Source organism: Centruroides vittatus, unplaced genomic scaffold, assembly GCF_030686945.1.
Source record: "Centruroides vittatus isolate TY-2023 unplaced genomic scaffold, ASM3068694v2 contig_484, whole genome shotgun sequence".
NCBI classification, from domain to species: domain Eukaryota; kingdom Metazoa; phylum Arthropoda; class Arachnida; order Scorpiones; family Buthidae; genus Centruroides; species Centruroides vittatus.
In genome coordinates this window covers 1381293-1622593 of record NW_027122274.1, presented here as the reverse complement: position 1 = coordinate 1622593, position 241301 = coordinate 1381293, and the positions used below count along the sequence as shown (strand labels likewise).

General features: G+C 29.7%; 4 protein-coding genes and 2 pseudogenes across 6 annotated transcripts; 1 reads left to right on the top strand and 5 right to left on the bottom strand.

Annotated features, from left to right (window-relative positions):
* Positions 1-19342: 19342 nt before the first annotated feature.
* On the bottom strand, positions 19343-164595 carry LOC136977999 (potassium voltage-gated channel protein Shaker-like; annotated as a pseudogene).
* On the bottom strand, positions 45418-158474 carry LOC136978000 (potassium voltage-gated channel protein Shaker-like). Of its 3 annotated transcripts, none has more exons than XM_067273630.1 (3): positions 145675-146983; positions 80759-82331; positions 45418-47452 (listed from the first exon to the last, which is right to left on the bottom strand). In XM_067273630.1, the coding sequence occupies exons 1-2, from the start codon at positions 145809-145811 to the stop codon at positions 80798-80800; spliced, it is 1671 nt and encodes a 556-aa protein (XP_067129731.1). In that variant the 5' UTR covers positions 145812-146983; the 3' UTR covers positions 45418-47452; positions 80759-80797. The 3 variants fall into 3 exon arrangements, with proteins under 3 accessions (XP_067129731.1, XP_067129733.1, XP_067129732.1); XM_067273632.1 differs by lacking the exons at positions 45418-47452; positions 80759-82331; positions 145675-146983 and adding exons at positions 131165-133065; positions 138303-139875; positions 157014-158474; XM_067273631.1 differs by lacking the exons at positions 45418-47452; positions 80759-82331 and adding exons at positions 131165-133065; positions 138303-139875 and having other exon boundaries at positions 144272-145787.
* LOC136978002 (potassium voltage-gated channel protein Shaker-like) lies at positions 125240-143014 on the bottom strand (annotated as a pseudogene).
* A 27195-nt stretch (positions 164596-191790) lies between the features above and the next one.
* LOC136977965 (uncharacterized) lies at positions 191791-229533 on the bottom strand. Its single transcript, XM_067273579.1, has 8 exons — positions 229442-229533; positions 209700-209864; positions 209513-209629; positions 205222-205383; positions 204919-205146; positions 196524-196837; positions 196359-196442; positions 191791-191897 (listed from the first exon to the last, which is right to left on the bottom strand). Exons 1-8 carry the CDS (start codon positions 229446-229448, stop codon positions 191880-191882), a joined length of 1095 nt encoding a protein of 364 aa, XP_067129680.1. The 5' UTR covers positions 229449-229533; the 3' UTR covers positions 191791-191879.
* A 778-nt stretch (positions 229534-230311) lies between these two features.
* Positions 230312-232123, bottom strand: LOC136977946 (zinc finger protein 862-like). Its single transcript, XM_067273561.1, has one exon. It carries the CDS (start codon positions 232121-232123, stop codon positions 230312-230314), a length of 1812 nt encoding a protein of 603 aa, XP_067129662.1.
* Positions 232124-232819: 696 nt separating this feature from the next.
* On the top strand, positions 232820-233827 carry LOC136977945 (uncharacterized). The gene has a single exon (XM_067273560.1). It carries the CDS (start codon positions 232820-232822, stop codon positions 233825-233827), a length of 1008 nt encoding a protein of 335 aa, XP_067129661.1.
* Positions 233828-241301: the final 7474 nt, after the last annotated feature.

Sequence of the window (241301 nt, the reverse complement as noted above, 5' to 3'; positions counted from 1 at the left end):
CCGACTTCGAGGATTCTATGAGCCAAAACAAGACAAACAAATGGCAAGGAACAATCATTACTTTATTAATTTATCCATATGCATTTCGCCATCTAGGCCTCCTCAGTGGATACATCAGGATGTTATTCGTTGATTACGTTTTATACTCAACAACCGTTCCCAGCATGCATCAACAACCACTCCAGCATTCAAATTAAGTAAATTTACATGTTCGGCGATACAGAAATGTTCTACAATTTTTCTTTCTAAGTTATTTTCTATTCTATACAAAATTTTAGTATTTTTTATATTTATATTACAATTAAATTTATTGCAATGTAAAAACCATGCTGATTCCGTTCTTCTCAGTCTAATGGCTGCCTCATGTTCCTTTACTCTCAACTCCAATCTTCTTCCGGTTTCCCCAATGTAATAATTTGGGCTTCCACATGTACATGACATCCTATATACGACGCCGGCGATTTTAAATTGATCTCCGGGCGAATTTTCACTGTTCATTATACTGATAATGTTAGACATCTTATTCTTTTGGTTCGCAACTATGCATACAGAAAATCTTTTAAAAATTGGTTTATATTTTTCAAAAACTTTAGCAACATAAGGAAACTTTGCATAAGAAATATCTTCTATGTTATTTTTAACATTAAATCTACGTTTTAAATATAAATTGTACCACTTACAGAGAATATGTTTCGGATAGTCATTTAACTGAAATTTTTTGAACAATTGTTTTACTTCGATATCTATGTTTTCTTGCTGAGTTGTTCTATTTAGTATCTTTCTCAATTCCATATTAAAGGCATTCTTTTTATTTTCTAAAGGACAGTAAGATTTAAAGTTAATAGTTTTACCATTATTACATAGTTTTTCATACTTACTAAATGATACACTTCTCTCTTCTCTTTTTATAGTGACATCTAAAAAATTCATTCTATTTTGTTGTTCATCTTCACTTGTAAACTTTAAGTTTTTATGTAATCTATTTGCATATTCCTCAATATGTTTGGATGAAACTATTTGAGAATCATAAACTATTATTATATCATCTACATATCGTGCATAATATTTAATACCTGTTAGACTTGAAATTCTTTCATCTATTTTATTCATATAATTATCAGCCAATTTTGGTCCTATAACCGATCCCATGGCAATACCTTTTTTCTGCCTATAATATTCTGTAGAGATTTTAAAGTAGTTATTATTAAATACAAATTTAACAAGCTCTATTATATATTCAGGAACGTTACATGTTTTGAGACTTTCTATTATCTTTCTTATTTTTTTTTTTAGATGTCACTATAAAAAGAGAAGAGAGAAGTGTATCATTTAGTAAGTATGAAAAACTATGTAATAATGGTAAAACTATTAACTTTAAATTTTACTGTCCTTTAGAAAATAAAAAGAATGCCTTTAATATGGAATTGAGAAAGATACTAAATAGAACAACTCAGCAAGAAAACATAGATATCGAAGTAAAACAATTGTTCAAAAAATTTCAGTTAAATGACTATCCGAAACATATCCTCTGTAAGTGGTACAATTTATATTTAAAACGTAGATTTAATGTTAAAAATAACATAGAAGATATTTCTTATGCAAAGTTTCCTTATGTTGCTAAAGTTTTTGAAAAATATAAACCAATTTTTAAAAGATTTTCTGTGTGCATAGTTGCGAACCAAAAGAATAAGATGTCTAACATTATCAGTATAATGAACAGTAAAAATTCGCCCGGAGATCAATTTAAAATCGCCGGCGTCGTATATAGGATGTCATGTACATCTGGAAGCCCAAATTATTACATTGGGGAAACCGGAAGAAGATTGGAGTTGAGAGTAAAGGAACATGAGGCAGCCATTAGACTGAGAAGAACGGAATCAGCATGGTTTTTACATTGCAATAAATTTAATTGTAATATAAATATAAAAAATACTAAAATTTTCGTTTCTTTTCTTTTCTTTCGAAGACACAATGTAGTGACGTAAACTTAAACACTGGGCGAATTTTTCATCCTTTTTATTCGGTTGGGATAAAAAGGATGAAAAATTCGCCCAGTGTTTAAGTTTACGTCACTACATTGTGTCTTCGAAAGAAAAGAAAAGAAAAGAAACGAAAATACAAAACACGGTTTCCTCAAGATAGTACTAAAATTTTGTATAGAATAGAAAATAACTTAGAAAGAAAAATTGTAGAACATTTCTGTATCGCCGAACATGTAAATTTACTTAATTTGAATGCTGGAGTGGTTGTTGATGCATGCTGGGAACGGTTGTTGCGTATAAAACGTAATCAACGAATAACATCCTGATGTATCCACTGAGGAGGCCTAGATGGCGAAATGCATATGGATAAATTAATAAAGTAATGATTGTTCCTTGCCATTTGTTTGTCTTGTTTTGGCTCATAGAATCCTCGAAGTCGGAAATGGAAAGAGTATAATTTTTACTTGTTTTTTAACTAAAAATTTTTTATTTTTAGTGTGTTAATAAAAATGATAGATAAAAATAAGCATTTACAATAAACACAAACATGTGAAATATATTTTTATGTTAGTCAAATACTGTATAAATAAAAACATAGATGTTTCTTCTATTTCAAATGTACTGTACATAAAGTCGAGTCCGCATAAATCGACACCCCAAGGGGAAGTGGAAATGTGTCGAGTTATCCGGTATGACGACTAAAGCAACATTGAAAAAAACCACAAAACTACAATTAGGAAAATAGAGTAGTGCAATGTACTGTATCTCTCAACCATCTATCACTGGCACTAAAGTTGGTTTCTACTCCAAGTATCCCAGCAATTTCCATCGACTTTTGTTTTAGTATTGGTACGAACGAATTTGCTTCAGTCCACGTACCAGAGCATCTTCGACATCTTTGTACGGCGACTTTCTCTGGCGTTTTCGAGACAACCGCGACGAATATCCAAGAAAAAGTTTTTTAATTACCTCTTTTTTCTTCAGGATTCTCACCAATTTGTTCTTGGAAGTTTTTTTTTCTTTTGTTTTGCAAATTTATTCATACATACAGTTTTAAAAGACGAAAGTTCGGTAATTTCTCCTTCCAGGCGAGATAGACGTTTATCGTATTCCTTATGTAAATTAGACAGCCAGTCAAATTTCGATAACAATTCTTCCAGTTTCGATAAAATAGTATCAAAACGTTCCTCGAGAATACATAGAATCTTCTGAGGTAGTTGAGAAGAAATAACCTGCGATGCAAAATAGTCCTCCAGTCGAGATGATTTCAACGTTGGTTCGCTTGGAGATCGACGACGTTTACCGGCGGAAGTCGAAGCTTTATTGCGAGGTAAAGAAGGTGGTGTACGAGACATTGGACCTGGGTTAAGTTCAACACCTCCAATAACAAGCAAAAAGAACAGAATTAAAAATGAAAGACATCTTTTTCCGCTGTGATACCTTCACAGTGGAAAAAGATGTCTTTTCCACAGTGGTCTTCAATAATGTCAATTAATAGCAAACAAATTAAATTGTAGTTTGTAACAGTAAGTTGTAGAAAAAACACGCCAACAGCCAGCACTGTCAAAAGCGCCCCGTATATATATATATATACGTAGTACGATCCAAAAGTTCGGGGAATGCAGTAATCTACGACAACAAAAGCATGTATTTGAAGTTACAGCGTATGAAATGGATTCTACCAAACCATTTCTACGTGTTCAGGTTAATTTCACCCATGTCATGTGATTAAACCGCGAGCGCTGCTGTTTTTTTCCGGAGATAGTTACCTTTGTCCTGCGACGTAATCAAAGTGGAGTTTCAAGAACAACCTCCAACATTAAATTTTGTCAGCGTTTAGGTAAAACACCTACGGAGATTTTAAAATTTCTAAGAAAGGTGTACGGTGATTCTACGGTGAAAGGTCACGGTGAAGTCGAAATGTTGGAGGTTGTTCTTGAAACTCCACTTTGATTACGTCGCAGAACAAAGGTAACTATCTCCAGAAAAAAACAGCAGCGCTCGCGGTTTAATCACATGACATGGGTGAAATTAACCTGAACACGTAGAAATGGTTTGGTAGAATCCATTTCATACGCTGTAACTTCAAATACATGCTTTTGTTGTCGTAGATTACTGCATTCCCCGAACTTTTGGATCGTACCACGTATATATATATATAAATATATATCTTTGAAATAGAAGAAACATAAATACACTGTATATAACATTATAATATTGCAATTAGAATTTACGTTTGTTATATATAAACTTTATTATTTTAAGCATGAAAAATTAAATCATTTATTTCATTAATTGGAAAACGTTAAGTTAGTACATAGTGCAAAATTTATTAACACAGGTACTACATACGAGTTTTATTTTATAGTGTTTCAAGTAACACCACATAGATGATAATAATTTACTAACTTGTAAGTAAATATTTTTATATTCAACATTAACTGCCAGTTTATTTGCTGTATTTACCTGAATGTTACAGCTAGTCTCACTTGCAAGTATAGCGTCTCTCTATTTCGTATTCTGTCTACTTATCTTCGGTCCAAGTTTATTTAATAATTCGTCAAATTTTTCGGGTGACATCCAGAGGAAACTATAACAAAATAATAAATTTAACACAAGCAATAATATATAATTTAATTCAAAAAACAAAACATACGAATCTTACTCGAAATCGTTCTCTTTGTTGAAAGATCTTAATTGAGGAATAAGTGTATTTTGCACACCAGTTCTTTCTCGATCTAAGAAAATATCTCTGATCCAAAATCTCCGGTCAAATCTTCTTCGACGACGTCTTCTAGCGAAATAAAGTAAGGTGTACAAAACGAAATTTGTAAACATGAGGATAGCGGCAGTATTGATATCACTCGCCATTTTGAATATTGTAGGCATGCACCAAAATGTAGAGATTGACGTTTGCCGCTTGTGTGACCGTGTTATCGCGCAGCGAAGATGCGTTCTCGGCATTGTTTTTCCTTACCGTGCAACTACCCTTATTGAGGTTTAAAGCGGGTAAACGAAATTTTGACCCTCACACAAACACACGCATACACCAACATTCATACGTACAAAAACCCTACATTTTAATATTATTTTTGCATTTCTCGACGTTTCAAAGTACCACGAATCGAAAAATATAAAAATTCTTAGGAAGGGTTAATTTTTGACCGATGGCCATACTTTTCCTGTTATATATAACAACCGGAAAAGTAAAAATTTAGAGACGGATTGGACGTGACAAAAAAGTTAGAAAATATTTTGTGGCTGTCCCTAATCAGATAAATCTTTCATCGAGCGCTTCAGCAAATTTCAAAGATAATTGGAAATTTGTTTAGCACCATATAACGAACGCCAAAACCAATTGCAGCAAAACACTCAGCAGACTATCATAACCGATTTCCTTAAAAGTTTGTTTTTTCTTTTTTGTTAAGTTACGGCAACGCAACATTTGGGCGATCTGCCTGCGAATGATGCCTTCCAGGAGATCTTTTAAGGGTAACTGGTCCTTGTTCAGACGTTACAGACGTGGAGAAAACCCGGAAAACTCCACGTGATCAGCCCGTCCACGCGAAGCGCGAACTCACGACCGAACTTTCAGTGTTCAGAGAATGGAACTGCTTGACCACTGGTAGGCCTCCTGAAAAGTAAATTAGCAGAAGATTCCGAAGAAGTTGAAAGTTACAGCAACGTCAAAAAGGTTTCAAGCTATGAAACCATCCGGAAGGGTCGAAAAATCCCAGGAATTTTTTGGGGGTAGTGGACCCCGTCCCCTCACCACCCAGCCACCTCATTGTGGGCCTGGCCAAACCCATACTAAACTTGCTAAAGAAAAAGGCCTCCTTGGTGTTTACAAAGTGGGAAGAGTTAAAAAAAACATACAGTTATTGGCAATGAAGAATATTGGCGAAATATTTTTGAAGGTAGTTGTGAAGACAAGAAAAATTTATTTTTTGTCTGCAATGAAACATTGTACTGTACAGTACATAGCAATCTTTATTTTACGAATTTTAATAAGTTTGTTTTTGATTTATAATTCCATGTTTTGTTAAATGAAATTTTCTGAATTAAATGAAACTAGTTTTTCTCACACTATAGACAAAACTTACATTTAAAAAACTCGTTTTGGAACGTAAACCCACTTCTTATGTGTATTGTGAGTCTCGCATAACACGATTTACATAATGCGGCATATTTGTGGAACCTAACTACCGCGTTATACGAGGGTTATCTGTAGTTTTTGGTTCTCCGGATAATAAATACTGGGGTCTACCGTAATATTTTAAACTATTTGTTATTATTTAATTATTACTATTTTATTTTATTTAATAACTTTACGTATTTTTATTTTTTTTCTATTTATCTGACCTTTTTTCATAAATATCAATGTCTGAACCTTAATTTTCAGATTTATAATTGATTTTATTTTTCTAATATTCACGCATTTTAATAAGGAGGAAAATATTGAAGTCATTAATAAACAGATACGATGCGCCTTTAGAATAAAAATTGTTATGAAATAATGTAATAAATAATGAAGATATTTTAATAAAATTTTCGTACTGGTTAAAAATTTCGACGAAAATTTTGACAACTAGCTTAAATCACAAATTTTCAAAAAAATTTCTTGATAGCATGTATATTAAAACAATGGCGCTAATGTACTGTAATTTGATGGGTTAAGGAAAAATATGAATGCTTGTTTCAAAAAGTTTTTAAAAAAATTAAAATATAATAATATTTTAATTATATAATTATGCATTAATAATACTGTATTAAAAATAAATAATTTCTATTTATATGATAACTACGATAAACACAAGCGTAACAGACGAATTTTTTGTTGTCATGACGACGATAAACTATCGTCTGGTTTTTTTATACTAACAATTAAGACAGAATTTATTAAATTTTTATTTCTTTTCCTGAGTCTACAGATATTGTGTATACTGTATTTAGGATTGTTAACAATGAAGAACTATTATAACATCGAATTCAATCCAAGAAGTCAATAAGGTATGTATTAATTATGTGTTAGAAATTCAATCAGAAACTAACAATGGCATTTTGAGTTAATTATTTACTAATACAGTTATCATTAATATTTCTTATATATTTAATGATATAAAATAATTATCGGATAATATCATATTTATTTTAGAAATTTAATACATAATTCAGTTCTGCTATTATAGTTTAGTTAGGTAAGTGAACAATGTATTTTGAAGCGAAATGGTGAGGAAACACTGCATTGGAAAGTTTTAAGTTGGAAAATTTTTATTTATATTTTGTATTTTAAAGATAAAATATTATGCCAATTTAAAAAAAAAAAAAATATATATTTTACTTTCTTAAATAGCGAGAAAAGTTTGGATATTTTTTTATGTATACTCATTAGTTATTACTAACTTAATACAAAATTCTGAAAATCATTATCATATGCAAGAAAAGTTTTTATAACTTCTTCAAAAACATTCAGTTATGAGGATATTATTTAATTATCTTACAATACTTCATAGATCAACGGGTTAATTAGTCGAGGAATTCTTTATTAGGATTTTTACATTCCCGGCTCTGTTCTAAGTTATATAAGAGAGTGAAAATATAACTATCGGTCAAAAAATGATTCCCCCATGGACTCAGGTCCAGAAATGAAAAAAAAAAGGAGTTTCTGTATATATGGATGTGCATGGGAGGTATTATTTGAAGCTTAATAACTCCTGTGATTTTTGTCGAAAATTTCTGAAATTTTACAGGGAGGTTTGTGTATTAGGGTGATTGATGGTGTTAAATTTTGATGGTTAAAGGTCAACGAGGTGGGGAAATAAACGGGATCATGTGTCATATCTCTAGTAGAATCGGATTAACGATGATGTTACTCGTTATTAACATTTACAACTCTTTATAAAACCCATCTCTATGCTCAAAATTAAGCCTTTTGCCATTTTATAATAATAAAGAATATAAAACGTTTTAAAAATAAAATATTATAATAGTTGACGCCTCCAAGTGTTGCCGGGAAAGTTAAGCAACTCGTTGCTAGATGTTTTCGTGGAGTGATTCCATTTCTTAGCGACGAGATAAGGAGATTTATCGAAATAAACCAACTCGCCATAATCTAAAGTTAATTTTAAAAAATTTGAAAAGTAGTTACTCGAATTTTCACAATTATCCGGATAACAAAATAAACAGCTGTTCATTTTTATCGGAAAATTAATGAAAATATCAACAACAGAAATGATCGTTTTATCAAGCCGTTCATTTAAAATTACATCTACAAAGAATTTTTATTTAAAAAAAATTCTATGTCAAAATTAATATTTGGAAGCATTTAAACATTTGTCAAACGTTCTTTAAGTTAGAGAACAGTTATAAATAGGATACAATGTAAGAGAAGACAAATAAGGTGAAATTGTCAATTAGAACAAAATGTTTTCTCATCATTGATATATTAGAAGAAAGAAGAAATACCAATAACGTAAAAATATCACACAAAATCAATGAAAAACTCTTCAAATCTATGTCTTAGAATTTCCATTTGATACTGCGCGACAAATAGCGAATGCTTAATTTGAGTTTTATGATTTCATTTATAGTTATTTTGTTTAGTTTAAACCAAACCATAATCTCGTGTATCTCAATTTATGAAATTTTATACGATATAAGATTATATATTAAACCGTGCATTTCGATATTGATTTACAAAAAAAAAAAAAAAAAAAAAAATTACAATCGTCAAGCCACAATGAGGTGGCCGGACCATCTCCCGAAAAACTCTTGGGGGGTTTTTCGATCTCGGGTCCCCCAGAGCGGTAAGCTGCCACTATGACCGCTCGGTCATTCTGTCGTCCGAGTTTAAATTCAGATCATCAGAACGCGTACATTGTGGTTTCCAGCAATGTCGAAATTTGCATTTGGTCACTGCAGTGGCGCGTTCATCAGGCGCGGGGTGTAAAATGACATTTCATATGGGACACTTGATCGTACTCTTTAATTAATTTTTAACGATATGTATTTTTAAAAAATTTTTAAAGATTCATTGCTTTTTTGAATGAAATAGCTAAGATGATTTAGATCAGTGTTTCTCAGAACATTTGAAGCCATAGGCCAAAAATCAACTTTCAGGCAGTCAGAGCAAACTCTGGGGACCACAGTCAGAATAAAATATTAAAATTAAATGAAAACGATTAAACTTTAATAAGTAAATTATTAAAATATTACGTTCATATAAAAGTTTGTTTGTTTAGTTAAGTTATGGCAACGCAACACTTGGGCGATCTGCATCTGCCTAGGGATGCCTTCCGGGAGGTCTTTTTAAGGGTAACTGGTCCATATTCAGGCGTTATAGACGTAGAAAAAATCCAGAAAACCCACGTGGCCAGCCCGTACTGGCGAACTCACGACCGAATTTCCAGTTTCAGGGAACAGAACCACTTGGCCACTGGTGGGTCTTATGTAAAAGAATTGTAACTTTTATGTGGAAATTTTGAACCTAAAATGTTTTATTTGTTATTGGGCTGCAATTCGAAAAATTGTAGACCAATAAATTTTCACTGTTGTCCGGTGTTTGGCTATCTGTCTTTCCTGAATCTCGAAAACGGTATCAGAAAGATGAAAGTCAAGAGCAGATATGGAAAGCTTAGGAGTAGGATGCACCGATTAACTATATAAGAACTTCCTCTTTGAACCAGAAGTCACGTTATTTCAGTTCAAAAGTTTTCTCCTGAACGGAGTTGGATACATGACCGGCCTGACTTTAGTATTAATAGGAAAAGTATGATGTTTAGACAATATATATTGATATATTGTCTTCATTTACAAGAAACAAATGTATATTTGTTTCTTGTAAATGAAGACATGTTGAGTAGGGTTTCTCATTTCCCGGTCTTTTGCTTGTCCCGGAATCCCGGAATAAATGTGAACTGTTTCCCGGGATCCCGGGAAATCCCGGGACAAAATTAATTATTTTTAAGATGATCATGTCATGAAATCAAACGATTTAATTATTTTTCGTTTTTTTAAAGTAATTTAATACGTTCTGCATTCTCCAAAATCATATTAATAATGCTGTATAAGATATGTATTAAAAATTACCTTTGAATTACGTAGAAATTTTTATAAATAGAAAGAAAATATTAAAGTTTGCTGGAAACTGCATACAGCAACGACAAAAATGCCTTTGAATTGAGTTGAAAATTAAAAAAAATAAACTTAGATTAAACTTCTAACTTAGAAGGTAATTTTTGATTTTTTAAATAAAATATAATACAAAATATTGTAAATTTTTATAAGATTTTAAAAAGCAAAGATGGTCAATACTCCGATCATTCAATCTGATTCTTATTATAGTAATGAGAAGTCTCGCTACCGAAAATGCCTTTACCGATTCAATTGATATGATTGGAATCGTGTTTAATGCATTTAAGAGAAGACAAATATTATGTGTTTTCATCTGTATCCTGAAAGATTTCTAGTTCGTTTTCGAGATTGTAGTACTTCTTTTGTTCTCTAGTATTCTCGATTTGTCTACCTCGGCTGCATTAATAGAAAGATCATAGCCCAATAATTCGACACAGTTCGTTTCTCTTTAATAATCAGGTTATGAAGAAAAACTTCATACTTGTAGACTTCGTACTCGTTTGTATTCTTGCCCAATTTGCACAACTTGGCGTTACGCAGTTATTGAAGCTACTAAGCATGGTTACAAATTAAGACAGCATAAGCACGCTTATTCCAGATATTACTGGTAAAGAATTTTGAGAGTTCTGCCACGAATAAGCTACGTATTGATTATTGACCATTTGTGACCTGCCATAACGAACAAAAGTTAAAAAAACTAATAAGTAGATTCAAAATTAATAAATACAAATGTATTCTGACAATTTATGAGTTAATGATACTTTCTGTTTGCAAAATTTCCTCAACCTTAACATAAAATAAGAAAAAAGTGAATTTTTAAAAAATTTGCGGGATTTCCCGAGATATTTCCCGGGTTAAAAAAAACGACCGGGATCCCGGAATCCCGTTTGAGAAACCCTACTTTTAACTAAGTGTAACGGGACTCCAAGCCGGAGCGGGGGAGAGGTCATAATCAAAGCTGAATTCGATCTCCCGTCCGGAGATGGACGATCTAAGGACTACATTTCATCTAAAATTTACGACTCTGAGTCGCATTTTAAGATAAACATAAGGGTGTCTGGCTATAAACATTTTTTTCTTGCCTTTTTAAATAAATAAATTTTTTCTCCTAATCAACTAAATTCTTGCGAATTTCGTGACGGTTCGGACCTGTCCGGGACCTCACCAAACTGGTACTCCGTTACTTAAAAACCACTGAAAATTGGTTTTTGCGGTGTGCATAGCTGCATTATCTTCATGAAAATAAACTGAGAGACTCAGATTTTCAATAAATGAGATTAAATGTTGTAATAGATGTTGTTAATATGTTGCTTTTATGCGGCCGTTAATGAATACGATTCATGTTTTTCCCTCTCATAAGAATCCTGCCCAAACCGTCAATGGTCCATTGATCTTGCTGTCATTTGGAAAAAAATGTTTTCTTTTCTGAGGTGGTACCAATAATAAACTCAACCATCAGGATCGTCTAAATTATTATTTTTTCATCAAAGCATGATACTCTTTCACTTTTCAGTCCAGTTCATTCTTTTTTTTTGACCCACTGAAGTTTCTTTAGTCCATGCTGATTATTTAGCTTTGGAGATACCACGTGCTTTTAGCTTCTTGTGAACAAAGTAAAGTCATGATTTTATAACTGTGTCAACTGAATATTTTGCGATATTTTCATCTAGTCTCAATGCTATATATTGGATTGTCGTATGGTTACTTAAAATCTGGTTTATCACCACCCTGCTCAGTTGTACGTTAATTTTGGATGAACTTCCTGAGGATTTTTTAATCTGAATGTTTCTCCCAACTTCAGGTTACTTAATACTACTTTATGCTTTACGGTTTTTCTGGATGACAATCCTTGCCATGAAGAATTGATATTTCCTCTTTTTAAAATCTGTTAAGACAATCCTTTCTGCGCTTCAGGAAGCAAAATCACTTGAGATTTTGCCTTAGAAATAAATCTTATGCAAGTAAAGCAGGTTTAAACTTGCAATTTGTAAATACAGTTATGCAAGATATATGTGCCTGAAACTATATTCTTGGGACAAACAATTTTGAGTTTGTTTTTAAATTTAATTTTCCCTTATATTTACAAAAATAATAGCAGTATATTTAATAAATTATACAGTAATTGCTTTGTGTTTAAGTAAAAGTCGTTTATTTACATAAAACTTTTATTGAACATGTGGTTTTTAAAATTGGAATTTTCAGAATGAATCTATTTTTATGGGACATACCTTACATACAGTGTTATTATACATAATTGTTGTTTTTTAAAATACTTAATTTAGTCCCACACCCAATTTTACAATTTCAGAGACGGACAAATGGTGGACTAAATTGAAGTTTCACAGTGTATCTGCATGCAATAGATCTATATTTTAATTATAAACATCATTTTAAAAAAAACAGTGAAAATGACATGCATCGCATACACTTGCGATATTCAACATTAGGGTTTCTCAAACGGGATTCCGGGATCCCGGTCGTTTTTTTAACCCGGGAAATATCCCGGGAAATCCCGCAAATTTTTTAAAAATTCACTTTTTTCTTATTTTATGTTAAGGTTGAGGAAATTTTGCAAATAGAAAGTATTAACTCATAAACTGTCAGAATACATTTGTATTTATTAATTTAAACCTACTTAATTATAATTATTGAGAAATATGCTATAATTATTTTAATTAAAAATTCATTTTGTAATATTTTAAAAAGTGGTGGAATTTTTGATGCTTTTTTAAAATTTCTCCCCAAGCTTTCTATTAAATTTTGGTGATTAAAGATCGAGGGACTGGGGGAAAAGGGAGTAGTGTGTATCTCCAGTAACGTCAGACTTAATGACGATTTTACTCGTTATTAGCATTTAAACATTTTATAAAACCTATCCCCACCCTCAAAATTAAGGTTTTTGCCATTTTATAATAGTTAGAAATATTAAAAAGTTTTTAAAGTAAATTATCATAACAGATGGTGCCTCCAAGTGTTGCCGGGAAAGTTAAGCAACTTATTGCTGGATTTTTTTAAAATTTCTGCAATTATTTCCAATTCTGTATTTTCACATTTTTATTATAAAAGATTTTTTTTAGACAATTATCTAATCAGTTAACCGCAACAGTTATATTTTCATTCAAAATGGACGCTTTTAAGTTTTTCGAAATCTCGCTTATACTGTTTAATTTTAGTCGATCGACTATAGTGAGTGATGTATCTGCCAAGCATGATAAACCTGAATGAAACGATTAAAGAAGAAAAAATATATTTCTCTTTAATTGTAATTCTCTTTTCTTCTTTAATTGTATTTAATCGTCCTGGTTTATTTTTAAAAACTGAATGGTTAATCATAACCATTTTTTAACCTTAATGGTTAAACATTAAGGTTAAAAAATTCACCTCTGAAATATAGGCTACGCTTATAAGATGGCTTATCCTCAGATTTAATTTATGTGAATTAATTTTATAAATATCTTTATAAAAATTTTACTTGTTTTCAAATTTTAAAGTATAATTTATTTGCGTATTTAGAACTGCAGTTTTCTTTTAATCTAAAGTCTAAACCCGGCCTTCCCAACGCGGTCGATGAGCAAATTAGATATATATATATATATAACATTTTTAATAATATTTAATTATTTATGAATACAATCATTGAAAAGTTTTTGAAAATATTGTCGCTATAATTTTCAAAACTATCCAAATATAAAAAATTATTTAAAAATATAATGTATATACAAGATCTGATGAAAAACTATCCGACCTTATTTGTTTTCTTTTCAAATATTTGCAAGCTGGGAAGGAAACTTTATCGTCGTGTGACCTTGGACCCTACCGCATATGTGTGAATTTTGGCTAGCCCGTCCTACTCTGAAGTCATTGTCAGGCGACTGTGATAGTTGCATGCTTTCGCTATCATCGCATTAATGGTTAAGTGAAAATGACGGTACGTAACGGATCCTGATTTCATGAAAATTATAACAAGAGATGAGACCTGGGTCTACAGTATGAATCTGAGACAAAGACACAATCACCCCAGTGGAAATTTGACATGCTCTCCACGACCAAAGAAGGTACGGCAATCGGCAGCTATATGAAGGTCACGTTGACTTTTTTCGAACACCAAGGCATAGTTCATGAGTACGCCCGTTATTGACAAACTATAACAAAATAGTACTACTTGACTGTTTTACGTCATTTATGAGATGCTGTTATGAGAGTTATTGCAGTCTGTTGACTGGTTCATTTATCATGACAATACTCCGTCTCATTAATTGTATCTCATCCAGATATTCTTTGAAAAACACAGTATTGCACAGGTTTAGAAGCCTCCTTTCTCTCCAGACTTTTGGCTGTTTCTCAAACTACCACTCAAAGTAGACAGATTTCAGGACGCAGAGGCAATCGTGACTGTCTCGACGAAGCACCTGATGGAGATTCCCAATAAATGACTTTAAATAATGCTGCCAATAGTGGAAGTGTCTAATATTCAAACAATAGTTTCTATTATTTCATGATGGAAACAGTATGGAAAATAAATCAAGTTTTTGCAAGTAAAAAGTTTTCTACAATAAATTTTATATTCAATAATTTAAAAAAATAATATCTACCCTATTTACATTGTTTAAAATTTATTGAATCCTGTAAGATTTGTAATAAAAGTAAGATCTAAAGTAACTTAATTATTCAAAAGTGTGTATTACGATTACGATTTAAATAGAACAGTTTGAACTTTGAATTTAAGATATATTCAAATTTATCTTGTTCTAAAATTATACTCTGAAGAAAATGCTTATTTATACAACAAACATTTATCTTATGATAAATATTCTGAACTTGTTTTCAAAACAGACAATTACATTTAGTATTTTACGAAAATAATTTTGTGTTGTTATTGTAGCGGCCCACCAGTGATCGAGTGGATAAAAAATCACTAAACACTGATGGTTGGCCGTGGGTTCGCGCCTGACCAGCGGCTTGGCTACGTGGAGTTTTCTGGGTTTTCTTCACGTTTGTAACACCTAAATTTTCCATGAAATATCTCCCGAAAGACTTATCCCTCGGCAGATCGCCCAGTGTTGCATTGCCGTAACCAAATAAACAAAACCAAACTATTATTAATGTAGTTATTTTTATGTATCTATTTTTACTATTTATTATGTTTTGCAAAATTCAATTGCTTGCTACATATGCAAAATCGCTATTTATAAGATATTAGGGGACTTTACTACCCCGTTTGTTTCACAGGCTTCGCCCACTTGTTTTCAATATTGATTACTCTCAACAAAAATTTTGTGACAATTTGTTGATACCGGCGCCGCCGTTTCCATTTTTCTTTTGTGACGGAAAACGTTTATGACGATTTTAAGCCAAGTACTTTATATATAGCCTATAGACTAGATATATTCCGACTTATTTTATTTGCATAAGAAATATGTTTTTAATTATAAATTTTGTCTAATTAAATTTATACTATGAATTATATTACTGCTTCAATAGTTAAAAAATATAAACTTAAGTCAACGCTATAATTTAATATGACATGGTTAAGTTAAAGAACATCGCTTATTCTATTATTTTAAAGTATTTAAAAGAGAATAAATTGCAAAATAAACATTTTTATGTTTATTTTTTTTTAGTAACAGTTTTGATTAAACCGCACATTACAAAACTTCTATGTGAATGAATAATTCGTTAATTTTTAACTTTTTCAAATAGATCAGTGATTTCCAAACTTTTTCGAGCCACCGTCCCCTTAGTTCCAAAAAGTTATACCCATCACCCCAATCATTCCCCAACGCTCCCTAACCCATTTTTTCTTCTGTGAGAGATTTGAAGATATTCTTTAGAAAACTTTTCTATGAACCTCACATTTTATGTCCTTACAAAACATTGTTCTCAAAATCTGGAAATCGTTAAACGCAATGTTTCTTTTTATCTGTTTTAACAAGAAAGAGAAAGGTTGTCACTGACCCTAACCGTCGCCTATGGTCACCATTCAGTACCTTACCTCCAGCGCCCTTTACAGCCCACTTGTTTCTTTTCGGCCCCCATATATTTACTCACCGCCCACAGGGGGATGGGAGCGCCCTTTGGGCAGTGAGGAACCACTGAAATAGATGTATTTTCGTGTTTTGTTTCTGACAAATATACTGTTGTATTTGTATTTCAATACAAAATGTAAAGTAAAAAGTAAATTTGATTCAAAGGAATATTTTAAATAATCTTAGCAATTTTAATAATGCGATTAATAAATTGCAATTTTGATGACGATGACGATGACGATGATGATATGATTTTTAGGGTAAATTTTTGTTAGTATGCTACTAATGTACAGATCGTTTCAAAAAGATTCTCATTTAAAAATGTCACGGATCTATTTCCCATATTGCTAATAATGTATAGACATTTATCGTTAATTACTTCATACATTATTTTCTCGACAAATAGTCTAGTTAATTGAAATATTTTACAATTACATCATAGCTTTATCGTTATTCCGAAAGAAATGTTTAACAGTTAGGCGAAATTTTTTTGAAACGTCTTAATATTTGCTTTATGTTCTGAAATAATAAGGCTTACTTAGGTCCAGTAGGATCAATTTGTTTTCTTTATGAAATCTAACATACTTTCCATTTTTTCAATTATGCTCATACTATTCATTGATCCAAATCGTAATGTTTTTCTTATTGTTTACGACTATATAAATTTAAATATTTTAAGCTATTATTTTAATGATCATACAGTTAGTGTTTTTTTTAGTTTTGTTTTTTTTGGATTTTTAGATGTGTTTACACCGGAAAACATCTGAAAATTCAACTAAGATATATCCAAAACACATTAACTTTAAACAAAAAATTCACATAAACTAAAAAAAATTCATTACTCATTAAGACAACGTTTTTAAAACAAACTATGCAATCGAGATAAAAGTAATATACTAGTTATTTACAGCTTGATAATTTCGAGAATGTTTTAATTTTAAAACCCGTTAAAATCTTTATACCGTAATAATTTTCTGATAGATACATTTGCAATACCGTAATAAATTTCATACAATAAACTATAATATAGCCTTTATCAAGAAAAGGAATCAAAATATCCGAAATAATACATTATTTTTATTTTCTCATGTTTAATTTATGATGCATTTTTCAAAATTAAGCATAGATAAAAATTATGAAATAATCTATGATATTGTTTTATTAGTGATTAATATTTACTTTTTTGATAAAATACTATAATATTTTATGGAATGGTATAGAATTAATTATCATACATATTTATTCAGTTTTAATTATTTATTTGGCTAACATTATGTCAATTACTGTTGAAGCAGTAGTTACATATGTTTTTTTTTTTTTTTTTTTTTTTTAAAGTGAGCAGCATTGCTATACAATCTATTTAGTTGGATGACAATTATGGATCTTATTTCAACCTATTGAAAACATCACAATATTAATCTTGATTTTGATTTTATTTGTGTGTAAAGTAATTCAAATAAAAACTTTTGCTTTAATCAGCCAACTATTATTAATTAAGAACTTCAAAAGTTAAAATCAATAAGAAATGAAATATACAAATATGTTAATACTGTGTAATTCAGTCAAATTCTTTAAAATTGTTGGATTTTTTCCAGATTTAAGTTTTAAAATGTTGTTTTTTTACGAATAATGAAATTTAAAGTAGAATTATCAATTTCAACATATATTTACAAAATAAAACTAGTTATTACACGGTAAAGACTTCTGTGACTTTTCAATTTCATTAGGCTGCTGTAGCTAGTTTATGGATATTACTTATGACCAATTCACAGATAATGAGATTTAGGAAGTGAAAAAACAAATCCATTCATTAATAGATCGAAGCAAAATGTCACACGTCAAGATTGCTCCATAAAATGACCCAAAAATCATTGTAAATATAGAAAACGTGGCAAAACAGTAGTTTACAAATTCATTAAGTGAAGAATTTATCCTAGGCCTGTCTGAATAACAGATAAATCAGATCGCTATGACTTTCAATAAATTAAAAAGATCTAGGTTGGATTCGATCCATGATTGCTCTGTTTGAAGAGCAAGACAGAAAATATCGCGAATTTTAAACCGGAATTGGAAATGGTGTGATTGAATTTTTACGCTTTTAGCTGCTACAGGATACAATGTCACATTTTATGAGTACTTATAGCAGGCAGAATTTATCTGATGAATATTTATGGCAGGCAGATTTATTCGTTGGGCGGCTCCATAAAAGTTATCACAAAAGCAATATAGATGTACTATATTTTTCTGTCATGTCTTCCAATATGAAGAGGAATAAGAACAGTATTTTCAATATTTGAATAGAAGTAAATAAGTCATCATAACTCTTATTATTCATGTAAGATTTCTGTTTACGATAAATAAAATAATGATCCTAGTAAAAATAAAAAATTTTAAAGTGATACCAGTTTTAAATTCATTTCAGTTTTTAAATGATCAGAAACAGAAACACTTTCAATATACGATTTCTTATGAATGAAGAATTTAAATAACATTAGAAACATGTTATAAATTCAAATTAATTAAATTACATGTAACTCAGAATGGAGACAATATTCATTTTGATTAATATCTATTCCAGTCTATATCGATCCCAGCTATTTGTTCGCAAATAGCATGAATAATTCATGTATTCTTTCAAGAGTTCATTATTAAATTTGATGTATTATAATATTTTTTAGTTATATACAAAAAGTTAAGTTATTTGTCTTGAGAGTAATATTCATGATATTCATGAGTAATATTTAGATCTTATAAACATCTGGTAGACTTAATCTGTTTCATATAGATGTTTTAATAACGAGCTTGCTTTTTTTAAATTTTGTAAATATTTCGTAATTTAAGTAGACTTCCTTAAAAGCAATACAGTTGTTAATGGAATATTAGTATATGCAGATATTTCCAATAATGAATAGCAATTATTTTATTTTAATGGATTATGGAGTATATTGGTATGAAGTCGGAAATATGCTAATAAATTCAAAATGAACACGCGTATTTACATAAGATTTCATCATTTAAAAACCAAAATTGCCGACTCGTTCTTTAAAAAATTATCTATTGATTGATATCTCCAGTTGAATTTACTTATGCCAAAATATTATAAAATACTTTTCTTTTTTCTTAAGCACATTTCTATATTTTTATTTAGGAATCTTCACATGTTTGCTTAAAGATAATTTCTCTGTATGTAATAATTTTCTACATCGTTTTTATACTTATTGCATTCAAGCTAAATTATAAATAAAGTTTAATCGAAAACATTATTATTCATTAACAATGCATTATTCCAGATGTTTTATTAAGAAGCTTACTTTTTTCACATCTCCAAATAGCATCATTTTTTATTGCAAATATTGATGATGACATTAATAAATTAATAGCTGAATCAATTTTTGATTAAATTTGCTTAAGCAGGATAAATAAATAATGCATGGCAAAAACATCTTAGTAATTTGATATCAGACATTTGATTCAAATGCGTCAGAAGTTTGATTATTGTGCGGAAGTACACCATTAGGTACTTTTTGAGATTTTTCATTGAAATAATTTGCATCTTTTGAACCACTGATGTCCGATATCGAATCTGCTATTGATTCTCGTTTTAATTTAATTTCCAACTATTCCGGGTAGGTAGGGACAGCTTGTAACGTGACTACAATTATCTGACATCATTTCTTCTTGATCAAATTCTCTGCTGTAAAAATAGTTAAAATTGGAAACAATAACGGGTACGGGAAGTGCAATTGTCAAAACTCCAGCAATAGCGCACACAGTGCCAACAATCTTGCCCATTAATCCCAAAGGCATAACATCCCCAGAACCTACTGTCGTCATGGTAAGAACTACCCAAAAGGCATCGGGAATGCTTTTAAAATAAGAAGCTTCGTAGTGTGCTTCAGAAAAATAAACAGCAGTAGAAAATAATATCACAGCGACTAGTAAAAAAAATAGGAGCATTCCTAGTTCTTTTAAACTAGCTCTTATCGTGTTTCCAAGAATTTGTAGACCTTTAGAATGTCTTGATAATTTGAATATTCGAAAAACCCTAACAAGACGAATAACTCTTAATGTGGCTATAGATTTTGTGTGATCACTTCCGTTTCTTTCATCAAGAGAAAGCGGAAATTGGATTTCTCGTGTATTTGAATTATCTTCTTCTATCTCCGTTGTAGCTAATGACATGAAATATGGAATGATAGCAACTAAATCAATGGTATTCATTGGATCTTTAAAAAAGGCAATTTTGTTAGGACAAGTTATGAATCTTATTAACAGCTCAAATGTAAACCAAATTATACAACACGTTTCAATGATGAAGAATGGATCAGATGTTTTCGGCGCTTCTACTTCCACAACCATTATCACATTATCTGTGGTATTTAATAGACGGTAATGTTTGAATGCTGGTAATGTTTCTATACAAAATATGAATATGGACGTGATAATAACTATTACTGAGATAATAGCTATGATTCTGGCACATTGTGAACTCTCCGGATATTCGAATATCATCCATAATTTTTTATTACACTCGGTTTTGGGAAGTGGCTTTTCTTTCTCTTTCGTAAAGCCCTCATCTTCGCGAAATTTATTTAAAGCTGCTTCACCCAATTCATAGAATTTTATCTCTTCTGAAAATACGTTCAAAGGAACATTGACAGGTCTGCTTAATCTTCCTCCACTTTGATAATAATATAAGATGGCATCAAAGCTCGGCCTGTTTCTATCGAAAAAATATTCATTCTTTATTGGATCGAAGTAGCGAATCCGCCGAGTAGGATCTCCCAAAAGACTGTCCGGAAATTGATTGAGAGTTCTTAATTGTGTTTCGAACTTTAGTCCGCTGACATTGATGACCACTCTTTTGCAGGAGTCATGATCATGAGGAATAGGTTCAAAGGCAGGCATAGTTGACGAAGACACATAGTCGGTGGACGGGATCTGTTGTCCATCATTTCTTCGGGTATCGCCTGTATTCAACTTGGGCCGTAACCTAAGGGAAGGAATAGAAAGATTAGAAGTAGATAACAAACTATTATTGGCTTCCATTTGGAGCAAGTTGATGAATGCATTATTGGAAGACTGTATAAAATTTTACATGCTGAGATGATATATGGGGTAAACGTCCATCTTTTTTTTTCCTAGTTTTGTTTCAAGTTTAGATTATATTGAAAAATTTTAAACATTGCTGCTTAATTAATACTATATAATTTCTTATTAGAAACAGTACTCCAATTTTCATTAGGGAAAAGTTTTATGAACAAAGTTTTATGAAAAAGAATTAGTCAAGTTTACATACTTTGTTGTAAAGGCGCAGCTGCTGTGAATGATATATCAAGTAAATTCGCAAATAAGAGAAAATTATTTATTATTTTTATAAACGTAAGATTAATCTATGAAAGGTTAAAAAATATACAACTATTATAATAAAAAATATAATTAATCTTTTTCTTTTCAAAGGAAGTTTTATTTATATTTAAGACGAAATATTAATACCCAATTATGGAATACATTACATTTTATATGCAATCTATTACACAAAGAAATTTGTTCACATTATTTACGTATTCGTTAACGAATAAACTTATTTAAGATTAAAATATATTGAATTGTCTTTCTAAATTCATTTTATACATAGATTTAATTGAACGATTTAGATAATTATCGAAAAGCCTATATAGAATTGCTTAATTATTTTCTTTTCTGTGTTTGTCAGGATGACCTTATTTCAGAGTAAAGATTTATAAAAAGCGAAAATGAAACAGAAATTAAAATTTTAACGGGTTAATTAATTGTGTCTTACTGTATGTGATTTTGTTATAGCTGTTAAAGGGTGTTTCATGTAACGGTATATGGATGTGGGAAATCCAGTTCCGCTTCTGGAACTATAATTGTTACAGCTGATCCGAATGCGAAATTATTCTGATGGAACGGTTCGTCGGAACTGCTTACTCTATTGGAATAGACAGTTTTGTCGGAACAGTTAGACTAGATGCAGGGCCGACGGTAGGAGGGGAATGATGGGGTAAAAGTCCTCGGGATTCACAGGGCTAGGACATTATCCCACAATTTGTTTTTTCACGAGCTGTTGTAATATAGTGCTTAACAATAACTGTTATCTATATTTTGTAAAAAAAAGTAATACCTATAAAAACTCAAAATAAAGTTTCAAATAATTTATATACTTGGGCGCACGTAAATTTTCCCCGGGCCCGGTGACGTACCATCTAGTCATGTACGTCACTCGACGTATCTGAGTAGATGGTTCCTCTCAACCATTATGTTCCATCGGAATTGCTGTTGGACTAGACGGTTCCTCGTCAGTTATATATCAATATATATATAGTAGAATGCTTGTGTCTTTCTGTTTTTTGCTTTTTGGTTGAGCTGCTCCAAATTTAACATAATCATTCTCTGGGACTGTGAGAAAAATGTGGAACATTTTCTTTAGTTCAAGTTCAAATCCAGATAGAACAAAATGAAGAACATGTTAGTAGTTCTGACCGGAATTATTTCGATATTCGGTATGCAATTTCTAGTAGTTTCGAGACCAGAATGGTTCTGACCGGAATTACCCACCTCTAACGGCGTGTGCGCCGTTCATTCAAGTCCGGACTGTTAGTTACTGGCTTTCTGCCTGGCAGTCATATTTAATAAAATTATTCTGTTTGTTTAAAACTCTGCTTCTATTGTGATGATCAACAGGTTATGAGCTCTGGATATTCAAGGAAAAGGAGAATTTGAACTTAAGGGAAAATACACTCGTGGTAGGAAGATTTTGGTCATCTTAAGCGTTTGAAAGAAGTTCGTACATAGTAATCAAGGTAGGAGTAACTATAATCTAATGTAATAAGTAGAAAAGAGAAACTTACATTGTTAATTTAAGAATTATGTGTGACTGAGAACTGAATTAACCAACTAAGATAATACCTGCTATAATAAATGATTTTCATATTGTTCGTTTGAATGAAGATAATTCTAACAGCTGGCCATTTTGTCTTCAAAGAGCTATAGAAGAAAAGAATTGTTTGGAGGCCATTGACACTGGCTTTGATAACCCAGAGGAAGCGCAAAAGATTTTAAATCGAAACATACGCAATGTATAATTTTAACAATATGTAACGAACATTAATTTGAAAGACGTTAAACATTAAAATTCTGCAAAAGACATGTGGAAAGCTTTTGAGAAAATTTACATAAAACATGGTGTGATATATACGTTATAACCGGTTTAGGATCTATTTTGTATGAAAAAGAAAAATCAGTGAACGACTTTATTTCACGAAAATTGTATATTATTAATAGTATTGATACATCTGACATGAAATTTAATGAATGCTAATTAGCTTACATATTATTAATTGATTTACAACAAGAATATGAACTCCTAGAATTGCATTTGGAATAACAAGAAGAGAAACTTCATTTCGGACGTTAAAAGTCGTCTCATTATTGCAGAAAAGAAGATTTTGAGACTAAAGAAGGAATTAAACAGTCCGGATGAAAACCATGCTTTGGTATTACGCGTTAAGTCTATCGAGGGAAAAAAATTAAACCGAAAGAAAATAATTTCGAACAAATACCATTAAAATCATCGAAATTACGAAGTTAACAAAGAAATAGTTGTGTTTATGTGTTTCATTTGCGGAGAAATTGGACCTACTGCAAAAGATTGTTTATTGAATTAAAAACCAGAACCTGAACTACCGAATTCTCAATTGTCCTTCCACGAGCATTAAATGTGAAGTCCCTCATATGACGACACACTCGAACACCTATACAACCACAAAAGTTGAAAACGATGTGAAACCAAGAACTATGTGTACTAAAGTTTTCCACAAGACACAAATAGTCAAAGCTGATGAAAGCGCTTGTGATGTTAAAAATACTGAAACTATTAGGATAGCAGATGATGGGACTACCCATCATATGTCTATATTTAGTAACAAATTTATTCAAATTGAAGGACATTCGATTACAATTGAAATCGCAAACAATGAGACAGTCGAAACGAATGGCAAATGAAAAATATTAGTCAAACTCTCAGAAGAAAATGGTGGTCAGAAATTCATTATAGAAGATTCTCTTTGTGTCCTATCATTCAAAGTAAATTTGAAATTTGCTTTCAATTGGAAGACTCGACGACAAAGGGTTTCATACAATTTTTGGTAGAAGAAAGATAACCGTTACTGACCAAGATGAAGAAACGATAATCACTACTGCAAAGAAAGACAGACTGTACTACATTCATGAAAAGATAGTTGCAAAAATTTTTGTTTGTGAAATACAAAAAGGAACAGAAGAAATGATATCGTGGTATCAAAGATTGAGCCATTTAAATATGAGAGCGTTAAACAAAATATAAAATTTTAAGGTAAAAAATGCTGACAAAATATTTGCGAAGTCTGCATACAAGCGAAGATGAAAACCAAGATATTTAGTAAAACGAACTCAACGAGAACTACACATTTACTTCAATTGGTTCATTCTGATGTGGAAAAATTGGAACTTTCGTCCTTAGAAGGAGAAACGTATTTCATTAAATTCATTCAGGATTTTTCCGTTACGTCAAAGTTTATGTTTTTAAGACAAAGAACGAGGTCTTTGAACAATTCGATGCATTTAGAAGTGTGGAGAATGAATTAAATGTTAGACTTAAAATCTTAGGCGCTAATGGAAGAGAATGCCTTTCAAACTTATAAGAAGTTTATTTTAAAAGACAAGCTATCCATCACTAATATGTACAACTGTACAACATATGCCGCAGCAGAATGATGTTGCTGAATGTGAAAAAACAGGCGTTGTTATGCATGACTCGGTGTTTGATGATTACGAGTATTAGAATACAGGTATCCATTGATTAACGAGGTTAATCTCTCGATGCTATCGCGTATATCAAAATCGCGTTAATCAAATACAGTGGTATCTCGGTATTCGACCGAACAATCACCGCAAGCTAGAACAAATTTTCGGTTAATAACAAATATTTTTATTTTAATAAACGCAAATAGCAAATCACTATCACTTTATTTGCTGAGAAAAACATATCTATGTTAAGTAAATCCATGTTAATTAAAACTTTTGTTACGTATAAAAAAGGATTGCCGCAATTAATTTTGCACGTTAATCAAATCCTGCATTAAGCAAGGATACCTGTATATTTAAAAAATGGTTTTGCACTAATTTTAAATTTTGAACCGAAATCGAAATTAGAACTCTTCGCTCAATTCTCTGTTTTACTTATAATTTGCGTTATTATTAGTACATATTTATAGTTACTGTTACAATTATTAGTTTTCTGCGTACTAGTTAAATTTGTTTTCTGTTTCACAGTTTAGACAGATTCCTTATGTTTAAATTATGGTTAAACCAAAGGCAAGCTTAGAAGTTAAATGTAGGAAATATGTGGCAGAGTTCGGAGTAAATATATTTTCCACTAATAATGAGGTGCTTCTATTTCACCCTGTAACAAGGCTATTTCGTGCGAGAAACGGTTAGAAATTACTCAGCACCTTTTTACAGCTTCTCACCTGGCTGATTATACCGAAAAAATAGGAAAACAACTTTAAATGTTGACAGAAATAAACTGGAATCATCAAAGTCTCTATTTTTAGAATATTTATGTGCCGCTACGATCAGTGCTAATATAATTAATTTATAAAGAACAAAGAATTTAAAGGATTCACATAGAAATATTGTGGAGTAAAAATACCTCATTTCAAATTGGTCGACAGTATTTTACATTTTAAATAAAATACAAAAATATAAAAAATACAAAATGTCTTCAGATATCCGTTGTTAACTATTTGTTTGTTTTTTTAACAATGACAATGTCATCAGAAGACGTTTTAATCTGTTTGCATTATTGCAGTGACGTAACCCCCATAAAAAGGTCGCCTCTGCAGATGAATATTGTTTGTTGCTGGTGATTGTGAAGACAGATATCCGAGGACATTTTGTATCTTGTATTAAAAAAGTAAAAACATCTGATGAATCCACTATAAGAAAGTATTACTTGGGATGTCTGACAGATTTATTGAATCAGTTCAGGACAGGTCAAAAGAAACTGTTTTGTTAAATGTCGACTTTATTGGAAGGTTTGTAGTAAACATCATTATCGGAGCACTAGACTCAACATTTAGTACTGAGGAGGCAGATGAAGGCTGATTTAATTCATGCAGCATTTGTTGAGCAAACTAATCTCTCAACAAGTGACAAAACAGTTAATGACGCAATGTATATTTTATGACCAGTGGGGATTCAATAATGAAAGAGTTCTTTTTATAACAGATGCAGTATATGGTGAAAGCGGGAGAGGAGATGAATGTTTGTAAAATGCTTCATATTATGTATAGACAAGCATTAAATCATGTTTGTGAAAAAGTATATGAAAGTTTTTCAAACATTAATTAATTAATGTTAAGTATGGAAAATAATTTTATGAAAGGGCATCAAAAGACAAGGCTTTTTTACAGTAACTGGCGAATCTCATTGCCTCACGAATCTGAAATAACCAGATTGGGTATCTGGATAAATGCTACCTGTTGGTATGCTAATAATTACATAGGAAAAAAGAATCATTTCGAACTTTGACCCGGATGATGCAGTGAGTATAGAAGATACCCAGAGTTGTTTTAGAGAAAGAGCTATTGAACGTGAATTAAATTTCAACAAAACAAATTTTAATTTTTTCAAAAAAATACTATAGTAACATTGGAAGAAATGATGCCGTTATGTACAGCTGTCAGTTTAATTGGAAGCGTTGAAGAGAGACTTGGCGAAATTCAAGGAACAATAGCTAAAAAGATGGAAGAAAAATTCAAATTTGTTCTAAGTAAAAATAAGGGATGGAAAAAAATTATGGAGCTAGCCAAAACTTAAAAAATGGAAAAGGAGACGCTTCTTCCTTTCACCTTCGGAAGTAGTTTCATTCGTTTTCGCTCCTATTATTTCATGTGACGTCGAAAGAAGTTTTTCGCGATATGCAGCACTCATGAAGAACAGAATAAACGTTAGAACTGAGAACTTGAAGCAACATCTTTGCTATGCATTGTAAGCTAAAAAAAATTTATATTCTATGTCACTGATTTTGTAAATAAACTAATATAAGGGAAAAAATAATCAAAACATGTTTGAGCTCATGAATTTTTTTAGAATATTTTCATGTTTTTAGGGAATATTTTAAGCTTTATAGAGAATATTATAAACACACATTTTCGATTTTTTAAGAGCATAATTTTTCGGGCTATACGCATTATAAATCTGCTGAAGAAATTTTGATCGAGGATATAATCCTTGACGTGGAAAATGAAAGCACGAAGAGACTAGAAGAAACAAATTCATTTGGTTTGTTTGAGAATAATAATAACAATTACGATGAAGATCGGACATTGTCGCCACTTGATATTCCCGAAATAGGACTGAGGCGATTCGAACATGTAAGTTAGCTAGTAAAAATGATATAAATTTGCAAGCAAATTCAGGCAAATCAAGTGCTGATCCCGGACAATTGAATAAGCATTTTCAGTGCCTGATAAGAAATATTTCATCGATGCGATGAAAGAAATTAGGAATGAAAAGAAATGAAACACGGATTTTGGTCGAACGTCCAACTCCTCGCAGTGGCGTAGCGTGGGTGTCAGCCGCCCGGGGTGGAGGAAAATTTTGCCGCCCTCTTATATAGGTATCTCAATTCAAAACACTAAAATATACAGTAATTCTAAAGAACTTTTCGGCAAAGAACAATCATCATTATTGTGTATTGTACAGGTGCAGCGCCGGATTAAGCCTCTAGCGGGCCCTAGACAAAATTTAAATTGGGGCCCCATTTAAATAAGTTGCATCTAAGCAAATCTCATATAATGTGACATTAGCGTAGCTAGCATGGGTGACACCCGGTGCGGATATCGTGGTGTCACCCCCATAACTTTTTAACTCTTTTATAAAACACTATTGAATTGTAATATCTTCGCACTCGAGCAACTTGAACGCTATATCGAATATGCGATGTCGCGACGTATAAGTGTAGATTTAGAAAATAAATCATAACCATCCATACATCAGTACTACCACGAGACGCGGCCCTAGGAATATTTCTAGATGGCGCGAGAGATCCCGTGGCGTACATTACTTCTGACGCACAGGTGGCTGTTGACCTGTTTTTTTTTTTTTTTTTTTTTAGGTAATGGCTAGTCGGGCGGAGCTTAGTAAGAGTTGTTAAATACAGCCTTTTCTGTCCTATCGAATATCGATTCGAGTTTCGAAATCGAAACAGAGAAATCTTCTGCACTGAAGCCGGGCCCCTCCGGATTACGGGCCCTAGACATTTGTCTACTTTGCCTATTCCATAATCCGGCCCTGTACAGGTGTAACGTGTATTGTATATTTATTGTGAAAAATTGCCGCCCCCTAAAAGTGCCGTCCGGGGCGGGCCGCCCCTGCCGCCCCCACTACGCTACGCCACTGACTCCTCGTAAAATCATTAAATGCAAATAGATATGAAAAAGTCAAGAAAAAGTTTGATATGAATGATAATTTGGATAAATATGGAACGAGACTAGTTGTTCTAAATAATATCCAAACTCTTGGTATAGACCAGTGATTCTCAAAGTGGGGATCGCGACCCCCAAGGGGGTCGTGAAAAATATTTGGGGGTCGCTGAAAAAGTGATTCTAGATCAATTTTTTTCAAATATTTTATAAATTTACTATGGATTCAGGTTTAGAAATAATAGAAATAAAACTATATAAAATAATTTTTACTTAAATAAATTGCACATATAAATAATAAAAAGAATATAAATATTTAAATACGAGCCTAACCCCCTCCATCTGGGATGTTTTTCGACACACTCATTCTTCGGGGGTTCTTTGAAATTTTTAAGTGCAGAAGGGGGGTCGCGGTCCAAAAAGTTTGAGAAACACTGGTATAGACTACTCGAACAATATAGACCACGTTCACTAATAGCAAATGGAATTAGATTTGATTTCGAGTTTTATCATATTGATTTTGTAACAGCTTTTATGTACGGACACTTAAATGAAGATATTATTATGGAGCCTTCACCCGAATGGGAAGAGTTAAGCAAGGATGAAGCGAATCTGTCAACACCAAAACATTTCATCTGTGATGCTTATAAATGTATCAATTGTTTGAAACAATTAGGAAGACAATGGTATAAGGAGATTTATAATTATCTGAAGAAGTTTTGTTTTAAGAGATTCAAAAGTGATGCATGTGTATATATTGATATTAAATGAAAAAGAATAATTGCAATTTACGTTATGATATTTTCGTATTAATTAAGAAGAAATGTATCGAAGAATTCACTGAATATTTAACAAAGACGTTTAGTCAAGTATTTAGATAAAATGAAGAATATGTTATCAATTCGAGTAACAATAGAAAATAACGTAGTATTACTAGATCAAACAAAGTACATTGGAGAAGTATTAATTAAATGTGGAATGAAAAACTCGAAATTTGTTTCAACTGCATTGGAAATAGGAAACTTCTTAAAACTCAGTTTTTTACGTCTTTCAAAATATTCATATTTTGCTCCTGTTTTCAATGGACCAAAATATTGAATAATAAGACAATATTGAACTCTGTCAGCGAATTATTGGAAAGTGAAGTACATAGCGTTTATTACAATACTGGACATTGCGTTTGCAATAAATCATTTGCTAGAAAACTAATTTACATCTTTGCAAGGCTTCAGGGATTCAGACGTTGGCAGTGATCCAACCGATCGCAAATTAATAAATGGTTATGCATTCACGTTAATTGGAAGGAATACCAATATTCAAGTTGGTAATCAAGGAACAATTCACTTGCATAACGATCAAAAGACTTCAGAAAGAACAAAACACATTGAACATTGATGTGAAGTATCATTTCCTTAGAGGTACAAACTTTAGACAGTAAGCCAAGGAAGAGTGTTAACGGATTTATCTTACTTTATAGTTAGCCACGAAGGGTCGCTTCATGTAACGGTGTGTGCGGTAGATCAGAGGTTCCCAATCTTTTTCGGTTTGCGGCTCCCTAAATAATCGCATTTTTTCGCGGCGCCCTTAATACATCTACGCCCTAAATTTTTTGACTTTCTTCATCTATACGCCCTAAATTTTTGACTTACTTGAAAAATTGGAAAACTTTCCTTTTCAAAAGCGATTATCCATTTAACAGCGAAAAATTAAAAACAGATACTTACTATTTTCCTTGGGATAATATAAAATATCTAATTTCAACTGTTTCGGTAATATCTATATTGAGACTGGACAACCACCATGTGGTTAGGTTAGTTGAAAAATAAATTAAACACGAATTTTAAATTCACAAACAATTTATTGAACGTTTATTGTTGATTAACATTATTAAAATTATTAATGGGATGGATGGGCTCGATGTTCACTACACAACTTCTCAAATCTCGGAATAAAATTGGATATGGCGACCCTCATTTCTTGTTCAACGTTAATTTTCGAGCGATATTTACTTTTTATTACTGCGACTGCCGAAAACCCAGCTTCGCACAAATAGGATGTTGCAAACGGAATTAATATTCGTAGAGCTTTACCACTAAGCAGTGGATATTCCTCTTTTACTGATATCCAAAAATCAGAAAGTTCCATGCTACCAAATTTTAACTTTAAAGTATTATCGCAAGACAAGTCAATAAGAGATTCTTCTTCTAAAGAAGTAAATTCAGATGGAGTCTTGGCTCTAAATGGGTTTTGAATCCATGTAAATTTATCAATATCTGCTTCAAAGTATTTTTCGAACTTTTTTATAAGCTCTGATCAACTTTGATAAGCTTTCTGATTTATAAGATCAACAAAAATGGATTTTATATTGCAAGACAAATTAATTTCATTGGAGGTTACAAACTGGTGCAACAAGGGAAAACAATCACTGATACACTCTTTATTAATTTTTATTTTCCATAGCTGTAATTTTTTTCTGAAAGCTGAAATCTTTTCTGTTTGCTTTAAAATGTGCATATTGCGTCCTTGTAAGGAGATATTCAACGAATTTAACTTTTCAAAAATATCACATAGATATGCGAGTTTAATCAAAAAGTCTGTTTCCACAAAGTGTTTGGCATACTCATGTTTTTCTTCTTCAAGGAAAGCGTATATTTCTTGCCGTAATTGGAACGTACGAGACAATACACCTCCGCGAGAGAGCCATCGTGAGTGGCAGTAGTACAACAAAGATGTGTATTCGGCTCCCATATCTTCACACATTTTTTAAAAAAATCTTGCTTTCAGTGGCCGAATTTTTATATAGTTTACTATATTTACTACACGTTCTAAAACTATATTTAGTGGAGGACTCATATACTTTGATGCCAGTGCTTCTCTGTGAATGATGCAATGGGTCCAAACTGAATCTGGAGCTTTGTTTCGAATAAGCGCCTGCAATCCTCCATAAGAGCCGGACATTGAACGACCACCGTCAGTACAAACACCAACGCACTTTGTCCATTCTAAATTATTTTCAACCATAAATATATTCAGGATCTCGAACAAATCGTGAGCCTTTGTACTTCCAGTAATACTTTTACAAAAGAGAAGGTCCTCAACGATTGAATTACCATCTAAGAACCGTACGTAACAAATCAAGTGTGCGTCCTTATTATTACTGTGGCCTCATCGAGTTGTAATCCAAATTCACTTTTTTTTAATTTTTCAATTAATTGTATATTAAGATCCTCCCCATGTGCTGAATTCTGCGACTAATGGTATTGTTAAACAAAGGGACTTTTGAAAGCAGTTTTCCCGCCGTCTCGCCAATCATAATGTTTACTAAATCTACAGCAGCCGGTAGAATGAGTTGCTCTGCGATGGTATGGGACTTTTTACACTTAGCAACTCTATATGCAACTTTGTATGATGCTAGCAAAGCATTATTTGGTATTGACATATGTTTAAAAATGCTGCTTTTTTGTTGTTTTAATTCAATTAACTTTTTGGTAAAAAAGTCGCGAGGTCTACCAACAAAGTTAGAATGGTTGGTTTCTAAATGTCGTTTTAACTTACTTGGAAGCATACATTCTGGTGCCAAAACTTTCATACACAACACACACTGTGGTCTCTCCTTATCATTTTCGTTTATTGATGTAAAGCCAAAATCCAAATAACTGTCACGACGTTTTCGCCTCTCGAAACCCTTGCCACTTGTTTCTGGAACATCCTCTCTAGATTCAGCACTATCTTTATTATTCGAGTTTAATAAGAATTTGTCCATTTTTAGGGTGATCAGAAAAATAACTTTTGAAAATTAACTTAACCACCACACTGTTAAGTTAGTCGTTAGTCCAACAAACAAAAACTAATGCAAACACTAAGATGGTGACAACGAATGAACAGAAATCCAACTTGGTACTGCGTTACCCACGCTTAGCGTCTAGCTCCACACCCAAGCTTTAGTGACTAAACCACTAAAGCATGGGTGGAGAAAGAAAACAATGAAAGACTCGAAAGTTGCTAAATTCTTGGAATTTTGTCAGCATACACGATTGTTGGCGCAAAATTTCGAGAATTGGAAATTCCAAGAAAATTGCCGAATTGTTTAATTGAATATTTCGCGGCGCCCTTATGACGGCATCTCGGCGCCCCGGGGAGCCGCGGCGCACACTTTGGGAATCACTGCGGTAGATTATTCAAGTGGGATGACTGTTAGTTACTGGCTTTTTCTCTGGCAGCCATATTTAATTAATTAATTAAGTTATTGTGTTTTGCTATTTCTGCTTCCAGTGTGATAATTAACATAAAATATACCTATTCTACTGAGATTCAGTATAATAGGTGCATTTTGTGATTTTCATGCAAAAATTGATCTAAGATATATTTTGTATTTATTAATTTAATAGATATGTGATAGAACTATTTTGGGAATAGGATACTAAAAGTCTTTTCTAATATAATTTTGAAATTAATGTACAGCACATTTTACTTTTTCTTTAATTTCAGTTGTTATTTATATAAAGCAAGCGCTAGGTTTGCTTAATAATTGTTGTCTGCTAATATTGTTGTAAACATGGGATGTGATGATTAATTTCAAATCAGTATTGGAATTTAATTGTAATCGATGGTAATAAAATAGAAATTAGCGTTAACCTTCCATTAGAATAAATCTTGATTTTAAATTTCATTGACAAAATAAGCATGTAAAATAATTTAAATTTTGAAATTTAAATAATTTTACACTTTAACTTTTAACTTTTGGCATATTAAACAAACGTTGACTCAATTTCTTAATATTCTGATTAATTCTTACATTTTAAATTTTTTTCTACAATCTAAATAGTAGTTCAGTTTTGTCTTTTTCCATTCATTTAACGCAAAACGGTTCCAAGGAACCGAATTTACGAATTATTTAATGAAAAATTCGTCAAATAAAATTACTTTTCATCAAAATTTTCTGACTTTTAAGTTGTAGGCATAGAGCTATTGAAGAATTATAAAATAGTAAAAGTAAAAAATTTAATTTCGGATTTGAATTTTCGGATCAATTTAATAATCTTCATTTTGAGTGAATAATGACGTAGATATAATTGTTAAAATGAGTGTTTATCTTTGAATAAACATTTTTTAAAACTATTTAATAGATATATATCAGATTAAATGTAGTGACAAATTAACAGTTGGACACCCTAAGGAGACCCCAACTAATTCTGGGGTTTCCTGAATATATCTGTAAAAAAAAAAATAATTCACAATTATTTCTATTTGGAGCTTCTTAAACTGTGAAGCCTCAAGCAAGTACCTAGTTTGTCTATAAGATAATTCACCAATGATTAAATATTAGAAATAAATTAATAAAAATTATTTTAGTAAGTTTAGGAATAATTTTATTGGTTTATTAGCATAAGCACAACTAATAATTTAAGAGTTTATTCAATATTATAGAAATTGGGTAATTTTTTAAAATAATGTTTTGATCATTTGTTTACTTATCTGTTATTTTAGGGTAATTTTTTCAAGACTGAAATTTGCATGTATTTGTATATTATTATTACTTTATCTTACTACTGTTTTAAACAGTTGCTTTCATCACCTATTAATAATACTTTCTATTTAAAAGCAATAAATATCAAATGTTGACTTTGCTATCGCTTATTTGAAAATAAATAATTTGTTGGTCTGAAATGTATTGATCTAAAAATAACTAAAATATCTGTTTTTTGCTTTGTATTTGATTGATTTATAGAGATATTAATTATTTTTAAATATTTCTTTTGTTTATTTATTACAAAGAACAACTGTCTATCCTTATAATAAATAATTAGCCTTTCTCATTTAACAGTAAGAAGATAACTCGAAAATAAATTAAAATTAAGAAAATATAAATTGAAGCCAAAATGATATAAATTTATTTGAAAGTTATATTTATTCTATCTTGAGGAAACCGTGTTTTGTATTTTCGTTTCTTTTCTTTTCTTTCGAAGACACAATGTAGTGACGTAAACTTAAACACTGGGCGAATTTTTCATCCTTTTTATTCGGTTGGAACGCTTTTTTATTACATAACGCGTTTCGGGCCGATGCCCCTCTTCAGCCAACTAAACATTAAAAAGTGAGAGATGACTATATACAAATATTTAAAATAAATATCGTGACAGTTTACATAATTAGTTTTTTAGAGGTTGTTACCTTCTAAATCCTGGTAAGAGCTTGTATACCGTTAAAAGCTGGTCCGTACCTCATTCGGTAGTTTAGACGGATGTAATAGTCCAAGGGTACGAATCTTGATAAAAATTCCATAAAAAAGGAAGGTTTAGTATCAGTCTGTAGAAGTATACGGGGTTATTCTTTCACAAATCATATTCGTGAAATCCGAATATGATTTGTGAAAGAATAACCCCGTATACTTCTACAGACTGATACTAAACCTTCCTTTTTTATGGAATTTTTATCAAGATTCGTACCCTTGGACTATTACATCCGTCTAAACTACCGAATGAGGTACGGACCAGCTTTTAACGGTATACAAGCTCTTACCAGGATTTAGAAGGTAACAACCTCTAAAAAACTAATTATGTAAACTGTCACGATATTTATTTTAAATATTTGTATATAGTCATCTCTCACTTTTTAATGTTTAGTTGGCTGAAGAGGGGCATCGGCCCGAAACGCGTTATGTAATAAAAAAGCGTTCCAACCGAATAAAAAGGATGAAAAATTCGCCCAGTGTTTAAGTTTACGTCACTACATTGTGTCTTCGAAAGAAAAGAAAAGAGTTATATTTATATTTCATTTTGTATAGCCTATGTATATTATTGTTTTATTTATACAGTATTTGTTTGTGTATTATATTAATATTCAATATCATAACTTTAATCTGTTTACTTATTCTATAATAACGGTTATTAACTTTAAAAATCTAATCCTCACAATATCAAAATTCGATATTTTAATGTAGCATATAATATTTTATTCGATTCGATATTATGTTTTCATTAAATAAAATTCATTTTATCCATGAAAAATTAATTAAAATTTTTCAAATAGTACATTTTCACTTTATTTATGAGTAAACGGAAAAATTTGCTTTATTAAAAACATGTAAATTTTTAGAAAAGCATCATTACTTTGTTGTTAGGTTTAAAAGAAATATTTAAAATGTTTTTTTGAATTTGAAAATTAATCTTCTTTTATGTTATTTTTTTTTCTTTTAAGCTGATCAAACAAAATATCTGTTTTAATGAGAAAGAGAATGGAAAAATGAAACAAATCACTTCCCTCCTCATTTATGTGCTCAGTATTGCTACTTACTAATTTTGAGAGACTTTCTTTTTGATGCAATAACTTTCCAAACCTATCGGTATTCATATTTAGCAATGCATGGTGCGTTTATTTAAGATAAAAAATTTTTTTGAGAGTAATACAATCATTAAATATTATTATACCACAAATTCTTCAAGTTTCAACAATTTAGCAAAAGGCTTTAAATGATACTGTTGTATCCTGTATTTCATTTAAATTTATATTTACTAAAAGTATAATTAATAAAGAATTTTTAAATATATAAAATCTGACATATTCTAGTATTATTTTGTATGCAATATAATTATATAATATTCTCTAATTAAGAATGTGTGATTATAAGATCTGTATTGAAGTAGAGTCCATCTTAGATAAAACATAATTAAAAATAAAAAAACTTTAAAAAATCAAATTAGCAGTAGTTCTAGGATTTATATCTCATATCTATATCTATACTAAAATCAAGGATCTGTACCGAATTTAATAAATAAACAGTTAAATAATGCATTAAATACAAATAAGAACAATATAATATATAAACCTCAATTGATAAATTCTTATAGACTAATATAGCTGTATATCCATGTTATTTAAACTAGAATTACAGTAGAGCGTCGATAAGTGGAACCAATTGGGGACTGGGGTCCTTCCAGTTAATGATTTGTTCCAGTTTCCGACTTTGTACGAAAAAATACATTAACCTGTCCGATGTTCAAATTTTTCTCCGTTGTGTATCGCTTCCTGTTGAATTTTTCTCCGTTGCGTGTCGCTTCGTGTTGAATTTTCGTCGATTTTAAGCCTAACGAAAATTTTTATAATAATCATCGAGGCTATCGTATCGTTAAAAATTATTTCTGCATTTTGTACAAACAAAATAAATATATTAAAGAATATAAAAAACATGAAAATTATACTTTAGAAGTAAATTTAGTATCAAAAACATTCGATTCAGCACGACACAGTCCGACTGAAAATCGTTTCACTTTCCGGCCATTCCACTTACCGACGTTCCACTTATCGACGCTCTACTGTATATAAAGTTAAATATTAACATTTGAATATACAATTTAAATTTTGACATAAATAAGGTTTTTAAGAACTTGTAAACTAGTTCGTGAGTTTTCAAAATTCTGTTATTTAATTTATACAAAATTATTTATCACTCGAACTTTTCGGCTTAGACAGCCGAAAACGCTCGAGTGATAAATAATTTTGCTGGAAAAAGTTTAGGAGTGGTTTAATGAAATAGTACATTATGTAATATTCAAAGTTCTTAGCATTCTATGTATTAAAGTTTTAATTTTGAGATACTTATATCAATAATCTTGAATAGAATTATTAGTTGAATAGATGTCCTATAGAAACAAGGAGAACACATCGAAAATACGCTTTAATCTGTAGCGTCTATAATTCGATATAAAAATTTTTTTATTCTAGTCAAATTCTGAAACATAGTTATTTCTTTTAAAGCAGTTTATGTAAAAATATAATACTTGAACAAATCATCAAATTGCTTATAATTTGTTTTATTACAAATAAATAATTTGAACATGTATAACGAAAATTATCTTAGAAATACATACGATAGAAGCACAACTGATAGGTTTCTACTATAATCTCAGGTTATTACGGTCTGTGATACAAAAACTACGTCCTGTCCAGTGACATAGCCGAGAATTAAGTTTAGTAGGTTTAATAAATAAACTTAATAAAATATAAGAAATAATTTAACACATTTTTAGAACAAAAATACTTTTAAAAGTAAATAAATTGGATCAATATTATATTTAAATTAAACTTGATAAAAATAATTTAAATTTAATTTATTTATATTTTCTAGGGGAGTGTAATCTTTTAGCTCCTTTATATAGGCTATGCAAATAGTTCTATCATTAACTATGATAGAATGAGATACACGTTTATCAAATTTTTATTTTAGACATAAAATTTTCAGTTATTTATTTAATCTGTCTTGCGAAATTGAATAAATGATGGAAAACGAATATTTATTTTCGTTTTAATAAGAAAAAGTTAATATGTATTTTATGAAAACTAGATTATACAGTAATGTTTCCTTATAAAAGTTTTATAACGTTAACAAAATATTTAATATTCTATAAAAACAGTAGTCAAAAACATGTTTTGAAGTTGATTCAGCTAATAACCAAATCAGTGTATTTATTCCTGTATTCCTATTCTACATACTCAAAGTATATTTGAAGGAAACCAAAGTTTCTATGGAAATACACCAATAAAAGAATGTTAAAATAAAATTATTGTAACTGGCTAATATTATTCCAATACTTTATAGTACTTAATAGTACTTAATAGTACTTTAGAGATTTTCTTTCATAAAATTTCTTTGGTATATACACGGTATAACGAAATTCCATGGCAATATTTTAGCGATAGATTCTAGGATCAGAAAAGACTTTAAATCTTGATGAGCGTTTTTCAAAATCCACTTTGTTTTCGAGATCTGACCTGCCAAAAAGGTATTTTTCGAGTATTCTGCCAAAGTACTGACACTTGAGTTTTGAACTTTTTAAAGTAATTTTGAATTTTTTTTTATGCTGTCAATGGGTTGAAGTAAGTAAACATTGTCTAAATAAGTCTTACTGTGATAAATGTCAACAAACCCTTATCCGCGATTTTTCAGTATCCATTCACTTTAACGTAAGAAATGTAATAAGTTTGTCAATGTAAATTTACTTTATATAACATTTCGGTGTTTTTCAAACAAAATTAAAGAATAATTTACAAATACCGTTCAAAAATATCCTCTGCGGTTGCTGACGCACAATTCATTTTTTGGCAGGCTGGATGTCTAAAATGAAGAGAATTTTTAAAAACTTTTATAGAGGACTTTAAAAATTTCACAAAGAATTCTTCTTTTGACATAACTGTGCCCTTCGTATGCCTTTAGCATATAACAATTTCACTGGCGGAGATGACCTTTCTTTTGAGGCTACTATTCCCAGCTTCAATGTGTAAAACGTTAAAAAAATTCTCTCTGGCGGCGACTTGTACACTTTAAAAAATATAATACATTTAAAAAATAAAAAAATTATATTTTTTATTATATTTTTAAAGTGTACAAGCCGCCGCCAGAGACAATTTTATTAGATGAATAAACGCCAAGTGTTTTAATAGTAACACAGTCTTGTGTTTGAGAATCCTAGAATTTTTTTAACGTTTTACACATTGAAGCTGGGAACAGTAGCCTCAAAAGAAAGGTCATCTCCGCCAGTGAAATTGTTATATGCTAAAGGCGTACACTTATATAGTTATGTCCAAAGAAGAATTCTTTGTGAAATTTTTTAAAGTATGTTTATGTCCCAGCTAATATGTTTTTTAAATGTTTCTAGAGGATTTTTTGCCCATTTTTGACCTTAGAATCTATCGCTAAAATATTGACACGAAGTTTCGTTATAGCCTGTATTCACGAGTTTATCGCAAAGTTCCTGGAGATCTGTTATGGAAATATCAGCGGTAAAGATTTGAAAATAACTTAATCACAAATTAAAATATTTATTCAATATTATTCATGAAAAAGTTGTATATAATTTACTATGTTTCGAGCTATGAACTATTTTTCGATATGAACATTTATTAGTTTGCAAAGAAAACATCGTGCTGTAAATGCTATATATTCTTTGCTTGTTGTAATTACAGGAGGAAAAGTTATTTGAAGTAAATATAAATGCTTTACTTAAAAGTTTGTGAGTATGTTTTCGGTGTTTTCAACTGTTTGATGCTAAACAATATGTTAAGGTCTTTTGGACTGCAGAAAACACTTCATATGGTAAGATCATTAGTTACGATTAAAGACAAAAAAATTCGTAATCCGGTTTATCAACATTTAAAAATTAGCATTTTTAGATGTTGATAAACCGGAATACGAACTGTTTGTTTTTTTTTGTTTTTGTTTTTATAAATGGTTTCCATGATGCTTACAAAATCAGTTTATATTTGTGTATCGATTTGTTCGTTTTGTATGTTTCCGACAACTAATGTAAACGATGAAAGAAAATCGTTTAATTGTTCACTATGTTGAAGACATCATTACACATTGCTGAAAACTATAGCGAATAATAATATTTTAATGATCTTGCGTAATTGAAAATTCAGTCAACAACTTTTCATTCTTTCAAATTAAATACGTTACTTCAAAGTTAAAATCAAAATTCAGGATATCTATACAGTACTTTAGTACTAAATACAATAATGTTTATCTCAATGTCAAATTAAATTGCGAATCATGCAATCATTAACATTTTAATAGTTTAAAATAGAGGATAAAATTCAAATTTAACGGGTATATATTAACTATAATCAACGCGATATCAACATAAAAGTACGGAACGCAATGGGATGAAAAAGTATAAGAAAGGATTAAACAAAGTTACAAGGAAAAACCTTAATGAAAATAATGTAACTGAAGACGATTTATTGCAGAATTTTGTCGACAACAAAACCAATAAAAATTGAACTTACGATAAGCAGTATTTGATTCTGTTTTCCTGTTTGAGCAGCATTTCCAAATCATATTTAATATTTATTTGAATGAGACTATTTATAACATACACATTTACAGGAAAAACTATATTTACACAGATCAATATATATATCCAAACATTTTATCATACTTTATTTTATGGGATGTGTAGTTCTTTTTAGCAAAATTACTGAATTCAATTTAATTTTAGGTTTTGCATTATGAATTTTATTGTAATTAAAATTTAAAAATATTTCATATGGTCCATTTAATGATTTTTAAATGCTCATATTTTCTTGAATTTTCCTTTTTACTTATAAGTCAAAACATATAATAACTAAATAATAGTAATAGCAGCTTGTGTATAAGTTAAAGCTTATATAATACGTATTATATAAAAATTAAAAATCTAAATCATATACGTTCCGTTTATATATATCTTCCTATTTGGATTTTTACTAAATTATTTATATAGTTTGTACAGATTTTTAAAACTATTTGGGTTTTTTTTATTGGATTGCTTATATTTTATTTTGTTTTTGAGATATAATTAATTATTCAAAATTGTTATAAAATATTTGAAATTATTAATTATTATTATTATATACAACGATTTCAGACATTTATAAAAAACACAATGATTTGAAATGAAACAGATTTAAAATGTATAATGTTTTATAAAGTAACTTAAAATATAGAATAATTATCAAAGTAATAATAATGTAATTAACTCTCTACAATTAAAAACGTGTTTAATAAAGTTAAAAATTTAAGTCAATTAATAAATCAAATATTTTAAAAATTTATTTATTTAAATTATTTACGTATAATATTAAGTTACTGGGTGATCGTAATTAAAAGCATCCCTATTCGACGCTGTCTAGAGATATATTTAGTAGCTTAAATGCAACCAAATCTCGTATAGAGGCATTCCTGTAAATGCGGAAGACATTTTAGTTAAAAAGTATTAGTACCAAAACTTACCACTATATCATTTTTGATGTTTTGGATCGTAAAATCCGTGTGATTTATTATTGTGGGGACACTGTGGGGTTTATCAAGGGCATGCTGCAATTTTTGGTAGCCTTGAAAAACGTGAGAAACATTACAAAGAATCAATTACGGTCGGTCGTTGAACAACTAACTGTTCATCACCTGTACATTTTTTATCTTCAGAATGAAGACATATTGAGCATCATTCCCTGCAACTCAAGGTCTTTGTATCTTATGAGTTTCTTTTAGAAATTAAATGTTCGTTGCTTGCAGCACCAAAATTTCATATTGTGAATCTTAGTACTATTTTTTATGGAAATACTGGTACCTTCTGTCTGTCTCGAAATGTTACCATATCAGATTTGGTTGATTTGGACTGCTAAATATCTCACTAGAAAGCGTTGAACAGGAGTACTTTAATTACGATCATCTGGTGTATTTTATAATAATAAATATTAGCAATATTAATAATAAAAAAGTAATTTTTTTATTAATAAAAATTGTATAAATGAACTAACATCATCGTCATTGTAAATATTGAATTATCATTTTTAAAAAATGATAAATCAATACAACTTATAAATCAAAAACAATTTATAAAATTTTTTTCCAAAATTAGAAAAACTTTCCTCACCTAATTTTCTTTGCTTGTTCTCAGAGATTGTGAAATAGTTGTAATCTCCTCTATTAGAATTCTTCAAATTTTTATGGATACATAAACTTTTTATATATGTTGAATTATATAACAAGTTATTAAAACTGAGGTGTGCTAAGCACAGATTTTAAAAAAATTATTTAAATTTTTTCTAATATTATTTTTTATATTGTCCTGAAACATTTAAAAAAATCTAATTTGATTATTATAAAGCTGAAATTATCCGAATAAATGTCACATATTTAAAATTTTTCTAAAACAGTTAATTTAAAATCAGTAAGTATATTGTAATTTCTGTGTATATTCTTGAAAGTAATTCAGACACTATTCTTGGTAAAATGAACTGTAGCTTTTATTTTTTCAGCGCGTTATCTACAGTCTTGGATTATAATACTACACAGTGCAATGAAGGGAACATCCCGTGGGAATAAATCACATAAAAAATTGACTAGTTCCCCGATATGTTTGCTTTGAGTATCACATTTTGCATAACAAATAGATTATAAGACTAAAAATGTTAGCAGGAAGGATAATGTAAAATAGTTTGCAAATTATGATAATTAGCACGGACGGCTGCAGCATTATGGGAACCACCATTTGTTTTATATTATTATTGCATGGTTCTTGGTCTTACATACATAAGGCAACAGCAGAATATTTAAATGGAAGAATAAAAAAGCAACAATTAGTTGAGAGTAGACCTCTGTCATATGGAATTTCGGTCAATAAGCAATACAGAATTGGCTATATATATTCGTCATAAAACATAATGTTGGATATGAATGATATATTTTGAAAAATTTAATGTCTTATCTTTTGTAAAGCAAATGATTTATGAATTGATCAATATCATCATTTTTTAAACTGTTTTTCAATTCTGTGTTCTGGAATTTTATTTTTTACGTATAAAATTTTGATTTGTGCTATTATAATTTACATCATTTTGGCAGTTCTTTTAAATCTTATTAACATGTCACAAATCGGGACCTCTGAAATACTCTCTTTGAAATTTTTAGAGTTTGGAAATAATTTTTTCTGAAACGTCTTTAAATAAACATTCAAACACAAAGGCAATATGATCGAATTTTTATTTAATAAATTATATTTTGAAAGTTTTTACTTTGCATATTTGACAGGAAATTAACCTAATACTAATCTAAATTTTTTGTTCTAATGATAGTAATAATTATTAATTTTATAAATTATTATATTAATCGATATATGTATGTTCATTTATTTTACTTATTTCTTAATTAATGAGTAATATATTAATGTGTGAATTTTGGGAATAGATTCTTACACATGGTAAGAATTTACTAATTCAACTTTAGTATTTTTTAGTATAAATTAATTATTTAATAATAATGCCAACTCCTAATAATTAATAATTTCTTTATATGGTATACAGTAAATAACAAAATTCTGGAATCATAATTTGAGATCCGTATTTGGAACCTTGATAATTTATCAATCTTGGTTACCAGGATGTCATAAAACACACTGATTACTCTAAATTATTAAACTTACTCTTTCTAAGTTATTATTATTTTCTATATAGAATTATTTGAAATTTGTGGCATATACTAACTGTTTTCAGACAATCTGAACATTAAAGAATTTATTCAAGATTGTCTTAATAGAGTCAATTTGTGCAAACACTTACTGAAATACAGAATATTAGATTTATCATTGGAAAATATTTCATAGATTGTAATTTAAACATTTGCTGGAAAAAATATCGACGATTTCAGAATTTTGTAATATTCTTGTATTGAGAAAAATTTTCATTAAAGTTTTTCTTCAATGATTTAGTTCATAGATGAAATCTAAAGTATCAAACTAATACTTTATATTTTTCCAGAAACTAAATCAAATGGTTGTTTAATTTTGAGATGAAGAAAGTTTTATAAAGTTTTCTTATAAAATTTGCTTCAAGTGATTTAGTTTAGTAAAGATTTTTTAAACTAATATATATATTTTTTTCTCCAAAAAATGATATGCTTTAATAACGAACAATTTAGCATTTACGTAGACGGTTTGCTGTAATATTTATTCTAAATATCATAAGTAAAATGTTAAAGTTTAAAATGTTTGAGAATTTATAAAATGAAAGCCCAGTTCTGTAGCACTATATTAGTTATTTAATCAGTTTTGAATTTTTTTTTAAAATATGTATTTTCATTTCATTAAAAGTTCAAATTTATAATTGCATCTTTTGACAATTTATGCTCAATTTTCACACGGTAGATTAATTATCTTGCATTCATTTATTATGCTTTTATATATTTTTTAAATATAAAATTGTATGTTTTAAGGAATTTGACTAATATGATTTTTCTGCAGTAACAATAAAAAATATATATAATATTACTGTAAATTATTGAATATCATATAAAGAAAGATAGGAAAACAAAATAGAATATAAAGTTTTTGATCTTTTTAATTTTAACAGATATTGTCTTTTATTTAATAGTGTCTATTACAGTTTATCTAACTGATAATTGCTGATTATTCTATTTATGAGGTATTTAAATATGATTGGACGGAAACTAAAATATTTTATAAATATATTTTTAGCTTTGTTTTATTCCATCATTCATAAATCTAAAGATCATGCAAATTTCAGAATTTTATATTTTTGTTGTTTTCAAGCTTCGTAAAAGAGTTTTTAAATTTATTTCGAAATTATTTAAAGTTTATTTTTTAACAATATATATGATATATCTTTCTATCGCAATTATATCCAATTTGAAGAACAAAACCTATTTTCAATGTTAAAAAAAATTAAATTATATATTTTATCTTTACTAAGATAATTGTAGTAATACAGTATTAGCAAAATATTTTTATTTATATATACCACATGAAGTATCGAAAGATGCAAAATAAATTATTCTAGTATTTACAGAAAAATTATATTCAAAAGTCACGAATTTAGATAACTCAAACCTTTTGAAACATAATTAAATTAAACATCACTGATATAGTTATGTTTGTTTAAAACATTTTTACGGTAAGAATTATATCTTGTTTGATTTAATACGCATTCTATCTTTTGAAATTTTGCTCTAAATTATTAAAAAAGAATTATAAATGATTTGATTTATTTTCGCTTTATGAAATGATATGTTGGAAAGAATTCTCCAAATTTCTAAATAGAAAAAAATATTAACAGATAGAAATATTTGACGTTTCAAATTATAATTTAAAACTAATAAGTTAAAATATTAGCATAATAATAGTCATTTAATTTAAATTATAATATCCTTTTTAAAAAATATTTACAACACCAAAATTTACGTTTTGAAACTTATATGATTTATAAATCTAATACCATATTGTTTTTTAAATTGGTTTTTATAAGTTGAGAAGTATCAGTTATAAGAAATTATGTTTAATATAGCCTTTAATGATTTTATAGCTAATGAGTTTGGAGTATTTATAGTTTAAGAATAATGAGATCAAAATCATTACATATTATTTTGCATTTATATTACATTTTACACAAATAGAAAATAACTTTCTAAACGAGTTTTACGTTTAACCTGACAATCATACAGATATATAAGCACGCTTCAGGTTTTTAATTATGCTGAAAACATTAATGATATATTTATATATATTGAAAATGTTAACGTATAAAAATCAAATATCAAAAATGTATTAATGAAAAAAGTTTTAACAATTGCTTTTATTAATTTCTTATCTGTTTAAATAAGTTTTCAAAAATGAAAGTATGCTAAATACTGAAAATTGTCAAATAATGATTATGTAATGAATTGATCATATATATATATATATATATATATATATATATATTTTTTTTAAGTGTTTGCATTCAAGTACAGTCATAGCCAATTGTGCATAATTTATTCACCGAATTTTATAATTTAAATTTTTATTTAATGCTGGATGGACAGATGGTCGTGTTTTGCGTGCCGGATAAAAAGCATATAAATTGATTATAAGGCTGAAAGAACGTTACGTTGATGGGAAAATTGCTGCTAACAGATCTTTTATGAAAGTACTTATCTTTAGACAAACTTAAAAATATAAAATATAGTATATTAGTTTGTCAAGCAATTGATTAAAAAGTATCATTATATTATGTTAGACTCTAGAATATAAATTTCTTATCTATCTTTCTATCTATTTAATGAGAAGCTGCTGATTATACTATTGTTCTGTTTTTAAACTACTTCCTTTTTCATAACTGCTAAACACTAATATATGATTACATACTAAATTTCTTGATGAAACCTCCATTTTGTGTATTCTATAGCAATAGTTATATTACAATGAAAAATCAAGCATATCATAACCATATAGCAATTTAATTGCACTTCAGATATTTTGGTCGCAAAATATGAGTATTTTATTTATATAAGGGAAAATTTTAGGCGTTTTTAAATTTTCCACTATGAAAACAGTTTAATTTTATAGATCAGAATGGCGAGAAACAGACAGCACTACATCAACTGAAGACCATGATATGCACAATTAATAAGAACACATTGAAGTCATCATTAATAAGCTCGCCAATCTTATTCCCTGGACACCTTGTTCATTTTTCAACGTTACATGTACAGTACATTCTTCATCAATACTTCTTCATTGCCTTCTATTTTCCTGCTTAATAACATAGATTTCAATAAGAGCACTTAATTAGAAATCGCTATGTTTACATAGCAAATTTCATAACTTAGGAGCAAACAAATGGCGGTTTCGATTTTTGTACAGGTTTCATAGGAATAATATTCCATATAATTTTAAATTAATTATGGTTTCAAACTATAATTTATCCCTCCCTTATTATAAAAGGTTGTTATTAATGTTTGGATGAGTAAAGGATTTAGAAGATAAACTATATATACATCAAATAGGGACAATTTGGCTGAAAAAGTCTAAATTTGTGGCGGAAATTCACATTAATAATTCTAATTTTCTTTAATTTGTTCATTCCGTAGAGATTACTACACTTTACAAAGTTACTAGAATAGGCATATTAGAAGTATGCATAATGCTTCTTAAAAAGTAAATCAAAAATTTCGATTAATTTAATATGATAACATTTGTGCACAAAAGCTACGTGGAAAGATTTAAAGTTGGATTTTGTAATAAGAGTTTCATAAACTCTCGGATTCATAAGTTTTGAAGCCAACTTAATTTATTTATTTATTATTATTAGTTTTTGAAATGCCCATTTATTAGCATATTTGCTTTTTATGCTTAATACGAGACTTCAAATAAATTCACTATATTTGTGAAATTTGCTCATGAAAAATATGAATAAGTAGAGATGATAGGTGAGTAGAAAATAGAGAAACTGTGTTTTAATACCCGCCCCATATATCAAGTAATTGAATCGAAACCAATATGGTTTCAACTGATATCTGGAAAAATTTGTTAAAGTTCTAATTTCATTAAAAAAATAATAATTTAATTTTTAAATAACACGCAATATTTTAACAACATTTTAAATACAGTTTAAACACTAAAATTAAATTTATATAAATTAAAATCATATGAATCTAAAAACACGATTTACATTTAAAATTATTTAATATCTAAAAATATTATAGACAAATTGAAATAGTAATTTTAAACATATTAACAAGAACATTTATATCGTACTATATATCTTAGTATATACTGTACGTGTTATCTATTATAGGTAAATATTGTGATTTAAGTTTATTATATTTGCTAGGCTTTTGTTTCATTTTTGCAAGATGACCAGATATTTTTGGTTTATCAAATTTTTTGAAAATACCTATAATTTGAAAGTTATAAATTTAGGATTCGTATTTAGAAATAATACAAAGGTAACACGATACTATGGCAAAATTTTGCTGGTTAGAAAACCTACTTTTTCCTCACTACAACTATTCAGGGCAAAAATAACATTAAATAATCTTATCATAAAGAAATTTCACTCTCGAATATGTAACACATTGAAATTTGATACAATTTAGCTTATAGCGCAGAAATCACTATAGAAGATCCATGTAGATCAGTGTTTCTCAACCGCCGATCTATGGACTAGTGTCCGTCCGGAAAGAATTTCATGGGTCCGCAAAAAAATATTTGGCCGTATTAATGCTGACGCATTTGATTACGGGTGACATGTAAATAGTAATCTAGAGTTTCTGTACATACTTTCTATGTACAGTAACTTTAGATAAGCATATAAAAGAGTAATAAATAAGCATAATTAATTGTCGCATATAATTACTGTCCTCGTAACATTATCCATAGTTTTACTGGTCCGCAATGAGAAAAAAGTTGAGAAAGAATGATGTAGATCATCCGTATGAACTATTGGTTTTGAAAATTGTTTTAGAAGTTAATAAGCATAGTCACTTTGCAAGTTATTCGCCGTTTTATTTAGCTATTCGTATCATCACATGCAAATCTGTATATCGCAAAACAATAAAAATGTTATTCAAAATTTCGCAATAAAGACTTGATTAAAGTAATTTGTAATGCCTTATGCATTTAGCGGCTAATAGAATTTTATTTATGACAAAAATATAGAAAATCTTCATAATATAGTTGTGGAGAGAGGTTTTTCCCCTATTTTACTAATTTAAGTTATTGATCTCGTTCTCTTTTCCGTGCAACAATAGAATTAAAAATTTCAAAGAAATTTGCTCTTAAATCTTTAAGCATACAATCGTTATAGCGATTTCAAGGTTAAAAATATATATGCTACAGTATTTATAAGTAATTACAATAAATAAATATGATATTAAATGACTAAAATAAATAAACAATTATAATACTAATGAATTAATAAATGATATCTAAACAGTGCGACAATAATCTTCATAAAGAAAGATGACTTACTATAATAATTACACTTATAATAAAGGCACATCGATCAAGATAATGAAACAATTACACTAAATAATGTTTATATATTATGATATTTCTAAATTTAAAATATTTGAAGGTAAGATGAAATTATTTTATTTATCAATAAATAGTTACTAAAAGTTATATAAAAATCTAAAAGGTGCTTCCTCGTTGTTAACTACTAGAAACACTAATATCCGTATTTACAAATATCACTTTGTAAATGATATTATTTTGACATGATTTAGTGGCTTACGTTTTTTCTTATTGATCGAGAATGTATCTTAAATGAATATAAATGTATATATATTAATGTATCATCTTTAAATGCTCTTTTGACATAAAATTAACGTCGGAATATGGGATTGCTGGAATAAAACAACCAACCACTCGACTGATCTGCCAAGAGGGAATGACTCTTGGGAGGACTTTCTGTGAGAAACTGGCTCCTATTTAGTTATTAAGACACTGCTGGCCAGGCACAAATCCATTACCAACTACCAATATTCAGTGGCTTTATACTCTCGGCTGTCAGAGTATCGAATAATTGTTAACTATATGTTGAAATACTTCAAGTTTTATTATGCAACTGAATTAGGCAAACAAGCGTAAAAATTAATATTATTATTTTATTTTATTATTTTATGTCTAATATGATTATTTTAAATATGTCCGGAAATTTTAAAATGCATGAATTTATTATTATAATGTGTAATAAAACTGCCTAAAAAATGTAAACTAATGAGGGCATGATGACATAAGTAAAATATAATATTTTACATACTCGTAAGTTAAGTACATGAGTTAAGTATTGTATTTGAATGTTAAATAAAAACTAAAATCTGAAAATCGGTGAACACGTATGGTAAGCCCTAAAAGACGTTATTGATTTAAAAAATAATAGAACTTTGTTACAGTTATCCTCAGTCCATGCGTACTTTGTTCGTTTCTGTTTGTTTATATTATTTCAAACGAGAAATCATTTTCATATATATATATATATATATTATTTTTCTTTTAAATATATATATAAAATTAAATACCCGAATTCAATTTTGTTTCTTATTTTTGTGTTAAATAACAAAACAATTGGGTTTTTTTAAAATTAAATTTAATCGAATTAAAAAAGCAATATTTAAGATGCAAAAACAAGAAACTATAATTTGTAAAATTGAAATAAAATATGTATTTTAAAAAGTATAAAATGATTTTTCGTTTGAAATATGACAATATAAACAAACAGAAACGAAGAAAGTACGCGTGGACGGAGGATAACTGTAGCTATGCAACAACATGCTCAATATGCAGGCAGCCATTGTTAGTAACACGAAAATGTGATTGTTTATGAAAAGTTTCTTTGATACAACAACTGTTGCCTAGAAAAAAGTAGTATACCGTATGTATCCTGACTTCAGACATTTTGAATTATCCACCATGGTTGTGTAGTGTTATTTACCACCCTATCGAATATTTTTGTAACTAGCGCTTTTTAGTTTCAAATAAAATTCTACCACCACAGAAGTCTCCGTTCAAAATATGATGCCATACGATGATTAGTTCCCGAGTTATATCTTTTTCAAATGTTAACTTAATTACTGTACCAAGGGCAGCTGCCGCTCTCTAGAAGAAAAATTAAAGTGTAGTAATTGACACACAGCACAGATGTATCAATTTAGTATCAGTTTGAATAATGAATATTGTGACTAGAGTAGAGCCATCTGTTGTATCCCTCCCCACTTCCTCGAAACTAATATGAGTTGCCCCCCTTTAGTTCAGATCCTGGGTACGCCGCTGAACTGTACTCTAGTAATTAGTTGTGACAAGTACTATTTTCTAATACGTAACTGTTCATTTTTATTAAAAATAATTCCAATAGTTTGAAATTTAAGTTGATTAACTATGGAAAGCTTACCTATAACTAAATTCTAATAGTTGAAATAGTAAGAAATACAAACTGAAATCATTAATAATTAATTTTTAGATTTTGCTTTAAAATATCATTTAATTGATTCATTGTTTTTCTGTGCCTGAAGATTCGTGAAAATTGACATTTTTTAATGATTTAATTTCGTTTTCTTTTAAACTCAGCATATCTAGAAGCTTCTTCAAATGCCAGTTAATTTTTATGTAACATTCTATAGGTTTTCTTTTTCTGACACTTTCTACCTTACTTTTATTTATCAATTTCATAAATACTTATTATATTCCCAATATTTTATAAAATATTTATATATGCTTGATTTGAAATCTGATTAATTGTTCTCATACCTTTTATAATGGCTATATTTGTACATTTTTTTTTTTTTTGTTTAAGGAATGTTATATACTCTTCTCCAACTTTAACACTGTATACCAAACAAGTTTAATCTGTTTTTGTTATTTTACAAGTTTTTTAAAACTTATACAATTGAAAATACCGTTTTTGTTTCATTATCTTTAGTTCCTTTAGTAAAATCTTCATAATAATTTTTTCCGGGTCATATATAGATTATTAGAACTAATTTTTTAGTTTTTTTCATTTTGTTATTTTTATCGTTTTTCAATTGTCATTGTTACTAAAAATTCAAATAAGATTGAATATCCAAAAAACTACCACAATTACATTTGAAGTTTAGTTTATTCGAGATTGAAATGCTTAGCAATCGTCATTAATTTAGATTCTCTAATTTACTGATTAATAAACCAATCAACTTGTTTTTTTTCTTGATTTCTGCTTATAATTGCTAATTCTTCCAAGTTCTTTGCATATCAGTAGCTGAAATTTAATATTGTTCAACACGTAATACAAAATTTGGTCAGTAAACACTGTACACTGTTTTAATATATATTCTGTATTAAATTGGAATCGAGTAAAACATTCAAACGAGTCTAATTTATTTGTTTAATTTTGAAAAACTATGATACATTTCTTCTTTATATTTTTATTGTAGAAATGTTGCGATACAGTCCCTTGATTAGCATAACAGAATTATTGAGAATACCTGCTTATCGGAATATTCTAAAATATATTCCATCTAATGTTTTCAAATTATTAAAAAGCAACTATAGAAAGACAAATTGAATATTCTGTTTCCTCCAACTTTTTATTATTTTTCTAATATCTAAAATGTGGTTTTTAATACATTTTTCGCTTAAAACCAGCTTTTTATTGTGCAGTTTGACCTGTCATGAATATTTACATTTTTTTACATATTTTACTCGTTATGATTTCATTGGCAAGAAAATTAATTTCGCTATAATTAATGCTGCGACAATTATTGCATTATTTACATATGAAATGAATAAGATTATAGTTTAACCAATCATACGACAACGAACCAATTTCCAGATTTTATCATAGATGTTTGTATAATCTACTGATCCACTTTTTACACAAGAGTTTTATATCAGCCTTTATTCAATTATCTGAGTCGAGTCAATATAATAGCAGCAAACAGCCTGGGACACCAAAAAACTAAAAGGAGGCAGTGATATCCAGGATCTTATACTTCAAAAAGTTTTATCATTATTATTCAATGATATTTACTGTATTGTATATTCGGTCAATGTAACAAAGGAAGTCATTGAAGTCGCATAAATTCGAATTCTTCATATAATTCTTCATATAATGTCTGGATATAATTTTATTATACCATTATATAATTTTTCTTCATTGTTTGGATATAATTCAAGCAAACATAAGCATTTTTTTCTAGTAATAAAGAAAATTAATATAAAAAATGAAATAAAAGGACGTCTTGAAAGCTTCCAATATGATTGATTGAATCAATTTATTTCGTTGATGATCTGTCAACGCAAAGCATCAACACTTCAAAAGCTAGTTAGTTGGTACTATTTCGTTCTATATGAGTTGGACTAGATCCATAACACGGCCGGCAAGAATAGGTAAAGAATGGAGGACGACGCCCTACTTTCTATTCGAATTCAGACTAGTCATAATAAATTATGAGAATTAGGACTGGATTCAAATCCGAATTTATACAGTAGTAGTTTGCGTTTACTCGTACGGTCATCTGCCAATCACTTTGTTCGGATTTTTACACTAGTGTATATATATTTAAGAAGATAAGGAATTGCTGTTTTATTTTATAGGTGAGCTTTAGTTTAGTGAAAACGTTTGCAGTTTAATATCAATAAAACGGAAAATACTATAAAATGTTAATATTGTAAACATTTTTCATAACTAGGATATTGAAATATAGAAAAATAAAGATAAAAATATATATATTTAAATTTTTAATGTCTGTTTATATTATATTTTATTTTTAGAGATATCTTAAAATTTCGCTTCAGGCAAAAGTTACTACAGGACTAGTTGTGTCCATTCTTCAGTTTGTTTAGAGTCAGTATTTCTTTCATTCATAATCTCGAAATATCGATTCTAATATATTATATTCAAGAGATTTCCAACATCCGTTTAGGCCTATTGATAAATATTAAAGTTAGAATTTTCCTTATTATTTTAAATCTGTTAATAAGTCTTTAAATTATACTTTTAAATTATGTTGCAATATTGTAGCATTTTATCTATTGCAACCTATGTCTCTGTTGTTTTGAAGTTTTCATCCATTAGGTTAATTTTTAAAATAATCTTTTGTTTTTTTTTGTTGTTATTATCAACATTATTAATATTTTTGGAGATGAAAGGGAGAAAATTATTTGTTTTGTTTTTTCAAAATTTTTAACGTTTTATCTAGAATTACACTTTTATTTTATAAGATTTCAACTTCGAAAGTTCAGAAACATCCAGTTCTTTTCTTTCGTTGATCAGGTTTATATTAGATTGACCCATTGAATATTAATTGATTCTAATGTTATCTAAAAACTAAATGCGTTTTCAAATGCATCTTTTGCAGTTGATACTAGAATTTTTAGAATTTCTTCATATAATCCATTATAAGAGATTTCTTCTAAAAGATATCAAATTTATTATTAATTGAGTCTGTTGCATTTTTAATTCGAATTTTTATCAGCTTTATCATTAAAATTTTTATGAATTATTGTGATATTTTTAAAGAATAATATGAAACTTTATAATTTTTAGGACCAAAACTTCATTTTTATTACGGACACAATAATAAATGATCTAAACTATATTCGGCATTAGTTTTTTATAGTTTTATTTCTAATTTTGTTTTTTAGAGATTTCCAACATCCAGTCTTTAATATTTTATTTAAAGAAGCTGATCTTAAGATAAAAGTCATTTTCTGAAAAAGTCTTTTACTTTTTATTTTTATCTTTAAAGCAGGCTTTGCCCAATGTAGTAAAAGATGACGTCATCTATTTTATCAGCTTTATCATTAAAATATTCATGAATTATTGTAATATTTTTTAAGAATAATATTTATTGTTGCATCTTATATTTGTTATTATAGAAATATTTTGTTTCACTGCCTGCTAACTGTCTTGGATGCTTTATATATTATATTCAAATATTTTTATTGATTTTTTTAATTAATTGATTAGATTACTTCATTTTTTTAGCAAAAAGAATGACAATTTTTCTACTATTATATGTATTGCCGATATTTGCGACAAAGTGCCTTCAACCTTTTCAGTGTGATTCAGCAACGTCCAAAATTGATAATTTGCCATTGAGAACTTCACTGAGTTTTTAACCGTATATAATAGTGAAATTTCCAATTTATTTATATTGCTTTCCAGGCCATTATATATAACAGAGGGAAAGTGTGGTGATCGGTGAAAAGATGCCCCCAAGATTTTTACATTTTTGGATCAGGGTGAAATGTCCAAAAATGTAAAAACCTTCAAATGTTTCGACCTTGAAATATTGAGAAATGCAAAAATATGGGGTTTCTTCTGTATGTACAGATGTTAGAATATGTGTGGGGGATATGATTTTGTTCACCCATTTTGAAGCTTAATAATTTCTGTGTCTTTTGTCGAAAATTTCTGAAATTTTTCAGGGAGGTTTGTGTGTTAGGGGGATTGATGCTATTAAATTTTAATGGTTAAAGGTCTAATGGGTGGTGAGATAGAGGGGATCGGACTTAATATAGATTTTACTCGTTAGTAGTCATTTGCAAGTTTTATAAAACTCATCTCTATCCTCAAAATTAAGTTTCTTGCTATTTTATAATAATAATATAAAAAAGTTTTAAATAAAATAGAATAATAGATGACACCACCACAATTTTAAATATTTTTTGCCAGGAAATTTATGCAACTCGTTGCTGGAAATTTTTTATTTATTAGAGAGATTGGGGTCCAAGTCGAAACTTCAAACTTATAGGCAAGCAGAAGTATACGTCTGACGTCTGAACTCCAAGCAATGTCCCAATTTTAACCCAAAACACAGAAAAATGCAGACGTTTAAGCAGAACTTCTACTCGTCATGCTCGATGTTCCAAACGTCATTGTCAAACATAGGCTTCTAAGACGTTCGAAGTTCACTTCGGCCGAAACCTCTCTATTGTTAACTTCACTGAGTTTTCAGCTATAAATAATAGAGAAATTTCCCATTTCTTTACATTTTTCAATTTTTAACTTTTTGCTCTTAGGCATTAAGAGGGTCTCTTTTCCATATCCATTGTGAGTTTTACCAGACTCGCAATGGAGGGGACTGGGTGGTAAGGGCAGGACTTGACATTTTCAGGACTGACTGCCCATGAAAAATTCCTGAATCCGCTTAGATTCGATTCTGGATTTCCCAGAGGTTTAACACCACTCTGGCTTAATACGCTTAACATTGGATAGGGCATCAGCACGCCTTAACCGCTTGGGCTATCCGCCATCAAAATATACTAGGCTATTTGGCAAAAGTGTTATACATTTTAAATTATTTTTATGGATTGCAACATGAGATATGTGTTTTTAAATTAAATAAGTCATTAACGAGAAAAAAAATTTGAAACTGGGAATCAATTTGTTAAGTATCATGATGTCTACATTGATATGTGAATTTGGTGTTATTTTACATCCAGACACAGACATGCTACATTGGCAATGCTGAAAACAGACTATCATTGTGATAATTACTCTTTGTATAGTATGACAGATTCTTTGCTGAGAGCATTACTGGAATAGTTTCTTGCTACTTTCTAAATAAGCCAAAATACAATTAATTTTCATGCCAACATTTTAGTAAATTAATACTTGCTTCTATAATTTCCCGTATTTAATATAGACTTACTATTTTATTTCAAAAATATGTTTAAAAAATAAACGGCTATGTTAAATCAAAAGTTATAAATTATGAATGATTTAATTAATTTTGAGGAATTTATAAATTTTATTAATTTTTGCTAAAATATTATATTTTTATTTGATGTATTTATTCACCTCCTCGGGAGTCTTTTAATGATTTAATTAGGTTACTTAAACACCAAAAGTATTAGATTTTTATGTTTACTGACATTATTGTTTTTCATATATACAATGCACTACATTTTAAGCTTTCAGATGTTTCAGAAATGCTATTTAATTATACATATACAGTATCTTGTATTGCAATTTTCTTTATATGAATCAAATCCATAATAAATATAGATAAATTAGGGAAATGAGGATTTAATGGAACGTAAACGTTTGGGAATTATACAAATAAACATTCTGTAAGTTATTCATAAGTTTATTTTCTTTTAAGACTTCTGTAAGACATCTTAAAGGAAAATCCTAGTCTTAACAACGGATATTTTAATCCATAAAAAAAGGAAGGAAAAAGGACAAGTTATTCAGATAAGATACATTTCGTAATTAATAGCCTTTCTAAATTTAGATATTTATAATTAATTCATAACATTGAAATGATTACTAGTTAGTTTTCTGATTAAGAGCTGATTTATATTTACCAGAGAGAAATCTAATAAATTATTATTATAAGAAATATTATATAATATTATTATTACTTTATTATTTAACTTATAATAGATTTATAGTATGTATGTAATAATGAACATTCTGAATCCCCTTTGTTATGCCGTTGAACATAATGATCAAATTGAAAACAAATTAAAATTTCATGTGATTGACAGCTTTCCAATTAATCTAAAATTACTGACTAGTAATAAAAAGTTAAATACTCTATTATCTATAGTAAGAAGTTTATTATATTTGCCTTTGTCAATGATTTTATATGTTCCTAGTAGTTAATGTTATGAATTGAAACCGCTTCGATGTTTTGAAGAGTTGAATTGTAGCATAATTTAATCAATCGTTTTCAAATATAATATTAAGCTTATAAACTTCTTTTATACGCTATTTACCATTGGAAACTTTAGATATAAAATATGATGATAAAAGTAAGTAAAAATAAGTTTTAATATTAGAATTTTTAACTTTTTAATTTATATAATGAAAATACTTAACTATAATTTGAATTGTTCCCAATATGACATATAACGAAAAAAACAAACGAAGGGTTTCTACACATGTAAGAATTACATTATAATTTGATTTTAGTATAAAAAACGTAACCCTACTCAAGTTTATTATTTACCATATAGAATGTTAAATATTACTTTAGGAAATTTATTCACGAGTTTATAAACTTTTCATTTTGCTATTAATTGCTTGCTCTCTCTCAGATATGTTAAGAAGCTTGTCATAGTTTCAAACGAAATAGCTTGTTGACGCATTATGCGAAATAGCATTACAGTATATTTTGTTTTCTAATCTTCGATAATGCTAACATCTGCATCTATATTTATATACTCAAAGGAATAAGCATCGAAAAATGTCAGACATAGCCAATTAAAATCGTTTTATGATCTATATTCTGCCAATCATACAAGCTCAACATAGTAGTCAAGTAAACAGGAAATGCCGCCATTATTTTTCTCCGGCTTCGAAGATTTAATCGACAATTTTAACTACCTGTAGCACAATTTAATCTAAAAGTTCGTCTTAATCTACATATATTTTGATAGTAGTTATATATTTAATAAACGCTTTTCTAAGTAATTTTGTATTTATAGTTGTTTGAGATGAAAATGATTCTTATTCTGAACGATAGTAATCGTGAATGGGCGGACGATGGCGACGAACCCGGTTCCGCTATATTAGTGGAGTGATTGTGACGGGAACCTGCTAGTTTAACAATTTGCTAATATTATCGATATTTCCATGTAAATCAGTCTTCTGTCGTAACTCTGTCAGTTACTTATTTGCGATTTATTCTAAAAAAAAAAAAAAAGTTCTACTACGCAGCTTAAAAAGTTGAAAATTTTAACATCTAAATGTACGTTTGGTTTGTACATTTTCAAATCACGTTTCCGAAATTATAAATAATTCAAAAATTTCGGTAAACCTAAAATTATAAGTGAAACGACTAGTTAAATTAATTCACATTTTCAATGTGTTTAAGAAATATTCAAACAGGTCTAAAACTTTTTGAAAGATCTTTTGGATGTAATTACATATATCTCACTTTCCAGACTTTTCTTAGTTTAACATTCTGTTTCTAATTTTACACCAAATATTATTCAGTTATAGTTAAATATTAATAATTAATTAAATAATATATGAAATAATTGAAAATTCTTTACTTTTGATACGTAAATAGTATTCGGATATCTTAGGCAATTTTAATTTAACATTGTTAAAATTAATAGAAAAAATAAGTATATCAGCTTTTTAAATTTATTATATTATATATTTTAATCTATCTGTAATATAATTTCAAGGAATATAGAAATTTCTACAATTGCTCTCACGACAGTTATCACAAAACTTAAAGAAACCGATAATTTTGCCTTGATTGTTTTTATATTAATGATTTAGCAATCCAAAATTCTTATTTAGAAAATTTTTCCTTGAAAAAATTACAGATTTTCCTAATTAAATTATTCGATATTACAGAATTAGCAATTTTTAAGTGCATTCTTAGAAAACTTTTTATTAGAAATTGATTTTTGTTTGATCTATATATAACTAAAGCGTTCATATGTGTTTCAAATCTGTATTTTTTTAAAAATAATAAATGAGTGTTTTACATATATTGACAGAAAATTGATATTTGTTTCATAATCTGTAAATATGTGAAAATTATTTCAGAAGTTTTTAGTTAAAAATTACTATGCTGGAAATAATTTAACGAATATTTCTTATAAAATTATTATAGATGTTTCTAGTGAAAATGAAATGATAATGATTGAGAAATCAAAATAACATTTGAAATATGTATAAATTCTCGTATTGACTGATGTATATACTGTATATATATATGCCTATATTTATTTATTTAATTAGTTTATATAGTACACTACTGGTTGCTGGATATTGAAAAGTTTTCAATAATAGTACATTTGATTGCAAGAAATATATGAATATTTGAATGATTTTATTGTTATTTAGATGGAAAATTTACATTATAATGAAATTATATTTAAATTATTGGCTGTACAAATTTCAATTAGCGTATTTCCGTATAAAATTTTAAAAATAATTTTAAAAATTTAGTTTACTCCAATATTTTTAATATTTCCATCATATAATTTTTTCAATAACGAAAAAATCAGCTAGTAACTTTTTTAAAATTTGCAATATCATACTTTAGTAAAATGTATCACATTAATATAAGCGATCTACATTTTGAAATTTTAGCATTTTGTATACAGAAACAGTACAAACTTAATATATATTGTATTTATAATGTTGGCACAAATGATTTTATATCCCGTCTCTTAGGTGCATATTTTCATCATTTTTCTTTAGTAAACAATTTGATAAAACTGCAGAAATATTGTAATTGCTAAAACACACTATAATATAAATTTTTTTGGTTCACTTTTACATTCAATAACAAGTAATTTAAAATGATGATAGACTGATTTTTCTGTTTTTGAATTAATAAACTCGTATAAAAAATTTAGTGTTAGCGATACTCTTTGAAAGCATATATATGTTTTAAACTTTATAAAAGGAAAGGAAATAATTCAAAACATATTTTTCCCTGCTTATATCATGGGAACCAACACAGTTTTATCTCTTCCTAAAGTTGTAATTCAGTTAGAGAAATATTTTCTATTCTTTTGAAGAAAACTTTTTAAACACTAAAATTTTTAGACGTTCCTATAAACAAAAAACAGGATCCAATATTATCATCGTTTTTAAGTATCTGCTTTTAAATGTAATAATAAATTAGCAGATTATTTTATACAAATTTGTCTTTGTGGGTTTTTTATAAGTCAAAACTATAATGAAAGATTTTTTCTTAAAATTTTAAAATTTTTATTGTAAATTTTATTAAAATATTTATATTATACAAATAAGTAACGAGAAATTACCAGATTTCATTTCCAACAAATTCCAAAGAAATACCAGATCATTTTCAGCAAATTCCGTTATTACAAGATGGAGCGGATTAGAAGATTGCAGAAAGATATTGATCAGGTCTTTCTGTAATTGTCATTAGTAGTCGACTCACTTTCAGAATTTTTTTCTTCATTTCGTTTCAAAAACATCGATCGAATGCAAGTCGAGGTAATTTTCGGATTAAAGCAGAAATTTAATTTTACATTGTAGGCTATAATCTAGTAACAAATTATAAATGAATTTAGTGTAAACAGTAATAGAAATGCTTGTTTACAAAGTTTTACAAGGGAGACACCACTTTGATTTTAAGACACAAAGAAAATAATTTTGAAAAATAACATTTACATCTTTGATTCATAACTGTTCTTGTCAATGCTCCAATCTTTTGGAAGTTTATCGTTATAAGCATTCCATTTATAAAATATGTTATCAATAACATGATAAGAAATGCATCATAAAGAGCCGTTCAAATTAAATCCCAGTTATCTGAAAATTTACTTTTTTCAGTTCTTAAGAGCTGTTTGATGCTTTATTGTTTAAGATGAGCAATCAACATTCCTTTACTAAAAGCGATTTTTTTGCGATTTGACAAATCCACGTATCTATTGTAAAAAGAAAAACTGCAGAAACAAGAAGGACTCGAGTAATTATTTCGAAAATACTCTCGCTCTTTTCCATTAAAATTTCAGATATCTGAGATCAATTGAGAATAACATTTCTATTTTAGGAAAATCTTTTCAGAAATTTATCTTGTGTCTACACATTTTTCATCTTATCTATTTACGACATATCTCGTTTTTTTCTTTTTTTTACTTTAGTGATCATACTATATTTTATTGGTTAAAGCGAAATCCGGTAATTCTCTCACGAATAAAATAATTTTAAACATGAAGGGCTTGATAAACGTTTTCATCCTCCTTTACACGTATTGCTACAAAACATCACAATATACAGCATACACATTACATAATAAATACATGAAGAAATACAAACGTAATCATTACCTAATGCTAATTAAAGTTGATATTTCATACCTTATTTGTACTGTGTAGGCCTACAAGTTATAACGCTTTGATTTATAAATAAAACCGACAATAATTACTCAAAATAATTTTTATAGGGGGGACGAATATCATTTTTCTCGATCGAATATTAACCAGATCTCGAATAGTTCGAATACCTCTAATACTTAGTAAACTTAACCTTATGTAACTTATTAGTTACATAAGGTTAAGTTAAATAGTTAAATAATTTTATTTAATATTTATTTTTTTAACTTGTTTTATTTCTTTCTACAAGTACAGTGGATATTAATAAGTTGATAAAACAAAACGAAAAGTAAAAAAAGAAGAAAAATACTAAATTTTAAGAAATAAAACTTTGAGTTTTACAGCACCTTTTTGTGTATTGTTATCTTAACTACAATATATTAATCAATGATTAGTCTCATTCTCACCAACTGCAGACTAAAAGAAACATTCGAACATGTTCAGGGTCTAGTCTGCTTCTTTTCTTGTGATAAATTAAACTAGAGGTATGAAGGTTGCTAGATTGGGGACTTTTTCCCCAAAATGAGTACTTCTAACGTCACTGGGAAACTGCTGAAGAGGTATTCATGGGAAGTTTTATATTCTTTGATTCTTAATGATAATATTTACATTTAATTTTTAATACCATTATTAAAAATTAAATGTTTTTAAACTTTATATTACATCTCATGTATTATTAACTTCTTAATGTAGAAAATTCAATTAATCTTGTTAAAATATCTATAGTTTATTGAGTATGCTGTTATATGAGTTTTATAACAACATTCTGATGTAATTAAGGATATAAAAAAGTAAGAAGTATGATCAAATTGATTTAACCTTCAATATTGCATATTTCTTAATTCTGCTAATTTATTATGTATAGAGGAGAAGGTGGTATTATGGAACCCCTCTATTTCAGACTGACAATAGATTCGAACTCTAGCAAATTTGGCTGTGCTGCACTAGGCAGACATCTATAGCAAGGGGAGGATGCCTCCCATCTCAGTTATGCGGTTGAGCTCAGTGAAACATGACATTTGTGTTTTTCGTAATTCCAAACTTTTGAATGGTAAGTGAATTTAATTATTTCTAAAATATAAATTATGTAGTTGTAGGTAACTTGTACATGTGTTCCGTTTTATAGGCCTATGGGAACATGTCTGATGTTTACGTTTTTAAAGTTTGGTGTTGACAGAAATTAAGTTAACCCAAAATGGAGATGCGTGAAATACGGACCCCGTTGGTGCTTTTACTATGGAACTCGACTCCCCTGAGGTTCGTAATGCACACAAATTAAAACCATGGAATATTTTTGTAAAAGTATGTGGTAGACGAGTGAAAAAATTATAGATACCTAAAACTATAGATAAGTAGATCTAGCTAAATTCTGAAGTTATTTTTGGTTTTAAAAAACTGTTCTGGAAAGATAAGTGTTTTTTAAACTGATTTTTTAAAATTAATTTTATTTTAATTTTCAGATGCTTAGAGCCCAGCTGAACAAGCCAAAGAAAAACTTGAAGAGATAAACATGGAGCCAGGAAAAAATGGCAAAGACAGTGAGTATGGTAAAGGATAAGAAAATGGGGCTGAAGAAAGCTGCAAAATTTTATGAGGTGCCAAAAATTACATTGAGAACTCTCTCTTTGCAAGCAGACATTCGTCCGGTGCAATTTGTGAAAAAGACTCTAGGTAGAAAGTCAATTCTTTCTGAGAATATCGAAAAAGAAATGCTGGAATATATATTATTGATGTAGGTCATATTTTTCTATTATTAAAGCATTTTTTTGATAAAATACATTGGACTAAATGATTTTGTAATTAATTAACTTTATTTGTACTTTTCTATTTGTTTTTGAATACATTAAAGCATTTTTTTGAAAACATTCAATGAGGTTCCATATTACTACTCGGCTTCCCAAAAACTACTTTTTGACTTTTTTTACAGAAGCCTTCAAAAACCATACTTATAGTTATACTAGCGAAAAATCCAATTAGGATCATTTAGTTTGATAGTTACCAGTACTTTTCGCACAAAAAATGTGGGCGTAGTTATAATACGTCGTTTACAATTTACTATAATGAAAATGGGGTTCCATAATACCACCTTCTCCTATATTTGTTTTGTTATAAAATAAAAATGTTTAATCAAAAGGGTATTATTAAAATATTCAGATATGATTAATATTTTAAAAACATTAATAATTGTTTGTTAATGTTTTTAGTATTAGCAATTATTGCAAATTTTAAAAATGAAAAACTAATTCATAAATGATGATAATCTTATTAAAATAAATCAGAATTACTTTATTGGTTATTTAACTTGAATATGCAAAACTTTTATAGAAAAGTTTTAAATAATTTTTCGACGCTGCTTTTATTTTACAATGAAGTGACTATTTAAGACCTCACACTAGTGACACATCCACTTTATTTAATGCTGTATCCTTTATACATTTGTTTGTCAATATGCGTTTCTGGTTTTTACCTCTCTTCTGTTAGCTAAAACACGATTTATTATTACATTTATGGACAGTATTGTCGGTTTTTATGATATTTCTTTTACATACTAAGATATACTGTTTTCACAATCTTTTATTCTTTTTCCATTTTTCTTTTCATCCATTTTGTTAAAATATCTATAGTTTATTGAGGATGCTGTTATATGATTTTTATAATAACATTCTGATATAATTAAGGATATAAAAAAGTAGTATGAGGTCTTAAATCATTACTTCATTGCGAAATAAAAACAGACATTAAAAATAAAGACACAGTTTCAACAAAAGAATAATTTTACAAGTTAAATGCTACTTAGCGTGAATATGTTACAATTTAAGTAACGTTTAACTTGGGTTTATAACGTTTCATATACTTCTCCGAAATAGTTATATAAAAATATACAATTATAAACAGAGACGTATTTAAATCTTAATGTAATATTATTACCAATTAAAAATAGGTGGGAGTGTCAGCATTTATAACTCAAAGACTTTGTGTAGATATAATAAAGCAGGTGAACTTTAAGAATTTTTATATTCTTGCAGTATATTTAAAGCATGCGAACACATTTAAATAAATACAGTATTTAGTATATTAATATCGTAATGTTAACATGAAGTGAAAAATACGTGACAATGGTACTAGAATTTTAAAACGAAATGATATAAACTGAAAATACAGATCTATGCATGTTTCTCTTCTTCAAACTAGTTTATACAATATTAGGTATCTTACATAGTTTCAAATTATAAAATATAAAATTATTAAAATAAAATAAAATAAAACAAATCATTATGTGATAAGAGTTCAAATCTCTTCCAGCAGAAATATTTTATTTATAAACTATAAATCAGTCTCTCTCTATTGCGTATATCCAGTGGTAACACAAAAATTTCATGTGCGCTGCCCTGCGGCGGAGTGTCTGATTACTGGATATATCGGACTGACGAGTGACGAACTATAGAGACTCTACTGTATATCATTATGTGAAAATTCAATAAATAATTCTTCGAAAAAACATTTCTGTAAAAAGTTACATGTATTGAAAATATTAAAATTGTATCTGTAACATTTATATTATTGTGGGAAATTTTTACATAAAATTGCGTAATCTGAAGAAATTTCGTAAACATTTTGAGAATAATTGACTGTACCTATCTGACAATCCTTGCTGAAGAGGCGTTGTCTGTACGTATAGCGCGTTATCAGAGGTATTCGTAGTACTCGAATTTTTTTTATCAAAGGGATATTCGAAAATCTGCAATATTCGAAGTATTCGCGTATTCGAAGATAGCATTTGCTTATCTCTACCTTTTTTTCCATATTTGTAAAAGAATTATAAATTTCAAAAATTTACCGTATTTACTCGCAGATAAGACGAGGTTTTTATTCATCTTTTACTGCTTCGAAAACCAAGGTCGTCCTATACGCGCGAGTGAAGGATTCTTTGCGTTTTTGCAATAATTTCCGTGAACTGCGTATACTTCATGCTGTCATTATAGGTCTACAGTCTATTTAGATTAAGTTGGTACCTACTGTAAACAAATTAAGACATACTTTCCTTTGTTTATTGGTTTAATCCTACGTCCATTAATTAAAAATTGTGTTGCATCTCATTCATTCGTAGAAAATAGTTTCTAGTTATCTATAAAAACATTAATGAAATACAGGTCACTTAACAATAATTATAAATGTAATTATTTTATGTTAGTTAAATAGTTATTTTTAATGAATATTAGCACATTCTGAATCATTAAAAATAAACTTTTTCCGGTCATGCCCATTATAATGTTTTGGTTTTGTTTTCCATTCATCACGTATTAAGGCAAACATGGTTGTTTGGTTAATACGCGCATTTAATAATATTTTATTTGTGATTAAACGAAATAAAATTAGAATTGTATTAATAAGTCTAATTTTTTTTATTTTAATCTCTAAAGTCACACCTCGTCCTATATGCGAGATTGTCTTATATCCGAGTAAATACGGTATATACAGGGTGTCTCAAATTAAACTTGACATTTCCCAGCTGGCTACAACAAAAACTATTCATCAGAAAGTCATGAAAATTTGGGAATGCCTTAATGAGATGGGAATTTTTCTAGAGCAAAAAAGTTAGTTTCAAAATCCACTACTAGAGGGTGTATTATAGCTTTATACAGAACATAACAATGAGCTAAACAAGTAATCTGTCTAATGTAAAGAAAACATGTTCAAAACATGATGACCACAATTGTCTTCTACCATCCGAAAGCATAAAACAGTATGTTCAACGGTTGCGTGCAATGTATGCCATGAAATCTTACGCAGACGGCGTGCTATGCTGTCCTTAATTAAGGTCTGACAGCGATGTTGTGGGATCACGGCAGACCAAATTTTTGGGATAGCCCCAGAGCCAATCGCATGGATTCAAGTCTGGGAATATCGCAGGCCAATATGTCACTATTTCAGCTTGAAAAGAACCCTGTAATGGTGGCTTTTGGAACTCAGTTTTTTTTTGCTCTAGAAAAAATTCCCATCATCTCACTAAGGCATTTTCTAACTTTCATGACTTTCTGATGAATAGTTTTTGCTGTAGCCAGCTTGGAAATGTCAAGCTTAATTTGGGACATCCTGTATATGAAAGATTATGAATATACATTTTGAAGATAAATTGAACATATCAAAATTTTAAGTATAGTTAGTTTTTATTGTATTTGAAGAAAATAACGATAATATAAAAAATAAACAGCAAATAATATTGTCAATAATAGTTTCATTCTTATCGTGAAATTTATTTCATAATTTCAATTAGATTTTTTGATAATAATCCAGAATTTCCACGAGCAATATCAAAAATATTTATAAATGTTATTTAAATAATATGGTAAATAATAATTATTTTATTATTATTTGTAAAATTTTCATAATTGGCATTGGTACTCATTAATAATAAAAATTATGTGTTTAATGATTATTGTTTTGATTGATTACTTACATTTTATTTTTGTTTTATATTTCCTATTTTATATCATTTTGAAATGTACGTGTATATATATATATATATATATATATTTATTTATTTATTTATTTATTCTCTTTTCTTTATTATTACTAACTTCCAGCAAAAATAGTGGTAAAGCACTTTTTCTATACTTAATCACTGTCTTTCTTTATAAATTAAGATAAAAATTCTTATACGGTATCGAAGTAAAATCATATTTCCTATATTTAAGTATAATATATTATACTTAATACTATGCTATTTACTAATATATTTTTTTAATTATCTCTTTAATTTTTATATTAATAGTTATGAAATATTGATGTTATTATGATATAAATAGTTATGCAGTTAATATTGCATATATTACCTGCATAACTGTACATGCATTGCATATTGCAAAGGAGTACGCGTTAAGCAAAGGATACCTGTATATAAGCATTGCATATTTCATATACAGGTATCCTTTGCTTAACGCGCGAAATTAATTGCAGCAATCCCTTTATATACGCGGCAAAAGTTTTAATTTTAGCGGCTTTACCAGCTATCTTTATTTAACATAGATCATATTTTGATTAACGCGATTTTTATATACGCAGTAGGATCGAAGGATTAATTAACCGTTAATCAAAGGATATCTGTATTTATTGCTTCGTTATACATTAAAAATTATTTTTTAGTACAATTCAAATTAAAATAATTTTTAAATAAATCACGGGAAATTATTTGGTGAAACGATATAAAATAATAATAATAAGATTTATCTTTATAATTGTTTATCAATTATGTAAAAATATTTAATGTAGGCGTGTAAACTTATAATCCAGAATAGCATCTTCCATTTTCTTCTGCACATGTACGCGCGAAAAGAAATTGAACGAGATTTTCTGTTGCACGAGTTGCTTAATACATTCAGAGTTGTTTTTTTTTCGAATTTTTCGTATTCGACTTTTAGACTAAAAGAAGACGAACTTGTATAAACATTTCTAATGGTTTTTTTAAAGTCCTTTTCAAAAGTTTAGAGACTATCATTAAAAGTATGATAATATTTACAAGTGAAAAACTATTGATATATACAGAAATCTAACTTTCTATTTATTTCCTTGATTAAACAAATAAATGCATCAAAATTTTTTATTCAAAATTATATAAAAAATTGTGATTAAAATCATTAAAATTAATGATTTCAATCACAAAAATATTCATTATATGAACCATATTTGTTTCATAAATTTAGAAACGCAATAATATGCAGATTAGTTTACATATTCTGTTTGGTAATTATGTGTTGGACATTTGTTACGGTGGTTCTTACTTCATTATGGGCAAATGCCAGCAGCTAACAAAGAAAGATAAAATTAACAAAGGTGTTGGGTTAATCGACAGAAGGTATTGCCAAAGATTTAAATAGATCAATATTAGCGTTCAAAATATTTGAAACTAATACATGAAGACAATGAAATCATCACAAACCCAACAAAACGATCAACTAGAACAAAAACAACAATCAAATATGATATTAATATATTGTGGTCCTTGTGAAGCTATGAATTACGATTTTTGTTAGGAACTTTACATACTGTTAAATACAGTTGGGTTGAAATTCCTCATCCGTTCTTCTAATAACATATGGTAGGGTATCAAAGGAAAAAAAGGTTGTTATTAGGAAAAGGATATTTCTGTACCTTTGCATCATTGTGCACATTGTGTACGATGACCGACTTCCCATTAGATCCAATAGGCCCGGTCCTAGGAGCGTAAGAGTTCAACATAATACTAATAATGACAACAATAAAATAATGAAAAAAATAACTTTTACAGAAACAGTTCATAAAGGAACTAGTTCAAATTAAAAGTTTAAACAGGGACAACATAAGACATATCAGTTAAGTAGTATTAATATATGAGTATATTTTGCATGAACTACTGATAGGTTTTAAATAGCAGTACCCTTTGCCGTTTCGATAATTAAAAATCTGTAAAAATATAATTATTACAGAATTAAAATTATAAAATAGAATCATTCGTTACAAAATCTATTAGTTTATGGAGCGCCTGCATATTGTGGGCCAAGGAGCGTCACATTTCTAAATAGGCCATGGACTGTGAATCAGTTGAAAATCAAAGAAGTTTACTCAAACGATTTAACAAAACAAATCTGTAACCCAAATACAACCTGAATTTTTTTAGTCGAAAAGACTAAAAAATATTCAGATTGTTTTCGCTCTGTGCATATTAATTAACAGGAATTTTATTCAAGCCCATTACGGGTTCGGCCATATCTAGAATCGAGCGCCCTGGTGTGAGCCAAGGGGACGAAATCCGACATATTCGAGACGAACCTCACCCAGCGGATGTTGTTATAGCCGAAGAATCTTTGTTATACTGGAAAGCTCTGAATATGGCTAAAATAAAGTTTTTTACTCGAAAAATGTTGAAAAGACGTTTTAGAAGTGAATTCAAACATCAGACAAAGTTTTTCCGATGAAGTTTTTAGTATCGAAAGCCATGAGCTCTTGCAGGAGGTCTTGGGTTAAAACCCAAGACCTCCTGCAAGAGCATATGGCTTCTTCACACTGTCTAAATTTTCCATTAACACGGAAGTATATGGTACGCAGTGCATTAGGAATATTTATGTGTTTTGGTCAGATATGGCGACGCCCCATTACGCTCAAGATGCAGTTGTTCTCTTTGATATGTATTGGATTCACCGATACCGTACGTTCCTCGTAAAAACAATGTGTCTAATGTGATCCAACTGAACGGGTTTGGTCTCAACGATTTAAAGCAAAAAGTATATGATGGAAGGCCATTTCCATCCAGAACTTTGCAAAAGAATTCAGAATAAGTTCTGCCAATTTATGACTAACGATTTCCAGAATCTTTTGAAAAGTGCGTAAACAGAAGTTCGAAAGGCAAACGAGCATGAAGTAGATTCGATTTTGTTAAAATGACAGACTACACAAATATGTTTTCTTTCATGTATTTTATGTGCCATGTTCATTTTATAACTCCACAAATTTCAGAATAAATTCATTTTCATATTCCGGATTTTAAGTTTACAAACCTTTAATATAAAACAAAAATAAAATGTATGCAATCTATGAAAAAATTACTTAGGCCTATTAAAAATATGCTTAAGTAAACAACTAACTTATAAGAATATTACATATAATAAATAAAACACTTGTTATTTATTAATTCAAGTGATATTTGTTGTAATGTATAGACAATATAATGTCCATAGAAATTCTGGATTATCTTTAAAATATACATTATTTATAATGAAAAAAGAATACCATGATTTACATAAATATGCCTTAAAAATTAAAAGTGACATATTATTCTGGTTTCATTATTACGAATTGTATATTCTAAGTGTATAAGGAATGCTGTAATTCTATTTTTCTTTTCTCTGTAATCTTTAAAAGTTTTAAGAATTTTAATACAGCACTTCTAAAATCAAAAGGTTTTTCAATGATTATCATTTTTATCGTTTAATTTATAAATTGTTCTGAAATGCTTTTGCAACAGTAAGTTAAACGAATAAAGTCATCGTGCGATTTGACATTCTGTTGCTTTTTTCTACAGTGGTTTATTAAATCTCGTGTCTATGCCAATAACCCACGAACAATACCTGACCTTAAGATGGAGATTCGACATGTTCGACAGAATTGGGTCTGACTTATCCGGCAGTGTCATAAGGAATTTACAAAACAAACAATTTATAAAACAATTTTTTAAGCAATTGTTTTTGAAAAGAGTGCGTGTCTTCAGAGTCGTGAGAAACATTTGAGGATTTTGTCTTCCATACGTAAAAATAACTTAGCACTGAATTGGGTTGTAATGTTTTTTTTTATACTGAAATAAAAATATCCACAGTTGTTTAATAAAGGTTGCGTTTTATTCCACAGTTAAAATCAGGCACTCTTATTGGGTCATCCTATGAAATAACCTATAACAATATGGGTGAATTATTAAAAACAATTTTAATCATCAGTATTTATATAATTTTGAAATAATTTGTTAATTAATATAGCTGAATATTTATATCACATAATTATAAATCATTCAGATAATTTATATTTTAGCGAATATGAAAACAGTTTAGGTAAAATGGATTAAATAAACTTATTTATACTATTGCTATTTTATATTTTAACCAGTTTAGATAGAACTGATGCATGAATAAATTCTACTTCTGCCGTGTATTTAATAACTGCTGTTTGAACAGACACAGAATGGAAGACAAATGATTAACATTGATCCTAATGTTTGCATAAATTATAGGCATAAAATTAAGATGATAGCGAGTGTCAATGACTATCTCAGTTAGTAATTATTGACTAAAATGATAATTGTTCATGTTGAAATTTATACATGACATAGACCTTTATTGTCGTCTTAAATTTGTCATCCCTGTGGATAGGTATAAATATCAAGTATAAACAGAGTTTCGTAGACTATAAACATACAAGAGAAAGTATTAGCCACATAAAATCTACGTATGGCTGTTACGGATGTAATAAATAATTTATAATTTATAATTACTGATAAACATCTTAAGGCATTTGTAATCTTAAGGCAGATGCTTGAAAAGTTTTATAAATCAAGATATAATGTTTTTGATCTTTATAGATATTTTTAATTTTTATTAATCTGATTATAATCTCATGTTTTAGTTTTTACAATTGTGAACAAAAGACCAGCTATTGCTATCTAATCCAAGTTATGGTTTCATATCCACTAAAAATAGGTCAGTTTGACATCAATAAAAACAGTCATTTCATAAACCTTTCTGGTATTAGCGAAATCAGTTAATGCTCTTTCTTCTATTTTTATAGCTCTACGTAACCTGTAGTCTTGTAGTAACCTTGACGTAATGCAGCGACATTTTTTGTTGCATTCATTTCACATATTAATTTTGTCGAATAACAATACCATGATGAATATCTTGGATGATTGGTTTGTAATTCCATCAATGTTTTGAAATAATTGCTTTTACTTTCTAACTTTCTAACTTTCTGAGACATCAAGCATATTAAAATATTTCAATACAGTTTAAATTCAGTTCAATACGATGAATAAACTATAAACTGCAACATTAAATACATTTTAAAATAAATAAAATTATCGAAAATTTAGATAAAATTGCTAATGTGTAGAAAAAATAAATCATTTTATTTGTAATAGATTATCCTGTTTGTACTCTTTATATATAAATATTTAATTTTACTATATTTTTTTTGTATAAGTTCCGATATTAGATTTCAGAAATGTTTTTATAAATTCTCAAATAAATATTTTATTTCGAAAATATAAAGTTTAACTATAAAAATATTTCTTGCAAATATATATATATATTTTTTTTTTTTTGGTTCGTTTAGAACTTGTTATTGAAAACTTTTCATCGATTTGAAAACTTGATATCATTTTTGATAAATTTTTGCAAACAGTAGTGATGGTTGAATAAATTTTAATATTGTAAAATACGTATGAAGTATTTTAAAACGTAGTATTATGAAATACATTGAAAATGTTTCAAAATTCATAAGGGTAGTTGATAAATAAATTATCGTAGGTAACCATAAGATAGTTTAACTGCTTTTTTACGTCAAAAAATAATTAAATTAATCCGGTTTCTTTTCAGGTATCAATATTTTTTCAGGTTCTATCTCTCAAAAAATATACTATTGCTTTTTATCCTTTTTCCTTCAAGTTCGAAATTATTTTCTTAAAGAAATCTTTATTTTATTGATATATATATATATCAATTTGCTCTATTCCTTACTATTACAAAATCCAAAATGTGTACCATAATTTAAATATATATATATATTTAAATTATGGTACACATTTTGGATTTTGTAATAGTAAGGAATAGAGCAAATTAAAAGTTATTTGAAGGTAAAAGGAATTTTGTATTTGAAAATAAAACGTGAAAAAATACCGGCGAAAGTAATTATAAATCAGAATTATTAAAAACATGTAAACTTACCGATATCCTTATTACTGTTAAATTATCCTATTACATTATTAATAAATATTTATTTTATTAAAATGATATGTTAAAAAATAAATGAAAAGTAGTTATTTATACTATATTTTATAAACGGGAAATATAGTTCGTTTTAAAAAGAATAGTCATTTAAGAAGATAAATTGACCGATTCTTGGATACCCGACAAAAACGGATTAGCTAATAAATAAGGAAGTATTTAATATTGTTATGATTTTCTCTCATTTATGAAATAATGAAAGTATATTAAAATATTCATTCAATAAACAAATCTTTAGTTTTTGTCTTTTTTTTTTTTAACCAAAATTATTGAATTTGAGGTGAAAATTTTTTAAAACGAACTGTTAAGTCGAGATATTTGAAGAATCATACATATAAAATGCTATATTAATTATATATAATCATATTCATATAGCTATATTATATTTATTACATTATCACACACACACACACACACATATATATATATACAGGGTGGGCCAGCGAAAACGAAATGGCAGAGTGTTCGTGTTCGTCCAAGCAAAGCGCTCGGACAGGTCGTTTTTACTCTCGAGGGGACATCTTTTGCAATAAAGTTTTTGCGATTCTGAATATTAACTAAACAAACATTTTTTTTCGAAATAAATGTTTGTTTAGTTAATACAAAATAAATGAGTTTTAAAATTTTTTGTCGTCTGTTGTATTCAGAATCGCAAAAACTTTATTGCAAAAGATGTCCCCTCGAGCAAAAAATCGACCTGTCCGAGCGCTTTGCTTGGACGAACACGAACACTCTGCCGTTTCGTTTTCGCTGGCCCACCCTGTATATATATATGATAATATAATAATATATATATGTGTGACTGTTATTAGTTATACTCAAGTTATATGATTTATGAATTTTTATTATAAAATGCTCTAATGTACATTTTACTTTAAAAAATTTGGTTTCTAAAGCTGCCCAACTCTCTATTACACCACGTTGATGTAATACTTTGAAAAACAATTAAAGAAAATCTTAATTTTTATAATACTTCAAAGATTCATATAGACGTATATTTACTGTATAAAAAAATGCATAAAATTTCAGTTACGTAATTTCTGAAACGTAACCTAAAATAATATCTTGTTCAAACAAATATTTGAAAATATTTATCAGTATTTATTATTTATCAAAAATACAATCAACTCTGTCTAATCCAATTATAGAGATCTGAAAATTTTATCTATTAAAAAGGAGTAAGATTTAGATTTTAAATGTATATTAAATTAGTATAAGTACTAGTATTTTAAAATTAACTTAAACTTCATAAAATAAAAATTATTTTATTCTTAGATTTGATGTTTTGTATAAATCATAAGACTAGCCATATGAACATGGAATTGAAATTAATAAATACATTCATGCTTATTATGAATATGTTCTTTTAACTTGGTGTTTAGTCTTTCATTTAAGATTTTTGCATATTTTTGTTGGCATTAATCCAAAATTTGAGCTCGACCGGAAGGTTACTCTTATTACCTAATTTTTTTATATTATATTACATTTTGTATTGTTTTTGTACTAGAATATTCATTTAACGCTGTAATCTTTACTATTAGATTAAAAGTTAAGTACAGATATCTCTGATAGCAGATAATTTTCGAGAATTTTTTCACAGCTGTCACATGACAACTGATCTAATAAAATTATTTTTACATAATTTAAAAAAAAATACAAAATTAATAAACTTGATTAAATACTGCAATTGTAATGAGTAGTTTGGTCTGTAATATCGGTTTATTTTAACTTATTTAAGCGTAAAACATATTACAATATAACTAACTTATCAAGCTTATATCGGTCTTTAAGATGATGAGCCGTTTATAAAAACTCCAAAAAATTGGTACCCCGGCTTACCCATAGAAGCACGCAACTTTTGTGAGGGGGTTATGCTGATACCGCAAATTTTGCAATAATGGGCATTTTAGCGAATATCTCTTTCTTTCTCCCTTCGGCCGGCGTAAAAAGATGAAATTAAATTAAATAAAATTTTAAAAAAGGTTATTCAGAATTCTAAAAAGCATTTAATAATTCCGCGACACACTTGTGTGTCGCGTAAATATTAAATGCTTTTAGAATTCGCTCTATACGGGTTTGGAAACACTGATCTACACATTTGTGCTGTAGCTGTATTATCATTGTTCTGACAGATTGTATTTAAATTTGTTTAAATAAAGATAATTTCTAATTGATCAAAAATAGAAATGTATTACAAACACACGTTTCGTTTTTGTAATTTGCATATATACGTAGTGTAACCGAGTGAAATCCCGAGTTTTAATGCATATTCTGATAGTAATGCATAAAATTTTATTTTTAAATATGAAATTATATTCTATTTAGTTATTTTAAATTATTGCTTAGAACGTTAAGAATTGCCGATTTTCGATATTGCTGTTATTTTTAGGATCTATAGAAATATAAAAAACTATCACTGATTTTCTGAGATGATTATTTCAGAAATTATAGAGATAATAAAGATAGTTTAGCACGCTCCACAATAGTGGTGAAGTGCTTATGTTAGGACTTTTGTGGGTCTGTCAGATTTATCTACGCGCATGCCTAATGACTCTGTTCACTTTCGTTACCTAAGTGTTATGTACCGTTCAATCCATTCATTGCGCATATACGCAAAAGGAAACTGAACATTTTCGTTTACGGTCACTGTAAGCAAGTGCGTCGCCAAGGGGGGCAGGAGGGGCAGCTGCCCCTCTAGAAATTCGAAAAAATTATTTAAATGCTAAGTTTTAATTAAAATAATCTTCTTGGGCTTGTAAGTTTAAAAAAATGTCTTAATTAAGATATTTCTTTTCCGGTACGTAGTAAATGATTAAAACTTTATGAATCGTTTTTATTTTCCTTACATACAATTCATATCCTCTATCAATTTACATTATCTTGCCCCCTGGCGCATTGGCTGGCGACACTCTTGACTGTAAGCTATAGTAAACACTCTCTCTGCGTGCCATATTAGAAATCCTGACGTCGGTGAGCACCTGGCGCAGGTTAATAAGTGGTTAGTAAGGCGCCAAGATGTATCCTGGGGAAAGTTACAACCAGAGTGGTTCCCCGTTGCCTTCTCTGGTGCGCGATGTTATAGTAAACACTACCCAGTAGTATATTGTATTAAATTAAATTTTATTAATAAATTTAATATAATAATAATAATTATTATTATAATAAATTTATATTAAAAATATTTGAATCTTTTTTGTGGAACGTGCTATCAGATAAGTTTGACCAATCTTGTTTTAACATTATTCTTTATTGAATATGGACTATAAATCCGGAACTTTATAGGTTATCTAATCATATGTAATTATGATTTTGATTCATTTGAAAATAAATAGCCTACGCAACTAATGCATAATTTTGAAATTATGGTCTAAATTTATTTAAATTTATAAATTTTATGGTTGCAAGAATAAGGTTGTATCTCATAAATTGAAGTTTTAAGATAAGTGCTTAAAAAATGAAATATAGACAATAGAACGTATTGTTGCCTATTTTAATTTGTTGTCTGAATTTCATGATAGATATCACCTGTGATCAGAACGCGGCTTGCAATGCCATGAAAGTTCTCTTGCCAACGATGATAAGCTTTAAATGTTATTTGTGATTAAAAAAAATAAAAGAAAAAGAAAATATCTAGCTAATTATTAGACTTATGTAGTAAATAAGTCTAATAAAACCGACAACAACTCAAGGCATTGTCAACACCGTTATATTTTACATGGCATTATATTATATTTTCATTATTTGTCTCACTTTATATGCATATATATGTATAGGCCTATATAATTTTAATATCTGTTCTTTCGATTTTTGCTGTTGACTCCTTAAGTGTAACTTGGAAAGCATATGTAGATGGTTATTCGTAATGATATTAAATACTTTTAAATGGGTCTGCCATTTATGTACTGCATAATATCCTACGTACTATTAACTATCCTTTCACTTTTACTTTCTCAGCTCTTATAACCTAACACGGAAAGTATTGTAATCATATCGAATTTTTACTTTGTTGTTACTTTTCTGACCGTTATGACGTAATCTGTGTTATATTTCCAGCTGTTATAATATAATATTGTAATCGTGTCGCATTTGGCTCTTCGAGATTTTTGCAATCGTGATGTTTAGACATTTTTGAACCCAAAAAAGTCAAAAACCTGATACCCGGAATGTTTATGTATGTGTATGTTGGCATCTATTTTGTTTAATATTACAGGATGAGTTAAGGATAAGAAACAAAATTTGACATGATAACTTATATATACGGGACATTGACGTTATTAAATTTTGGTGGTTAAAGATTGAGGAGGTGGGGAAATTGAAGAGGTCATGTGTCATATCCCGAGTGAAATCGGGCTTGATGAAAATTTTACTCGTTATTGTTACTTACAAATTTTTAAAAACTTACTCTCAAAATTAAACCTTTTGTTTTTTTGTTATAATTAATAATATAAAAATTTTTTATAATAAAATCGCGTAACAGATGACGCCACATAATTTCAATTGTTATCTCTTCTTTGAAAGATCAACTAAATAAAGATGGAAATAAAGCCAAGTGTTTATTTTAAAACTCAACCTTGGGTTCATAGTCCTTTAATTGTTATATTAATAATTAGTAAAATTTATATATTACATTATGAAATTTATATTTTTAATAAAACTTTATAACAGTCGGGAATGTTACGCAATTCGTATTTCTAACTGAAATCCGATATCACAGGAATTCCAGAATAGCAAACAATTTTGGAAAAGTGGGATTTTTTTGTAATTTTATTTTAATCATATGCATAATTTGATTTTAACTCTATCCAAATATTGTTTGTTATATTCACTTTTTTGGGTGTAAAACAATTTTCCTGTTGATTCCAAATCAGTAAAATTATATTTATATGATTTTAGTTATGCTGTATTAACATATAACTTTTATAAAACAAATTAATTAGTATGTTTATTTTGTTTGTAGGCCTATCTAGAATATTTAAACATAATAAATAAAACATTGTCTATTATAAGAAAAATGTTTACAATTGTAAAGAATTATAAAGATGAGATTTACTTTACTCGTGTTTTACTTTTAAAAATATAGTAGGCTTTAAAAAACAAGTTCACATTGTCTATTATGTTTATCCATGAAGCATAATAAACAAACACAATTTTTTCCGTATTTCATTTCTGTATTTCGCATGTCTTTGTACTCCTACTTTCAAAACACAAACGTTCCTAAACTCGTTAAGCATTTTAACAATATCACTTTCATTGAAATGGAAGATATATCTTTTCTTTATTTTGACTATGTGAACAACGTTGTTTGCTTTGAAAAACTTCAAATTTCAGAATCGAATTTCTCGAAGATACTTATTCACAAAAGAACATTTTATAGATTATTATTTGATAAGGTCACATACAGTACATTGCCTATCTCTTCGATAATTCGGTTTTGAGTCCGAACTGGATTTTCATAACTTATCATGACTGATTGATTTGTCAATTCAAGAGATTAACACATTAAACGCAATATATAGTAACTGATTACTTATTCGTAGTAATATCGGCAACCATGAATGAGAGATAAGGAACGATGCTGACTAATTCTTCCCACAATAAATCATGAAGATGCAATTCGGATTCCAGTTTGAATCTCTACGGAGATAGACTGATACCTCACCACGCGGTATCTGTCGAGCATTATTTACCAGCGCAGTTTAGTAGTGTCGTTATATCATATCATTCATTCAGCCGAATCCATTTACAATTCAGTTTCTTAAAAAGAAAAATTAAGGCCGGCTGTATAGCTTAGGTGTACTGGTGATTCGTTGGAAAGTGTAATTCAATACAGTTTTTTTATCATGAGCTGACAATGACTGATTCTTATTTTTGATAATGAATGATAATAGATAGCAAGAAACATATATATACATACAAGGTTATTCAACTATAACGTCAACTTTATATTTTCCACAAATTAATTATTTAGGACAACCACATTATTACTTCCGCTCGAATTCCTGATACAGAATTACAAATGAATGCAATAAAATGACTTTATGTAGTAAAACTAAATAAATATTCGTAATTTATTATTTAAATAAATTTAAACAGTAAGATCAGTTTATACAGTAATACCTCGATTATTGCTCAAGATTCGTTTCTATGAATGAAATAGTATTATACGGAATCATTATAATGTTACATGTATTATATTACATTTTCAATTGATTATATTAATCTTAGATAAATACATGTATTACATATTAAATGAATATACATGAAATACTAAATACATATTAAAGCAACAATGTACCTTAATTAATATATAAACTAAATATTGAACAACGTTATGAAGTTCCGTAAAGTGTCTATAATGTGGGAAAACTGTAGAATTTCTTCGTATTTTTCTCTTTTTTAGGCAGACATTTATACTTAATTGCCTGTTTATTATTTCTCTTTTCCGAAGCAATCTGGGAACGAAAAGAGATCCTATCGAGAATCTTTCCTTAATACTAGCGTCCAATTAAGATTGCAAGGCAACAAAAATGTGCTCACACTAAGATTGAATTAACAGATCTATCTGAAAATCCGGCTGAATGTAAGCATATAACTTATGTTTAGAGCTCTTTGATTGGTTCAATGAATGTAAACAAAGTCGAGACGGTTTAATTTGTAATTACATACATTTATTATATTTCATCAATTTTCTAATATAGTGTGTCACACGCAAAGAGCGTTTAACAAAAACGCGCTATGTGGAACAGAATTCAGCGGAATATTATTGTATTTATAGTAATTTCTTTCTTCTAAGAGAATTTTAAAATATTCTGAAATTGTAACAAAACTATTATAAAACATAATTAAAGAAGGCTGAATAATGATTGATTATTTGTTAACATTATTGAAAATTTATACTCTTGAATACTGAAAATTTTGATATAATACATTCAGGTAATGTTTTGATGAATTGCTTTTACAATATTACAACGGTAAGTTGTATTAAATGCAGTATGAATTCAAAAATAACAAACAAAACATTTTAATATTGGATTCGAAAATGATTTAAGTGAATCTAATTAATTACTTAAATATCAATCCCAGCTTTCTTTTAAAACACTTAATAAAACATTAACACCTTATATCGCTGAGAATACTTTATTTAATCACAAACGTTTTCAGCCTAATTTTAGGCTGAAAACGTTTATGATTAAATAAAGTATTCTCAGCGATATAAGGTGTTAATGTTTTATTAATTGAATTTAATTAACCCATTTAATATTTTAAATCTGTTTGTAAATATTATAAACCGTTTCTATCAATTATAAAATTTCGAACTTTTAAAAGATTAATTACAACTACGTATGAAATAGACAGAGTTCACTGTATAAAAAAATGTTAATATTAATTTTTATTTTAGTGTAAATTGAAATAAGCAACACTTTTAGTTTATTTTATCAACATTTCACGTGTTGATTTTTGCTAAAAAATTTTGTTTCTCATGTTTAAACTAAAAAATTGCAAAATTTCTTAAGATATGATTTCACTGATTTGCAACTATGTTGCAGCAAATACAAGATTTACTGCAAAATCGTGAAAATGACAAATAGAAATAGTATATATGTGTTCGTGTGTAATAATATAATGTTAGAAAACAGTGGAGAAGTGCACTAAATAATAATAACTTTCTTAGGATATTATAAATATTTTCAAATATTTTGTTATGTATAGATTTAACAAACACAGTTATTTTCATAATATCATATAACATAGTCAATGTTATGAAGAAAGTATAAATCAAAATTAAAATATCAAATTTATGCAAGTATATACACTATTTAAAAAAGCTTTCTTCTCAATATTTTATCACAAAATAATTCTAAAATGCCTTTACAGTATTATAATTTTATAACTAATTTGTGTTAGGTGCAGCATTGATTCAAAAATCAACAGGCTGCGTGCAAAAAAATAATAGATTTTAAATTAAATTAGACTTGCCTGAGTATGAAAGGATACACAATAACAGACTCTGGTGGCACTTCACTGCTTATTCCATCAGACGTCTGTCTCAAATGCAGAAGAGTTATTCAAGTTATTATTATTGTGACGAGATATATAGTTGGGCTTTTTCTGGAAATCTTCATTAGTGAGCATTATTACATCTTCTAAGTCCATAATATCAGATGAAGACGCAGTCATAGATTCTCGTTTTAACTTACTTCCTACTGTTCCCGGTAAATACGGGCAGCTATGCACATGATTATAATTCTCTGACATCATCTCTTCTTGATCCGTTTCTCTGTGATAGAAATAATTAAAATTGGAAACAATAACGGGCACTGGAAGAGCAATTGTCAACACACCAGCGATGGCACATAATGAACCAACAATTTTACCCCATAACCCAACTGGCGACATATCTCCATAGCCAACAGTCGTCATAGTGACTACAGCCCACCAAAATGCATCAGGGATGCTCTTAAAACAAGATGACTCGTTATCTGCCTCAGCATAATACACAGCACTAGAGAATAATATCACACCAATAAACAAGAAAAATATGAGCAATCCTAGTTCTCTCATGCTTGCTTTTAATGTACGTCCAAGAATTTGAAGACCTTTAGAATGCCTTGAAAGCTTAAATATTCGAAAGACTCTAACAAGACGAATGACCCTTAAAATAGCTAGAGACATCGCTTGGTTGTTTCCACTTCTGTCAGTAAGAGTTAGAGGTGTTTGGATGTCTTTTTGTTCTGCCACAACAGTAGCTAATGTGATAAAATAAGGAATGATGGCAACTAAATCAATACTATTCATCGGATCTTTAAAAAAGGCTAGTTTGTCAGGACAGGCTAAAAAACGTACTAGTAATTCAAAAGTAAACCAAACAATGCAACACGTTTCTATAATGAAGAATGGATCGGTTGTTTTCGGCACTTCATCCTCCACAACTCTTGTCATGTTATTGGTGGTATTAAACAGACGGTAATGCTTGAATTCAGGTAAGGTTTCCAAACAAAAAATAAAGATGGACGCGAGAATAACGATTACTGATATAATTGCAACGACTCTGGCACCTTGTGAACTTTCTGGATATTCAAATAGTAACCAAAGTTTCTTACTCCACTCCCTTTTGGGGAGAGGCTTTTCTTCTTCTTTTATAAAACCTTCATCTTCGCGAAATTTATTAAGAGCTAATTCACCTAATTCATAGAATTTGATTTCCTCCGAAAATACATCCAGAGGGACGTTAACTGGTCTCCTGAGCCTTCCTCCACTTTGATAATAATATAAGATGGCATCAAAGCTCGGCCTGTTTCTGTCGAAGAAATATTCATTTCTCAATGGATCGAAATAGCGAATTCTTCGAGTGGGATCACCCAAAAGACTGTCGGGAAATTGATTGAGAGTTCTTAGTTGTGTTTCGAACCTTAATCCGCTGACGTTGATGACCACTCTTTCACATAAATCGTGATCGTGAGGAACGGGTTCGAAGGCAGGCATCGATGGCGAGGACACTTGGTCGTTGGACGGGATCTGTTGTCCTTCATTTCCTCTGACATCCTCGCTGCTCAACTTGGGTAGTGACCTAAGGGAAGGAACAGACAGATTAGAAGTTGGTAACAAACCATTATCAACCTCCATTTGGAGCATGTAGATGAAGTACATTTGATTAGGCGATGTACGCAATTCATATGTTGAAGGTGAAGAACGGGGTTAAGACCCCACTTTTTTCTTACTGTAGATTTTTCTATTTGCTATAAGAAATCTTTAGTTTTATTTAGAACTTTTGATAAATTATTATTTCTGGTTCAGCAGTCCGTATAGAATCCCTATCTGCAATATGAAAAATAATAATATTTTCCTTTTGGATTCTATTTTTGTTGAAGCAGAAATCGTTTGTGAACATTTAGTAAAACTATTTTGTGGATTTAATTAAATTATAATTTTTAAATACAGAATCACATTCTTTTAACAATATTATTTAGTTAAATATAAAGTATATACAATTTAAAGCAACATAAAAACTTATTATATATATCCAATAATATAGGGAAATAATAATTCTTATACATTTTATTTTTATATAATGGTGAGAAACAAATTATTTATGATATTTTGAATGAGTAAAATGAATTTTTCATGAAAATAAATTTTATAAATAAAGTTAACGTTTGATATTTACTACTATTGATATTTTTGATAATTCTGAAATATACTGCGCGGTATAGTTGATTAAAGAAAGTGAAAAATCTAACATAAAACATATCTTAACATTCCATCGATACCTATAATTCTTCTTGAGATTTTAAAAATCGATTTATAGTATCACATTTATATGCGATGTGTATTTTTATGCTTTGATTGTAATTTTCCATTTTCATATATTTTATTATATCAATATCTTCTTATCCATTATTTTTCTTGAATATTCTGATGGCTTCACATTATACAACTAAATAGTTGGATTTTTCCTTTGGATGCTTATTATATATTATAATTGTTTTAATATACGTTGTTAGTTTAATTACTTGTTTAATTAATCCTTTAATTAATCCAGTTAACCGTATTAACTGTGATTCTTTGCCACAGCAAATGTATACAGATAGATATATAATCCAAACTATCTGGATCATGGTAATCAAATTATTAGCAATATTTTAACTCAGTTTCACAAAACTTAAATAAACTCTATATTATCTTCTTTGTATTTATATATATATTGTTGTTATATCTGTGAATGAAACTTCTCTACGTCAAGTATATTTTACTTATTTTTTGCTTGACAATTACTTGTTGTATTATGCAATATCGAGTTCCTGAAATTGTACATATTAAAATTCTTCAACAAATCATCGTTATTTTTTTTAACACACAAAACAAGATATTTCCAATAAAATCTTAGTAGATGTTAATCTCTTTCCACCAATAATACAGACAATTCTTTGATAAGTATTCTAAATTTTTCATTTATTCTTCAATAATAGTTATCGCTTGTTTTTTCGAGAATATTAGCTGGGGTTTCCAATCCTGTCTAATTGCGATATTGACGAATAAAAGTCTGAAATCATAATAATTAAATACTGTTTTAAATCTAGCACTAATATTTAAATTCGAAAGATATATATATATATATATGTATATCAGCAAATGAAGTTTGTAACACTCGAAAAACATTTACATGAAGATTTTGTCAGAATATATTCGACTTATTTTGCATACTTTTATAAAGAATTGTTTAATTACATAAATATTTGATTTTATAAACGCTTACTTGCATGTATATTTCTAAATTTTATTGTTTTCGTACTGTTTAAATGTTTCTTAATTAACGGAACTTAAAAGTTAGAAAAATATAATTATTTAAAATGTAATAACATTGAAACTGAAATTGAGATTATGAATATTTATTTAAAATTCGACTTAATCGAATACATGATTAATATTGATAAAAACTAATAAAGAAGACAAGACGACAATTATATTTTAAAATTTCACAAAAAATAATTGAAGAAAGGTTGACCCCGCCATAAGACCGCATGTTCCGAGATGGCACATGAGACTTTAATTAATGAATGTTTCTTTATTTTTTGTGAAATACATGATATCGGAGAATATAAATCAATGAATTTCAGAAATATAAATCAATGAATCAAGAGAAATGATTTAATAAAAAAAGTTATTGTAAAAGATGTAATATCTATATTAAGAATTATTTGACTACTTCGAAATCAAAACCAGTCCTATTTATCAATCATGTCGAATGAATTAAAATTCTAAAATAGAATTAAATATCGCGTTAAAATTAACAAAACATCTTATTATAAATACGATTATAGAATATATTGGACCGATTCTAGATTATAAATTTCATTTCTAAACTATAGCTTCTTAGTTGTGTCAAATAAACTCATCGACGGAAATATATTTGTTTATAAAAACCTATTATTTTGAGAATATAAAAATAAACTTAATTTATAAAATTTAGATAAATACAGTAACTAAATATTTATCTTTAGTAATATAAAATGTAGCCTGATACAATTATTTTCATTTTGTAGATAAAAGAATTACGAACAAATTTCTTACGATTTTTATTAAAGAACCTATACTAATAACATTAGATATTTTGAAAAGAAATTTAAAGTAAGTGAAGAATATTTTTTTATTTAATATAGTTTTGAAACTAAACCAAACGCTGTAGATTAATATTATTGTAAAAATATTATGGACTTACATAATAAAATTTGATATTAACATTAAAGTATATTTTATTTTAATTTTTATATATAAATAAACGATTGAAGAATTTGTTTACAATATTTTTCCCCATTGATAACTGCAATAACTAATCTTTTTAAAATCATAAAATATACATTTTTAGCGCTACATGTAGTATGTAAAAATAGATGAAAATACATATAATTAATAATTTTCTATTAAATATCAATGCTTAGTAATAATTTTTAATGAGTATCCAAGAATTGTTAATATCAGCTTAACACGAAAATATGCAGATTGAAGTTCTCGTATATATTAATATATTACATATAATTTGACAATGAGTATGAAATAAAAAAGAAAAGACGAATAAAATTGATTTTTAAACTCTAACATTTTTATATTTCGTTATGTATTAAATTGATTTTTTACTAAATATAAGCTTTACACATTTTTTTTTCATTTGAAAACTTTTATTGCTTTTTATTTTGTTATTAAAAAATTATTTTTCTGGTTCTTACAATCAAGATATGATTTTAAAAAATTGCATGTAATATAGGCTGATGATCTTAATTTTGGTCGTTTATAATTAACAAAATAATAACTACTAGTGATTAAATCTATCGCCATTTAAAATAATTAAATAAAATAGTATTCAATTTAAATATAGGAGTAGCAGAAATGTGGTTTCCGTTATTTGAAAATAATATTAGCTTGCAAACTATGAAGTCATTCTAATCTTTATTTAAAGAATAATAATAATTAATAATTATTATTTCATTCCGGTTTTTTAATCATATTAGTATAAATGCCAATTAATAATTTTTATAAGTATTCAATAAAATAGTAAATTTGTTATATAAAATTTTATTTATTTATTATATAATAATTTATGTATTGAGTTATGCTCTCAAGCAAGTAAGAGTGTATTTATTTTAGTAAAAGTTATAGAATCAAAAAGAGACATCTAAATATTGACTGATATATATAAGGTTACGGATGGAAATATGACTATGGGAATATGTAGAATTTTCCATGGCTTATTTTATGGAATTTTCATAAACTCTTTGTGGGATAATGTAATTTGGTTCTTTTTATTATAAGGAAAAATAGATCTTTCATTCAATTGGAACCATAAAAAACAGCTCCTTTCCAACAATCTAATTTTGTGGAAAATTAAAGGAAGTTAATATGACTAGCAATTTCCCTTACCTCTTAAAATTTTTTCAGCCATTAACCAATGAGAAATGTAGTTTTAGATTCAATGAGAATGAAAGAATTGCTTATCAAAAATCACTATATTTTTTTTTTTTTTTTAAAAGTAAAGAATCAAATTATTTAGGAAACAAATAATCAATTTTTTGTAAATGAAAATGACAATAGTATAAAATATCCTATTCTTTATGCTTACATTACTTTAAACAATTTAGACAAATGGAGATGTTTATTAACTTCAATATGGCCACCTGCAGCTATTATGAGCAAAGATGACTATATAAACAACCGGTTCCATGTCAGTTCTTCCTCAGACAATTCGTCCTTGGTAGTTGTTCCCTGCTAATTCTCCGGACAGTTCTATAACTGATATGTATATAACTGATGAAAATATAGCTAACTTTGTGAATATTCTCTATCCATCAATCCAACTTTATGCCACTGAACTAATTTATTATTATCAGTATTATTAGTTATTAATTTTTATAATAATTCAAAGATACTTATAACCTATGATAAAAATGTATCATAACGTAGAAGATGCAATTGAGTAATTTTACTCTCTATTTGACACAGTGACATCGTTTCTAAGATATTTGGTATTTAGTGACGATTTATTAATAAGAATAACTAAATAACAATTGCGAAAGATTATTACGGTAAATAATATTTTGAATAAAAAATGTTCAAAGAAAAATATATGGTAGAAAATTGTCTGGGGAATAATTTTTGGAGAAAAAAATCGTCTAGAGAAAATTTTTTAATAAGTTGTCAGAGGCAGAACTGCACGTGGAAAAATTATCTGGGGAAAAATAGTCCGGAGAAGAACTGTTTGGGAAAGAGTTGTATGGGAAAATTGCCTGGAGAAGAAGTTTTAGGGAAAATTGCCTTGGAGTTGACTGCTTGGGAAAGAATTGACCAGTCACCGAACAATATGGGCGATTTTTCAAAAAGTCTTAAAAAGTCCGCTATTGAATAAAGTAAATCTACGGTATCGGTAAATGTACTGGAATCATAATAGAAAATTACATATCAGGCTATCAAACAATTGAATTTATCTGTTAATTTCAAGTGTTAATAAGACATGGGAGTAAATTCAATCCCACCTGAATGAAATAAGAAGCGCATTTTTCAAACAACATAACTTCCAGAAAATGGAAGTTCCACGTAGTTTTTTGGTGTTTTCTCCAACAACAACTGTTAAGACTTTCCAAGAAACACATCTGAGAGAGCGACTATGCTAACGCAATCTTTCGTTTTCTATACGAATTTTGTCCGTCGCTACCAATTGTCAATATCACCCACATTGGCCATATTTCCAGGTATTTTATAAAACAAAACTTGATTACAGAATCGACAAATATAAGATAAAATCTCACATAAAGTTAAAAAATATATTAGCTATAAGAAATTTTGATTACCTTTATTTAAAATCGATTCATCATTAGTGCTTAATGCTTATTTGTGCATACTTGTGAATATTTATTTTCATCAAACTATAGCAATTGTAAATACTAGTTGCGAGTTTATTATTGTAATTAAATTATTATATGAAATAGGTGTTACGTTACGATGTTACGTTGTATAAATTTTATAGCAAGTTATGGATAATACTGAGATATGAGCAATGGAATTTTAGCGTAAATACTGTTTGATATAAGTTATTTATTTCTTATTATAATCTATTTGAACAAAATAATATACTTTCTAAATTTGGTGTAGTTTCTAAGAACAGAAATAATGATTTGGAAAAAAATATTTACATTAGATTCTCTATGTAATAACTTGAGCGAAATGATTTAATTTGAATAATGTCAAAGCAGTCATGAACTAGAAAATCAGTTTTCTAGCTTAGTGATATCGATCCTAAATATTTTATAATGTATAATTTCTTAAATTAATCATTTCAATATGACAATACGAAAAACGATTCATTATTGAAAGCGATTTACTCGAGATCGAACACTTTGTTCAAAACCTCATAATTGTTACATTTGAATAACATGTAATATAAAACACACGTTAGTCGACTGCCTCATTCATGAAATAAAGACTCCGTATTTTTTGTTTTATTTTTCGGAAGTCCAAAACATAATGCTTATGTTTTATTTTGAGATTATAAAATATCAATAAAAATATCTGAATATAAAAAAGCAAATTTTATATTAATGATGTATGGATAATGAAGTAAGGCTAGGATTGCCTGTTATCTGCGTATTATGTTTGTTAAAATTTCAAAAAATTAATATTTCTTGACAAGAGTAATAAGGGATTTAAAAAAGTTATATTAAACATTTTTAATATATTTTATAGTTTATTATTTTCTGGCGAAGAAGTTTTAATAAATATATCTGAAAAATTGAATTATAAGCATTCTTTATTTACTCTGTTTAGCGTTTAATAAAATCATTAATGTTCTTTCACGATTACAAAATAGAAAGCTTTAATCCAACAAATATCTTATGATTCATGGAAATATTTATCACAATCTAGCATACTCGAAATTTGAATGTTCGTTTAATAAATCTCAATAAAATATAAAAGAAAATTTTAACAAATATAAACATAAAATAATTATAAGCATTACAAGAATTGATTTATTGAATTTCAACTCTTTTTTTCCTGTCATAAAATAAATAAATAAATAAATAATTGTTTTTATAAAATGATGATTTTTCGTAGTAAAATAGATATTTTCATTTTTTTAAAGTAAATTCTGATTTTTATTTTTGTAGATAAAAATTTAAATTTTCGCTAAATTCGTAAATAATCGCAATCTTATAATTTAAAAGAATCTATTTGTTGAATATTCGCAACTTAAATAAATAATTAATTTTATAATTTAAATTATGAAATATAAAGTCATCTTAGTCTTTAAGAAGATAAAATCTATCTGGTGGAAAATATATTTATGCTTTTGTTATATAAGTTTGACATTCTATTAAAGTGAAAATGATTAGTTTAAAATAAATTCAAACAATAATTTCGATAAAACAAACTGTAACTTTTATTTTTTTATCGCGTTATTTACAGTTTTGGACTAAAATATATACAGTGCAAGAAAGGGAATACCAAGTGGTAATAAAACCACATAAAAAATTCACTTATTCCCCGATATGTTTGATGGATATCACATTTTGCATAACAGACATTGGACTAAAGATTAGAAAGAAGGACAATGTAAAATAGTTTTGAAAATCATGACAATTTCCAGCGGACGGCTGAAACTTTTCAGTCGTGAGACCACCACATATTTTTTATATTTTATTGTATTTTTAGTTTATTTTCAGATATAAGGCAATAGCATATCATTTTCTTTTAAATATAAGGCAAGAAATTAAATCGCGGAATAAATATATACAAGATTCAAGATATCAGAGCTTATAACAAAATTCAAATAGGACAATTGAATCAGAGATGACACTGGGAAATCAAGTCAATATTGATTTATTTATTTTTTTGAACCTGTATACAGAAAAGATTTTAAATTCATCAAAACCATATGAAATATGATTTCACGTTTTGGAATATGTTTCTTAAATTAGATTAGACATTGCGTTGGATTATTAGGGCTGACTTCCCTATATCAACTCTAAACAAATATCCTATGCACAATGCTCATTCATAAGTATGAACATCAAATAATAATTCTATACACGAGATTCAGTCAAAAATGCACATTTGGCTATAATTTTTTTCAGAAACTAATATTTTGAAAATTAAAATTCTTGTTATGGTAATATTTTTAAAATGGCAGAATTTATAATGACCGTATTATTCATCATTTCGTTTATGATATAAACTCATTAAGTGCAAAAATTAATAGTGCAAATTAAAAACTAAAATTTTAAATTTATTTTCTAAATACAAAATTTTAACATTATTATAATAGTTATAATATTTTTGTATAAAAGTATTTCTGAAATTGTTTGAGCTTAAATTTTGAATTAGCTATACAAATATAAAAGAAATGAATTCATTCAATTTATTTGTTAATGGAAATTAACACTATAAAATGCTTATCATAAAAAATTGTTCAGAAGAAAGGATGAAAGGCTATGTACTAGTACAGTCTATATACAGTATATTATCCTTTATAATATATATATGTCTTAAATATAGTAACGTAAAAATTTATTTTCAGACTCAATATTTTAAAGAGTTGCTTCTCTTTCTCTCTTTCAGTTTATGGTTTTGAAGTATTGCTGATTTAGATGCATTATAAATTCAAATGTTATTTTGATTTTATTAAAGATCTTAAGTATAAAGTTATGGTGGTATAAATACATGCTTTTAATTAAGAATGACGAAAAATAGTTCAAATAATTCCAGAAATTTCTTCCACGATAAATATAATGAATAATTTAAGAACAATTAGATCATAAATTTTATTATTTTTTCAGTTACCTTTTAATAAATAGTAAGCATATATAATTTTGACAATAATATATACAAGAAACTATAAATATGCCATAAAGAGAAAAGAGAGTTTACAAATAATATTTATTTTATTTTAACTGTAAACTTTTAATTTTCTATTTATTTTGATTTACAATTTTATAATTGTAATTTCATAAATTATGCGATACCGTTAACTGAAATTATATGTATTTATATGTAGTTATTAATCATAAAAGTTGAAAAAATATTTTCTGTTGAGAAGTAATCTAACTTTTGCAAAAGAAAATTAGATTGTTATTTTAGAGTATTATATTATAGTATTAACAACTATATTTAAAATTTGACATAGAATAATAACCTACATCTACATATGGTAACTTAACAAAATTTTGTTTCAAATAAAATAACTGATATGAGTCTATTGCCATAATTATATTAATAAACAATTTTCTTCATTTAATCATTTAAAAGTCATTCAAATTATTTAAAATTTAAATCTTACAGCAAATTTTTAGTTTTTAACATATGCTCTCAGATATCTTATTATATTGTGTTAAACAAAAATATTTTGTTATATATGTATGTGAATTAACTCAGAACAATATAATAATATTCGTACAAGATTACAATAACCTCATAGTCTCAAATGATTTTACTGGATATTTTTGGTTTAGTTTACTATTTATTTAGTTATTTTTCCGAATGTCCTTAAAAATGTTTACAGTTTTATAATAAGCCTACATATTAATATTATAGATAATAAACCGATTTTATAGTTTACTTCATTTTGTTGTTTTAGTAAATATTTGATTGTAAATAGTCAAACATTACGATTTCTTTTAAACGAAATTAAAAAATAATACACATTTGAAATTTTACTACTGCAAAACTAATAAAGTTCGACAGAATTGGGTTCTATACACGTATAGAATTAACTCATGTACTGTCATATGAGTCAAACTCTCAAGTGCTAATATGGCTGTATAGATAATATAATCCTAAAAATATCATTTCATTAGAACAATAAGAATATCAAAGAAATGAAAAAATTATTCATTTCATACAATTAATTCAAAATTATTCAAAATATTCATGTAAAATCCAAAATGAGCTATTGTATGAAGCATTTCGAAAAGTAATGTTGAAATGTAATTTTAAAAATTTGTTTATAACAAATCAATTATTAGAAGAAAAACAAACAGAATTAAAAGCGTTGTCTCAGGTTTGGAACAAAGAGTGTTATTACTGTAAATATCATAATAATTATAATTTTTACATATTTTACATTTTTCCAAGTATTTCACAGTGCTATCAAAATTTCAGGATTAGTTTTTTAGAGCATAAAATAATTTGATATTTGTCAATTTAAAAAAAATGTATGCTTTTTTAAAAATAAATAAATTTTTAGTTAAAGTATAAGGTATTCAACAACATTAAACGTTCTCAGTGTTCTAATGTTCTACATACTGTATTTTATTTATTATTTTATAATTTTTAAATACTTCAATGTAATTTAAAGCGATATTAATAATTGAATTTTCAGATGAAAGTTAATTATAAATTAAATAAAATAATTATTTATAATGAAGAGAATATAGGTCCTCTGCATGATTGCTATATGATGAATATTAGAAAAATTCTAAGGGTTTTAACTATATACAGAATTTCTATATAAAAAATATTATTGCCAATTGTGCATTATTAATGACTGATGCAGTTTTTCTTAAATTAATGTTTTATTTAAAATTTTATATACATTTTAATATATATATATATTTATATATAGACGCGACAAACCTTAAAAATGGTCGGAATAAAGAAATTTTTCATTAAAACAGAAACATTTATAAAAAGTACTAAAAAAAAATATGTATCTGAAATACATCATTAAAACATTTATGATATTTCTGCAAATCACAACAAAAATTTTGTTATAACGAACCTTAAGGATAGTTCTTTAATCGTAACATTATGTGAACATAGACGTTATTTAAAACAATTAGAAATTGAATACTGTAGTTAATTTGGCTGTTTTGAAACTGGATCAGTTTCTTAATGTATTTTATGATACATACTAAAATTTACATTTTTATTGTTCGATGTATAGCCTACCTTCAATTATTAAATATTTTATAAATTTGCTTTATATTTGACACTTTAAAATCGAATTTTGTTAGTATAAACAATTCTATTTTAAAATGATTATTTTGGCACAAATATGATATTTTTTGAACGTCAGAAATAGTTTGGTTTTAAAGAGAGCCTCATCTCAGATAAGTATTAAAATAATGTTAAAGTATATTAAAAGTGGAAGAGTTGGGAAATAAAATAACAAATATCATCTAAAAGAATAGAACAGAAGCGAAAGTTTTAAAACTGAACTATTTAATACGGTCATTCCTGCCATCAGTCAACTTATACTGTTGTACGTAAGGGTTATTAAATACTTTGTTGACCTCGGTATACAAAAAAGAAACCTTACAGATCAGTTTTTATGTGTAACTTTTTTTTTAAAAATATATTATTGATGCATATAAGAGTTCATCATTATGTGCAACTGTTTTGTTTTTAATAATTGTGATATTGTAATTGACTCGTATATAACTTTCATAGAATACACTACTTAATATAAAGCAGTATAAATTACATGACACTCTATTTATAAGAGAATATAAATAGAATATCGTGCATAATTAGAATATTGCATTAATTATTTCTTTAATAACTGCAAATATTCATAATGTTTCAGAAATGGCTTGCAATATTCTTATGTATAAATATTATGCATGATTCGATGTTATACATTACATTGATCATTAGGACGGATCAAGGAAGAATATCGAAAAATTTTAGTATCTACGAAACAAACTTTCATTTAATATGTAATTCACTTAAAGATTTGTCAAATATTTTACACAAAAATAATAAAATTATAAACACTTTAGTTGTTTTATAAAAAATATAAAAATTTAATAACGTTAAAAAAATATCAAATGCAAAAATTGAACTTGCGAAGTTAGAGTTATTTTTATGCTAGATGGGACAACTATTCATTAGTTGTCAATATATAAATTTCCTTTTATGTTTAAATCATTTTGTTCATATTTTCGACTTGTGCAGCTTAATTTCTCCCAAATGAATCGAAACAAAGTGTTAGTTAAAATTTATATTATTGCTTTAAGTTGAGTTTTGAAATTATAGGTATTCCCAATCAAAATTGTTTACCGTTGAAAATAGATAAAGTAGAAACATAATGTTATTAAATCAAAAAATTATGAGAATAAATTTAAAAAATGTAACTAAAAGATCTATGTTTTCAATATTCTTCATAATTTTTTTAGGTAAATATAATAATTCAACTAAGCAATTGTCTTGCAAAGGTGCCGAAATTTCCAATAGATCCTGTTTCAGATTATTATTATTATTATTATTAACTTGCGATAAATATAAGAGAATTATGCAGAGGAAATATTGCACAAATGATTGATCTAATATAAATTTTAAACTGATGTTTTATGCCATTTTAGATGCTATTTTAACATAACTTCGTTTAAATTAAATAATTTGCTCTCTCTGTGATGAGAATTAAAATATGTTGTTAAATTCTTAGAATATTAAATGTCATACCTGTACCTAGCTATAATTGTAGTTAGATTGGATATTTTAAAATCTAAAACAGAAAAATTTTGTAGTCATAATGTTACTGAAGTTTTATGACATATCAGTGATATTACATACTTTTTTAAGCAAAAATTCATCTTATTCGTTTTTAAGAACTTCTTTATATTGAAATCTATAAATGTGATTGCTATGTATATAATAATAGTGACCAATAATCATTTTTGAAAATAATATTTTTAAAACTAAATGGTTTTATTTGAAACCATTGTGAGCTACTCTTTCACAATTTGATGCAAGATAAGAATAGAATATTTAAGCTTTTTTTTGCAAAATCTTTAGGAGTATGTTTTGGATTAGTTTAGCTTTATAACAAATTTATTAGATAATTCGTAAATTTTTAAACTTTTTTACATTAGTCTTACGCTTATTATTAAGTTTTTCTATTGACAAATTTCATTGTATATACATAGTCTAAAAAAATTTATGTCAATAGTATTTTACAATCATATAAGTAATATCAGAATGAAGTGTAACACATATTTGTGATGAATTGCAAACGTTAACTTCATGATTAATATTGCAATTAAAAATATTCATACTTTAACAGATATAACTAATGAAGTTTGATTATTGAATAATATTTTGTATGAATTAATTTTCTAGAAAGTATTTTTATATTTGAATCCATATTATTAATTTTTACATTGGTATTATTTACACTTTTTCACTACTACAGTACTTACATTACTACTTTCCATTAGATGAACTATCAAGTAATTTAATTTATTTTTTCTAACATTTTTTATAAGATAAAAGTATTAGAAAACAGAGAATGCTCACAATGGTTTCAATTATAACCTTTGCATTTATATCTAATAATATAATATAAAAATATATTGTTCAAGTTATTTTGAATATATGAAAAATATGAAGTTGCTAAAAAAACAAAACTATTATAATTGGAAACTATTTTTTAGAATTTAAAAATCAATTTCACTGAAACATAAACAAAATTCTCTGGTGATAAAATTTTTTCTCGTTTAAATAGTTCTAATATTTCCTGGAGAGAGTATTCACAGTACGAAACAAGGGTTATTTAATCCGGCTTATTAGTAATGAATTAAAAATCATTCTCGATATGATTTAATTTGAAACTTCCTTGTCAGAAAGGATTAAAGTAATTCATAAATAATTCATAGTTACATAATTTTTGGATTTATAACCAATGAATATAATCTCTTAGATGAAATTTTGTTTCAAAATGAAAGTATCAACAGCTCAAATTAATCAAAACAACAGCTTTGATAATTTTCTATTCTTACAAATTCTTACTTAGTAATTTAAATACTTTCTTGTATTAGTTCATATGTATATGTTAACTACTCTAGGCAGATTGCCAATATTTTCTAAATATCTCATCTAGATAGAACCGAATACTGTCAATGACTTATGTTAACCTGACGACTTTTCATTCTGTTATAAGCACGAATTACTATAAAGCTTAACATATTAAATAAAAAGTTTATGATTTTGTTATAATAATTATTTCATTTAAAAAAATAATTACTATTTTAGTATTTAATAAAATAAAATAATGAACTAACTATCAAACAACTATAATTTAAAATAATGAGGAATTTATCAACAAGCATTTTGAATGTTTGGTTATTAGAATTTACATCAGGAAATAAGCAAAATTATAATTCATTATAATTGAAGGATCATTTAAACAGATGCTAACTTAATTGATTTATACGTAAAATTTGGAATAATTATTTAAAAGAAGGTTAAAAGAAGGTTCGTTATAACGAATTTATATAGCCTATTTACTATCAGCTATGATTTTGTTAAAATAATTCAGAAGATAACATTTCCTGTTACGAGAAAGATTAATGATAAATAATAGATGATTAAATACCAGTAGTTAGGAGAGTAATACATATTGCAAAGAATAAAAATGCACATACAATAATTTAATTGCACTTTATAAATTTTGATTGCAGAAAATATTCATTACATATATACAGCGGAGACAAATTTTGGCAATTTCAAATTTCATGTAAAAATCTTATGTGTTGGAAATGCGAGGAATAAATAGACATAGATTAATTAGATACTTCGATATAGACTATTGAAGAAAGCATATTGACATTTTTATAACAATCATACTGGCCTCATTTTCTAGGATCCTCTTTGCTTACTTTAGAGTTAAAATTTATTTTCATTTGATGATATTTTCCTACGTGATAACAAAAAGTTCCAATAAGAGCACTTAATGAGAAGATGCCATACTTATACAACAAATTTTAAACTGATAAACAAATAAATGGTTATAGTTTTAACTTTTGTACAAGTTTTATTAATAATGATATACTTTTTAATATTTAAAAGTAAATTAATTATGGCTTTCCCTCTCTATTTCGCTCAAAAATGTAGCAGCTACTAATGACAATTTGAATAAGGTATATAAATGGTAACTACATTAAAGGTCTAACTATTATACATTCAATGGGAAAATTTTTTGTAGGAAAAGTCTAATTTTATATCGAAGATATACTAATTCTAATTTTTAGTTTGTTCATGCAGGTAGATTATACTACATTTTACAAAGTTACTAGACTAGTGAAGTAATACTTATCGTATCTTAGCAAGAAAACTAAAAAAAAAAAAAAAAATACTTAATATTATTGATTTCTGTGCACGAAAACCAAATTATCGGAAATATTTAAATATGAATTCCTCTGATAAGAATTTCGGAAAGAAATTCCTTTTTTTTATCTTTAAGCTACCCAGTTCTTCGAATACAATGTAACTTCTCAGCTTACTTGTCAATAACACCAAATTATTCCATTCTTTGTGAAATTTGCCCATGAAAACAATGAACAGTAGAGATGATAGATGAGTAGAAAAAAGAGAAGTTGTGTTTTGTCCACATCCTACAATGAAATAGGTTGTATAGAAACCAATATGGTTTCAGTTAATATCTGGAAAATTAGTTAAAGTATCAACATTTAAAAAATATAAATTTTATTAACATAATTTCCAATTATGAAAATAATCTCTGTAGTTTTAAAATTCATAAAATTCATAAACGTTATAAATTTTTGCCATTTTCATTTTTAATGTAAGTTATACATGTCATAATTTGATTTGGAATTAATTATTTTATCAATTATCGTAAATTTTGAATAATTGCAATAATCCTTATTATATGAATATTATTCACGTAATGAATTTTTAAAAGTTGTGATAAAATAACACTATTCAACAAAGCGTTTTATATCCGGCATTAAAATAATGTTTTTTGTTATTATTATTATTTATTTATTTTTTTTGGTTGTACTTAATGTAACCAGCGCAGGATGAAAGGGAAAACCCTAATTGTCCGAAACAACGATTTATTGATTTCAAAAGAAAAAAATCATTCTGATTTCGAAAGTTACTTTAAAATTTTCCAATCATGCAAGGACCAAAAGATATACAGTGGAACCTCGTTTAACGAGCACCTCGCACAACGAGTGTTTCGCATTACGGGTAAGACTCTGAAACGAATTATGCTCGTTAAGCGAGGTTTCACTTTAGGCACATCATTGTGTAATGATACACACAGAATAGCAAATGGATATAGCACATGTATTTGTGAAAATCATTCTAACGTGGATCTTTTTATTTACACCATTTTAACATTGGCAGATATTTTAGGATGGAAACCCATATTTTTACGCGAAATCCTGTCCATGTTTCGATCCTGCAGGATATCAAAAGTCTTGCACCAAAAGCAGCTGTTCAAAAAGCTAAATATGATATTTATTCATATTTTAATAATTTTTTTTAATGTAATTTTTATAACACACAATAAAATGAAAATGGGATAAAGTAAAATAACAGAGTAAAAGAAGTGTCACTTGTTTTTTTGGCCTTTAACAAATCAGTAAAGACATATTCCTATTTTGAATGACTGACTATGCCGACTATACCTGACATCTCAAATAGCAGGAATTACTGTAGTCTGTCCGATTATGGTTGCTACATATTTTCACTTAAATCTGTAGATAAAATGAATTTGTTGAGTGTAAATGAAGATTTATTCAAATGCTATTTTTCAAAGGAATCTCAATAAATTGTTCCAAAACCGTAGCAACGAAGTTTAGTTTCAGTTTAAAGCGCTTTATCCAGTTTAGGAATGTGATGATGTATCAGTTTCAACTTTCAGCTGCTTGTTTTATTTCACTTTCTACAGTATTAATTCTTAATATCGATGGTATTGTACCATCTATTTTATCTGTGTAAATGCACAGATAGCTGATTCTATGAGTTACCAGATATTGTATCGGGACTAGGGGTTTCAATATCTAAAATATTATGACATGGGATATTTTCTTGCTGATTTTCGAAATGTAGGTATCGGAACTGACAAGAAACTTCCTTTATTTCATCGGAGGTGAAAATCATGTTGGGCAGTGTAATTAACAAATTTTTAAAATATGAAAATGATATAGTCATAAATATAAATTAAAATGTTGGTAATTCCAATTTTCGATTTTCTTCACATTTCTACTATGGTAATATATAAAACAACGTCTTTCTCTGAAATTATATATTATTATTGCAAATATTTTTCTTATTATGTCAAAAGTCTAAATTTAAGTTTATGGTTATGCTAGCGCAATCTTTCTAGAACTTGAAAAGTTGAACTTTAATTATGAAAAGTTCTAATAATTTTGTCTAATACTACATGATTTTATTTTAAATTTTACAAAATGCAAGTAATTATAATTCACGGAAATATTATCATCATTCCAAAACTGAAAGAAATTGATATATTCGATAATTGTCGATTGAAATAGAAAAATGATATACAACCGATATTAATTAAAATACTTTAAACATTTAATGAAGAACTACTTTTGCAAATTTATTTAACTTGTTTTTACTAACTCTTAACAATTTGCTTTCTACACAGTCTTCAATCATGAGAACATGTTTCAAAAAAGTTTTAGTAAACCTTCTGCATTCATAATTTAATCTTTTAAACTGCAGATAAATTGAATTTTTGTATTTAATTTTACTATTCAAATTGCAACCGTATGGTAATATGACTGCTATACACACCGAAAGTTTCCAAAATAATCATGCTTAGAAATATTTAAATAATTTTAAATTTTCATTTATTTTATGCTAAAGCATTATATTACTCTAAATTAAAATAAATTTAATCATTCAGCATAACACATTCTGTAAAAAGAACTTATTTTCAACATATTTTGTAATACCTAATAAGGAATATGAAAACAAGTAATCCTTATAATTATTCTTATCTACAACCCATATTTTTTAATTCTGTATTATTCATCATCATCATTATGATATTATTTTCACTATTACTTTTATTATTATGCCCATCATTCATTAGTAGAGAAATAGTAAATAATTATATTCACATTGGTTATTACTTAGTATTAGCTTATGTGAACGAAAAGAATTAATCTATATTTCGCTTACACGAGTAATATACAGAAATTCAATGAATTTCAATACAGCTAATTTTCTTTTGATACTTTTTGATGTGTTTTTTAATTTTAGATATTTGACATTTAATATTAGATGCTTCAAAAATCATTGGAACTCACAACAAAGAAATTATGCCATTTGCAGCATTCCGAAAACTTAAAATTTGAATTCGTTTATTTTTGTAAAGATTATGAAATTTTATTATATCCTTATTTTAAAATTCACTTTATATTAAGTCATAATATTGTGATTTTAAATACCGTATTTTACGGACTATAAGACGCACTTTTTTCTTCGAAAAATTGCCTCCAAAATTAAGGTGCGTCTTATAGTCCATAGCGTCTTATAGTCCATAAAATACAGTAATACAATTAGTTGACTTTGGTAGACATTTATTAATGAAAATACTATATTTTGATTAATAGGGCATGCCGGAGGCTTTTCTAAAAGATTTTTTAGTGGTAAATGTGTAATATTTGAATTTCAAATATTCCATACAATATTTTTGGTGTCATGAACGAAACTAGTATTAATACCGACTATAAAAATATAGTTCACTAAATTTGATCACAAAAATTTTGTGGAAAATATTATTTAAACAAAATCTAAAGTAAAAATTCGAAATTGTGCTTTTAAATTATGTATCCTCTTCATTATGAATGGAGCCAGGAATGACAAACTGTCATAAAAAATCCAACAACGAATTGCGTAAATTTCACAGCAATAAAGTTAAACTTGTATGTGATTCATCTCTGTGAGATTTTATTCTAAAACATTTTATATTAATTATTATAAAATGGCAAAAAGCTGAATTTTGAGGGTAGACACAAGTTTTATAAAAAAAATTGTGAATGCTAATAGCGAGTAAGCTCGTCATTAAGTCTGATCACATTCGAGATATGACACGTGACCCCTATAGCTCTCCATCCTTTGGTCATTTATCACCAAACTTTAATAGCATCAATCCCCTAATATCCAAACCTTTCTGCAAAATTTCAGAAATTTCCGACAAAAGGCGCAGCAGTTATTAAGCATCAAAGAGGGTAAAAAAATTTGATGTAAATGGTTTTCAATAACCATTTTACATCAAATTTTGTTTGATGATACAATGAATGATGATACAAAATACAATGAATACGAATGTGAATTGATCTAAATATAATTTTTAATAGCATTTCAATATGCTATTAAAAATTATATTTAGATCAATTCACATTCGTATTCATTGTATTTTCAAGATTCAGATTTTCAGCTGCTATCTTATTATCATTTTATTCTATATATGTATGTATAATTCAATATATGTGAGGAAAACAGTCGAAATGAACAAAATAATTAGGATTTAATGAAAATGAAATAATGGCCTACGCAATCGGAGGTCAGACGACATATTCTCGCCCTCTTCTGGTCGTTTTATCGTTATTCGAGGATAAGTGCAAATATCCCAAGAAGGAAATAAAAACAACGTTTTAACGATGTTTTTATTTCCTCCTAATTAGCTGTTTTTTTAAAATCATTTTTTTCATACTGAGAACTCTCGATTCCATATATGTAACTAAACATTTAAAGTAAATCAATTCTAAACTTTAGATATACCGATATATTAAGTGAAAAGAATGCATTGCTTTAAGATGTCAGAGAAATATCTACTGTGAGAAGTAATGGGAGAATAGTTATATCAAGACATATGAATGGATGCACGAAGCAAGACTTTAGAGAAATAATTTAGGAAATAGTGTGAACGTGTACAATAATAATGGATAGTACGTGCAGATACATTGAAAAAGGAAAGGGAATGTTGATGTGTTTTATAGATTTAGAGAAAGCGTTTACAAAATTTACTGGAAAAGGTTACTGTATATTTTGAGAAAGAAAGGAGTAGATTGGGACAGGAAATTAAAACTCATCTTGTAAAAATATCAGAGAGCAGTAGTTAAAGTAGATAGTCAATAGAATGAGGAAATCAAGAACGAAAATGCACGAGTGCTGCCTGTCACGGTTTCTTCTCAATATATACTTGGAAAAGATGAGTATGGAATATCTGGAAGAAGATCATTAAAGTCGAAGGAAGGCAGATTCAGTATTTATGATATGCTAATGATATGGCAATTCTGATGGAGCGAAGGAAAAATGAGAAAGATCCTGAGTGGACGTAGAGAGGGGTTCCGCGGCCGTCAAAATAAAAATTAATGCTAAGAAAACCAGAGTGCTGTGGATCCGAGATAAGGAAAGAAAGGTCAACATCGATATAAATGGTGACAAAGTGGAACAAGTGAACGGATTTGGGGTGTTTGCTTGGTTCTGAATGCAGAAGTGGGGAAGAAACCAAGAAGAAAATTGGTATGGCGAATTAGTATGGCCACACAAAATTGTTTTCATTTTGCTAAATGCATAAGCATTTAGCAAAATGAAAACAATTTTGTGTGGGCCTCTGAAATTAGAATTGAAAAAAAGGCTGTTGAAATGCTACATCTAGAGTGTTTCCTTTATGATGCTGAAACTTGGACCTTGAAACAATGCGACATTAGGAGAATAGAGGCCGTAGAGACTGTGGAAAAGAATAGAGAAAGTCAGATGGAGCGACGAGGTGAGAAATGAGGAAGTTCCAAGAAGAGTGGATGAAAAAGAAGCATATTAGGACAATAAAGAGGCAAAAAGCTAATTAGGTGGGATACATGATTCAAGAAGAAACCGGACGGCTTATGGAATGACGTTATGGAAGCAATGGTTGCAAGCATAAGGAAACAAATTAGAAGAAGAATTAAAATGGTGAATGTCTTAAAAGAGGGTAATTTTAAGGAACTAAAGACTCAGGAGCTCAGGATAGTGTAACATGGTAAAAGAGGTGATGCTCACCGGACCTGCTATAACTAGCAAAAAACTGAAGAAGAAAGTACGTACTATATAATTGTATATATCAATATCACAATTTATAACTCTATAGCTACAATTAGTTATTATTAGTTTATGATGTTGCAAAGTTATGTAGACCGACACCAAATTTCTGTATCTGTGGATCCCAGAAGGCCTTAATTTGCCATTGAATGGAAACAGAACATATGATAAAAAAAATTGAATTTGAAGTAAGTGCATGCCTAGACTTTTGCAAATGGCCACAAATCATAGACTGACATGTATAGAAGAGACGAAAAACATATGATCACATATTAGAGGTAGTCACAAATGAGAGATGATCTCAAAATAGAGATCTACTCTTTTAAATCAATCGAAAAATCTTGGAAATGTTTCTAATAGTCACAAATCAGAAGTGGGCAGAAAACAAGGGTAATCACAAGGGGAGGTTTTTACTGTATACATAAATCAAGTTACATTCGAAAAAGGAGATTAAAACAGATTCCTATTTTAGAATTAGGGACACATTCTAGTTTTGAATATTTGGACATTATTAATGCTAAATCTATATATTAATTGAAATTGGGAACAACCTTTCAGATTGTTCTACAGTTTGAGTAAACGACTGGGGAAAAATACGGTTCAGATATCGTAAAGCTCTTACCCTGAAGATAATGTGACTGAAGAGAGATTTGAGAAAGATGCAATGCATGGCAAATTGTAAACGTATAATATTAATGTAATGAACACTATATTTATATTACTTTTTCTATAATCAAACCTACAAAAAAACCCTATAAAATGCAGCTTTTTATCAACTAAAGGATTAGTTAATAAAAAGCTGCATTTTAAAGGTTTTTTTTGGTCGATGTTTGATTATTATTTAACTGCAGTTTGAAAAGAGTGTAATCGTTCTATAATTTATTCTTTTAATAATGTGACGTTGTTTTCATATTGAGCTTTGACAACTTTTTCAATTGTTTTTGGTAAATTTCTGAAATTTATTTCGGATAGATATGCAATATATTTATTTTTTATTTTCACTTCCGTTTTTCCGTATCTCCCCTTGCTTATCTGTTTTCAAGTTTATATTCTTCAATTGAAAGAATAAATGGCATTCTCGTTTTTAAGCTAAGTTGAGTGAATTATGACATCATGATTTGAATTGAAAATTGATTTTTCTTTATCAACTCATCACTTTTGTCTTGATAAACATTAACATTTTACAACAGTACTTTATTTAATTACATTCCTGGCTGTTACTATTCAGAATGGTTATAATTAAACTGACTCCACTTAGAGTTTGCTGTGATCGGTTCTGATGATATATGTTTATGAAACTTGATATATGTGCTATTTACACCATAGTTATGTAATGTTTTGCAAATTAAACCTACTGTAAAAAACAATGTGCTTGGGCTATAACAGTCTCTGCCTCAGCTGAAGGCCAGCATGACGCAGCTTATCATCAATATTCCCACCGAAATGCTTCGTGCGACAATTGATCACGCCATATTACTCTACCAACGTATTATCGACGCAGATATCCGCATATTAAACTCATGGTGTAAAGTGAATTGTAAAATAACGTCATGATTTACGGATTATGCTTTTTGTTCTTGACGCTCTATGTTTTCGCTTAGTAGCGAAAATTTGAAGTAATTTTTGTATTTCGGAAATTTTTTCCCACGTTATGAAAAAGATTTCTGAAAAACCAAGTTTCATCAACATATATCATTGAAAGCTGTCCCAGGTGAATACGACCTGTTTAATTACAACCATCCTACAATATATGAAATAGGAAAAGAATGATAGCCAAAATTTTACCCTCTTTTTCATTTCTTCGCGTTTCGACACTCCATGAACACAGAAATATAAAAAGCACTTTACAAAATTTTGCTTCTATATGTGTGGGCATCCATTTTGCACTATTTCTCAGGACTGGATGAACCAAACATTTTAAAACTCGGCAGGTTTATTTCTATATACATATATATGGGGGTAATGTGTCATAACTCGAGTGGGGTCAGACTTAATGAAAGTTTAACTCGTTATGAACATTTACAATTTATTTAAAAACACTTTTATCCCTAAAATAAGTCTTTTGCATTTTATAATAATTAATAATACACAAATGATATTTTAATAAAATCTCATAACAGATGGCACTACAGATAACTTTAACTTTTGTAAATAATGAGTGCCATGAAAGTCGTGAAGAGACCTTGACAGCCTTTTTTTCAACTTTTATACGCAGTGAGCAATATGAGCGCCTTTCTTCCATGTTCATTGTAGACTCAGCTATGTCCACAATAGGGACAGAAGTGAGACGGGGCTGGACCTAACAAGGAAAAACCGTTCAAAAAAATTCCTGGGCTTGCTTGCCCGGATTCAATCCTCCAGACCTGTAGGATGACGCCTTAACCACCTCGGTCATCGGTTATATACCTTACAATACTTTCAAATCCAGAAAATGTAGAGCAATTTCCGATGGATCAACAAACCAGTCAAATTTAGTTGAAAATTAAAAATCAAAATATGTGATAATATGTGTGAAGATTGATTAAAATTGTCTAGAGTATTTTTAATGTTTTTATCTTGTTATTCAAAACCAATATGATAAGTTTTTAATAGCTTCGAACGTCATTTTTTAATCTTCTCTTACAAGTAATTAATTTTTCAGTATTTCCTAATCTTTCTATTTCGAAATTAAAACGTGTTCTCCAAAGTTAAAAAATGTTCTAAAAGATTATTTACCTCTTGTTAACTAATTTCTTCATCTCATTTCTTTCAATTCAGACTATAATGTAGATTCATAACTATAATATAGTATAGACTTAAAGAAATAGAGAAAAATTATAGAAACTGTTAATTATAATTTTTTTTGTTTTTTTGCAATGTAGAAAAAAGTAATAATGGCAATAATTAGATAAACCCGACATTTTCAAAAATAACATTTAACACGAAAAAATATCATGATATTTTTTCGTGTAGTTTTTTCAGTTAGTTTAGTCAGGTTTTCAACGAGACGAATTAGCAGGATAAAAGTCATAAGAGATCAGAGAAAAATTTCGAACAAAGCTTAAATCACTTCATAATAGGAATACAGAAGCATTAAGAATTGTTGACGTTCTGTTGAAGCTGCCAAAAATTTTTTTAAAATAAAAAATAAAGAAATGTACACGCGATTTAGAATTATTGGCGAAGTTATGAAAATAGTTAGGAGAAAAAATACTATGCCAATTTTCAACTTGTTGTTCTGTTCAGAAATTGTCACAGCTATAAATTTTAAATTGTAAAATACAACAATGGAAATAATTTAAAGTTAAAAAAATTAGAGATTAATATATAAAATGTTTGAACTATTCATTCGAAGAGTTAAGTTTTAAATGGGTGAATAGATTTCCCAACTGAACCGGAAAAAACCAAAAATTGAAATAAATAGATTTGAATATTTAAGAATTTGTGTTTGTGTACTTAAAGATTTAATGACTTGTATACTCAAGGAGGGGAAATGATTCATGAAAAATAGAATGATAGAAATTTAGAGGAGATCTAGAATGTAAATGATGGATTGGCTGTTTAGATATAAAAGAAGATCATAGAATGTCGTCCCATAACACCAGAAAACAGAAACGGATAAATGAATAAAATCAGTTTCATTTCATTTTCTATTTATCAATAGTTGTTCTTTTACTGTACGAGAATACTACGAGTAAAATTCTGTCATTACCGCATCCTAACTATTATGTTTATCTATTGGCCAGAATACAACAGATAATATCAACAGAAATAAGAAAAAGCTGAAATATTTTTTCACTAGGTTTCGAGACTGATTTTGAAATGGATAAATTTATAGACAGGAATTGACATCACTTTTCGTTTTTTTTTTTTTTTTTTTTTTTTTTTTTTTTGTTTCTGTAGTACTTTCTTGTGGAATGTATCTTAATTTTTCTTTTTAAACAAATTTTAAATTCATCCCAGAACAAAATTAATATAAATAATACATAATTGTTATAAAAAATCTTTGAAATGAATGTTATGAATGTAAAACTGGTATTTTTATAAATCAATTACACGCAACACACTATAAAATAACCAAAGATATAATTAAATGCATACGTTCATAGGTTGTTCAAATACAGTTCACATGTTCTTACAACTCAAACATTTCATAAGCATCAATCTAACCTTCGATGTTTATGAATCTTTACATTGATCTTCTATGACATTGGCTTAATGGGGATATTTTAGTTATCTAAAAGAAGAGACTCAACTAAATCCGAAGTTTTGAATTGAGGAGCTTTCATTTTCTTTCAAGATAGCATTCAATGTTAACTGTCGAGCTTGTTTATTTTTTTATTTGAGAATTTCAGAATAAAGCCTACGGATAACATTGTCGTCCATTTCGCTTTGGTACTTTGCTTTCATCATGGTCAATCTTACAGAGCTCATCTATAAGAATCACGGGTCTCCATCACTGAAAGAATGCTCTTGTATTCGCAGATTTTTAAAATAGCCTTACATTTTTTTCATTCTTTTACTTTACCTGTTGACTTGCATCATATCTGGTAATTATAGGTAAGCATTTTTGAAATTTTTAATATTTTTACTTTCCGGCTGTTTTTGCAAATCTCGACGTTTTCAGATTTCCAGATCCCAAAAAATAAAAAATAAAAAAATTTAAAAAAAGTAAAAGAAAAAACCGGGAAAAAATTCCGTGGATTTGTGTATTGACGTCTATTTCGTTCAATATCTCAGGATAAGATAAATATTAAGAAACAAAATTTGGCGTGATAACTTGTATATGAGGGGCATTAAATTTCGGTAGTTAATGGTCTAAGGGGTGAGGAGATAGAGGGGGATCATGTGTCATATCTAGAATGAAATCGGACTTAATGAAAATTTTACTCGTTATTGGCATTTACAGTTTTTTAAAACAAACACATCTCTACTCTCAAAATTAAACCTTTTGCCTTATTATAATAATTAATAATATATAATTCATTTAAAAATAAAATCAGAGAGCGCCACACACAATTACATTTTAAATGATTATTAGCCGAAATAAAAAACTAAATTAAAAATATGTCTAATAGATTTAGATTCTGTCCTAGGAAAATTTCTACAAATGGGACAATGCCTAGAGCAACATAACTTTTGGCGAATGAAATCCGACAAAAGAGCATGTTGCAAACTTTACTGGTGAAGCCAGAAAAATTGCTTAACTCATTGTTGGAATTTTTCATATTTATGACGTTCGATTCCAAAATGATCGTTTTTATAAATCGCTGCGAAAAAAAAACATTCATTAAAACAAACTTTACCTACGTTCTAATTTTCTTGCAGTTTTTATACGCCTTTCAATGTTGTAAACATGAAAAACATGACTGTTCCGTGTTGATGTAGTCTATAATATCGAATCAAAGAAATGAAATTAAAACAATAGTATTGGATTAACGCAGGTGATCGGATCACACGAGAAAAGTGAGTAATACCATTGATCGAAAAATAGACATACAAGAAAAATGAAGTTTGTAGAAAGAATGCCTGTTTCGTGTCAGGCTTTTTGCATGGTAACTGTAAAAAAGAGAAATGGATTAAGAAGTTTGAGACAGAAAGCTGGATAAATTAATAAAGAGAATATCCAAGAAAAAACCTACGAAAAAGAATGTGTAGAGAAGGATGAATAAAACGAAAGTGTGTTTACATAGTAGCTTTTGAAAAAATTTTATACGAAGTTAAATTAAAATTAAGCTAACTATTTTATGTACATTATTTTAATTTTTTAAAGAAAATGATATCAGCATATTAAAATTCTAAAATATAGAGTTTAAGTTTCAATTTTCATCTTGAAATTGTGAATTTCAAATAACATTCATATTTTAACTTAAATTGCAAAACAATTTTGTTTTACAATTTATATGAAGTCCAAAAATTTCTACACACACTAATGATATTGGAATTTGCAGTATGTGCGGTATGGCATGTGCAAGAAAACGAATATCTGATGGTAAATTTTTATTTCTACCTCATAAAATACTGAAGTATAGATATGTCTATGCGGACAGCAATTTAAAAATTTAATCAAAGTTGCGATTATATTTCTGTATCGAACTTAATGTTTTAAACTATTTGCTAAGTTCTCGCAAAATTAATTTGTGATTGTTATAATTCTAATAAATCTATTTTTAATTAAAATATATAAATTAGTAAATGCTATTAAAACTGTTTCGTATGACTTTGGCTTACTTATGTCATGGTTTATCAAAATAGTTATAAGTTTAAAATATCTGACATTAATATTAATCGAATTTATCAAAACTATTATTAATAATCCTCCTTTGTTCATGTCATTGACCTATAATATTTCATCATTAAAGCTAAATAACACTTACAAAATATGCATAAGTATGAATATAAGTCTCCTATTGTGACTTTTTTCTCTTTAGAGATGAAAAATAAAAAAATGTTTTACTATTTATTGTTAATAGCCTTAAATATTAAAACGCATTGAAATTATCTAAAACAAATTTCAAATGTTTGAATTTGTATTATAATTCCTTTCTGTTAAGATCTTATTAATATAACAGTCATTAATTGCATGTCAACAGTTCTGTACGCGAGATTCCCACCTGTTTGTTATAACGAACTGTCATAACGGAAAAGTCGTTAGGATCGGCCGTTGGAAACGACCGTTAGGAACTTCCGTGGGAAGAACCGTTAAGTTTCGAATCGTCAACCATCGGACGATTGGCCGGCGGGAAGTGACCGTTGGCGGCCGTTGCGGGAACATTCAAATTTGATTGGAGCAGGGTTCGAACGCCGTCGACTATTTAAGCTCGGATCGAGCTCGTATCGGGAGTTCGGATCGGCGGTGTGATCGTATCGGAGGTGATCGGATCGGATCGGATCAAGGGAGATCGTCGTTATCGAGGTGCTAACTAACTCTCTCGTGGGAAGTTACGTGTTTGTGTATGAACTTGTTCCTGACTCGGAGGTTTTGTTAATTACAAGTCTGTTTGTTCGTAAGGAGTTCTTTCGACGAATTTGTACGGGAATAGTCGGTTGTTGTTGGAATTAGTGTTGTGCATATTTAATTGTAACTCTAAAGTGGATTATTTTGTACATTACTGTAAATATAAAATTTGTGTTTTCGTCAAACCGACTGAGTGGTTATTTTGAACATTACTGGCGCAGTCTCGACAGGATATTTTGGATACTTTGGATTACGTTGGATTATCCTGGATTACACTTCAAAGAATCGGAAGAACTGAGCTACGACAGAGAAGCAGACGTACGTACAGAGCATCACCAGCAATTAGACCCAGGTAAATTTTTTGTTTCTCGCTAGCACACAGAGATGCCCAGACGCGCGAAATCGCGGCAGCTAGAGGCTAGGGACTGGGAGGATGACGAGCCGGGAACGTCGCGTAGGACAAGCGGGTCAGGAGACGACCTCGAAGCTCTGAAGTTGCGGATCGAGCTCGCGAAAATCGAGGCGGCGAGCAAAGCAGATGCAGAAGCGACAAGAAGGGCAGAAATACAGTTAGAACGGGATAGGTTAGCACACGGGTCCCGGAATAGTGAGGACGGTCTCGGCAAAGCGAGTTTTGACGATTACGCCCGTAGAGTAAGGGGGGCTCTACCGAAGATGCCGGAGGAAGAAGAGGCAGTGCCTTCGTGGTTCCGCTTGGTAGAGGTAATCTTAGAGACCTACGAGGTTCCGGCAGAAGTACAGGGTCAGATAGTGTTGGGCGCATTGTCTGAGAAATGTAGAGCGTCGCTGGCTAGATTAGCAGCGGAGAAAATTAAACATTACCCTTCCCTGAAGGAGTTCGTCCTTGAGGAGCTGAGGCTCTCCCCCGCGGAATACTTAAAGGGGTTTAGGCGGGCAGCGCGCTTCCCAGAAGAAACGTGGCCGCAGTTTGCGTCGCGCCTGAAGGATTTATACGGTTACTACGTAGACAGTAGGGAGGTGCGGACGGTAGAGGACCTGGTAGAATTGACTGTGGCGGACCACCTAAAGACGCTATTGCCCCCCGAGGCGAGGAAATACGTCATACTGCAAGAAGGGAACGGGTGGAGCAAACCCGCGGTTCTAGCTAAGCATATAGAGAAATTTGCAGAAGCGACGGGCGGCGAACTAACGTTAGACAGGGAATCTGGACGGCAGCGGGAACAACAGGGGAAACCGTCAAGGGAATCGAAGCCCGTGACACGGGGCGCGCCCGAGCAACACACGAGGAATAGTTGTCACGTTTGCGGTAAAATGGGGCACTGGAGGAGGGACTGCCCCAAGCGGAAGCGGTCCAGCGAGCCGGACCGGGCGAGGTTAGCACCTGCAAACGAGCCATCCCGACCGAACGAACGTTTAGTGGCAAGAGTGACAACGTACGACCAACCGGAAGCCGACGATTCGCTACGCAGAGTTAAGTTGGCCTGTGGCGGAAGTTGTTTGTCAGCTATAGTCGACTCGGGAGCCGAAATTTCAGTTTTGAGGAAGTCAAGGGTACCAGCGGTGACAGAAACGAGGGGGAAGACACGGTTAGTGGGAGCCTTCGGTCACCAGGTAGAGGCAGGTTTAGCGTCAGTACCGCTTGGATTGTGGGAGGAAGGACGCGAAGAAACGCCAGGATCGGCACGGGTGACGTGTGCGATCACCAATAGGTTAGGGAAAGCGACAGACGCTCTCTTAACGGAAAGGGACTTCCGAGCGCTGGTAGAAGCGAGAGAGAAAGCGGATTCCGAGGCAAGAAAAAGGGAATTAGCTGAGGAGCAGAGTATATTAAGTGCGGTAGCGGGGATGTTCGTGGAAGCGAGCGAGGCGGTTAAACGAGAGCCGCCCGACGACAAAAACCGGGGGATGGTCATAGGACCGCTTGACCAGACACAAGAGCGGCAGCGCACGGCCCAGTGTGAGCGGAGGGCGCAGTCTGAGCAAAATAAAGCAGGGGACGCGATTCCTATTGCGAGGAGATATTCCGGTAGCGAATCGGATAGCCGAAGCGAACGACCCGCCGCGAACAGGAAACTGGAGGGCGAGGACGCTGATGAAGGGAGGCCGGGAGTCAGAGCAGTAAAGAATGGGGTAGCTGGGACGCCTCAGGGTCAAAATTGTGGCGTCGGGGAAATAATCGACTTGGGAGATATCGGCCGGGAACCCGCGACGCAGTTGGCGCAACACGCCGATGACCAAAGACGAGCGATCGGGGAAACTAGCGAACCGCTGCTAGGGTTACCGAATGCGACACGGGATAAGCCCCTGGATGCTACGAAGGAGTGTCATTCCGTGGACGACTTGGCCGAATTGATTGGGCAACAGGCGAACCTGATCTTGGCGACCGTCAACCGGGTTCAAAGAAAACACAGCGGTAAAGAGACCCGGAGGTCTCGGGCCACGGCGGGCGCGGCCAGTGGCCAATCGGAACCACCCACACACGTGCTAAGTCCGGAGGGAGGCATATCGCCGGTCCGGAAAACGACGGACAACGGTCACAACCGAGCTCGCGGTAAGAAACCCAAATTCCGTGAGAAGGGCCGAGCGACATCTGGTGACCAACAAAACCGGATGACGCGCCGAAGGCGACGGGGACGACCTCCTCGTAGGGGGACCCGCGCGGATAGGTCTCGGGGATCCAAGGGGTCCTACACTATCGCGAGGCATCTCTGTGCGCGGGTTATAGCGAGTTTGCCCGGTTGTACCGGAGGTAAGGGTCAGTCCGCACCAACGGACATTTGTAAAATTGCTGAGTGTTGTTGGATCAAACAGGCTTGGGCTAAGCTCAGTTTGATCCTTGGCCGCGGAGGTGTAAGGTATGGAATCGCCAAGACGCGCGATTCCCACCTGTTTGTTATAACGAACTGTCATAACGGAAAAGTCGTTAGGATCGGCCGTTGGAAACGACCGTTAGGAACTTCCGTGGGAAGAACCGTTAAGTTTCGAATCGTCAACCATCGGACGATTGGCCGGCGGGAAGTGACCGTTGGCGGCCGTTGCGGGAACATTCAAATTTGATTGGAGCAGGGTTCGAACGCCGTCGACTATTTAAGCTCGGATCGAGCTCGTATCGGGAGTTCGGATCGGATGGTGTGATCGTATCGGAGGTGATCGGATCGGATCGGATCAAGGGAGATCGTCGTTATCGAGGTGCTAACTAACTCTCTCGTGGGAAGTTACGTGTTTGTGTATGAACTTGTTCCTGACTCGGAGGTTTTGTTAATTACAAGTCTGTTTGTTCGTAAGGAGTTCTTTCGACGAATTTGTACGGGAATAGTCGGTTGTTGTTGGAATTAGTGTTGTGCATATTTAATTGTAACTCTAAAGTGATTAAACGCATTGAAATTATCTAAAACAAATTTCAAATGTTTGAATTTGTATTATAATTCCTTTCTGTTAAGATCTTATTAATATAACAGTCATTAATTGCATGTCAACAGTTCTGTACCAGTCAAACTAGTACAGAATATGCATTTTAAAAGTTTCTAAAACATAAAGAAAAATTTCTCGTAATTAGGTCAAACATTCTTTACGCTGTAAAACATCGTTTTATACGAAAAATGTGATTGCAACATATTCAGATTTTCTTTTAGTAGAGAATTTATGATCAAAAACTATAAAAATACTGTATATTCAACATATTTTAGTTAAAAATTTAAGATTCAGCACATTGATTTTTGAGGGTTTTCTTCTTTATTTTGCAAAACATCCACAGGAGTATTTGTAACTGAAACACTTTCTTAACGAAGATTAAATTAATCGCAGACTTTATAAAATCCAAATGCTTACACAAGAAAAATGTTTCTAGCTTTGTTATCATTCTGTTAAAAAACATAAGATTTACTCTATTAGTATGTTTTGATTCTCAAATTACTATTTTCATTTTAATTAGATCTGTTAATTTTACATTTAACTGTAGAAGTACTGTATATCTATTAGCGCTTTAAAGTTTTCAGTAGTATTTTAGTATTTTATTCGGTCATGTAGCCCATTGTTTTACAATAAAAAAATGATTCGAGAGGCAGCTGTAGATTAAAAAAATAATTTCATATATTATATAAGCAATTTAGAACTTTAAGAAAATTTATTTATGACTAATTATTATATCTACATTCATATTTCATAGCTCCATAAATAATGTGCATTTTAAATAACAGGCATGTATCATGCCTTTTTTTGAATGATAGTTTAAAATATAGGCCTGTAGATGATTTTGATAGAATAATTACACTCACAACAAGTTTGGTAAAATGACTACAATATTTTAATTTCTTCTAAAAAATAACACCTCTATTTCGTAATTTTTTGTGGCATCCTCACTTCTTTGTCAGAGTTATTAAACTTTTCGTACTTTTAATATACTTGAGTTATAGCCCTGCTCATCATTTACATTTTGCGGCACCCCTAAAGTTTCGTTGCGGTTTATTTATCTCATTTCTCATTATACTCATCTAGTGCAATAACTACTGCACTAAACTTTAAAATTATGTAAAATGAGATGACCTATGATAATCTATTTTTAAAGTGCATAGGCCTATGCTATTTTTTATATAACTGAAAGCACGTCTTCTAAATTGCAAAATAGTTAGGAATTCTGTGTATTTTTTCAAAATTTTTTAAAGATAACAGTCACAGAATGGAACGTCTGAATACAGAAAAACTCAACGTTACAAAAGTAATTTACTTAATTAAACAAGCTTCGGAAAAGTGCTATTGATATTTCTGTTAGAATTTGTTTCCTATTGAATGAAGTTCTTATTTTCATATTAATACAAGGTATAGGGGAGAGCAAAGTTTCCACCTTAAGCTAAAATGACTTTTTACTTATATTTTCTAACTGGAAATGCCATTAAAATAGCCCTGTATAAAGTACATTTGATGTAAAAACAATGAAAAAAAATATTTCTGTATTAGTACAACATGGTACTCCTTTGTATCTACAAATTTTCTTACAAAACTAGCCACTTTACCGAGCACAGTGGTAAAGTGGTAAAAACATACAATTACAAACAAAAGAGAATGTTGATACTTTTCGTAAATTTGTTACAGCTTGTTTGTCAAGTTACGGCAACGCAAACTTGGGCGATTTGCCTAAGGCTGAAAAACTCCACGTTGCCAGCCGTCCTGGCAAGGCGAGAACCCACGACCGACTTCCCAGTGTTCAGGGAACGGAACCGCTTGGCCACTGGTCGGCCGAAAATTTGTTACAGCAAAATACAAAAGTTTAACACATACCTTCAGCTTGTCTCAGAAAATGAAAACAAAATACAAAATGTTGACGTTTGATGTCGCAAAAGATAAGTGTTTACTTGCAGTTTTCACAGAAAAAGTCGTCTAGTCGTGGGTTGGCCTCTCGCATTGGACTAGCCACGTGGAGTTTTCCGGGTTTTCTTTACGTTTGTGACACCTAAATAGAAGCCAGATTTCCTTGGAAAGTCCTCCCGGGAAGCGTTTCCTCTCGGCGTATCGTCCGCGTGTCGTATTGTTGTAAACAAATAAACCAAATCGTACAGCGTTAATGGCCTGCTGCATGGCACCAGGACTCCACTCCTGCTAGTTTGTTTTTCGTTTGTAGTTGGGTAGCATTGCAATATCTACCTCTAAAATGTGGTTTTCTATAGGTAATATTTAGTCCTATATTTAAATTTTATTATATTTTAAATTACTGTAAAATGTAGAAAACCAGAAAAACTACTAATACACTGAACACGTACGACAACCGGCTCAAACGCTTTTACAATACTACTGGCTTCCCGCTAAATGAGTAGAAATGCTTGTTACGGGACTGCAGCATTATCCCGGAGTATAACAGCTGATGGAAACTTTACCCTGCTCTCTCTTATTATTCAAAAACTGTAAAGCCAAAGGCTATAACAATAAAATATGCAAGTAATTGTTGATGATTTTAAAAATTTTGTTGTGTAAACAATATCCTTTGGGACCAAATAGAATAAAGATACAAAATAAATGCACAACGATAGCTTGAAACGTGTAGAAAATTTACGTAAAATAGTAATAGAACTCTTATCTTGATCCATTACTCATTTAAAATTAAAAGAAACAAAGAAAAAATAAAGAAGCGTAATGTTTGGATAACTATTGGATTGACTGACACCATCGATTTCTTCGCCAATTCTTTATAAATGTATATACTAAAACTTCTTGGTTAACATTATAATATGGGATGAAAGATGGATAATTTATGGTAATTATTAATGTTTTACGCAATGATTGGATTGCGATTAAGCCCGAAACATAGAGAGAGAGAGAGAGAAAAAAGAAAACCAAATCTTTATCTTATTAATCTAAACAGTGTTTCAGAAATGTATGTAAAAACTGAAGAGTTATACAGAGGTTAATTTTGAGTCGAAAATTCTAGTGCCATTTTTAGACTTAAAGCGTTCTTTTTGAGTTATAAGCGCTTAAAAATTGTTATGTCATTTTCTGTACAGCGAAAACGACGTCTGACGTATGAAAATATCTGTTGATAATTGCATGTTAGTTTGATACCCTTCATTTATTAATTGCAATATTTATTTGTTACTTGCATTTTGACATTTTTTAGACCTTATTATTTTGATTTTTTAGACCCTTTGATTCTGTTCGGTAATTTATATAAAAGCATTGATACTAAATACTAACGAATAATACATCCTTTATTTTCACCTTACACTCATTATAGCCCGTATTGTTACAAAAGGAATGGATCAAAATTGAAGTAATAAATCAAAATTGGAAATAATAAATGAAGGGTATCAAACTAACATGCAGATATTCTAATACGTCCGACGTCGTTTTAGCTAAACAATAAATAACGTTACGACTTTTAATCGCTTATAATCCAAAAAGAACGCTTTAAATCAAAAATGACACTAGAATTTTCGACTCAAATTTAACCCCTCTACAATGTCTCCTTTTTTACACACATTTCTGAAACATCCTGTATAGTAATGACAAAAGCAGACGATATTCATTATTACTTCCTAAAAGATAGGATTAAAGTAGACAGAAAAATATTTTCGTAAATTTAACATTATCGAGGAAAACAACAATATATTTTAGTTAACCGAAAAGAATCGATTTTTCTTCTTGCTAATATTAGCCTACATATTTCACATACAATTTATAGCCAAAATAATTATTTAGGTTATATATGTATTGAATTATGAAATATTGCTGCATCTTCTGTATTCAATCAATCTATCTTTAATGGAGTGTCATCTAAATAATTTTTTAGTTTAAAAATAATTTACGTTCTGAGTCATAGCAGAAAATATCTCAAGAAATTATGGAATCCTGAAACAAGATATTTTCAATCAACGAAATATAAATTCACTTGATAAACATTTAAAATAATCTTAGAATATTATGATATATATTTTAATTTAAAATATTTATTTAAATTAAAATGCACTCCGAAATTTCAAATGTAAATTGATTATCTCTCGAAACTCAGTATTTCCTATCAATGTAAATATTTAACTGGAGAATTTGTTAACAAGAATTGTAATACTCTAAAATTATCTGTACATTTTCCTCTCAATTTATTTTGAAAACTTTAATAGATGTAAAGATACGAGTGAATTTTTACAATAAAACAGGTAAACGAATTTGAAACGTAATAAAATAAAATTACAATATTCTTTGTTATATACAGTGTAATAGTGTTAGGAAATACGTTTTCATATTTTGAAAATAAAAGAATTGCAAATGAATTAAAATATTGTTGCGTTATCTTGCATGCACACACATTGACAAAAAAGTTACGCACACAAATTGTCCGATTACTGTAAAACACTGCGATGTATTAGGTTTGCAAATGATTACAGTTGTGGTTGTAGTCTGACTGTACGACAGTTAATGCCACTAGAGTGCCTTAAAATTGCTACCATACTATCCTATAAAATGGCTCTCAGAGGCTCACTTTGTTTACAGTTTTCAGCTGTATTTGTTGTTTTGGGGTCTTTGAACTCCAGGCATGTCTATAACAAGTAAAAAACATTACGCACAGCTGATAAAATTTGAGAAAGGCCTCATCATCGGGCTGAGGGAAGCCGAGTGGAGTTTTACCGAATTTTATGCCAACTGGGCCATTCTGACCTAAGTCTGAGGATATGTTGGGGCACCGGATACGTGAAGGCACATTTACACTGCGAGCAAACTCTGGACACTCCAAACAGACTATCGGGAGATAGATGCCCGTCTGATTGTGAGACAAGCATGGATAGCTATAACGGCGTCTTTATCCACCATTCAGAGACAGATGGAAGCCTCGTTACAGAACTCTATTTCCTATTGTATCTTCGTTAAGCGACAAGCAGAAACAAATGTGCATAACGGCAAACGCTACACGTCCTGCCATTAGGGTCACATTATCGACTTCATTTGCAGTGGTACTGTGACAGAGAAACATAGATTACTACAGATTGACAGCATATCGTCTTTAGCGACGAATTTCGGTTCTATTTTGGAACTATTTTGGAATTGACCCAACCACGATGTTGAGAGTGTGGAAGACCACTGATGATCACTTTAATCCCGTCTTTGCTGTTGTTGCGCTGGTCTAAAGAATCATTTCGTATATTGCCAGTTACTTCTAGTAATGGTGTGATGAACATCGATGACACAGCAGTTCGTTCGGAAAATTTAAGTTCTAGTGTTGTCTTTCATTGCAAAATTATTCTGAAAATGGCTGCAAACAGCATCGCTTCATTGCAAAATCTTGCAATGAAGCTATACTGTCTGCAGCCATTTTGCAGCATGATTTTGCAATGAAAATGCTCAGCCCTACACGGGTGTCTCAGGAATGTGTTCATCATGTTGCTATGCATCCTTGGCCTACCAGATTTGTCGCCCATCGTGCATTTATGGAACTAAAGGGGATGCTAGCTTTGACGTTGTACGGATGTGAGATCTGGAGCGACAGTTTCAACATATGTACGCAAATCTGTTACAGGATAGAAAACGGTGCCTCTATGCCTCCATGACCAATCTTATTGCCGTATGTATCCTAGCAAAAGGAAGTTCTGCAAGTTACTAAACGTTGCTTTAAATTGTTTTAAATTCAACCGCTGTTCCACAGGAAATTGTCCCTTTGTTGTGATATTCTAATCACTTACCATTGTACCCACCAGTGGATAAAATCACTGAATATTGGTAGTTTTCGTCTCAACAATGGAGCTGGTCGCTGGAATTCTCCGACTTTTCTTTACGTTTCTAACATCTAAATAGAGCTCACTTTCTCATTCAGAGTTTTTCTGGGAGGTATCCCCACTAGGCAAATTGCCCATGTTTCGCAACACATGGGCAAATTGCCCATGTGTCGCAACACATGGGCAAATTGCGGTGATTTCTTTGACCGTGAACGAATCAAAAGGAGGAATAAAATTAACGAGAACGTTTATTATCTTACGTATATCCGACTTGAATCTTACACAAAAAGCATCTACCCAACGTGAACAATCGACAAGAAAAGTGTACATTTATTAGACAATGAACAAAGACTTAGTTTGTAAACAATTTACCTTTTGTAAATACATGTATAAACGACCGACAAGGTTATGTTTCAAGTTATAAACAGACTGTCTTTCGATGGTCGGGCGTGCAAAACAAATGGACAGATAGCGCCTAACTAAAGCGCAGTTTACAATGACGAATATGATTAACCCTAACACAAATTCATTCGATTCAAATTGTCCTTGGTGCGTACCATTCATTTGTCAATGACTGTATATATAAGCAAACAGTATTAATAAACGGTTACTTTCATATAAATGGTTAACTTTAGTTATCGTCGGCGTTAATGAAAATTTTACTCGTTAATGGCATTTACAATTTTTTAAAAAACTTACCTCTACCCCAAAATAAGTATTTTTACAACAATTAATAATCTAGAAATTATTTTTAAATAAAATCTCATAAATTATCCATAATTTTAACTTGAGCTGGTATCTTAATGTTTTCAAAACTTAAATACTTTTTTAAATAGCGAAATCGATCACAATTCATTAAAATTACTCTTTTTAAGCCTTTATTATTGTTTAAGTTTTATATCGTAGTATAATTGAAAATTATCGGACTTTCTAGTCCCTTTCATAATCTCCAGTTCAAGTATCGAGAAAGTCGGCAAGACTCATTGCGAGCATAGTGTTTGGAAATGCAGATGAGAAAATACATATTATAGCATCTATGATATGATAGTTGTAATAAAAACACTGAATTGCAATTTAATAAAATTTAATAATTAACTGGATTTATTACTTCATACTATAAAGCGAACTAAATTTGTTTTAAATACATTCAATTGACTGTAAGCGCCAAAATCCTCTCAAAGTTCGTTCATACTATAGAAAAATAGCAAAAGTTATTCGATATGCAAAAGGAAAAGGAAATAAATCAGCTGTAAGATTATTACAATATTCACATAATTAAAATAATTTTCATATTTTTTAAATTATATGGCGTATAAATTCTGCTTGTTGCATTGGGAGGATTTTGAAGCATAAATTAATTTGTTACAACATCAACGTTAAACAATGTAATTTTGTGCATATTAACAATATATTAGCGTATAAATACGCAAATGAGCTGTTGCTTGATATGCGTCATTATAAAGTTTTCCAGTCAGAAGAAAGAAACTGCGTGTTGTGGTCCTGCTGAAGAAAAGTGTTTTTGTTGAAAAAACCATTAGAAGTTGGTGTTGAACATTGGAGTGTATCCAGAATAAAATATAGTGAGCTACCATATCTCGAAAATTTAAGAGCTGGCAGAACGAAAATGTTGAGCGCCTAAACAGAAAGGCACTGCGTGCGTTTGATAGAGTGGACGTGGCGATACATCATCACAATTAAAGAGGAAATTGAAACGTTGCTTAGGAATAAAAGTGAGTACGTCAACTATCCTCAGATGCCTAAAACGTAACAGTTTGAGCCCAAGAAGCCTAAATTTAGCAAATTACATAAACAGAAACGTCTTAATTTTATCAAATGCTATAAACACTGGGCCTTTAGAAAATTGGAAGAGGATTTATGATCAGATGAATCCAAAATTAATAGTTGGTTCGGGTACGAACTACATCGATAAAGTCTATAATTGAGCGAAAAGTACAAACAACAATGAAATTTGGTGGTGGTAGTCTTATGGTGGTGGCTGTATTACATATTTTGGGCTTGAAATGCTATGTTCTTTACCTAATAGAATGGATAGTGTTATTTACTCTGAGATACATGACAACTATTTGTTACAATCTGTTCATTATTGCCATATTGATAGGAGCTCTTTCATTTATCAGAAAGATAATGATCCAAAACATAAATCCAAGAGGGCTTCAGGATCAAAATATTAGCCTGCTTAGGTGGCCACCTCAATCGCCTGATCTCAACCCAATTGAACACACCTGGTCCCTTCTTAAACGTCGCTTGTCTGACTATGCAGCTCCGCCTGAAAGCATCTACCAATTATGGGAACGTGTACAGGATGAATGGAACAAAATAACATTGCACGATTGCAGGATTATTAGCGAGGTTGAGGCCGAAGTTTTAAACGCGAAAACGTGTACGTCGGACGTTTAGCGCCGTTTTCGCGTTTAAAACTTCGGCCTCAACCTCGCTATTATTAATTCTATGCTTGATCCCATTAAGAAGCTTTTAAAGGCCAAAGGATATACTGATTATTGAAGTGTACTTTTTCCAAAAATATGATAGATTTTTGTCATGCATTGGAAGGAATTTGATGCAATGTTCTTTGTTTGTTACTATTATTAATTAATAAAATAATTACGTTGTTCAGATACTTATAATTATATATGTAAACATAAGTATGCAAATAAATATAAAGTTTTTCGCACTAAATATGCTTTACAACATTTTTCAGTTCTTTAAAATAGTTTTCTGCGTTCTTTATGAGGATTTTCACGCTTACTGTATATTTGAATCTAATCAAATGTTTAGTCAGTGTTCTCTTATTTTCTTGATATAAATTAATTCTGATATTTTTAATCGTAAACATGAACTTTGAAAGAAAGAAATAAAATTTTTTAGTTTTTTTTTTATCAGATATAGTTGAGAATGAATATTTTTTTCGTCGTTTACAATCATAAAATGTTTCATTTACTGTTCATTAAAATATATCACACAAAAATTTTGAACAATTTTTTTTAATAATGTGTATACTTTTATCATAGTTAAATAACTAAGTGTTTAATTCTTCAAAACAATTAAGCAAGTTTTGCATAATTTAGTTAATAATTGTATGATTATCGACTTTAGATCGAATATAATTTTTTGCTATAATTCATGTTTTCAATCATTCAAAGATATTTTGTTTTATGTATCTTTACATCCTACCATCAACCAAACTTAATGATTTCCTAATACAACGTCCAAGTATTCCTAAGCATTCTAATTTAGCAAAATGTCTTCAATAAATGGGAATTGGAAAAAAATATTGAAATATTTCTTTCTAATTCCCTTTTATTCAAAACTCTCTAAAGTAACTCTTCTAGTTATTTTAGTAACTACAGAACAAGTATTATTCTATTCGATGTTTGATATTATTTATAGATACGGAATAATAATGCATCTGAGTATCATCAATGTTCTCATGAATCATAAAAACGGTATTATTAGTAGTTTCCATATCGAAACGAGCAATATCATTCCATTAATTTGAAGAGTTTGGGCTGATATGACATTGTCACTACTACAAATTTCTCTAATACATTCTGAAAATTCATTATTTATTACTGAATTCTATGAAAATCATTTATTCTGCAAATCTTGTTTACTTATACATCATTGTAATACTTTCGAGATCATGCTAATTGTGAAATGGTCTATGAGGAATGACGTTTTCTCCATATTCACATATTGAATGGTGGTTGTTATTTGTTTCTTTGCAATACCCAATCATTAATTGGACTGCAATTTGAAAAAAAAAATGTAGACCTATACTGTAAATTCCCGCTGTCACTGTCTGTCCTTCCTTAATCTCGAGAACGCAGTTAGACAGATAAAATTTGGGACCAGATATGGAAGGATCAGATGGAGTAGACCCCGATTAACTGTATACAAACTTCTAATGGAAATCTAAAGTCCGTTATTTAAACTCAAATATTTTCTCTTAAAAGGTGTTAGATAGATGACCGGCATGACTCTGTTGCTAGCAGGAAAAATATGATGCACGGGCAAGACACTACTAATTTGAGGTGGCTAGCATATATTTTAAATTAACTACAATTATAATTTTATAATTATATAAATATGATTAAAAATTGCAGCCCGGCATTGTGACGATGTCTTATTAAATAATGGCTCGTTGTTTGGTATTTCTAATTCGAGTAATAGCAGACATTCTATGATGATTTCTAGTAATGAATTAAATATTTCTTTTAACTATTATCCTGAGATTTGAAACAAATTTGGGGATTTTTACTTTTTCCTAATCAATGTTCAAATCATAAATCAATCAATGTCGTTAATGTTCTAATCATAATTAATCAATCCTGGCAACACTATCTCTTATTACGAAGCCATTTCATTGAAGACTCGCAGCTCTACTTTTATGTACAAAATTTCTAATTCTGTTTTATCTTGATATTTATTTCACTTGAAACAGCACAGTTTTCAATTTACTTAAATACCGGATCTATTTATTTATATAAACTTTTAATTATATAATAGCTGCTCATGTTCTTATTATTTATCAATAATAAATACAATCAGATTTTTCTAGATGTATCTTTTACTTTTGATGAAGAGCAGATAAACGAAGGAAGAAATAAAAACACATTTTGCACATTTATTTAAAAAATTTTTTTAAATTATATTTAATAAAATCAATATTAAATGTACCGTGATTTTGGACGAATGAATTTAAATATTATTGTTAGTTTCTAATGGTGTTTTAAAATTGTGATTGATCAAACATTTTATATTTTCAGATTAATTTTTACTTGTTTAATAATTAAAAGAAAAATAAGTAAATAATTTGCATAGCTTTGTTAATAATAAAATTATTTCTTACTATTTTAAGATTTTTGTGAATGATATTAAACTTAACATTTTCATGATTCATATTATACATGTGTTACTGCAAACAAAGTTATCATCAGATATAACATTATTCATTACGTAAAATATAGTTTAAATATTGATTAAATACATTTAATTCAGTTTATTTTTCAACACGAAATAAATCAAACTATCCATCAATGATAATACAATTATCGTTTGAATTATATCTACTTATATCGAGACAAAGGATGATAAAAATTATTTCTGATGTAATGATTTTATTATATTTTATTAATTATATTTATTGGCAAAATCGAAAGAATAAAAGGATAAGACAAATACTAAAAATTGAAAAAATAAACTTCTGTCACGATAACATTAATATCCCAGCGGAGATAACTATTTTTATTGTTGTTGGGTTTAATAATGTGTTTTGCATAATTTGAAATAAAATTTTTATTGCTCCAATTAAGAAATATTAACATTAAGAATTAGTGAGTTAATTTAGCTGATGATTTCAGCTCTTACTTTCATTTTTTAGAATAATCAAATATTTAGTAATTAATAGGATTTAAGCAATTGTAATTTCTAACACAGTTATAAATAGAGTATTTGGTAAGATGATAATGCAAATTATATATATATATATAATATTATCATTTAAAAATATATAATAAACGAATCCTTTCGACTATCGCCAACTATCCATAACTGTTTGTTTAATTTTTGTTCTGTCTCATATATTAAATTTTAATTGTTACCTTTGCTTCTTTGATGAATAATACAAAATTAAAGAAATATGTTATTTATAAGCTATTTAATTTCATTTAACTCAAATTTCATATGGAAATAATTCAGATTACTTGCAGTAAATAAATGCTGCTGTTTCCATAAGAAAATAATTGATTTCTTTAAATATATTTATATTTCTTCACATATTCTGGCAACATATTTTATAAAATTACACATTTAATGAAGAGGCATTAATTTTATTTTCTGATTCCTACTTTCTAAAAATTCAGAAAATAAAATAGTTGTAAGTAAATAAAGTTTATATGCTAAATCTATATTTTTACTTTACTAAATCCAAAGCATTTGTACTTTTTAAAATTATTTTTAGGAAGTATAATTTCGACGTAAAAGTTATCTTAGATTTTCAGTGCTTTAGAAAACTGTTTGGAAATTAATCTCTATATTTTCATTTCTGTATTCTTTCATTTCCTGAAATGAATTGTGTACCTTTAATCTTTGATAAAGCAATTAAAGTAAATATAAGAAAAAATTCTAAGCAATCAAACGCCATCACTAATTACTATCATAGCATCAAATATTTATCTCTAAATATTGTTTTGTTTTTCGAAAATGTTTTAAATATCTCTAGTTTTGTTACAGATTGCTTTAGTAACAGGTGCATGCTTTTCGTAGTATGATTTCAGAATGTAATTCACTTTGGAATATACCGTATTGTGTTATAGCCATCATTAAAATACTGGAATTTTATTATAATACCATATGATTTGACATATGATATTTTAATAATAAACACAAAATAATATGTTAATAATGTTCATTAATTAATTGCTGTAAATAATGTTTACAGAATTTTATATAATTTTTAATTTTTATCAAATTCCTATTAAATTTCTATATATTTTTCTGGACTGATCCAATAAAAGAAATTATTGAATTAGAATTAACAACTATTTTTCTCGATGACTATTATGATGGTGTGAGATATCACTATTGTGAAATCGATTTATAAGCATTGTTATTCAATTCAGTTTTCTACTTCAATACCTTACTAGATTAAGAATGCTGTTAAACTATAAATTTCAAAATTAAATACGAAAATTATTTAGAATTCTAAAAAAATAAAAATAGAAATTTGATAAATATTAGCAGCTTAATTTTTTAAAAGTGTGATTTTTACTTATGTGATGTCAACAAGTGTATTAACTCATTGGATGTTATGAAAATTAATGCAGTATATGAGCTACATATACTTTTCATTCAACCTGCAAAACTTACACATGATATTCTACGATGATAATTATGAAAATGTGATTTGAATAATTCTGACAAATGATAAATGATTATTTTCATATATAAGAAACATTATAAAACAATCATTAAAGTAATATTTGATAAAAGATTTGAATAAATCATATAAAAAGTCATCAGTTCATATGGATTTGAAACAACCATTGATTTAGATATCAATAGATTGCTATTAAATAAAAATCTATTCTACACTATACTACACTTGCCTGAGTAGAAAGGATACACAATAACAGCCTGCTGGCATATAAAGACCATTTCATCAGACGTCAGTCTCAAATGGAGAGGAATTATTCTGGTTATTGTTATTGTATGAATACATGTAATTGTGTTTTTTCTGAAATTCTTCATTATTGATAAATATTCCATCTTCTGAATCTAGGATATCGGATGCAGAATCAGTCATAGATTCCCGTTTCATTTTGGTACCAACAGTGCCCGGAAGATATGGACAGCTGATTACATGATTAAAAATTCTCTGACATCATCTCTTCTTGATCCGTTTCTCTGTGATAGAAATAATTAAAATTGGAAACAATAACGGGCACTGGAAGAGCAATTGTCAACACACCAGCAATTGCGCACAATGAACCAACAATTTTACCCCACACCCCAATAGGCGTCATATCTCCATAACCAACAGTCGTCATAGTAACTACAGCCCACCAAAATGCATCAGGGATACTTTTGAAATAAGATCTTTCAGAATCTGCTTCAGCATAGTACACAGCACTAGAGAATAATATCACACCAATAAACAAGAAAAATATGAGCAATCCTAGTTCTCTCATGCTTGCTTTTAATGTACGTCCAAGAATTTGAAGACCTTTAGAATGCCTTGAAAGCTTAAATATTCGAAAGACTCTAACAAGACGAATGACTCTCAGAATAGCCAGAGACATTGCCTGATTATTTCCACTTCGGTCTTTCACAGTAAGGGGTGTTTGAAGATCTTTCTGTTCTGCCACAACAGTAGCTAATGTAATGAAATAAGGAATGATGGCAACTAAATCAATACTATTCATCGGATCTTTAAAAAAGGCTAGTTTGTCAGGACAGGCTAAAAAACGTACTAGTAATTCAAAAGTAAACCAAACAATACAACACGTTTCTATAATGAAGAATGGATCGGTTGTTTTCGGCACTTCATCCTCCACAACTCTTGTCATGTTATTGGAGGTATTAAATAGACGGTAATGTTTGAATTCTGGCAAGGTTTCCAAACAAAAGATAAAGATGGACGCGAGAATAACAATTACTGATATAATAGCTACAATTCTGGCACCTTGCGAACTCTCTGGGTATTCAAACAATAGCCACAGTTTTTTGTTCCACTCAGTTTTAGGAAGTGGTTTTTCTTCTTCTTTTATAAAACCTTCATCTTCACGAAATTTATTAAGAGCTAAATCACCTAATTCATAGAATTTGATTTCCTCCGAAAATACATCCAGAGGGACGTTAACTGGTCTCCTGAGCCTCTCCTCCACTTTGATAATAATATAAGATGGCATCAAAGCTCGGCCTGTTTCTGTCGAAGAAATATTCATTTCTCAATGGATCGAAATAGCGAATTCTTCGGGTGGGATCACCCAAAAGACTGTCGGGAAATTGATTGAGAGTTCTTAGTTGTGTTTCGAACCTTAATCCGCTGACGTTGATGACCACTCTTTCGCAGAAGTCGTGATCATGGGGAATGGGTTCAAAGGCAGGCATCGTTGGCGAGGACACTTGGTCGTTGGACGGGATCTGTTGTCCATCATTTCCTCTGACATCCTCGCTGCTCAACTTGGGAAGTGACCTAAGGGAATGAACAGACATATTAGAAGTTGATTAGAAAGCATTATCAGCCTCCATTTGGAGCATGTAGGTGAAGTACATGGATAAAGATGACGTATGCAATTCGTATGTTGAAGATGAAGAACGGGGAAAGGCCCCCGATTTTATATTTTCTGCATTATCTTAGTCTGAAAATTTTGATTTAGATATGTGAAATTTGTGTTTTGTGAAAGAAAAATCAAATAAGGGTTATAGCAGATATTTTATTTTAGTATGCTGGTTACTGATAAAATATGATGAGAAATGTAGTATTTCCTTTGGAGGTATATTATTGCTAAGATATTTATCGTACTGTTTGCATTATATTCTGGATGCATTTTATTTGTAAATGACTAAAGTTATTTTGGAACAACATTAACTGAAAACTGAGAAACTTTAGTGTGGTACTGTAAATAGAAATTTATTTCATGTGAATAATACCTGAAATTCTTGTATATGTAATATGTTTACAAATATACAGTTAGTTATTCAAATTACTTTGAATTAAGTATTGTTTATATTGTCTTATTTCTAAAAACATTTGTAATCACGATATATTTCGTCATAGAAAAATCATAAACTTTTGTGGAAATTTAAGTTCATTTATCCAGATATTACATTATTAAAAAAATTTGAAGTAACAAGTATTGATTTTCTTGTATGATACTTGTAGATATAATTTAATATAATTCACTAATTTAAATGTTTTGCTGCGATTATTCAATTTTATTATGTTTTATTTTAAAATTTTTTCTTTAAAATAAAAATGTAATTCAGATTCGAATCTTCATTATCCATTTGAATTAACCATCAGTTTTTATATTTTGAATTCATTGTAAAACTGCTAAAATATTTTACTGATTATCTAAACGTCATTTTATTCTTCGAGTTTCAGCAAACAAAATAAATCCATAAACCATTACAGTGCAGTCAATATTGTGTGTTCACGTCATTATAATTACCAAAATATTTTTTCTTGGAAATTCCTTTTCATTCTTAATTTCGTCTTGGTCTAAAAAGCTGAAGGCTATATTAGTATAGATAAATTTTAAATAAATTCGAAGTTATCGGAAAACCAGTTTCATCTGCAGTTATCCTTTTGGTTGTTAATCTTTAGATTTCAGTAGAATTTCGAAGTTCTATCTGCAGATCCTTTGAAACCCATAATTAATGAAATCTTAAATAAAAGTTAGGAAATTTGATAATTTTCAGTTTTTCATAAGTACGTGAAACGTAATATTTTCGTAGAAATATTTCTAAGATAATTTGTTTCTCCGCTTCATAATATTTTCGTAATAAATTTTCATTAATATTTCTTTATCAATAATTATATTTGTTTCATTAAACATTAAACAAAATCACTACGTTTGAATTCGTTATATAAAATTTTATTAAATTTCCATTGCTATTTCATTAATAAAATTGTTAAAATGACTCACTAAAACCAATTTTATAAATAATTTTTATTTATAACGATCATGCAAAATTAATTCAATTGCTCTTTGAGAAAGATGGCAAGTATGGACATTATACGACATATTGTTATTTTTACTGTACCTTATTCACAATTTCATTAGGAACTTTAATTAAAAAAAAAAAAAAAAAATGTCGCGCGTTTTATATTTAAAAACCAAAATCATTTTTATTATAATTAAAATAAATACATTTTATTAAAATAATGAACATGAAAGATCAAAAAATGAATTAATGCATTGAACAAATGATGAAATAATTAATATACATTTTAATAAATAAATGAGTTATTGATAAATGAGTCATCATATTGTTGAATTTCTGGAAAAGTTTTCAATTAACTTCCAGAGTCATATTTCATGCTGTATTATTTAAGCTTTTAAAAAACAAATAAAAATAAATATGAATTCTTTTTTATTTTTATAATTCTTTAAACTCAAAGAATGTAAAAGACGTATTACATATTTAATAATAATTCAATAGACAAGTACAATTTATTTTTTTAATTCGGAAATTTAAATTTAAAAGGTCGATTCAATTCTTAACAACATCATTACTTAAAAGTTACATTAAAATTGAGAAAGTTAACAGTTATTAATAAAAAATATGTTTTATTATCGTAATTTCCCGATTTAAATATCATTTATAAAAACAGATGTTTGGATAGACAATCATAGATTACCGATTATACAAGTTTATATATATATATTTATATATGCACACATATATATTTCACTAGGTAAATGATAAAACAACCTACCTGATAGATGATAATATATGATGATAATTTATTACTTAACACATTTATCATGAGATGCGATTTTCAAATTCTCAAACTTTTAACTTTACATCTGGTATAATGATCAATTTTATTTTTGAAACAGTTGTTTTAATTTTAATATAAAATCCACTTTGAAATAATAGTCGAATTATTTAACTGGAACTAAATTTAATAATTCGTCAAATGCAAAATAAAATTTATGTATGTTAATGAAGATAATTTTTAGTAATGAGTTTCTGCAATACATATGATTTAAATTTTAAGCAAAAATTAAAATAATAAATTTACTAACAGTTCATTTTGTAAATGATATTGGCTATGATTTATGAGAACTTGTAGATGATCTTATTAATTTCCAGAAGTATACTTCAAATATCCATTGTCTTAAGATGTATTACATGCTTTATACTGTCGATAAAAAGCGATTGTAATCTTGTTAAATTATCAAATAACATTTAAAACTAACTTCCTTATAAAAATGACTTTTGTATAATCTCTTTTATAACATTTTTTTTTCTTTATGTTGTTTTTGTTTTTACTTATGAATTTTTGAAATGTCTTTTATTAATTTAAATTTATTTCAACTGATACTTACATGTTATAGCTCTGAAGTTAAGCATTTAAAAAGTTACATCTATACGATAATATTTGAAAATAAAAAAAATTTAAGATGAACGTTTTTAGATTTATGCTGCCATACATAATATATAAAAATCTTTCGAGTAAAATTTAAAACATTTTTAAATATAAATAATTAACAAAAATGGGGAATAATTCGATATAATGATTTAATGAGATTGTAATGATGATAGCTAAAATATATATTACACAAACTTGTTCATACTTTATAATAAGTGTAATTTGAATCACTTTCCTTTATATTTCTATTTACGACTGCGATTTAAAGGCATGTTTAATTTAAATGCCTTATTTATTATAAATACTTCGAATAAACAATTTAGATGAATATTAAAAGACAAAAATGAAAAATTCAAATATTTTATTAGTAGAAAATGAATGTTTTTTAGACAATATGACACCATCCTCATTGTTAAGACTGATTCATTTTCAGTCTAAATAAACATTCAGATAATTATTACTTAAAGAATAAGTAATCTAATAGTTTTGATTTCTTTTTTAGCTGTGGAATGTTCTATTCATTTTAGTAATTAACTTTTATAAATGATTACATGAAATTTATTATCAGTTTCAATTATTGAATATAAATAAATATTATTATAATAAAGTCCTCTAGTTGTACTATCTTTAAAATGCGGCCATAATACGTATCTGTCGTTCTTATTTCAGTTATTACAAAGTAAAAGTTTAAATTTAACCAAAATAGATATAGGTTTAAAATCTATTTTAATCGTATACATCTGTAATTTTAATATTTAACCTATTAATTAATAATTCACTTGTAAATTCTGTAAGTATTTTATAAGAAAATTCAGACAATATCGGTAAAACGAACTGTAGCTTTTATTCTTTTCAGCGCGATATCTACAGTCTTGAATTATAATACTACACAGTGCAAGGAAGGGAACATCACGTGGGAATAAACCACATAAAAAATCACTTATTCCCCGATATGTTTGCTTTATATCACATTTTGCATAACAGACAATCGGACTAAAATACTAGAAAGAAGGACAATGTAAAATAGTTTCGCAAATCATGACAGTTAGCACCGGACGGCTGCAGCATTCAACTTGTGGGAACCACCATTTGTTTTCTTTGACATTTTTATTATAGGTTTTTGGTCTAACAGACATAAGGCAACAGCAGAACATTTGGCCTGAGGATAAGGCAGGAAACTAAAAATGCAACAAAAATTTCGCTTTTTGTAAATATTTAATAGTCTCTTATTTAATACTGGATGGAAATATAGTAATTTTTGGACGCTAGATATATAACTGTAAAGCGCGTGTAACATAGGATAAACGCGACATTGCCAACAAAAATGGCCGGAGTAAACTAATTATCTATTAAAGCACTCATACTTTATAAATGAACCTTAAAAATTATGAGGTGATTCTCAACATTAAACAATCGGTTTAGTCTACACTAAACTACATTTGAATATGTCTAAATAGGTTACTGTTCTATCTATCTATATGAAACTAGACTGTCAACTATTTTAAAATCGTCCTGCTGTTGATTCTATAGTCTCTTCTCGTAACAACTGAGCACTAGGTAATAGATGATTAATTACTACACACCCTGGTAAATTACAAACATTCAATTTTATCTATTTTGTAGCAATTATTGTATTAAAATCGAAAGAAAGGAACAAAATAAGCACATTATGCATACACAGCAATTTAATTGCACTTTAGACATTATAGTCGCAAAAAAATATATATTTTGTACATATACGAGGGACAATTTTGGCAATTTCAAATTATCCGTTCCGATAAATCTTGTTTTTAGAATGGATGAGTTTTTTAGATTAGAATGGCGAGGAAAAGACAGCGATATATAAACTTAAGACCTTGATATGCACAATTAAGAAGAACACATTGAAGTTATCATTAATAAGCTCGCCGGTCTTAATTCCTGGACACTTTTTATGTCAACAACTTTACATTCTTCACAATTAGTGACCCTGTGTTCCACTTCCCTGCTTTGATAACATAGGTTTTAATAAGAGCACTTAATTAGAAATTGCCATACTTACATAGCAAATTTCTTAACATAGGAGCAAACAAATGGCGGTTTATTGTTTTGTACAGGTTTAGGAATAGTATTCCACAGAATTTTAGAATTAATTAATTATGGCTTCAAATTATGTTTTTCTTTTCCTTAATTTTATAGAAAAAAAACAGCTACTGATGATTGAATGAATAAAAACCGCAGAACATACACATCGAACGGGGACAATTTGGAAAATGTCTAAATTTATGGAGATGAACACTAATAATAATTCTAATTTTGAAAATCTTTTCATACTGGTTAACGAATACTACTTTTTACATAGGTTCTAGAATGTTGAAATTACTAATATTTTTGTTCTTAAATAAATTAAAATGATTAGCTATAATGTTAATTTGTTGCACACGAAACTACTTGGAATGATTTGAAGTTGGATTCATGTTATTAGTTTCAAAAGAAACTACTTGGGGAATTTGAATCTAGTTGAAGCCATTCCAGTTCTCTGGAATACTATGCATGTCCTTAGCATACTGTTTCGGTTTTATGTTTAATTTATGACAACGAATAATTCCACCGTAAATTGTGAAATTTTCAGTGAAAAACATGAATAAGTAGAGATGATGGGTGTGTAGAAAAAGAAGTCACGTTTCAGTTCCTACCCAAATCGAGCAGGTTGCAAACGAAACCAATATGGTTCCATCAATATCTGAAAAAATTAGTTAAAGTTTCAATATTCTCAAAAAAATATATAGCTTGATTTTAAATTATAACCTATTTCAAATTCTATACCTTAAAATAATTCATAAATGCTATTTGTTTTAGTTCATATTAATTCAAATTTTAAATTATTATGCTTACATTTTTGCAATATGTTGTATCGCAAAACCGTCCAACTTTGATACTAAGCAAGTAGCTTTGAAATCCTGAACTGACAGAATATTCTTTAACTTATTAGTTTCAATTTAATTTGTATAAATGTAAATAAATGTAAAATGTAAAGGTATGCATTCTAGAGAAGATGACAAGAAAAACAATATTGTATAAGGATCAAACAAATACTTTGGTTAAAGCTTTGATGAAAATATTAAAACTTTTCAACCTGAAATTTGAAAAAATAATTATAAAAAAGTTTGATACTCACTGAATAATATACATCAAATTAAACAATTGAAAAATATTTTGCATTAACAGATCTGGATTCTACCAACAAACAGAAACAAATACCTTTTGGTTACTTTAAATTAAAAATCCGTATCTATTTGTTCAATGTTCTTAAAATAAAAACATACGATTTCGAACTCTCATTAAAAGATATCAAAATTTTTGAAGACCAATTATATAGAAATATATTCTCTCAAAACTGTATATAAGAATTATACTTCAATTCCCAAGTTATATTCAAATTCTGTTTGATAATGAGAAAAAAAAATGAATAAAAATATTTCTTTTTGTTATGGCCTGTAAATTTATATAATACTAATGCAGATGAAATATGAACATAATTCGAATTTTCTGTAAATAAATCTAAGCCTTTTTAAGTTTTTAATGTATTCTTGCTTCTTTACAATTTCAAGAAGATATTCGACTAAATGGATAATGCTAATATTTAATATTTGATTTTTTACGATTTTTTTTTGAAAAAAAAAAATCGTAAAAAATCAAATATTAAATACATAAAATTGCAAAACCTATTACAACCAGTTTCAAATTATCAGTCTGAGATAGTGCAGCTTTCAAATTCTTAATCGTTTAAAAACTATATGGAAATTCTGACAAAGTTGGCCGGTTTTACGTAATTTAAAATGACTTTAATAGATATTTCTTTATGATTAAATAATTATCATCCTAAACTATTTTAAAATAATTAATTAAATAAATAATATGTCTAAAATTCAACTATAATAATATTTCACTTATGTAGTAAAAGTTAATGAAGAGATGATTGTAATACTCTGAATTAAACATCTAAAATATTGAGCAAATGTTCACCTTCACGAGAATACCTATTGCATCTATAAAAATATATTCAAAAAAACTCTACTTAATTGTAAGATTATAACATTTTAAATGATACAATAACTAATAAGTTCGTTTTCCATCAATTTGTTCGAGCTATTACCATGTTTTTAATACTGATACAGTAGAACTCAGATTATCCGAGTTAATGTAGACCGTTCCTACCTCGCATAACCCAAAAACTCAAAACGAACAGCCACGGCCATTTCGGATTAAAAATTACGAATATATGAAATATATGATATATTACTTTACCTTATATAGTCTCTTTATACCTTAGAGAATTTAATCATATATAAGAACAACACGTACAATATACGTGTTATACAGCTAATACGTACAAGAAGAATAAAAATATGCATTATTGTAGTTACAATTTAATATAAATGATTTATCTCACACTGAAGTTAAATGATAAAAGGTAACAGAACAAATCATTTTGTGATACCTTTTAAACTTTCTTTTATGTATTACAGTAGGCCTATAAGAAAAATTATCGTATTTTTTATCACTTACGGGTTAATCTTGGATAATATGGAGCCCCAGTTAATCGGGTTCAACTATATACCGTATTTGATATCTCGATGTGCAGAATGTTCCTCATATTTTTTTCGCAAATACGAATAAAATTTTATTATTAAACAATAACAGTTAACTAATTTATTACTATTTTCAAAGTATGTATTGATATTGTAATAAGCTAGAATTTATATACTTGTATGACTATTATCTATATAGCCTATGTAATCTCAAATGCAGAGATATTTCAAACAATGTGCTAAATTATTAGATATTTTAAAGCATTAAACCCAAAATATTTTATCAGAACATTTTTTTTAACTTGTAAGATAAGCTATCTGCAATAAAATCTCATATGTTCCTTCCTTTTAAGATAAAATTTTAATTACCCTATTAACACACTAAATTATATGCGTTGTTAATGACCATACATCGCATAAAATAGACATACGATCACAAGACTGCTTCAAGAATTCACTCATTGTTAACTATATTAAAGAATTCAGTTCGTACTTATTCGAAAATTAATAAAATCACCCAATATTTCGTAGCTCCGTTTATATTTCATTAATTAGTTAAAAGAAAATTTAGATATAAACTACCGGTATATATACGTAGATCTTATTAACGAATTTACTTTTAATTTTTTATAAAATATATAAATAATAGTAACTTTCTATTTCTTAGTATAAATTATGACAGATTTCACTTAAATTCTGTCATAAGTTTTTTTTAGTGACAGTCTTTCTTAGTATGAATTATATTTACAGTAGCGTGTATATTTTCAAAAATTTGATATAAGCGATACTTAGTATAAATAAAAGGATTTTATCCCATATTTCATCATTTACTTCAGATTTTTCCTAAAATATTACAAATTAAACAATTCAAAATATTTAAATTTGAGTTCACTAATAAGGTTATTTTCCGTAAAAACCATATTTAAAAATGGCTCATTCTTAAACATGACTTGAATCGACATTCCTGATAGAAAAAAGAAATGACGTTAATATTATTTTATATATTGAATTTTGTAGGATGAAAGAAACTATCAATTATGCCACCGATAAGTACTTAGAAGACTGTATAAAATATTCGTTTTAAGAACATCTGAATCCGGTTTTCGATTTTAGAACATTCTCTGTAAAGCTATTTATGATCGAACTAAATCGCCCATTTCTATGATTAAAAATTTCCGTAAATAAATTTTGTATTGAACCAAATATTCGATTCATAAATAATTTGAATTATATTTTACTTCATTTTATTTTTATTTAAATGAGTAGAATTCTCTTTAATATGCGAATATCATAAAAATTAACGTTTTTTACTCGAATTATAATCAACTCTGTCTAATCCGTTTGCATACGGATTAAAACGTTTTTATTGAAGACAACTCATCGAGAATTTTATAGACTCTTCTCGATATGTTCAAAATTTCATTTAATCGTTGTTTTATTTTAAAAATGAATTTATTATTTGTTTTCTAATTAACGTCACTAAACTTTTTAGTATTTAACATGTGAAATGATAAAATGAACTATCTTGATATAATAATTAAAAGGATTATCCGTAATTCTGATTCGGATATTAAAATTTTAATTTATTTTTATTAAAGAAAATCCTTGACGTTGCAATAAAAAATTTTAACTTGATAATTTAATGATTATTTTTGATATTTGCTAATTATTCCTTATATTGTTGCTATATATATATACATAGATAGATTCATTTAGACCTAACCTAATATAAAAAATACTCAAAATAAAATTAATTATTTGCATTTATATATTTTGAATTTGAAAAATCATTGTTAACCTTCATTTATAATTTGAGATCTCCAGGTTTCTTTTATGATTGTTATCGCACCAATTCATAAAACTTACTAATCGCTGTAATTTACAAGCATCAACATGAGTATTTTTATAAATCTAAATTGAATATATTGGATTGCTGTTTATTTTATTTAAATTCACTATATTACATATATATATTATACCTATGCATTTTTTTTCAAAATAAAATTATGTTAACTAATATAGGAAAACGAAGTGTAAAGGAAATAAATAATTATAAAGGAAATGAATAAAAAATTAAAGTTTTCATAACATAGTAATTAATAAACGTACAGTACATTAAATGTTTGTAATTATATAGAAATACATAATAATAATAAACTTTTAAAATGTTAAAAGCAATAATAAATGTAGACCTCTATCTGAAATATGAAATAATTTTTAATTCATATGAAATGAATTCCAGAATATGTTACAAAATTACCTATATTCACTATCTTAAATGAATTCTACTTTATGCTTAATGGGTTGTTTTTAATGAAGTAAATAAAATTCGAAAAACATGATAATTACTAAAACCATGAAAATCTTGATTTCATGATGAACGGAGTAGACAGAGTTTTAATAATGACCTATCAAATATTTATTTTTAGCTGTCTTATTTATTTTCATCTACTATCGTTCAATGAAGAACTTAGGAAATATTTCACTTTTCTTTCGTCAGATGGCACTGTAAGCGTATTGCGAGCTACTATTTAATGATAAATTTAAAATATTTAATATCAAATTTACTTAATTTTGATATAATTGAAATGCCTTTGACATATATAACAGTATTTAATTTATAACTGATATAACACATATGAAAGCCTAAAAATGTTTCCATCTTAATGCACAATTTTTCTGCCTATCGAGAAGAAAAAAAAATTAATATGAATTTATGATTTCAAATTTATGTTTTAATATAATATAATAACATGATTTCTAGCGAAAATTTTGCTATAATTCGAAATTTTTGAATGAGTCATTATATATATTTTTCGTATATTATACTGTCTTATTATTTTCATATTTTAAGAACTGAAATTAGGATACATTTTATAGTCGACAGAGTTGACAATGAAAGAAAGACGAATTTTACAAATAAAAGGCGTGCTTACTAAAAAATGCGTATGAATAGTAAAATGAAGGAGGGGGAATTTGTTTTTACACTCGCATCGGATAAATTACAGTATATTTATGTTTTAATAGCATGTTTGTTAGCATTTCTAAAATTTTCGAGTTAAATAGCTGAGTTCACGAAACAATAAATTAATATAATTTGTATTTTATTTATTTAAGCTGAATTTACGAATAAATTAAACCAACGAATAATTGATTAAACGTTTTAAATCTTTAAGAAGTTAATTAATTTTTTAAGGGAAACTTTTTCACCCTTATATCAGTCATAAGTATTATTAAAAATTGTTGTTAAATTATGAAATATTGATATAAAAATATTCTGTTTTGACATTTGTTTTATATTTTTGTAATTGGTTTAGTCATTAATAGATTTTTCCGTCACACTAATCTATTCTATATTAAATTAAACTTGCCTGAGAAGAAAGGATACACAATAACAGACTCTGGTGGCATCTTACGAAGTATTCCATCAGACGTCTGTCTCAAATGCAGAAGAGTTATTCTGGTTATTATTATTGTGTCGAGGTATATAGCTGGGCTTTTTGTGTGGGTCCTCGTTAGTGAGCATTATTCCATCTTCTAAATCCATGATGTCGGATGCAGAATCGGTCATAGATTCTCGTTTTAATTTACTGCCAACTGTGCCCGGCAGATAAGGGCAACTGGTTACGTGATTAAAATTCTGCGACATCATTTCCTCCTGATCTGTTTCTCTGTGGTAGAAATAATTAAAATTGGAAACAATAACGGGCACTGGAAGAGCAATTGTCAACACACCAGCAATTGCGCACAATGAACCAACAATTTTACCCCACACCCCAACGGGCCTCATATCTCCATAACCCACAGTCGTCATAGTAACTACAGCCCACCAAAATGCATCAGGGATACTTTTAAAATATGATCTTTCAGAGTCTGCTTCAGCATAGTACACAGCACTAGAGAATAATATCACACCAATAAACAAGAAAAATATGAGCAATCCTAGTTCTCTCATGCTTGCTTTTAATGTACGTCCAAGAATTTGAAGACCTTTAGAATGCCTAGAAAGTTTAAATATTCGAAAAACTCTAACAAGACGAATGACCCTTAGAATGGCAAGGGACATCGCCTGGTTGTTGCCACTTCTGTCAGTGAGAGTGAGAGGTGAATGGATGTCTTTTTGTTCCGCCACAACAGTAGCTAATGTGATGAAATATGGAATGATGGCAACTAAATCAATGCTATTCATCGGATCTTTAAAAAAGGCTAGTTTATCAGGACAGGCAGTAAAACGTACTAGTAACTCAAAAGTAAACCAAAAAATACAACATGTTTCTATAATGAAGAATGGATCGGTTGTTTTCGGCACTTCATCCTCCACGACCCTTGTCATATTATTAGTAGTATTGAATAGGCGGTAATGCTTGAATTCTGGCAAGGTTTCCAAACAAAATATAAAAATGGACATAAGAATCACGGTTACTGAGATAATTGCCACGATTCTGGCACCTTGCGAACTCTCTGGATATTCAAACAATAGCCACAGTTTTTTATTCCACTCCCTTTTGGGGAGAGGCTTTTCTTCCTCTTTTATAAAACCTTCGTCTTCGCGAAATTTATTAAATGCTAAATCACCCAATTCGTAGAATTTGATTTCCTCCGAAAATACATCCAGAGGGACGTTAACTGGTCTCCTGAGCCTTCCTCCACTTTGATAATAATATAAGATGGCATCAAAGCTCGGCCTGTTTCTGTCGAAGAAATATTCATTTCTCAATGGATCGAAATAGCGAATTCTTCGGGTGGGATCACCCAAAAGACTGTCGGGAAATTGGTTGAGGGTTCTTAGTTGCGTTTCGAACCTCAATCCGCTGACATTGATGACCACTCTTTCGCAGAAGTCGTGATCGTGGGGAATGGGTTCGAAGGCAGGCATCGATGGCGAGGACACGTGGTCGTTGGACGGGATTTGTTGTCCATCGTTTCCTCTGACATCCTCGCTGCTCAACTTGGGAAGTGACCTAAGGGAAGGAACAGACAGATTACAAGTTGGTAACAAATCATTACCAGCCTCCATCTTGGAGCAAGTAGATGACGAACGCCGATACAACGGCGCATGCAACTCCACATGTTGAGGATGAAGTACGGGGCTAAGACCCCACTTTTCTCCTGATTGTAAGTTCGAAATTTTGGTTATAAAACGCCTATCACGTTCATATATTCGGACGCAAGCCTAATTTTATCGATGGATCCCGGATGTACGCAGCTGTAGCGAGGCTGGACGGACCGCAGCCAATCTGACGTCATCAACCCTCGGCTTGCTGCAGCCGAGGTATCGATTCGACGCGTTCCTTACTCGAACTATTCTATGTTGTATATAAGAGAGAATTTGCAACCGGAAACAACTCGTTACATTACTATCTGATGACAATGCATTTTTGACGATAGATGTTTGAACCCAACCCTTCAAAGTGTTATATCTTTAATGGCTGAACAATGACTTACCGGCGTGACAACCGATCATTCTTTATCACCTGAATCAATTATTTTTTTAACATTCAAAAATAAAGTCAACTTAAATCCTTATTTATCGTTCTAGGTTTTAGCTGTCATTGATGACTGTTTTTTTTAAATTAATAATTATCTTGGTAATTGTGTTTTTTACTAATGTGCAATGAAGGTCAAGAATTGTTAGTACATAAACATTTGTATCTATTTCAAAAAGATAGATCCACTTAATGCAAATAGTAATTTTGACATTTTATTAAACAGGAACCAACTTCAAGAATAGATATGTTAACAAGTAGTTATTTGAAAAATCAACTCAAGTTTTAGACGAAGAAATTGATGAATTGATAGCGATGCATCTTGACCGATTTCTGGAATAACTTGATATGTTATCTTTAAAGATTATCTAGAGAGGATGTCTTTATCCATTGAAAAGGGATTTCAATAAGATGAATAAAGAGGCAGGTTACTTAATGCTCTTACAAATAGAATCTCATTCTAGTGGTTATGATGGAATCTAGAAAGGTTGTTCTTCGGATGCATTGGAGAGAGTTCGATTTAAAGTTTAAATAACAAAAAATAAAATAAAATAAAATAAATTGTTAAAATGATTTTATGAGTTATATGTAAAGAACCAAACTGAAATAAGATATTAATGTGAATGATGAAAGTGATGATCAAACCTTAGAGAAAAAAAAAAAAATCATTACTCTTAAATACTAATTTTAAGAGGAATGATTTGTACATAAAGTATTCAAATGTCTTTCCGAATTTCTTGCCATCAAACTCTATGAGAAAATATTATCACATTTATCTGTTTTATCTTCGATAATCCGCGGATAAAATTACTTCCGATTTGCAAAAATTTGATAAGCTCTGACACTTTCGATTGGTGAGCATCCAGCATCCGAAATCGATTGTTGAGTTTAGTGAGTCGATTGCTGATAAAGTACGGGTTATAATTTTCCTCTTAAGATATCCGGATTATTCCGTTCTATAAATAGAATATTTTTACCTGTCTAATCCGTCCAGTTCGTCCAGAACCTTGGTAATGCAGTTCTGTGTGAGAGATACAACCAGATTGGCCGCATCCTTCTGGCAGTTCATCAGGCGATAAAATGGAGCGAGGATGTAAGTATACACCCTAGATTATTCAAGAAAATACATTTGATATATATTTAGTACTTAGCACGTGTTGGTGCAGTACGACATCCTAACGAGTTGTTTGATTCCCGACGACGTTCTGCAGTCTCCTCACCCAGCTGATTGGACGGCTGCCTCTTCGCTCTTCTTTCTTCCAACAGATCGTTTCTATCACGCAGTCGCACTAGTTGTCCAGGCAGATCAATGTCAAGTGCGACATCCGAAACAGAATCGAAAGGGTTTATGCGAAATGGCAAGTATTCTTCGTAATGTCGATAGCTGCATGTTCGTTGTCACGTTAGAAACTATTGTGCAGTACATTGAAGAATGCTGCTCGAATAAGCTCAGAATAATCAGAAAAATATTATTCACCAACTTCTGCTTAGGAGAAAAGAATCGATCAACACCTATATGCACGAATTTTACAGTATTTGATCAATTTGCATGTATTACCAGGAAATGTATGATTTGTATTGTATTTTGATGTGCAGAAATTAATCAGTCTCGTGCTCACGACTGAAATATTTTAGAACAATTAAATTTAAATGATGTTGATATACTTGGTTATAGTATAATTATGTTCTAGTCAAGTCTACGCAAGAATCGGAACTACCAAAATGATTTTTGTTCGCATTTGCATTTGCTGTTACGTTCATGCATTTTAATAATTAGTTCTGGTTTTTCTTAATTATAAAGTCTATCCGTATTCGTTTAGGGCCTATTCGTTTAGTGCCTCTACGTATATAAATCCATTTTTAAAAAGTGAAATAGAAAAAGTATTAAAATATTATGAAATGGAATAACTGTCATATAATATTTTAAACTCGAGAAACATATTGGTTATTTTATAAAAAATTCGGTGAATTATTTTTATTTTTACGATACACGTATTATAAATGAAAAAAATTTTAAATTTCTTTTTATTCATAGACTAGATTATATTTTTATAGGAATCATGCTCTTAAAACAGATGTTTCGATTGTACTGGAACATAAGAATTAGCTTAAAACTCGGGAGAATGAATTATGAACGACGAATTCATATTATCGTTCCAATACTGAATTCATTCAGTTAGAATAATTGATGAATTTATGCTATTTGTCTCAGTTATAAAAATCTGTGGTCTGGTTATCATCATTCGATCGTTTATTATTGAAAGCTTTGCAAGTAACAGAATTTTGTCTTGCTTAATAATTGAACGGAAATCAGTTATTTTATGTCCCATTAAGATAAAGTTCACTAAGCTTGTCTTCAGTTTTAATCTTTCAGAAAATCTTGCATTTACTCTATAATGCTTCATGGATTTGAATTTATAATTATAATGCTTATGTCTTAAATTTAAAACTGTTAACACTTTCAAGTTGAAATATTAATTGTTGATTATGAACTGGAAGGATTTATTTTTAGTTGGATTTTTGTTAATAATATTAAGCGTTTTTTTATTTTATTTTCTGACTTCTGAATTAGGAAATTCTAATCCATCATTTGAGATTATTGAGATTAAATTTTTTATATGCTTATAAACAATTTTTCAACTACCTTATTAATGAAGAAAGAAACAAAATAATTAATTATTTATTTTGATTCTAAAGAAATTTGACATCTGTATTCAGAGTAATTCAAGTTTTTCAAAAGTTTTGCTGGTTTATAATTCATAAATGATATACCAAATTGTCTTTATTCTCTAATACTTTTTATTATGAATCTGGAATTTAAGTTCTACTAAATGTTTGTTCAATATTTTATATTTTCCATGATATTTATCTTTAAAATATTCACTCAGTTTAAAGTAATAAAATGTAAAAATCAGATTGAACTTATTACAAATGTAGAAAAAATAAAGTCTTCGGTTCAAAAATTGTCCTAAATAATCGATCTTTACAGCAAAAGTTTTCATAATAGATTTGTGGGCACTTGCCGATTTGTTCTTCAGTGGATCCTGTCACAGAATGGGTGTCCTACTGTACAGTCAAGGTCACCTCCTGATGATCTTAAATTTTCCATCCAAAATCGATTGCCAACCCCTAAGGACAAAATCCAAATTATAAATTTGGAAAAGTCACTTTTCTGCCATTGATAATAATAATTGTAGCGTATATATTTTTATATAAATATACATAGAATACTTTATCGAGCAACTAGTACTTTATTGTTGATGACTGCCATTGATTTTAGTTTCTCACGAAAATCGACTCTGGCCATTCAACTACTTTTCCCTTCTCGCTTAATGGTCTCCGTTTTTCCTATCCACTTAATTTCCACGTTAATTGAATCTTTAACAATACTCTCCAACGATTTAGATTGGAGATAAATGACGAAACCCAACTGATAAAGCTATTACATATTCGAATTTTCCGGTACACTAATCCGATTTTAGAGTGATTTTGCGGATGATACTGCGCTTCCTTAACCTCTGATTTGGGGGGCGTTACCTATCTCCAGATTATAGGCAATGAAGAAAATCAATAATGGAAATAACAACGCTGCAGAAGTCTAACCATAACTCTCACGTTAGCGCTCTTTAAACTAATTTCAGCGTAAATATTCTCGGATGTTTAAAGTTGTTTGGCGTACTCCTTATCATAAAACTAACTAAAACTAACTTTACTCTATTTTGTCGTTAAAAACATTTAGACTCGCGAAAAGGCTATTATAATTAAAATACTCGTTACTATAAAACTTTGATAAGTGTTTTAATGAAGAATCGGCAAAATCGTCTGCTATTTTGCCGACTTGTGCTAATTTTATCTTCAAAACGCTACTTACTTGAAAGAGAAATATTCCGTCAGAGCATATTCCGTCACGGCAAACATGATATAGGCCAATTAAACAAAGTTGCATACTTTTTAAACAGAGAGAATCGGATGGACCGACTTCTTTCGTGGGTAGTCACTTTGACTCTCCAGCATCCCAAGTGTCACTGGGGAGAATCACGTGATACCGATCGTTGCGCAAACTCAGATGTAACAGAAGACAAAATCGTTTGGGCTGTGGTTTTTATCAAATTTAAAATCTCTTAAACATGATTCAGTTTTCTTATGCAACGGTATTTAAGAATAGCAGTTCATTTATCATTTATAATTTAGTATTCCATGTGTTATTCTAGGATGAGAAGATGAAAATTTATTAGTTGAAATAAAAGAAGCATGCAGCTTATAATTATAGGGATGAAAAATTAAATCTTTTTTCCTTAATTATTTAATACATGATAGAATATCGTTATGTTAAAATTAATTTTTTTTTGTATATTAACTTCTCAAAATGCTAAAAATTACTTATTCTAAAGATAAGTTATTATTTGTTTTAGAAAGTTTAAATATCGAAAGATTAAATCTACTGTATGTAAAGAACAATCTAATTAAAATGATGAACTAATTGAGGATATTGTCTTCAGTCCGAAGCGTTCTGTAAGACCTTCTTTGACCTCTAGCTTATTATTAGAGAAGAAAAAGAAATCAAGAGTGACAAGAAAAGCTGAAGGAACAACAAATGTCTAAATAATGTCCTCTTAACTGGCACCGATGCAATTTTTCTATCAATCGATATTCTTAAACGGAAGACACTCCTTTTATATAATTTCCAGTTTTAATTTTTTGCGAGAGAAAATTGCCAAATAGTTTCTTACAATTTTTACAAAATTCGATCATCGAATTTAAAGAATCAAATGCTAATTTTTGATTATTTTCTAAATGCTAATTAAGCTATATACTGTAACACTTTATATTTCCTAATAACTGTCGAAATATATAATAATTTTAACTTTACGTTTTCATTTCCTATCACAGATCTATAAACTTCTAATGAAAATAATCTAATGTCAATATTATATTTACAAATCCAAAGTTTCCTTTTATATATTAATTAACTGTTAATTTAAATAATGTTTAAAATATTGTTGAATAAATTTGATCTATTTTTCTAGCAGCATTTTTATTGAAAATATTATAGTATAATAAATTTAAAATATTTATCTAATGATATTTTTAATAAATGAAAATTCAATAATTCCGTAATGTATTAATCAGATTAAATTGTTGAGTTAACTTATGTAGTCAAACGGTGGCGCCATCTGGTAATGTATCCTTATCGTTTACAAACTCTGTTTCGATAAAAATGTTTTAACTTAAAATATTCTTGATTCCAATACGAAAGTTCAAAATCTTACTCACCCATTTCTGCTGGAATAGGCCGACTGATTACTAGGATCGGAGCTTTGCTGTCGACTGAAGTTTCCAGATCGTTTACCCCATTGTCCACCCATACTTCTTCCTCCTCCTCTACCTCCGATTCCTCTTACCATAGCCATTCTAACTGTATATTATATCAAGTGAAATTGAGAATTTTCTTGTTTTTCCTTTTTCTCTTCATTATATCTCGGTGCTTGGAGTAGACATAGCGTTTTATCACATTACAATTCTTCTCACACGCAATTCAACAATGGCGTCACGCTGACTATTTTAAGAAAGGTGTTCACATATCTGGCTATCAGTTTAACAATATATTCCTATAAATTTTTGCAATAACTGACAATTCTTCAAAATTACCTGCAATTGGATTCGGAAAGATGAGATATCACCATTTTTTTATCCGATGATTGCACTTCATATAAAAACTTTCCCGCTGTCATTCTTGCGTGTCATTTTATGGCACATTTTTTTCTGTAGCGTTGTTTAGTCCTTTTTTTTAAAATCATGTGACAGCTTCAATAGTACTTTGTGCGAACCCACTGTGCATCGTATTTCTCTAGTTCCGTCTGTGTACAGAACTAGTACATTTGGTTGCTATAGAAACAAACAGCCAATAACAAAACCCGAATTATCTTAAACGTGGCGGGTTAATGTTAGACTCGATAGTCATTGGAAATTTTAATATACAAACTCCGTCTAGTGATAAGAAAGAAAACTAATTTAGTAATGGGAGTTGTCCGAAATTTCGTAAGATTGTTAATTATTAATAAAGTAAATAATGAATAAATTACATGTTTTGTGTATCATTCGCTTGTTTTTTTATATTGCTGATTTTAACTTAAAATAATCATTAATCGATTCTGTGTTTCATATTTAATTTGAAAATGCTTTTGTTTAAATTCAAACAATTTTATTAGTCTTTATTTTGAGAGTAAAAAGAAAAGAATATTTTCTGAACGACATTTTAAAAATATTATTTAATTTATATATTGTACACTCACATTCAAACATATTTATAATAAGGCCGTAGTTTGACCACAATCCATATTATGAAATGTATTAGCATAATGTTTTTAAGATGTTGTCTGTTACATTTGAATTTTTTTTCAACTGGAGTTTTATTATGGTATAATAATGAGGATTATCCGTTATGAAGGAACAATATAGTTTATCAAATTAAGTATTGATTTAACTTAAAATTAGCTATGTAAGTAGCTAATATGATTATACATAAACTTCAAAAAACATTTTTTAAAATATTAAAACAGATATTATTAAACAAATGCCTACTTCCAATTTATACGATTTCAGTAATTTTAGTGCAGCATTCATATTCTTTTATCAAAGTTGTTACATAAGTAATAAAATAATTTTTGACCTATTAATTATAAATAAATAAATTAATTAAAAAACATTGATATTTAATATGGATATCCTATAAATTTAGCTTATAAATTGTATCATGTGCTATTCTATTAACAAGAATACTTATATAGAAAATTTTTATAACTTTACTTTCGCATTCTATTTTTAACAATTTTCTTACTTCAATATTTGATGATATTACCCTAAATGTTAAGTTATAGTTTCGTTTCATACGCATTTTTTAAAACATGATATCTCAGAATTCTCGCTTCCCATGGGATTCATGTTCGACTGGCGTTATGATAAAGGTCATTATTTCTGATTCGTTATAGAAAAAAACATTAACATTAAACTAAAATTGATATATTTCGGCCTGCGTAATCCTTTGATTTTAATTTATTAAATAACACAATATAGCACTCTGATCAAGTATTGGAATAAAGATCTACCTAGAAACAGTCTATTCGTAAAATTTTGTGAATTTAGAATTTGTGTTACATTAATTTGTTATTTAAAAATAAATAAATCGTGTTATTTGACACTATAAACAATAAACTTTTGAATCATTTTTCAAAAGTGTGTTGCGAAATTGCATCCCTTATAATTAATGTCATTGTCTGTTAGAAGCTTATTATTATTCACTGCTTAAATGTTAGTAAATTGTTTTATTCTTTATCTTCACCTTACAATCCTTCGTTTTTTCTTTTTATAATATTTATTTTTTGTTCAAAATCTTAGAAGTCATTTAGAGAAGCTTTTTGAACTTACAAAACTAGAAAAAATAACTAATCAAAAATTTATTTATCGAAATTTTAATGTTGCATAAAATAATTATTATAAAAGTGATGAAAATTTTCGCAATTTCTCGACTAGTAATTTATATTTACAAAAAGATTATAGTATTTAAAGATAATATCTAAACGAATCGTTAATTATTCGCGCAATAATCCATCGTTTTCTAATAGTAACTAAAAGGAATAACATTTTTGAATACTTTCCAATTTAGTTTTAGTATTTTCTAATAAATTTTTAATTTTATTTTTATAAATAATTGAACAATCTGTAATGTTCGAATTTTAAATGTATTAATAATTCAGAAATGTATTCGTTTTCGATCTACATTTTGTTGTCAAATAAATATGATGCTATATCTGATGCACTGTTTCTCCTGTCACAAATATATGAAAGTATTGCTGAAAGAGGTAATTGCATAGTAAGTATTCCTAATATACATAAAAATTAATGTTATACTAAAATGCCATAAAATATATATTCAAATTTAATGCTATTAATATCTTATATACGTTTTTAACTGTTACACTAATGTATACAAATACGATTTTTCAATTTAAAACACTTTTTAAGTAAAAAGATAGTACAATATCGAATTGTTACATTGTGGGGAGTAGATAAAATAACGAAGAAATTTATGATAGTCTAATAAAATGAATATTCAGATAAGTATCTCTTACATAAAAATATACATTTAGTATGTAGATTATACAGTGATATTATAAAATACTGTTTGAATATTATTATTTATATTACGAAGTAACGTCCAATCCAATGTTTCTCTCGTATGAAACTGGATCAGAAAAATGTTTATATTCATTTCATAATAAAATTGAAATGCTTAGAGAAATCAACTGAAAATGGAAAATTAAATAAAATTTTAGGCAAAATATAAAATATGTAGTTTTATTACAGACAGGATTTAAGAAAATTTTTTGATACAGTCATGGAAACATATTTCATATATCAGTAGGTTTTAATACGAATAGTAGTATACTACAGAGTATATATGTTGAAATTGTATATTCTAAATAAAAAGTTTCTTTAGTATGATTTTTAGAGTGAATCTTATTTGATATACACGTAAACTGAATATTTTCTGAATCTGATTACCGAATATTCTACAGATGCACAACAAATTCACATATATACACATATCCATAGACATGCCTGTATCTATGAATTTGTTGTGTATCTACAGAAGATTCAAAAGTTATATATACGTTTTTATATAGGCTATGATAATTACTTTTTATAAAGTTTTATTAGAGCTATATTTAAAAGAAAAGTTTAGCTGGTCAGAACCGCTAAGAACAATAAAAAATATTCTCTTAAAGAAACTATTATGTAATACTCTAAAGTATTTAACTTTACTTTAAAAATTATGCAATTAATTAGAGATATACAGGCATTTTATGGTGAATTCAGTTAAGCTTAATTCTAAGTAAAATTTACAATAACATCTATGAAGTAACTTTTAGAAGAGAAATTCACCTTAAATATACGAAGAGTTTTAAATTATTTTTGTTTATACAGTTTATTTCCACAAATGCGATTATCTAGTTTATAATTTAAATGCGTATAAAATATCATATAAAAAAAGAAATTCAATTATATTTGAAAATAATTGAATGTCACGAATTTTTTTCTTTTTGTTCTAAATGTAATATGGATTAAGTTATTAAATTTGATATTGAAATATCGTTACCAATTAACTAGACTCCCTACGACTATAATCATCGATTGATGCAAGATTGAAAAACAGATATTAATAATTGATAGATTTTTTTAAATCAAAAATAACAAGTTTTTTTCAACTATTGCATAAAATATTGAAACTAATATAAGCCTACTTCTTGGAATTTAAAAAGATCTTTTAAAGGAATTCAAACAATACAAGTTATATATATATTTACAGTGTATGTAAATGGTGAACCAAAAGTAGGTGGCAGTATGTGGAATAGGATTTGTGTTAGGATTATACTATAACAATGGTGTATATTTAACTTGGTTATGGTTGAAAATTACATCAGAGATGATTTCAAGAAATTAATACACAAAGATACTTGTGCAAAAATGTTTGTCGAAGCGTGAAATGGTGAAATGTAGACTTCAAAGATGTGTAAATTGTGATAGACAGCAGTTTGAGCACCTGCGTTGATAAAATTGTATTTTGTTGTATTAGTAAGTATAACTGTATATGTAATCTCAATAAATGTTATCATTTATTGTCCACATACTTTTGTTTCACCTTGTATATTCTGTACATCAAATACAAACGAGATTTATAAGTAATAATAATTATTATAATAATAAAGATAATAGCGAGTAATGATAAATTATGTTTAACTATAAATGATATCTCAAACTTTATTTTCTAATATTCCAATAAAATGTTTCTTTTATAGGAATATCGTACTTTTACTACAAAAGTGATATATTCAGATATCGTTATTGAGGACGTCAGAAATAAGTTTGCGTATGAAGTTTTGCTTTTTTCCTTTGTAAATAGATATAAAGAGACTTCTACACATATACATTTTAAAAAAATACACACATTTATATTTTTAAAAAATACATTTTTTTATTTTATTTTAATTATGTATTCGTTTTTATTTTTGGTTAAGGGAAGGCATGTATTCCTTCGATCCGTTTCTTCAGTTTGTTTTCAGAAATAATAATTGATATAATTAACAAAAGTGAACTGATTTCCTTTGAATATATTTGAGCCAAAATAAATAAAATATTTTAATAATTGTGTTTTAAAATAGCAATTAAATAAACTTAAATCCATATTATTCATTTGAAAAGTGTAACTTATAATATATGTTATGTATATATAAATTCTAAAAATATACAGATAAAAAAATTACGAAGAAATCTGATAGAGAGAAATAATTAGAAACTCATTTCAACTGCTTAATTTTTAAAATCTTGTCTACCCCAAAGTACAGTAAATTTGAAATAATGAAAAGCTCTTTTAAAAAGCACAGAGAAAATTATATTTGTGGAATTTTCATCCAAATGATAGAGAGATATCTTCTAATTAATTTACTTCAGACTACGGTTATCTTATACTATAAAAAACGTAAGTGATAAAACATATTTTAACAAATTTCACACTTAAAATAACTACCGAACTATTTTTGGAAAATTTTTAAATAACGTTATAGTAAAATTAAATTTACTTTGTATAAATATGAAATAAGGAAATTTATCAAAGTTATATTATATTTTTAACATACTCAAACCAACTAGTTATATTGTTTTGATTACGCAAAATTCATTTACAGTATAACAGATAAATTAAATGTTACGTTAAGAAAATTTATTAAGTTATATTTCGATTATTAAACTACATTATATTATTCTAATTTTAAGAATATTTAAAATACATATGTATAGCAGTTATTTAAATTAGAAGGTTCCCCGTGAAATTTATTTTAATTTATAAATCATTTAAAAGTAAAGTTATTTAAGATTTGCTGAACAAAAATGGTTATTCTCTGTTTAAAATATATTCATTTTAGAAATGTTCGTACAGAAAGTTTGTTTTACTTTACACACCTATCTTCAACAAGAGGAAAATTAAGCTATATTTAATATTAAAAAGTAAATTTTCTTCTGACTTCAACCATTAACTTAAATTCAGTATTCTTTCATGGTTATCTCTCTCCATTTTCCGTTACATAAAATTATTTTTATAAAATAAAATGAAAAATTTGAATTTAAAGAAAAACGTACACTTCGTTTAGTTTAAAATATTTATAAAATATAACGTCTATCATATTTTACTGAAAGCTATTTTAAAACTAGATTTTATCGCTAAAAAAGATTGCAATACATAGAAATTATATTTTGAAAGATGCAGGAAATATAATAAAAATTAAATGGTTAATATTTTTCAGATGTATTTATTCCAAAATAGAAATATACAGATTATATTATTTAATTTTATAATGATTTCAAGATTAATTTCTTATTATCCACAAAATATATGCTTAAAATTTAAAGCAATGCATTTTAAAATTCTATATTGGTTGAAGAAGAATTTTTATATATTAATTCTTCAAAATGGCTTATAGTTTGGGAAAATGAGCCTATAATAATTCAAATGAGAAAAAAAAGAGAAAGATGAACGAAAAATAACTGAAAACGAGATAAATTGCTTCTTAATATTGTATAAAAGTATGTATGTACAGTATATGCTAAAGAGCTTTTAAGCATTGATTTTTGCATTCGGTGTAGTGTTTATTTTCACCTTTTCCATGACAATTAGAAATATTTGCAAGTATTAAAAGATACTTGTTCAATGTTTTGAATAACTTGTATTTTTCAGTCGAAACATATTTAAATATAATTATTAAAATAAGTTGTTAATTAGAGAATATATATTGTATTTTGATTAGAATAACATAAAGTGATTAGTCTGAATTGTAAAAATAATTGAATCTGGCATGTATTTTTAAACACAATGGTTAGTGATATGTATAAAATTAACATTGCGAATTAAAAGTTAAACTTTAAATTTTGTATTATCATTCGGTTCATTTATACATTAGGAATTGCATTATGTAATAATTCGAATGCAGTTAGTTTTACTTGCAAAATTGATTGGGCTGTAATTTCGATTCATCTCATTCAAATTATCATAAAAATGATCGTTAAAATTATAAATCGAAATTCATCTATTTTTTCAATCAATAACTCTTCTAAAATATGCACGTTGAAACTCAATAATTTATATTATAAATACATCAGGTGAAAATATCATTTTCTACAAAATAAGGCATATTTAAGTTAATGCTGTTATTTAATTAAGCCATTAAACAATTTTCGAAGTTTAAGTACGATAACTTTCGTAGTGAAAACTGTCGAGCTCAAATTTTGTATGTAGGTTAACAATGCAATTTTAAAATAATTTTAAAAAAATAAATGTTCATATTAAGCATGATTACTAGATTATACTTTGAAAAAGTACTTATAATATAAAACTTTTATTTTATTTATAATATTCACCAGTATAAAGGTTTACTTTCTAAAAGATTATTTGAATATTATTAATTAGTATTTCAGTTCTGATTTGTAAGATTTGAGACAAATTAGTTATTTAATTTTAAGTTTAGAGTCGATTTATACGAGTATTTATTCTCATTTGTAAAATATAAATGAGAAAAATGTGAATCTATGTTTTTAATACACGAATATTCAATATATTTAATATTATCAATAAATTCCATTTCGTTAATGTTATAATTATTTCATGCTGAAAAATCACAACTATTCACAAAATTCGTCACATTTTGGGTACAGAATTAAAAAGACTTTTAAAGACTTTTAATATATAGCTAACAAATACAGAAAATTAAAATAATCCAAACATTATTTTATTCAAATTTATAATATAATTATTCTATATATTACTTTCATTAATGGTTTAGTTTTATGTATATATATATTTTTAAAATTCTTTTTTTCAAGTAATGTAATATTTGTAAATACAAATCTTTCTTATAAAAGTTTTTCTTTGTTATATTTAAATAAAATTCCACCCAAAAAACGATATTTTGTGTCGAGTTAATAAATTTAAAAAATTTGTTTTAATTTAAAAAAAGTAAAAATACAGTACATTCAACTTACTATTGTGGGTTATTTCTTAAAAATACAATAAACAATAAATTCTTAAAGAACTAAAATACATTTAAACTATCTTATACTTGATAAAAATAAATTATTTTAATTTATATTTAATAAAGTTATGTATATAAATCTGAAATGTTGTTTATATGATAAAATTTTATGTTTGAGGTTTTTGTTACAGTAAAATGTTACTCAAACGTTCATTCTTTTATATTTTTACAATATATATGTAATATATATATATATATATAGTTTAAATTACCAAAAATATTATTTTAAGTCTTGTTTAGGATGGCATTTTTAAAATAAGTTTCTTTATTAAACATTTATTGACATATAGAACTATGATCTATATGTCAATAAATTCATAAATTCAAGTTCTGTAACTGAAACTTTGAGCTTAATTTACTATCGTTTATAAGGAAGGAAAATAGTGTATCTTAATTATATATTAAATAAGGAATTATATTTAAGTTCATTATATAGAAAAAATAGCTTTTGTATTTTAACAGCTTATGAATGGAAGTGTTATTTATTCCGAATTTTCATAATATGAAGTATTCGTTATGCTATTGAATAATCTCTTAAAGTTTTATTAATATATATTCACTTTATTTACTTTCATAAAACTGAATACCTATTTTACAAAATCTTTACTGCATTCCATAGAGTTTAGTAAATATCATTTCAATTAAAAAACAATTATGAATTCTACTACATTAGAAGAAGAATCATTTACTCGGTATAATATATTACTCTAGATGCAATTTTGATTAGCCTGTAATAGGAATACATGACTTCCGTTTCTTTTGATTTAAATTTCTACTCAGACTTAATATTTATTCCATTTTAAATAGTCTACATCTAAAGGTATAGAAAATACTAAATACAAATAAATCGACTATTTTCAAATGACAAATTTGATAAACACTTTTATCGAAATAGAATTCTAATTTAAGTAAAAAAAGGAAACAAAATTACTGTTGAAGGAATTAAAAAGCACAAAACGTTTTTAAACATTTAAATATAAACTTTTAATGAATTATGAGTAAAAACTAAATATGTTTAAATGAATTTAAAGAAATGAATTATGTGCTTATATATTTAGTATGATAAACGTTTCTTTTAAAGAAGAAAAAACTTTACGTTAGTTTTCTTTTCAAGAAATGACCGATTTTATTTTATTTTAAATGATAAAGTGAATACAAAATGAAAATTTTTTCACATGACATATTTGAAGAGAGTAAGAGCAGGTGTTTTGTAGTGACAAAAAAGCAATTTTATTTTGATAATTTCAAATTGTATAAAATTCTTGGTTACATGATAGAAAAATTAACTTCTAAATTTTATTCTTGAACTCAATTTGGTTTGAATATCTTTTTAAATTTATAAAAGCTAGAACTTCCTCTTTGTTTCGAGTACAGAGCAAAAAATCATTAAATATTCCGCAGTATATGGCGCCACTCAGACTGACGCCATTGTACAAACCTTTGGGAGTATATAAATAAATAAATATGTATATATTAAAAAATAATTATTACTTATTTTTATTATTAAATTATCGTTGTTAGAAAATATCTATGGATTCTGTGTAGTTACACTCTTTTAATAAACTGTATGTGACGTACAGTACATGTGAGGAATTTTATCACTTAGAAATATCACTAATAACTAATTTATGAATTTTCACATCATATAAAAAAACAAATGTGTATGTTTTTGATAATCGATAGTATACCCCTTGTTTACTGCAGCAAATCAGACATGTGGGTCAGCTCCACCCTGTTGAGTGCCACGTGATACAAAATGGCCTATATTTGGAGAATAAGTAGGTCACAAGCTTCAGAGTTTTCACAAATTTTTATCACATATTCATATAAATTTTATCTTCCGAATTTCATAAATGAATTTATTTATTGCAACTTTCATTTCAGCATTATTTCAAATGAAATACTTCTGTATGTAATAATAATAAAGGTATACCAACTTACTTTTATATCCAGTAAATAACAATAACTTCTGCTGTGAAATAATCTTTGCGTTATAATTCCATTATTTTATAAGTATCTTACGGAAAAAAGTTATTTCTTCAATTAAAAATATTTTATCTACATTGCAATCACATTACCATGAAATATATCCTTATAAAGATAGAGTAATTGTATATTTTATATATGAAATATTATAATTAATAATAATATAAAGTAATTAATATGTAAAATATTTCATAAAGAATAATTAAATACTATATTTAACAATAATTAAAAATTATACGAAGAAAAATATGCAAATATTATAACTTGTATTGATATTATTTTGTATATATTTGTGTATATTTTATACATTTCTTAAAAAGAATTTCTGTTTGAAAGTTAATTTTCAGTTAGTGCACATAGGGCTTTCTTTTTAATCAAACTCATTTTGTGACGAATAATCGGGATAAAAATATAACAAATTTTAGATGTAAACTAAATTTATCATTTAAGTATACTGTTGATACTTAGATAATAATAAAATATTAATAAATTTTAGCAAAATTAATAATCCAGAAAATCCAATATAAAAAATTTAATGATTTAAATTACAGGCTTTATAAAAAAAGAATTAATTTTCATACAAAATAATGAGTTTTTTAATTTATTTGCACGAATTAAATCGACTAAACAATTCTCGAGTTCTTTAAGAAATTTTTAAAAATTTGTCTAATAATATTAATGTTCATAAATGTTTTATCTTTAAAACATTAAATCAGCATTATTCAACGTATCAATGTCGCATTCTGTATAATAACCAATTCTATATTCAGGTATAGGTTTTCGTGCCTTTTAGGATGGTAAAATCATGTCACGTAGAAATTGGAATTGTTCCAATTCGTTTACAGATTAGTAAAAATCATTATTTCTAAGGCATATGTAGACCCCGAAGGTCAAAATGGCCGCAAGTACTAAAATCCATTAAAACAGGATCGAAACAAACTAGTCCCCTCTTATAACTTCGTACATACGCTACTGCTCTTATAAACTTTATATTAGTGTTTTAACCAAAATTATATCGAAAATATAAGAACACAAATGAATAATATAATTTAATTATACAGTGTATGTTTTTTAAATATTAAAATAAAATCGTTAAATTCTGAAATAATTAATTATTTATAAGACGGAAAAAATAAAATGAAAGCTTCGTATTTTAAAAAAAATTAACAAAGAAAAAACGTATTGAATAATTAGTAATTAATTTATTTTTAATCTTATTAGTATTCTAAACACAAATTAAATAAAATTATAATTAAAACTAAAAATAACAAAAATGGAAAAAGAGGAAAAAGTTTCAAATTTAAACAAACTATCCTGTACGTCTTACTTTCTCGCATAGTTAATTGTTATGCAGAGAAGTGATTAAGTTTCGTTTACTTTATAGAATTTTTAAAATAATAATAACACTTGGAGAGAATACTGCAAAGTATGATAAACAGGTATATAAATTTAAAATTTCATTAAAAATGTAAAAGATTTCACTCTTACCCGATAAAATTTTCGATACTTTCCGCTACAGTAATGATCATGTTCTGACGCTAAAGCGAGCAGCACTCCTCATGGCAAGCCGACTTTACTGAACTGGTTGCAGTCGTTTGTCAATTTTGTCTCATGGTGCATGGCGGGAAAAACTAGGCCATTAGAATAACGTTTGGGTCTGATGTCCCGTTGATACCGCCCTTTCAAACATTCGATCGCTTACCTGCAGACCAACAACTACACCTGATTTCAATTTTCTTGCAAATAAACATAAATTCTTAAATGTCATTTTTTCCTGGTTTTATAAATTTCAGGAAATAGGTTCTCTCCGTACGGAAATGAAACATTCTTAATACATAATTACTATTGTATTCTTATTAGAGATCTCTTCTTTCTATCTTAATGATAATTACAAGTTTAATGTAGTTGAAGTAACTGGAAATATTTAGAGGAGTCATTAGATCGATAAAGTACTTCGATCGAGTACCACGTGGGAGAAATCACGTGACCTCGAAACTATTTTCTTTGCGTCGCCGACCTTTTTTTTGTAGGACGAGTTAGCCATCGCTATAGAGGAGATTAGAATAATGCGGATGGTTTGCAGAGATGATAAATGGAATGAAGATTGTTTTCATCCTTATTTTATTCACTTAGTTCTCTCGACGTTGCTTTCTGATTAAGGAAATTAAATAAAAATGCGTTTGAATTTTTATTAAATTTCAGGTAGTCCATTGTTTCTTCATCTTCATTACCTATTTCAATCATAGATGGCAGGGTAAGTTGTTTATCGCAAAAGAAAAGAATTTGTGATCTACTTAATGGATTTTAACTCATTTAAAAAGTTATAAAACTTCTTTCTGCCATATGCTCTGTGTAGTTTTACTTTCTCCTATAGTTGAAATTTTAATAACTTTTAAAATATCCATGGAGTTACTGGGGAAAGGAATTTCCTTTTTTGAATTATGGGAATAGAATGTATCGTCATGAAAGCACAACCGGTACCGTGCAGCCTTAACGGGCAAGGAGCCAATTTCCAAGAAATTTTTAAATTGCATTTAAAAGTGGAAAAAGATCAATTTTTTTAATCACAAGAAATTAGAGTAAGTCGAACCTGGTATACTTTATCAGTATCGTATTAAATCGTTGTAGGATTATATTTGGATTTTTTTATTACAGCACAAAAATCGTCGAATTGATGTATGAGCAACACGATCGATATTGTCGTTTTGTCGTATCATGAAGAAAATGTGGAGAGAAGATTCTTTTATAAAATTATACATCCAAAATTTTCGGCTAGTGTCATCTCTACTAAAGTAAAAGGAGGTCACCCACTAGCTTTGGCGCCACTGCTTATTGATCCAGAGTTATTTTCTGCATCTTTCTACTTCAGAAAAGAAATCTGACTTAAAGTGTTACTAAGTGCAACGTGGTAGTGGAGAAGTGATAGTAAAAATGACAGAAGAAACCATTCTTATTCAAACTTACAATAAGAAAATTAGATACAAACTAGAGGCTTTTAGAACTAAAGACTTTCATTAGTAAAAATATAAAGCTTTGATTATTTTATATATAAGTAACTTTTAATTAGAAAAGAGATGCATAAAATATGAAGACTGCAGAGAAAAGGCACACACACACGAAGAGAGTAAAAGTAAACATAACGGTGTGCTCATAGAGAATCGATAGCATTATAACATTTTTTTATATTATTAAAATGAGTTTAAAGAGTGAAAGCTTATCAATCAAAACTTACTTGTTAGTTTCCATATCTGAATCGACCAAATTCTTCGAACCGCATTTCCACTCAAATCTCATTTTTTTCATATCGAAATTTAAGGCGACTTTAATGAAATCCATGTTGACCAGAACAGATGGTATGAGGAGATGGCGTTCACGTCGGTTCTGGTTGTCGTCTGCAGTTTCGTTCGACAGCTGGTCCTCCATTGTAGGCAATTCTAACTCTGGGTTGGAGACTTTACCTCTTCTAACCTCGTGCATAGGTGTCTCTGTACCACCGACGCTTCATTGATTTCAGTTTCTTTTCCTTTAAAAAACCATCTCGCTTTTCCACATTTTCAGCCTAATCACGAATCTGGTCGATATGTAATCATCTCGACCGATTTTCCTATCTGGCATGTTTTCCCTGAAAAATCAGTAGATATTTTCCTTTTACGTTCCGTATTTTTTAAAATAGTGATATATATTCTTAATTCTTTCGAGTTTTCTAAATATTATAAAGAAATACCGAAAAAAAAGTATAAATAAATTACGTATAGTTAAGCTTAAACACTTATCTCATCGATTTGCCCTTTCGAAAGGGAATATTCAGTAGCTTTAACGTTAAAGGGGAAAATACAGTAGAAAATGTCGAAAGTACGACTGTTAAAAAATAAAATAGTTTATTTGTCGCAAAAATAGTTTTAATATTTCCATTGATAATGATTTTTAATTTTTTTCTTAATATTCGATAACATTTTCGGCTTAAATAGTGAAATTCTTATCTTAATCAAACCGCTGTTTATAAAATGAGAGAAATCAATATTAACAATATATTTAAGATTATCTATTACAGTTACTGAAATAGTTTTTAAATCTTGATATACTTTCCTTTGTCATTCAAATCCTTACGACATTTTCTATAATTATCGAATAAGTGAGCTTTATATATTTTTGCTATGCAAACCGAATCTTAATAACTGCTTAATTATCATCTCATTTGAAAATTAAGAATAAAATATTTAATATTTTTATTATTTTGTATTAATTTTAAATTTATCTTAACATCGATTGTAAGTTTGAAAATATTGATTCAAAGAAAATGCGCAATTTGTAATACATCGTCATTATTATAAATAACAAATTCTTAAAATATTGAGTAAATCGCAAAAAGGCTGCTTTTTTTAAAAAACATTTTAATTTTTCTTCGAAGAGACAAGTCTAAATGATGATTAATTTGTATAATTTTATTATTATTATTAAGCAAAACACTTATTACATGAATGTATCAGAATATATCGATAAGAATAAATTAATAAATGCCATAAGTTTAAGGGATTTTTTATTCGTTAATAAATTTGCAGAAATCTTAAAAACGTTCTTGATGCTCATGATTTAAAGATAAGAACTTAAATATATAAATTTTTATTGCATAATATTAAAATATTTGTATGTGTGTGTGTATTAAAACACGTATTTAAATGTTTGACAGAATTAAAAATTACGTAGTCAGCATATCTTATTTCAAGTAAAACAATTTGAACTTCTTTAGATCTACATGTTTAAAAATTGAAAAGCGTGAAAATTTAACATTAGAATGTTTTATAAATAAAGAAAACTTTAAACCACAGTAGAGCATCGATTATCCGACCCCCATTAACCGACTTATCGGTTAACCGACCGCGTTCTAGTCGGCAAATTTAAATGTCCGCTAGTGATGTGGCGCTACAATATTTGGTTATGTCTTGGCTACTTTAATATTATTTTTGTTAAATTTTTGCATGTTTTAGCTGGCAGCACTGGCTCGACCATGAAAGGAAGGCTAGTATTTAAACCAAGCCTAATACACTACACTAATGTATTTTTTCATACTTTTCGGTTATCCGACTTTCCAGTTATCCGACCAACCCCAGTCCCCAATTAAGTCGGATAATCGATGCTCTACTGTATATAAATTAATTATTTACAAAGTAACACACGAACTCAAAGAAGATTTGAATGGGATGATAATTGAATAATATAATGAAAATAAATTGAAAGACTGACTGTCGTTCGAAAATTATCATTTAACCCTCCAGTTTATTACAAGTAATAAAGTAGTGGAATATTTACGAATCTTGAATCAGCAAATAAAAGCATTAAAAATACAGTTTTACAGTTTACCTGTTTTTGAAAAGCTCAAATTAATTGTCATTAAAAAGAAAAATGATTATAAAGAACAGATTCTGATGATTGGAAAATGTATTTCCAATACTAACAACATATCTATTATACTTCTTTGGATAAATAAGACAAATGAACATTATATTAACAACGAACAGCAAGATATTGTAAGCCATAAAAACAACTTTAAAAAGTTTTCAGAAGCAGACTTTTTTCTTTTCTGACTAAATCTAAGATTTTAATTTCTCGTTTAAAATAGGCTTTTCTTTGGCTTGTCAGAGCTCTCAGTACAATTACGTTTGCGTTTTGGAGCTATGTTTGCAAAGAAATTAGTATAAACGAAACAAAGAGAAACACTGATATCACGCGGACACAATGTGTTACAAGTTAGAACTCCGGACAAAGACTTATGCAAGTCCTGGTGTTTAGTGCCAAACAAATAAATAAGTCACAGTAACGCTTGTTTAGAACGAGAATGAGCGTAACTGAGCGAGATTCTGAGAATGTTTATTTTACATATTTTCATTAAATTTTTCCGGGATTGCCAATAACGTAAATCCGAGTTTGCATGTGGAATTTGCGTATGGCGGTGTTCTACTAAATATAGAAAAGTCATAATTTAAATTCATAAATAAATATTTATTTATTATGAAGATTATTATATAACAGTTTATTGTTGACTCATGGTACTATTATTTTTGTTTTTACAGTAAAATTTTATTAACACACTAGCGGGTGGGCCCGGCGTCGCTCGGGCAAAAGTAACGATACCGAAGATTAAGAATATTACCTTACCCGTTTTCACAGAATGCAAGAATTGGGTCCCTTTGTTTCCAGACTAATTAGAGAATTTTTAGATGGGTCTAAAAATATGTTCCATTTCCTATAAAAACGAAAAAAACTGCACCTGCGTCTTGCACATCGCTTTCTCTTAACAATTCCCTTGTTACGTAACACTTCCATTGTTGACACTTCCATTGTTACGTAACACTTCTATTGTTGATGGAAGAGTTAAACCTTAATCCAGTCCCTCTCCTCCGTGGGGAGGAATTTCGAAAAATCCCTTCTTAGTGTGCGTTCTCGTGACGTACCCTAACTGTGTACCAAATTTCAACTTCCAACTCCTAACCGTTTGGGCTCTGCGCTGATTATTATTATTATCAACGCGTCTCGATTATATACATAGACTAGCAGGTAGGCCCGGCGTTGCTCGGGGAAAAGAACGATAGCGAAGATTAAGATTATTACGTTATAGTAACAAAATAAAAAGAGTAATTTTATCAACGAACTATTTCTAAAGAAAGGTCGAATTTGAAAATCGAATGTTCTAATATTGTTCGATTTTCACGACGTGTTCTGATTATATCCTTCGATTTTCATCGAACGTTCGAAAGAAGAAAGGTCGAGAAAAACCGAACTAATCCGTTTAAATTTCAAAATCGAATGTGTTCTAACATATTACTCTTTTTCTTTTTCCTTTTTTTTCAGAGCCCGTAAATCTTGCACGTCGCTTTCTCTTGTTCTCCATTGTTACTTAACACTTTGGTACTTAAATTTGGTACCCTATCTGTGTACCAAATTTCAACTTTCAACTCCTAACCGTTTTAGCGAAAATTAAAATTATTACGTTACAGTCAACCTTACCCGTTTTCACAGAATGCAAGAATTGGGTCACCCCTGTTTCCAGATTAATTACAGAATTTTTAGATGGGTCTAAAAATATGTTCGATTTCCTGCAAAACGAAAAAACTGCAACTGCGTCTTGCACGTCGCTTTCTCTTAACAATTCCATTGTTACGTAACACTTCCATTGTTGACATTTCCATTGTTACTTAACACTATCCATTGTTACTTGACACTTCCATTGTTACTTGACACTTCCATTGTTACTTGACACTTCCATTGTTACGTAACACTTCTATTGTTGATGGGAGTGTTAAGCCTTAATCCTGTCCCTCTCCCTCGTGGGGAGGAATTTCGAAAAATCCCTTCTTAGCGTGCGTTCTCGTGACATACCCTAACCGTGTACCAAATTTCAACTTTTAACTCCTAACCGTTTGGGCTCTGTGCTGATTATTATTATTATTATTATTATTATTATCAACTCGTTTCGATTATATTTATAGATTGAATCATTTAAACGTTATTATGTTTACTCATAGTTAAGCTAAACGTGACGTGTCCAAAATTAAAGCAACATACATAAACGTACAGTACATGGCAAAAACGTAGATAGGAACAACTTCCTTCGCAAGAATCAACCGAATTCCTTCTCTGAGGTATGCCCGATAAATTACTGATGTATCAGAAACACTTCCTCGTTGTTAGAAGTCTTAGCAAACGATTTCGTTGTATATAGGATATAGTGCAATACATTTTGTCGCACGGATATGCTGCTATCGTGCCTCACTTGCGTGGCACGTATGTGATAAGATGGCAGTTTGCTGATTTATGAGAGCAACGAGAAAGACAGGCCTGAGCGAGGGATTAGACGTGACCAACTTAGTACAATGGGTAGGAAACGTGTTTAGTATTGTAGATTTATTGTTGTAATAAAGTTTAATTTAAAAGGTTATTTATGAAAATTCTGATATAGTATAAATTCAATAATTATAGAAATAATGCAATATAGAATTTTTTATATTTTTATTGAAATTTTTCACATTTTGACATATATTTTACACACCTTAAAACATCTTAGTATAGGAAATCAATTTAAAAAATGATTTACACAGTTACAATCCTATTTAATAGCCTATATTAATTAATACTGCTGTATATAATATTCTATATTAATAGGTACAGAATATTATATATAAAATTTTTATCCCATGATATAAATTTTACATTTTTACATATTGAATTTTACATTTTTTATTGGTTTATGCATTTTATCATATATCGCTAACCTTCCAGTCTTATTATTTTGTATTTCTGTCAATATATATATTACAAAGTATATAAATACAAAGTAATAAGACTGGAAGGTTAGCGATAAATGATAAGAAAAAAACATAAACCAATAAAATAAATACATTTATTTACTTTGAGAGTGATTTTTTATTTGAATGTTCTTCATAATTTTCGATTGTAATTTTATAGACAATTTTGTAATTTTTTTGTAAACAGTAATATAGCAGATTATATATCCAAATACATAATAATACTGCCAAAATAAATGTATGTCCATTGTATTTTTCGTTTTAATTTGAAATAATTGACAACTCTATCACTATAATGATTACCTATACAATCAATTTTTTAAATAATTTTATTTACCTGTACTTTTATAACTTTCTCATATATGATAATTTCATTTTTAATAAAATTAAGCAGGTCATCTAAAATAGTGCGATGTTTTAAAACGCAATTTTAGCAGTATCTTTTTTAAATATAATGTTTTACCTTTTATATTAATTTAATTTTATATTGTAATTGCATTTGAGCCATTTATAAAAGGCATTTTGTTTTCACTTTAGTCAATTAAGCATATAAATATTCTATTTCTCTTATTAATTAAAAAACTATCCTTTATCAAAATAATTCTTATGATAACTGCTACAATGTCCTCCAATGAATTTACCTGTGTTGTTTTTATGTAATTTTTATATGACTCCAAATTTTCTCGAAGAATTCTTTTCATATTCTCTTCTTCAACATCGGTCTTCTTGGTTTTGCTTTCCTTGAGGTTTCACAGGTATTTTGATAGCCCAGGGAATATAGTTGGTACGGCACTTGGCTTTAATTTTGTATTTGAAATTTTTCGCAAATTTTCTTCACTTTACCTTTCACTACACACTGTAAAATGCTTAATGCACACACTCACACATATGATTCTTTACTCCACAAATCTGTAGTAATCTTCCTCAACCACCTTGCTTCAATACATTATTATCTTTTGGAAGATAAAAACGATAACAGTTTCTCACTTCTATAATTGGATTAGCAATCATTTACAGTAGCACTTGGACAGTATTGTTATTAATACATATAATAAATATTTTTTCCTTAGTTATTCCGAGAAAAATGAAATTTTGATTTAAAGATTGCGATACTATTTATAATAGACTATTGCTTTCAATACTATTTTACAAGTAAAACCATGTTAGAGCTTCAAGTTTTGTTATTTTGAAACAGGCTTTAAAATATTAAAATTATGATTAAACTGGCAATTTATAGGTTATATATATATTTACATTATGATAAATTAAGCAGACATTATCACTTAATGTAGTAATTACGATACTTTATGATATCCCTATATATAAAGTACCTAAAAGTAACGTCTGCTTACCTAAAGTATATTATTATTATTCTAGGATTGAAGGCTTGTATGAAATCCCAGCAACGTTTTTGATCAAAAGAAAAATTTTTCGATATTTTACGTTATGGGATAATTTAAGATTGATTATAAATCAAATAAAAAACAAACTATATTCATTTAAGCCTGATATTTAGCATTTAGATTTAATTGTAGAACTAATAATATCAAGTAATCGGAAATATTTACAATAATTTAAATAAAATAGTCACCAAGAAACTATCAGTCGTTCAAGTTACCGTATGTTGAAAGATTAGTTATTCATGTTCGTAAAATTTAAAAATATTTGTAATAGATCTTTCTGTTTGAATAAAAACACAATTCAAATATGGCGGCAGCTGGCACTTGGTTACATGATAAACAACACCACTTGGCCTGTCTTTCTTGTTGGCCTCCACTGATTTGCATGCGACGTAATTTTCAGCTATTCACATTTCATATTGTTGATTTTACATAAGTTTTGTGCTTGTTTCTTTAATTTTGGAGACCAGTGTAAAAAAGTTTCTTGGAAATATGACTTTCGGATATTCTACAATCGAAATTCTTGATACAACCCCACATGCCAGAAAATCAAAATAATTTCGATCCTAATTTAAAAATTACGAAAACTATTCGCAATTTGTTAATAAAATAATGAAAGCAAATCAATACATAGTTGCAGGCATGGTTAATTCCTCAGATAAAATAATAATTTACAAATGGCATACTACAAAATTTTTAAAGTTCGAGGTATAGGACGTGACAAAAATCGTCATTAATTAAAAATACATTAAGAATATTGAAAGATGAGAATAGGAAAACTAAGATTATGGTCAATATAAAAAGTTACAATGTACAAAAGCAACGTATTGAAGAAATATTTCATGCAAAAAATAGTTGTACTAAATATATTTATAAATTAATTAAATATTTAGACTTATACAATGAGAAAACATTAAAAACTAAATTAAGTTAGAAAAAATTATGCTTCATTCATTTATCCTATTACATGGATTTTCAGATGAAATTTGGGGGAAAAAAAAACAATATACGATTCTTTGGGCAATTTATTCTATAACTATATTATTTTAGTGAAATTAAATATTTAAACTGCATTTCATTCATTAAAGTTATTTTGCTTTAGAGAATTCAGATTTCATTAAAAATTATTTCTCAGTTTGATTACATATTAAACAAACCTACTTTATTTCAAACGTCTAATGGATAAAAACTATAAATTATACTTAGCAATGACGTTTATCTTTCAAGTAAATACTGTAAATAGTCAATCAATCATTTTTAATTTTGCTTAATTTGAATATTGCATAAAACTTATTTTTAAAATTTAGTACACTAAAATGTTATGTAATTGATAAAGTAAATAAGATACTTTGTAAAAGTTTTATTCTGTATTTATAATTTTTAATTAAAATTTGTTTTTTACTTCTACGAAAAGAGATAATTTAGATCAATTTTATATTACTTTTATCCATGTACAGTGCAGTAGAGATTAATAGAGATTAATTTTTTTTTCCACTGAAAGATGAAAAACTCTGAACGATATTCATCTCTACTTATGAATTTTTAAAATTGATTAGCATCTAGATATAATTTAGAAATATCAGGAATGTTAAAGGAAATTTTTATTTGATAAAATTGCATTGGTTATTCTGAAATTTATTCTCAAAGGAATGTTTTTTCCTGAATAAATTTCAATTTTATGCTTTATTTTAAGCCGTAGAATGTCGTCAACAAACAGAAGGATATGATAACTCTTGACTTTTTATGCATAACTCTTACGGTTGCTTTTTTATTTGTTCAAAAACCTCTAAAGAAATCAACCAAATTTGCTTACTTAAATCAATGTTTATTAACCGTTTTATAAAATGTATTTCTATTACATATTTAAATTAATATAAAAGATAATACAGAAAATACATATAATAAAAATTAATGTTAAAATATTTAATGCATTATATTTTTCATCGTTTCTCTGAAGATATATTTTTAAGAATGTACTTTTAATATATACAATGAATAGGTACAATAGTTTATTTTATACACAAATAACTAAAATAATTATTAAAAAATTACAAATATACATACTGCACTTGAAAGAGTCTCGAATAGAACATTTTCATGCAGATAGATTAAAACGTTGTTGTTATTATTATTATTATTTTCTTATATTTTACAACTATTTCATTTAAGAATGGTTAATTATTACTATTTAAAGAAAACAAAAGTTATAAAAATGAAGGATATAAATTTTTTCAAAAACTATTTATTCTTTATTTTTTCACCAAGAGACTGTTTTACAGAATAAAACTAGACTTAATCGGTTTCCACGTAATGCAGTTCAAGTACGGATATTATTTTATATTATTGTTTAATAAATTTTAAAATAGTTTCGCACTTACCATTAATCTAATATACAACTGTAAAAATTCAGCACCATCAAAAACTTTAGAGAAAGTGAAGAACTATTCTTTATTATTTTGTTTGCCTTTAATTTTAACATAAAAAATGCAGTTTGTAATTTAATGTTTTTAAAACCTTATTGATTACTATATTAGAAATTTGATGATTTAATTGCTTTTTATTTAATGTCGGAAATATTAAATGATAATTGAAAAGTGTGCTGTCAAAAATAATTTTATTCACATGATAAGTTTCACTTATAAGTTATTAAGCTTTTTTTCAAAAATATCTATCTCTAATTGAAAACATTCTTTAAATTCAAAATACCATTAAGCCCGCTTCTATGCAAATTAATAAATAAAAATAAATTTATCGAATTTAGAAAAGAAGGATGCTTTTAGAATTTTTCTCTTATTTCAAAATTTTAAGTTGAAAATTATACAGTTTTTGCCTTTAACTTCTGTAATGTAAACAGCTTGTTGACAATTTAAATTTTCCACAGAAGTAGTTGATTTCATGCCAGAATTGAGTTGTAATATCAAAGAATATCTGTTCGTTGAACTTGATAATCTTTTTATTTTATATAATATTTCTGAAAATTCTTTATATTTAAAAAATTTGGTTTGAATGTTTTTATTATTTATTTGCGCAGATTCATAATCAAACAACGGATTTTTATGCACTTTTTAACCCAAAACATTCAACCGAAACATGCAAAAATATGAATATCTGGTAATAAAAATACAAAAATCATTTACGATAAAAGTCTTCATTTTTATATCTTAAATTACACTTATGATTTAAACTGACATTTTATAATTTTTCATTCAAAATTTTGATCTACAAATACGCATGGCAACTAGTATTTTCCCGTGTTTTAAGTTGTTGGTCTGTGCCATCGATCGTCTAACAAAATGTTATATTTGCAAAAATTTTAGAAAAGGGGTGGTCACTCCATTTATGTACGGTAGGCTTGCAATAGTACGCTATTTCGTTTTACTGTTAAAGAGAGAGTGGAACACAGATCACGGTAGTGTACTTCTGCTTTGAAAAAAAGAATCGCAGATGGCATACATGTGATGTAACAGTTTTCTTAATCGCTTAATCTCTTTAACACATGTATGAAACACCAAATGATCACCACTAAGCAACTCTCCACTGGGTTTTTCATTCAGAAAAAGATCTTCATGTGTTTATACTAAACGTAAATAAGGATATTTATCTTAAGCATTCCTAACCATTACTTAGGCAAAAACACAGGACTGACGGAGGAGACGAAGAAAAAAATCCATCTGCATTACAAGTTATGATCGTGCACTCACTAAACGAGCTGGTGGACGAGCAGACGGACAAACGAAGAAGACGAATCGCATGGAAAATGGGAAAAATTTCGTCTCACGTTCTGGAATGTGAGACGGATGTTGGAAAAATTTCATACAATTTAGACGTCACAAGTGACGTTACAGCTATACTTATAAATTAAACTTTGTAATTTTACAAAATTGTAAAATTTTCGTCACCTACAGGTTTCACAAGAGAAGGACAGAGCTAGTGATATGAAAAATAAAAGGGGGAAATCCCTCTCATTCCTCTTCAAGTAGCATTCTGGACTAACATAGACTTTTCTCATGCTAAATGTTCATTTAACATATTGTATGTAGTAATTTGAGCGTGTCTACGTTAGATTTTCAGGTGGAAACTCTCTTAACAAATCGAATTCTCGTTATAAACGGAAATCTGCATCATTCCTGATTTGGTATCCTTCGTATAAAACTCTGAAAAACACTGTTAATAAAAATTAATTTTTCCAAGCGTTAGTTAACTTTTCCTCAGAGTTTAATTTCCTATAAAATTTCAAATATTTTAAAATTTACCTTAACATGCCCAATTATTCCAAACATGTAAAGTGTGATCAAACCTTGAAAATTATGCGCAAATAAGTTCTTTCAAATTTTGAGAAATGTTTCGGGCATCGTGGAATACATTTTTGTTCCTCCCAACTGCATAGAAGTTTGCAAAAAACATATGCAAAATCCAATGCTTACTCATAACGTTTTAAAAATTTTTTACAATTTTCAATGTTTTAACTTATATACTTAAGTTTATTTAATAAAATAAAGCATTGTTTTATGTGTTTTAAAATTTTTGTTAAAAAGTAAGAACAAGTTATGGTGTATCTGAATTAATATTGAGTTTTCTACTTAAAATTTTATTCTCTGTACTGTTTTCCTGATATGAATTCAATCTATCTAAGTTTATTAATATGACTACTATATTAGTATTTCTGTGAAAAATTGTACAGAAAATATTATACCAAATTATTTTATAAATCTCTTTATCATTTGTTTTTTAAATGCTTTAATAAATTAATAAAGACTTTATGATAGATTATAATAAATGATAAATTTTTTTAACTTTATGTTATTTGCACAATATATGACAAAACTCATTGCTAATTTTTCTTACTATCGTTTACTTAAGCTAATCACATAAATATATATATTTATACAAGTAAAATAAACGGTTCAGTTAATACTGCAGAATAGCCGAGGTGATGAAAATAAATATCAACTTGCCGTTCTAAGTTAAGATAGCCAAATTCTTCTCGAATCGAGTTCGCCCGCAGGAATTCAACAAAATCAGTTCGCGTCTCGGAACAAAATGCATACGATTTAGATCAACTAACCTATCAATTATTTCACTAAAGATTCCGTTTCCTTAAACAGGTTATTTCTGCTTATCTATCTTTGTGATAGTGAATAAAAAATATGTATAGACGAAAATTCCAATTATTACAAAAAATGGAGTCTTTTAAATAATTCAGTTCCTATACAGGATTTTAAAGGAATAATCTTGTCGCGCGCGAACTGCACTTAAATACAAATCAATAAGATCGTAAAAGAAAGAATAAAACGAATCTCAAGAGGAGTAATTGTCTCCTCTTGCTCTCTCTGTGTGGCACCTTTGTATACATTAATAATCTCAGAAATTTTCTTTGGTAATTTGATCTGGATAGGTTTGGTTCCGTCTCTCTCATCATCTTGTGACCGTGACTGAATTCATGATGACATGAAAAAGGCCCACTTATTATGGCCGGATAGCCGAGCGCTTTGAGGGACCTGGAATCGCATTTGGACAGATCGAAAAATTCCCAGGAATTTTTCCGGGGGTGGTCCGTCCGGATATGTCGGGCCCCGTCTCTCACCACTCGGCCGCCCCTTTGTGGGCATGGCCGAACCCATAATGGGCTTGCTAAAGAGACCCTTTTAGTGCCCACAGGGCGGAAAGAGTTAAAGTAAAAAAAGCCCTCTTATTTGTCAAATTATTCCGTTTGACATTTATTTTTTATTTAATATTGTATATACTATTAATATAACACTAATATCGTGTTCTCTATTGATTGTGATTATTGTTAAATGTAATCAAAATCCGTTTTTCCAAACCAGTTCTATATTTCCTGTGTAAACCTTGTCGCTTATCGTTATCAGATTAAACTAAACTAGCGCACTTATGACATTTATAACAGAAAAATTAAGATTGGTTTAAGATAATTTTTTAAAAGTATTACTTATTACTCTTCTGGAAGAATTATTTAATAATTAACTTTGGTATTTTTTAAATATGACAATGATTATAGATTTATTAAAATATGTTCTAGGCCAGTTGGCGTATCACCAGTTAGAATCGCTGTTCTATGACTGTTCCTCCTGAATAGGATATTTTTAGAACATCAAAAACTTTAAATAGATAAATAAGCATTGGAGTTACCGTTGTCATACTGTATCTATTTTTATTTTTTAAATAACAGCATAAGTTGATTTCCTTTAGTTCTAAGTGTTTTGGATGGTATTTAGTTTTACCATTTATAATCTCGCCATCGGTCGGAAAAATCGACAAAAAGAAATTTTAAAATACCGACGCCAGGGTGCAGCTTTAAAATTTGCATTTTCCAGCGCTTGTTCCAGCAGATAAAAAAGCGGAAACACCCACTGGCTGGATGGTTAAAGAGTAAGACGTCTGTGTGTCACCGACTCCTAGTTTTAACTGGATGTTTGTGTTTTTTAAAGGATTTTTTTACCTTTGGCGACATGAAGCCTAAAAAGGAAGGCCTGTCGCCATATGTGTATGTTTTTAGTCTGGAGCGCAAAATAAATGGTGGTCCCTCTTGGGCAGACTTGTCTTCAATTTGATTAATAATAATCTCGCCATCGGTCGGAAAAATCGACAAAAAAAAAAAAAAAAAAAAATTTATAGATATGTTGTTCTATTGATGCTGTAGAAGAGAGTTAGTCAACATTTTGTTGCTGCGATAGACTCTCACTGTATTAAAACTAGTCGCGACCTACTGTTAGATGAAAATGACGGGACTACGTAACGTAAGTTTAAAGTAACATCTGTACCAACTATTACTGTAAGTTTTTATGCTTTCTCTCATTCCTGATTTAATATTGAAATTAATTTAATAGGGTTTATTAATTCGATGAGAATATGTGTTACGAAATTGTGAATAGCAAATACTGTGGATGATCGATAGAAAATTTTTTTCGAGATTGATCTGTTTATCGCGATCCACTGGTTGAAACCCGTACTGTAAACACTGTCTCTGTACCTTAATTACCATGCAAGATGGCAGCTGCCAGATATTGTTATCAGTCGTTTATTATTATCAAAACAGTCTTGAATCAATGTGATGACAATAGGCGGCGATTTCCGAATTAATTTATTTTATATAAATATAAAAATAATAAATCGAAATTTAATAATAATAATAATAATATATGGTGAAGTTCATTTAAAAAATGTTTTTATCTATTAGAATTTCAACTGTCTTGCAACACTTCATAACTGAATGATAAACTCACTTCAGGAATTACTTAAACTTATCACTGGATGATTCCATGTCGCCGTTTCTTAGAGATGAGGTTGGAAACAGAGCCGATATAGAAATCTCGGAGCACTTAATTCGTACATTGTGTGATACAAGTACTGAATAATTGACAACTAATTCCTGACTAGCTAGCTTGCACTTTACTTGGAAGCACTGTGTAATATTTTTTGTCTGAAAAAATAAGCAGATATACCGCGTCGTAGTCTAGTTATGATTCATTCATCACACCACGCTTAAGTTATACTGTATGTTTCTGAGATCGAAAAGTTGATCTTATAAACTCGAAAAAAATTGACAGGATAACTGATAATGGAAAGTGTTTATTCCGAACTATCAGTCAAAAAGTTTCATTCTCTCAAAAATTCAATACGAAAAATGCGAAAATCGTCATTAAAACTATGAAAATACGGGACAACTCTGAGGTCAAAAAGTATTTGTCTAAATTTAGTTTTGGTGTCAAAGAAAATCTCAAGAGAGAAAAATCTGTTCTCCGATGTTGAAACAGACTCACCTTAATATGGCCCGCCAATATATTTAATACATAACTTTTAAATTATAGAATTAGTCTACTTTTTTATACATTCGGAATATACAAAACTTCTTTGGCCGGATATTTACGATTTATGCTCAATTTGGCTTTACAATCGAAAAGTTTCGACACTACCGGTGTTATATAGTGTCTATTAGATGATGATTATTGCTACCATATGATATGTTCTGAGCGTAAAATACAGTAAATTTATCATTCTTAAATTTATCATTGTTGATTTATCAAGTACATAAAATTCATTTATTGTAAGTTATTTTGACTTTATTTGCATGTTAATTTCTCAAAATATTTAATAAATCAATTGCAATACTTATATCGGATTTCTGATTTATTTTTGCATTAAAATGTTAAGTTATTCCTAGCTAAACTATGTACTTAAGTTATAACAAGTAAGCTTCATTAAATAGTGAGCGGTACTCAAGTAAGCATCAATCTACAGTGTCAGATAACGTCAGGTGGGAGACACTGCATACCGTTAAGTCAATCTTGTCTTTATTGCATCCGTACTCTAGGTGGGATTGGAAGTTACGTTCTTTGGAAAAAAATAAATAATAAAATCAAATACAGAGAGACATTATTTTAAAACATTTTACAAATGGTTTAGAGTTCTTTAAAGAAAGTCACGGCCACTCTCATAGTTTTCTCTGTTTTAATGTTAGTTCCGACAACTGTGTAGACATGCACCTATAGTATTTGCTGTAAAATATCATCATTACTACTATTTTCAACTAGAGAATTTTTTTCGAATAATACACATATTGAAAAGTTAAATTACACGTATATAGTATTTTATTATTTTTTAATGTATCAAAAATATGTGACACTTGTAATTACCATTTGTTGAAATTTGTCATTCTGTTGATATTAATGTCAAGTTAGAAACATCCTCACAAAATAAAACTTACTTAATTAAATTAAACAAAAAATTTTTCTCCAATATAAAGCATTTTTAGATAGTTATGGCAAACTATTTTAATTTGCATGATAAGTTGTAATTAGATACCACATTTTAAACAATATCTAAACATATTAAAAACTCGGTAGGAAAGTAACCATTAAATAACCCTGTCAACATTTTCTAATTAAAATGAAATACTTTAAAATAAACTTAACGTAATAATTTATAATAAAAGTCAGCATTTATAAGCGGCTTAAGCATAACACCGAATATTATTCACTAATTCTTCACAAATGATGCGTTTATTTTACAATAAAGTAATTTTTAAATTCAAAAAATGGCGTTATTGACAACTTAAATTTAAAGCAGCGACACTAAAATGTGTCTAGAGTACACACTGATTGATATTTCGGCTTACTATATTACGTATATAATTTTAAATAAATATTTAAATAGCAGATGATATATATAAACGTTGACAAATTCGTTTCATTCCGTGAAATGTAACATTAATACAAAGTAAAGAATCATATTAATTTATGACTCCCAGAAACCATCTGTATAACATATCTGTTTTGTTAAGAATTTTACTATACAGTATTTCTTGATACATTGGTTCATTCAGAAACTGTAGTTAAGATAACTCTTTTTTACGTTATATACCATTTGCCGCAACCTTCTTTTCAATACTGACTATTACAAGTGCTATCTGCACTGGATACTCATTTCAAGTATTCCAGTGTTCCTATAGGATATCTTAATGTATCGAGCACAATTGTAATTTAAAAACAGCTGTTGACTAGCATCTTTAATATTTTGTCCATCTTTATGATTATTTTCATCAAAAGAGTTCGTTTCTCATTACTTATTTTATTGTATGATATTTCCTACAGACCATCATTCTGTTCTTGTCTTCTAATGCTAGTGAGATATGCAAATGAAACTGTTGACACGTTTTAATTATAGAATTTATTTATAAAATATTTTATTATACGTATGAAATATTTATTTTTTGTAAACTGATAGAATATAAAGACCCACCAGTGGCCTAGCGATTCCGTTCTCTGAACATTGGGAGTTCGGTCGTGGGTTCGCGCCACGCTCGGACAGGCTGGCCACGTGGAGTTTTCCGGGTTTTCTCCACGTCTGTAACACCTAAATAGGGGCCAGTTTCCCTTAAAAGACCTTTCGGAAGGCATTATTTCCCTCGCGTAACACCAGTATCCAGAGCAGGCGACAGTGAACCACTCTGGTCTTTAACTCCCCCAAGACTCACCAACACTAATAACTGATTAACCTGCACTAGGTGCTCGCCGACGTCAGGATGACCTGATATGGCAAGAATATACAGCATAATTATTAATGTGATATTGCAAATTATTTAAACGTGTATTTTAAAAACACGGAATGTAAATCGGCTTTGTGTTTTTTCATACAAAATAAGCTGAAGGTGTTTGAATTCCGTTGATATAAGTCACAAAAAATGCTTTGCATATTTATATAGAAAGCTTCATTGTTAAAAAGTTAGTTTTTTTCGAATGAATCTATACTCTGTAACAATAAAGAAAAGTTTCTTAGCTTTCCCATAAGAATGTACTGTAACATTCTGTACTGTACATTTACTGCAAAGATCCGAACAAAATGATTGGCTAGATGCTGCTTATTAATACAGTGCCATGGTGATTTTATTCCAATTCTATTATATCCCATAATTTGTCTTGAGTATTTAGTAATTATAGAGTATATGAGATCAAACCAATTGCGAGATTGACAGGGTGTTGACATGGGATTAGTTATTCTTACAAGTTATTTGTATATTCGGCTTACTTGTCAGTACTTTTTGGAGGACGTAGATCAATCGGTATCGACGATTTTGCTTTCAACAGATCTTAATTGAATGCTGTTCAATACATTTAATAGTATATAGTAACTCGGGGGAAGATGGTTATACTTTTGTTTGCATATGACTACCTCTCTAATATTTATAGTTTACAAATCATGATCAAACATATAAGATACTTTGGACCTTTGGTGCTTTGAAGGTGGATATGGTTATCATGTATTACATTAATCGGTTAATGTTACCCTTGGTGGCAAGATGGCGGCCGGGGAAATTTTTCCCTACATTCTAGACGGCGACGGGGAAATTTTTTCCCCTGCGTTCGACGTAGCGGCCGCGTTTTCTGTAACCTCGAAACGGAGACGCGCGATTTCGCGTTTTTGACGAAATGTGTTGGTGCCGAGATCGTCGAATTATGCAAAATTCGTTTGCAGGGAGTTTAGAAGACAGTGGTGTGTTGCATGTTCAGTGTTGGCATCGAATTTTTTTTTTTTTTTACAATATCTGTTCTTTCCGAATTGCTAAAAAGGTAATTTATATTTTTTACGAGTAAAAACAAAAAGAAATTGCGTTCATTTTGTTGAAATTTTGTGCACGTCATGGGCGACGTTGATTTGAGTTCGAAGGAATTCTGGGCCAAATGTACTACCAGGAAGTTTTATAAAATGATGGAAACAGATTATTCGGAATTGGAATTGAACCCGGCAATTGATAATGCATTCAAATTTGCGGCCAAATTAGGTATACAGCAGATAGAGTCGCCGTGTTCTACGTGCGATAAGACATGCAAATTATATTACAGAAGCGAAAGAAATGAATGTCTTCTTAGATGCAGTTCGTGTGCAGTTAAATATTCAGTGTACGAAGGAACTTTTAAAAGCAAATGTGGTCGTCTGTCCTGGGGATGTATCTTGTCATTCATATGGCACTATCTATGTCTAGAATGTGGTGCGACGATTTCGGCTTTAGCATCCGGGATATCTCGAAAAGCTAGTGTAGAACCCGAGACAGTTCCGTCTGCACCCGTTCAAAACGTCGATAATAATAAGAAGAAAGAAATCAAAGAAGGCTCCGGATAAGGAAACGTCAACCACCGCGAGTAAAAAAAGAAGAAATAGAAAGTCATCGACAGTTGCAGCCGACGCAAAACAAGGGGGGGAAAGGATCTATTATAAACAAAGATCAAAGTTCGAAAGTCGAGAGGAAATGTAAAAAAGGGAAATGACAGACAATCAACGTGAGTAAAAAAATGTTTTTTTCTATTAAAATAGGGTTTACAGTATCTTATTATAGTATAGGAGTTCTTAGGTCGCGTTATTACGAAACAGTGCGCAACGCGCAGTCTCCATAGAAGACGAAGATGGCGACCGGAAACGCGTAAGCCACGTCGAACGCAGGGGAAAAAATTATCCCCGCAGCAGTCTCGAATTAGGGAAAATTTTCCCCGTCGCCGTCTAGAATGTAGGGAAAAATCCCTCTGGTTGCCATCTTGCCACCAAGGGTAACATTAACCCATTAATCTATTGGATAAAAATTATCCAAATACAAGTACGCGAATTACCATCTTCCGCCATATGGTGGGGAAGATGGATCAAAGAAAAACTCAATACTCAATGGGAAAAGATGATTATACAGAGCTTTTTAATGTAAGTTAACTTACTAAAAATAAAAACTACATTAGGTTACAAATATGTAGCTTATTTACATCAAAAACATAAACAACTGAATTAACTAATTACTCACTTGTTTATATTGTTTAACTTGGAAGATTGGTTCTCCATCCGTTGTACTGTCATCACCAGGTTCAATCTCGTCGCATATGGGATTGCGAACTTAGTGTAGGTCCCATGGATCGACCTTCTGCACTTTACACATTCTACAGTAGAGTCCCGTACAACGCGGGAGATTCGTTACGCATTATAGGAAATCGCGTTATCAAAACCTGCATTATCACACGATTTATGAAAGTTTAAACCTTGGCTTATAAGTTGAAAAAAAACGTATATCTCTGATCGACAAAATTCAAGGGTTGTTGCTTGCTTTATTTGCACGATGTATGGGACTCTACTGTATTTAGGTGGACTCTACTGTATGGGACTCTACTGTAGGACTTACCATGTTTAGGGCAGTACTGGTTTACCACATTGATGAAAGAGGCTGATGTATCTTTACTACTCGAATCCCTTTGAAGGACTCGTTTCTTTGTTCTCTTCCGAAAAAAATTTCTTTCTTTTCTTTTCTTCATCCCGATTTTATGCGTTCGTTTTCGGCTTATAAACTCTGACTAAGTAAGACTCTTCTGCATGTTGATTTCTTGGATATGGTTTGCTTCCAGCGCTTATGCGTGGTATTGGGCGCATCTCTTCGAAACTTGCCAAAGTTTCGATAAATTGCATGATAAATTGCATACTCCTGATAAATTTGCTTATGATCTGGTGTAGTGGAAGAGGGAAAATGGGGTTCAAGTTGGATGATCCAGGTAACTGGTGGGTGGAAGAAGACAAACGATATTCTGAAAGGTCCTGGTTCATCGATGGACTGCAAAGACGGGATATTAGAACCGGAAGTTCCATAGTATTAAGCCTTAGTGGAAATATTATTTCTACATCAGAAAGATGATTGGTTATGCAGTTTAGTTATACAGATGCACAATTTTTGCAATGTCGAATTTATTTCACGGCGAAACCAGACTTTTACTGGCTGACACGATAAGATGGTTTTTCACGTGATTCACAATTGAGCATGGCTGCCTTGTTGTTCCATCAACAGATACATATAACAAGTGTTCTATTTTCATTATTTCCCATAAAATACCGATTGTCTTAGGTTTTCTGAGCTAAATAGCATTCTAAAACACTCATGCAATAATTTCAAGCCCTAATTTCTTGCCTACAAATTTTAAAATCGTTATAAATTGAAAAATACTTACAAGAAAAATGCTACAAGTAAACATACAGAAAAAATTTGATGGGCGCAGTGTTGTGCATGCGGTTAGGGAAATATATGTCGAAAAACTCACGAACTATGAGGTCCTAAACATCTTTTCCGAGTTATCTTACATTTAGAGCATTTCATGAAAGACAAAGCATTATCGATGATATTGGACCAAAAGCTAAACTTGACTGATTGATTGATTGGTTGGTTAACGCGATGCACCACATTAAAGTTATATAGTCGGCCACAGTTTTGCCTCTTATGGATGATCTTGGCCAACTATATGATCAGAGAGACAGTCTGTATTGTTCATGATACTACATTATGGTAATTCAAATTAGAATGCCTTTTGGTAGTAGAAGGACAATTTACCTTGCAAACATCTGCTAACGATTCTTTCATTTTAGAACCATAAATATTAAAAGGCTTAAGTTTTCTGTAAATTAATCCTAATTTTATGCTTGTGATTCGGGGTAAGATGGTAAGCGGGGGGAGATGCCTAATTTTTGTTATTTTCAAACGGTAATGTCAGATACTGTTATATGTTCGTACGATGGATCGATGGACCAATATTGAGTGCGGAAAGCTGTAGTTGGCTACCGTTATATTTTCTATATCTGAGTAGAATAAAAGCGAGATAAGAAGGAAGTTTTTGTTGTGAAATGTTTCTACAGTCATTTTAAAACTAAAAGTTAAAATAGAATTTATTAAAAATTGCGAAAACAATTAATATGTGATGTAGTTAAGCTTCTAAGGTTTCCATTGTCAGCTACCGCCGATCCCGATCGGACATGCTAGAACACGTGACTTCACTAGGCACCTTATCCCGACAAATGGGAAAGATGCCATATTTTTCTTGGGATAACATGCTTATTTTTAATAAATTTTTGTTTTCTCGTTTTATTGCAGGATATGCATAGAAATTATATAAGGACTCCTCAAAAAGGTTTTTGGACTGAAAAAAACTTTCAGCTAGCTAACGGACACGTTAAAACGGGCGGGAACTTAATAATACTTATATGCTGTTACACTTACTATAAAGTACTTTGTACAACATATGCAATAAATTAAATTTGGTTAAGATATTCGAAAATTAATTTTATGCAATTATATTTGTTATTTTACTCTAATGATATTTGGCATCTGAAATGCCAGACAGTGAAAAAGTCGTCATTGCAAACACAATACATAATTATTTTTGATATATTCCAAAGTTTCATTTGAAAAACATACCCAAGAATATGATATTTTCGAGGTCCCCAAAACCCAAATTATCGCTATAATTTCCTTCATAAGCAAAATGTTAGGCATCTTCCCCCGATTCACTCTATATTTGTTATTTGTAATGTGTTTATTATTGGTTTCCATACAACAAAAAGAAAAGGAAAAAATGACGATATAAATAGTATAAAAGAATCTTATCTCTTGTCATTTTGTTTTGGTTTCTATTGTAAATGGTGTTTATTGATTTACTTATTGTCTATTTAATCTCTGATTTGATGTTTTGTAGCTGTTAGAACAAAAATACAAATAAAATTAAAAAATACACCGATACTGGCGAAGATAAGTCATTCAATCGAATAAGCTGACTGCAAGGTCATGTATTGTACAAGTTCTCAGGACACGTACTGGTTTATTTTTAATTTTCTTTGATAATTGAGAAAAATGCATGTTCTATATAAATTATTGATGATCAGTTATGCAGTGCATGTTGTTATGGAAAAATTACATCATGTTTCATTGACTTGAGATATTACACTTATTAAAATTATAAACGACTTTGAAATAGCAAATTTTAAAGTACACTGGTGCCTCGTATAACGTACGCCTCGAATAACGGACTGGCTGCGAACAACGGACTTTCCGGCATAATTGGTGACTGCTCCATGGGTGCGTTCTTTAATGCGTCTCCGCTACTACGGGAGTGTGCTGCTGTTTGTAGGCATTTAGAAACGACGGTGAAAGAAAGAAAGATGGCGGCGCCCGCAATATTGATAGTATCGTGATGGAGGAATCTATAATTCTAAAATATGAGCTTTAAAAGGCAAAAGAAGGGTCCCAATTGTAAAATTTAACCATAAAATGGATTATTTGTTGAAAGAGCATTCAAAATAGCCACGAAAAAAATTAGAATGCCGGCTACCATTTGAAAAAAATTCGTAAAGACATCATCACTGCGTGCGCTAACTCGCGCTTTCACAATTTCTAAATTTTCATTCATAAAACCACATAATGGACCCGAAAACGAAACTATCTGAGCCATGGAGGACGCCATGTTGCTTTCCACCGTAAACTACTGCTACAAACGCCATTTTTGCCGTTCGACGGCGCGCGCTCCCAGCGGAATTTAGGAACGCGTTCCGCAGGAATTTTTAAACGGATGTCGCTCGCGCAGAGTTACGCGGAGGAATAAAAGAACGCACCCTATGTTTATTTTTTTATGATACAGTGCGGTTATTTTATGCTGCGGAACGAATTAGATGTTTTAACATGTATTTCTATGGGAAAATGCGTTTCGTATAACGGACGTTTCACTTAACGGACATGCACCTGGAACGGATTAAGTACGTTATATGAGGCACCACTGTATTAGCAATTATCGAGAGTCACGGCAGTGACTCCTCATCAAGTAAGTGTCGCTGACTTGACTACTATATATACAGGAATCAAAGTTGCCGGTCTTCGGGGGTCGATTACTCCATCGCTAAACGCTTAAAGTAATTCAGAATATCTCGTTCGAAAGATAATTGTTTTCTTCGATAGAGTGCAAAATTTCAAGTTTTTCTGTATAGGAACGAATTGCCGAAATATAAGAATTGAAAAGTACAAAAATCGCCAAAAAAGCTACTCTTTCTTCCTTTTCTTCATCCGGCACTGCAGACACTCCTAGAGGAAAACTACTGGATCTAGAAAGTTCAAATGTTAAACTGAAGCCTTTCTCGTTATCAGTGAAGTGTTCGCGAAACTTCCAGGTGGATAGGTCAAACTTCACAGAGAACTATTTTACTTTTATTACTTAATTTCACTCTTATAACGATAAAATTGCAGGGAAACAAATGATTTTTATTCAAAATGTTATCCGAAAGTATAACGAAAGCTCATATTTATGCCAATTAAAACTTTTTATAACAATTTTGCTAAAGGCGTGTTGAAAACGTTCGATTGGCGGCCGAATTGTTTGTCATCGTCTTAGGTCTTGATGTAATAATCATAGACATTAATCAAAAAAACAACCGATATTTAAACAATAACATCTGAGATGTACATAGTTTCGCCAAGTAAAAACTTATGACAATTTCGATGACGTTCAAATTTTTTTCTTAGTTTTCCTTTAGTAAAGATAAGCTAGGCGCTTAGAAAAAATGTAGTAAATAATAATACATTTAAAAATATTGTGAGTACCGCCTCGAACCGCCAAACTTATCTTCAACAAAGAAAAACTCTTAATAAAAAAATTTGACTACCATTTAAATTGCCATAAGTTTTTAATTCGCGCAAATTTTTACATCTCAGATGATTTTGTTTGGATTATTAAGATATAGTAATTAAATTTTGATACATACATGGGGCGCCTTAATTTGATATAAATGAAAAATAATTGCATAAAATTTCCTAATTTTTTATTTACATTATGTTATCAATAAAAATATTTTGAGTGTGATGCTGTCTGTTTTTGATAGCTTAGATGGCCGCCTGTGATGCTATGTTATTAAACCGGCCTTAGTTGAAAGAAAGCTTCTTGAAAGAAACCATCTTATATAATACAAAATTTAATTTTAGCTATTAAAAATAATATTATATTTTAAATAAGTATATTAATGCAGTATAAAGCTGGAATATTTCGATATTTATCTGAGTAACTAATGATGAGTTACTACTCATTTTCATCAGGAAATGATAAACAAAATTCAATAGCTTGAGGCGATTATTCAGGCGTTTTTAAATCTATTGAATTACAAATATCGGTAAATATAAGATATTACCACAAAGAGCAAATTAAGTTATGTATAGACTAACATTGTAACAAACACGACAGCTGATTTTATAACTTATAACTGCATATAATATTGTGATTAATTTTAAATATTTGTTAAGGTTATGTAATTAATTTCATAACCTTAATAATTTCAAGAAATCAGAAATTATGTAGCAAGTTAGAAAATTTTGTTGTGCTTTAATATTATAGTAAATATAATTTGTAATTAAGATTATTGTGGATTTCAAGGATGAAGAACATCGAAATGGCATACAATATGATTATAATCGTAGAAAAATATAAAGGCGAGTATCGAAAAATCTACATAAATTTCAAGGTCGTTTAAAATTTATTATTTATTTTAAAATGACGGTTTTTGGATACAAATGAGGTGTTTAACATTCAGATGAGATGATCAGGATCGGCTGCAACTTGTACTTTAGTTGAACTAGAGTTCTAATCCGTTCCATTAACCTCCGAAAGTGGTCTTCGAGGGTGCGAAAGTCGGCGTCGATGCAATAACTCCTTGCGAATCCAGTTTTCCAATCATTTTCATAAACTTTTTGCTTCAGTTGGTACCAAGATCTCTCAATCGGTTTTAATTGTAGAACATTGTATGAGTTAAAAGTTATGAACAAATTCAAAACAAAATTTTTATTTTACATTTATTAATTCATATTATATATTATATAAGCAATGTCGCATAAATATTCTATTATATTTTCCCTATAGTTTGCTTTCGAAGAACATATCGTGAATTTAAAATAAGCATGTATAAGAGCGAGTCACTTTCAAAAATGAGTTAGAAATATTTCTAGGTTTCATTGCGTAACGTCTCTTCCTTGGCAATTTATAATTTGTGCATTTTGTGCACAATTGATTTTGTCTCCCAGATGATCACCGTCCACTCGCCCTCGCTCAGTTGAGTGTCCGCTGGCCAGAAGACATAACTTTGGTCAGGGTAGTATTTCTTTAGAAAGGATACTAACCTTTTCTGACTGCATTCGTTACCACATATTTCTGTGGTGATGGAGAACCGTGACGGGACAATGAAGACCCATGGACATTCCCTTGGAACTGATAGCCAGTTAAACCAGTCGTAAATATTTGGAGTGTCGTTTGAATTTGACTTTCGAATCCATATCTAGACCTTCTTTGATGAAATGATTGTTAACATTCACTTCCGTCAAAAGTGAAATAGGATTAGTCTTCCACAACCATATCATGCTTGTTAACCTCAACGTTCGAGAATCTATCAAGCAGCTTCCTCAGTAAAGTTTTTTAATTAGCACGAGCTTCGTCGTGTATTTTGGAGTAGGCTATCGCTTCTAGGGTTGATAAAAATGAAATTGCTTAATAACAATTTTTAGCGAAAGTAAGTTTTTATTCAAGAAAAAGATAGGAAAATTGCATACTTTAAAGGTTTATTGATCTCAATGATTTAAGAAAAGGTCATTATTGTCAAAAATCACATTGAATTGTTAATTGGTGGAATATTTTTCCGCAATCACAAGTCTATACTTCGGATTATCGGACCTCTTTCTACTAATCAGAACTTTCGTAAATAATCAGCCATTTGTAAATATGCTTATCTGACTCACAAGCTTTCATTGAGTCTTTAGAATAATTTATATCTATCTTGCTTGCAAGAAATAAATGAATAAACATTTTATTATAAGTTATTCTATGTGATTATCCTTAATTTTTTTTCAGCTCTTCCGCTGTCTTCTAATATAAACGAAATCGTTCTGAGACAAATGGAATGGCGGTATTATTACTGGTAAATGATGTAGTCGATTGCTTATTCGATGGCAAACTCCATAAATAAATGTAAATGTATCAGTAATATTTGTGATAAATTGAGTTTTTTAAACTCTCTCAAATTACGTGAAATTCTATTTTCTTTCGTAGTGATATCGACTTACAGAATGAGATTGTGTACTTAAATGAGTAAAATGATTAGCAAAAAACATAATAAATACAGACAATGTTTATAAACTAACCGATAAATTTTATTCATCCTATTCCAAAAATATGATTTATGTAGCTCATATATGTGGCCTGTTCTTTATATACCAAATAATACGATAAATTACATATTTCAGTTATTACCTGCACATATTTTACGAGATTTTAAGAAAACATTCTAGAAACGCATTTTTCATTTTAGGTTTACATTGAATTATAATAGATATACAGTAACTTAATATTTTCTCATATTATTTACTCCATCAGGACTTAAATTCCTTTTAATTTATTATGCATAAAAATTAAAGTACTGATTACGAGGAAGTAAATCTAATTAACAATTGTTTAATCAAACTTATTTCATTTTTAAATAATTTAATTTACAAATAAAATTGTAATCGTACTATTTACTGGTTCATGTAAATCATTTTGTATAATTATCATTTTTCCTAACTATTCTATACATTACATGTCATAATGTTATTCTTAATTTTTATTATTTATAATTGTCAGTAGACCTATATTATTATTAGGGATTGCAATTGCTGGATCCCTCATCCAGCAATCCAGCTGGATCCAGCGCATTCTTCGGCCTGCTGGATCCAGGCTGCGGATCCGCAAATACTCAATTAACTTTCTAAATAATTGCGAAAAAGTCTACGTCGTCGCGTTGCCGCTTTGCTATCTACTAGACTGCTACTAATTACTTACTCACTACTTTACTAACACTAATAATTAAATTACTCATAAATAAACTATACCTTAATCAATCCAGCAAAATTTAATAAAATAATAACGTATTCAATCGCTTTTAACGATCTTCCTCAGTTACAAAAAAATACAACTTTAACTATAGAACATAAAATGTGTTTGGAATAAATATAAAAAGAATAGTGCTTAATTACATCCCATTTTTAAACAAGATACATAGATGTACTGCCAGGTCTAATAATTTTCGTATTGTATACCGACGTAATCCCACTGTTTTCAAACTTTTAAGAAACGATAAAAAGAAAGAGGATCAGAATTCAACAACGGGTATATATTCGGTGCCTTTACACAACCAACGTTTCAATTCCAAGCTTGTTTATGTGGGTGCAACGATGCGCAGTTTAAAACAAAGGCTCAAGAGCACAAATATACAATCAGTAAGAATCTTGACAACACTGCGCTGGCATCATACGCAAGACAGAAGGATGTTAACGTCCAATGGGATCAAGCGGCAATTATAAAAACGACGACGAATAGGCAAACGGTCAAACATCTTGAGAGATTGGAAATCTGCAAGGCGCACATGACAACTGGTTGTATAAACCATAGAGATGCAGACTCATTGTCTACCATGTGGAGATCCTTTTACATTAATTAATGTTATTAACGGACAATGCTGGTTTCATTGGATCTTATATACAAGAGTGTTTTTTTTTTTAAACTGACGGTACTCAGAGACATCTGTAGAGCAATCTAACAGCCGAACTGTCGCCAAATTTGGGAGAGTGACTAAGGACGACATGGGAAAGAGATTCCGCGAAGAAAAAAGTAGTACCCAAATTTTCCGGTAGGGGTGGATTTGGCGCTGTTGTAGCAAAACAGCTAAGAATCTGCATAAAATCCAGCTGCAATTAACAAACACACGAATGAATAATCAGACAGAGGTTTCAGTGTAATAACGAAAGTTTAATTAATCAGCAAATAACCTTCTCCCTTCTTCAATGTGATCACCGTCCTGCTGGACAACTCATTGCACACTGAACACCGTGTTCTCTATGGCCGAACGTAACATGGCCGTCTGCAGGAATGTTCATCACAGTTCGAGAAATGTTGTCCTTCAAAGTCATCAAGTTTGGGACACTACTAAGATAGACCTTGGACTTTAAGTAACCCCACAGGAAAAAGTAACATGGGGTTAGATCCGGAGAGCGAGGCGGCCATGCAAGTGGAAAAAAGCGACTGATGACCCTTTCTTCAGTGAAGTGCTGGTAGCTTTTTCGCTACAACAGCGCCAAATCCTCCTCTACCGGCGAATTTAGGTACTACTTTTTTCTTCGCGGAATCTCTTTTTCATGTCGTCCTTAGTCACTCTCCCAAATTTGGCGACAGTCCGGCTGCTAGATTGCTCTACAGATGTTTCTGAGTACCGTCAGTTAAAAAAAACACCCTGTATATATTTTTTCCGCTATTTATTTTGTTTATTTATCTATATTTTGTCCGTTTGGGCGTTTTCCATTAATTTTCATATTTATTCCGAACACATTTTATGTTCTATATTTAATGTTCTATTTTTTTTGTAACCGAGGAAGATCGTTAAAAACGATTGAAAACGTTATTATTTTATTAAATTTTGCTGGATTGATAAAGGTGTAGTTTATTTAACTTATTCTACTTCCAGTACATAGTTTTACATACCTATAAATAACTACAGACTAATATGTAGAGCCTATATATATGAAAACTGGTAAGACTGATAGCCACTTAGCCACTGATTATCCGTCCTTACATTATTATAATATATTAATATAAATTAATTAGTAGAATTACCTTTGCTATTATTTAACTTAAAGATTACATTATAATTATAATCTAACTAAACATTTAAAGTTAATTATCTCTATCTCAAGTGTTAAACCGAACCAAAGTTAATTTTACTACCTAAATGTGTAAGAAGTTTTACTGATTTATAGCGACCAGTCTAAATAATAAAAGCTTTTAAAGTATTTTTTTAAATGTTTTATTTCATTAAAAAACATAAATTGCAGGATAGATAGATAGATAACACTTTATTGCACCAAAAATACATCCACGCTGGATCCGCGCTGAATCCGCGCTGGATCCAGCTGGAATGATTTCAATCCAGCAAAAATCCAGCTGGATTCAAAACACTGCTGGATTGCAATCCCTAATTATTATCTATTATTATATAATTTTATACTGGTAAACGTTATTTATTTTGATCGTTTAACTGTGTTAAATATCGTTCGAAAATTCGACACATTATTAAATATAATTACAGATTTTTTCACCTATTATGAAAACTATTTTCATTAATTTCTTCCGAATCCGAATTATTTCGCATTATACTGTATTCCCAGATTAAATTTTAGCAATATTTTTCCATATAGGCTGAGTTAACTTTTAAACCTTATTTGAAGAATCATGGTTTTTACATATTGCTGTATTTATCTCTTATAGCAATATTTAAAAATCATAAGATTAATTATGTAAAATAGATAAGGTTGTTAAATGTCCTATAAGATTCAGATAATATTGTAATAGTAATTTGTGAATATTGATATTAAACAATTATATCTCTTGCTTATTACTCGTCCCCGCATTTTCATTATAAAAGATTGAATCTTTAAACAGAGAGTAGCAAATTAGTCTAGAAAATTAAATGCGTCAGTTGTGTGTTTCACCTCCTTCCTTTGTTCAAACGGACGCATCGATTTCAAACATCTTGCAATCTCATTCGCATTGATTGATTTAACACTTAATCAACTTCCGGTCAGAGCCATGCCTTCCAGCATGGTGAAAATGCTTCTGAAACGAGCTCGTATTAGTTTAATACGTTTTTTTCGTTAGGTTACTTCTCCGGTTTTGTCAGATTATTATAGCATATATATAAAAATACAAGATATACAATAACAATTTTATGTCACATGAAATTTTGGAGATGTAAATTGTAATTTAAAATTGCAGATGTAAATTCTAATTGAAGTAGGTCAAAAACGTTTTCGGTTAATTAAAATATGTTGCTGGAGTTATACAAGGTGTACTGTACTCCTTCTTTCGTGTGCTATTATACGAACAGTTATAATGTTAAAAAGTTTAATGCTTAAAAGTTTACTTTTACGTAGGTTTTACAGTAAGTAATTCTGTACATATTTGTACAAGTATACCTCGAGTTACGTCGCTCTCGAGTTACGTCGTTCCCGATTATACGTCGTTTGTCAAAAAAAGTATATGGAAAAATAAAAATCAAGTTTAAGTCAGTTTATTCGACTTTAAATCCGTCTGCCATAAACATTGAAGTCGTAATATCACTAGAAAAGCGTTGAAAGCACATAAAATCATATTAAAATATGTACATTTACAGTAAATGTTAATATAATCATCATAAATCCTAGGGAAAGAACCATGAAAACATCCGTGTTTCTGTGTTGTCGTCTTATTTAGCGGTCTTTAAGTGCTCATTATTGGCGTTTCCTCCATTATTGGCGTTTAGTTACGACGTAAGTCGAAACTACGACTTACGTCGTAACTACACAAGTAAATTCGACTTACGTCGTTTTTCGACTTACGTCGCCTCCCCTGGAACCAATTACCGACGTAAAACGACGTATACCTGTATTTAATATACTGAATTTTAACTAATTGATAACAAAAACCATAATAAAATAAAAGACTAAACTATTAATTTACTTGATCTTCATTTCAAAGCAAAATATTTGGCCGTTATTCAAGGCAGTGCTCACTCAGAGGGAAAGCGCCCTCAGAAAGAAGCAAGGTGCCAGTGCTTCCTTCTGAAAACCTAGACACCGTCGACCATATGATCTATCATTGTTCAATATACGATCAAGATAGACTTATTCTGAAATTAGACATCTTTACGCTTGGTTTCAGGTGTATTCTTAGTGTTATATACCCATAAGAGTGGTGCACTTATTCAAATTAAAAAAAAAAAAACGGTAAGAAACCCCTACACGTCCTTTCTCCCATGATAAAAAATGTGTAGAGATGAGTCTGCTAGCGTTATTATTCTATCACATCACATCTGATGGCGTTAGTACAACGAGTGTTCTTAATAGAAACCGCCAAATTAAAGCCAAATTCAAAACTCCACCCCTCAACGAGATCAAAAAATGAAAACAATATATTACGTAAGACGAGATCTATTACCCCCTACCCCTGAGTAAGAAATCGTAAGAAATCCTTGACCCCCACCCACCCCAAAATACCTTACGTAATTTATGGACGGCCCCTTACATGTAATAGATAAGTATGAAAAACTAAAGAATTTGCTTTACAATTTTTTCCATCCTAGTCTAGTTAAGCCCACGCTACCGGCTGAATAACCGAGACGGTAAAGGTGTCAGGCAACCTACCACTCTAGGGACTAGGGAGTGAGTAGACCCACAAATTTTTTGTGGGCAGATATGTCCCTCACCACTCAGTCGCCTGAATTGTGACCTTGCTTAATCTATGATTGGTATGGAAAAAGGCCTTCTTAGTATCTACGGGAGAAAGATGTTTAAAAAACGAGCTCGTGCTACCGCTAATGAATGATGGATTTTATAAAACTTAATGTTTCATTGGTGAGTGATATGTTGAACAAATTTCTAGTGAATCTAAATACAATAAATGGAATTTCGATATACTTGCACAATGGAGAAATGCAAGATGTAAATGACAAAATAAATGGATAGAAGTTTCTTTAAAACTCTCGGCGAATTAATTGTATTTAAGACTGTAATCATTTATATTTCTGAGACATAGCTATATGCTGAGTTTTGAAGTAATTGGAGATTTCTATCTGCATAATCCTTTAGTCAATGAGTGTCTTACTCACTGACAAAACGGTTACGTATCCTCAGTATTCTTTAAAAAGGGTTGCAGAGGCTCGGTGTGTTCAAAATTTATAGTATCAATTGCTGGAGATCTTAGAACGCTAGGCATGTCTATATGCAATCAAAAACATTATTCACAGCTGACACAGTTTGAGAAAGGTCGCGTTATCGCGCTGAGGAAAGCAGGATTGCCATTTCGTCATCTGGGTCGTTCTGACTTGAGTATGGAAAAGTATCGGAGCGCCGAATACCTCAGAGTACAGATACACGAGGTCATTTATATCTTGGATAGACCACCAAAAGAGATACGATCATCTGATCGTGAGATAAGCATAAACAGTTGCAATAGCATTCAGAAACAGGTGAAAATTTTCATTGCAGAACCTTATTCTTCCAATATCATTGGCAGACTATTATCAGAGGCAAATTTGCATACACAGCGACTGCTACGAATCCTTCCATTAGCACCACTGCATCATCGGATTCGTTTTTAATGATTCCTTGACAGAGAAGCATGGACTGCTACGGATTGTAGAGTATCGTCTTTAGCGACGAATGCCGGTTCTGTTTAGGTAAAGAATGACCTCCGTGTTAGAATATGGCGGACCATTGATGAGCGCTTCAATTCCACCTTTGCTGTTTAGCACACTGTTCTTGCTACTGGCATGCTATCTGTAGTGCCATCTCATAATGTCAGTCGGCCACCGCTATTAGTGGTGCGAGGGATACTGACGTTACAGCAGTAAGTTCAAGAAATCCTGTGCCCTCACATATTCGCTTTCAGGCATGTCTACAGTCATTTTCCAGCAAGATAATGTTTGGCTACACACAGCTGGGGCTTTCCAGAAAGTCTCTGTCACGTTGCCAAACTTCCTTGACCTACACGGTCTCCAGAATTGTCACCCGTCGAGCTTCTATAGTACCAAAAGGACACCTAAAATTTGTCCAAGAAAGTGAAAAATCTGGAGCGGTAGCTCCAATATCTACGGAAGAATTTGTCGAATGGTGCTTGTATGGCTCTATGGTCAACATAATCGTCCTATGCCTGGATAAAGACAAGAAGATATTTTAGAAGATACCATAGGTTCCTTTAAATTGTATCGTTATTCTGCAGGAAATTGTGCATTTACTATAATATTGCAATTATTAAGTTCACACTAATAACAGGAGAAACGCACCAAGAAGCAGGCGTTTGAATAGAATGAAACTTTCGATTCGAATTCCTCCTCCTTAGTGCGTAACTTTTTTATTACTGACTGTATTTAAGCATTTTTTATTGCTTAATTTTTTTTATTTTTCTGTGCTGCGGCCCAAAGCCCACTGCATGTCATTAAAAACAATACTGCATGCCATAGGTTGCTATCTCTGAGACAAACGATTGATCATTATTTATCAGACTTCTGAATAATACAGAACAATATCAATAAAAAATATTTTGGAAAATTCTATAATTCAACCATTATTATAATAATTATAAAATTTTTCATAAATTGCTAAGAATTGCACAAATATATTTAATACAATCTATCTTTTTTATTTGTTAATTATTTAAATATTTTAATAATACCCATTCATACAATTCAGTTTAAAATACACGTGAAATTTTGGAAAATATCTTGAATTACACAATAAAATAGAAGTATATATGCTATATATTTTAAAAATTATAGGTGTCCTGAAAAAAGAATAACATTGAAATTAATTTTTATTTAAAAATTAAATTAAAATATGCAGAATTGTCTTGCAAATTCTAAAATAAAGCTTAATTAAATGTATATTTTATTATCACTAATAAAATTTCAAAAATTATTAATGAAATGAAAATAAACTGAATAGATTCAAAATTGAAGTACAATTGTTGGCATTTTGTTAAATTCAAAAAAATCAACATATCAATTATATTCATTTTATTATTTATATAATTTTATAATTTCAATAATTTTGCATTTTGATACTATAAAGAAAAAAGGTATTTAAAAAAAATTTTTATTTTAATACTGTATCTTCGATTTTGTGCAATATTGTTTAAACATCATTCAGATACTATACCAACATATTTTAGAATGTTCTAAAAAAACAAAATATATCAAGATAGGACTAAAAATACGTATTATCTTTTCACGCAGCAAACTCAAACTGTGCTAATTTTAAATCATTTATATATAAGTACTGACTATGATTTTATACAAAAGAACTAATCGTAATCGCCAAAATCAAGTGAAACCTACAAACACAGATTTTAAATAGACAATATAATTGTTAATTAACAAAATAATTAATAAGTATTATTTTCATTCTGTATCAATACAATATAGTTGTTCCTATGTAAGTTATAAATCACTGATAAATAGAAAATTTTTGCTAAGATCACTATCTTTTTTCAAGCTATTGATAACGTCAAAATTTATGGTATCGATAAACGATTTGCATTTTTATGGTGTTAGACTTAGATGATTAATATATACTAAGAATCTTTCTGTTAAAGAATGTCCATTGATAAATTAATTACCAATACTATTGTAAATCGAGCAATTCTGATCTCATTATTGAGAGTGTATTTATTATTAATATTACGTAATAATTGTATTGATCGGATTAATGAACTTTACATTATAATTAATATATTATCTCTTTGACGATGGACGTAATTTTTGTTATGTTTTAAAGATATTTATATTTTTGAACTTCAATACACTGTATTATGAATGTGGAAAACGCAATCGTATAAATACTGTTAGAATTTATTATATTATTGATTAATTTAATGTGGCAAAAATATTAATCAGTATAAATGTTTTCATATAAATACACTTTTATATTGATCATTTAAAAATTTATCAGATTATTTTAAAATTAACATTACTGTACATTCGTCATCCTGTTATCGTAATTTTCTCGTTAACGCGCTTAATATAAAAGGATGATGTTACTATAAAATTTTAGAATACGGAAAGTGAAAAATGCTTTCCAGAGAATAAAAATATATGAGATTAAGAGATTATTATAAAGATGTTATAAAGATTCTTATTTTCAATAAAAAAAATCAATCAAAATATAATTTTTCTTTTCGCTTCTATTCTTTTTTTTCAAATATTAATATATAAGCGGTTCAAACGCTGTTACTCTCTAGGAATTATCACATTCGCAGATTCCAAATATACTAGCCAATCAACAACTTTATTTTACTTGGATGCATTTCGGAATTTACAATATTTCCGTCCTCAGTGGGCTTTCTTGTAAACAAGCAAAACGAAGCACAAATACACAATAAAATAGTGTTTATCAAAAAACGTTTGTGTTTCGTTTGGCTTGTTTGAAAGAAGTCCACTGAGGAGGAAAACATTGTAATTTCCAAAATGCATCCAAGTAAAATAAAGTTGTTAATTGGCTAGTATTTTTGGAGTCTGTGGATGCAACAATTGCAAGAGAATAACGGTGTTTGAAACGGTTACATATCGATAATCAAAATATAATTTAATTAAAAATTTCTACAAAATTTGAAAAAAACATAAATCATAAAAATCATATCCTACTCTTATAAAGTAAAGATTATTGTCTTATGAAACAAGCAATATAACGAGTGTCCGGTAACTTGTACGGATTTTTATCCGAATAAGTTTATGTAACGTACTTTTACCTTGGAATAAAGAAAACTCTATGAACGAGTCATTTGAAAAGGGGTGAAAAGCTGTGCATTATCTTTTATTTTTGTAAATATACAAGTCTCCATCGTCGAACGCGGTCGATTCGACTTCGGGTGAGCAGTACGACTTTGTTTCACATTTTTCAGACAGCACTTTATGCCATTAGTCAGCTGATTCGTGTTTTTTGCCTTCCGTCTCTTTTCGTAAAAGGTTACCTTGATTGCCTCAAAATTCTCGAATGATCTAATTTCTGACATGTTTACAGGGTTATCCTTCTTTTCGACGAAGTTGATTTTTTTTTTTTTTTTTTTTTTTTTTTGTGCATCCAGTACAGAATTGGCATAGTGGGAACTTGCTTGATCTAGTCAAAAGATATATTCTGCTTAAGAATAGTCCTTTCAAGTGTAAAGAATCAGACGACATCGTATACGTTCGTTTAAATATCGCTGGAGTCGATAGCAAAGCTTGATTTTCTCATTGGGACTTGACCTAATCTTTTCGGTCGCATTACAATCCAAATCAAAACTTTACCCTCCAGTTTTTTTTTTTTTTTTTTTTTTTTTGGAAAATTTCACATCAAGCGGGCATAGAAGAGATAGCACTGGTATAAAATCTACCATTACCATTGATCGTCGAGTGCGAGAGGAGGAAACCCAAATAGTGCTGTTTTTTCACAAACTAATCACAACGACCAGATCTGTCATCCAAAATAAAGAACTTTTTAGAGAACTTTCTCAATAACCTTCTGCACTTTATCTTAATTTGTGATCTTTGCGTGTCCGTTCTGTCCAGAATTACATGCAGAACTATCTTTCGATGTTTAATAAGTGTTTTTGATTTCAAAATTTTGTGGAACCAACTACGTGAAAATTTCTTTTTGTGGTCTACAGATCGAACTAAAAGCGTGTCGCTTTCTTCAAAGGTCTTCTTTAATCTTTCAAAGTTTGGCTTTCGTTAGAATTTTCGCTTTTCTAACAGACCCCCTTTTACCTCCGTGGTGGTAATCAACTCTGGAAATATAGGAGAACGCAATACAGTGGAACCTCGCATAACGAGCAAATCCTTTTTTTGATGACTCGTCTAACGAGCGAAGTTTCGCATAACGAGTGACCAGGAGAGGGGATCCTGGATTATGCGCATGCTCTATCATGCTATTATATGTGAATTTTTTGTTTTTTGCAAATCGAATTCGCATTCCAGGTTGGTTCATTCCGTGATAGAAAAAAAATGATGATGATTTATGCTTTTTAACAATGTATATTGTATAAATTTCTTTGAATAAACGTTATACATAAAATACTGTATTTACTCGCGTATAAGATCTCTCATATAGGACGAGGTGTGAGTTTAAAGATCAAAATAAATAAAATTAGATTTATTAATACAATTCTAATTTTATTTCATTTAATCACAAATAAATTATCATAAAATGTACTTATTAAGGGAAACAACCATGTTTTCTTGACGTTATCACCTTTTGTCCACTCGGACTCGCCCTCTGAAGCTTCGTTACAATTCTCCTCTTTTTTTTTCACTCTTACTTCACAAAGCATCGTCCTCTGATCCATCGAGTGAATTTAAAATGCAGTATTTCCTGAATGACTGCTATCAGCTTTTGAAGATTGCTTTTCCACGCACCTGAGACCCATGTAGCAAAACCAAAAGATTATAATGCACGTGACAGGAAAAAGTTTATTTTTAATGATTCAGAATGTACAAATATTCATTAAAAATACCAATTTAACAAATATGAAATAACTATATTTATAATCATTGCTAAGTGACCAGCTATTTTCGGATCATCTCTTTAACAGCGACATTCACCTTGACTTCGATAGCACACTGCTATATTGGCAGCATGAACTATACACCGTTCACAAAAATTATTGCAAAAACGCAAAGGATCGTCCTATACGCTCGCGCGTATAGGACGACCTAGGTTTTTGAAGCAGTGAAAAATGAATAAAAACCTCGTCTTATACACGAGTGAATACGGTATTTGAGTATTTTCGGCATTATCATATTTTACATTAATTTCTATGGGAAAATTTTCCATAGAATTGTTTCGTTTAACGAGTTTTCGCATTACAAGTAAGGTTCTGAAACGAATTGTGCTCGTTAAGCGAGGTTCCTCTGTATATAATCTGTTTTGAAATTTCTTAATTTGCAAAACGGTTTACAGCAAACTTTTTCTGATGTTTTATTTCATGTGTAAAAGTTGTTCAGTACACTCTTTGGTAAAGCATCTTTCGTTGCCATTTTGAAAGTAGCAGAAAAAGATACTAGAATATTATACTATATAACATATGCGCTTTCAAATTATAGCAAGTGCAGCATAATTAAAAATTATCGGTTGTTAGCTAGACCTTAAGATAATTTACGCGGATTTTTTTTCGTACACCTGTTATGGATATTATTTCACCGTTTGCATGTTATTTCAACATTTTGTTTTCGTATCTGCAAAATATTAATAAAATATTTTAAACACTTACTCCGTTTCTGCAGTTCCCTGGATATAAAGTAATATTCCTTAAATAAGATACCACATTGACATTTATTTCTGCTTTTATACGGATCTAATAATAAATGATTCAGAAATTTTAAAAATATATGAAATATTCTTCTTTATATTCATAAATATGATTATTGAAACTTACTGCATATTTTTTCTCTATATTCTGAATTGTAATTCTTCTTTCGTATAATTTTTTTGTATTTGTTACAATAACTTTGTCTTCACGAGATATAAAAGGAGGATTTTCGAATGCTTCTACATAATATTGAAGGGGTCGATATTTTTCTTTTGGCTTCACTTCGAGTTCATATGTTAGGCATACTTCGCCTTTAAGTCTTAAACGTTCTGTATTGTAAATAAGTACCAAAGTCTCCGGATATCTCTCACTTGTATTCGGTATATTGCATTCAACTGTGATGTTAATTTGAGCATTAAATGCTTCTTCTGAAGGAACACCTAAATAAAATCCATTATTTTATAAAATTTTTATGATTTCATACTATAATATAATTTCAGAATATAAAAAATAAAAATTTTATGTAAAATTTAATGTTCAGATAATTCCGTTTATTTTATTAGTAACTATTATTTGAGATGAATATTATAATTCTAATGGTTTTTGTTAATGACAAACAAGAACAGCTTTAATACAAAAAGAAAAAACTATTTAACGAATGCAAATAAATTTCTGTTTAAATTACGTAAAATTTAAAGTAAACGAAATATTTTATACTATTTTATAAATTGAATAATAGGGCAAAAATGTACCTAATTAAATTCACGATAATTGAATTAATTTTAATTTGATTAGATTGAAGCAGAAAATATTTTGGAAAAATAGTTTTGTTTCAAGCATTATTTTCAGAAATATTTAATCGGAAAGAATCTTTAATGGGATTCTCTTTAAAAGCCAAAAGTGGATAGATTATAATAATTTAAATGCATTATGAACTTGCTGAATAATCGAAGAAAATAATGGTTATTTTCTAAATTTTTAATTTTTTCATAAAAACAATTCTATTTCTAACTAGCAGATAAACCCGGCGTTGCTCCGGCAAAAAGTAACGATACCGAAGATTAAGATTACATTAATATTACATTATAGCCAATCCTACCCGTTTTTACAGAATGCAAGAATTAGGTCTCCCCTGTTTCCAAACTAATTAGAGAATTTTTAGATGGGTCTAAAAATATGTTCGATTTTCCGCAAAAACGCAAAAACCGCATCTGTACCTGTAAATCTTGCACGTCGCTTTCTCCTAACACTTCCATTCTTAACACTTCAATTGTTAACACTTCCATTGTTAAGGTATAGACTTCTTTCATCCCCACATAGTACCCTACTAAAATGCAGTTAAAAATAAAAAATTGCATCTAAAATAGTACAGTAGAAGCTGAGTTCTTTAGGATAAATCTTAATCTTTTCCCTCTCCCCCGCGGGGGGCAATTTTGAAAAATCCCTTTTTAGTGTACATTCTCTTAACGTACCCTATTAAAACGCAATTAAAAACCCAAAAAACCGCATCTAAAATAGTACAATAGAAGCCGAGTTCTTCACGGTAAAGCCTTAATCCTGTCCCTCTCCCCTGTGGGAGTGAAATTTCGACATCTATATAATAGTAGGTATATAGCGTGTATTCGAGTGCAACGTTGTGTCAACATTTTAAAGCAACCGGTGAAGAACTTTCGGAGATTTAAGGTTTTGAACAAACGAACATTTACATTTTTATTTATATAGATTGTTAATAGATAATATAGTTTTATATGTTGACTACATATTATTTTAAACATATTTTGTAGATAAATTAATAGACTGTATCATTGATAAATAGAATGAAATAAAAATGTAATATTTTAGTCTAAACTAAATTTAGGCTAAAATTACAGCACTATTCGATAATGATCCATAATGAGATTCAATAAAAACAATCTTATAATTATTTTGAAGAAAAGTCACATTAATTTTGATAAGATGAAGCTTTATAAATAATCTATAACTTTTCAATGAAAGTTATAGATTCCCAATCCGAAACTCATTATAAAATTGTTACATGTTTAAATAATAATGACTAAGCAAACAATTTTGGGTCAGTTTAAATCTTTATCGTTCTTAAATTCCAGCCAGAGACAGGTTAACAACTTGAGGATAAAAACAATTCTCCGTTTAAAATAACCGACGAAAACTATATTCTTGGAACTATACGAATTTATGTAATTATGTAAATATTGTTAAATTCCCGAATTTCCACCAGGGATCTTCAGAATGGTTTTTAGTGACCAGAGTGATATTGTGAAAAGTTTTAGTACTGTGTGTCGTTGGCGTCGGATCCTACAAGAAATGATTGGTATCAAGTGTATAAAGTATGTGTTTTTAATGCCATGTCGTCGTCATTTTTAACGAAGACTGTTTCATCTTCAAATTGTTAACCACTTGTCTCTGGCTAGAATTTTAAAACAAAGGATAAAGATTTAAATTGACCGAAAATTTTTTGTTCGGTCATTATTACTTAAACATGTAAAATAATCCTTAAACTATGCGATTTATAAAATTGTTAATTTCAAAAGTTCTATTTGTTGCTCATATTTGCGTTTTAAATTTTAAAACAAATTAGTACATAATGATGAAGCTAGGGAATAAGTATGATTGTGAGGCGCATCGAGAGAAGTGAATCGGCAAGCAACGACAATTAAATTTTATATGTTGAATGACGAGGACGAGTAAAAACAAATTGAAATTGATCTTTTTCTTGCATGATAATCACTATGGCATAGAGACTATGGTGTTGTACTAAATATTCCCTATGGAATTCAACGCACATCTGTCATTGTTTCTGCCAATCCTTGGAGGCGTTAGTAGCTCATCCTGTGAGATGATCTTTAGAATCGCCTCCTATGTTTTCACCACTGCTATTGTAAACAGAATGGGGTTTACCATAACTTTGACTTTAGGAATGGGAATAGGAAAATGTCATAGGATGGAAATCTGGAATGTACGGTGGATATGAGATGTACGATATGTTTTTCTCGGCCAAAAATTCCGTCTTCAAGTTAGCTACGGGCGAGAAAGCATTGTCGCAGTGCAGAGATTGGAATGTTTTCCTGTAGAAGTAATCCAACAATGTGTAGAACTGACAGGTAGCACTGCCCAATAATTGTTGTAACGACACAATACTATTGTGTTGCCGCATACATTCCGTACCCTTTACTGCATAGCATTGCTTTCAGGCAACATATAAAAAAAAAAAAAAAAATAGTTGCCATTTATAGACAGTGCAACGAATATTTTTTATACCGGCCTGATGTGGTTTTAAAGCTTTGTTTCAGTTTACCAATAGCATTTAAAGTAAGAAGCGCATGTTCATTACTCGTTATCAGGGTCCAAAATAAACTTACTTTTATTTCTTATTATAAGTGAAGACATCCGTGTGAAAGTTTGAATTTTTAATGAATTTTCAAGTTATTTGGATCAATTCTTTTTTTTTTTAATTTGTAACTATACAACATAATTTAATAGCAGGTATACTTAGTGTGTAAATAAAAGATATTTGGAATATTAGTAAACGTTGCTTTAGAGCAAAATGTGCAACAATGAAATGGATGAGAGTTTTCAATGCAGAAAACAAAATAGAGCTTTGCGGGATACTTTTAGAATTCTTGCTGCTAATATTTCTGAAGATAGTGAATTAGAAGAGGAGACCTCTATCTCTGCAGAAATTAGTCAGCCTGCTTTTTCATGGGGTCTACTAAATCCTAACTCAGTTACAAATGCTAAAAATAAATAAATTCTGTATTTTCAGAATGATTTGGAAGAGCGTGCGGTCTAGTTCACAATTTTGAAGTGTACGTTAGTTTTGAAACGTAATATGCATGTCTGCCAGATCTATGGGTCAGTGGAAATATCGTGATCAGATTAACCCAAATAATTCCAAGAAAATCTAAATTACAAGCTGTATTTGATAACTGATTCAATGGAATTGACTTGCAGTTACAGATGGCAAATATTGTCATTTACTCTTTTGTACTGTAAGCCGTAACATATTTGCAGGCTGTAAAATGCACTCTGATGAAGAAATGAAAAAGAAGGAAAGGGATTATTTCAGAAAAAAGTAACCAAAGTGGATGGTCAAAATTTGTATGCAGTAAAGTGGTATGATAACGGCTATTACTCTTCCAATTACGTTTTCAGGGACATTTTCTAATGGTATTGTTACTTGTTGGAATAGATCACACAAAGAATATATGAAAGTTGCATTCTCGTCTGCCCTTCTGCTGTATAAATAAATTCATGGACTTCTTGGATGAATTAGTGGCTCTCTACTAAATTGCCATTTGATCAAAATAAAATGCTACCATGGATTGTTCATCCATTTATTTGATGTGGCTGTCTTCAGGCTTGGTAACTCTACAAAAGTGAGTGTGATTATTTGGAAGTACCAAAATAACCAGTTGAGCTGTGTCATTCAAAGCCAAAATTGCCCAGTGATAATGCAGAAAAGAAAGAAACTGCAAGTTTTGCTAAAACATCGATATTTGTGTTTTACTGTTTCTAACAAACTGCTTTTATAAGTGTCATAACAACTAGTAAGATTGCTAAAATTTGTACATGAAACGTATAATACTACTTTCTAATGTCCAACGCAATAAGACTTAATAAGCATATAGAAAAGTTTTCGGAATATGTTGACGTTTATTCTTACAGTAACTTCCATTATTGCATGATGTTGCTTCAAAGCAACGTTCAAGGCAGGATTACCAGGAATAACAATTTTGGAGTTTGATTAAAATTTAGTAAATTTAGCATTCTTATGTTGTAATAACATGACTTAAAAAATTTTCCAATATCCCAACAATATTCAATCAGTACTCACGGAAAGTGATGATGTTACTCTGCCAGCTGAAAAAGCTGGAGATGATGGCGATTTCCACATTACGTTGGGCCTGTTTCCTCCTAGAATCGAAGTGATGTAGTTGCATCTCTTGGAAGATTTTCGAATGTGTTTTTGCTCAAGTGTCAGAAGCCGAAGAAACTAAGAATTTTTCGAATAAATTTCGAAAAATTGTATGGACACTCCCATGGGAAATCAACATTTCAGCAAGTTCGTCTATGATAACTCGGGCAATAAGATCTATAATACTAATTATTTGTTCAGTTAACACTCTCACAGAAGTCTGCAGACTTGTCTGTTTCGAAGTTGATTCCCGGTCTTCAAAAAATGCTTTGAATCATCTAAATTCTAAGATCGTTGAAAAACTTCATTGTATGTCTGTTTCAACATTTCATAAGCTGTTTTATGCCAGTAGAAGTAAAATTTCAGTACTGTCCTACTACTATCGTAACGAGTAGTAGACCGGCAGCAGATATTGATCTATACGCTCTAGCGGCCAACGATGCGCCGTATTTTCATGCAAGTTTTTGGACAGATGTATCTTTACAATGATATAGATTCGGAATTTTTCAGTGCACGTTTTCAGCACGATTAAATTCTCAATTTGTTTTGACTCGCTCTCATAAGTTATTTATTTGCCTTTCATTACTTACGTTTCATTTGCGAAAACATTAAAATTCAACTCAAAGATCTACAGCATAAAAGATATTGAAATATTGAATATTATAAATATTACTTAATTTGTATTGGAAATATAGAAAAACGATAACATGCTTTTTAGGTTTTTCGATGAATATTTATTTATACGTTCGATTTTGATACAATCCGTATTTTCTCTGTTTGTACTGTGTTTTTGTTTTGTGATTTGTTTAAAATGATTATTAAATATAGTTAAAACATAATTTAACTTAAAATGGTCGATTACAGAATCTTTTTGTCTATATTTATGTAGCACAGTGAAATTTCATCACTTATAAAACGTTTCTAGACTGAGAGCGTTAAAAGTAACCACCAAGAGCGTCATTTTAACATTTTATAAATAGGAACTTCTATTCAACGATATTACATTGTATATACGTTATTTTATATAAATTTATGTCTTTATAATTTTACATCCGAGATGATGGCAGACCGTGGATTTTCTCAGATTCACCCGCCAATAGCCAAGTGAACGATTGGTAGTTGGTCCAGGTTCATGCCTCACCAACGGGCTGGCCACATGGAATTTTCAGGATTTTCTCCACGTATTTTATTATGATCGCATATACTTTAGATAAAGTGGCATAATCCTGGGGTAATCGTAACAATCTTTGTTTACACTCCCGATCCCGATGCATCGTCTGGAGAACAAACGTAAATCAGGTTTTTATTTTTTAACGCATTATTATTAATAGCATAAAAGAGCTAATTAATTAAACTTAGATATTGTTATAAAACTTACATTCGTACTCTGGTTTAGGAAGACATTGAAATTTATACCTACAAAACCAAGAGAGGAACTAAACAGATTGTACGATGAAAGCTTTAACGGTATACACGATTTAATTTTGAATTCTAATTCTAATTCTAATTGAAAACTTGAGATATTTTGGAAAGATATTTTAATGAAGCTACTATTTTTAAATGGATAAATTCATATTTTGTATCTGAACGAACTGAAATTAATAAGGTAGGTTTATATCATTTTGCAGCACCTAAATTCCGTGAAATATTTAAAACATAATGAATAGAGACAATTTACTTGACGAGTTTTGTAAAAATATTTATTGAAGAAAGATACTCTAATGGAGATAAAAAAAACTATCGTGGAAAATATTTAGATTAAAACATATATACATTTCAATACAAATAAAAGATAAAAAATTGAGAATATCCTCCATTTGATAGAATTCGTTCTGTGTCTCGACAGTTGTAGCAAGACTATTTTCTTGATTTCTTAATATACAGAAATACTATAATACACACTACTACTCTAATATACACTTAATATATATACTATAATATACAGAAAAGAGTTGATTACATGTATTTACACACTAATTTATTAATTATGCAACTTTGAAAAAGATTGAAAATAATTTTACGAAAAATTTAAAAACAGTAAGATCATACTGAAAAAAAAATTCCTCTAAAAATGCCAGTAACAGGGAAGGTGAAAATGGTCAATAAAATGATTACAGTAAGTTGTGATAACGTTCGAGAATATTTTTTGTTAACATTAATATTATCCATATACCGTAAATAAGTTTTTATTTTATTTTATTTTGCTCTAATTTGTACATTGTATTTTTACTTTTTAGAATGATTTTTAATTTTTGAGAATATAATCAATCTTTGAACAGAATCATTTATTAATATGCTAATATAATATAACTAATTGCTAAGTTAATAAATATTTTCAAATACGTTTAATCGTTTTTAGACTCAACTTTAAGTCTCAGAAGTATCTCGGCTTGGATGATAAATAATATGGTCATCCTACCTATAAAACAAGCCGTTGCCAACTTACAGTGGAATGTTTTATACTTTCATGGGTCAAATGCCAATGATCTACCACTACATTTTATTCTTTTATAAAAGTTTATTAATTCAATTCTATAAAATTATGCTGTAGAATATTTAGGCTTATATTTATTTATTGTACGGTAAATGACGTTTCTGGTTACTTATTTTTGGTAAAGACACTAACATAAATTAAACAGTAGCATTTATCACTCATCAAAACAAAAAAGAATTTTATTTTCCATTATACGTCGTAGAAATCATAAGTTTTGCTTCATTCTGGCACACTCATTTTGCACATGGCTGAAATTATTTAGGACATAATAAAGTAGTTTCTAAAATAACAATATAACCTAAATACGACTATCGAAACAAATTCCAGTTTTCCTTCATTAATTTTTAAAACTGTATAAAAATTTAAACATTTATTTATTTTTTTGTAAGAAACTAAACTATTTGGATCCTATCAAAAAAGTGCCTTTTGTCCCAGTTATGCGTCACTGGTCTAAACAATATTATATCATCAATGAAGAATATCTGAGGCTGATAGGAAAGATTCTATATAAAACATTAATTTTATCAGTTCATTTGACAACCGAATTAAATAGGTAATATTTTAAGGCAAAGAAGAATGAAAAATAAAAGAATTGTTGATATTTAATTAAACAATACTTATCTTCGTATATAATTTTGTCTCAAAAAGTCTGTAATTTGAAAATGCTAATGTGGTTTCCTGTACTGTTTTTAACGATGTAAGGTAATGAAATCCATTTTCACATTCATCTCATCAATTTAATATACTTAAATAATAAGCTAATTTATTGGAATGATTTATATTTTACTTTTATAGCTTAAGTTTTTTATGAAATTTTATGAAACCTTTTTGATAAGCTATAAAGCTATTAAAGCATTTTGATAAGCTATAAAACTTTTTTCAAGCCTTTTTTGAAAAAATGCTTTTATGATAAAATGAAAAACTTCTCGAAATGAGTTACACATCTAGCTTATTTAACCCCGATTCAACATAAAAATTTGTATTTTAAAATAAATCAAAAGTAATAAATTAGAATAACGTTTCAAAAAATGTTCAATTATTGAAATACTTTTAAAAGAATTTCTTAGAAGGTTTTATAGATTTTTTTTCTTTACCTTTGCATGTTTTTCCATCTGCTGCCAGTTGTTCTCCTTTATCACATTTACATGTTGTTCCGGTCGGAGTATTATAACAATATTTCTGACATTCTCCATCGTTAACACCGCAACTAGGAACACAAGTGCTATTTTGTAAACGATAATAATCGAAGCATTGGCATTTATACGGTGATTTTCCAGAAATAGTACAATAATGATGGCAGATTTCATCACACCAATAGCGAGCTGAACAATTGAAAAATGTTTATGCCTTATGTCATGATAAAGATAAAAATAACTGAAAATTGTTTTCGGTCTTACCTACACATTTGATAAAAATCTCTTTTTTGTCATTGATTTCTGCTGTTTCACCTAACATATGTAAATTTTTCGGACATTTACAAATGTAACTACCAGGTAAGTTGATACAAATAGCCTTTGTATACCGAGGACATGTATCAGCGAGTAAGCATTCGTTAATATCTGTAAAATAACATTTTTATAATAAGAGAAAAAATATAACTATGTTTATCAATAATAATTTTAACATATAATTTATTTTAGGATTATATATTTGCTTGTAAATATGGTATCTGCATAAAATTTTACTATTAATTCTTTGAAGGATTTACCAAATTTATCAACTATTAGTGACCGCCGCACAATGAGCTGTCTTTCTATATTTGAGAAGAAATTGGATTTAGATACCAATGTGTATTCTTATAATTATTTTATGACAGTTCGTGCCAGCACATCACTCCCAATTATATTAGATAAGTTTATTTCGAATTAAGTTCCCTAATAACAGTCAAAATTAAATCCTGATACATAACTCTTATGTGTTTGTTTCGTGCATTACAAAGCCAAACATCATATACATCTTGTTTCATTTTTAGAATTCTTAATTTTTACTTTCCCGGATCTGTTATATATCAGAGGGAAAGTATGGCAGTCGGTCAGAAAAATGACCCCTCACAATTTTTTTTTTTTTTTTTTTTTTTGTATTCAAGGACCTTGAAACGTCGAGAAATGCAAAGAAAATTCGGGGTGTTTTCTATACGTATGGATATTTGTGTGAGGGGACACGATTTTGTTCACCCTGTTTGAACCTTAATAACCCATTTCAGAAATTTTCGACAAAAAGCTTTTTGTCGAAAATTTCTGAAATGTTGCAGGGAGATTTGTTTATTAGGGGATTGGTGCTATTAAATTTTGGTGGTTAAAGGTCGACGGTCTGATGAGTTAAAGGGAGGACGTGTCATATATCGAGTAAGGTAGAACTTAATTACGATTTTACTCGTTATTATCATTTACAATTTTTTATAAAACCCGTCCAATTTTTTATAAATAATTCAAAATATAAAAAATTTTTAATAAAATATCATAACAGATGGCGCCACCAAAATTTTAAATGTCGCCGGGAAATTTAAGCAACTTGTTGCTGGGTTTTTCAAAAGCATTCATTCGATTTTATCTTTTCTAAATAAAATTTAAATTACATTTAGCTAAAATTATAAGTAGAATTTACATGATTTCATTCAATCGAAACTAAAACACATTTCGAAGTTGCGATTTTCATTTTTTTTATCCAAAGCAAGAGATGAAATACAAAATTTTACCTTCGGGTCAGAAGAAAATATAATGAACAAAACTGAAGACGATCGTATAGAGTATTTGCACAATAATAATTTGCGGAAACAATTCTAATTCAATTTTTTCCACTATATACCTATGTAGAGTTTTTGAAATTGTGTTCTTTATCCTCCTGAGTTACGAAAATCGATATTCAGTAGTACCAGATTTGGGCAGAGTGGCCACTCGGTACTCTCAAGCAGCATTGTTTTTTGCAAAAATTATATAATATAAAATATATATATCTTAATATTATGTATTTTATAGCATGTATCATAACAATAATTATTCGATTGTACCTGATTAAATTCGAAATTTTCATATTCAGATTATAATGAGATAAATGCTACTTATGTAAAAAATTATTTTAAAGAATTATTATTATTTTGCCTTAAAGTATTGCCTATTTAATTCGGTTGTCAAATGAACTGATGAAATTAATGTTTTATACAAAATCTTATCAGCCTCAGATATTCTTCATTGACAATATAATATTGTTTAGACCAGTGACGCATAACTGGGACAAAAGGCACACTTTTGGCAGGATCCAAATAGTTTAGTTTCTTACAAAAAATAAATAAATGTTTAAATTTTTATACGGTTTTAAAAACGTATTTGTTTCTTGCAATTTCCTTTTTATTTAGGCAATAAGTAAATATTTTAAAAATAAATTTAAATTTTATTTGCTTTTTTTTCCTGGATAAAATCCCTCTAATAGCAATAAATGACAGTGCCATACCTTCGGAACAGAACTGAAAAATTAATTTAGACGGACAGAAACTCATTGTAAAACTGGAGGCATAGTTTTACATTGAACTCATTAGTTTGTGTCAGTTATTTTAAGCTTTTTTATTCTAATTTTATTTTTACAGATTTAGTAAAAGAAAAGTAATCATCGAACAATTTACAGAATATATATTAATTTTTCAGAAATTTGATATTTTTGAATGGAACGGATAATAGAATCTTGCGCCATCTTTTGATAATAAAATAAGTTATTCTGCTTCGTATTCTACAATATTCTGCTGAATTCATAAATTATGAACATTTCACTGCATTCTTCGAAATCATTGTTTTCTAAACAATAAGATTTACATTAATTCAACCAGAAAACATTTTAACTTAAGGAATTACATTTCAGTAGATAGGAACAGGAATTACTATTATTGTTGTAAGGATATAAACTAAATTTTAAGATTATTTATTTATTTTTGGTTTAGAAAAAAGTTAAATAAAGTATCTTAAAATTTGTTTATTTTTAAAAATTATTTTAAAAGTAAAGATATTAATATCTTTAATTTTTAAAACTTAATTCGGCTTTAGGAAATAAATATCTTTATTTCTATTTAATTTTCTTTTTCTATTTAAACTTTTATTCCTTTATTTTTCACCGATAAAATTCAAAGTCTATAGTCATTTTATAACAATGATGATAATATACTGAGAGAAATATATTATGCATTATCCTACTGAAAATTTATAAAATTTAATTAATGTATTGATAGATAACAATTAGATATAGATGTGATAAAATTTTTCGTTGAAAATTCTTTTTGTTGGATTCTAGTACTTAAATAAAAGTTTCTCGTTTTAAACTAAATATAACAAAAATTATCGCAATAAAAACCTGTAGCCACACGACGGAAAATTTAGTACGAATATTGAACAATTCATTTTTTCTTAGTATTATCCGTTCTATTCTACAACTGGTTTAATAGAACCTTACAATATATAAATAAATTTGTTTTAAAAAAATGGCTCAATTGGAGTCATTCTCAATTCACAAAATCGGCAATTAATGAGAGTGGTTAAATGTATAGCTCGCAGGCATTTCAATCAGAATACTAGTTATACAAGATTAATTATATAAAATAAACATTGTTATCATAATCAATCTTAGAAGGTAAGATTGTTTAATTATTGTATTTAATCCTAGCAGTTTACTCAATTAAAGTATAACTATATTAATTAAGTACAGAAGATTCTCTTTAATTCGAACACAAGGGAAATAGAAAATTTTCGAATTAGCAAAAATTCTAATTATTGTTTTTGAAAATTACATTAGTTTTTTTTCAACAAGTTTCTAGTGATCGAAGTATTTTGTATTCCTTGGTGATATCACATTTTCTCTTTACTTTCTTCCCTACTTATTTAATTACTTAACTTTTTTAACTAAGTTTAATAAATTAAGACATAGTCGCTCTGGAAACATTTTTTTACTTCCCTAGACGATCTCCATTTTTTCTTTTGTTCTAGAACAAGAAAAAATGGAGATCGTCTAGGAAGTAAAAAATGTTTCCAGAGCGACTATGTCTTAATTTATTACACAAAAATTTAACATCCGACGAACTTCGAAAAATTTTTTTAACTAAGGTTAAACGTTACACGTTTAGCATCGCAAAAATACAGCTAAACAACTCTGCTAGCTATAAAATGTCAACAGAACTGCAAAACACATAAAAATTTCTCCCACGCACTAGAGATTACAGAACATTTCAAGGAATCATTCAAAACGCACGCATTCCATGAATTCACTAGTAGATTACAGAACATGCCACTTTCTTCGAGTTTCATTTTCGAATGAAGTATGAGGCATATTAGCTTCAAATTTGAAATAATTGTATTTTATTAACATTAATTTAAATATAAATTTTAAGGGGATACTTTTATTTATCCAAAAGTTTTTCTTTCTTTTTTCATATAGATAAGTATCTGAAAAAAGCCTTTGACCGTGATGCTCTGTTGGCTTACGAGTTAATGTATAACGATAAATATTTTTGCATTATATATCGTAGACCAAAAAGAATTTGAATTCAATAAATTTCGACGGCATGCTGTACATTAAAATTTAATTTAGATATATATATATATAAATTTTTACAAGTGAAAACTAATGAATATTTATTGTTAACGAAAACTTGAATTGAAATTGTGAAAAAAAATACAATTTAATTAGTATTCGGTATAATTCAGTAATTACCAGCACACGATTTTCCGTCTGATCCTAATTGGTATCCTTTTCTGCACTTGCATTTTGGTCCAAGCATGTGATTTTCACATAAATGTTGGCATCCTCCATTGTTATTGCGACACCAATCTTGCAGAACAATAGAAAATATATATACATAACTGCTTTTTAATCATAGAAATTAAATAAAAGGATTTACCTTTATCTTGCCTAGTACTTTGGATTAATTTACATCCCTTATGTACCATTAAGCAGGGATATGTAGTTCGAAATAACTCACCGCAGCCTCTATCCCACGATGATGTCCATTTTATGAATCCAAGCCAAGTCAGCAGAAAAATTTTAACTTGGTAAATCAATATTCCTGAAAAAAGATAATGGTGCGAAAAATATTACACCAAACAATATACAGTAGAACCCCACCATGTGCGGACTCGCCACAGACAATTTTAGGTTTACACTATTATTGATCCGATAAAAATGAAAAACATACGTAAAATAAAAATTCTTAATTGCGCACTAAATCTGCGCCATACTTTTAAGATGCAATGCAAACATCTTGCTCATTCACGTTCTGCGTTACTGTGATTCATTTCTTTGTTTTGCTGAGCACTGGGTCTCGCTACAGTCTTTTTCCGGAGTTCTCACTTGAATATGTCGTGTCCATGTGATATCAATGCTTTTTTGTTTCACTTAAGCTAATTACTCTGTGCTTTGCAAACCTGGCACCAAAACGCAAGGGTAGTGATGCTATTAGCTCAGATAAGGCAAAGAAACGGAAAAAATTTAAGCTTTATATTTAGTGAAAAAAAAATCTTTCTCCGAAAAATTTTTAAAGTAAATATCATTTATGATATCGTACTATTTGTTGTTAATATAGTGTTTATTTGTCTTATTTAAATTAAAAAATACGTGATAGGCATGTTAGTATAGCAAATACAAAATAATTAATAGGGTTCACTATTTTACACGCTTACCCGAGATATCTTGGAACGTATTAGTTGCGTATGGCAGGCCATACTATACTTTGTATTCCGATCTAAAATTTTACTTATATTATGAAAATCTCATTTAAAAAGAAAATGTTTTAATGGGGATTTACGAGAAATAATAAAATATTTTTTGTAAATGTAATGCATTTAAAAATCAATAACCCGTGTTTTATTATTACAGTATTATTAATTAAACGCTTTTATTTAATTTCCTTCGTATAATGTCCTCAAATTTTTCAACTCAAATTTTATCCACTTCTAATTAAGATATTCCCTCAAAGTTTCAGCCTTCTATCCAAGTCCGATTATAATATATTTTATTGATGTTCTATGGAGCGATCCCACTCTGACATTCCACAAACTTAACCAAATGTAGAATGTAATAAGTAATATCAATTGGACACGGATATTTTAAATGTGTTTGTAAAATACATTGTACTAATGTATACTGTGTAATAGTGCCAGCCACATATTTCAAAAAAAATGACCAAATATAATTTAATCAATAATCCTATTTGTAAATATTTCAGATAGGTATATTTAAATGCACTGTAAAAGCGTATTTTTTATTTTTTTAATATATTAAAATTATTATTTTTTAGTTAGAAATTATAAAATTACGTTTTCTTGTTAAACAAAGAAAATATTTACTTCAATTTTTTTTCTTTTAAGAGAATTTAAATCTAAATTTCATTTCGTTTAACACTTACATTAAATTTTACGGATAAAATTTAAAATTGAAGAACGATTTAACTAGTGAATCCAGTGCTTGTAATTTTATTAGCATTATGGATAGCCATCTGTTACCAATGTTTTTCCGCTTCAAATCATTTCTGATAGATCATCAATAAAATGCTTTGAACCATTTATTAATTTTACGGTTAAATTCGCTTCGAGATAATATTTGTATCTGTGACTAATGGCAACAGATCTATCATGAAATGATTCAAATTTTTGGTATCAGAATATCAATTACTTTTTACGATTTGGATTTAATTTTTCCCTGAAATATTTATTTATAACAGAGAATGAAAATTAAAATATAAGATTTTGTATTTATGCATCCGATATAAATATTCTAAAATAATTAAATTTTAAAAAATTTAAATACGTTGTTTTAAATTGATGCAAAATGAATTGGCAAATTTATTTTCACACAGTTTCGTACAAATTAATTTAAAACATTTCACAGATGATAATTCCTTTTTGTGTTTTTCAATGTTAAATTATTTGTAAAAAGTTTTATTTCTGTTGGAGTCAAATATATTTCCTATTGAACTTTCAAGTTTTCTTAAATCAATTTGTAATTTTCAATTTTTGCCCTATTATTTATGTTGAGCCACTTAATTATTTCATTAAAAATAACCAAGTCTTGAAAATTTAAATATGAAATAACTTACATTCTTTGCTTAAAAGAAAAATTTCTAAATGAAATATATATCATATATAAGTTTATATAACTTATATATATATCAATAGAATGTGCTTAAAATTCTCGAATAATATTAATATTAAACTGCACTGTAGAATGTCAACACATATAATCAATTGTTTGTGTACGTAATCAGAAATCATTAAAACCATTGAAACTAAACCTTCACAACTAGGCTTTTTGTTCTACTATCTTTATCGATCTAATTTCACATTTTACATGTTTAATTTACAATTCACATTTATATCTTATCTGAACAATTACTTATTTCTTTCCTTTAAAATCAAAATTCTGAGTTAGTATGTTTAATTTCTTTAACAAACGCAGTGACGTTACTTAAATCACGGGAGGACCTCACAGAAGATTTTTCTCGGGTCTCCTTACCTACCCTTTCTTCAGAGAAGGACCATAGCCCCATAAGAGTATTGTGTTGTCTCTACTCACTATCTTTTGTGACGTACCAATAGCCCAAATTAAGCAAAAATCCGAATTAAAGTAGGGGAAACTGGGGCAGAGTAGAATACTGGGTATGTTGAAACATTCGCGCTATTTGTTTGTGCAATCTATGAAATGCATCGTCCTGTTACCTGAGAGTGGGAACAACAGACTTACTGATATAATGGTAGGAGCATGGCGGCGGAAACGTTGTACTTTGAAGGATTTTTGTGATTTCCGGACGGAGGAGTAACTTTTTTTATGTCAGAATTGTTATTTTTTTTCTTGAATACACTTCTGGTAATTTTTTCTATATTGGTCTTTAATTAAGACGAATTAGTATTATCACGCAAAATTATTAAAGTTTAGTCAAGGCACACCCAAGTTTCGTCTTGATATTAAATGGCTTCGTCGAAAAGACCTCTTGGGGCACGTAGCAACAAATGGGATGGGACAAGTTGAAACTGTTCCAAGATGCCCCGTATTTGCGATGTATTTAAAAACTACAAATTTTCCGTTTCTCAGGATGGTACGAAACAATAAAAGAAAACCCAGAAGTGAGTGAAGATATAATGCTGAATGCAGTCAGAAGTGTTTTGGAATCGAATGAGTTTGTTCGTGTTGTGACAAAGGCTAGCAACATACCACATGTGACTGCCAAACAGATATGTGCAGAAAGCTAAGAAGACTACGAATAACTAGGCAGCATTTTAGGCGAAAATATTGTACACATTATTTCTCCCCATTCAATGTCATGTTTGTTCTTCTTACTAACAGGCGTAAACAAAGCACCCACAACTGTCTTTGTCATTTCACCAGCAATGTATTCATGAAGATACATGCATCGTATTGCAACTGAAAATGAGCTATGCAACACCAAAGAAGATCTTTACCGATTCTCAAGAAAGCAATATGGCTTATTACATTGAGGAGCTAGCAGCATTTACTGTGGCGTTGCATCGGATGGTGTCAGGTGGCTGGCTTATGAAGTTGCTAAAGTGAACAATACAGATCCCAGCATCACGGGCAGAAAATAATAAAGTTGATGATGCAGTGCACATAGTGTAAAGAATGGTCACATGAAAAATTTACGAATAATGATTCATTTTACGTATGCCATCATCGTGACTCAGATGACTCTGTGTAAAATTACCTTAAAATATCTCCTGGTCTTTGTGACCATTGTGCGGCTAAAGTATGATATTCAAATGGAATTAATTATTTTCAACATAAGAATAAAGACATATGTCTCTAAAATATATATATTGGTTGCCAAAGTTTCACATTAGCCAGAGTTTAAAGTTCCAACTTACTCTATCCTCTGTTTCAATATACTCCAAATACGAGGTAAATTGAAACTAACGGCATTCTGATATATATATATATATATATTAAATATTTATATAAATACTGTTTATAAATAAATATTAAAACAGATAATATTGGCAATTAGTTGGACGTCATTATTAATAAATAATGACGTCCAACTAATTGCCACATCTGATGACATGACATTTAATATGCTAACCTTAACAGTTACAATGGCCGGATGGCCGAGCGGTCAAGGTGGCAGCCTACCGTTCTGGGGGACCCGGGATCGAATCCGAACGGGTCGAATAATCCCCAGGAATTTTTCGGGGGTGGTCCGTTCGAATATGTCGGGCCCCGTCCCTCACCACCCGGTCGCCCCATTGTGGGTCTGGCCGAACCCATAATGGACCTACTAAAAGAGGCCCTCTTAGTGCCCACAGGGCGAAAAAAGTTTAAAAAAATCTTAACAGTTAATCATTAAACAAATCTAAACTATGTACTGTTCCAACGTGCTCCAGTATCCCCTACTAAGAGCAAGTTACTAAATTCACATAGTAATTTTGACATTACTGTATTACATTAGAAAAAATACAATACATTCGGTGTAACTTCTTTGTAGTAATCCCATGTCTTTTTCGCATTTAATTTGCAAAGGACATGATCATTTCTCCTACATTTTAATTCTTCGCGACTTAATTTTTAATAGAAATGATAAACAGTCCACTCACGAGTCAGTTTTTCCTAATTGTTAAACAGATTTGATAATCTTGAGTTTCGAGAATGATCATTCTGTAATAGTTATCGTTCCCAGCAAGGTCACGAATAACACATACAGTAGTCAGTTCTGGCATAGCTGATATGTTTTCTTAAAAGAGAATTCTTAGGATATCAGCTACTCTTATCATGTTACTTAATTTGCTGTTGAAACTTACTCACGAAGTAACGATCGTAATCTCTTGAACGAAATTTTCATCAACATCACCATATGTAGCAACGATAATCTTTGCACGTTTTCAGATTTTCATTTGTCATTGTTCTTATCTTTGATACAAAGAGAAGAATGTATCTGTCATAGTTTTTTGTCCTGAATTGCATTGCTGTATCAATAATACAGTAAAATATCAATACATCCACCTTAAATACGATCTCTGTGTCTTCTAAACGTGAATCTGAAGCAAATTTGTGAAAGAATTTTACTGCGTTTCTTTTTCTTTTCATCAAACACTTATCACTATTTTGCCATTTTCTTTGCTGTAGTTAACAGACTTTTCCATGAATTTGGAAGATGCGAGAGTTCATTATATGCCATAGATAACAGATGGATGACTACAGATAAATCTGCATTTGGAGATTGTAGCTCATAAGAATACTTTTTTATAAAGTGAGTGGCCGAGTGGTTTTTTTTAACTCTTTTCGCCCTGTGGGCACCAAGAGGATCTTGATTTTAGCAAGTCCGTTGTGAGTTTGGCAAGGTCCAACATATCCGGATGGACTAGCCTCGAAAAATTCCTGGAGGTTTTCGACCCATCTTCTTTCGGTACAGGAAAACCCAGAGCAGCTGAACGGTTAACTTGTCAGTCTACAGCTCTGGGAACCGGAAAACGAATCTGGACGGAACTCCAAGACTTTTTTCGGGGTTAGTCTGTCATGGATTTGTTGAGTCCTGTCTCTCATACCCGACCGCCCCCATTGTGGACCTGGCTTGAAGAAAGGCCCTCTTAGTGCTCACAGGGACGAAAGAGTAAAAAAATATCCAACGTATTAACTCAACTGGTAAACAGTGTGTAATGTCACTTGTAGCCAGAACAGTGACGTAACTAAGATTTTGCTCTGAATGATCTGGGAGGATGATCTAAAAACTACAATCAGAATGAAGGAAAATTAAGCGTCTTTTACTCCTCGCTACCGATAATTAAATGCTCTCCAGACAAATATTCTAGAATGTTCCCGATACACCTAGAAGGAAACTTCGAGAGAAACTCGATATCAGAGTTTCAGCTGTGCCGTTTCACATCATTCATTTATCGACGAAGAGCGATACCGATCTAAAACTGTTTTCAGTTTGACTAACAGTAATTCTGGGGCCCAGAATCTGGGCCCAATATGATAAGGCTCGGTAGAGGCAACTCGTCAAGTAGGCAGAGAACGAACAGCTTAAAGAAGCGAACCTTACTATACTGGAATTAGAACACTATGTCTCTTCCAATTCACATTTTATTAAAAAAACTAATGATATACACGTCAACGGGACAAAATATGAGTCACAAACGTCATATGCTAATAGTTTTCGATCTACGTATCAAATTTCATCAAGTTCTTGACATATCGAATTTTATCGATACTTTTCATTTTACTTAAAAATTATTTTCTTCTTCAGTCAAAAAGTCGTTTTTGAAATGCCCACTTGAGGCGCACTCATAATTAGGTATGTCATTTTAATTTTAATTTTTTTTTTTTTTGAACAAAAAATTTAAATTTTTAAACAACACGATATTGAAGTTATATTAGTCTATTTTAGTATAATGTTCGAACGCTGGATTAGAGATGGGAAAAATCCAATTCCGCTTGTGGAACTGGAACTGATCCAAGTACAAAATTATTCTGACGGTACGGTTTCTCGGAACTGCTTAGTCTGTTGGACTAGACCAAAGGTGGCGAACCTATGGCACGCGTGCCCAAAGTGGCATGTAAGAGAAATCATCTGGCACGTAATGTATCATATGATTTCTGTCCTTTTCAATCATCCTTTCTGTTTATCACCTGATCATCCTGTTTTCAATCAGATTTTTTACATTTATTCGAATTAAAGCGTATTCGTTTAATTTCTTTAAATATCATTATTCAAAGTCTAAGACTTTGGCACGCATTAACATCTTTAAAGTTAAGTATGCTTACATTATGGCACGCGGACTCAAACAGGTTCACCATCCCTGGACTAGACGGTTCCACGGAATTATGTTCTGTTGAACTCGACGGTTTGTCATCGAATTTATATATAGGTTATATATGATAGTACGATTATATATCTGTGTTTCTGTTTTTAGCGTTTTGGTCGATCTTAACCAAATTTGTCTTGCTTATTCCTAATAACTCTGAGGGAAATATTGACTACCGTTAACCTAGACGTCCCACTCCTCCCCTGATTTCATCCACCTTATTAACTTCTAAATCTTTTGCCCGATCTGTATGAAATTTTTTCTACTTATTCTCTGGGACTCCGAGAAAAATATAGACTTCCATGAAATCTGAATGCCCCACTCTCCTCCCGATTTGATTTCCTTGATACTTCATGATAATTGTTTGTTTGTTTGGTCAACGCAACACTTGGGCGATCTGCCTAGGGGATGCCTTCCGGATGATCTTTTTAAAGATAATTGGCTCCTATCCAGGCGTTACAGACGTGAAGAAAACCCGGAAAACTCCACGTGGCCAATCCATCCTGGCGAGAGCGAACCCACGACCGAACTTCCAGTGTTCAGAGAACGGAACTGCTTGGCCACTGGTGGGCCTACTTCGTGATAAACATAACGATAGGCTAAAATAACCAAACTTGTAATTTAGTTATCATTTTAACGTTTATCCTTCTTACATTTTGGCCGAGCAATGACGCACATATCTGCTAGTTTACCAATAAAAACAAATGATTAAGAACTCGAATAAAAATATTACTTTTTGAAATATCTTTATAAATTTAAAATACTCAAAATTAATTTCATTATTCCTTAAAAGTCGTGGAACATTGCCAATTACTTTTATGTTCAAATCCATAAAAAGGGTTCCCTGTTCCGTTAAAAGCTGTATTCAAAAAAAATACAAAATGAAGAAAGTGTTGGTAGTTTCGGAACTGGAATTGTCTCGACATCGATGTGAAACTGTTTCTAGTAGTTTCGAGTCCGAAGCGATTCCGACCGGAACTATCCACCTTTACCCCTGAAACGTTCGAAACCAGAATTGTTCAAAATAGAAGATACTACTGCATATTTGTCCTTTATTGGATACGTATTCGAATTTTGAAATAATTTTATTATTTTAGCTTTATTGATTAAATTATGGATCATTTATTTACTGAGCTGTCTGTTAGTGATAAAACAACTATTATACATAATGGAAAACTAGAAGATTTGCACGACTTTTTGCCCATATTCTACAAAATTGTATTTATTATACGATGTTACCACTAAATTATATCGGAAAACCTACAATCATTTTCCCTGTCAAACCCGATATCAATCATATACAAATTCTGCGTAGCAATAATAATCGGATTTGCTCTCATTTTGACACAAAACGTATTAGTATATACCGTACGGTTATATAAATTACGGTAAAATATCTACAGAACTCAAAGTATTCTTACAAAGATTGTGTCTTCATATTAATACTGACATCTCTGGACTTTTCGAGAATACAGCAACAACCAAGTAGAGTCGACTGCTGTGTCCTTAGTATTTGGCGTTAAACCCGATACAATTCGATATGATCATAGGTAAATACGTTCTCATTTCTTGAAAATATAATTCGTTTAACTTAGAGCATTTCCCACAGATACTATTTAAAGATGTTGTTGGAAAAATTAAACCCTTGCCACTTGTTTCGATTAATAATTTGAAATATATTTAAAGAATTATTTTTAAATCTATCTTTCCATTTATTTTTCCACTATGGAGAATCCATATGCGACATTTTTCATCTTACGGCCTTCCACAAATAAATACATTGTAGACGAGTGAACAAATTGCAACTGTTTATAAAGCACACGAAATGAAAAACCAACTGTTTTGATAAATTATGCCGTTTCTGTTTTCTTAATTCTTATTGTAGTATTTATGAAACCGTGCCGGTGCTTATTCTGCAACTTGAACATTAACTATATGGTGTATTTTCTCGGACACATGGCAAATTTCATCACTAATTTTCTTCAGTTGATACGTGTATTAAGTTTTGTACACGTTTCGGGCTGTTGACGCCCCTCTTCAGCCAACTTCAAATCACAGATCTTTGCAAACATAAAGTTGTTTTAAAACTTCTCTGTACATTAATTAATTTTTGTCATCTAATCGATTTTTTTTTCATCGAAGCCAGAGGCTCTATTGTACAAACGAATTCTTATTGGTTTTGGTGCGTATGACTGTTGATTCATTTACATAGTGATGTGGTAGATGAGCCACCTCGTGGCAAACTCCTGTTTAAAGGCATTAATTTTATTTTATTATTTTACATAAAAATAATTTACTTTTTGGTTTATATAGAAAGAATTTACTTAGTTTCCATTTATAATATGCTGAGCCAATTTTCGTTTATTTTTATACTAAAGTTTTTATTTATACATTTCTTACTTTTTATAATTTCTATGCTTTCTTTAAACTTTCTTTTATATGTTTCTTTTTCTTTATGAAAGATTTCCACATTATCTTTATCTATTTTGCAACCGTTTAGAGTACAATGGTCATGAAAAACGGAATTTATTCTATGATATTTTAAGTCAGCTATATGTTCTTTTAATCTGACTCCCAATTTTCTTTTTGTTTCTCCTATATAGTGCTTATTATTATTACAAGTACAAGGGATCTTATATACTACGTTTTTAGTTTCAGTTATTGCTTGTTGTTTTTTCAATGGGTTGAGGTGTTTTAATCTGTTAGACAGTTTTTGGTATGACAGTGCAAGTTTATAGTCCAGTTTTTTGATTTCTTTGTTAATTTCTTCGTATAGGCCTTTGATATATGGGAAAGCAGTGTACTTCATATTATTTGCTTGGTCATTGTTATGTGGTATTTTTGGAGTATTTAATTTAATTTCCCATTTATTTAATATTCGTTGTGGGTAGCCCGCTAAAAGAAATTTCTTTTTTATTTCAGCTATGTCCTTATGTATCTTCTGACTTGTTCTATATCTTCTGTATATCTGTGTATCTGTATATATATCTGTATATCTTCTGACTTGTTCTATGTTTAATCTTAGAATATTCCATTTTAAATGTATTATATTTGATATGTAGTGGTATATTAGATTGATATCTTATTGTTATGTTTCCCGAACTTGGCTTCTTGAAGGTTCGAAATTCTAAACTCTGTTTTAATCTTTTTATTGTGATGTCCAAATAGTTAATTTCTTGACTGGTTTCTTCTTCTACTTCTACTTTGAATTTTATTGCTTCGTGTATGTTATTGATTTGTTTTTTAATTCTTTCTATTGCGATTTCTGCTTTATTATATACTAGCTGACCCGGCCACGCGTTGTTGTGGCTCAAAATGTATCTATTATAAATGTGTAATACTTCCCCCGTGGGGGGAATTTCAAAAATTCCTTCTTAGTGTACAGTACATTCTCTTGACGTACCCTATTAAAACACAATCAAAAACGCGTTTAAAATAGTATAATGAAAGCAGAGTTCTTCACAGTAAGCCTTAATCCTGTCCCTCTCCCCACTGGGAAATATCGAAAAATCCCTTTTTAGTGTATATTCTCTTGACGTACCCTATTAAAACGCAATCAAAAACGCATATAAAATAGTATAATAAAAGCAGTTCTTCACAGTAAGCCTTAATCCTGTCCCTCTACCCCGCAAGGAAATATCGAAAAATCCCTTTTCAGTATATACTCTGTTGACGTAACCTATTAAAACGCAACTAAAAACGCAAAAAACCGCATGTAAAATAGTATAATAGAAACCAAGTTCTTTGCGGTAAGCCATAATCCTGTCCATCTCCCTTCCAGTGGGGGGAATTTCGACATGTATATTATATAAAAACACGTGCGTATTTGAATGCAATGTTGCGTCAAAATTTCAAAGGAATTAGTAGGAACAAACGAACGTTATATTTTATTTATATCGATAGATAGAAAATGATCTGCTTTAGTCCATTCTCACAGAAAGGCATAATGCCTCACAGAAAAGCAAACTTAGGTCGTCGGAGTTAGCGCCATCTGTTGGACATAAAAGCCTTAATCCTAGATGATATCTTTTAATTTACATGAATGTTTAACGGAATAACATATAGCCTATGTCCACCCTGAAGGTCCATTCTAAATATTGGTGAAAGAATTTTTGAAATCGGATGAGTAGATTCGGAGATTACCTGTTACAACCAAACTTAGTTACCTCTTTATATATTAGTATAGATTAATAGAATATCATCAACGTATCTTTTATAGAATTTTACACCTCGTATGCTGCTAATTTTGTTATCTACATCTATCATGATTAGTTCCGCTAATTTTGGTCCTATTAAACATAGAACAAGTCAGAAGATATATATACATAAGGACCTAGCTGAATTAAAAAAGAAATTTCTTTTAGCGGGCTACCCACAACGAATATTAAATAAATGGGAAATTAAATTAAATACTCCAAAAATACCACATAACAATGACCAAGCAAATAATATGAAGTACACTGCTTTCCCATATATCAAAGGCCTATACGAAGAAATTAACAAAGAAATCAAAAAACTGGACTATAAACTTGCACTGTCATACCAAAAACTGTCTAACAGATTAAAACACCTCAACCCATTGAAAAAACAACAAGCAATAACTGAAACTAAAAACGTAGTATATAAGATCCCTTGTACTTGTAATAATAATAAGCACTATATAGGAGAAACAAAAAGAAAATTGGGAGTCAGATTAAAAGAACATATAGCTGACTTAAAATATCATAGAATAAATTCCGTTTTTCATGACCATTGTACTCTAAACGGTTGCAAAATAGATAAAGATAATGTGGAAATCTTTCATAAAGAAAAAGAAACATATAAAAGAAAGTTTAAAGAAAGCATAGAAATTATAAAAAGTAAGAAATGTATAAATAAAAACTTTAGTATAAAAATAAACGAAAATTGGCTCAGCATATTATAAATGGAAACTAAGTAAATTCTTTCTATATAAACCAAAAAGTAAATTATTTTTATGTAAAATAATAAAATAAAATTAATGCCTTTAAACAGGAGTTTGCCACGAGGTGGCTCATCTACCACATCACTATGTAAATGAATCAACAGTCATACGCACCAAAACCAATAAGAATTCGTTTGTACAATAGAGCCTCTGGCTTCGATGAAAAAAAAATCGATTAGATGACAAAAATTAATTAATGTACAGAGAAGTTTTAAAACAACTTTATGTTTGCAAAGATCTGTGATTTGAAGTTGGCTGAAGAGGGGCGTCAACAGCCCGAAACGTGTACAAAACTTAATACACGTATCAACTGAAGAAAATTAGTGATGAAATTTGCCATGTGTCCGAGAAAATACACCATATAGTTAATGTTCAAGTTGCAGAATAAGCACCGGCACGGTTTCATAAATACTACAATAAGAATTAAGGAAACCAACTGTTTATAAAGCACACGAAATGAAAAACCCAATGATATCTCCAAAAACATACCTGTAAACCTTACTGGTAGAAAAACTGCCATCAAGCATGCGTAGATCAATCGTTTTCAAATTATTCCCGTTTTATCTTATATGTGTACGAAACATATTTTAGTTCAATAAAGTATAACGTCATTCAATAACTACGTTTTACATCATAATTATATCGCTATGGAAAGTCGTGGTATCAGGTCAGGACATCAAGTTCAGTACAGTGGGTGATCGCTTAACGAACAGTTTGGACTGCGAACAAATCGGACAACGAACACTTTCGAAAGATTTTTATGTTCGGACAACAGAACAAACACAAAAAGAAGCGACGTGAAATAACGAGTACCAATTGGTCTTCCCTTGTCTCCAGGTGACAATTTGAAATCTTTCGGAGCTCGGGAGACCTAGACATCGACGCTGAACCGATACCGATCGGATAGTATTCCTCCGAATTTTAAAACTCTCCCTTGTAATTCCAGCCTTTTGTTTGCTACCTTTCTGACAAATAATTGTTTATAGTTTTCGCGAGACTGTCGGGCACTCGTTAAGTTTTGTGTCGGTTTTTATTTTTAAAAAAATTTGATAATATTATAGAGCCTAAAAAGAGTGGAGTGTCAAGAACCGTGTTCACCACAGAAACGAAGCAAAAGATAATAACCATGGTAGAGAGTGAGCAGATGTCTGATGTTGCTAGGCAGTGTGACTTAAACAGGTCTACAATAGGCACAATCTTAGCTAAGAAAGTTGTAATCAAGAAGAATCCAGCAGCTAAATGAGTAACGATAATCATATCTGAGAAACAAAAATGTGCTATTCATGAAAAAATGAAGAGATTTGCTTTTAATTTGAATAAAAGAAAGAGAAATGAAAAGATATGTACAGTAGAGCGTCGAAAAGTGGAACCAATTGGGGACTGGGGTCTTTCCAGTTAATGATTTGTTCCAGTTTCCGACTTTGTACGAAAAAATACATTAACCTGTCCGATGTTCAAATTTTTCTCCGTTGCGTATCGCTTCCTGTTGAATTTTTCTCCGTTGCGTGTCGCTTCGTGTTGAATTTTCGTCGATTTTAAGCCTAACGAAAATTTTTATAATAATCATCGAGGCTATCGTATCGTTAAAAATTATTTCTGCATTTTGTACAAACAAAATAAATATATTAAAGAATATAAAAAACATGAAAGTTATACTTTAGAAGTAAATTTAGTATCAAAAACATTCGATTCAGCACGACACAGTCCGACTGAAAATCGTTCCACTTTCCGGCCATTCCACTTATCGACGCTCTACTGTAACTAGTATGACTATCATTGAAGAGAAAGCTAGAGAAATTTTTGAAGAACTGAAGAAACAAACTCCACATTCGTTACATGAGGAGATAGAAATCAAGACTACCACTGGATGGTTTTCAAAGTTTAGAAAGAGATCTGGCATTAAACCTGGGTATATTCTAAGCCAGACCTGGCCAACCCAAATTGTTTCGCGGGCCACTTTGATCACGCGTAACATTACGGTGGGCCACAATTTAGAAAAACATGCTTTTAAAATAGTAAAACAAATACAAAATGAGCAAGTTTCTATTGTTATACCAAGAGTTAGTACTCGCACTTGCGCATTATAACAATGACACAAGCAAATTTTCATTTATTTCATTTTGGTATTCACATAACGGCAAACAAAAGTTTTAATAAATATATAATATCGCTTAGCGGGCCACACAATTTAACGTGACGGGCCACATGCGGCCCGCGGGCCGCGGGTTGGCCAGGCCTGTCTTAAGTGGTGGTTGTGACGAAAAAGGTAGTGATAAAGCCGAAACGGGTAGTGATGAATCCGAATTTTAGTAGTAGTAAAATTAATTACCTAAACTAAATTTTAAAAATTTTAAATATGATTGTTGACGAAAAATTCATTGCGTTCTCATTAACTCATTTATATTCCAATATGAAAACAATACAGGTTTATTTAAACAAAATTACATCGTATGTATGAATGTTATAATTCAGAATACCGTGCTTTAGTCAAAAATATATTTTTTATATATTCGTTGATAATAAAAAATTGTTTTTTTAATTTTCTATTTAAATCTTTAAAAAAAATTACAGAATTATGCATCTTGTTTAATTTTAACATCATCGCAACAATGAGTCGTCCTCCAGGTTATGAGGTTTATAGTATACATTGTAAATTATGGGTTATTGGGTGTTAAATATATATATATATAGATTTTTTCCGGGTAGTGATGAATTTTTCTTAGCATATATGCTGCATTAAACGTGTGGTAATTCACGGTGAGTCTGCTAGTGCAGATAAAGAAGAAGCTGAGAAATTCTTTCTCAAATTTGGAGAATTCATTAAAAAAGAAGAATATTGTCCACAACAAATTTTCAATTGTGATAAAACTGACTTATTTTGGAAGCGCATACCGAACCGCACCTACATCCCAAAAGACGAGAAAAATATTCCTGGGCATAAATCTATGAAAGACCGATCGACATTACTTTTGGATGCTAATGCTAGTGATGATATGAAGCTTATCTCGCTTTTTGTCTATCACTCTGAGAACCCTCAAAAAAATTCCATAATTAAAGATTGTGGATGTGGAGATCGAATAAAAGGGCATGAGTCACGCAAGTTCTTTTCAAAGAATGGCTGTTTGAAGTTTGTGCTGCAAGCATCATGGATTGCCTTCAGGTCAGTGAATAGCCATTGAAAGCACTGTTGCTATTGGATTATGCACCAGGACACCCAAAAGACCTTGGAGATAATTTGCTGGAAGACTTCCCCTGGATGACAGTTCAGTTTCTACCTTCGAATACCACTTCGTTGATCAAGAGGTTATTACAGGTTTCAGGAAATTCGAGCACTATTGTACATTCGAGCACTATTTCGTCAGTGTTTTGAAGCATGCCAGTTCTTCTCAACGATGACATTAAAAACGTTTTGGAAAAAAAAAAATTGGTATTCTTGAAGCTATACGACTCATTCAAAAGGCATGGTCAGAAATCAATCACTCAACGACAGTTGAATTCTGCTTGGCGAAAGCTGTGTCCCTCCTGCATTCAGGGAGACAGGGATGATGTCCATAAAATTATGGATGAAATTATGACAACTGCTAGAGATCTGGAATTGGAGATGAATGAAGATGACATTGAAGAGCTCATAATGGAACCTGAAAGTGACCTGACGACAAAACTAGAACTCTTGAATGAAGAACGCCAAGAAACTTAGCGAGATGTGTTTCCTTCTGAAAAAGAGGAAGACGAAAAAGGATCAATGCTGATATCTGCTATTAAAGATCTTCTGAAGAAGTGGGAGGATGTCAGAACAACGGTCTTAGAATGGCATCCAAACCGGGTTGAGGTTAATAGGCTTAGGGATCTCTACAATGGCAATGCTATTAGTTACTTCTCAAAAATCCTGAAGAATAGAGAAAAGCAATCGACATTGGACAGATTCTTTAACGCCCCACAAGCGGAAATAGAACATGCTGTGTATATGATGTATTTTTATATATTACATATAAACATAGCAAGAAAGTATATAATATTTTATTTATTTTGGGGGATCTCCAGAACGAATTAATCAAATTCCCAAAAATCTCTATGTAAATCGATAATCGGTTAACGAACAATTCGGTAGCGAACACGGTCTTGGAACAGATTATGTTCTTTAATCGATCACCCAGTGTAATCGTTCTGACATCAAAAGCTATAATAGTGGTGTCAAGAATTTTTATTATATATAGTTTCGGTATCGGTGCCAATGTCATTTTGGTTAGATTTACCTTAGGTAGCCAAAATGGCGGCATTTCCTATAACCTCGAAACAGATCGTATAGTGACAAGTAACATAGAGGGAGATGTTTTACATTACGTGGTAAATTATGCAAATTGTCAATTGATAACAAGCCTTTGTGATGGCGCAGTTTCAAAAATCATAAGTATCAATAAATTAGTTATAATTTACGATTAAATGAGGTAATAATAATAATAATAATAAGTTATATTTAAATTAAATTAATAACATTCAAAAGTTACTTAAAATGTAGTAAAAAAGATATTCTTTCTTTGAATAATTTCTTATTAATTACATACTAATGGATGCATTAGATACTAATTCTGAAGACTTTTGAATAAAATGTACTACTAGACAATTCTATCTACTTTTAGAATCTGAGTATTTACATTTAGGATTAGATTCCAGAATTGGCAATGATTTCAAGTTTGCTGTAAGTTTAGGCATTCAACATATAAAGGAGGTTTGTAAATCTTGTTCAAAACTATGTAAAATAATTTATAGAAATGATCGGAATTCGTGTATTTTGCGTTGTAAAAGTTGTAGGCGTAACAGTACACCCTTTGAAGGCACATTCAAAGGAAAATGTGGTAAAATATTATGGGCATCAATATTGTCATATGGCACTACGTAGGATTAGAATGTACTGTACTTCAGCGAATTCTGCAATTGCTGCAGGAATATCTACGAAGGCAGCTGTTGATTGGTGTAATTATATACGTTTTACTAGCTGACCCGGCCACGCGTTGTTGTGGCTCAAAATGTATCTATTATAAATGTATAACACTTCCCCGTGGGGGAATTTCAAAAAATCCCTTCTTAGTGTACATTCTCTTGACGTACCCTATTAAAACGCAATCAAAAACGCATCTAAAATAGTATAATAAAAGCCGAGTTCTTCACAGTAAGCCTTAATCCCGTCACTTTTCCCGCTGGGGAATATCGAAAAAACCCTTTTTAGTGTATATTCTGTTGACGCAATTAAAAACGCAAAAATCGCATGTAAAATAGTATAATAGAAGCCGAGTTCTTCACGGTAAGCCTTAATCCCGTCCATCTCCCCCCAATATGGAGAATTTCGACATGTATATTATATAGAAACACGTGCGTATTCGAATGCAACGTTGTGTCAAAATTTCAAAGGAATCGGTAGGAACAAACGAACGTTATATTTTATTTATATAGATAGATAGAAAATGATCTGCTTCAGTCCATTCTCACAGAAAAGCAGAATGCCTCACAGAAAAGCAAACTTAGGTCGTCGGAAGTTAGCGCCATCTGTTGGACATAAAAGCCTTAATCCATATATAAATATATTTTTGAAAGGGGGAAATGGTGTAGGGGTATGAAAAATAGTAGCCGATTCTCAGACCTACTGAGTATGCATACAAAATTTGGTAAAAATCGGTAAAGCCGTTTCGGAGGAGTAAGGTAACTAACATTGTGACACGAGAATTTTATATATAAGATAATGCTAGTTTCCATGCATAACATGTCTAGGTTTAAGATTGGTGGCCCCAACAAAATAGTTGAAATTGATGTAACTGTTATATGTAAAAGAAAATACGAAAAAGGTCGAAAATTAAAAAGTACCAAATGGGTCGTAAGAGGGATTCGTAGAGAAGACAAAAGTAGCTTTATCAGTAAAGTAAATGACCGTTCAGAAACAACTTCAATTGGATAATTTTTAAATTTGTAAATTCTGGAAGTATAGTTTATACTGATGAATGGGAAGGATATAACAACATCGATAAATTGGAAGGAATACAAATTGAACATAAAACGGCAAATCATTCAGAAAATTTTGTTAATCCTAGAACTGGTGTTCATACACAGAATATTGAAAGATTATGAAGAATAAGAAAAACTTGCCTAAACCAGGGGTCGCCGAAGTGGTCGATATAACATTATAAGGGGGTCGATTATCAAGCTTAGGCTAAGGATAAGGGGGAGCTAAGGATCAAGCTTATCTGTCCCACTGATTGTCAGTTACAAAAATTATTAACAAATATACAATAAATGAAAAACAAATGCAAAATTAAAAGAAATGTGTTAAAATAGTAAGTGCTTAGTTTTGCTTGTAACACAAACTTTTTGGTGGGGGTCGATGTGAGGTTTCGAAAACTTGTAGGGGGTCGACGATCAAAAAAGTTTGGCGATCCTTGGCCTAAATATTACACCAAAGACCTTTCAGATTCATATATGTATTCATTCATATACAAAAAATATTTGAATTGGCCGTCGAAAAGCCATTTTGTTTTTATTAAGCATTTACGAATATATGTCCCGGTTCCGGAAATATAGCAATATGGAAAGAACCTGATAGTGTACCTGTTGCTCCAGTAACTATAAATAAGAGGAAATTGAAAAAAAGAAAAAGAAAATAAATTAAATACAACAGATAATAGGAAGGGCAAAAGAAAGTCCACACGTGAAAAGGAATCTACATCAGAAAAAATGAAACGTCGTAAAAAAGAAACTAGTGATAAGTAAAGTAAGTAAATTTATTTTTTATTATTTTTATATATTTAATAATGTTTGGAATATTTTCTAATATCTTAATATAAAAAAATGAATCACGTGGTATTATTTTAATTAATACAGTAGACCCCTATGACACGGTAGATACGTTCCATGTTATATGAATCCGTGTTGTACGAGTCACTTAAATACATGAGCTAATTACAGCCCGGCACGTGTGCAGTTTAGGGGCTACGGCTGTTTGAAATGTTTTCTTCCATAAAATTAATCGATTCTAGACTAATTTCACTCAACATTTCCAAATCACGTATAATTTTTTGGGAATAATCCATATAAACTATGCTATAAACAAAAAATTGTAGGATTACTTACCGAGTGTGCACCGTTCAACGACGCCATTGCTTAAGCTTGTTTTCGTCGCGGAGCGGCTCATCGAACGGCAAGCACGTGTTTCCTGATCAGCGAATTTTTCGCAGAAAAATAACTTAACTTTGGAGACATCATTAATAAAAATATAATTTTTTTGTCCGTTGAATAATAAATGTTTTTTAGTAGGTCCAGTGCTCGTTTCAACTCAACGGTTTGTACAATATCCGCTATTGGTCCAGATTCGACCAATCCTGTCGCGACACGAGTCGGCGATGATGGTTTACCGTGTTATACGAGTCTCTTTTAGCGTGTTATACGGGGTCTACTGTACATATTACGTAGTAGAATTCAAAATGGCGACCGGAAGCGCCGACCAAATTGGCGACTGCCGCCATTTTGGCTACCTAAGGTATATCTAACCGTCATTTTTAATAAAACAATATTTCGGTTTTCAAACTCACACTTGGCGGTGCAGCTCCTTTCACTGTTGTTTTAAAGTGTACTGTACAGTACATAATGTGATAATTCCTTCAAACTGTTTACAATGAAATAAACTTCAGAATAATTAGTAATAAAATAAATCCGTAGTGCACCGCCAAATTTGCGTTTGGAAACCGAAATATTGTTTTATTAAAAATTATTAAAAATTGGCATTTGGATATTTGTAATTACCTTTACCTTATAATGTAAGATATTAAAAATAGAAATGTATATACTGTATGTCTATAGTTGAAACAACAATCATTAGTATTTTCTTACCATCCATTTTTCTTATTTGGTAAAATAGAATAAAATTCTTTCGTTTATATTTCGAATAAATAGTGCTGCCATCTGACAAAATTTAAAATGTGTTATACTTAAAAGAACCAAATCAGTCGATTTGCTTAGCATAAATCAAAGTTTTAAATTATCCTTCTTAATGTAAAAGGATAAAATATTATTTTTCATAAATAAATTTTTGATTTGTTTCAAATTTAATTATCTTATTTATATTATAAATTAAGTAATTATCTAGAGACGGTACGATCGCCCCACCAGTGGCCAAAGGGTTTTCGGGTGTACTATAGATTACTCCCTATGGAATTTCAGGACTTTGATTATATATTTGAACTCAGGGGACCGAGACGAGTTCAACGGTACCCTATTTTTGGACCGGAGACGAAAAATAAAAAAAAAGTTATCACACTTTTTAAGTTACCATACGTTTTTAATGCTCTCATGCAAACGGCACCGTAGTTGCTAGTACTGCCATCTTGCGGTAAAGTCTGCAAACAGTGTTGCCGTTTTGAAATTTCAAAATGTACTGAATCTCCTTCAAAAAATGTACTATTTTCCTTCAAAATGTACTATTTCTATGGTTGGTTGCTTTTGATATTAATATACCATCATACTAAGTTTTTGTGCTTATTTCAAATTCATATTCATAAATACTTTAAGTGAATATATATATATATATAGGTTATATATAGGCACGTAAACAAAGTATTCATGAAAAAATATATATATGTATACTTTCAATCTGCCACATAGGCACTTCATTAAATTAAATAAAAGAATAGTAAGACAAAACTTTCTTTAATAAAATTAGCAAAATCAATTCTACAAGTATAAAAAATTGCAAATCTTATCTTACAAGTTGAACAGATGTATTATGTCGTCTACATCTTCATTCTCTTCTGTTTCGGTATCGTGGATAGCTATTGGGTGAGTTTCTTTAAGTTCTGGGATCCAATCGTAACATTTTCGGTTTTGGGTTTTTAATAACTCTTTTGATAGCAGAAAAGCATTACAAGTGTCAACCTGAAGTCTATTGCGAATCTTTGTCTTAATTAAATTAAGTTGTGAGAAGACTCTTTCCACACAAGCACTAGAGTGGGGAAGACTCAACAAACTTGTTGAAAGTTTTCCAAGTATTGGAAACATCACGTCGCCATTGTCATCTTTAATTTTATTTACTTCATACCAGAAAGTTTCTAGGTTTTCAACTGCACAACTGGTTAACTTATCACGAATTTCAGGCAGCAGTTGCCATTCTGTGTTCAGCTCTTCATACTCATGTTCAGGCACAATATTAGGAAAATGTGTTACCAGGTTTACAACTGACCTAACATTTCCAGACAAAGCAATTTTTGGCTCCAACTTTGTTATTTCCTGCAAGATCAAATCATCAAAAGGAAATTTCTTTTTAATTTCTGCACTTAAAACAATATAGAAAGACTGAATGCTTGAGAGAAATAGCTTCATGTCTTTTTCAGGGAATTTATTCTTTGCAATCTGAACTTCGCACATTGCACCAAGATATATTGTTTCTATTCGTTGAAAATGTCGTGAATTTTGAGTGTCTATCTTGTTCAGCGGTATTGAATCCACATAATCTTTTTTCAGATAGTTGTGCAAAATTGTTTTAAACAGAGAAGATATGTTTGGCAGAAGTGATGTAATACGTGGCCTCTCGCTTTGAAAATTAAGGTTCATTTTGTTGATGAGTTCCAAAATGTAAGATAAAAAATGTAAATACAACTTATTAAAGGGATTCTGTAAATCTTTCAGTAACAACTGTGCTGTATGTATGTTATCTTCCACAGCAGCTGCTGTAAAATAAAGAGTGAGTGCATTCCATTGTTCTAAGGTTCTATTGACTACTGCCTGCCAGGATAGCCATCTTGTCTGAGATAAACGTAACAATCGATGTGGTTGGCCATCTACAAATTTTTGAAATTCACTAAGTTCATTGATCCTCTTGGAGCTATGAGCAAAGTAAGCATATATATTTCTAACGAAGTCTTCAATTGTCCGTGGAAGTTTGTTGCAAGCCTGCGACACACATAAGCTAAAAGAATGACATACACATCCAAGAACAAAAATATTCGGATTGTCCTTTTTAATTAACGCTTTCACACCACCAGATTCACCCATCATCACAGAGGCATTATCCGCACCAAATCCAATCATATTTTGTGCAGGAATATTTAAATTTATCAAAAGTTCCATCATTGAATGATAGATAGCTTCAGCAGTTGCTTGCTGAACTTGCAACAGTCCCATAAAGCGATCCCTTGCTTTTCCAGAAGAGTTATCAAAATACCTAGCAATCACTGCCAAGCATTTGGTGGAGGAGATATCAGTCGTTTCATCAATAATTAAGGAAAATTTCACATTTTGTAACACTGAAGTCATTTCTTCGCAGCTTTTCGCAGATAATTTTTCTTTAATGAGTTCTGTTGTTTTCGTTCGGGCTACTTTTAGGTCTTTGGCAATATTTGAATCATGGCATACGGACTGGATAAGTTTAGGAAGGTGATCCATAATCTTTATTGGAAGATTATGCTCTACACAAAACATAGCTAATTTCAGCTCAGCTTCTAATTTTTCTTGTTGGTTTGATTTTCTTTGAAAAGCTTCTAGTAGGCCTCCTGATTTTACTGTTTCAAGGCTCTTCATTGCTTGTTTGTGTTTTGTATTGGTGGCATGTCGTCGAAGGTGACAAACATTTCCAGATATGGTTTTTTGGCATACTGCACAAAATGCTTTATTTGGGTATACTGTAGATCGTGTTAACGTATATATATATATATATATAACAAGAAATCCAACTACTTGAGATCGAAGGAAACAAACAATCAGCTTCGCTTTTGAAAGCAGCTTCGCTTATATTGTCCCAAGGTGAAATTTTATTGTTTGATAATGTACTTAAGTTTATTAATGTAGTAAAGTTCAAAATAACCAGTCGGGTTGACAAACCACAACGTTTATATTGACGAAACAAACATACAAAATAAATACAAAATAACGTTTACAACTATAGTCTATTTATCCTAACTTGGCAGCTACTGTAAACAAACTAAGACACACCTCTCTTTGTTTATTGGCTTAAACCCACGTCCATCAATTAGAAACCGCGTTGCATCTCATTTGTCCGCAGAAAATAGTTCTTCGTTATTTATAAAATCATTAATGAAATACTAGTCGCTTAGCAATGATTATAAATGTAATTATTTCATATTTGTTAAATTATTATTTTAATAAATATTTTCACATTCTGAATCACTAAAAATAAACTTTTTCTGGTCATACGCACTATAATGTCTTGGTTTCGTTTTCCATTCATTTCAAACTGTGTGTTGTCGAATTACAAAAATGGAAAACTTGAATGTAAATACGATTAAACATCAACAAGGAAAATCGCTGAGGAGCTCGGATAAACGAATAGTATTAAATTTGTTTAATTCTCTAACTGAAACGAATCCGGAACTCTGTGTGAACGATATAGTGAAAATGGTAGCAAAGACAACAGGGATATCAGAAAGAATCATTTACAGAATTCGCAAAAAATATTTTACTAATGGTAAAGTAATAACTTCTTCGAAAACCCGTAAGCGTACTCAACTTGTTGACAAATATGATGAATTCACAAAATGTGCCATTAGAGGTAAAGTACACAATTTTTATTTCTTAAATGAATTACCTACGGTAGATAAGGTATTACAGGCTGTTAATGATGATCCAGATTTACCAGACTTTACTCGATCCACGATATATAATTTGTTAAAATTACTTAATTTTAAATATACAAACCGTAATAGAAATAGTAGATTAATTGAAAGAGACGATATCATTTTATGGCGAAGACAATATTTACGAAAAATAAGAGAAATGCGTTCTTTAGGCCGTAAGATTTACTATTTGGACGAAACGTGGATTAATGCGGGCCATACCAAGAATAAAGTATGGAAGGATTGTTCAATTACGTCATATCGCGAAGCTTTTGTGTCTGGACGATCTACTGGATTAAAAAATCCTTCTGGAAAGGGAAAACGAATAGTTCTTGTTCATATAGGCAGCAATTCAGGTTTTCTTAATGGTGGTCTATATGAATTTGAATCAAAGTCAACAAAAGATTACCACGAAGAAATGGATGGAAATAATTTCAAAAAATGGTTTGAAAAAATATTATCGAAATTAGAAAGTAATGCTGTTGTTGTCATGGACAATGCTCCATATCACTCTATCAAACGCTCCATAGGAATTGAGGAGAAGATTCCTAATTGTAGTTGGAAAAAAGCTGACATAATTTCTTGGTTGGAAAAAAATAGGGTTCGTCATCAACGAAAAAATGTTAAAAATAGAACTTTTGGATATTGTTAAAAAAAATAAAACATAAATACGATAAATATATTATTGACGAAATGGCCAAAGAAATAGGTGTTGATGTGTTACGTTTACCTCCGTATCATTGTAATTTAAATCCTATTGAACTAATATGGGCAGATATGAAAGGTTACATCGCACGTCACAACACAACATTCAAACTGTCGGATGTGCGAATTTTAATGAATAAAGCTATCGAACAAATAACTGAAGAAAGATGGAGAAAATGTATCGAACACAGAAAAAGAAGTACAACGAATGTGGGAACTCGATGAGATTTCGGAAACTGTTGTAGAAAAACTGATTATTACAAATAGTGACGAAAGCGATATAAATGATTACTTCGAGCAACTATCTTCTGATACAAATGATTAATAAGGTAAGTTTACACTGTAATTATTTAAGAAAATTTTTAATTATATAAATATCACATAGATAAATTCATACATTACAGTAACGTTTTCCTTTAGAGGTTTGAGTATGATTTTTAAGGATTGCCGGAGAATTTGTTTTGTTTTATATCTATTTAATAAAATTGTTGTGTAGATAAAAATTCTGAAGTATGTTCAACTACACAATTATAAATATGTTTTGTGTAAGTTTTAATAATATATATTTAATAATTTTTGACTATACAGTCAAACCTGTTTTTATGCGGGGGATAGGGACCGCATTAAAAAAAACGCATTAAAAAAATCTCACGAAACTTCACGAATGGCTGTAAATAATAGTTTTCGCAACACAATTAAAAAAATAATTTTTTTATGCGGTCAAGAGGGACCGCATAAAAAAAGTCTCACATAGAAAATAACTCAAAACCGTACGAAATAGAATTTATTGACAACAGATGTCAGCACTTGACTGCATCGTCTGGTCTATCGTCTGTTTTACATATTTTTGTCCAGGTGGTGTTTTGTTGACTTAAAAAGTAAATTATTTCATTTTTCGCATATTCATGCAATAATATTACTATAATAAGTGCATTTATGCTATAATAAGTTTATTTAGCTATAATAAGTCAACGTGAGACATGACGAATCGCACGAGACTAGTCGCCAACTATACCGCACAAATTAAAAATTCGCATTAAAAAAATCGCACAAATAAAAATCGCACATAAAAAGAGCGCATAAAAACAGGTTTGACTGTATTTAAACAATGGAAATAATTTAAACGGCTACGTAAAAATATTAAAGTAGGCTATAATAAGTTTTCTAAGTATTATATCGGTAATTTTTAAATTGTTGTGACCACTCTGACCTACTTTAACACGTGCAGAGAAAGGGGCTTAACTAGTCAACACGTGTCTAGCCACTTCCGATTGTGATTTGACCAATAAAAATCTCCGGCGGATTAATACGACAAAATCTTTGTTTACAGTAGCTGCCAAGTTAGGATAAATAGACTATAGTACTCGCAACATCTCTGAGTCAGGAGAAGTTCGTGATAGTCCAACGGGAGTCCACTTAAACCAGGTTTCAGCAAGGTCCCAAAGAGAGATCTTTTTCCCGCTGCTTCTTTTATAGTAGCCGACGTTCAAATTCTCCGCCAATCAGCTTCGATGTCTTCATAAAGTCCGGCCAAAGGCCATTCTCCGACAGTCAATCGTCGATTCAAACCACAACGGCTTTCCTAACGGATCTTCTCTAACGGTTCTTCCATAACGGCTATGATTTTGAATTACGAAAGTTTCCGTTATCTTACAAACAGATGGAATCGCTCGCCTGGGCGATTCCATCCACTACAAATGTACAGTTCATTAATTAAGAAAAAACATGATTTGCTTACATTTTTAGAAGCTTTTTCTTTTAACAAATGTTAAGGACATTAAACATCACTTTTTTCAGATTTAAAAAATATATTTATCACAAGAATCACATGATATTATCATAATAAATATTCACTAATAATTTATTTTAGTATTTATAAATTATTGTTAAGATTTCTGCTGTGTGAAATTTGTAATTTTTTTTTACAATAGTAATAGAGCAGACCTTCTACCTGGCAATAAATGTCAGGCTTCCGGTGCTCCACTTTATTTTCAGACGTTCTCTGTTTCGCTCAATGCTTTACAGAGAGTTGGATACACTATTGCGGTCGTAGCCGCTACATTTTTTTTTTTTTTACCGACATATATTCGTATACTACATAACTGGTATCACTACACCTTTGTATATTTGAGTTAGTGCAGTGCCTCCTGTACTCCATTCTTTTTTTGCCACTTTGGTAATTTCTTGAAAAAGATTGCCTTTTTCTTTTTGACAGATTGTGAAATTTGTAATATAATAATAATTGATTACTTGCTTAGAAGACTACAGAAAATTATTTTCCTCTTTTAGTTAATATTTTCTTTTATCGGGAACAACAGCCATACAAGATTGCTTGAATATATTCAACTAGCAGGTAGGCCCGGCGTTGCTCGGGCAAAAGTAACGATAGCGAAAATTAAGATTATTACGTTATAGTCAAAAAAGAAAAAGAGTAATTTCATCAACAAACTAAATGTTTCTAAAGAAAGGTCGAATTTAAAAATCGAATGTTCTAATATTGTTCGATTTTCACGACGTGTTCTGATTATATCGTTCGATTTTCATCGAATGTTCTAAAGAAGAAAGGTCGAGAAAAACCGAACTAATCTGTTTAAATTTGAAAATCGAATATGTTCGAACATATTACTCTCTTTTCTTTTTTTCCTCCAGCGCCGGTAAATCTTGCACGTCGCTTTCTCTTGTTCTCCATTGTTACTCAACACTTCCATTGTTACTTAACAATTTGGTACTTAAATTTGGTACTGTGTACCAAATTTCAATTTTCAACTCCTAACCGTTTTAGCGAAAATTAAGATTATTACGTTATAGTAAACCTTATAGATACGTAACACTTCCATTGTTGACACGTTCATTGTTGACACTTCAATTGTTGACACTTCCATTATTACCTAACACCAGGGCCGGATTTACCAATCCAGGGGCCCTGGGCACAAATTCGGGGCCCTTTAAGAGTAGGCGAATTTGATGATTTAGAAAATTTACACAAAATACTGTACTTTCAACTAGATTTCAACTAGGAAGTTGTAAATTTCATTTCAAAATAAGGTTCCTGTAAACATGCATATATTTTACTGTGTAAAACTAATTAGGGTGTACTATAGATTACCACCTATGTAATTTCGGGACTTCGAGTATATATTTGAACTCAGAGGACCGAGAAGAGTTCAACGGTACCTTACTTTTGGGCCGGAGACAAAAATAAGAAAGTTATCATACTTTTTTTGGCGATCGCGCGATGATCGGAAGTCGCGTCGCCGCTAAGTCTATCGCGTGTTTAACAGGCAGTCCGGCAAGTCGGCCATATATACCTTCAGCAAAGGCAGATGTTGATCTACGAGCACACCGATCGTCTACAGTTCGAGTTAAGTCCTTTTTGCACACCCTCGCGCTCATCGACCTCGGGGGCTACGGTTCCTCAGTCTCGCTATCGCTCGCGGTCGGCTAGTACTACGAGCCGACCGCGCTATCGCGATCGGGAGTCGCGATGCTTGAACAAAAGGAAAAAAAGAAAGTGGCGTTAGACTGTTCATGTTCCCGACGGACTCCCGGGAGGGGAGCCGCCGGCAGGCCGCCGATTGTTTAACGTCACTAGTTATTGATTCACGGTAGTTCTTGAACAAAAGAAAAAAAAGAAAGTGGCATTCGACTGTTCGTGGAATTTCTTGCCTTTCAAAGTGCTTTTTTTAAATTTGTTTGCAGACTTTACCGCGAGATGGCAGCACTAGCAACTATGGTGCCGTCTGCATGAAAGCATTAAAAAGTATGATAACTTAAAAACTATGATAACTTTCTTATTTTTCATTTCCGGTCCAAAACTAGGATATCGTTGAACTCGTCTCGATCCCCTCAGTTCAGATATATACTCAAAGTCCCGAGATTCCATAGGTGGTAATCTATAGTGCCCCCACTAATTAATTTAATTTAATTGAAAATTACCTATGTAAAATTTTTTCCCGGGTTTGGTTTTCTTTGCCTGTGGCCCTCATGATTAGGCCACACTAGGCTGTTGCAGTAATAGAAAAAAAAATTGTTTAAACAGTTTTGTGGGGGCCCTGGGCACTGGCCCCAAATGTCCCTATGTAAATCCGGCCCTGCCTAACACTTCCATTGTTGATGGAAGTGTTAAGCCTTAATCCTATCCCTCTCCCCCGTGGGGAGGAATTTCGAAAAATCCCTTCTTAGTGTGCGTTCTCGTGGCGTACCCTAACTGTGTACCAAATTTCAACTTTCAAAAGTTTCAACTCCTAACCGTTTGGGCTCTGCGCTGATTTTTATTATTACCAACTCGTCTCCGTAATGTATTTAGAAGCCTTAATCCTGTCCCTCTCCCCTGCGGGGAGGAATTTCGAAAAATCCCTTCTTAGTGTGCGTTCTCGTGACGTACCCTAACTGTGTACCAAATTTCAAATTTCAACTCCTAACCGTTTGGGCTCTGATGATTAATGATACAAAAGTTGTTTTTTTTTAAATAAAATCTCATTATCCGAAAAAGTTACGCAACTCGTTGCTAGATTTTTCATCATGGCTTCTCTTCACTTTTAAACGTATAATTTTTTTTCCTATTATGAATTCCTTTATATCTTCAATTAAGTGTAATAATTCCAATTTGTCACATGCTGTTCGATTTTCGATTTTTTCGCTTGAGGATGACAGATTTAAAAAGTGAAAGTTTTATTACTACTTTGGGCAATGTTTTATCAAATTCGTTATAAATAGGAAACAACTGTCTAGCGATGTGAATCTTTTTGACGTTAAGTGCACAAACTTCTGCATTCAGATTGCATATAACTAAATAACTAATCGAATTTTGCAAAAAGTAAAAATATGTTTGGTAATCTAGCAACATTGATCCCAACTGATGTTAAGTTGCCAGCTGTCCTTCATTGAACTGGATTGTCCATCTGCACTCTTTGAATGCAGTTGTTTATTTTTGTTTAATATTACCTTAACAGAAATATTACAGGCATATAATGCTCAAATATTTTATATGTTTCTAAAGTAGTAATGAGCAATCTTTTCTGCACAAGTGCTACAAATTCCGGAACTTCGTAGGCTTCCGGTGGTGGCATAATTTTTTTTTTTTTTTTTTTTACGGAATTGCAGATTTTAACACTACACTAGGTTCTAACATTTTCTAAACAATGAACATCTCTGTATAATTCAATTTACCATCATTATTTTCAATTACAACATTCTCTTTGGCAGTTTTTTATTACAGTGGTACTGTACTTCGTACTTCAAACGTTCCTGAGTTAGGACGCTAAATTCAAGAGAAATTCGACTCGGAGTTCGAACAATGCTTCGACCTTGAGCTGTGCGCGTAGTGAAAAAAATGCGTTCGTTTTGTCCCCTATGTATCTCGCTCTCTGTGAAAGCATCTCTTGCGTTATTTTCGATGCTGATTTTTGCTTTATTTTCAGTATGTATATATATAACCCTTACAGTACAGCGGCCGGATGGCCGAGCGGTCAAGGTTAGCAGCCTGCCGCCCTGGGGAACTCGGGATCGAATCCGGACGGCTCGAAAAATCCTTCGGAATTTTTCGGGGGGTGGTGCATCCGGATATGTCGGTCCCCGTCCCTCACCACCCGGCCGCCCCATTGTGGGCTGGCCGAACCCATAATGGGCTTGCTATAAGAGGCCCTCTTAGTGCCCACAGGGCGGAAAGAGTTTTTAAAAAAAAAAAAACCCCTTACAGTACTGTGCGAATTAATTTGAACACATCATAATTCACACAATTTTGCCTTTTTTTTTTTCGCAGTTGGCAACGTATTTATGTCAATGTAGCGGCCATTTTATTTTACTGATCTGACAGTCAATGAGTAATAAGACATACCAACCTACAGACACGTCGCATTTTGTTATTTTTTTCGAATTATTGTGATTTTGGTAAAGTTAAGCTGAACTGCGGCTTTATCATCTTTTTTTAAGATGAATATTATTACTCCCAAAAAACGCACTAAGATTGTTACTTTGAGTGAACACATCAATGACTCAAAGAGAGATTGGCAAGGAGCGTGATGTGAGTTTAGGAGCTGTAAACGAGATTTTGAAGCGAAAATGGAACATTGGGACGATTAAGATGAACAGAAAAGGGAAATGTGGAAAGAAAAGAAAGACAACAGCAAGGGATGAAGCTTTTTTAATAAGGGAAAGTAAATTAAACCCTAGGAAAACCAGTCAAGAACTTCAGCAAGACTTAGCACACGGAGTCATGAACAATAACTCCGTGTGCTAACACCATACGAAAACGACTTATAGAAGGTTAAAGCCAAGGAAGGGCATATTTCATATTAAAACAATTTAAATTGTATTCATTTTTCGATTCTATTCATCTTTAACCAATAAATGTTTTTTTTTTTTCAAATTTTCACTTGTGTTCACATTAATTCGCACAATACTGTATCTATTAACATTTGTTGCTTCTACACTCTTGGTATCCAAGTGTGACCATAGGGCCGGTATCTCTTTGATACCACGTCAGGATGACACCACTGTATCTTTAGATTGATACAGAAAATCAATTGCGCGAGCGGTTACGTATGGGTTAGACCCGGAATGAAGCGAGTGGAGAGGATGACGGAAAGAACGCACCCAGAGATTTATATATAAAAATATACCCGTTTATTTTCTCATATGTCTAATTAAATACAAACGATTACTTTATAGAGAGACACGTGATAAGGTACATGGCTCACGATCCGCGAACATAAATTCTACGCGGATTAGAGAGAGAGAGAGAGCTGACAAATATTCGCGTGTAGGATAAATACCTTAAGATATGTAGTCGGATGTCGATGTAATAATCGGTGATATCCTTATAGACCGTTGTAGGCGTTCGGGCTAAGAATAGATGATCTTGTAGTAGATCGTCGGTAATGACTGTCCACTAACAGGTAATAGTTGTTCAGATAGGAAGGGTAACGACGACAGTTCGGCTTGAATATAGATGATGAGGGAGGATCGGCGGCAACAAGTAACTATCCTTTTGAGCGCACAAACACATGGTCAGTAACAACTTCTTCGTCTTACTCATCGTACTCCCTTTTTATATGGGGAGGGAGTTTGCAGGCCCTTCTTTGATTTCGTCAGAAGAGATGATCTTCTTGCACCAATAAAATTATTGGTGACGTAGTCGCGTCACCGAAATTTGACTCATCTTAACAAGGAACTCAACTCGTGGGAATCGAGTTTAGACCGCTCTTATCAGAAAGTTTCATCAGTTGATTTCCCGTTTAACTAACCCTTTTTGGTCTACTTCGTTCCGTTTTGTATAAAATGTAGAGTTTGCATAAAATATAGTTAAAAGATTATAAAGGTACATATAAATGATAAAGTTTACAATATCCCGATCGTCACACAAGTGTGTAGAAGCAACAAAGCCTAACAAGGTTGTATCGACGATTGAGGTAAAAAAGGAA

Coding starts and splice junctions, on each gene's coding strand:
- LOC136978000 (XM_067273630.1), bottom strand. CDS start 145,811: ATGGCTATGGTAAGAGGAATCGGAGGTAGAGGAGGAGGAAGAAGTATG. Junction 82,332..145,674: donor GCCTATTCCAGCAGAAATGG/GTGAGTAAGATT, acceptor TCCTTCCCTTAG/GTCACTACCCAAGTTGAGCA.
- LOC136977946 (XM_067273561.1), bottom strand. CDS start 232,123: ATGAAGAGCCTTGAAACAGTAAAATCAGGAGGCCTACTAGAAGCTTTT.
- LOC136977945 (XM_067273560.1), top strand. CDS start 232,820: ATGGAAAACTTGAATGTAAATACGATTAAACATCAACAAGGAAAATCG.
- LOC136977965 (XM_067273579.1), bottom strand. Junction 209,630..209,699: donor AAGTACTAGGCAAGATAAAG/GTAAATCCTTTT, acceptor TTGTTCTGCAAG/ATTGGTGTCGCAATAACAAT. Junction 205,384..209,512: donor AGACGGAAAATCGTGTGCTG/GTAATTACTGAA, acceptor GTTATTTTACAG/ATATTAACGAATGCTTACTC.